The 288358-nt window shown below is 48.8% G+C and overlaps 4 protein-coding genes and 1 non-coding gene across 14 annotated transcripts; 1 reads left to right on the top strand and 4 right to left on the bottom strand.

Annotated features, from left to right (window-relative positions):
• Positions 1 to 20876: 20876 nt before the first annotated feature.
• Positions 20877 to 21877, bottom strand: LOC144937509 (claudin-24-like). The gene has a single exon (XM_078864753.1). It carries the CDS (start codon positions 21835 to 21837, stop codon positions 20989 to 20991), a length of 849 nt encoding a protein of 282 aa, XP_078720879.1. The 5' UTR covers positions 21838 to 21877; the 3' UTR covers positions 20877 to 20988.
• A 40488-nt stretch (positions 21878 to 62365) lies between these two features.
• TRNAL-AAG (transfer RNA leucine (anticodon AAG)) lies at positions 62366 to 62447 on the bottom strand. Its single transcript has one exon. It is a non-coding gene; the product is annotated as a tRNA-Leu (tRNA).
• Positions 62448 to 64512: 2065 nt separating this feature from the next.
• Positions 64513 to 73195, bottom strand: LOC144937692 (ubiquitin-conjugating enzyme E2 A). The gene is made up of 6 exons (XM_078865111.1): positions 72812 to 73195; positions 66663 to 66743; positions 66199 to 66224; positions 65782 to 65871; positions 65496 to 65584; positions 64513 to 65164 (listed from the first exon to the last, which is right to left on the bottom strand). The coding sequence occupies exons 1-6, from the start codon at positions 72853 to 72855 to the stop codon at positions 65036 to 65038; spliced, it is 459 nt and encodes a 152-aa protein (XP_078721237.1). The 5' UTR covers positions 72856 to 73195; the 3' UTR covers positions 64513 to 65035.
• Positions 73196 to 85813: 12618 nt separating this feature from the next.
• On the bottom strand, positions 85814 to 139907 carry LOC144937691 (short transient receptor potential channel 7-like). Its single transcript, XM_078865110.1, has 13 exons — positions 139621 to 139907; positions 116139 to 116504; positions 107771 to 108203; positions 101475 to 101702; positions 97247 to 97411; positions 96390 to 96606; positions 93333 to 93563; positions 90937 to 91180; positions 89646 to 89841; positions 88877 to 89074; positions 87802 to 87882; positions 86770 to 86845; positions 85814 to 86526 (listed from the first exon to the last, which is right to left on the bottom strand). The coding sequence occupies exons 1-13, from the start codon at positions 139848 to 139850 to the stop codon at positions 86315 to 86317; spliced, it is 2877 nt and encodes a 958-aa protein (XP_078721236.1). The 5' UTR covers positions 139851 to 139907; the 3' UTR covers positions 85814 to 86314.
• A 6597-nt stretch (positions 139908 to 146504) lies between these two features.
• On the top strand, positions 146505 to 281570 carry BLTP1 (bridge-like lipid transfer protein family member 1). Of its 10 annotated transcripts, none has more exons than XM_078865107.1 (87): positions 146505 to 146667; positions 149715 to 149849; positions 154739 to 154855; positions 156808 to 156886; positions 157565 to 157629; positions 162364 to 162532; positions 163853 to 163937; positions 167445 to 167638; positions 168596 to 168675; positions 171742 to 171892; positions 174170 to 174326; positions 174572 to 174650; positions 176495 to 176586; positions 177908 to 178025; positions 178626 to 178781; positions 184604 to 184701; positions 185454 to 185632; positions 189178 to 189284; positions 190369 to 190640; positions 191345 to 191566; positions 192158 to 192295; positions 193280 to 193456; positions 193710 to 193838; positions 195064 to 195183; positions 195680 to 196026; positions 196827 to 197062; positions 197798 to 198059; positions 198775 to 199540; positions 199970 to 200356; positions 201892 to 201962; positions 202859 to 203035; positions 203412 to 203532; positions 204042 to 204185; positions 205250 to 205383; positions 205828 to 206015; positions 206522 to 206749; positions 207519 to 207694; positions 207805 to 207953; positions 208684 to 208834; positions 209297 to 209449; positions 210252 to 210585; positions 211083 to 211237; positions 211883 to 212159; positions 212898 to 213077; positions 213663 to 213832; positions 214222 to 214397; positions 215294 to 215852; positions 217235 to 217520; positions 218419 to 218685; positions 219228 to 219321; positions 220486 to 220692; positions 221685 to 221935; positions 222432 to 222661; positions 223271 to 223376; positions 224129 to 224229; positions 224375 to 224569; positions 225530 to 225698; positions 226510 to 226721; positions 227100 to 227298; positions 228406 to 228465; positions 229679 to 229908; positions 230803 to 230930; positions 231183 to 231306; positions 231958 to 232061; positions 232900 to 232987; positions 233434 to 233493; positions 235476 to 235849; positions 236464 to 236694; positions 237352 to 237517; positions 238302 to 238464; positions 239261 to 239422; positions 240677 to 240822; positions 242009 to 242276; positions 243339 to 243554; positions 244191 to 244373; positions 245023 to 245163; positions 245317 to 245583; positions 245968 to 246160; positions 247029 to 247186; positions 248092 to 248293; positions 249215 to 249432; positions 250066 to 250320; positions 251507 to 251704; positions 254180 to 254374; positions 259375 to 259509; positions 272179 to 272347; positions 274228 to 281570. In XM_078865107.1, exons 2-87 carry the CDS (start codon positions 149735 to 149737, stop codon positions 274457 to 274459), a joined length of 16023 nt encoding a protein of 5340 aa, XP_078721233.1. In that variant the 5' UTR covers positions 146505 to 146667; positions 149715 to 149734; the 3' UTR covers positions 274460 to 281570. The 10 variants fall into 10 exon arrangements, with proteins under 10 accessions (XP_078721233.1, XP_078721225.1, XP_078721230.1 ...); XM_078865099.1 differs by having other exon boundaries at positions 254180 to 254407; XM_078865104.1 differs by having other exon boundaries at positions 211880 to 212159; positions 236467 to 236694; positions 242009 to 242273.
• Positions 281571 to 288358: the final 6788 nt, after the last annotated feature.

Raw genomic sequence — 288358 nt, 5'->3', positions numbered from 1 at the left:
GTGAATAATACAATAGTTGTAAACTGCACGCTTCACCATGGGGACCCGATAATAATGATATCAGAGTGAGAATGTTTCCACACTGAACGTGCCACTAAAACAACTTCTTCCCACTGCAATTCCGCACGAATCAAGCCGTGCCACACTCTAGCCGACTCTTCACTTTATTTACAAGTTGAGGATGATCGAGATTGAACCGCCTCTAAGTTGAGGATGATTGATCATTAAAAGAACAGCCCCTTGCCAATGCCGTGGGACGAAGGCCCTATCTCGCCTCTGACAATGTCAGTCGCGGACGTTGTTTGGCCCTGCAGCTCATCACGTTAGCAGATTTGAAGGCTTCAGGGTGTCACCAAACACAATCAGGCAGTGGTGGGGCTACAACATTGTGGTTACAAAGACAAAGATTCCCACTTTATAGCCTCAACAGACTGTTGGGGCAAGTGCTGGGAGCGAGCACCACGCTCGGGCGCCTTTGTCTCCCCAGCGGCGATAATTTTACACACCGCACCAGGTTCTCATTTGAGGCTGAGTCGACTTAGGAGAGGCCCAGGACCGGTTTCAGATACTCGTCACCTGGTGTTGGTGGCCGCGAGCGGGAATCGAACCGCCAAGTCCATAGCGCACAACAACACTCAGCCACAACAACACTCAGCCACAACAACACTCAACAACAACACTCAGCCACAACAACACAGCCACAGCAACACTCAACAACAACACAGCCACAACACACAGCCACAACACAAATCAGTGGCGATCACCGCACTGCGCTACGGTGACGCAATCCTTGGGGCAGCACCCCCCCCCCCCCCGGGGCAGCCCCCCCTCTCCTCTCTCTCTTCAAACTCCTCGAGGTGGCGCGGCTCTTCCAAGTTGGTGCCAGTCGGTGACTTTGTCCTCCTGCTCCTTCTTCTCCCCCCAAACATCTGATTCAATTGCGCCCTCTCGTGGTCAAAGCGTCAAAGCGCGCTAAGTGTCTCGCTCGTTAAGAGGCAATCGACTCATTCATTCAGCGGACATTCTCCTGCAGGATACTGGCGAAATGAATCCCGGCCCTCTGCGTAACAAAATATTACATAAAAAATCTAAACGACTATTTTGTTTTACATTGCTTGTATCGGGCGCAGCGGTAGCGAGATGTTAACTACCTCTTATGGAGGACGTCGTGGGTTCGATCCAGACCTTGACGCCTGCTGCATTATTAGAGTTTGCGAATTCTCCGCATGGATTTTTCTCCGGGTCCTCCGGTTTTCCCTCCACATGGATTTTCGCATTCATCGGCCAAATGTGTGTGTTCGCTGCTGTGCGTAGCGGCTAAAGACGAGATGAGCTCACGCGGTACAGCAGGACGTGGAGCTGAGTGGACTTCAATCTAGATTTTAAGTTTTCGTGACTGCAGGGACCCATACTCTTTGGTTATTTCGGTAAAGTCACGTAGATATAGAACAAAATAAATTGAATGACGACGTTTCGGGCACAACACAAGCGTCCGTCATCAGGTGGGACAACCACAGCACGAAACAACTGCTGAGGCGGGCAACAGAGTGGACTTGCCGAAGACCGGTACCAGCGGTGTCAAGATCGGCCTCTGTGGAGGAGGCTCGTGAAAGAGCTGCTACTGGGCAGTTGGAGGGAGTCGCCCTCCAGCAACAACGGAGGGCGGAGGAGCGACGCTCACAACAACGAGCGGAGCGCCGGGTGGCTAAAGCCCAGCAAGTTGGCACCGTGGAGACCACAGTCGGTGCATCCGCCAGTCAGTCATCTCAGTCAGCCAACCCACAGCACCCGGGTGTGTGTTTAATGACCTCTTGCCAGTGGGCATTCGACACTTCACGTGGCCTTGACGTGCAAATCGCACAAGCGGCGCCGTGGTGACGTCGCTGCCACTTCGTGATGAACGCTGCTGCTGTTATTGTCTCGTCTCCCACCGTTCAGAGCTCTTCTCTGCACACTTCGATTTGCTCCCGAATCCCAAAATGCTCTAAATTTAACCAAACTAGACAATAGTTGTTATCGACCCTTGAAACTAGGTAATTTTTGAGACGAGGTAATTTCCTGAGTCGGTTATTTCAGAAGTGTACGGCATTGCACAAGACCACGTCTCAGTTTACGAACTGTGGTTCAATTCCTGGGTTCGAACACTGGGTGGCAGGGTTAGGTTATTCCTTCAAACTAAGACAGCCTTTTCAAAGAGAAGGGGGGGAAATAAGAGATGGACAAAGTGACGTTAGAAGCGAAAAAGTCCGGGTACTTGATCCTCACAGACACACACCGTGGATTGTGAGAGATTCCTCGACAAACTCAACAGACTCAACAGGGGAAGCCATCACAGGGTGGTGCAATACGAGTTGGACTTCAACCGCAGCCAAAGAGAGTGCATACCCCTTACACGAAAACGACAACATAGTTACTATCAACATAATCTTAAAGCAGGAGGCAGCTGATTTAAGAATAACTGTCAGCAACAGCATGCAGTGCTTAAAGGAGACAATTTTATGTCGATTTTTAAAGGCTTGTCACCAGCTTTAATGCAATAGCCTCGCACGGTAACGGATAGCGCATTGAATGCGGAGGAAAGGTGAACGTGTTGGTTGGAACGCCTTCACGTATTGTTATTGTGGAATAATATTACACACTAATGGGCAGGTAATCTGACCGTGAGGTGGGGACGACGTGACCCTGCTCCCCATAAGTGAGGCGTGATGATGAAAATCATATTTGATGTTCGCGAACATGGAGAGAAAAACATGCTCGTCTTCGAAGAGAACTCGCATTGAATCTGCTCCGGATGAACCGTAGGAACGCAACCCTGAAACAGAGTCATTTACCAGGAATTGGGATGCCGCTGTGACATCATTGTCAAATGGTTTGCGGGCTGGAGTTGAAATCCAAAGTTCGTCGGTTCCATTTCCGTTTCCTTGCGCGGTGTTGTTGATGAGCGTGCTGAGCTTTTGTTGACTGCAGAATGCGCTCAAGTTCCCGTCAACCAACGCTCCCTGCCAAAGGTTGTGGTGAGGTTGTCATCCAGCAGTAGATCGACAATGGGCTGTAACTCATCATAACTATTACGACCGTACATTTAGAGTGCTAGCGAGTAACTCATATCCAGGTCACGGTTTAAAAGGCAGAGCTACAGGTCACAGGAGTGTAATTGTGATTAGATCATTATGTTGTATTGTTGGGATTGCGCATGGATTAGCAGGCCTCTGCACCTTCTGTTATCGCTTGTTGACACGGCCTGTAACTTGAACAGGAACAAAACACGTTGCTATGCACACGTCTGCTAGTTGATACCAAACAACAATTTAGCTGTCAGTGGCATAACAGCACCACAAACAAACCCCAGCCCACTTTGAAAAGTTTACGCACACGCGCCAATTGTGATTTGTACATTTCTGTGGAAACATTTAATTATACAAAAATTGCTTTGCTGTAATTTAATATCTCTCCTGCTTTCAGAGAGTTTCCAGACTCTGCTGTTATGCCTCACACGTATTCTTCTTACTCTTTGGGTCTTTCGTTAAAGTCACGTAAAATAATATTATTTTATTATTTTCTATCTACGTGACTTTACCGAAAGACTCAGAGAGTATGCATTCATGCAGTCGCGAAAGCTTTAAGTCACGTAGAGTAAAACCTTGGATTGCGAGTAACTTGGTCTGCGAGTGTTTTGCAAGACGAGCAAATTTTTCAATAAATATTAATTTGATAAACGAGCAAGGTCTTGCAATACGAGTACTACGTGTACACTTTGTTTGCCGAGCGTCACGTGATCACAACTGATATACGAGTGCTTTGATATACGAGTGCTTTCGATTACAAACACGTTTCCGGAACGAATTATGCTCGCAATCCAAGGTTTTGTTGTATACTTCTTGACGGAATGCACGTGCGTGTCTTCTCACGCAGGGACATAGTGCAGAAGCAAAGTCTGTTCTCCTATAACGCGTGTTTTCATAACGCGAATTTGATACAACGCGATTCAATATTCGCGGACACATTTTTTACAACGCGGATGCGAATTGGCTATAGCGCGAGTAGGAACAAGCGCTTGTTCGGCTGCCCTTGGCGTGGCATCATCACGCAAGGTGACGTCATCACGCAATGCGGCGTCATCACGCAATGTGGCGTCATCACGCAAGGTGGTGTCATCACACAAGGATGACGTCATCACGCAATGAGGCGTCATCACGCAAGGTGACGTCATCACACAAGGTGGCGTCATCACGCAAGGTGACGTCATTACACAAGGTGGGATGCTGCTGGATGCTTCTAGATGCTACAGACGCGCCTGAGACTTTGCTCAGCCTGCGTTACGCATCTCGCGTGCTATCGCGGACCGTGCTTTACCCTCTGTTATTTATTATAACGAGAATTTCCCATAACGCGGTGTTCTTCAGGAACGCCACTACCGCGTTATAAAACAGACTGTACTGTATTAGTATTACACCAGAATTGATCCTGTCCTTATATAACTCATGATAGTTCCTGTCTGGAAGGCATCCCGCTTCGAACTCAACACATCTTGTTGTGTCGTCATCTTGATGTGTCGTCATCTTGTTGTGCCGTCATCTTGTTGTGTCGTCATCTTCGTCATCATTAAATCTCGAAGAAGATGGCACCATTTCCTTAAAGTCGACCTTTGCCCCGCTATTCATAGCGAGTTCGGATACTTGTACGCGCTGACATGGCGAGATGTTATCGCCTAGTATGCAGGAGGTCATGGGTTCGGTCCTGACCCTGATACCTGCATATTGGAAGGTTGCACGTTTTCCCCGTCGTCGCGTAAATTAGTTGTTGGGTTTTTCCCTCCACATTTAGAAAGATGCGTTTCGAGCATTTGGCTGCAAAACATTTCTGCACAATGAGCAACTTCGTTGAGCTATCATTTGTGGTCAGGTCGCGTCTGAAAAAGAGCTACATAGCTATACTCTTAGGTTTTTTCGGTAAAGTCACGGAGGTACAAAATAATAATAATAAAATCATAATAAAGGAAAATAACTAAATTAAATCACGACGTTTCGGAGGCAACACAAGTCTCCGTCTTCAGGTGGGACCGTCACAGCCAAATGTACTGTATCAAGCTACATAGCTCAGTGGCCTGTACCTGGTAAATCCAAGTTTCTTTTTGTTTAATACCACAGACAGTCTACTATATTAATCTGGGAAAGTTGTATTCTTTTCAGAAGGGTCCTGCTTAAGGATATTTGACAAAATCTCTTAATGAGTGATCTCCATTGGGTAGGAAGCAAGTGGAGGGCTTCACCATTCTGGCGAATTGCCCGATGATGCTGGATGTAATTACCAGCGAAACGTCGTAGTACTCAAAAACTGTAAATGTTGTGGATTCACTCTTCAACACACCGGTTGGCTAAAGCAGTGAACTATTTCGTATTTTATCAACGTGACACATTTTTTGCTGATTGGCCGTGTCGGGTGGTGGAGGGTGACGACACATTTATAAATAACGCAATCTAACCCAAAAACGTTTATTATGAAAAATATTGGTCGCGAAAGCCTACGTGTTCAACTGCCCAGGAACATTCGAATCATAAGAGGTGATAGCACTACAGTCCTGCCTAGAATCCTTCAGCTAACGTCCACAGGTTTGTAACGGTATTTATTGTTTTACAAGGCACATCATTCAACGAATTAGTACTGTACTTCCGATGCAATAAACGAAACACTAAACACCGAGCATCGTGTCATGAGAAATGTTCTTCCAAACGACCCTTCAGGGATATCCGTTGCTGCACGCCCCGCTCGTTTCTCCCTCCCACCTCGGAGGCATCTCCAACTCAGCGTGGATCCAGGAGAGATTTCTCGTCTTCCAGCTGATCACCCAAGTCCCGGCGACTCACCGGCATGCGTGATATATCATTCATTGGTAACCTCCTTTCGTGGTGTACAGGCCGGTCCAGATTTCTTGTGAGCCCCCATTTTATTCTGGACAACTTCACAAATTTCTCAAGGTTTATTTAAAACAGAAATGAATAGGCAAAGGAAAACAATGTTAGGGTGCAATTTATTGGGGGTCGCGAGACATCGTGGACCACCTCTGTACTTGCGTGTTGCACGATAAGTGCACCTAGCATGGCACAAGCGTCGTGGTGACGTCATTGCTCATCGTCTCCGCAGCCTTTGTTCGACATTAGTTGTTCGTGCTGGTTTACAGGTGCTGCTGATTTTAACTCCTGAACATATTAAACAACGCAATAGACGCGTTAGAGTTAGACGGATACTCAAATCCACTAATGTAAGTTGGCTATCTTCTGATGGTTTTGCAAAAAAAAAATTGGAAATATAATCCACCCACACCGACACAAGGCTCGCATTAATGCCATCATTTTCCAGACGGGTGTCACTGGCAAAGCTCGTTTTTGAAAGCTGGCTGATGACAAAATTGCTGTATTGTGTATCACCCAGTTTTCTCGTTTTACAAAAGGACTGACATGCGGGCGGTTTGAATCCAAGGGCACGTGAATGAGGCCATGAACATAAACGTGATCTTCTCAACTGTATCTGGGGCACTCCTTCGACAAGTCTAGAACGCCCTAAATAGTTCCGTGGACACGTCTTCATCGAAGAACTCCAGCCAATGATTATTTAACACTGGCTCCTGAAGTCTGTTCTTCCAATACACCACGATGTTATGGTCATCACCTAAGAGATATATATAAACAAAAAATCCCGGGACATTTCATGGAAAAAATATCTCACGGTATCGCAAGAGGGTAGAACTACATGAAACACATTGTCTTGGGTGGTGAATTATTATTGTTACGTCTTCGGGAGACTTACGGATTTCCCTGGACAGTTACCTCAAAAATAGGACGATCCTGGGAAAACCGGGACGGGTGGCAACTCTCCACAATGCACACCTGCCGAGATGGATTTCCCTGTAGGGATACCGCTGTTTTGCAACATGCTTGACGATTGATATTTTTTAAATGGAATATCCCATAATTGCGCGTTTCTTTTATTTTCTCAAATTCTGCCCTGTGTGACTCTTACACCTGGCACTGCTTATGGAGTTTTTCCTCAAATGCCTTTGTGCACTATCATGCATCCGTATTCACAGAAGCACGGCTGTGAAGTGCTCTTGGCTCTCGAAAGCCAACGATGGTGAGACAGATATTAGTGAGTCTGAATGAAAACACAGACGGATATAAATTAGTGAGGATATTGGAGACGATAATGTACCGAAGCAGACCAAAACGGTATTTGTCTGTATACGTAAAATTAAAACCTATATTGCCTGGCCTGACGTACAATTGTTGTGCTGCTTGGCATTGTTTTTGCAGAGTAAAAGGGTAATTGCGCTATATAAATAGAAAAACAAGACAACGTGATGCATGCTTGGCATATCGGCCAATGGAGTGAAGGAAACTGTTCAGAGAAGACAAAATACGAACGAGACAGTAAAAGCAGGGCCAAGAATAACCGATGGAATCGTGACACCCAAACCGTGACAATGTATCCACTCATGTGCCGAGTCATTTACCAATCACTGCTGCCACACCGCAAATACCTCCCGTGCTGGGCAGGGTGGTCCAGGTATCTTGTGACCCCCCATCTAATTCTCTAAAACTTCATGGGTTTTTTTTCAAGTCGGGTTTATTTAAAACAAAAATGAATATGCAAAGGGAAACAAAAAAAATCTATTTTGGATCAATTAATTGGGGGTCACAAGACATCTGCAGCACCACCCTGTCCACCACAACACCAATCAAGCACACAGCCGTCCCACGGCTCGTGCAACACATGTGTCACAGTCGGAGCAGTGGCACTGACTATCGGGCGTGGAGGTGGTGGAGCTGGGCTGGGGTCCACAGCGCGGAGGGTGCCCAGGCACTGAGCTATAAAGAGTGGGGGGGGGGGGCGATAGGACAGGGGACTCCTGTTTCATTCCTTCTACCAGGTCCCGACCAGCCACTCGACATCATTGAGCAAGAATGAACATGGATGGGGGTTAACCCCCTCTTTGTCCTGATTATGTGCTTCTTATGTTATTCGACTGTGTCGCCTTGCCCTTTACAGCTCTGACCTTGTACGAGCCGTACACAACCGTATTGCCAGGAAGCAATCAGAAGCTCGCATCGAGATTGCCGAGCTGCCGGTAAGGGCCACGTGTGAACCTTGGCCTCATAGGGGGCAGTCATTGACTCCTGTCAATAGGTTCAACAAATGAGCTTGGAGAAAATATAAAAAAAAAGTATGGAATTCTTTAAATTAAACCCATGCCCGCACCTCCCATTTGAATGGTTGGCTACACACGGTACAAAATAAGTTCAAACATACTTACATGAATAGCAAGCAGAAGCTCAAAGGGCCGTGGGTCAAACTCCATTGTTGTACTATACTATACCCAACATTCTATACTTCAAGCTTTCAACCGAACTGCACTGGCGAGTGATGTCACCTCCACACGCCGCCAACCCGCACTCACCGTCGTGGTGCAGTTAAAAATACATTTCATTTTATATACACAGTAGCGCCATTCATGTTAATTGCATCCCAAGATGATGGAGGCTCCCGCCGAGAAGTGGATTGACAAGGGGGGCGTGCGCTCAGTCATCCACAGCTCGCTTGAGAATGGCTCCGTCTTGCTGCTATCCACCGCTAGGCAGAAGCAGGAAGTGCCTTTGACTATAACTGTTTAACGCTGGTCTGACCAATCAAAATGTGTGCTTCAGGACTCTTTTACTTCCGTGGACTGGGAAATGTTCTGGGTTGCGTCCGAGAATAACATCGACGAATACACAGACTCAGTCACCTGGTTCATCAAAAAGTGCATAGAGGATGTTGTTCCAAGTGACGATTTGTACATACGCCAACCAAACGCCGTGGATAGATGGCAGTATTCGCGCACAACTGAAAGCGCAAACGACCACATTAAACCACGGTAGGACGACCGGGAACATGGATGAATAAAAACAGGCCAGCTACGACCTCCAAAGGGCAATCAAAGAGGCCAAAAGACAGGACAAAGTGGAGTCACAATTCAACGGCTCAGACACGAGATACAGGTGGCAAGGACTCCAGACAATGACGAACTACAACGGAAAAACCAGCTGGGTTACGGACACCGACGCCTCACTCCCAGACAAGATGCTCGCTTCGAGAAAAACAACACCGACCCACCGACGCGGACCCCCGCTGCTCAAGAGTATTGTGGGCTCTCGGTCTTTGTGGCAGACCTGAGTCGTCAGTCTTTCAACCGCGTGAACTCTCGCAAGGCTGCCGGTCCAGATGGCGTGCCAAGTCGCGTTCTCAGAGCATGCGTAGATCAGCTGGCAGGAGTGTCTACGGACATATTCAATCTCTCCCTAAACCAGTCTGTTGCCCTCATGTGCTTCAATAGGTCCAACATCGTTCCTGTACCCAAGCAAGCTAAGGTCACCGAACCAAATGATTGTCGCCCCATAGCACTCACTTCTGTCATCATGATGAGCTTTAAGCGGCTAGTCAAGGAGCATATCAGCTCCACCTTACCATACACCCTAGACCCACTCTAATTTGCATACCGCCCCAACAGATCCACGGACAACGCAATTGCCACTGCACTACACAACGCCCGATCCCACCTGGACAAGAGGAACACTTATGTGAGAATGCTGTTCATTGACTACAGTTCAGAATTCAACACCAGAGTGCCCTCAAAGCTCGTCACGAAGTTCAGGGCGCTGGGTCTGAACTCCTCCCTGTTGCAACTGGGTCCTGGACTTTCTCCCCAGGGGTGTGTGCTCAGCCGCCTCTTGTATTCCCTGTTCACCCATAACTGCGTGGCCACGCACGACTCACTCATCAAGTTTGCTGACGACATGACAGTGGTAGGCCTGATCACCAACAATGATGAGACAGCCTACAGGGAGAAGATTAGAACCTTGGTGGAGTGGTGCCAGGACAATAACCTCTACTTCAACGTCAACAAAACCAAGCGGCTGATCGTGGACTATAGGAGAAAGAAGGGAGAGCACGCCTCCATCCACATTGATGGGGGCACGGTGGGGAGGGTAAAAAGTTTCAAATTCCTGAGCATACACATCACCGAGGACCTGACATGGTCCCATCACATCGACACGGTGGTGAACAAGGCGCAACAGCGCCTCTTCAACCTCGGGTGGCTGAAGAAATTCGGCATGGCCCCTAAGACTCTCACGGACTTCTACAGATGCACCATTGAGAGCATTCTGCCGGGTTGCATCACCGCCTGGTACGGCAACTGCACCGCCCTCAATAGCGAGGCCCTACAGAGGGTGGTGAGGTCAGCCCAATGTACCAGCGGGGGCACGCCGCTGGTACATCCAGGTGAGGTTCAGGACATTTACACCACTCGGTGTCGTAGCAAGTCCAGGAAGATCATGAAGGACCTCAGCCATCCAAGCCACAGACTGTTCACTATGCTACCATCTGATAACCGAATCATTTCACTGCACCCACTAGAACATCAGCTGAACTGTTTATGTAGTGTCTTGGTTTACATTTACAACTGTGCTCTTGATGTATCCACTCAAGAGGTGGTCTCTGAATTTGGTGGAAGCCTCCACCCGCACGTTGAACAGCTCGGCGCAGCTGCAGTTGTGGTCACGATGTTTACGCGGTCAGTAGCGCTCTTGAGAGACTCCGTATGGCGACAGTCTCTTGTCTGGGCTGGCGCCTCCAACCGCCCATTGAACAACTCAACATGGCTGCAGTCTTGGCCATGGAGTCGACACTTTCAGTAGCGCGCTTAAGAGACTCCACGTGGCGAGTCTCGGGACTTGGCTGACGCCTCCAACCGCACCTTGAACAATTCAAGGCGGCTGCAGTCTTGGTCCCGAAGTCCCCCGCCCAGCAGTCATCGTTGGTCTTCTCCGGGCGTGCCTCGGTCGTGATGGACGTCGATCATCTCTACCCGTACCCGGTGGCGCCCGCTTAAATACACACATTTAGTCCCGCCCCCACGGCCTCTCCCTCCCGAGCAGCCAATCAGCTGCCTGTGCTGGGCGGCAGACATTCGTTGCTCGCCTTCATGGCTCCTGTCAATCAACTTGGCACGTGCAGCGTCCTCCAATCGGAACCTCGAAAATCCGTGATATTAAACCTGATTCTTTTTGTTGGGAACACCTGCCACCAATCACGCATAGCCCCGTCGACTGCTCCCTCACCCCACGCCACCTGGCCTGTCCTGACTGGTCAATTCGTGTCCCGCCACCAATTAAGGCCAGACTGAGTGGCGCACTTGATTCCAGTCGGCGGGGTCTTTTGGGGAAATCTACCCCCTATCCACTCACACCCCCCCCCCCTTTTACCTGATGTAACCTCAGCCACCTCGGCTCACCCAGGTGTGATAGTGCTCACCCACACCGTTACGCCACTAAACCAAACTCGTAAAGTCTTCACACAAAGCTACCCCATTTAGTGTGTTAACTGTCGGGGAAAGTGTGCGCGTGCTATTAAAATTTAACGAATACTTTACAGCTATTTCGGCACATAGGCTGCTGAATGAAGAGTCAGTCGTGAGGGTTTTGTTGACCATACTGCACCACACTGGTCAGTTCTGTGGCGAGATGTTAACTACCTCGCCTGGCATACAGGAGGTGGTGGGTTCGATCCCCACCCTGGAGCCTGTATATTTGTAGTTTACATGTTCTCTCTCTCCGTGGCCGCGTGGATTTTTCTCCGGATCCTCCGCTTTTTCCCTCCACATTTAGTAACGTGCGTTTTGATTATTTGGCTGCTATAAATTTCCACGCAATAAACCACTTTGCTGGGCGATTATATTATTCGTGGCGAGGTCGCTTCTGAAAAAGAGCGATATAGCTAAGTGGGCCTTACCTGCTAAAACACAAATAATTTACACTCACCGCTGATCAGGGAATTATTTCTGGTCTTGCCGGTGTGCACAACATCCAGTACAGCAAGTCCTCGTTTAACGTGGTAGATGCGTTCCTGGAAAGTGCCGAGTTAAGCTAAAAACGCGTTAAGTGCAAAGATTTCCCCATAAATAATATAACGATAAAGTTTGTCGAGATACGATGCACACACACGGTGAGATGGCGCGTTACTGTATCATTCCGCACCCTGTATCACTGTCCCGCTCAACCGCGCAGCTCAAGAAAGTAGTTCGTCATCGACTACTCAGCGATGTTAACTACCTCGCCTGGTATGCAGGAGGTCGTGGGTTCGATCCCTAACCTGACGCCTGCTGTATATGTTTTCCCCGTGGTCGCGTGGATTTTTCTCCCGGTCCTCTGGTTTTTCCCTCCATATTTAGAAACGTTGCGTTTAGAGTATTCGATTGCTGTAAATGTCTACATGTCCACGTGATAAGCCACTTCGTTGAGCCATCATTTGTGGCCAGGTCGCTTCTGAAAAAGAGCTGTATAGCTCAGTCGGCTTTACCTGGTAAAATACAAACATGGATTAGTTTTAAACTGCGTTTTAAAGGGGCGCGTTTCGCGTCTCACACGTACAGGATGTCCGCACTTAGAAACGTGTTTGGAAGCAACTTTAAAAACTCGCAAGGGTTCAGATATCACTCACCACTGATGCTAGCTGTTGTCAGGAATACAACTTTAAAGTTGCCAGGTTCATTGCAACAATGATCTACCCCACGACTCCAGCGCTCCATCCACACATCAACACACACACAGACACATCTACAGAGACATCAACACACACACAGACACATCTACAGAGACATCAACACACACACAGACACATATACAGAGACATCAACACACACACAGACACATATACAGAGACATCAACACACACACAGACACATCTACAGAGACATTAACACACACACAGCCCAACAAAGACAGAGATCCCCCCCACCCCCTATCACCTTTCAAGACTCTTAGGGGTGAAGGCTGTTTGCGAGACTCTATTAATGCTGGCACTGCTACCAAGGAGGTGCTGTGACCAGCACCACGCTGTCTTTGTGCCCCTGTGCTGATGTTTACTTCATCACGTCGGGTTCTTAGTCTAGTCAGAGTCACCTCGTGGAAGGCACGGGACCAGTCAAAGAAAATCGCCACCGGTGGCTTGTTCACACGCTCACACTCGCCAGGAGTGGGAGACCTTTTCATGACCGAGGGATGAATTGGACTTTTAAACAGCGTTGGCAGGAAACACGTGACACACAACACACACCTCGGCCACTTAAATCGGAACACTACACTGGCCTAAGTTACGTCGGAGCTATTCACTTAGAAACTCACCGCTTGTTGCCAAGTTGGAAACATCGCCCCCCCCCCCATAAGCACCCAAATAGTGCAGCGAAGATAATTGCAGTGTGGGGTTTCAAAGCGCGGTGTGGGCTGGGATAGAGCACCTCCGAATAGCACGGTTGGCTACGTACGGTACCAAGGAAGTTCAACATACTGTAACATACACACACGTGGCCACACGCCTGGTGGACCCTGCTCTGGAGGTGCTGTACTGATCCCCTGTCTTGTTGTCACATCGTGGTTCACGTCGCGGTCACTGGTGGCTACTGGGCGGGGGGGGGGTCACGTTGTAAACTCATGACAACGGAACACATCTGGATCGAAAAACATTGCTCCTTTGACGCGTGCATCGTGATCTCAAGAACACTCGATACCAATCGATTGTATCGAAAAAAATAACAACGTTAAAGCCCTTCATTAATAATACACTGCTGTTGACCATACTTCACCACGCCGGTCAGTGCGGGTCAGGGAGGCCCAGGGCCGGTTCAGATAGCACCTGCCACTAACGTGACCCGTGGGTGGCAACTGCACCGTGGGTACCGCGCACCTCGCCTCTTACACTCGCAAACACTGCCCCCCCTCCCCCTTACACCCCCCTAAGCCCCCCCCCCCCTCTTATCCAGCCCACCCCTCCTTACCCCCCCCCCCTCCTTATACCGCCCTCCTTAGCCCCCCTTCTTATTCCCCTCCCTTAGCCCCCCCATTTAGCCCCCTCCCCCCCGCCAATAGCCCCCCCCCCCACCGCCGGTGCCCAGCAGAGTGACCCATCTTCGTCGTCGATCAAACTCCCTCGAGTCGCTGCGTGCCCAGGTGAGGTTCACGCGCCCCAGGTGAGGTTCACGCGCCCCAGGTGAGGTTCACTCGCGGGTTCCCCTGCCGACGGTGTCGCGCCGGCAGCGGGCGGCGACCCGCGGGGCTCGCGGGCTGCGGCAGCGTCTCAGTGTCCCCGTGGGGGGGGGGGGGGTCCGGGGTCAGGGGCCAAGTGTCGTGGGTGTGCACGGGGACGCTCTGCCGGGGAGACCCGCGACGGGCGAGGGAAAGGGCGACGCCAGGCCACGCGGGGCGATACAGATCGCACGTGGAGTCGAATCAGCGTCGTATCCGCAGCGACCAGCGTGGTGAAGTATGACGGGACGAGCCCCCACCCCTCCCCAGTCCTCGCCCTGCAGAGGGGCGAGAAAGGGGGGGGGGGCTTGCAAATTTGTTCGTGACGAGAGAAAGCCATGAACGTCACGGAATTGCAGTAGTAATGATGATAATAGTAGTGTCCGGCTGGAAAAATCCGTGAGTTTCAAACAACAACAACAACGTACACAAAACGTGCATGGAAATCACAAAGCACGACGGCTGTGCGCTTTGTCCACACGCTTCGTAATCGGTGTGTCTTGAGGCAGGTCGTTGCAGAGAAAACGAACGACGCCAACTTTCATCTCGAAGCCCCCACCCACACCCGACAGAGCAGAATGAGATCCAGTTGTCACGCGATGGCCAAATATGCCGCACCTCCGATTAGCGCGGTCGGCTACGTACGGTGCAAAAGAAGTTAAACGTACACACACGCCCCAACTGATGTATTTTACGAGTAAACATGGGAGAGCGGGGGGAGGGGCCTGAAGAGAAAACAACGTTTTGACGTCGTCGAAGCGACGTTGAAACCACATCAATTATATACTTAATTTGGAGCTTTCGTGGCTGCAGGAATGACTCTTTGGTTCCTTCGGCTATACGTCAATCGGCACATGGGCTCACGTGACCAACTCGATTTGATCAACTCTGTCGGCTGTCGGTGGAGGGGCACGCGCAGGGCCGGATTGAGGAGTAGGCGAACTCAGCTGCAGCCTCGCGCCTCAAGTCCATCACGAGTGCGCCGCACTGACAAAGACAAAGATCCCCCGTATAGCCGAACAGACTGTAGGGGCAAGTGCTGTTAGCGAGCACCTATGAAGGCCAGAACGGCACAAGAGGGGGTGGGTGGCCAGCACCACGCCCGACCGCCTTTGTCTCCGCAGTGGCGATGTTCACTACACACCGCACCAGGTACTCATTTGAGGCTGAGTCGACCTAGGGGAGGCCCAGGACCGGTTCAGATAATCGTCACTTGTGTTGGCCGTGAGCAGGAATCGAACTCGGGTGGCCGGGTTCATAGCGCAGGGCAGCGCTAACTGAGCTCACTCAGCGCTAACTGATCTCACACTCACACAGCGCACGCCACTGGGACTAACAACGCGGCCGCTTGAAGTGCGTCACTAAACTGTCTCGGGCTCGAGGCGCTTCCATCGAAGGCCGCTGGTGCCTCGACTCCGACCTCGAGCCTACCTGCGTGCGTCCCTTAGCGGTGTGCACACGTGTCCCTCGCTCTCTGCATGAATGAGACTCACACGGATCAAGGTGGGAGGGAGGGAGGGCGGTGGGGGGTGAGGAAGAGGGGAAGGCGGGGGGGACCCAGATGCTATCGGCAGCACAACCTCAGATTTCACAGCTGTCTACGGACGACGAGATAATGAGAAAATTTACCAGGAAATGAGACGAGGCGCTGTAAGGAGATCCGTCGTTCAGGCGGAACGACCCAACCTCTCCTCGGATTGCCCACATCTTTTTAATTTGGGGGATATGAATCCATTGTCTCGAGCCGAGCGGTCGCGGCAAGAGGACGGTCGCAGGAATGCTGAAAGGACAAGAAGAAGACATCTTCATCTACTGCTCCCTCTAACTTGCCACGCAGCAACACGCGTGCTCGGTGTTCAGCAGCAGCGTCAGCGGCGTTCGAGAGGAGGGATGGGGGGGGCTGGATGGGGGCCAGAACTCCCGGCTCGGTTGACCCCGAGCTCTTTGGAATGACCCCTTCCTCGCGCCCTCCCTCCCACGTCAGCGGGGGGCACCTGGCAGTGGACTTTACCGCAATGCACGAGGCTTCCGACACGGGGTGGGAACATGTTGTGGCGCCTGTGTGTGCACCGATGTTTTCCCCGGCGTCCTGAGTTCGATTGTCGACAACAGTGGCGAATATCTGAATCGGTTCTGGGCCTCCCCTAGGTCGACTCAGCCTCACATTAGTACCTGGTGCGATGTGTTAACATCGCCACTGGGAAGGCGGCCTAGCGTAGTGTTGGACACCCACCCCCTCGTGTGCTGCTCCGGCCTTCATAGGTGCTGGCTAACAGCACTTTCCCCAACGGCATGTTAAGCCTATACGGGCGATCTTTGCTTTTGAGGGATGGGGCAAGTTGGCACAGGCTGGGGCACAGCTGGTGCATCTCCTCGTCATCTCAGTCAACCCATGGCACCTGCCAGCGAGCCTTCGACTATTCACGTGGCCTCAGGGTCCGCCTAGCCTGGCACAGCGCTGTTGTGAAGTCACCGTCACTTAGCGGCGAGTCGCGGCTTTTGATGTGTTATGTGTTGGAAGTGGTGGCAAAGTGGATCTCGCGTTGCGCTAAGAACCCAGTGACCTGGGTTCAATTCCCAAATATGGCTAAGGGCGGTGCTGAGTGATATCGAAATGGTCCTGGGCATCCTTGGCTCAAATCAGCCTTTACGGACTGCCTGGTGTGGTCTGTGCACGTGAGGACTGGGACACTAATGAGGCCGGCTGCGGGGTCTTAGATCCCCACGCGAACTGTGCAGGCCTCAATCGGCGCTGACTAACAGCACGACATGCTCGACTCTCTTACAATTCCCCTCATTCGTCTGGGAATGCTAATTTAAATAAATAACGATTCAGAGCCCCAGAACATGATCTACAATGAAATGATTCCTGTGATGATCGCCACGTGTGTCTCTGTCTGTGGAATGAGTGGGCGTTGGGCCTCCACGTGTGTGGTTTCCAGAGGCAGACTCTGCAGCGGTGGACATTGGTGACAATTCTGTGCTGATGACTCCCAAAAAAAATAAACCGATTCACAGTCGTCTATCACTGTGTCGCTTCTGTTGTAATTTAGTCACATTTGAATATCTGATGGTGGGGAGTGGAGGGGAGGGTGAATGTCTAATGGGGTGAAGGAGTGAATATCTCACGGTGTGAATATCCAATTAAGCTCTACGACTCCTGCAGCCACGAGTGGCCGCTACATTCATCAACATGTTCATAATAAGAATGTTGAATTTCAACCGTGAATCATCGGGACAGGGGGTCAGTTTTGCCACCAGTGTGTTCGGGTTTGAAGAGACCTGGCACCGATATTGTGTTGGACTTTATTACGGTATCACAGCGCAGTTTTGATAATCGACCTCGGCTGACCCGAGACATTTCTTCTCCTCCGGCTTTGGACTGTGGAACGCGTGACAGCCCCGGAAGGGGGAGGGCGGGTGGTGGTGACGATGCATTACTAAAGATTTGTGGAAAAATAATCATAATCTGCACTGGTACGCCATAGTCCATTTGAAACATTATTTTTATTGATTCAAGTATTTTGAAAATCACCGTTTTGGATCAGAGTTTAACATAACACACAATCCACTCATAGTACAGTACAGTATTTTAAAACAATAAACATATCTGGGTTGTTGGAGCTGCTACCCTGTTGTAAATAAACGGAAATAACTTGGACTATCGAGCACAGAGGGCTGGGCGCCACGGTGGCTAGGAGATGTTAACTACCTCGCCTGGTGTGCAGGAGGTCGTGGGTTCGATCCCGACCCTGACGATGCCTGCTGCTGTATATTTGGAGTTTGCGTGTCTCTCTCTCTCTCTCTCCTGGTGGTCGTGTGGATTTGTGTCCGGCTCCTTCTGGGTTTCCCCTCCACATTTAGAATCAACATCACGCGTTTAGAGTATATATGGCTGCTGAAAAATTCCACATGATAAGCCACTTCGTTGAGATATCATTTGTGGCCAGGCCGCTTTTGAAAAAAAAGCTACAGCGTATAGCTCAGTGGACTTTACTTGGTAAATAAGTTAGACTGAGGCATCTTTAAGTTCATGACTGCAAGATGAATGTTTACCTTTGTGCCGGGAATGTGTGTGCGTTGTGATTCAATTAACATTCTACCAACATGTGAATGTTTCATACAGTAACTAATGTTACGTGCCCTTTGTCACCTCACTGCTGGGATGAAGGCCTCCCCAATGCGTATAATTCATGGGAGATGTTTTGACCATACCTCACCACACTGGGTCGTGCGGCTTTTGGTGACGTGTGCGCCCAGGACCGGTTCCGGTATCGGCTCGCCGCTGATGTTAGCCTTGTCCGGGATTTGAGCTCAGCTCTCCGGATTCATTGCGCAGATAATCACATTGTGTACGCGTGCAGCTCCTGTGTCAATCCACTGCTGAATGAAAAGTATCTCGCGCCGTGTGGGTCATGGGGTTACTTTCTTTAACCATACTTCACCACGCTGGTCAATGCGGGCTGATGGAGGCGGGGGGAGCATGGATGTGGGAGCTCAGAAGTCGAGTGCAAGAGCTCTCCACTGCTGACGACCTGCTTGTGCACGGTTGGCGTTCAGCTCAACGCCCGCTTCGGTTCTGAGATCTGGCGAAATCAAATCAGGTGGATCTGGTTCTAGAGATTGTTTTACAGTCCGTAGTGACAATTTTCGTTTATCTTTGGGAACAAGAATATTATCGTCTGAAAAATGTATTCTTGAGAACAGCTGTAGGTCCTCGCTAAGTGTGCATCCGTAGAAAATAACCCATTAGGATGTCCTTGAATATAAATTCACCTCGTTACAAACAAGAATTTCAACAAAGCCCAGATAGTTTCCCTTCATTGCGACTCCATTCAACTGATCCCCCGCATCGGTCGTTCCAATTGGGGAAAGCTACACTTAAAGTATCTATCAATATTGGTTATATTTCGATTTAAAGCTTTTGTGACTGCAGGGATTATTTTATTATGTTTTATTTTTATTATTTCCCTTCTACGTGACTTTACCGAAAGAACCAAGAAGATGAATATTGGTTATGGTAACTTATCGCCAGACTTGTCAAGCTAAACAGATATGGGAGCTCCTTTCTTTTCCATCAACGTCCATGCCATCAAGAAAATCATTCTGCTCAAAGAGCTCTACATGTCCCAAAAGCTTTTGGTTACCTTATACCCAAGTGCATTAATTTTAGCCCAAATCACCCCTCCAGCATACATTTGGCTTGAATCCACGTGTCTGCCTTCGCTAGAAGGGACGTTTATTCATAGTTTTGGAGGTGAGAATTTATGTAGATGGTGATATATTAGATCATTAACGAATTATTTCGCTGCAAACCTTCAATGACTGATACCAGCTTTCCAGATATCTCTTTTGCTACACATTTGCAAACGTGAAAGCTTATCACACCTGTGATGTGTTGTCTTCATCGCACCATCTCTAAGACTGTGGTGTGGATCGCTCAGTCTTGAATCTCGATGTCGGGGGCCATGAGGCTGGGACTAAAGCTGCCAAGGCCTGGGCCCTCTTTAGGTCAAGGCCAGTCTCGAGACCAGTAAGGGCCGGGCACTCTATGCAGGATATGAATTCTGCAATAGTATGCATATTCTGCTATTGCAGAGCTGACCGGAGTTCAAAATAACTCACAAACAAACACCCAACACAGAAAATCCCTGGTTTCGATCTTCCACGAAGCTCATGGTCCACCATGAACAGCATCCGTACAAACCGTGATGCGACAGTGGCACGAAATGTCTCGATTTGCCAAGGAGACGTTATCGTCGGGACTCGATATCTCACGGATGATTGTATGTGGCCGTCCTACCTCCAAACCCTCCCAGACCCTGCCCCCCTCGAACAGTGTAGAGGGGCGCGGTGGTGGTGGTGGTGTGATATTTGCAAGAGCTCAGCCCCAGACAGGTATGGATTACATCAAGCCCCGGCTTAACCATCCTGGTCCCGGTAGAAACTACAGCGAGCGATCCGCAACACGTGCCATCAATCGGTAATGTCTTTCTACCACGTGACGTAGACACCGCTGATTCAAATTAATCAACGAAGGGGCGTCATATTTATCAATCATCAGGTGCGCGCAGCGTGCGGAGACTTAATGTGAGGGCGAGTGCATTGCAAGCGCCATGTACGTGACATAACCCGGCCTGCCCGCACGGGATTGACACGTCACACATGCATGGCGTGACGTCACACAGTCGTACTGCCCGATGACCAAATCACTCGGGAGCTAAGCTAAGCAGGTTTGAGCCTGGAGTGCGCTCGGATGGGTGGTGACCGCTGCCGTGCCCCGAAGAACTGCGCGGTCCACGTTGTCAGCAGTAGAGGGCAGCGCAGGGGAATCCATAAATCATCATTCTCATGCTCTGCGTGTTAAACTTCTTTCGCGCCGTACGCAGCCGTCAACGCATCCACCTACTGCTACTTGACGAGCGTGGTGAGGTGTGGTCAAATAGCCGTGACGCAACGCACGACCAGAGAACGAGAGGCTTGTACAGCCTGGTCCAGGTGTCTTGTGTTTTGTGACAGCCCCATTATGTGACCGCTAACATTTTTTTCAGACCACATCCACTTTGAGTTCACTCACAGCCCTGTCCCATTCACGCCCCCCTCACTCAACATCTTGCTTTGAGAGCTCTCCAAACGCGCTGCGGATATAGTCAAACGTATTAACGGCACGTATTAATAATAATAAAGTAACAATGATAACGACATTATTTATTTCTGTTTGTTGCAGGAAAGCCTCAACGAGTCTCGCAGCTCGTTTACGGGAAGGCCCTGCGGTGGGGGGAGGTGGTGGTGTGGGGGAGGGTGCTAATGGGACGTGGTCTTCAGAAGAAGTAAAGATCGCCACGTGGAGCTCTGCTCACAGCCGGGACGAGCTCCGTCACACGTAGACGCTGACGGCGCGTCCGTTGGGGGCGTTCGCGTCGAGGAAGTTGACTTTGGCTTTTCTCGTCGACGACGACGACGAACTGAAGGAGGTCTCGGGCGACACGAGGTCTCGCTGCGGCACCGTCTGAAATTCGGACATCTCGACGCGCCGCAGCTGCTGCAGCTGCTGCTGCTGCTTAAAGAGGTCGCCCGCTCCGGGCGACTCGGCGGGCGGCAGCGGCCGTGCGATGCGACGCACGGAGCGCGCGGGCGGCCCGCGGCCCGGGCGCTTGGCCAGGCACGCGGCCACGGCGAGCGCGAGGCCGCCCGCGAACAGCAGGAAGGAGGCCATCCAGCCGGCGAAGAGCGCCTCGCCGAACTCCCAGCGCGGCACGTAGTCCGGGATGTTCTCGTCGAAGAAGAGCGCCACCGTGTCCACGGCCACCGTGCACACGGGGGCCATCACGGCGGCGCTGGCGACGAGGAAGGCCAGCGCGCCGGCCAGCGAGGCGGCGCGCTTGTGCGTCGTGTTGCCGCCGCCGCCGAGGAAGGTGGTGCACCTCATGCCGAGCGCCGTGAGCAGCGTGCCCACCAGGCCGAGCACGTCGGCGGCGCACATGAGGATGCGCGCCATCTGCAGCGTCGGGATGAGGTCCATGAGCGACTCGTAGTCCCGGCACTGGATGTTGTCCCCTTGGTCGACGCACGAGCCCCAGAGGCCGATGAGAAAGTTCTCGGCGAGCGGCGCGATGTCCGAGTTGAGCGACTGCCAGTGGGGCAGCACCGTGGTGACGCAGGCGAGGAGCCAGCCGCACACGCTCACGGCCAGCCCCACCAGCTGCAGGTCGCACACCCGAGCCATTGGCGTCCCGCGAGCCCGCCCGGCCGCCCGCCCGCCTCCTTTGCCGCCTCTCGCCCTCTCCTCTGCCTGCGGGGTCCGAGCGGTGGGGAGGAGAGGGCATCAACGCGCATCGCACGCGCGCGTTTGACAGCGGCCTTGAGTGTACTAATAGGGGTTTTCCCCTTTTTTCTGGCAACAAAACTGACACCTTTTGCAAGGAATCATGCTTACATTAACCACAATACTTGCAGTCTTTGAACTGTGCGCCTTTTGGCGTCATCTGGTCGAACACCATATGAGACTAGGCTCTAAAGAAAGCTGTCTCTGGTGTGGACCAATCAGTTTCAAAGACAATACATAAATTATCAGAGTATTGTTTTTTGTTTGCGTTTGACTGCAAGTATTGTGGTTAATGTAAGCATGATTCCTTGCAAAAGGTGTCAGTTTTGTTGCCAGAAAAAAGGGGAGAACCCCTATTAGTATATTTTAGTACTGGCAAAAGAGGCCCCATGAAGCGGCCTTAAGTGTTCGTCAGTCGGGTGCGGTGCGCGTGGCTACGCGTGCGGGCCCTGCGCATTGCTCACGCCGCTGCGAGTGGACGGGGCTCTGCTCTAGAGAGGCCCCCTCAAAGAAAGCCACTGGCAGACTTCACGCGGCCCACTCTGTTAAAGGGATACAATCACGACGAATGCCATCAACGCGGCAACCGAACATCGATTATAATTAATCGATCTCCCGGTCGCCAGAGCAAACGACACGAATACAGCCACGAGAGGGAGCGCCGGCGGCTTGGCCTCCTCCTCCACGCTTGCCAGGGGTCTTGGACGAGGCGGCAGTGACCCACACGTGAAGCTGACCCCACGCTACCTGCTGATCGACGGGAGCGGTGTCGTTACAAACAAAAAAGACCAATTGTTGAAACTGCCGCAGTGCTAGGAGATCAAATCAGCGACCTCTGGATCGCAAAGTCCACATCGTGCGAACCATTACAAGAAGGCAGAAGCACTGCGTCTGATAAGGGTGGTTGATTAGAGAGCACGCCCACCGCAGGAGACGGAGCGGTGACATTAACTCGCGTGTCGCCGCCAGGAACAAGCCGCCGCGTCGCAGGACCGCGAGGGATAGTGGCGGCTTGGGGAGTCCTTCATCCAGCAGTGGATTGATCACGGCCGATGAAGATGATGCGTTTTTATAGTTTGACAATAAAAACGCAGTTTACGAAAGTGCCGTAAAGATGGATTTGTTGTTGTTGTTGCATCAGTTAAGTGTTGCGCTGCCAGCACTCGTGACATCGTGGGCCAGAGACGAGAGAACGACATCGGAAAGATGCGCAAAGAAGCATGGAGAGGTGGAAAGAGAAAGTCGTGGATCGAGGGACAAATGTAAGTCAGAGACAATGACTGTCAATAACAGTGGGTATGGGCAGGACACACTCGCTAGATGGACGAGACAGCTGAGAGAGAAAGAGAAAGATCAGCAGCAGCTGAAGGAGAAAGCACGGATGAGGAGCGATGAGAAGAGTTAATCTACGCCCGCGAGATGCATCGTGGCATCGCCTTCATCCAGCAGTGGACAGAGAGCAGCTGACGGCGAGTGACCCTCACAAGTGGAACGCGGTGCACTCCTTGGACAGTCAAGAGCCGGGGGGGGGGGGGTTGGTGTATGTGAGCGTGGCCCGTGCCGTGATGCGGCGCTGTGGAGGAGGAGGAGCAGGATGGTGGATCACATGCAGCTCGCTCGACTCACAAAGCCGTGGCCGCTGCGGTACCGTGACCCCGACTTGCCAGGAGATCGTGTTACCCCGCCTGCTGGGGTGGCTCTGGGTGCTCCCCACTCGACACCACCTTCATATGTAGAGCACCGCAGAGCTTGGCCAATTGTTGTCTGCCTGCTCACTACCTGACTGCGAGAGTGCCAATCCTACGCGGTGGCGCGTTACAAGTTAACTTGGGGCGCCACGGTGGCTAGGAGATGTTAACTACCTCGCCTGGTATACAGGAGGTCGTGGGTTCGATCCCGACCCTGACGCCTGCTGTGTATTTGGAGTTTGTGTGTCTCTCTCTCATCATCATCACGGTGGCTAGGAGATGTTAACTACCTCGCCTGGTATACAGGAGGTCGTGAGTTCGATCCCGACCCTGACGCCTGCTGCTGTGTATTTGGACTTTGCGTGTCTCTCTCTCTCCCCGTGGTCGCGTGGATTTATCTCCGGGTACTCCGGGTTTTTCCTCCGCAATTAGATTCAACATCACATGACGATAAGCCACTTCGTTGAGCTTTCATTTGTGATAGCCAGCTGGCTTATGAAAAATTGGCGTATAGCTGAGTGAGCCTTAGCTGGTAAAATAAAAAAGAGAGTTTAGTAAAAAAAGTTTTCGCCATAAGCACGAACAGAGCAAGTTAAAATCAACATTATTAGCGTTATTTCTTGTACGTACAGACCGGTCCTCAGCCATAGTAATGTGGAAGTTCTTTGTCCTGGGAGACACCGGGCACTGAGTGAGTCAAAGCAGCGTGGGTGGCGCAGAGCCTCGGCCTTGATGATCATCTCTGAGAGTTACGAACAAAAAATATCTCGCCCGGCAGTTTGATGAAAATGAAAGGTTCTAATTCATGAAGTGAATGGTGTCGGTTGTCATGATAGTAGCCGCCCCCCCCCTCGGCACCCCCCCTCCCGATCCCCGACAAAAAGTAGAATTGTCATCAAAAGCTCAGCTCAGGTCGCTCATTCTCCGAAGCGGAGACGTTGGTCGAACTAAACACGAATTAAACAGAGATGCACAAACCTGCCGGAGGCTACGATCCTCTCATTGAGACGTTGATTCATATACAGCACGACGAATTGATGCGTGTGCTATGGAGAAGGGCCATCTCACCCGAAACGTCGCCCATTAGATACAGAAAAAAGTATGTTCCCTTTCAAGGTCGCGGTGTCGATGTGTACGAACGTGTCGAGCACAGGGTTTAATTGTGCACCACTAATCCACTTACTGCGCGCCACTGGGAACGCAGCGGCGGCACGCTCAGCGAGACGGCCTCGCACGGCACTCACGCTGCCCACCCTCGCACGGCACTCACGCTGCCCACCCTCGCACGGCACTCACGCTGCCCACCCTCGCACGGCACTCACGCTGCCCAACCTCGCACGGCACTCACGCTGCCCACCCTCGCACGGCACTCACGCTGCCCACCCTCGCACGGCACTCACGCTGCCCACCCTCGCACGGCACTCACGCTGCCCACCCTCGCACGGCACTCACGCTGCCCACCCTCGCACGGCACTCAAGCTGCCCAACCTCGCACGGCACTCACGCTGCCCACCCTCGCACGACACTCACGCTGCCCACCCTCGCACGGCACTCAAGCTGCCCAACCTCGCACGGCACTCACGCTGCCCACCCTCGCACGACACTCACGCTGCCCACCCTCGCACGGCACTCACGCTGCCCAACCTCGCACGGCGATCACGCTGCCCACCCTCGCACGGCACTCACGCCCCGCTTTACGTCGGGGGTTGCGTTCCTGAAATGCGCGACGCCGAATCTCGAAACGGCGTCAATTACGCGATCTAACAAAAAAACCCCTCCTCTGTTATGGATGATATTAGTCGCGACAGCAAGCGACGTGTTGCACCGGTCGAGGCCGACGTGGAGGCTGCGGCGTGTGGGTGGTGGAGGCGACGGCTGAGTGGCGACGGACGCGAGCGAGGGGTCCAGACGACGCAACTCGGGGGCCGCGCTCTGAACGAAGTGACGACGTCGTTGCGAAACGACGTTAAACAAGGTGGGGGGGGGGGGGAGACGTAACTGTGGGTGTCGCTGTTACCTTCTTGAATTGGAACCCTCCAACGGATGGGCGAGGGAAGTCGGCAGTCACCTGCACGGCAACGAGGAGACAGAGACCCCTGGCATCTGGGTGCGCGTCCAACGGCGCCACCAACCACAACCACAACCACCAAACACAACCACCGACCACAACCACCAACCACCAACCACAACCACCGAGCACAACCACCAACCACAACCACCAACCACAACCACCGACCACAACCACCAACCACCAACCACAACCACCGAGCACAACCACCAAACACAACCACCGAGCACAACCACCGACCACAACCACCAACCACCAACCACAACCACCGAGCACAACCACCGAGCACAACCACCAAACACAACCACCAACCACAACCACCGACCACAACCACAACCACCAACCACAACCACCGACCACAACCACCGAGCACAACCACCAACCACAACCACCGAGCACAACCACCAACCATAACCACCAACCACAACCACCGACCACAACCACCAACCACCAACCACAACCACCGAGCACAACCACCGAGCACAACCACCAAACACAACCACCAACCACAACCACCGACCACAACCACAACCACCAACCACAACCACCGACCACAACCACCGAGCACAACCACCAAACACAACCACCGACCACAACCACCGACCACAACCACCGATCACAACCACCAACCACAACCACCGACCACAACCACCGAGCACAACCACCAAACACAACCACCAAACATAACCACCAACCACGACCACCAACCACAACCACCAACCACCGACCACAACCATCAAATACAACCACCGACCACAAACACCGACCACAACCACCAAACACAACCACCGACCACAACCACTAACCACAACCAGCAACCACAACCATCGACCACCGACCACAACTACCGACCACAACCACCGACCACAACGACCAAACACAACCACCGACCACAAAAAAAAACAATTCAGAGCCCTTTGTAAACCCGGCCATGCTGATTGTCTCCCCAGACTTGACCGCTCTGGCCACTTGCGCGTTGATCACGATGGGAAGTGCGGGCGGATCGATAGCACGGTCTCAGATATCACGCGCCACTGACGGTAGCCGTGAGCGGGGATCCAACTGGGGTCGCCGGGGGTCACGGCGCGGAGCGGTACCGCTACAGCAGCACTCCGCTCGTGAACGACACAGACAAAGATCCCCCGTGGAGCCTTCGCAGGCTGTTAGGGCAAGTGCTGTTAGCGAGTAGCACCTATGAAGGCCGGCACGGCATGCGAGGGGGTGGGGTGCTCAGCACCACGCCCGGTCGCCTTTGTCTCCGCCGGGTGGCGACGCTCACAAACCGCGCCAGGTGCTCAAGATTTGAGACCGATTCGAGCAACGGGAAGCCCAGGGCCGGTTCAGATGATGTCTATCACAGTGTGCGAGCGGTCACCCCTCTTCTGTAAACACACAAAGACATAGATCCCCCGCGTAGCCTTAACAGACTGTAGAGGCAAGTGCTGTTAGCGAGCACCTATGAAGGCCAGCACGGCACACGAGGGGGTGGGTGGCCAACACCACGCCCGGCCGCCTTTGTCTCCCTAGTGGCGATGTTTACACATCGCACCAGGTACTCATTTGAGGCTGAGTCGACCTAGGGGAGGCCCAGGACCGGTTCAGATAATCGTCACTGGTATTTGCCGTGAGCGGGAATCGAACCCGGGTCGCCAGGTTCATAGCGCAGCGAAACACACAAACACACACACAAACACACACACACAAACGCACACACACAAACACACACACACACAAACAAATACACACAAACACACACACACAAACACACACACACAAACACACACACACAAACACACACAAACACAAACAAATACACACAAACACATACACACACACATACACACACAAACACACACACAAAAACACAAACAAATACACACAAACACACACACACAAACACACAAACACCGCGTGGTCACTCCGCTCACCGTGCAATTGACCCGCGCGCTCGTCTCGCAACGAAGCGACACGCGGCAAATCTGAGCAGCGCGAGTTCACGACATCGTCCGGCAAATCCACGGCGACAGCAAACGTCGGTTGCTGGTCTTCAAGTCGCGCTGCTGGCGGCTTCTCAGATTAGAGGTGAAGATTTTAAACCTCCACTCCCACCGACCCCACCGCCCGCCCCTCTCTCGCCTCTTCCCGTCGAAAATATATTTATAAATCCTTCATTTAAAAGCGCCCCCCACCCCACCCCCCCGCGCCTGTTGCCGCTGTGGCTGTTTGCACAGCGTGCGCGCTCCACGCCGCGAAGCTCTCCGCTCGCCTCGCGGCCTCGGGTCCTTTCTTGTCGCTCCCGCGAAGGGAAGTGGAGACGGGGGGGGGGAGCGCGCTCCCTCTCCACGCCGGAGAGCTCTCCCGCACTCAGGAGATGCTTAAAGCCGCCCGGCGAGGGGGGGAGGAGGAGGGAGGAGGAGGGAGGAGGAGGGGGGGGGAGGGAGGAGGGGGAGGAGAGGCGGAGGGGAGAGGAGGAGGGGGGAGGAGAAGGGAGGAGGGGGGGAGGAGGAGGGGGGGAGGGAGGAGGGGGAGGAGAGGCGGAGGGGAGAGGAGGAGGGGGGAGGAGAAGGGAGGAGGGGGGAGGAGGAGGGGGGGGAGGGAGGAGGAGGGGGGAGGAGGAGGAGGGAGGAGGTGGAGGGGGGAGGAGGAGGGAGGAGGAGGGGGGAGGAGGAGGGGGGAGGAGGGGGCGAGGAGGAGGGGGGAGGAGGAGGGAGGAAGAGGGAGGAGGGGGGAGGAGGAGGGGGGAGGAGGGGGGGAGGAGGAGGGAGGAGGAGGGGGGAGGAGGAGGGGGGAGGAGGGGGCGAGGAGGAGGGGGGAGGAGGAGGGAGGAAGAGGGAGGAGGGGGGAGGAGGAGGGGGGAGGAGGGGGGAGGAGGAGGGAGGAGGAGGGAGGAGGGAGGAGGAGGGGGCAGGAGGAGGAAGGAGGAGGGGAGGAGGAGGGAGGAGGAGGAGGGGGGAGGAGAAGGGAGGAGGGGGGAGGACGAGGGGGGAGGAGCGGGGAGGAGAGAGGAGGAGGGGGAGGAGGAGGGAGGAGGAGGGGGCAAGAGGTGCCCGGCGAAGTGGCGCGGGTGCGAGGGAGGGAGGGTTGGTCAGAGTGGCCAAATGTGTTGCCAGCCTAATTAAATGCACGTGCGCGTGTGTTGGACTTGCTCGCACCGTAGGTAGCCAACCGTGAGACTCGGAGGTGCGGGAGGAGGACAACAAACTAAACACAAAAAGCAGTTCTAGAGAAGTGAGTTTGTCAATCTAGATGATGATTTAAAAGTGCATCGCTCCACTGGCTTCCGAATATCGGAAGGAAGAGCGTTCCAGACGGCCGCAGACGCGCATCTGAAAACGCGCGGTGGCGGTGACCGCCGTCTTTGCTCGATGGCTTCGCCAAAAGCCAAAGCCGCTGCTGCTGCTGCTGCGAGGATGAGCGGAGTGAGCGTGATGATGGTTTACGGCGAGAGGTTTTGTGGTTCATTTGTGCCAAGCGCCTTGTGTGTGTCATGAGTGCGACCTCGCAGTGTGTTCGTTCGGCAACGGGAAGCCAATGCAGCTCTCCGAGCACTGGATAGTAGACATTGGACGTTTGCACTGGGAAACTTCACTTTTTAATTTTATTTCACGACCCTCTGTAGAATTGCCTCCGATCAACTCACCCGGTAAATGCGCCGGACCTCGCCAAAAAAAGCACGGCGGGGACTTGAGCCTGGCTCGTGCTTGCATGGGCAACCACCGCCGCGTGAAACAGTTGCCAGAAGGGCTGACGAAGCAGGAGGCACGTGGCGGACGACACAGCGATCGCGGCGCGAACCGCTCTCGATCCACGCGTGCGCTCTCCGTCGTCACCAACCTGCACTGACCCCGCGTGGCGATGCAGCGGCCGACAACCCCGAGGGATCGACTCGGAGCTTCCCTCGACTCGGAGCTTCCCAGCTCCGAGTCGATCGGTCCCCGTTCCGGGTGACGCTGTTCGGCTGCGTGACACTTCTTTGCACGACAATCTTCATCGTCGCCGCCGCCGTCACCTGCGTTGTTGCTAAAACGAGCACCGCCTAGCGAGGCTGCAATCAACTTGATGGGAAGTGAGGAGTGCGTAAAAGATGGCTCCCGATACGGCCAGGGAAGCCTCACTGCGGCTCGTTTTAATGACACTTTGCGTGTGCGGAGGGAGACGATTTGTTTTAGTTCCCGGAAAAAAGCGCTCGCACAATCTCCGAGCTGAGTCGACGCACCGCCAAGAAACCATCTGCACGGAGAGCGTTGCCACCTCAACTGCTTGCACTGGCATCTACTGGCCGCCTCGTTTGCCCCCGGTTCGTGAAAAGCCTCGACTATTATAATGATCAGAACGAGCGCCCCCAGAGGGATGTGGAAAGCTCGTCTGTGCCGCAGAACCACGACCGGATAAAAATCGTCGCTCGGTGCTCGTTCGGAAACGGGGGGTCGCATCGGCGTGCCACTGCGTGGACGCGCGGTCAGGGCAGGATGAATGGGGGATCAAGAAGGGAGGGCAATGTGATACACCGAGCCAGCCGCGTGCCCTGTCAGAGGTCACCCACAAATTAAATGCCCCGCCTCGGACAGCCTTCATCACAAAGTAACAACAGAAGGCTCACAAACAACGTCCTCACAAACAGCATTCTTGTTCTCGCGCGAGCACGACCATCGCGTCCCTAGCGCAGTTCGCGTGGAGCCACACGCTCCTCGCTCCGGCGGTCACCCCCGAGGGGCACCATAAACGAGGAAGCACCACGGACAGAAGGGCATCTCGCCGCACCGCCAGAGAGGAGAGCTGCGCGTACTTGTATTGAATCGAGTGCCCTTGTTATATTGCAGATGAGTCTGACGTTTCTGAAAGATGCGGCCCCTTTAATGAACGTCAGGAATTCTTTTTGGTAAAAGTTGGCAGATGCGTTTTGTTTTTTTACGAAAGGATTTGGGTCCGCCAAGCTGTAACTGTGGGGCTTAACTTTTGCAAAGCAGGACAATTAAATGGGCATCAGAAAACCAGAACTTACAGTATTATCACACAATTGTAACACCATTATACCGCTGATAAAAACCGGGACATGCAATGTCCTGGAAAGACTTACAAATTCCCCAGGACAGCCACCTCATTTTTACACAATTGACCAAATCTTGGACCGTTAACGTCTCGGGAAGACTTGACAGATATCCGAGGCCAGCAGCTGTCTCAACGAGAGGGCATTGCTGGGGAAATCAGTGCAGGCAGAAGCCCTAACACTGCATCCCACGGCGTGACCACACAACAAAAAGACAACGCCGTCCCTTGAGCCGGCGAGCCACGCTGACACAGAAGGGCATTCACATTCTGGAGTTTCTGAAATGAAGTCTGCACCACGGACATAATTAGAGTCCCAAATAGGCACCAAGCGTGTTGTGTGATTTAAAAAAAAATATGTCAATTCCCCGTCCGTCGGAGGTGTGCTTGTTGCGTGGAATTGTTATCGGTGGAGCTTTCCAGCAACGCCACGGATGCTTGCAGTCGGTCGTACAGACCGATGGATGCGTGGAGTCTGGAGCGTTATCTCCTGATACATGCGTGGACTTTCTCCAAGAGATGCATAACCCGTTTTATTCAAAACAAAAAAAAACACTTAACTCATGCCACACCTTCCAATACAGAAACTTCCTAATTTTTTTTGGAGATTCAGGGCATCCAAGATAAACAAAGCCGTATACTCTTCATAAACACACACACACACATGGTAAAACTGGATTTTAATTTTAACAAAAAAAATTCTACCGAGAAAAATTGCTTTGCTGTCACTGCTTCAATTCAGGCCTCATTGCCAACGCTTCTTATTCTTCTTGTCAAGTTCTCTAAGGGAAGTTTCTTGGTTCAAGGTCCCTCCACCTTCTCCCACCTCGTGCTCTCTCACATAAGCCCCCCGTTCTTCAAGTCATCGATCAGGTCTCTTCCAATTTTGATTCTTCCTAGAATGTTGCTGCTGTTGTTGTTTCCTGTAAAATTTTCCTCCTGGGCTCTTCCTTCGGCGTGCCAGTGCACCCAATCCAGATCATCAAGCAAATGCCCTTCGCGTGAACTGACGTGGGGTCCGTGAATCGAATGAATGGGAAACGCGATGATTGCAAAGCGCTGAGAATGCGTCACGCATCTGTGCCCTGAGCACCAACACCACGAGGCCTCGGCGCCAAGCCCCGCGTGTGTGGTCGGCAAACAGGGGCCGTGTGGGGCTCCGCACACTCGCGGCTCTGCCTCAACATTTGCCATCGCTCAAACTCCCCTCGGCGCAACATCAAATGCACGGGGCGAGCGTTTCCGCCTCGCCCCGGTGCATTGAGTCCACTCAGAGCACCGTCGCGCGTTATCCATCAACGTCCGTGCAGCTTTGCTTTAGAATTGGCACCGCTCAAATCTTGGAAGATATTTTTTTTTGATCTACGCGAGTTCAATGGGGTCCCTGTATTTATTAAACATTACACAAATTCAACAGCCGCCGTCTTGAACCAAAGAATCGCGGCTGACCTGCGCGTCCCTCGCTGGGTTGGCCGCCGAGATTGTGCAGCAATGTGCTGGCATTTCCTAATCGCTCATTCATCAACTATGACAACTTAAGAACACGCAACAGATTGTACTGTACGCTAACGGCAAGTGCTCCACAGGACCCCGTCTATGATTTAACTTCTTTGGCAACTGACAAGTTCAGTGGGGGAGGGGAAGGGAGGTAATATAAAAAAACGAACATGAATACCCCCGTAAGGGATACTGCTGCCCGCGGTGTGATGGTCAGCACGCTGGCATTGTCATCCTGAGGTCGTCGGTTTGATTCGATCTCTCGGCTCGGAAGTTAACGTATTGGATATGTTTCTTAAACCGACACGACCTCGGTTATTTACAAAGGAGAGCCTCACCGAGTCGCAATCATCTTTGTCAGGAGGGTCCTGTCAAGTTTTCGCATTTGGGTGCAAAGTTTCTGCAATCCCGATTGAGTCCTCGTTTCGTCATTGAGATGTCTGGCCAACATCAGTTCCATTGCATTGGGTTTTGTTTCAGCTGTTGGAGGAAACCGGAGCCCCCGGAGGAAACCCACGCAGAGCACGGGGAGATCAAACTGCACTAGGAAAGGTCCCCGTGTCCAGAATCAAGCCCAGGTCACGTCCGCTGTGAGACGCGAGTGTTGCCACTGCGCCACCCTGCCGACCACCGCCGTCAGTTGATCGGCAGCGTCGCGGTGAGACGACGCGTGGGTAACCCCCCACCACTTGCAAGACGCGTGGGTAACCCCCCACCACCTGCAAGACGCGTGGGTAACCCCCCACCACCTGTACGACGCGTGGGCATTGCGGAGGAGTTGGCCAGCGTGCCGTCGCACGTGCAGAGCTCCCTCGCCTCGAGTCTCTCCTGCAAGCGGCGGCGTGAGCAGCTAATCGCAGAGCTGCACCTCCACCCCCTGAATGAGGACGGGCGTTAGAGGTGAAGGGTCGACTCGTGTTCGTCGTGCCGCGCGGACAACGATAATCCACCATCACGGTCACCCCGCGATGCCCCATCGAACGGCTCGCGCGCCTGTAATTCCCACCCCCGCGCCCCCCACTCCTCACGATGCATGGCAGCAGCGATGCACCATATCGACTGGCCATGAGCAGCACGTGCTCGCATTGCCCGGAGTTCGCTCAGCGGCGGCGACGCGGCCGGGCAGCCGGAGCGCGTTCGCTGCCGAGTTGCAGAGGTTCGCGGTTGTCGCGTTCCAAAGGCCGCCCTGGTTAATACTGCGGGTGTTCTAGCCATGGGACTACGATTCCGCGCTGTCTGCTTCGCGTTAACGAGTCCGTGACGTCATTCCCATGAGCAAACCATTGTGTGGCGGTGTCATGGTGCGAATTTAACAAAAAATAAAAAAAATGTGACACCACACACGACTCGGTACGAATCGACGGTACGGGGCAATCATCGCCCCCCCCCACCCCGACTGCAAAAAAAAAAATTGGCAGGACCCTCTTGAAAAGGAGTCATGAAACTCAGCGAGGATTTCCCGGGTAAATAATCACGACTATCTAGATTTGAAGGTTTTTTTTGCCCACTTCAGCAGCTGTTCTTGCTGTGGTCGTCTCACCTGATAACGGGCGCTTGTGTTGCGCCCGAAACGTTGTGATTTATTTTATTTCATATCTACGTGACTTTACCGAAAGAACCAAAGAGTAATCACGACTATATTTAAAATAAATACGTTATTCTATAATTACGACTACTACCGCGATAACCAGCACGAGTAGCGATGCGACATTTTGTCCATCGTGCATTCTGCACGGGGGCCCCTTTCCCGTGTTTGTTGTAGCTGCGGTGCTGATCGATACATTTGTACAATTTTTTCGTGTGTGTGCCAATCACCGCCAGTCACCAACCTCTCCCCCGCAGCCCCACGCCGCTTTGACGGGGCCATTGACGAAGGGGCCATCGGCCGAAATGCGAGTCCCGTTGGTCCAAAGGCTGGCATTTTTCAATCCTATCTCATGGACAAGTTCAGAACAAAGTGCGTTCATATCTGACAGATACATTTCTGCGGCCAGGGGCGCTATTATCGCCGATGTTGAACCCTCCACCACCCCCACCTCAACCCTTTCCACAGCTCCCTCCGCTCCGCTCTAAGTCGTGATTCAGAGCGGTGGCTTGGCCATCGAGAGCGCAGGCGGGGCAACTGCTCCGCAGGACCCATCAATCGCAGGGGCAACGAGTGCCGGGAAATTGAACCACCACTACCACCACCACCCTCCACCACAACAACAACAACCGCCGTTCACCACTAAGTGGCTGGCGGTGACGTCACCACGGCGCTTGTGCCATGCTAGGTGCACTTTGAGGCCATGTAAAGCGTCGCAGGCCCGCTGGCTGGAGGTCACTGGACAGACCCCGGGTGGTGCCATGGGTTGACTGACTGGGATGACCGGCAGAATCACCAGCCGTGCCAACTCTCTGCGCTTTATCCGCCCGGTGCTCCGCTCGTTGTTGTGAGCGTCGCTCCTCTTGCCCCACACCACCCACGGCGCGTCACTCTTGTTTGGAGTCGTAACTCGATTCAAGATTTGTTTTCGCCTCGTCTCAACGTTGTCTACCGTCTCTCTTCCATCAGTGATTGTTGGTGAGCGGCAGCCTCGCTCGCTATAAATATCACGAGCTCTTTCATGATTCCATTCGATAGTCCGCACCTCTTGCACGCGCAGCTCGAGTGTGTAACATCACGAGCGTCAGAACAGACCCAGCTGATGAGTGTACCCGGTAGAAGTGGCAACGTCGCGCTAAGGTTGGCGCCTGCTCTGTAAACTGCTGTCCCGGCGTTCCATGTTGACACGAGTCGCCAAGTGCCCAACGCAGATGGTGCGTCGGCGCGTCAGCGGCACGAGACGCGTCAAACTAAAACTGGCACGCCGCAAACACAGATCTCCTCTCGTCCGCGACGCAGTTACTCGCGGCCCCTGCAGGTAGTCCCCGCGACAGCCATTCTGACGATGCATTCCTTTCTATCTGCGGTTATTCGCGATTTTACTCAAATGTATCGTTCAGCGGCTTTCTAATACTCGCGAATTTTCTGCGGGGAACAGGAATCGCGCTGCAAATGACCCCTGATATCCGCGGTAAACCGCGATTCGAAGAAATGCCTGTGATGTAAGATGCAAGACCACGGGCGGTAGAGAACTTGACGTGATCCCGAGACTACACAGTCAAGCACAGACACGAAGCCAAAGACAAATACCCCCCGAATAGCCTTAACAGACCATTGGGGCAAGTGCTGTAAGCGAACAACACGCCCGGTCGCCTTTGTCTCCCTAGTGGTGATATTTACACACCACACCAGGCACTCATTTGAGACTGAATCCACCTAGGGGAGGCCCAAGACCGACTCAGATGCCCGTCACTCGTGTTGGTGGCCGTGAGCGGGAACCGAACTCGGGTCACCGGGTTCGTGACGCGCACAGAGAGACTCAGACACAGACGTGAACACCCTGACAACGACACGGAAACACGGAGACATCGATTCTCAGACACGTGTACACTCGCGGAAACACGGAGAGACACATGGAGACGCGCAGAGACACACGAAGACACACAGAGACACGGAGACACGCAGAGACACACGGAGACACAGAGAGCCACACGGAGACACAGAGACACGGAGAGACATACGGAGACACAGAGACAAACACGGAGACACACAGAGACACGGAGACACACAGAGACACGGAGACACACAGAGACACGGAGACACACAGAGACACGGAGAGACACACGGAGAGACACACGGAGACACGAACGCACTCACGGAGGCGCGGAGACACCAAGACGAGACACGGAGCCACACAAAGCGATAGACAGAGACACGGAGGCACGAGAAAGACACAGAAAGAGACGAAGGCAGAAACATGGAGAGACGGAGAGACGGATACACGCTTACCTCTCTCTGTTAGTTAGTCGGCTTCGGCCGGACGCGTCGCTAGCTACCAACGACGAGTCCACAGACACATGAGTCTGTCTGTCTGTTATTGTGCGTCTCCGTGTGTGTCTGTCTCGTGTCTGTCCCCGTGTCTGCATCCAAGTGTGTGTGTGTGTCTTTCTCTCAGTCGTTGTTGCTTCCAGGGGGATGGAGAGATTCCTGTCTCTGAAGCACCACACACACACGCGCACGTGTTTGCACTCGAATGCAAACACGTGCGTGTGTGTGTCTCTCTGTGCGGAGCGGTAGTGTAGTGGTTAGCGCTACGCTGCGCTACGAACCCTGCATCCCAAGTTCGATTCCCCCTCCCGGCCAACACCGGTGACGATTATCTGAACCGGTCCCGGGCCTCCGCTAGGTCTACTCAGTCTCAATTGAGTACCGAGTGCGATGTATACAAACATCGCCACTCGGGAGACAAAGGCGGCCGGGCGTGGTGCTGGCCACCCACCCCCTCGTGTGCCATTCTGGCCTTAATAGGTGCTCGCTAACAGCACTTGCACCAACAGTCTGTTAAAGCGACACTTTGGGATCTTTTTATCGTTGTTAGGCTCGAACGACCCCACCCAATGACTCTTGAAAAACCTCCAATAATGATCCGATATTAATTTTTTCGCGGATAAGAGGAGACGCGTCGCAAATTCACTCCGCTGTCCATGCAGAGTAACACTGCGAATCATGATCTCGCGATAATGGCCCACACCCCCAATCCGCGATGCTCGGTCCTCCATATCACCGCGGATGAGAGGCGTGCTCTCCCGTGATAGCGATGCATGACAGCCAATCCACTGCTGAGTGAAAGTCTCCTCCAAGCCGCGTTGGTCGTGAGAGGCCATTGAACCATACTTCACCACACTGGACAGCGCCTGTGGGTGACGGCGGGAAAGCATATACGCGGGGGCATAGAAGTGCCATACAACAATCTAATGTGCGTGCAATGCACCGCCCTTTGCTGCCCACCACGCGACGGAGCGACCCATCCAAGCATTGTCCAGGCTCAAGGTTTATTCCCGCCTGCTGAGCTTGGCAGATTTGGCCGAGATCTGAAGCCATTCCACGCGATTTGGCCACCAAGGGCGCGGGGCAGAATGTGAAAATGCTCCGATGTGAGGACACAGGTTCGCCCTTGATGCCCACCCGCAGCTGGTAACAACGCGGTGCCCGTTCCCTTGAGTCGATTCCATCGCTCAGCAAGGCGATCGCGTCCGTGAATGCGCCCTTCCTGCTGCGTAGCGATCACACGCGCGGTCCAATATTCAAGCATCGTTTTTGTCACCCCACCCCCCTGGCATTGATTACAAAGTGGGGCGCAATTATACCCCGAGTTACGTCTCCCCCCCCCCACCCTTTTAACGTCGTTTCGCGATTACGCCGTCGCTTGATGAGCGCCGCGACCCCGAATTGCGTCGCCTCGCCTCACTCTCACGTCGCTGTCAGCAGCAACGTCGCCGTGGCGTCCTGTCCCGTTATCCGTCGCCTCGCAGCCTTCGCCTCCACCACCACCACCACCGCCACCACCGCCACCACCACTACCACCACCGCCACCACCGCCACCACCGCCACCACCACCGCCACCACCACCGCCACCACCACCTCCACCACCACCACCACCACCACCGCCACCACCGCCACCACCGCCACCACCGCCACCACCGCCTCCACCACCACCACCACCACCGCCACCACCGCCACCACCACCGCCACCACCACCACCACCACCGCTACCACCACCACCACCACCACCACTACCACCACCACCACCACCACCGCCACCACCGCCACCACCGCCACCACCACCTCCACCACCACCACCACCACCACCGCCACCACCACCGCCACCACCACCACCACCGCCACCACCACCGCCACCTTACTCCCCTGTACACGAATGACTGTGCTGTAGAGGACAATATATTATTTACGTCGTCTTTTGGTGATTTTTTAAAGTGTACTGTATTTTGTTTTACAAGTGTACTGCCGTACACCAGTGTTTGCGTACAATACTTTTGTTTAGTAACGTTTTAGTGGTGTCACGTAACGTAGTGGGTACGTGTAGGATGACGATGCGTGCCTTAACACAGCGTCCCCATCCCCTCCGTGTCTCGCTCTCGTGGCGTCCAGAAGACGCTGCCGTTGATTTTACGTCGTTTCGACGTTCGTCGCAACTTTCCGCAACGCATCCCCGACGTAAACCGGGGTATGACTACAGGCATACCAATTTAACCATCATTTCCTGTACCACCACCACCACAACCACCACCGTGATCATCACCCCATTGTAATTTAAAATGCCATCATCATAATCATCATCATCATATCCATCATCATAATCACCTTTCCGCATCATTTCCCATGCCATTACCACCACCATGATGATTCATCCCCTATCATAATTTTTAATTCCACCATCATCTTGATCATCATTATTATCATCAACATCTCGACCACCACTAATATCATCATAAATTACAATGCTATCACCAACAACATCATCATCATTTATATGTAATTATATAGTGTACTACTATACCGTGCACTCTATCCTACGGCCGAGTGAAAGCTGTGCACATGCACCTGTGTGTGTGTTATGCTTTAATTTCGCAATAGACATAGGAGACCTGTACTATGTGCAAATACACGTGTATTTCACAATACAATTGTATTTGCACATTTGTATTGGTGCCTGTATGTGCAAATTCAAGTGTACTCGTGTTCTCATGTGCATCGTCAAGGGCCCAGTTCACACCGTCCATAAACCTGTCACAAATAACCCTGACGTGGTCCTGAACTCCCAGGTCCGCACAGGGGATTCCTTATAACGAGGTTAATTAAATATCCGTATCAATTGGAAATTTCACTTCTTTCTGTTGTATGCCAGCACACGTCCAAGGTTACAAGCTCGTGGTCAGACTGACAGGTGGCAAACGTGGACCGCCCTTCGCCGTCCCAGCCGATCGAACGGATCGTGCAATGTTTGACATGCGACGCTCTCGCAAACGACTTAAACACGAACCGCCGCTCAGCAATGTAATTAAACGGTGCCATGGTACAATGTTTCTCAAGCGCTGCTCAAATTTATCAAAGGCTTTGCTCAACGAGCTTACTATCTGCTTATTGGGTTGGAGTTGGGGTAATGATTAGGAACGTTACATTTACGCTAACCTCCTGCTGAAGTTCAACTGATTAAAGGCAACGCTGTTCATCGTGGGAAAACCGAAAAGCACGGCCCTGCACTTTGTGGAGCACGCCACTGCTCTGGAAGAAACTCCACGAGAGGGCGAGAGAGATGCCCGCTCCAGATTGAAAGTTCCACGACTCCTGCACGCTGGTCAGAAGTCTTGGAAGAGGTGGGAGTAACAACAAACATATATTTTTATGGACCAGAAGCGACCTGCCCACAAATGAGAGCTCAACGAAGTTGCTTGTCACGTGGACATTTATAGCAGCCAAGGACTGTAAACGCGCCTTTCTAAATGTCGAGGAAAAAAACCGGAGGAGCCTGAGAAAAATCCACGCGACCACGGGGAGAGAGACACCGCAGACTCCAAATATCCAGCAGCAGGCGCCAGGCTCGAACCCACGACCCTCCTCGCACACCAGGCGAGGGAGTAAGCACGTCGCGCACCGCGATGCCCCCTTAGCCCCCACGCTTTACACAACCTGCTGCCGATCTGCGACTACTGCCTGTGGTTCACCCATGTATATCCCTGGCTGGACAGAGGTGAGGGCTCAATAATGTGCCCATAGTGCGTGTGTCCCGGTCTGCCAACGACGTCATGTTGAAGATCGGGAGCACAGACGTTGGAGCATATAAGTAGAGTACAACAATGGATGCTCCTGCACCACGCAACCTCTCAGCCAATGCACATTGCACATGTGTAAGACGTTACGTCCATGGCTGTTGTATGTGCAGCGGGTTTCCAGCCAGAAGACAACAAAAACCCCGCGGCCGCGTGAACCGCTCGGTTCACGCGAAAGGTTGAGAGACATTGCCCGATATGCGGCGATTAATGTCACGGTTATATACATTGGCCGGATAATTGAAACATCGCGGATAATTGAAACATCGCGGATAATCCCAAAAAAAAAATTCCGCGGATCTCCATGCCAATAACGAACGATCGCCTTGCTGGATGATGCGCGTGATCAGTGATCGAACTTTCCTGCTCCCGCCCAGCAGAAGACTCGGCCCACTAAGTGGATGACAGCAGAGCCACGCCCATGAACATCAATCAAACTCCGCCCCAATGTTGTAAAGATATTGCAACTACTGCACTGTAGAGACGATCACACGTGGATGTCGGACTAGGCGGAGCACATCGCTGTATTTGTTCGGGTTAAGCACGTTACTTGTAATACACATTTCCAGGAACAACAATGTACAACTGTTTTTAGATTATTAATTGAGGCTTAAAGGAAAAATCCACGAGTTTTCCGCAAATCGGATAACCGCGCGCGGATAATCGAGAGTATACTGTGTACAGTATAATCAACACGGTAAAACTAAGAAGGTGTTACAGGCCGTTGTGGGGATATGTGGTGGCCATCAATTGTTGTAGTGTACTTCTGTGCTCTCGCGTCTATGCTCTCCGCCTACATCAACTCTCACTAACCAGCGTGGTGAAGTATGGTCAAACACCCCCCCCCCACTACTCTCACGTCGTGGGGAACCCCCCATCCAGCAGTGGATTGACGTGAAATTCTCTACATTTACATACAGTACATCACCGGGTATATGTGTAGAGTATTCGCAGTCAACATTAGATGTGACTACCATTCAATTGCCCTTGTAGTCTAAGTTACAATATAAACTATTTTAGTTTTATTTGACCAGGTAATGCCACAATATGACAGATGGTGCCACGGTCGTGTGAGTAGGTCGCACACCGGACTTGCAATGCAGACGGAGCTCCTCCAGTACAACACAAATATTCTGATTATGATCTCCTGGCGCGGCAGTTGAAACAATGAGGGGGTGGGGAAAGTTTCTTAAATAAATTGGGTCCTAAAGTCTGCGCTCCTTTAACGGAAAAATAACAAAAAAAACTCCACAGAACTCTGTCTGCTGAAGCCCTCTCGTGGCCACGGGCAGACCTCGACAGTGGCATTTGGCTCCTGAAGTTTGAGACTTTAGATAAAAGGGAAGAGCAGAATGGGTTCCTCCACCCTCTATCGATGCAGCTGGTCGCGACTTGTGGTGGGGCAAAGAGTGGCTACTCCCACCTCTTTCAAGATGTCTGGCAAGCGTGGAATAGTAGGCCAAAATAAAAACATACCCCTCTCGGCAGGACCTCTAGGGCAGTGCTCTTCATCGGGGGGCCCCTGACAACACACAAAGAGCGACAACACCACCCCAGCAGCAGCATCATCGTCATCATGCTGCGCTGTCAGACCCGGCAATGGTTTCAAATGGTGCGGCGGCCCTCACACCCCGATGATGGCTTATCGACCAAAGTGCCCCCCCCCGTCTGAACACGAGTGAAGAGCGCTGCTCCAAGAGCTCCCCCTCGCAGAGGGGCGCCCGCCAGCAGCGGCGTGGTCAGGTAACGCCACATCGCTGCCCCCCCCCCTCTCACGGTGAGCCCAGGGCAGGTGGCACCACAGCGCTGCCCCCCCCCCCCCTCTCACCGTGGGCCCAGGGCAGGTAACATCACAGCGCTGCCCCCCCCCCCCTCTCACCGTGGGCCCAGGGCAGGTACTGGCGGCTGTCCACGCGGTGCCCGCTTGGCCGCGAGAGGCGCCCTCTGCCGAGTGAGTCTGGGCACAGCACAGATCCGAGTGGCACGCGCCTCTCGCGATGCATTCATTGCATTGTCAATCCACCGCTGGGTGAGGCTCCTTCCCCCACACCGTGCCGGCCGTGGGGGTTTTTTGACCAAACCTCACCACGCTGAGTGATTCGTGCGCGTTTGTTGAAGGCGGGGAAGCGTGGGCACGGGAGCATAGAAGTTTCGTACAACCGCGGCCTTGAGCTGCACCGCCCTCTGCTGTCCGCCACGTGGCTCCGTAGTCGCCCTGTGGCCAGCGTGCTCGACACGGCGGTGGTTGCCCGTGCGAGCACTGCTACCCAGAGAAAGAAACATGCCAACGTTGACCCAACGTTGGCATGTGGTTGGAAGCGTGGGACCAACGTTGACCAACGTTGTCTCGACGTTCGCATTAAGAGTGATTTTACCAAAGGCGTGTTGAATGTATTGCTTCATAAGTAACAACAACACTAAAACATGTTATTGCTATTCTTTGGTTCTTTTGGTAAAGTCACGTAGATAGAAATAATAATAATAAAGTGAATAAAAATACTAAATGTTTTTAAAGGTCTATGGACATTGCCTAACAACGCCCTCTGAACGCCGATGACTGTTTGGTTTACGAAAAAGGATCCGGTCATTGTTGATCGATGACCCTAAATGTTGAATCGCCTAAGATCCATTGGGTGGAGCGGTGGCGCAGTGCTTAGCGCACTGTGGGTCACTGACGTTCGAGTCCCGGCCCCAGGCTGAGTAGCGAGCGATGTTCAAAGCGGTCCTCAACCGAACCCGCACCCTGCGCTGACCAGTGCGGTGAAGTATGGCCCAGAGAACTGTAAAAGGCGTGGATTGCACTCCCGTGGTGCTAATCTCTCACTAGCACTGCTGTTGTGCAGATATGCGGGCATGATGCTCTTATGCGGTGACGGAAGCTCATTCGTGCTAATCTCTCTCCCTAATCCCTCTCTCCCGAATCTCCCCCATCAACACAACTGAGGTGCTGGCGTGCGGGGATAGAATTCCTTTCCAGCTCAGACCCCGCCGGCTTGCCCATCACCACGTACATAATAACCTCCTCCTTGTTGTAGCTGCTCTCTCGCTCGTTCAGCAGTTCCACTGCTGGATGATGGTTTTTTCCGCCTGAGGACGACAGCTTGTGTTGCGATCGAAACGTCGTGATTGATTGTATTTGATACCTACGTGACTTTACCGAAAGAACCAAAGAGTATGGAAAAGGCGTGGCAAGCACTTCATTCAACAGTGGGATTCACAGAGGGCCGTAACAGATCGAGATCGATTCTAGATGTGAAGCTTTCGTGACTGTAAGGATTCATACTTTTAGGTTTTTTCGGTAAAGTCACGTAACTTTACCGAAAAAAATCTAAGGGTAAATCAAGATCGCACTGAGAGCCAGGAGGTTGTTTCCAGAGCCTGCCTCTTGCTACATCGCAAGGCCAGCGAGTGGATCGAGCGGCACATCGCCTTATGAAGTTCAATTGCACGGAATTTATTAATTTATCAAACCTGCCCGATTGTCCTTGTGCAGAAGAGGAATGATAAACGTGGACCACCTCGTATTGTTTGAGAAAGGCCCAGATATGACCCCCCCCACCCCCCCAAAAAAATAGCCTCCTTATTTATTTTAGTCCAAAAAAAAAACCTGCGCTGAAAGTAAACAGTGATATATTAGCACAGGCTGGAAATAATTTACCACCTTGATCAGTGAGTGAACTCTGAATATGAAATGTTCTATTTGTTGAGCTAATATTTGCGACTAAGGGATGTGTTTTTCTTCTCCGGCGCATGGAATGGAGGAGGTGATGCACACAAGGGCAACGCTTATAGGTGGGGCGTCAGAGAGGGCCGTTACATTGCAGGACAGCAAGTAGGTTTATACTGACTTGTCCGTGTGCACGGTTGAGGAGAGCGGGGATGTAGCACTGCGTCTAACGATTGCACTCGACCACATTTTTTATTTGTGGTCGTTTATTGTCGGCGCCGATAACAAACGAAAATCTGCGGCCAGCCATCCCTCGGGCATTCTACCTCATGAAGGTGGGAAACCCCCCTTGCGTGACGTCACCAAGCCCCGCCCACCACCTCCCGTTCAGTGGCACACACGTGGACACTGAGGTTGAGACGTTTTTTTCCACAACTATTTTCCTGTTGTCTGATCAGTCTACTACTACATCTACTACTACATCTCCTACTACCACATCTACTACTACATCTACTACTACATCTACAACTACTACATCTACTACTACTACTACTACATCTACTACTACATCTCCTACTACTACATCTACTACTACATCTCCTACTACTACATCTACTACTACATCTACTACTACATCTACTACTACATCTACAACTACTACATCTACTACTACTACTACTACATCTACTACTACATCTACAACTACTACATCTACTACTACTACTACTACATCTACTACTACAACTACTACATCTACTACTACTACATCTCCTACTACTACATCTACTACTACATCTACTACTACATCTACTACTACATCTACTACTACTATATCTACTACTACATCTACTACTACATCTACTACTACATCTACTACTACATCTACTACTACATCTACTACTACATCTACTACTACTACATCTACTACTACTACATCTACTACTACTACATCTACTACTACTACATCTACTACTACTACATCTACTACTACATCTACTACTACTACATCTACTACTACATCTACTACTACTACATCTACTACTACTACATCTACTACTACTACATCTACTACTACTACATCTACTACTACATCTACTACTACTACATCTACTACTACTACATCTACTACTACTACATCTACTACTACTACATCTACTACTACATCTACTACTACTACATCTACTACTACTACATCTACTACTACTACATCTACTACTACATCTACTACTACTACATCTACTACTACATCTACTACTACTACATCTACTACTACTACATCTACTACTACTACATCTACTACTACTACATCTACTACTACATCTACTACTACATCTACTACTACTACATCTACTACTACTACATCTACTACTACATCTACTACTACTACATCTACTACTACTACATCTACTACTACATCTACTACTACTACATCTACTACTACATCTACTACTACTACATCTACTACTACATCTACTACTACTACATCTACTACTACATCTACTACTACATCTACTACAACATCTACTACTACATCTACTACTACTACATCTACTACTACTACATCTACTACTACATCTACAACTACTACATCTACTACTACTACATCTACTACTACAGTACTACTACATCTACTACTACATCTACTAATAAGACATCTACTAGCACATCTACTACTACATCTACTACTACATCTACTAGCACATCTGGAGAGTTGGTTATTCTAATCCTCGTTGGTGGTGGAGGACGAGGAGGATATCGACACACGACCGATCATCCCTGCGGCTTGTCTATAAAGCGAGCTCCACTTTGTGGGAAGTCAACAGCGAACAACCTCCTGTGGATGGACGTCACCCTCGGCACGGGAACGTGGACTGGGCAGCAGCGTCTCACGCTCCGTCTGACCAGGGAGACACGTGTCACCACTCGCTCCCTCCCTCCCTCCCTCCTCCGTGTGACCTGCGAGGTGCAAGACGCTGGCAGCTCGTCCAAGGCCAGGCGCACGATCCGATCAATCCACGCGATCCTCCTCCTCCTCCACCCCCCAGCTCTGGTTCTGTCCAGCGCTGCTTTGCTGATGCTGCTTCTGCGACTTCCTCGCGGGTTTTGATGGCAACGAACTCAAAGAGACCGCCAAGTCAAAAACTCGGCGCTTGAGCAACTCGCGATGTTGCCAACAAAACGCATTCTCTGACTTTTACAAGACGCGTTTGAAAAAACAAAAATACCCAAATGTATTTTTAAACGTAAGTTGTGGGTGCGTCTTTGTACGCGGATACAATGTGTCAAGGTCGTAGCCATGGAGTCAACATTGGGGGGGACCAAATGTTCCAGGGGGTCTTATGGTCTCCCCCAGAAAAAAAAAAATATCTAAATTTGAAAACTAATTTCCTGCCATTTCCTGCCTAAAATATTAAAAAATTCACTAACACATAAGATGGACTTTTTATTTATTTTTTACAATAATGTCTAATAGTGTATTGTATTACATTGCTCTGTTTTTTCTTTTTTTAACCTTTTCTTGTTTCATTGTATGTAATGGCAGAGATTAGGGATTTATAAGTACAACCATAATCACAATCATATAAACAGAAATCTATTTTATAGCAACATATTTGGGGGTACATTTTGAGCATTTTTAAATATTGTGGGGGGGGGGGATGTGTCCCCCAAATATATATTATAGTTACGGCCTTGCATTGTGTGTGCGTGTGACCAGGTTTTATTGGCACCGGGCACACGAAGTTTGGGTTGGTTGCGTCCGGCTTCCCGGAGCGTCTTCTAGACCGCAGGATAGTGCCAGTGTCACGATCCACTGCTGGATGAAGGCCTCCCCCACCGCATGCGTGAGCCAATGGGCTTGTTTGACCATACTTCACCATTCTGGTCGGTGCGATTTGAAGTGGGGTGTGGTTTTGGGGTCCAGCCGTCCAGAACCGGTTAAGATATCACTCGCACTGATGTTAGCCGTGCGCTGCCAGTCGAACTCAGGTCGCCGAGTCTACAAAGAAAGTGTGCGTGTCGTTGTCTTGTATACTGGGAGACAAAGGCGGCCGGGCGTGGTGCTGGCCACCCACCTCCTCGTTAACAGCACTTGCCCCAACTTTATGTCCAGGCTGAACGGGGGATCTTTGTATGTTGTTGTTGTGAATATCATCACGCAATGTATTAGCCAAGGATGCACCAGGGGTGTATGCATCGCCAGCGTACGGCGCAGTCTATTAAAATGCGCGCACAAGTCACCAACAATGAGGTTGTTTAACAGAAAATGTGTCGGATTTCGTGAACGTTTTAAATTTGACGTCCGTCGCGACAAGGCTGCAGTGAAACTGAACATGTGAAGCGCGTGCCGATGGGCACTGCGTGATCCATCGAGAACTCGGTGCCCTCTGCATTGCTCATCTGTCTGCGGTAACTTCGACTCTACAGCAGTAGGTCATTAAGCACAATACTTTACTTTATTTTTCTAGAGGGCCTTCACTCAAGGCGTTTGACGTTGTAAAAAACAAAACAACGCTCTCTCCGTCGCGGTTTGTGGTCTGACCCGGGCATCCTCTTAGAATATAATAACAAAAACACAAACAAAATATAATAACAAAAACACAAATAAAATCTAATAACAAAAACACAAACAAAATATAATAACAAAAACACAAACTAAATCTAATAACAAAAACACAAACAACAAAAATGTGTTAAAAGAACAGTGACAAAATAGAAATATTTAGATGGCAGGGGCGTGTAATGTATACGTACGTTGAACTTCTTTCGCACCGTACGTAGCCAAACGCGCTGACACGCTTCAAATCACTTTAAACTATTGTCACTGTAGTGCGTATTTAATGTGGCGCTGCACTCTGATGTTGTAGGAGAAAACACGTATTAAAAAGGAGGCGTTGGAAAGCTGAAATTTTGCATAAAATTAACTTGAGAATATTCAACGTCTAACTAAAGCTGCAGATGTTCAGAATGTTATATTGACATTATCTCATAATTATAAAATATTAAAAGTAATTATAACTATCAAAAACACTTGAAACTTTGTAGGAGAACGAAGCAAAATGGAGAGTACAATTATAACAATCACATATTCATTGCACAGAATGAAAAGCCCTGGTAGGATCATTAGAATCAAAATGTTTAATAACAATCATTCAACAAATTTACAAAATGTATGCTTCTCTATTCTCCCATGGAGAAGCAAAATGCTCCTTCATGGAATAAATAAAACGTCACCTTAGTACATTTAAATAATCAAATAGTTAATAATGAAAATTAATCCAAATTAGTGTTGTTATAACAACTATATTGTTTATATTTATTTAAAGTTGCGCATTTTTACGTGACGTCACATTTATCAAACCCCCAACCCCTCGTCACACATCGTCACAAATGTCTGACCCGCCTCCCCCCTAGGTGCGTGACGTCATTTATGGACGGCCCCTAAGGGGCCGAGGAATGAGTGACCGCGGTGAGAGGAGCGACTCTGGGACATCACGACGGGGCCGCCGGGGAGGGGCGGCAGGGGGTGAAGGGGCCAAGCGGAGAGGGAGGAGAGCGAGCGACAGGGGACATGACGTCACGTATTCGCCCTTGACGCGGAGCGCATCCTGCACTGAGATGCACCTGCAGGGTGTCACACCTGTGTGTTGGGTTCGTCTGCGTAATGATGAAGCCAACTTTACACTCGCATTGTCGTAGTTGGAGCTCGCCCACCGCTAAGTTGAAGAACAGATTGTACAGTTATCAATGGCTATTCCCACAGACACATTCTCGAATCTGAATTGAGCGACGGCTGTGAGAATTGTTAACGTACCCACGGTGAGCTAAAACGATAACAATTGGCCCGTGAACGTTTGTTCACGTGACAATTGAATGTGTTTGGCTCTCGGGCGGTGAAGGGTTTCACCATGTAACATTTGGCAAGATCAGTACATGGCCAGACCCAACAATCTATTATTACGCAGAATACTTCTTGTTTATGTTGCATATATTTTTTACATTTACAAACACATTCTATAAACTATACATAGAGACACAGACTCAATATGTATCACAATTAACATACATCCAGTTTAATGTGTGTTGTAGTGAAGTTGTTACAGATGTAAGTAAATAATATGGAAATATCAGTTTGGCTATAATGCCCAAATCACATGTATAACGACAATCATATAGACAACGAACAATCCTTTATCAATCTACTGCTGAATAAATGCTTCCCCACACCTGGTTGGTCATGGGGGATTGTTTGACCATACTTCACCACACTGGACAGTATATGTTTGGTGCAGGCAGAAAACCCACAGGACGGATTCAGGTATGATCACTCGCCACTTCAGTTTGCCGCGGCCCGCAATCGATCTCAGATCGCCGGGTTCACAGCGCCTTGTGCTGACCACTCCACCTCCTCATACTGCCGGCACCAGCTCCACCAGCACCGACAGAGCTGCACAAACAATAGGACTGGTACTAGACCTGGCACGTGTTGGGTTTACATTGAGCAGCGTGGGCTCCCCTACCCGACACCCACCCACTCGGGCGCACGCTCTGAGGATGTCACCTTCTGCTCGCTGCAATGCTCGGCATTTTGGGAAGGCTCCCGTCCCTCGTCGCCAGGACGCTGCGAGGAAATGTGCCCCGCTTGACCGGCGTGGCCAGGGTCTGGTACGGAGTAACTCTGCTCCGACTTGCTGGAGTTGTCGGCGAGCATACGCCGCTGTTGGCCGGAGAGACGAGACATCTGCAAGGACGCTCCCTCCTGCCCGTCGCGCGGATCGCACCTTTGCGACGCCCTCTGCCCCGCCGCCGTGCCCGGGGGCTTGTGGACGGGAGAGCCCCGAGGGCTGCCCGGCCGCGATGGGAGGCGACTGTTCGGCTGCGAGAAGGAGAAAGGCGTCGCCACGGACGCCCTGGCCAAGCGCCCGTCCCTGAAGCACGGGTGGACCTTGAGCCGCTGCCTCGTCGTCCTGTAGTACGAGGCGACGCCGGCTCCCCCGGCGAACATTAGCAGCGCCGAGCAGAGCCCCAGGTAGATGGCCGCGCCGTGGATCTGCGCCTCGGCCAGCGGCAAGCCGAGCTGCAGCGCCCGGCTCGTGAGGTTGGCGGGCAGCGCGATGTCCTGGCGCGCGTTCACGGCGTACGCGTGCCAGGCGAGAGGCACCGTCGTCACCAGCGAGGCGGCGCAGAAGAGGGCGCCTCCGGCCAGAGCGCAGGCGTGCGACGATCCCTCCCCCTCGTGGCCGAAGAAGATGAAGCGGAGGCCGGCGGTGGTCACCACCTTGCCCGCGACGCCGATCAGCATCCCCAGCGTCATGAGCACCTGGCCGGCGATCACCTGCTCCGGGGCGGCGGGGGGATGGACATTGTCATGAGACCATTGAGTCAACAGCTGCTACTGCCATTCGTTCGTTCGTTCGTTCATCCGTCCGACCGTTGAGTTAATAATAGCACGGCAAACATGTCGTTCGACGGGAAATTGAGTCAATAAAGTGACTGGCATTCGAACAAAGTCAGTCACCGCATCGCGGTGCTTTCAGGTGCGCGTTGCACCTTTAAATGTGGAAACGTATTTCTTCAGAACTGCTTTGTTGTGTTTAGTTTGCTGTCCTTCCCCCGCACCTCCGATTAGCGCGGTTGGCTACGTGCGGTGCGAAAGAAGTTCAACAGACATGAATTGGACCACCGAGTTAAATTAATGGCATGTAATCATTCATGCGGTGCCTCTGATCAAATCTCCCTGCATGCAGCCCATCTTCTCAGGGCTCGAGAAGCTGAGCAGGAGGGGAGTTAAGCTTGCTTCGTACTTGGGTTGGGAGACTGTCAGGGAAGATCAGCTGCTGCATGCTGCGTGGCCAGGACATGGCCATGCCCTCTCGTGAATCTGCGTGCGGCACCTATCAGGGTACCGCCCCTTCCACATGCCACCCACCCATGCACAGAATCGACCAAAACATCCCAATGCAAGTTCCTGGTCAAAAATATTCTTGAGACTCAGTGGAACTTGTCTGGATAAATGAAAGATAATATTCATAATATAGGTTTCTTTGGGTTAGATCACGTAAATAAGAACGCGCCGGTTAAACCTGCCACCACCTGGCGCAGCCGATTAGTAAGGTTTGTCATCTTCTTGGTTCTTTCGGTAAAGTCATCTCCCTTCTACGTGACTTTACCGAAATAACCAAGAAGATGAATTCCTGCAGTCACGAAAGCTTTAAATCGAAATTTAAGGTTTGTCACGTAAATAGAACGTGGTCAATGCGTTACTCGTTCAGCGCACCGGTGTGTTGGAGAGTAAACCCACAACATTCACAATTCGAGTACGACGTTTCGCCGATAATTACAACCAGCATCATCAGGCGACAGCCAAACACACCGTGCTCTACTAGTAACGAATTGGCATGTTCTGTTTACGTAACAAACCTTACTCATCGGCTGTGGTGGATTTAACGACGCATTTATATTTACGCGATCTAACCCAAACACCTCTTATGGATAAGATTGGTGGTGAAAGCCTACGTGTTAAAGATCATATTATTAATATTTGTATAGTAATGTATTAATTAATGCATTAATTTATTATTATTATTAAGGTCTCTACGTATTTATCCAGGAAAGCCTCGCTGAGTTTTAAAGATATTGTTGGGGGGTTCTGCATTGGGATATATCTGGACCATTTTAATTCTGGATAATTCCTTTTCATGGAGGGTTTGGCTTCACGTGGGAAGCAATTGGGGGAAAACCCACCACGCATAAGAGGACATACCACTGAAAGGTCTACATAGATGGTTATACAAACCTGCTTGCTGTACTGTCCTGCTACTCCCCTGACTGCCACCTACCCTTGCCTCAAAACATACCTGTTACAAACGCGTCCTCCTCCGCGCAAACGGCTCATTGTAGGCATCGGCCTCACGAGTACCAGCACTCGGGGGGAAGTCGAGATGGGTGATCATAAGCACACGCTGGTCTCCACCGTAGGAATGTGGAATTTACTAAATTGGCTCACGGCCGTTCGACAGCGATAACCACCGCCCCACGCTCGTTTGAGCAGGGATACATTGTTAGACTTTGACTACGATAAGCTTCGAGTTCACATGCCCGGCGCGTTATACCGCGTCGCGTGTGGAACGTGCCCATGCGGGTCGTGGTGGTAATTTCATCATATACTTCATCATGCAAAGTTGGCTGGAATCATAGGGGCGTGCAGCACAACAATGGGTTTTGCTGCACTCGTTACTGGTCGTCTGCTGACAATGTAAAGTTTCGCAACAGCCGACATCACCTGTTGCATTTTTTTTACCAGGTGAGGCCCACTGAGCTATACTGTATCGCTTTGTTTTCATAAGCGACCTGGCCACAAATGATAACTCAACGAAGTGGCTTATCACGTGGGAATGTACAGCAGCCAAATACACTCAACTCGTGATGTTGATTCTAAACATGGAGGGGGGAAATCACGCGACCACGAGGAGAACACGCAAACTCCAAATATACAGCAGGGGTCATGGTCCGGATTGAACCCACGACCTCCTGCACATCAGGCGAGGCAGTTAACATCTCATAGCCACCGTGGCACCCTAACGCACGGCGGTGGCCCAATCAAGCACGGTTCAGGCTCAAGCTGATTAGCTTCCAAGATCTAACGGGCTCAGGTGCATTCCAAGTCATTTGATTCTAGGTGTATCGTACATTCAGAATCTGCATATTGTATACATATATAAGGTCGTGACGGGTCTGCAATGTATGGAATTACGTGTAGAGCTTCACTCCTCGTCCCGCACTCAACACCTACCGCTCTGGTGGTCACAGGTACATTATTGATATCCGGTGATGCGGTCCGCGTGTGTTGCTCTGTTAACACAGCAACCGCGGGTGCCTCTCACAAAGCCCAGGCACTAAAGGTAAACAATTAAAGACCCCGTAAACTTGCACATTCAATTATTTACTTACTTTTACAGGTCTGCTTATAGCACTGGCCAGAGGGGGGGGATAGCGATCGGGTGGATTTCCCCGTCCCTGGCTCAGTGTTATCCCTTGGACTTGAACGTCCCGCGGTTACTCGCCCCGGATGAAAGATGTCGACTTTGTAATGTCACGGGCAGTGCTCTGAATGGGATTCTGCGTGGCCAAAGCTGGCGCCCTGGAGTTGTGGCTGGCTGCGATGTGGCCAGGAGATGGACAGGCAGCAATGGATTATTGTATCTATCTGTGCGGAGCTTTTGAGTGTCACCCCCTCCTATGAGCGGTGGGGTTTCTCCAGGTTGTCTGGGTTCCTCCCGCAAGGACTGGCCAAACATCCCCAGCAGGACTCTCCTGAAAAGTGGTCTTTAGACTCAGTGAGACTTTTCAAGCTAAAATGTATTATTGTTTTTTTTAAAAATAATAACACGCGAAGCCAATATCTCATGTAAATGTGTAAATTTATGTCGTATTGGGGTTGTTTTTCTCTCTCTCTCTCTCTCACGTATTTGTCCATCTATTATTAAAATGCATGCCTCTTATCGCTGCATCTATCGTGGGGAGCGTTTGACCAAACTTCACAACTCTGGTTAGTGCTGGTCCGTAAAAGCCGTGTGTACATTGTACCGTATTCACAAATCGTGTGTATATTGTACCGTATTCACAAATCGTGTCTATATTGAACCGTATTCACAACTCGTGTTTATATTGTATCGTATTCACAAATCGTGTGTATATTGTACCGTATTCACAAATCGTGTGTACATTGTACCGTATTCACAAATCGTGTCTATATTGTACCGTATTCACAAATCGTGTCTATATTGTATCGTATTCACAAATCGTGTCTATATTGTACCGTATTCACAAATCGTGTGTATATTGTATCGTATTCACAAATCGTGTCTATATTGTACCGTATTCACAAATCGTGTGTATATTGTACCGTATTCACAAATCATGTGTATATTGTATCGTATTCACAAATCGTGTCTATATTGTACCGTATTCACAAATCGTGTCTATATTGTACCGTATTCACAAATCGTGTGTATATTGTATCGTATTCACAAATCGTGTCTATATTGTACCGTATTCACAAATCGTGTCTATATTGTACCGTATTCACAAATCGTGTCTATATTGTACCGTATTCACAAATCGTGTCTATATTGTACCGTATTCACAAATCGTGTCTATATTGTACCGTATTCACAAATCGTGTCTATATTGTGCCGTATTCACAAATCGTGTCTATATTGTACCGTATTCACAAATCGTGTCTATATTGTATCGTATTCACAAATCGTGTCTATATTGTACCGTATTCACAAATCGTGTCTATATTGTACCGTATTCACAAATCGTGTCTATATTGTGCCGTATTCACAAATCGTGTCTATATTGTACCGTATTCACAAATCGTGTCTATATTGTATCGTATTCACAAATCGTGTCTATATTGTACCGTATTCACAAATCGTGTCTATATTGTATCGTATTCACAAATCGTGTCTATATTGTATCGTATTCACAAATCGTGTCTATATTGTATCGTATTCACAAATCGTGTCTATATTGTACCGTATTCACAAATCGTGTCTATATTGTATCGTATTCACAAATCGTGTCTATATTGTATCGTATTCACAAATCGTGTCTATATTGTATCGTATTCACAAATCGTGTGTATATTGTACCGTATTCACAAATCGTGTCTATATTGTACCGTATTCACAAATCGTGTCTATATTGTACCGTATTCACAAATCGTGTCTATATTGTATCGTATTCACAAATCGTGTCTATATTGTATCGTATTCACAAATCGTGTCTATATTGTATCGTATTCACAAATCGTGTCTATATTGTACCGTATTCACAAATCGTGTCTATATTGTATCGTATTCACAAATCGTGTCTATATTGTATCGTATTCACAAATCGTGTCTATATTGTATCGTATTCACAAATCGTGTCTATATTGTACCGTGTTCATCACCCGCACGCGTTGTATGTATGTATTCTCAGGAGGACAAACCCCCCCACACACACACCTCTTGGTCCGAACCTTCACGCGCACGCCTTTGAACATTGAAATCGAATGGAATTTTTGTTGTTGCTCAAAGTAAACACGACGAGTTTCTATAACATGGAAATGCTTTACGTGACGAGTTTCAGTTGCTTAACAGGGTGATTAGGAAGGCGACGAGTAATGTGTGTTCAGGGTTTGTTTAAACCTGTAAATGAGCCCGGTTTATACATCCGTGTCAGAAAATGACTTTTATGCACGACTGACACCCACACCGGATCGTGTATACCGTAGCATAGTAAACCTGGGACCCTATCCTACGTATAAACTGTATATCCTATATATATACTGTATATCCTATAACGCAGTACACACATGATGCATCTACACAGCGATGCGGCAAAGGTCCACACATTGCTACGTGTGCGATGGAGGGGTGGTTCTGGTTTAATTGAGCTCTAACCCTGCCAACGCGAGTTTAAGTGACAGCCACGGCCGATATCATTGGCGAGGAAAATATGAAACTGCTCCTGTCCTGCCACCTTGACCAACCCGCCCTGACCAGCGTGGTGAAGTATGGCCATCCCCTCCCCCCACACACACACGTTACCGACATGGCGTGTGGCAGTCTTTATTAGTAGACTGAGATGGGGCGGAATGTACGACTGTATTGTCTACACATTCATGTAAAGCCCAAAGTGCAAACTCAAATGTGTTAACATCCACGACAAGCTGCTGGCAATAACACGAGCGCCAAAACATTTCACTGTACAGCTCTGACCAAAACGACAGCCCACTGCTACACGGCGAGACTTCTAGTTGACTGCCTGCGTGGTGTCTCCGTGTCTGTCACGAATCAATCAGCATGTGCCCGCACCTCGGATGAGGACGGCTGGCTACGTACGGCGCGAAAGAAGTTCAGCATACACACGTGGCACATACATGGGTACACAGACACACGCGCGTCTGCAGTGAGACGAACTGCGGTGGCTCGCGGCTGTGACGCGCCACAAGGTTCACGCTCTTAGCGAGACGCGGCTGCTCGCCACCTGAGCTCATGAATAAGGAAAGCGCCGCTCACGCCGTGGCCTCGTGTACCGCTCGCTGCTGCACCTCCTCACCCACTCGGGTAACCCACTCGGGTAACCCACTCGGGTAACCGCACGCAGACCCCCCCCACCCGTCACTCGGGTCACAACGCGCTACTGCGCGTCGCCAAATTCACACCAACACGGACTGCTGCTGCTGCTGCGGCATGCAGCCTCAGGACTCGCGCAATATTCAATTAACTCAGTTGCGAATGTAAATTCCCCCCGCACCGCCGATGAGCACGTTTGGCTACGTGCGGTGCGAAAAAAGTTCAGCATACATGCATTACGACATAATTCGCCATTAGTAGCTTTGGTTGTTATCTCTTAATTGTGGAATGCGCTGATGTTGTCTGCCGGCCGGCCGGCCGAGTCGCCCTTTGAAAAAAGCCGAGCATCTCAGCTGAAGGGGCTTTACTCGGTAAACACGCTCCTGATACGGATTCTGAATGTACCGACTCGTGTAACGAGGCGTGAGCAGAGGGGGCCGGGGGGTGGGAGAAGGGCTGGACGATTACACCGAGACCCCAAACTCACCGCCCGCTGCCCAACATTTGTTGACAAGGTTTTGAAAAGTGGACCTCAATGATAGGGCTCCCCCAGCCAACGTCACGTATGGGGGGGGGGGGGGGAGCACATTGGTCTCCACGGGCCTGAGTGCATGAACGCACCACGTGAGGCTTAGTACAATGACACGGGCAGTGGCGAGTAGACTTCATGAGCAGCAAGCTTCATGCACTGGCCCATGTGATCACACGGCGATCTTTATTTACCTTCACGGGTAAATCCAGAACAGTACAACGTACAGACTAGGGGTGGGACGCGTATTGACTAATCGATTAATATCGATTCTTAAGCTCACAGATACGTGCGTCTCTTTTTTCAAAGGAGACCTTCACGGGCAAATCCAGAACAGTCCAACGTACAGACTCGGGGTGAGACGCGTATTGATTAATCGATTAATATCGATTCTTAAGCTCACAGATACGTGCGTGGAATTGCATGCGTAAATACCGTATGGAAGCTTTTCGACGCGTATGTGCCGTATGCAATGGGTTCACGTCACCCCGACTGCCGCGAGAGGCAATGCCGTTCACGTGAATCGAATTGCGACAACTGTTCATGTGGCAATAAGGCCGCTGAATCGTTCCACCCCTAACACGAAGCGAACGCAGGGTAAGAGCAACAACACGAAATGCAGCGATACGAAGACGAATGAAACTCAGTGTAAACCTTCAATGACACACACAGATTAGGATAGACGTTAGAATGAGGTATTGCCCAGCCGTACGTGGAGTGTGCGGTGGTGCAGTGGTTTAGCGCGAGAAAGTTTGTATTCCCAGCCACGGTGATCACCAGTGGCAAGTGATATCATGACGACTAGACCCTCACGCCCTTCTCCAACCCGCCCTGCCAGTGTGGAGCATGGTAAACCAAAACACACAAAAACACGACTTTGGAAATTCTTCATCCATCCACTGGCGGATTGTGAATGGCTGGAATTTACTTTGTATTCAATCGTTGTTATTACAGGCGCCAGTCAATGATCCATGCAGATCTACATCATCAGAAGTTTCAGAATCACAAGTTGACTTCGCGACTAAAAGCACAATCGAGTGAGCGAAGCAGCTCCTTGCCGAGGGCGACTCCGGCGAGCAGGGGAACGCGTCGGGTCGTCGAGTCCTCACCTCGGGAGGAGCTGCGTCCAGCTGGAAATGGTAGCAGCGAAGTCGAACCGTCGACGTCGGTCCGAGGACGCAGGCCCGCCAGATGCCCACCCACACAGCCTCCGTGGCGCCATCCTCTCGCTGGGACACGCGCCACTGAGCCAGTCCCGACGTCACGCACGCGCCGATCCACCCGGTGACCGCCACGAGGAAGCTGGCCAGGCAGACGCTGGCGGATTGCGTGCCACCCGACGACATTGCGCGCGTGTGTGTGGCCCCCTGCCCCGCGCACCTGCCCAGAGAGCGGAGCCGCTTGGACACGCGCGCACGCAAACGCAAGTCGGACGACACGTGCCGAGGCCAATTGTGTCTATTTTACGAGTGATGATCCCTTAATTGACACACTATGTACGTGTTTTTGTATATATAAACTGTAATAGGTACTTTGATTGCTACGCGCTCCATTGCGTAAGCTATTATGTAAGACTTCTCCCAGTAAGTGAATTTCCATAGCATTTTAAACGCTCATCAAATTAAACCAGAAAACCGTACTCAACACCAATTGTTCGTTTTTTTTGGGTAACTTTACGCCTTATTCTGTCCTTAACAACCCCCTGCTATTATTTGTTTTCGGATATTTGCACAGCACGTGTTGGACCCAACACGTTGGACCCAACACGTGCTGCGTAAAATATAAATGCTCATTTCAATTAAATCCTAAGCGCCAAAAAAAATAATCACACAGACGATGTAACTCAGAGCGACACACACGTGCCACGTTTGCCTGACACGTCCCGCTGTGCTTCAAGTGTGCGCAAGATGATGCGAGTGTCGCTGCAAACATAAATAGGCGACCGCCACTGGTTCCATCCAGCAGTGACGCATTCTCCAGCAGCCAATGGAGAGCCGTGCATGGTGTGTCGACACATTATGCCTTTGTGTTGTTCCGAGGGTCACGTGTGTATACGTACGGCAGGCACGTGTTGGCTTGGGTTACCCAAGGGGGTGGTGGGAGGCTCTGTCAGTGAAAAGTGTTGAGCTTATTGTGAAGGGCGCTTTGACACCCCAATACCGTTGCTGGGCAGTTGCCTGGTTACTCTGAAAACACGCCACTGCAACACTCTCGGGGCGCACGGAAGCGCCCGGTCGTTACCTTGAACTGTTTAAGATGCTGCTACTGCTGCTGCTGTCGGTCGAGGTGTAGCTCACGATGTGGGGCAATGAGGAGAGATTCGCCGGACGCGTTCGAGTTGAGACTCGCCTCTTACCTGCGCTGGGTTGAGTAACTCACGCTGTGGTTACTCTTTGGTTCTTTCGGTAAAGTCACGTATAAAGATAAAATAATAAATTAAATAATAGCATACGACGTTTCGATTGCAACACAAGCAATCATCATCAGGTATAAATGAAATAGCAACAAAAATCTAACCAGAAAACTATAGACAGACATATAAGCAGACAGATATCACCAAGATACATAGAGAGAGTAACACAGGTACAGAGAGGGAGATCTCCCTCTCTATACCTGATGATGATTGCTTGTGTTGCAATCGAAACGTCGTATGCTATTATTTAATTTATTATGTTCTCTTTATACGTGACTTTACCGAAAGAACCAAAGAGTAATTCCTGCAGTCACGAAAGCTCCAAATTTAAGATCACGCTGTGGTGTCACGATGAACATCGTCTCCGTGAAGGCCACTGCTGGTGTTGTGTTCTGTAATTTATGAACAGTTTATACCAGCAGCACCCCGATTGTAAAACTGTAATCGCAGATAATCTGACGTATGCTGTTTCGACTTGGAGCTTATTCACTGCGCCCTGAATGCAGTTCAACACAATATACACAGGATGTAGAATTCGTGTACAGTGTTTGCAAGTGTAGGATGAGTTTTTGTTTGAAGTACGTTAGAAACTGTACACCAATCAGCCTAACAGATTTTGCAAACATACTTTATTTAAACATACGGAAAATATTCGCTATAATCTCACATTTGTATCGTATTTTATCTAAAAATGCATTCGTTGTGCCTTAAATAATTTATTAAACAAACCATAAATGACGCGTAACTCATGTATAGATGTATGATTGTTACTCTATAAACGTTCATGTGTAAGTGTGTTAGTGTGTTGGTTCGGGTAAACCTGTGACACCTGGGGTCTGTTGCGTGACCTCCTGCCAGCGACACTTCCACCCTTCACGTGGCGTCAAAGTGCACCCAGCCTGGTACACTTGGGACGTGTCTGGATGTGGTTGTATTGACGCACGTTACACCCGGTCACCATCCCCTTGACGTTGACCTCACCTGCTGTCCGAAGCAAACAATCTCAGTCGCTGGTAGAGCCGACCCAAAGCGCTCGGTTGGACACACCGACACGTAACGACAGAAGGTTTAACACGTAGGCTCATCATTTCAGTCGCTTGTCCCAACGTGATATCATCTACAACGCATTTAATTATTTTTGTTAGAAAAACCCGCGCAATTCCCTCGTGCTTGCACCCTCCTCGGAAGGATAATTGAACAATGCTGATTCAGCCCCGATAGAAAAACATCAAGCCGTGGTTTTTTTCCATACTCATTATATTACTCCCAGCAGATAAGTGGTTGCCAGGTGGGCCAGTTGGCAGTGCCGCGGTCAATTGAGTCAACGTGCAGAGCTTTGTTCGCGCTATCCCCTTGCGTGCGTGGGCTTTATCCTGGTTCTACAGTTTTCGTCCACATGCCATCATCATCACCACCACCATTCCAGTATCGATCCACTGCTGCATGAAGGCCCCCTCCAAGCTGCCACCTCCCCCCCCCCCTGCGATGCAACAGTAGCATCTCGCTCTTGAGCGCGATATGCTTTTGATCGACCAGTCTCCGCGGTCGATGCCCTCGAGGGCCTGTTCCTTTGGCTGCCGCAATCTTTGCCGTGATGCCCGATAGGGACCCCGAATAGGAGGCGTGATCCATTCGAGACCGTTAACTATCTCGTGGAATTTGGCCAAACGCCACAATGCAGGATCTTCCTGGAAAAAAAAATGTCAACGTGACTTTCCCGACGCAAGGACATGACAGATGTTACATAAGTCATAATCCTAAAGTGCAACAGTCACCGTTTTAAAGAGTTCCATGCTGTGAATAAAGTGATGGCTCTGTGCGTTGGTCGTACTGGACACGCCCGTAGACCAACGGGGAAAATCACGTTCTCAATTTCGCGATGTGCGATCGAGTAAAACGACTGACGTACTGTTTGGTCATCGATTTCTCGTATCTCATTTCGCGTGTTGAGCGAACGTCCGTCTCTCCACACACGCGGCGACGCCTGCTTCCATTCTCCATATGAAGGGTGGCGGAGCTCTCACGAGAAACAACTCATCCTTTAGCCTGCTGCAATTGTTGACGAACAATTGGAATGATGATCATGTACAGCCCGCTGTCAATCCGATGCAGGGTGACAGCCTCCCCACACCGTGGGAGTAATGGGGGTGATCGGATCACACTTGAATGTAGCAGCCAGTTCATAACCTCTCTGCACTCGAGTGATGGTGCAGCACCCACTGATTCAGCCACCCATGTTGAGGATTCTGGTCGAGCGGACTGCCTAATCCCATCCCTGCTGTGTCCGACCACCAAGCCACACTGCAGGTCACAACACTCCTGTTCCTGCGTATTCCCTTGCTCAGTTCAAGAAAAGTCTTCACCCTTGACAGCGCTTCGCGTCGTGTCGCACGCATCTTGACGTTTTTACGCCTTTGCGTCTGCGCTTAGCAACTTTGTACACAAGCAAAAACAATGCAAAGGTAGCCGGGTCCACAGCGCGGTGCGCTAACCACCAGAGGTGGGACAAAGTCATTGTTATGCAAGTCCAAGTCGAGTCGCAAGTCATCAAATTCATGACTCGAGTCTGACTCGAGTCCAAGTCACATGACTCGAGTCCACATCTCATAGGTGGGACAAAGTCATTGTTATGCAAGTCCAAGTCGAGTCGCAAGTCATCAAATTCATGACTCGAGTCTGACTCGAGTCCAAGTCACATGACTCGAGTCCACACCTCTGCTAACCACTGCGCCACCGCTCCACCACGCACCTTGCTGACTGAGTGGTGCAGTCTCGACCTTGTCAGGGGTTCGGCGATCGGTCAGGAGGGGCCCCAATATTTGATTTGTACTCGCGCGGTCTCACCTCGGAGGCTATTCTAGATAGCGGCTCCTCTTGCCCGAATCTACATCGTCGTTCAGGATTTTCATGAGAAAAAAAATAATTTAAACCGCGTTTTAAAGAAGTGGTTCTTGTTGTTATTACCGGTAGGAACCTCCTGGTTACACCAGCCCATAGGGATTATTGTCCGTCCGTCGTGCATCCAAAAATGAGAGGGGTGGGGCTGGGTGGGGAGGGGCTGGGTGGGGAGGGTGGGGCTGGGTGGGGGTGGGAGGGGTGGGGCTGGGTGGGGAGGGGCTGGTCACCCCGTGGTGCCCTTATAAAACTCAATGTTTAACCTACTCACGCCGGCTTGTGCTCGCCCTCACAGTCGGGCATATTTGCGGAATACACCACGCCGCCGTTGACCCTGGCCATTGACCGAGCAACCCAACGTTCCTACCAGCTCTTGTCGCAGGAATGTGTTTATTACTGTTGTTCAAAACACGGTGGTTGTCAGGTGGCTTTGGCCACCAGGGGGTGGTCAAGGTACCCGCTGCCTGACCCACGGCGCGACAAGCTTGTTGCGGCGTTTGATTTGAACGACCCCAGGGCGCGCGGAATTTGACGGCAGTGGAGACGATCGCCGCTCGCGCAGTCCTCTGAGAATTCCAACAGCGCCGCCCCGTGGACACGGCGAGCCGCAGCACGATAAGCACGGCGCTTCTGCTGCACCAGCTCCGCGTGGCAACAGAAGAAACCCGAAACAACTCGGGCTTTGCGGATTGACGATGTGAAGTGTATCACTGAGCCGATGCGATGAATGGCTAATGTAATCGATTACATTTTTAACAAACAAGCAGCACCGAAAAAAATATTCCTGGCAGCGGTGGGATTTGAACCCACGCCTCCGAAGAGACTGGAGCCTTAATCCAGCGCCTTAGACCGCTCGGCCACGCTACCTCCTGACTCAACCTGGCGTGACAGAGCGTAATGGCTTTACAACAACACTCCACGTGCACATTCACGCACCACAACCACCAGCGTCATCACCTGCATGGACGCGTTCGGCAGTTATTGAATAATGACCGGATTAGCCAGGTTATACAATTAGAGGACTGTGTTGATGTCATTGATTATCTCTGCCGACGACTGTCGGTTTCATTGCTCAGCGAATCGGGTTCGAAGGGCAATTTCCGTTGCGCCCACGTGGATGGGAGGAAAATGGGCGGAGTTTGGGGCAGCCAATCCACCTCTCGCGTCACGTGGGGTTTATTCAGGGGGGGGGGGGTTCCTGCCTTCAGGAGGCAGGATTGTTGAAGGGAGGCTGATTAATATACCACAAACAAGTAAATAGTTACGAGTTTTTAAATCTTTGTATCGTCCCAGCACTCATTTAATACCCGTGCCTCGGAAGCCGAAGTGATAACAAGCAGACATGTATATATTGTACTTGTTCATGTTTGTATTAAACATTTTAAATTCTAGATTTGAAGTTTTCGTGACTGCAAGAATCCATACTCTTTAGTTCTTTCGGGAAAGTCACGTAGGTGGAAAATAAAAAAAATGTTGCGCCAGAAACGTCGTGAGTTTATTTGTTTCACCTACGTGACTTTATCGAAAGAACCAAAAAGTATAAACATATTAAAGTCACCTCTTACCAGCAATACTCACATTAAATGTCCGGCACTTTTTTTCAACCCACTGTTGAACGAAGGCCCCCCCCCCCTTTGCACAGACCACCACGCTGCTTGGTGCAGGTTGGAGACCCGGGCAATAAAAGACGTGGGGCCAATGAAGCTATGGACAACGCAATTCTAGTCTACATCATTAGAATTACTGCGAGCTCTTGTATGGGCCTCCTCCTGGTGCTTGCGTTTTAATTCAGCCACATTTGCTTAACGAGGTGCAGACTTTTCGTCACGGAATAGCGCCACTTGAAGTATTGTCAGATAGTTAAAAAACACTGCGTGAATTCGTAACTTATAATTCACGTATTCCGTGGCTTTTACAATATGAAGCCAATTCAGGTTGAACCCAAGAAAATGACGGCATCATTCTCCGTTCTCTCCGAGACGGCGACACTTGTTTAAGTAAAACACAAACAGAATGACGACCCACGAGCATGTACAGCCCGTGTAGCTTCAGGCAGAGCGGGATCACAATGATGAAAGTGGCAGAGGAGAGCAGGTTGATGTACTGTTGGCAACGCGAATATAATGGAAAGTTTGTCGTGTTATAAGTACCGATACCAGGCGCCGGCAACGGTTGCAGACCCCTGACGATGACAAAACACATTCCTGCGGAGGGAGCTGGTAGGAACGTTGGGTTGCTCGGTCAATGGCCAGGGTCAACGGCGGCGTGGTGTATTCCGCAAATATGCCCGACTGTGAGGGCGGGCACAAGCCGGCGTGAGTAGGTTAAACGTTGAGTTTTATAAGGGCACCACGGGGTGACCAGCCCCTCCCCAGCCAGCCCCTCCCCTCCCTGCACGACGGACACAATAATCCCGTGGGCTGGTGTAACCAGGAGGTTCCGACCAGTATTATTTGGTAAATTGAGCATATGGGCATGGGCGAATGGAAAAGCTCAAAAGTGCACGAGGCATGGTGAAATGTACGATTGAAGAGGAAGTACGGATCAGAGGGAATATAAGAGACAAGTTACAGGCGGGCTTGGCAAGGCCACGTCGCGATAAGGAATGAGTGATTGAGATTAATGACTGTTGGCAAAGGAGCGAACACGCCCTACAAGACTTCCACAGTGGAGATTAAATTGCTCAAGCGCAGGCGCCAGATCAATTGTTGTATCGCGGGACCATGAAATGGAAACGGCTTGTGGAGGGGCCTCATACCAGCAGTGTGTAGACCAAGGCCAATGCCTTACGTGCCAATATTTTCATAACAGCCTCACAGCTATCTTTAAATGTGCTACAATACTGTCACCCTTTATCATTAACGGTTATAAATACTCGCACACATGTGAGATCAAGTAACGAGACAATACCTTAAAGGACGACGGGCAAACATTGTTGTGGCGAAATATGTACAGTTTAATTACAAGTGCAAAAGGAATAATAAATCAAACATCACAAAGAGAATGTTTTTTTTTTATCCCAACAAGTACCGGCGGCTTTAGAGCAAACAGACAAAATCATTCGTCCCTTCTGAGCAATCACGGATGCGAACACAACTGCTGCACATTTCTTTCTTTTTTTGAACGCCAAATCCACATTTTTTTCAACAAAATGTTTCAGCTGACAGTGATTGTGTAAATGAGCACGGCAGAAATCCCACCAAAGGGCAGTTTACATAAATAACGAAAAATGATTTTTTTGTATTGACTGTACGTTTATGCTTTTTTTGTTATGTTTAAATATAGCATGGGCTTATGAAGAGTTTGCACTTCTATACTTTGCATACAAGTTAGTGGACTACACAGGGACGCGACTGTCACCGTATTTTTCTTTTTGAATGTCGAGTAATACGGAAATGCAACTTTAAATGTCGCAAGCGACCCTCCCCTCGTAGCTGGCCGCGCCTCGCCGCTCATCAGCAGTCCTTCCAGCTCTGCTCCACGATGGCCGACACCTTCTTCTCATACTCGCGCTTGTTTTCTTGGTACAGCTGTGCAGCCTGGCTGTTTGCGGGGCTGTTTGGGTTGGGTTCATCCAGTAGAGACTGCAAAGCAGCAGAGGAGACACCGACCACCACTGCTAAGATACCGTCAGCAGTGCAGCCGACGACTGCACACGCCGCCAAGAGCCGATCAATTTGCCCGTCTTGCTAAACATGCAGGTTTAGTGGGAATTGACAATTTTTGTATTGGGTGTGGACACTCAAAAGTAGCAAAAAATGGGAGCTGACAATTGTAAAGGAAAAAAAAATCACCCGTTTAGTTTTTTGTACCACCACTTTCACTGTATTAAAGACTCAAGGTCAAACAGAGGTCACAAATAAATGCTAAAGTACGTGTGATGTATTCACATCCAACACGGGTTTCACTGCTGACCTGAATAGATGTGAGGATAGAAGAGACGTCATATGTGGGGCTCCAGCGATTCTGAAGAATGTCCAGACATATGCTTCCATCCGCATACACTGTGACATAACAGACCGTTCATTTAAATATAGCACATTCTAACTGGACAAAAAATACCAACATATAGCGGCATTATTGCACATTGGAACGGAAATAGTGAAATACAATGCCCATCCCTTGTGTAAAAGTAAGCATTGTGTCCATTAAAAGGCAAACGTGATAAACATTTTACTTGAATTGTCATACACATGCTCACCATTTGGATGAAACATTTTTGACACAAATCTGACTGTTGGGGGTTTGTTTGGGTACTCCTCTGTAAATTCAATCGTCAGCTTGAAGGTACCTGAAAAACAAAAGTGATTTTTTTTTACATTTGTGCAGTAGAGTGCTGTCTGTTGTAGTAATCTGTAAAAATGCATTTTCTTTATTTTTACATGGTACGATCACCTGCATGCCGCAGCGGTAAACAAGAAATTTAACCAACTGACCAGATATGAGCTTAACTCCCTCCCATCACTCTGATACACGGTCGGGTTTCAGGACACGAGCCGAGCGCTTGGTATGCAGCTCACACGCTGTGTTTCGGCTGCACGATTCTACCAATCCGCTCCGGAGAGAGAACCTGTTTGGCCTCTTGTGCCAAGCAAGCATATAAATGTGTGGCACTCACCATCTTCAAAAGGAGTCCCTTCCGGCCTGTAAAACAACACAGTAAGAAAATGACTGTAATGATACACGTTCGAGCGGACGCACGATCCGTAATGCATGTAAAAATCAATGGATGTGAAGGCAATAATGCATATTTACATATTTATTAATAGTAGCACTTGGTTTGACCTTGGAAGCTGCCCGAATTATTCATATGATACTCACATTTATTAAACTACATTTATATTAGTGAAGGTTTACGTTATTTGGAACCATGAAAACGCTTGTGATTTGGATATTAAGTTTGACTAAATTAGCTGTGAGATTACAAGACACGACAAAACTAATGGGTAAAAAAAGCATCGCTCATGCCAATTTACAGCTAAATGAGAAATACATTATTATCAACTGCCATTTGCAGCTATCACCACCAAATAGTACGAGTAAGAAGCGTGTCATCGTAAAGTGAGAGTGTTATTTACCCACCCAAATATAACCGCATTCCAGACCATTATGTTGTTTTCTGTCGGTGCTCCGCTCACGCCTGCCGGGGGGTCTTCCTGAAGCCTGGAGAAAACAACGTTTCACGAAAACGTTTAGCGACGAGCTGTTAGAAATGTGGCCGACCTAAGTGTCAGGTGAGGTGCTCAAGCATTCGTCGGTCTTGCTGCACTGCTCAAAACACGTGAAGAATGTACGTGCGGGCAGAAAGCAACGTGCGGAAAACAGCCAGTTCAGCAGTTGGGGTGACTGAAGGGAGGTTGCTGGGGTCACTGCAAACATATTGACTCTCAAGTCATACAAGGTCAGTAGCCAACAACTTCCAGTATGTTTTTGCAACTGCAACTTCCTGGGTTTGCATTGTTTTTGGAGTTGCACAATGTACAGTATAACCAAAACGATTTCCAAATACCATTACACTTATAAAAAAAAAACAATGGTAGAATTCGCTTTGAGCCCCAAAAGAAATAACGGATAAAAAACCCCTAACAATTGCCGATAAATGGTATGACAATAATTGTAAAGATCAGATAACATACACTATACATAAACAAAGAACAAGACCTACCAGTATCGATGAAACCGTCATGTCAGAAATTATACTCGATGAAATTAAACGCATCTAAGGTTGTGGTATTATTCTTTGTTTACCAAGGAATGCCTCACGGAGGGCAAATGTTTCTGATGTATATAAACTTTTGCTGATGTAATGCTATGCTCCAACAGTGTTTATTATGGTGTGTTCATCATAACTGCAGTAACAGTAATTAGTGTTGTGTCATGGCTGCATATCTAATCTCTATTCTTATAGGCTTTTCCTGCTAATTATATTCAAATTGGACTATCAAGGCACGTACATCATGGCATATCTCCATTTGGAACTCTTGCAGAGAACGGTGCACCTGTTGGTATAACCTATTGCCAAAACAGTCACAAAAAGAATGTTGATGTCACTTACATTGACATCTTTATCCTTGCTAGAGCCATACCTTTAATGTGACCTGAAAATAATGTCCACCACGCAAACGGACTTTTTTTCTCAGCTAGAAATTTGCCAATGTGTAAAACCAAATTCAATGTTTCTTGTGTGCCGTCATTTGTAGATTCTGCGGTCCATCAACTTTGTGTGTGCAAACACAATTTAGTCACGAACGGCCAATACCTGCGTTCATACCCTGGATGTCAGCGGTGCCAACGTAGTGCTGCGATGCCAAGATATCAGTCCCATGGGCCATCCAGCCGTTGACTCATCCCTAATATTAACTTCAGTCCTCTGTTACAAGTTATCGGAGACCCCTCTTAGCACAACTCTTATTATAGAAGTTGCTGGTGCCACAGCAAGTGCTATGGCAGATCATAACCTTTACAACGGTGGGGTGTATTGGAGCGGCGCGAGGATTGATTGTAATATTAGCATCGTAATTGACTCGTATCAAATATTAAATGTTGGTGTCACAAGCCCTCAGAGCCTCCTATTTTCATGAGTTGTATTGATTTCTGATGGAAAGGTGTTTTATTAATAGGCGTGAATGATTTAAGAATATTAGTGATTATTGTAATGTTCGTATTAGTCAGGCATTGCCCCTATTAATACTGGTGTCTACTGCCTCAAGTCCTCAGAGGCTCCTTAGATGTTTGGATTAGTTGTAATAGTGCATTAAATGGTATAATAATGTTACAATGCAAACTGCTATGTATTATACAAGTGTTTATATTATGGCCTCAATTAAAAACAACTTCACTGCCCTTTCCTCTAGCACTGCAGTGTCCCCTTTCTTTACAACAATTAAAAGCCAGTAGTTACCAAGAATGAGTATACAACGCTGCTAATCTCCTGTGTAAGCCATAAACTAGTCTGGGAAATTCCACATTCCAAAGACGGGAGCAAGTCAATGAACAAAACCACCGAAACATGTGATTATACAGTGGTTGGTGTAATAACTGTTGGTATACATATAACATGGATATCATTGTCACATTCTTGCTTTTCTCATGGGCTTCTGTGAAATATTAATATTCCCAATTAAATGTCCTCATAGCCCCTTAGTATTACAGTGTCTGTATGTGTAACGAAGTTATAATTATGGTTACAAAGGTATAATGAACATTGTAATGTTTATCATTGCAACATTAGTGTTTATGCCAAGGCCTCGTTGTGATTTTTTGCTTTACCTCGTTATAAAATTCGAATTTTTTAGTAGTCGCTGCTGAAACTGTTACAAAAGTGGGTTTAAGTTATTTAGCAATGGATAGTATTGCAATGTAACATCCGAAAATACATATGAAAGATTCACATGTGGTGCCCTCTGACCCAAGCATGTCCTCCTGTCATATTACCTCTCGTTACAAAGGTATGCGGTGTAATGGTACAACAGTAGGTTCAATACAGTTTAAGAAGACGCGTACATTTGTTTATGATATTAGTGTCAGAGCCCCATGCAAATTACTAAAGCTAATGTCCTCTGCTTCAAGTTGAGACCGCCCGCGTCATAACAAGTACGATTCTTCTAGCATGTGTTGGTGTAAAATTAGAATGCATTAGCAAGTCTAATTGTGTCATGTATATGATGGATATTAAGTACGTGTTTACGTTGTGGTTACATCTCAAATATAGGCATTCGGGAGCCTGTCACGAGTCCTAAGCAACCGGTCCTTTTAATTAAAACCATGACTATTCGTGGGTTTAAGCACATGGTTCAAATAGTAATGGATGTCATTACCGTACATTACTCAAATGTACACTAGTTCTTCTCTGCATAAAGCCTTATACGGAAGTCATAACAATCATCACTCGTATAACAGTGCCTCCTGATATCCTAGCAAGCTCTAAGTGACTTTAAAGATACCATTTGAATTCTATATTTCACGGATCATAATCACTGCCACAGAATGTGTTTTTGTTAAAGAGACATCTCAATAACCACTAGGTGTCTTGTCACAGGTCACACCGCACCCCTCGTGCCAATCACCACGACTCATCTCGTGTCATCAACTAGGAAAAGTCTGGCTTTCATCGGACAATAATCGATTACACGGATCTCGGCCCTCTATCTTATCGTGACTTATGCCATGGCCACGCGTCAAAAACAAAAACATATTTGGTGCCCTCTGCCAGCAGCTCCCGAGGGCAGCACTCCTCCCTCCTGCTGCTGCTGCCACGACCATCGCAGGCCGCCCTACAGCTGCTGTTGTACCCGCTGACAACAACACACCAACAACGGCGGCTTGGCTCACCACAAGCATCGCTTACGCGGCGGACGTAGTAGGGTGGTGGCGGGCGGGCGGGCCTGTAACACGGTCACACAAGGTAGTCGCCCTTCCTACCGTGCGCACGAACGAACGTGAACATTCCCCTGGTGCCCTTCTCTGCCTCGGTACCACCACGGCCCCCCCCCCCAACCAGCCCCCGAATGGCACAACAATCACAAAGTCCCCGTCGCAGCGTTTCGCCGCCGTAAAGCAGCGGCGTTCTAGCGGCGTTCTAGTGGCAAAACAACGCGAAACCCAGCGGCGACTTTGTGTATTCTCTGTCGTCGACGTGACCCCTATGTGTGTGTGTAGTAGTGGTGGTGGTGTGTGTAGTAGTGGTGGTGTGTAGTAGTAGTGGTGGTGTGTAGTAGTGGTGGTGGTGTGTGTGTAGTAGTGGTGGTGGTGTGTGTAGTAGTGGTGGTGGTGTGTGTGTAGTAGTGGTGGTGGTGTGTGTGTAGTAGTGGTGGTGGTGTGTGTGTAGTAGTGGTGGTGTGTGTGTAGTAGTGGTGGTGTGTGTGTAGTAGTGGTAGTGTGTGTGTGTAGTAGTGGTGGTGGTGTGTGTGTGTAGTAGTGGTGGTGTGTGTGTAGTAGTAGTGGTGGTGTGTGTGTAGTAGTAGTGGTGTATAGTAGTAGTGGTGTGCGTGTAGTAGTGGTGTGTGTGTAGTAGTGGTGTGTGTGTGTAGTAGTGGTGGGTGTGTAGTAGTGGTGGTGTGTGTGTAGTAGTGGTGGGTGTGTAGTAGTGGTGGTGTGTGTAGTAGTGGTGGGTGTGTAGTAGTGGTGGTGTGTGTAGTACTGGTGGTGTGTGTAGTGGTGGTGTGTGTAGTAGTGGTGGTGTGTAGTGGTTTGTGTGTGTAATAGTAGTAGTGGTGTGTGTGTAGTAGTAGTGGGGTGTGTGTGTGTGTAGTAGTGGTGGTGTGTGTAGTAGTGGTGGTGTGTAGTAGTAGTGGTTATGGTGTGTGTGTAGTAGTGGTTTGTTTGTGTAATAGTAGTGGTGGTGTGTAGTAGTGGTGGTGTGTAGTAGTGGTGGTGTGTAGTAGTGGTGGTGTGTGTAGTATTGGTGTTGTGTGTGTAGTAGTGGTGGTGTGTGTAGTAGTGGTGGTGTGTGTAGTAGTGGTGGTGTGTGTAGTAGTGGTGTTGTGTGTAGTAGTGGTGTTGTGTGTAGTAGTGGTGTTGTGTGTAGTAGTGTGTAGTAGTGGTGTGTGTAGTGGTGTGTGTGTATAGTAGTAGTTGTGTGTGTAGTAGTAGTGTAGTAGTGGTGTGTATAGTAGTGGTGTGTATAGTAGTGGTGTGTATAGTAGTGGTGTGTATAGTAGTAGTGTAGTAGTGGTGTGTATAGTAGTGGTGTTGTGTGTAGTAGTGGTGTTGTGTGTAGTAGTGGTGTGTAGTAGTGTGTAGTAGTAGTGGTGTGTGTAGTGGTGTGTGTGTATAGTAGTAGTGTAGTAGTGGTGTGTATAGTAGTGGTGTGTATAGTAGTGGTGTGTATAGTAGTGGTGTGTATAGTAGTAGTGTAGTAGTGGTGTGTATAGTAGTGGTGTGTGTAGTAGTGGTGTGTATAGTAGTGGTGTGTATAGTAGTGGTGTGTATAGTAGTGGTGTGTATAGTAGTAGTGTAGTAGTAGTGTGTATAGTAGTGGTGTGTATAGTAGTAGTGTAGTAGTAGTGTGTATAGTAGTGGTGTGTATAGTAGTGGTGTGTATAGTAGTGGTGTGTATAGTAGTGGTGTGTATAGTAGTGGTGTGTATAGTAGTGGTGTGTATAGTAGTGGTGTGTATAGTAGTGGGGTGTATAGTAGTGGTGTGTATAGTAGTGGTGTGTATAGTAGTGGGGTGTATAGTAGTGGTGTGTATAGTAGTGGTGTGTATAGTAGTGGTGTGTATAGTAGTGGTGTGTATAGTAGTGGGGTGTATAGTAGTGGTGTGTATAGTAGTGGTGTGTATAGTAGTAGTGTAGTAGTGGTGTGTATAGTAGTAGTGTAGTAGTGGTGTGTATAGTAGTAGTGTAGTAGTGGTGTGTATAGTAGTGGTGTGTATAGTAGTGGGGTGTATAGTAGTGGTGTGTATAGTAGTAGTGTAGTAGTGGTGTGTATAGTAGTGGTGTGTATAGTAGTGGTGTGTATAGTAGTAGTGTGTATAGTAGTGGTGTGTATAGTAGTGGTGTGTATAGTAGTAGTGTAGTAGTGGTGTGTATAGTAGTAGTGTAGTAGTAGTGTGTATAGTAGTGGTGTGTATAGTAGTGGTGTGTATAGTAGTGGTGTGTATAGTAGTGGTGTAGTAGTGGTGTGTATAGTAGTAGTGTGTATAGTAGTGGTGTGTATAGTAGTGGTGTGTATAGTAGTGGTGTGTATAGTAGTGGTGTGTATAGTAGTGGTGTGTATAGTAGTAGTGTGTATAGTAGTGGTGTGTATAGTAGTGGTGTGTATAGTAGTGGTGTGTATAGTAGTAGTGTAGTAGTAGTGTGTATAGTAGTGTAGTAGTGGTGTGTATAGTAGTGGTGTGTATAGTAGTGGTGTGTATAGTAGTAGTGTAGTAGTGGTGTGTATAGTAGTGGTGTGTATAGTAGTGGTGTGTATAGTAGTAGTGTAGTAGTAGTGTGTATAGTAGTGGTGTGTATAGTAGTGGTGTGTATAGTAGTGGTGTGTATAGTAGTGGTGTGTATAGTAGTGGTGTGTATAGTAGTGGTGTGTATAGTAGTGGTGTGTATAGTAGTAGTGTGTATAGTAGTAGTGTAGTAGTAGTGTAGTAGTAGTGGTGTGTATAGTAGTAGTGTAGTAGTGGTGGTGGTATTGGTGGTGGCAGCAGCGAGAAACCTCCCGTGTCGGCCGCCATCTTCTCCCTCCCCCCCCATCATCATCACCCTCATCCTCATCTCTCTCTCCGTTGTCCTCACCTCTTGAAGTCGCGCATGAGACGCCTTCTGGCGGGCGTGGACATTGTCAAACAACGGGGTGCCACCGACACCGACCGGTTTAAAAGATAATAAAAATGTGTTAATTTGAAGCGGAGCGGCGTCCACTCGTCCACTCTCCCCTCCTCCTCCAAGTCAACGTCGGCCTTAGGAAGACGACGCCGGCGATGACGCTGTGTGCGTGTGTGTGTTGGGGTTGCTTGCTTGGTTGGGTTAAAGTAAAATGGGGGAAGACGGCGCCGTAAAAGTACGAGGCGAGAGGCGGGGGGGACAACAGAAAAACTTCTCCCTCAAGCCGCCTCCTCGGCCTCCTCCTCCTCCCCGCAGCAGCCGTCGTCGTTACAGCAGCGAGAAATAATTAAATAACTCGCCCGCCACCCCCCAGCAGCGAGCCACGTGACGCGTCGGGCGAAACCATTCACGCCCTCCCGCACGCGCGCGCGGGGGGGGGGGTGCTCGTGCTCAATAACGAATTATAAACGCCCCCGTAACGAACAACACGAATCGATTTTTTTTCAACGATAACTAATCTTATAGGTTAGATCTTCAACATGTTACGCGAGACTCCGAGCGTGTTTGCTGCGCGTTGATCATTTTATCGACAAACTAAAAAAAAGTTCACACCCTTCCCGAGTGACAACAATGGTACAGCCCGCGGTGACGTAACGTGTTTGCCCCCTTGTCCGCGGACGAGCGGTGACGTCAGCGGGCGATGGGCGGTGACGTCCCCGCTGCTGGGCTTTCACGTGGCCGAGAGACGCGCCAGGGGCGTGCTCCACCCACTGCTGGATGAGGACCCGAGTCCATCACTCCTCGGAGTGGACGTCCTCTCGAGCGTGTGTGTGTTCCCACCACCACCCCGCCCAGCCTTGAGCTGCCACTCCGTTGATAGTCTCGACCACCGGGCCACCCCAGAATCCGTGCTGCCCCATGACGCCAAATGTGCCTGGCAGAGGTGGCCACGTGCTCGCTTGGGCAGGCACAAGGGGCGTCACGAAACGACTGCCTTCCTCGTCTTGATCCCACGCCTTCCCCTTGCTGGTTCTCGTAATCCCACGGTGGCTAGGAGACGTTATCTCCCGCGCCTGGGCTGGGTTCGATCCCCACCCTGACACCTGCTGCTGTATATTTAACATTTTGAGTGACTCCCTCTCCCCCTGGTCACGTGGATTTTTCACGGTGCCACATTTGGAAACAACACGCGTTTAGAGTATTTGGCTGAGATAGATTTCCACGCGATAATCCACTTCGTTGAGCTCTCGTTTGTGATGGACAGGTCGCTTCTGAACAAAGCAGCTTAGCTTAGTGGGCCTTACCTGATCTGATTTTAAAAAATTGCTTAGTTTACTTTGCACACTTTCAATATTGAATCTTGATTTGAAGCTTTCGTGACTGCAGGAATCCATACTCTTTGGTTCTTACGGTTAAGTCACGTAGTTAGAAATAAAAACAAATCACGACGTTTCGATTGCAACACAAGAAAAACATTTCTCGAAACGTGAATTCTTTTCAATATTTGTTTCCATTTTTATTGTCAGCGTCCACGTTGCTGGGCCACATTGCGTAACATGTCATTCAGGTCGCAACTGCATTTTTTAGGCACATTGGTATGCTGCTTTTCATGATCAAGTTTATATTTCCTAAAGCAGCCCAACCTGTATGTATGTATGTTGAACTTCTTTCGCACCGTACGTTGCTAACCGTGCTAATCGGAGGTGCGGGGGAAGGACAACAAACTAAACACAAAAAGCAGCTATCAAGAAATGAGTTTGCCAATCTAGATAATGATTTCAAAATGCATAGCTCCAGTGGCTTCCTAATATCAGAAGGAAGAACGTTCCAGACGGCCACAGATGCGCATCTGAAAGCGCATCGCGATGCAGTGACCGTATTTGTTTGATGGCCAACCTAACTTTGGCCATCTTTCAGCCAAAATAGCTTGACCTCGTCGCTCACTTTACTCCACCGTCGGGAGATATCTGAGAGACACCACTTGTAACAATATCCACGCCCAGGGCAGCTACTGAAGGCTGACTGAGCCATGTGGCAAATAAGGGAAGAAAAAAATAGTCGGCATTGGCCATGTTCTTGATTGCCACATTAACCGTCAATTATAAACTAATCTATAAACAATATTTTCAACCTTTCAGTGACCACGATAACAATCAAATATGTATGGCGTCATGAACACATAATTTGTGGTCAATAATAATTGCTCAGTTACCACATTTGACATCAACTATGGCCAATTTAACAACAATCGTCAATTTAGTGATCAAGGTAGTGATCAATCAGGGCGGTAGGGTGACTCAGTGGTAATTGCCCTCAGCAAAAACACATGGGTTTGATTCCTCACTTTTGCACCTGTGTGCAGTTTATATGTTGTCCCACTGTCCATCGCGGGTTTCCACTGGGTCCTCTGCTTTTCTCGCAGAGCTAAACACATGCAGTGCCATTGTTGTTGGCCACACATCACAATGCAGGACCCTCCAGAAACATTTTTAAGACCCAGTGTGTTTTTTTCTGAATAAATAAATAAATACAATTATTATCGTTCAGTTGCCACATGGACAATAAACTATTCAGTGATCATATTAACAATTGATCGGTGGTAACTGTAAAATAATGACAGCTATTTGTCATTCACTGATGAATGTATCCCTCCACGCACCATGTGCCAGTGTGGGGAGGGAGGGGGTCTTGGAGGTTATTTTACCAAACTTCAGAATCAGAATGTATCATACTGGAGAAATCCGATTAGCTATAAAGCACGTTTTCACAGATGCTTTGGTCGATCAGCCGGGTTAGCGCTAATACCGGTTCATATGTCACTCGCCACTCACGTTAGACGCGAAAATTCTGGGGTCACGACCCTCAACCGCATCTGCTGCACAAAGCGTGGCTGCAGCAACTGTGGTCACCTCACAGAATAGACGGTGAAACATACTCAATGTACATGCTCAATGTGCATAATCAGTGTACATATTCAGTGTACAACGGCTCAATGCCCGATTCATGCAGGAGGGGTCTTCACAGCGATGCACTCCGCTACTCCCCACGCAAATATCTGTCTCAACCACGGCAATGTAGAATGAAAGTTGTTGCTCGGCAACAACGGCAGTGCGAAAAAAAGAACGCTTCACCGAATGCCCCCTTTAACAACCGATTAATCATCACAATTCACAATGATCTAATGAGTGACCACATTCATAATCAATAAATATTATTGGTAATCAAGAACGACTCTATCTTGCCTTGTGACGGTGTTTGCCTGAAGGGTGGGTGACGTGGTGCCGCGAAGGGGTTTTCCAAGTCCAGAAAGAGAACAAGAGGTGACAGCCATAACAGCGCTCGTCATCAAAATGCTGCCACGTTACATTTTACGCTCGAGTCGTTGACATTGTACTTCTCGCGAGATTACACAGCGCAAGTTGCAGCCCACAGAGAGATTCCCTATTTGGCTCGGAGCAATCTCGTCCAGAATCGCCATCGTAATAATGCAGGGTTGTGATTTGTCAACGTTTCCAGTGGAGGAGCATGAAAATATGCTTTCTACAATTAGCCACGACGAGCGTGGTGAAGTATGGGCAAACAATCCACGCCACCGACACGCCCTGAGAATGCCCTGGCCCAATAGTGGGTTGACAACTGAAAATTAAATGAATTGAACACACAACAGGTGACATTGCATGCATGTGTAATAATCACTTTTAATTGTATAATGATGCACTATACTGCATTTTACCTTGGGAAGCCTCACCGAGTCTCAAGACTTATTTTCAGGAGGGTCCTGCTACATTGAGATGTTTGGCCAATTCTAGTAATGAGTGTTTGGCTTCTTGTGGCAGAAAGCCGGAGAACTTGGAGGAAACCCAGCCACCTCGTAGCCAGGCCCAACCCTATAATTAGATTTAGAATACTTGATCGCTATAAATTTTCACATACGCCACTACGTTGAGCTATAATTTGTGTCCAGGTCGCTTCTGAAAAATAAGCTAATAGTTCAGTGTGCTTTACCTGGTAAAATAAACATAGTTTTAGTTTATTTTTTTTCTGTGTGATTTGCTCACCTTTCCTATACTTTGCACTCCTATCGTATTTTTGTATTGTTTTTGTTTTAGGTTTCCGACTGAACATCTGTGAAAACGAGCTTTATAGCTTTTGATGGGATTCCTCCAGTCTAAATAAAGATTCTGATTCTGTTTCACGTCTCGCGACGTCAGCGTAGACATTCACTTTGGAGATACCATTGTGTTGGCCGTTTTTTTTGTTATATATAAGGAGAACAAATATAGACAAATATAGACCAATGCTGCTGTGAGCTCTTGGGAACACTGAACGTGGGGAAATTTGATAAGTTGCTTCTAAATATAGCCATTGTTTTCTTCCAGATAATTTGAGCCAATGGCATTCTCGCAAAAAAAAACTGCACTCCAATAACCTTGAGGCCAAACTATGATGAACAGTTGTAACAGCCTTGGATGATTTGCTTAATAAAAAATATCAGTCCCCTTGTGAATCCACTGTTGGATGAAAACCTCTCCCATGCCATGAGGGTTTTATGTCTGTTGAACTTCTTTCGCACCATACGTAGCCAACCGTGCTAATCGGAGATGTGGGGGTAAGGACAACACACAAAGCAGTTGTTTGACCATACTTTACCACGCTGGTCAGTGTGGGTTGATGAAGGGGGCCACCCAGGATTGGTTCTGATACCACTCGCCACTAATGTTAGCCATGGTCAGGAATACAACCCAGCTCGTTGGGTTCAAAGTTCAGTGTGCCAACACTGCACCCCTGTGACAGCTGTGAGATTCTGTACACGTGACGAGTCTCATGGCAAATACCCAAGACGTGAGAATTCTGTTGACAATCTCTGCAATCAGGAAGCTGTATCTGTATGACTGAGTACTCCACAGTTGAAAACAATTTAGTTTACCAGTTATGTTTCCTGGTTGTGCTGTTTGTCATTGGAAGGCCTTTTGAGTCTAAAAGCGAACTCGGCGTGACCTTTTCAGGAGAGCCCAAACCTGTACTTGATCAAAAATAGCAGCGCATGGTTATGACTGTACTGTAAATTCAAACCGCAAACACGTATGCGCATGTCATGCATTTTTTAAATGTCTAATCTCATCTCGGTTTGGCTCGAATGAGGAGGGCACGTGGATTTGAAGTCATTGCCGATTGGCTGTGATTCTACAGCGATAAATACAATAGTTGCAGTGATTTAATGATACATTTGAATTGAAGTTAAATTAAATTCGAATAACGTTGACCAAGGCAACCAGTGCGCATATATACTGATTGTTGAAATATATTTTGAAGTTTGTGTTGTTTTTGATATTGCAGACCGCACGCAGGCTCATAGTCTGCCCCATCCTCTTGCCCCCCAGCGTGAATGAACCCAGACACGCGACCCTTTCAGCTGCACAAGAACCACGAAAGGCAGAAATGGTTTCATCTCAGAGAGATTGTCCGAAATTGTTACTTTGAACATGGAACAGCTCCAACTACGGCTGCCTGAAGAGAGCAACACAATAGAGGCGAGGAGAGCGAGGCAAGGTGACAACGCCGTCGACAGGTGTGTCACAGCGACAAGGTGTGTGGCCTTGAAGGGCAATGCCAGACCAGGGCCCAAGAGATGAGAACTCAAAAGACCAGGTTTGTCTAATTTGCAAGCGTGACCATGTTCAGGAGTGCCTATGCATTACACAATCGTGTAGGATGCAGCGAGACTACATTGTGAGCAGTGCAGGAAAAAAATCCCTTGTTGGACTGTACTACCATTCAGTGTCTATGCTCCCGGCATTCGCAAAACCGAAGTGACGAGCGTGGTGAAGTATGGTAAAAAAAACTCACGAACTGCAGTCGATTGACGTGAGGGCTTTCCATGTACAGGTTACAAGTGGGCCTCCTCAAGGGAGTGTGGAGACATCTCATGTGTGGGAGCTTCTCATGGCAACAACAATTTAACTCATCGAATTGGCCAAACAGTTGAGGCAACGTGAACACTTTTAAAATAACAATGTCACATTAATAACATAAATCAATTAAATGCAACCATTCTTATTCCACTGATGAATAAAGACCTCGATCCCATGCCACGTCGGTCATGGGTTGTGTTCGCCACACTTCACCACGGGGACGGTCAGTGTGGTTTTGCTTTAATGAAGTGGGTGGAGCGAGGGCAGCACCATTTGTCACTTTTGCCACTGATGTTAACCGTGGCCGGGTGTCGAACTGGGGGATGGCTGCAGTGCCAGATTATATCCTCGTAGCAAAAGTAGCTACATATGCTACAGGCCCCGCACTTTCAAGGGCCCCCGCACTAAATACTTTCAAGCTATCAATTCCGGTTCAGTGATTCTGCACTTGCCCTATTACTATAGTACTATACTGCCTTTTATGAACGGCTGGGTGTTTAAGGTTAGCGATTTGTCGTATTATCTGGCTGTATAGAAAATTAAAAAAATACAATAACGTTACTATGCAAGTAAAAAAACGTGTTTTAACATTTATGTTTTTTTTATATTTAGGGCCCCTTTATAACATCATGCTACAGGCCCCGCACGAGCTTAGTCCGGTACTGGGTGGCTGGGCGTACCGTGGGACCAACAACAGCTCCCACATCCATACTCTGAGCTGTGGAAACCCCATGGCCTCTGTTTCCTCTCCAAAACCTCGCGGCGCAGCACCGCGCCACTAGCGGGCAGCACTCGCTCGTGCTGAACTAAGCCATAATACAGGTTTTTTTGGGGGTTAGATCGCGTAAATATATAAATGTGTTGTTAAACCCGCCACCACCCCGACACAGCCAATTCGTAAGGTTTGTCACATAAACAGAACGTGCCAATTCGTCACGAGTACAGCACGCCGGTGTGTTGGAGAGCAAAACCACATTTACAATCTGAGTACGACGTTTCAGCCAGTTAACACACTGCCTCCCGGAAGCGTCTGCTTACAAAACCCCGAACAATCTCCCTCCACATTCACCAGGGGATCTCACGAGGGAGAGGGGGTGGCTCCTCGTCACCCAGCCTCCCTGGTTCTCCCTGTGGCTCCACTCATTTCGAGGGTTTTTTCTTAGGAGATTTCTGTCCCTTTTCACGCATTGTCTTACAATTGTAAACATCTTTTTGCTAAAACCTCTCAAAGTTCTTGTTAGCTTCAGGAACGGAGTTGAATATAAACGCGAACACAGAGAGCTCTTAACAGCACGACTGCAGTAACCTGTCCAGTGGCCCTTACCAGTGTCCCTGTACAAAGCGAGTTTGCCAGTACCTTCATATGATGATATGAGCGTTTTCAATTTGTAACATCCTTTAATTAAGCTCCTGCTGTGTGCAACGCTGACCTTTGACCTTCATCCGTCGTCACCTGCCTGGGCACTGCCAGCAGGTGATGCCCATCCGTGGATTGTGCCATCGCCTGTGAATGCAATTTTGTTTAAAAGAACATTCCGCAGTTTATTGCGTTATTGACATTCAAGCCCGTCTGTGAGTCAGAGATGCAATTTGCGCCCTCCTTTGTGGCTCGTGTCACGACACGTGAAGAAGCGGAGACTGACAATCTCGACGATGAGCGATGTCCAACAGATGGCTTTTGACCTCGGCGTAGAAATGAGGTTTCAGCTTATTCATTATTTAAAGTGTACACGGTATTATGGTTACGAATAATCACCCCATTCATAGTATGAGCAGATATCAACTTGTTTATAAACAGACGTACGTACAATTGTTAATTTGATATGAGGCTAAGTTGTGCAATAATGAATATTTCTTGCCAATTTGACTAAATCACCCGCAATGGGCCTGATCTCTTCAGCTCTGAGAAGCTAAGCAGTGGCGAGCCTGGACACTTCATGGATGCATGTACAGGTGTTGCAGCAGGCTGTGTGCAACAGAGAAGGCTGTGGGAGGACATGCGTTGTCGTGTGTTTCTGTGATTCCACGTGTATGTTCACTGCCTTCACCAATCCGCACTGCGTGGTGAAGTATGGCCAATGACCCTCACGACCCACACGGTGTGCGGAAACGTCGGTTGGTGGGCGCTAATGGATGATTGAGTATTGAACGCGTCATGCCCGTGCTAAGTGGAGGTGGCTGTTGCAGCAGCCCTCTGAGAGTGACAGTCAACACCGCCACCTCTGACCACAGTCACATTGCAGTGCATCGTCAGTGAAGCGAATGTCGGTGAGCGTGGACGTGGTCGCACTGCTAGTCGCGTGGTGACGGCGAGACAAGGGGTCGCTCATCTTGTCAAATCTTCTCTTTGCCAACAGCAGCGACGTAAGGTCGGGGGTAGGCGACGGGGAAGTCGCGCGAGGCAGGCACAGGGAGAGGGGGGAGACTTCTTCTTCTGCTGCTGCTTTGAGATCGCTCGCAAATGGGAACGGGGAGAGGCGCGCGCGGCTCCACGCGGCCTTCCGGAGAGGATTTCCATCGCGAAACAAACAAACGAGATAACAACAACAACAAACAGCACGCGTGTGTGGCCGTGGCGTGGAAACGAAGCGAAGCTCTCTTTATTTCGCGATGTTTGCACGGTGCGCAGCTACATCCGTCCCATGGCATATGCGTTTAATGCACAGAGCTGTTTTCAGTACGGGTCTATAAGCAATTGTAAAAAAATAGGCAACTTAATTTAAGAGACTGTTATAGTCAGCTAGGGGAGCAGATCGATAACATTCCCACGGGCGGTCCAGAATGTACCAGCTTCTTAAATAGGGACCGATATGAATAATAAATAATAAAAACAATTTAAATGATTTCACCCCCTCTGGTGAATATAGAGACAATACTAACTTTGGGCGTCTCAAGGGAGGAGGTTAGGGGCGATGCCCCCCCTCCCTCACCCTTGATCCGCCACTGAAGCCAGCAGCTAACACAGCAACAGCAGTAGCAGTACACGTGTGTGTTGAATCAGGTGAACGTTTCTGTTCCACGCAGAAGCAACAACGCGATTAGTGCGAGCGTTTAGACTCGGACAACGTCGCCAAATACAGCTCCGACACGCGGGCTTGGGAGCGCACGTCGCATGGAACTTTACTCCAAAGGCTTTGCCACTTTGCCAAGACTCTCACGGCCTTGTGTGAAACCGAGCAGAGGACGTGATAGATGGCCTTGAATTAAGTCCGCCGGCAGTATTGAACTGAGTTCAAACAAATGTAGGGAGCCGATGTAGAGGTGGGCCTGGTGGCCTTGGGACAGGGTAATCATTGATCGGCTAATCATCGAGGTTTATATACCTACGTGACTTTACCGAAAGAACCAAAGAGTATGGATTCCTGCAGTCACGAAAGCTTCAAATCAAGATTTATCGGCTACTTGGCCCGAACCTCACAAGAGACGGGGAGTAGGGTTGCAGTGATCTGGCGATACCAAAGATCGATCGCACGATGCGACGTGTGTATTGTACGTTTTGCAACATATCTTCATGTTGTGATGATCGATTCTGAAATCAAACGAGCGCCCCATTCGTCATCTGGACGTTGCTGCTCCAGCCAGCCAGCCAGCCAGCAACACTCGTCTTCTAATATACCGTCGTATGATCTTTTATTGGACGACAAAATGTTTATTAAATAGCAACAATTAAAAATTCACAATAATAAATACAGTAAAAAATAGAAACGCTATCCCTGACACGCATGACAATTCGTGGAGTGTCTCACTGCAGCATGCTTGTCGCGAGGTCTCCATTCCCGTCGCTGATTGCCCTAATTAATTTAGCAGTTGACCGTGCGGAGTGTGAGCGTTCCAGGTTGTACATTTGCTACGATGCTCAGTGAACAGAACTTTTCAGCAATCTCTACTCGCACCAGAAGTGCATCAAAGCACCAACAATAAAAAAAGTTTATGAAACACAATAAAAAAGTCATTGGGGACTGATATCGTGATTGTCGTCATTGCACGAATTGTATATCGTATCGTATCGTGAGAACTGATATCGCCACAACGCCACTTGTGAATGTGAATGATCTGTGCTGGCTCAGCAATGACAGCACAGGAAAGACGTAAGAGACAAAGCTCCCCCGTATAGCCTCAACAGACTGTTTGGGCAAGTGCTGCCACTGAACACCGATGAAGGCCGGCCCAGTGGCACTCGAGGGGGTCGATGGTGAGCACCACGCCCGGGCGGCCTTTGTCTCCCCAGTGGCGATGTTTACACATCGCAGCAGGTACTCATTTGAGGCTGAGTCGACCTAGAGGAGGCCCAGGACCGGTTCAGATAATCGTCACTGGTGTTGGCTGTGAGCGGGAACACGAACTCGGGTCGCCGGGCTCGGAGTGCGAAGAACTATATCCACATCTAGAAATGCATCATATAATAGCGCAGCGTACGAACCGCTACCTACAGACAAACGTGGCCGCACTCTGCTGTCAATAATTCGTGGTCCAGGAGAGGGCACGGATGTATCGAGCTGATGGCACCAAAATAGACACGGAGTCTCTGCCTGGCAGGGTGATTTTTACGCATCGGCACTAACTGTGGCCACAGGGAGCCTTGTGACTCAGGGAGGCGTGCATGCGATGCCACGGTGTGTATGCAACTGAGTGTACGGTACACGTGTGCGTGCGGTGTGTAGATATGGAGAGCGGCAGTGTAGCCGTGAGCGAGACCCGAGTTCATTTCAGTTTCATTCATTAGGTAGAGCCCTGTGAGCCATGCGGCTCTTGACTCGGGTGCAACCGCAACAAACAAAAACATGAACATCTTCAAGTGTCTACACGCAACACCGGTGACGATTATCTGAACCGGTCCTGGGCCTCCCCTACGTCGACTTGGCCTCAAATGAGTACCTGGTGCGGTGTGTAAACATCGCCACTGGGGAGACGAAGTCGGCCTGCCGTGGTGTTGGCCACCCGCCCCCTCGTGTGCCGTGCCGGCCTTCACTAGGTGCTCGCTAACAGCACTTGCCCCTTACAGTCTGTTAAGGCTACACGGGGGATCTTTGTCTTTGTCTGTGTGTCTATAATGACGGCTCGGAATGCGTGCGCAGAGTGCTTGACACTGGATCCCACTGGCAGCAGTGATATAATTCACAAAATAAAAGATGCAAAAGGCCATTCGGCCCCTTTAAATAAAACACGTGACATTTGACCAATTCTAGTCCTGTATATTAAAAAATATATATTTACATATTACGGTTTAAAAATTGTAATTCACGATTGCCCTCTCGGATGATGGTTAAAATGACATTAATTATATAGATATATATATGCATGTTTGCCACTTAATAATATAGTGTCCTCCATATATATCGATCATCAGCCATGTTTCATCCACAGCTGGATGAAGGCATCCCAAAGCTATTGTCTTGAAATCCTGCAGTGTACCAATCCATATAGAGATACCCCACTGTGGGAAAAATATAGAGAAGATCACGTTTTAAACCAAAGCCTCCACGTGTCTCCCACTAATCTCATTACACCCATTACATCTTTTAACACTTGCTCCTCTGTAAGATGTGGAGCCATCGCTTTCATCGTATACACAATATGCCATCATCTGTTGAGAAGAAGCAAGAAGGGTGGAGGGGGTGATTAGAAATCAGTGGGGGGGGGGGGGTAGCTGTAAATGGATCACCCGGAATTAAAATTCTGCCATTGATTCGTGAACACATGAGATGAGCAGTGGCACTTGGGCAGAGTTGGGCCGCAGGACCCCTTTGCGCTCTCAAACCGGGCCCACTGGGGGTGCAACTTACATGGTCCACGGAGCTGATTTCATGGGCACGACAAATCAACCTCACTGCCAAAAACACAAAATATATTTTTTTAAAGGACAAATATACAAATAGCATTTCAGCGTAACATCGTTCCAGTCGACAACACGGCAGTACTGATCACCAGAAATGCACCCGATCGTGTCAGATCTTGGGAGGCTAAGCAGGTCGGAGCCTGGATAGTGCCTGGATGTTTAAAACAGGTACTGTAGGCTGCTGTGGGCCTGCGTTGTCAGCAGAGGGCAGTGCTGCTTCGTTGTATTCACCGCGTGAGTCAGGGTGGTGAAGCATGGCCCAAACAACCCCCGCGACCCACACGACGCGCCGAGGCCATCGCGAGAGTGACCCTTAAGGTTGCTGGGTTATTAAACGAGCAATTTGTCCTCCGCGAACGGTGAACTCATTCCTGCCTCGCGATTGAGTATGTGCCTCTCGGCGTTAACGGTCTCTGGCTGACCAGCTCACGAAGGGCGGCACCGTTCACCAGGGTGCGATTATTTCATGTCGGGGGGGAGGGGGGAAGGGGGGGGATTTATTTTATTCTCGCGATTGCTATTTTGATTGTCGCCCACAGAGGAGATAAATGTGTCCCTCCCGGCAGATAAAAGATGTTGCATTGACGATGTCAGGGTTGATCCAGGTCAGTACTTGAACGGCAGACTGATTAGGACTGGCTGCAAGTTGGTCGCGAGATGCGAGTGTGCCAATGGGTTCTTGAATCTAACTCCGTGGAGTTTTGAGTGCTACGCGTGGCGATGCGTGGAGGGTTTTCTCCGGTCTCCTCTCACCACAATAAGCCAAGCACTCATTAATGGAATTCAAAGTCACGGTAACTTTTTGCTCAAATGAGCATTGAGGTGGTACTCGACTCCTGTTTAAAGCCCTACGCCATTGGTGGATACTCCATCTTTCTATGGTGGGGGCAAGTCGATCCATAGGACAACTACCGTTGACATTCCCACACGTGGAACGATGGGCCCAGTCAACTCCCCCAACCAGGATCTGAACCCGCAACCTTCTGAGCGCGAGGCGCTCACTCAACCACTTAGCCACCTGACCAGATTCATGGAACCGGCCAAACTAAATCATCCCCCACCCACCCTCCACCCCACCACTATAAACGTTACAAATCGCACCCTCCGGTCACTATAAACCGCCCGTGGACTCTCCATCTGCCACTTCTTGCCCAGTGAATCCCAGCAGCCTCGTGTACCGAGAGAGGACCGCGGTGAATACATTCAACTTGAAATATCCGCAGCGCCGGCGTTCATCTCGAAGGCTGCCGGCGAAATCTCTCCTCCCAGGCGTCTAAATTGCTCTCCAGGGGAAAAGGCAGCGGAGAGTCAGCGGTTCACAAAGGGCGCCCCGTTCCGCGAGAACGTAATGAACCGGCGCTTGCTTCCGTCCCCGGCGACGCGGCAAAGGGAGCAATAACGTCGGAGCGCGACCTCCGCCGAGCCGGCGCTCGCGTGGCCGCAGCTCCTCGCGTCGTTCTCCCTGCACGCGCCCCGGCGCTGCTCTAGAGACGCTCGCTCATCGTCGCCGGGCTGGGCCCACCTCGGCCCTTTGCGCCGCCTGCTCCGGTCCGGACACGCGCGCCCATCGCCCGGACCGCCCGCGTAACCTTTCGAACGTTCCGTGCGGCGCCGCGGCCGGTAACTGGGCTTCCCGTGGGAAGCGGGCGTCCATCCGTGGTGGCGGACCGCATTCGAAAGTTCCGTAGGAGGGGTGGGAGCGTCGGCGAGAGCGGGAGCTCCCCTCTAGGTTGTCGCTGGAGGAGGGGGCACGTTGAAGCCCACTCTCACATTCGCCGCTTTTGCTGCCCCTGCAGCTTCAGGAGTCCGCGGGTGTGAGCTCCACCTGTCGCTCAGCTGCCTGATGATGGTCGCCAGGTCTTCGGTGTTGTGGGATTTCTCCTCTAGAAGCTCGTAGCGGAGGCTGGAGATGTCCTGCTTGATGTCCTTGAGCTCGCCTGCGGAGGGGCACGGGGGCAGATTGTCAGAATCGGAATCAGAATATTTATTTAGACTGCAGGAGGAATCCGGTGAGCTGTGAAGCTCTTTACCACAGATATCCAATAGAGGCGGGGGGTTTAGAACGTCACAACAACAAACGATACAAAAAAACACGCGGTCTAACGGCGGCGGTCCTGCACATGGCGAATACGCGAGTCGGGACTGTCGTGAACTGAAACCGGCTCCCGCATTGTACCCACCTTCGTTGACCTCGTCATTCTCCTTGTCCGACTGGGCCTTGAGGATGTATCTCTTAATTAGGCGCCGCATGATTTTCTGGAAGGGTGACAAAAAAAAAATGACCGATCGTTCACGGGAAGTTTTACAGTGACTATACCACGCAATAATATTCATAATAATAATATAAACCACCTTGCCTTCAATCCACAGCGAGGCACTTTACAATACAGATAAATGAAACACCCGTATGTAATCCATTAATGTTGAACGTATACAAATTAGGTGGCTGAGAATATAATGAATGTAACACAACAGGTTTGGGCAGAACAGCTTGGTGTTGAACAAGTAAGATATCTCTTCATAATGAAGGTTTTTGGGGTTAGATCGCGTAAGTATGAAATGTTAACACTTCTAAGAATTTGCAACAACACCACAAGAAATGTGCCTCATCCGGGCTCTGGAGACCACCTGGAGAAGATTCCAGGCACACGTTGACAACGATGGCGAACAAGTGGAGACTCTGGCTTTTTGAAGCTATTAACATACATTTGTTATCATGTTATGGTGTATTATCCGTTCTTTTTCCATTAAAAGTGTTAAAACATTTTTGAAGCACCCTGTATATGTACAGATGCAGTGTGTTCTCCTACAACGCGGTCGCCGCATTCCTGAAGAACCTCGCATGGGGAAAAACCGCGTTACAATATATAACGTGGGGTACAGCAGAATATGCGTTAACCCGTGAGATGCGTACGCAGGCTGGACAAAGACCGAGGCACGTGGGTAGCATCTAGAATGATCCAACAGCATCCCACTGCTTTTATTATATTATACCGAGGCAGCTGTACAACCGCTTATTCCCACTCACATGCATAGTTTGGTTGATTCAACCGCGTTATATCCAATTCGCATCCGCGTTATCAAAAAAAATGTGTTCCCTAATACATTAATCGCGTTATATCCAATTGGCGTTATGAAAACACCACGACGAGTTCCAGTAGAACAGCCGCCTGTACTTATCTAGCAGCCGAGTAAAGTGGCAAGGGCTTGACCTGGTAGCGGCTGGGCTGGATCGAGATGCTGTTGCCTCTGCTGGTGCCGATGCTCGGGACGCTGGGACCCTGGCTCTGCTCCTGGGGTTGACGGGCGAGAGGCAGGGGGAGCACACGGCGAGCGGAGCACCAGAGGTAAAGGCGCAGCCCTGCAATGAGCTGCTCAAAGTCAGAGGAAGCTCCACAGGGCAGTGTTTCTCACAGGGGGGCCACTTTCGCCGATGAGATTACATCAGTGTGAGGGCCCCCACACCGCCTGCACGGGGTGTTATCGCTCTCTGTGCATTGTCAGGGGTCGCACTAGAGGCCACCAGAGGCCGCCAGTGGCCCACGGTCCTTGCAGTGAAGAACGCTGCCCTAGAGAGGCCCTAGAGAGGGAATTTGGCCTGCTCCTTCACACTGCCCCAGGCGTCTTGGAAGAGGTGGGGGCACCCACGCTTGACCCCACCACAGGTGACCTGCCAGTCAACTGCATGTGGTGTACCCACTTATATTAGTGGGCTGACAAGAGGCCTCACTCAATAAAATTAATGCCGAGCCTCTTGCGCGTTCCGAGATTCAGTGGTGCACGGGACGCCCACCCCGCAACTTGCTGACGTCCCAGAACAGGAAAGGGTTATAAGAAGGTACAAACGTCGTGCGTATTGAGGGACAATTCTATATGCACGGCAAACCGTTCGTTTTCAACCGGTTCATGGAAATGCAGCAAAGTAAATGCACATGTCCACGTACACGTGCACCCCGTGCTCTCTTTTAGCCCCGCCCCCCTCCCGATACGTTCAATTCATTGGCTACCACATTCTGATAAGCTCCCCCCCCCCTCTCCTCCCCCTCAACTTGTATTTAAGAGCTTGCATCTTGGAATCCCTGCCTCACTTGATGCAGCAAATCTGGTTGTGACGGTCCCACCTGATGATGGAGACTTGTGTTGCCTCCGAAACGTCGTGATTTTATTATTTTTTATTAATTTTAATTAAATTTTTTACCTACATGGTGACTTCACCGAAAGAACCAAGAGGATAAAAGAGAGATAAACGGCCGCCGGAGGATTAGGAGGCGAAGCGGCGCCGCTGACCTCGACGTCGGCCGCCCACCGGCCGCCCCGGCGGAGGCCGGCGAGCCGAGTGGCGCAGCGGGACAGGCGCTGCAGGCCGTAGAGCAGCGACTTGGGGCTGGGCACGAGGTTGAAGGGCACGGGCAGCGTGCGGCCCTCCTCGAAGTACGAGATCCACAGCTTGGCGCGCGCAAACTTCCACTCGACGTCGGCGTCGTCCTGCCGGGCGCGGGGAACAAAGAGCGTTGGGTTGTTTGCGGCTCACGTGACGCTTTACAACCGCGCGCGTTCACTCGGAACATCGCCCTGCGATGGTTACTTTTCTTACAAACACATTTGGCTAAGTATGTAAAACAGTAATGGTAGAGTACGCATACAAAAAAAACATAGCATTATTTTTAATGAAATATATATTTTTATTATCTTAAAATCTCGATTAAAAACGAATTTCTTTAGAACTGCTTCTTGTGTTTAGTTTGTTGTCCTTCCCCCGCACCTCCGATTGTCGCAGTTGGCTACGTACGGTGCGAAAGAAGTTCAACATACGTACGTACATTACCGCCGTGCTCATGATTCATAGCAAGGAGTCAGAACTCACCAAAGGCGGATCTAGAAACTTCCCAAGCAGGGGGTTAGTAGGTAAGAAGTCCCGAAATGGGAAGCTTTGTAAACCCACGGATTCTCTCTGATAACCATCAACGAAACACAAATTGTCTCTCCCCCATCGCCACCCCCCCCCCCTACTTGAGATCCGCCAGTGGGAGGGCGACACCGATGCCCCCCGCGGTACCTCGATCTCCTGGTAGGAGCTGTTGATCATGGCGATGAGCATGTTGAGCAGCACCACCACCATGGTGACGTTGTAGATGCCGAAGAGCACGTAGCCCGTGTTCTCGATGAACTTGTGGTTGTACTTGATGACCACCGAGTCCACACCCGAGAGGCCAAAAATGGACCAGAAGAGGGTCTTGAAGCTCTCTTCCACCCTGCCACGTAGCACCACATCAGTGTGTGGGTGGGTGTGATTGTGTGCGCGCGAGTGCGTGTGTGCGTGGATGCGTGTGTTTCTGCACGTGCGCTTAGATCGACCCGGCCTCAAATGAGTACCTGGTGCGGTGTGGGTGGCCAGCGTGGTGCTGGTCACCCACCCCTTCGTGTGCCACAGTGCCGGCCTTCATAGGTGCTCGCTAACAGCACTTGCCCCAACAGTCTGTTGAGGCTACACGGGGAATCGTTGTCTTTGTGCGCGCTTAGGGTGTCTGGTTTGCCCGTAACTGCCAACAATTGACATTTCTGAATGGTCCCATTAAACGAACCATCTGTAGCTCCGCGGGGTGGCTCAGTGGTGTCGTGGTTAGCGCACTGCGCTGTGGACCCAGCGAGCTGAGTTTTATTCAACGGTTTTATTTAACTTTACTTGTGTTTGTCATGGTCAAATCTTGTCATCAAAAGTTAGTCTACTTCCTGTTGTCCGATCAATTCCAAACTTTGCACACGTACTCAGATCCGGTGACAAGGCATGCCTGTATGAAAATCGGCATAAATTCATCAATTAATTGCCTCCTTTCAAGCAATTGCAATTTTTGTATGGATGCCTCATTATTTATATATATTTGTGTAGGTTAAAAACGCCGCGGTCCCTAAACTGTGGAATCGGCTTGCACAAGAAGCAGGCGCCGCGTGTCTCAGGCGCCATTGACGTACTTCTCGACTATAAACGATTTTTTATGTTACCAGGTAAGGCCCACTGAGCTACGTAGCTCTTTTTCGGAAGCGACCTGTATCCACAAATGACAGCTCAACGAAGTGGCTTATCTTATAGAGATTTATAGCAGCCAAATACCCTGAACGCTTGATGTTGATTCTAAATGTGGAGGGAAAAATCGGGGGACCCGGAGAAAAATCCCTGCCAACACAGGGAGAACATGCAAACTCCAGATATGGAGGCGTCAGGGTCGGGATCGAACCCACGACCTGCCGTATACCAGGCGAGGAAGTTAACATCTCCTGGCCACCGTGGCCCCTCTCCCCTACGCCACGGTCACCGTTCGTCTACTCACGTGACGAAGGCCTGGTTGCACTTGGCGTCGCGGTAGTAGGAGTAGAGGTTGAACATGCCGATCATGAAGGCCACGAACACCATGATGAAGATGACCATGAACTTGAGGATGTCCTTCACGGTGCGCCCCAGGGAGATCTGCAGAGGGCCCAGGCTCTCGTTGGCCGGGAGGATGTAGGCGATGCGCGAGAAGCTCAGCACGATGGCGATGGCGTAGAGGCCCTCCGAGATCAGCTGGGGGTCAGAGGGCACCCAGCGGCTTCTAGCTGCTTGGGGAAACGAGGCGAGAACCACCGCCACTGTTTTTAAATCGAGCTTCAACCAATCAAATCGACGCTTGCGTGTACGGCGGAGCGCTTCGAAGCAATGGCTGTTGGGGCATCCCAGATCGCGCTGGGATAAAATTAAGTTTACATGGATGGCCAACACTTATGTAGCATACAATATTTAAAAAGGATGTTGTTTTGACCGACCCACTGGTAGTTTTGAGTCATGATGCCAAAGTTAAAATTACAAATTTCCGTTTTGAACGGGTGGTGCCTAAAATATAAACGACTGATCCTAACCCACCCACAGTGTTTCTAGGAAGCATTTTGAACTGACACATATACACGCCGTATATATAAATCGTAATATAACAAGAGAACTGCATTTAGAATTAGCTGTCAGGCAGCCATAAGTGATGAATGGGTGTGCGTTGTTACTGGCAAATGATGGAGCGAGGGGGGGAGGGACAACACGATAAACAATTGAGCGCTTATATTTGCTCGCTCATGTCAATTGTTATTCCATTTCCACGAGAACGCTGGGAGGGTGCTCGTTCGCGATTTGGAAGCTGGGGGTGCGAGCTGCCGACGTCGCGTCACGGAGAACTTTAATCCGCGGGAAGGAACCGCACGGCGGTCGCGGCCCCCTCTCCTGGTCCTCTGTGCGCGGAACGATGAACCCTCCCCTGGCTATTCCATTAATCGCCGAGATTTGGGGGTTTTCGCTTTGATATTTGTTTTTACCTTCTCGTTAGTACAATGTTGACCGCTCCGTTCGCCTAAATGTGACATTACATTATGACATCGTTCCCCATTGGAACCTCCTTTGCCATGCTTACCCCGAGCTCTCATACTCTGATGGTGCATTGTCTTTGAGTTGTGCGCCTTTTGGCGTCATCTGGTCCAACACCATGTGAGACTAGGCTCTAAGAAAAGCTGTCTCGAGTGTGGACCAATCAACTTCAAGGACAGTGCATACATTATCAGAGTTGTGTTTTTTGTTTGCATTCCGACTGCAGGTATTGTGGCCAATGCAAACATGACTCCTTGTAAAAAAAAGGTGTCAGTTTTGTTGGCAGATAAAAGGGTAAAAAAACAATTATAATATGACATCGTTGTCATGAACTCATGTTATGCACGTGCTGTGAGCATAATAATGGAGGGTGGTAAGTCTACAAAACACGTGATGTCAGTAATAGCAGTAACAAGGAGACAACGCAAATTTTGTCAGAGTATGCATGGGTTTTCGTGTTAACAGCAACATCGCTTTCGTTTTCTTAGGTTTTTTCGGTAAAGTCACGTAGGTAAAACATCAAAATTAATGAAAATAAAATAAAAACAAAAATCACGACGTTGCATCAAGTGATGCAGCTAATTCGGCTGTGACGGTCCCACCTGATGACGGAGACTTGTGTTGCCTCCGAAACGTCGTGATTTTTGTTTTTATTTTATTTTCATTAATTTTGATGTTTTACCTACGTGACTTTACCGAAAAAACCTAAGAATATGATTCCTTGCAGTCACGAAAGCTTCAAATCTAGAATCGCTTTCGTTTTATAGTTCATATCATGACGTTGTTTCTGCTCGTGTGTTGCCTTCAGTGACATCATTCGTTTGTGGAATTGCCGTGCGATACAATTTCATTCAGAGATTCACGTGTTAGGGGAAATCGCCTGCCGTCCCAACCATCCCGGCTACAGCTCCTCCACACAGAAGGTGCCAATTCTTTCAGATTTCACATCGTGGAGAAACTGGCGTCATCGCCGGAGCCCAGCTCTCTCACCCCGCCCTACCCCTACCACTACCCCTGCCACTACCCCTACCACTACCCCTGCCACTACCCCTACCACTACCCCTGCCACTACCCCTGCCACTCTCCCTGCCACCCGACCATGCTCACGATTTCTGATTTATTCCACCGTGTGTGACGAGCGCCTGTGCACGCACACACGCCACACACACGCACATATACACACACATACACACACGCACGCCACGCACACGCACATACACACACGCACACACACACATGCACGCCACACACATGCACATACACACGCACGCACGCCACACACACGCATATACACACACACACGCCACGCACGCCACACACACGCACACACACGCACATACACACGCGCACGCCACGCACGCCGGGTGTAGTAGTCGATCTCGTCCGGGAGGTGGGCGCCGGAGAGGCTCCCCACGACCTGCGTGTCCACGTAGAGCTGCGCCCTGGAGGCCTTGAGCAGCGCGACGAAGCGCACCGTGTACGACGCCACGAAGATGGCCAGCATGGCGAAGTCCAGCAGGTTCCACAGCTGCAGCAGGTACTCCTTTGGGCCCTCGGTCCACAGCTCCTTACACTCGGCCCACAGCATGCCTGGACCCGCAACGCCACGGGGGAATATTTTCGCATTGTAAACAAAACGGTTGGCGTGTCGCTTCCCCACGTATATTCCATCGCCAACGAGCAAATCGGAGAGAGTCCGCGACTCAAACCCTGATCTCTAAAACTGGCTGGCAAACTAAGTTTTGCCTCTCCTCCACATCGACCGCTAAACACAAATTAAAGCCATCGGCACCGCACGCAGCAAACGCCTGGAAAAACAACGGCGGAGATCAATGCCCTCCCAACAGTGGTGGTAAATTAAAGCTTCAAATCGATACCCATCATCTCCTTTTGATGTAGAGTTTAATAAGTAAATACATTTTTATTTATTTGGTTGGGAAGCCAAATGCCGCGTCGGATATCCTGGGGTTCAAGAACTTACGATGGAATATTTACGGATTTTGGCAAACGACGAACGGTTTAGGGGCAGCAGCGAGCACGCGCTGCTTTGTGATTAGCGACGCGCCAACGCTGCCGCCGTCGGAGCTCGCAAGAGGCCTGAACGGCTTGAAAAGCATCAACGCTGCGCCCCAAATCTAGCAATGAGGTGGCCTTAGCGGATCAAGGAAGCCAACGTGTGCACAAGACATCGGCCCACAAGGAAACAGCGCCTCCTGAGATTGCGAGGTGGCCAGGAGATGGCAGTACAGCATCGAATAGAAGCCATCTGTGTGGAGTTTTTGATGCGGTACCCCTGTCTGGGTGCTTCTGTTTCCTCCCACGTTCGACCAACCACTCGTGAGAGCAACTGGCCAAACACCCCAACGCAGAACTCCACTAAGAGAGAATGTCGACAAAGAGGTTTTCCTGGCTCCAGAGCGTTGTTATGATTTTTGACGAATTCCCTAATGGGTAATCTTACATGAGCAATGAAACTGTGCCCAGAGATAAGGGTGCAGCCCTGCAATTTCTCGCTCACACCACTGCTGGCAGAAGGGCCTGCATTAGAGGCAGCTCTAAAGAGCCCCTCTAGAGGGTATTTGGCCTACTCTTCCACGCTGACCAGACGTTGTGGAACAGGTGAGAGTAGCCACACTTGAAGCCACTACACGTGACCTGCCGAATCAACTGACTGTGAAGAGAACACGAAACGCAGCTGAAATGAAATCTATATTTTGACGCAAATGAAAAAAAAATTGACGACATACAACTGCCATATTTACATTTTGTGTCGGGGCAGCTGCCTCTACTGCCTCCCCTGGGCACGCCTCTGTGTCGCCACGGCCTTGAGAAATGGGGCGCACGTGGGAATAGCATCTACCCCTGCCGAGAATCCAGAGGAGGATGAGCATCTCGGTGCAGGAAGAGCAGCTACCCATCAACCCATCAACCCATCTACCCATCAACCCGTCTGCCCATCTACCCATCAACCCATTTACCCATCTACCCATCAACCCATCAACCCATCTACCCATCAACCCGTCTGCCCATCTACCCATCAACCCATTTACCCATCTACCCATCTACCCATCAACCCATCTACCCATCAACCCGTCTGCCCATCTACCCATCTACCCATCAACCCATCTACCCATCTACCCATCTACCCATCTACCCATCTACCCGTCTGCCCATCTACCCATCAACCCATTTACCCATCTACCCATCTACCCATCAACCCATCTACCCATCAACCCGTCTGCCCATCTACCCATCTACCCATCAACCCATCTACCCATCTACCCATCAACCCATCTACCCATCAACCCGTCTGCCCATCTACCCATCAACCCATTTACCCATCTACCCATCTACCCATCAACCCATCTACCCATCAACCCGTCTGCCCATCTACCCATCTACCCATCAACCCATCAACCCATCTACCCATCAACCCATCTACCCATCAACCCGTCTGCCCATCTACCCATCAACCCATTTACCCATCTACCCATCTACCCATCAACCCATCTACCCATCAACCCGTCTGCCCATCTACCCATCTACCCATCAACCCATCTACCCATCTACCCATCAACCCATCTACCCATCTACTCGTCTGCCCATCTACCCATCTACCCATCAACCCATCTACCCATCAACCCATCTACCCATCAACCCGTCTGCCCATCTACCCATCTACCCATCTACCCATCAACCCATCTACCCATCAACCCATCTACCCATCTACCCATCTACCCATCTACTCGTCTGCCCATCTACCCATCTACCCATCAACCCATCAACCCATCTACCCATCTACCCATCAACCCGTCTGCCCATCTACCCATCTACCCATCAACCCATCTACCCATCTACCCATCAACCCATCTACCCATCTACTCGTCTGCCCATCTACCCATCTACCCATCAACCCATCTACCCATCAACCCATCTACCCATCAACCCGTCTGCCCATCTACCCATCTACCCATCTACCCATCAACCCATCTACCCATCAACCCATCTACCCATCTACCCATCTACCCATCTACTCGTCTGCCCATCTACCCATCTACCCATCAACCCATCAACCCATCTACCCATCTACCCATCTACTCGTCTGCCCATCTACCCATCTACCCATCAACCCATCTACCCATCTACCCATCTACCCGTCTGCCCATCTACCCATCTACCCATCAACCCATCAACCCATCTACCCATCTACCCATCTACTCGTCTGCCCATCTACCCATCTACCCATCAACCCATCTACCCATCTACCCATCTACCCATCTACCCGTCTGCCCATCTACCCATCTACCCATCAACCCATCTACCCATCTACCCATCTACCCATCTACCCGTCTGCCCATCTACCCATCTACCCATCAACCCATCTACCCATCTACTCGTCTACCCGTCTGCCCCTACCGAGAATCCAGGCGAGGATGAGCATCTCTGTGTAGGAGAAGGTGGTAGTCTTGACGCGGAAGAGCTGGCGGGGGTGGTCAGTCCGCGTCTCGTTGGGCAGGAAGGGCGCTCCCTCGAAGCGGTCGGACGCGTTGACGATCAGCAGGCCCAGGAAGACGGAGAAGGAGCAGGCGTGGGCCACGAACTTCATGAAGGGGCTGCGCAGCACCCGGCCCAGCTGCGTCCACGCGCGGTGAGAAACACCTTCAACAATCCCATCCGCTGGACACCTCGCAGCAGCCCAAACCTACGACGCCCGGCGTTAACCAGGCGGGCTGCCGTCCGTGTGTGCGCTAACGAGGCTCGTGCCTGCTTCGCTTCGGGTGCCATTATTGAGGGGCAATTTTGGCTCAGAACTGTGCTCAAGGGGCCTGGGTCACGGTGGCCATGGAAACGCGGCAAAACAGAGCAGGGAAAGATAAATCGTTAAGTATGCTTGGATTATGTAAAACTTTACAACCGTATTCACGCCAGCCTTGGTAGCAGTAAGTCTGTTGGCTGCGATGAGACAAGGGGGCTGAGGGAGGATGCATCCTGGGCGGTAAGGCCGGGGCACCACGCTGGCTGCTTTTAGTGCTGGTGTGTTTGTGCGAACTTTAGGAAACCCCTTGATGATCAATTGGTCCCGAGTGACCACGTAACATGATGCTAAAGTTCACTGCATATTGAGACCACCTATTTGAGGGTTATGATGCCCACCACCACCACCACCACCCTCCGCCACAGACGGACGGATCTAATCTGTGGTTGGGCCGCGTGAGCGTGAGCGCGACAAGGAGCACTGGCGGCGTTGACGGCGGCGGCGGCGCCCCACGTACCCGGCTGCACGGCGCCACCCAGTAGGCGAGCGCCAGGAGCGGCATGCACAGCGCCACCCCCAGCACCACGAGGCACTTGACCCCCACGGAGCGCTGCCGGAGCCCCGAGACGTCCTCGTACCAGATGGAGAGCAGCTGCTGCTGGCAGTTGGGGTGCGCCACAAACTGCACGGCCACGTTGTTGCGCTCGTCAGCATCGTCGTCGTAATCATCGTCATCATCGTCATCATTCTCATTGTCATCATCAAGATTGTTATTATTATAATCATTATTATTATTCCTACGATGGTCATCGTCAAGACTGTTTTGGTCACCATAGTCTTGATCACATTCATCATCAAGATTATTATCATCTCCATTGTGGTGATTATGATTATTATCATCATCATCGTCGAGATTATCACGGCCAACGTCAGTAGACCGACAAAGAGCCGTAAGGCGTTGTTATTATTATCCATGTGTGTGTATGTGTGCGGTGCCGGACGGGCAACACTGTCGTGGGCAGTGCTGTGGGGGGAGGGCCAATGCCCATTGGCCTCTCCCCTCATGGCGTCTGTGACCACCACAGTGGCTAAACGGGGGCTCTGGACGGGTGCGAGGGGCTGGTAACCCCTCCACCTTCAATTAACCACCACTAAACTACGAATTAAACATAAACCTGTAATTAATAAGCTTGTGCCGGAGGCCCCGGGGGGTCAGGCTTTTATGACGTCTCCTGGCCAAACCCCATTTGGCGGAGCCAGGAGATTGAATTTTCACCCTCGGGGCTCCTCCAGAAACAACGAAAAACCATTGCGGATGGCCACGTGGAATGTTCGAACGCTCACTGCGGAGGAGAGGCTGCCACTCCTCTGTCGGGAGCTGGACCGGTACCGCCTGGATCTCTGTGGCATTCAGGAGGTCCGGTGGACCGGTTCTGGCTCCTGCCACCATGAGGGGTGGACAGTCCTCTACTCGGGGCAGGAGAATGCCAAACAACAGGGTGTGGCTCTTCTTCTGAACAAAAGAATGAAGGGGGCGTGGGAGCGTGGCGGTGAGGTGTGGGAAGCTGTAAGCCCCAGGATACTTTGGGCTCGCCTTCCCATCAACCAGAGGCGAGGAGTGGTGGTCGTGGTTACTTATGCCCCCACCGAAGACGAACATCCGTGGAGGGATGCAGGCAAAGCCGATGAGTCAGACGCTTTCTATGACCTCCTGTCACAGGTGCTGGCTAAAGTGGCCACTCGGGACAGAGTCATCTTGTTGGGTGACTTCAATGCCCGAGTTGGTCATGATGCTGGCACCTGGTCTGGAGTGATTGGAAGGCATGGGCCAGATCAGCTCAATAATAACGGTAGAAGGCTGCTAGATTTTTGTGCAGCCCATGGGCTTGTAATTACCAACACGCTCTTCCGGCATCGGCGCATCCACACAACATCATGGATACATGCCGGGTCCAAGCAAGAACATCTGCTGGACTACATAGTGACGGACCAGCGGATGCGAGCCCATGTCCTTGACACCAGGACCTACCGTGGAGCTGATCTGACCTCTGACCATCGACTAGTCATCTGTAAGATGCGCCTGCCATTCTTCCACTCCGGTGGTGGGTGTACACCCAGGACCCCATTCCAACCAAAAGTGGCCTGGTCTCAGCTAGCTGATGAAAGTTGCAAGCGAGAATTTCATCATTGCTTGCAGCTGGGGTTGGCATCGTCCCCCACTCCACCTGATGTCGAGGGTAAATGGGCGAGGTTTAAGACTGTGACTCATGCAGCTGCAATGGCTGCTTTGGGTACGCGGTCCAGACCTCCCCAGAAACCCTGGCTGACAGAGGAGGTGTTCAGGTTAATTGAGAAAAAGCGACAGGCCCACTCTCATCGCCTACAGCATCCCACGTCGGAGAATGAGGAGGTTTACCGCAGCCTTCGCTCGGAGGTTCGGAGAGCCGTAAGGCGCTGTAAGGATGGGTGGTGGTCGCGGGTTGCTGAGGAGATGGAGTCTGCCTCAGTAGCCCGCGATCACAAATCACTATTTAATTCCATCAAAAAAGTAACCTGCAGCGCCACACCTATTACCATCATTAGAGGAAAAAACGGTGATCCAATCTCCGACCCCCAGGAACAGGTTTGCAGATTTGCTGAGCATTTCTGCGAGGTCCTGGGGGAGGGAAAATCTCTCAGCCAGGAAAACATCATGGCACAAAGTGGGGATAACCCTGCTGAGGCTGCGGTGCCTCAAATATTGGAAGAGGTCACCCCCTGTGAGTGGCTGGCTGAGGTGCCAGCTGTTGAGGAAGTACTGAGGGCGATCCGGAGTCTGAGACCAGGGAAGGCACCGGGCAGAGATGATCTCCCAAGCGAAATGCTGAGGGAGGGTGGCGTTTGTGCACAGACTGTCCTATATGACATCATAACAACAGTCTGGACCACTGGACGGGTTCCGCAGGACTGGAAGGATGCCCTGGTGGTCCCCCTCTTTAAGAAGGGGGATCGTACCGACTGTAACAACTACAGGGGCATCTCACTCCTCAGTGTGCCGGGTAAGGTCCTGGCAAGGATTATTCAACATCGCCTTGCTAGGCACGCTGAGGAGAGGCTTGCGGAGCCCCAATGCGGTTTCAGGAAAGGGCGGTCCTGCACAGATGCCAAATTTTCTGTCCGTCTGCTCCAGCAGAGGTGTAGGGAATTTCAAAAAGACCTACATCTCTGCTTTATTGACCTGGTCAAGGCCTATGATACCATCAGTAGGACTGGGCTCTGGGTTGTTCTTCGTGCTTTCGGAGTCCCTGACCCTCTGCTCACGATCATTAAGGACCTTCATGATGGTGAGCGGGCCCGGGTAAAACTACGTGGCCGGGAGTCGGAGCCTTTCCCTGTACACCTTGGGGTGCGACAGGGATGTCCTCTGGCTCCCACATTATTTAACATCTATTTCGACTGCGTAGTTCGTGAAGCCTTCAAAAGCTGTACCGGGGGAATTACCATTTGGTACAGATATAATGGGAGGCTGATCGACGCCCGGGTGCGATCAAGGGATGGCTCCCTATTGGTCAACCACGTTATGTATGCCGATGATTTGGTAATAGCTGCTCATTCAGAAGAGGAGTTGGAGACGCTGCTGCTGAGACTGGAGTGTGCCACCAAGAGGTGGGGCCTTACCATCAGCCCCACCAAAACTAAGCACCTGCCTGGGTATTTTGTACCATCGGGCACTCCACCCCCACAACTCCCAATCGGTGATGGGGCAGTTGTGGAGAGAGTGGAGAGTTTCCCATACCTGGGCAGTGTGCTTATGACCGGCTCCAGTTTATCAGCAGAGGTCTCACTCCGAATCAGTCGAGCGGCAATATCTTTTCATCGGTTGCGTAACGCTGTGTGGAAGCTACCTGGTCTGTCGCTCCGCACGAAGCTTCAGGTCTTCTCGGCCACGGTCATTCCCTCCCTTCTCTACGCTTGCGAAACGTGGACCCCCTAGTGGAGCATCTTCGCCGGTTGGAAACATTTAGGCTGGCCTGCCTACGATCCATCCTGGGTTTAACCAGGCTGGATTGTGTGAGGAGCTCACAAGTCCTTGAAAGATCTGGGCAAAGTCCCATCAGTGAGCTCCTCCGGCAGGCAAGGCTGCGTTGGCTGGGTCATGTAGCCCGCATGCCCAGCCACCGCATGCCTAAACAGCTTTTGTTCGGCCGGATCGAGGGGGCTAAACGGGCGCGGCACGGGCTAGAGAAGAGATGGAGTGATGTGGTACAGGAGGACGTGGAGCTGAGTGGACTTGCCGATGACTGGTACCAGCGGTGTCAAGATCGGCCTCAGTGGAGGAGGCTCGTGAAGGACGCTACTGGGCAGTTGGAGGCAGTCGCCCTCCAACAACAACGGAGGGCGGAGGAGCGACGCTCACAACAACGAGCGGAGCGCCGGGTGGCTAAAGCACAGCAAGTTGGCACAGTAGGGGGCACAGGTGGTGGATCAGCCAGTCATCTCGGTCATCTCGGTCAGTCGACCCGTGGCACCTGGGTCTGCCCCGTGACCTCCTGCCAGCGGGCGTTCGACACTTCACGTGGCCTCAGGGTGCACATGGCCTGGCACAAGCGTCGTGGTGACGTCACCGCCACTTAGTGGCGAATGGCGGTTGTTGTTGTTGTATGTGTGTATGTGTGTGTATGTGTGTGTGTATATGTGTGTGTATGTACGGTTGTACATTCGCGACGGCCGTAGCCGCAAGTCGCCGTCCGCGTAGGCTCACCCACCTTCTTCACCTCGAACTTGATGGACAGCTTGAGGCGGCTGAGTGTGGGCCGCCACTGCCGCCGGTTCCTCTGCAGGGGCAGCGATGTCGCCGGGCCCCCCTGGGACGCCTCGGTGGTGGTGGCGGCGACGCCGTTGAGGATGGCCTCCACCTCCTCCGTGTCGCGGCACAGGTCCAGCAGCCCCACCACGAAGTCCTTGCACTGGCCCGAGAGCTTCTTGTAGTCGTTCTGCACGCGCACCAAGAATCGAATTTCTCTTCTTGGTTCTTTCGGTAAAGTCACGTAGAAGGGAAATAATAAAAATAAAACATAATAAAATAATTCTCACGACTTTTCGGCCACAACGCAAGCAGCTGTCCTCAGGTGAAGAACAGGTCTGTCGGGAAGACAGTGTCTGAATGAAACACCCCAGGCTTGGAGCGTATATTTAAGCTGGGTTGGAGGGGGAAGAGCGCCTTGACAAAATAATTTGCATATCAAGAGGAATTTAGCATATTTATGGGAAATACAGATATGGGATCGTCCGGCACGCAGTGGGGGCCAATGTCGTTCGCGATAGAGGTTTTATTTTTGGGTTAGATCGTGTAAATGTATATGTGCCGTCAAGCCCGCCGCCACCCGACGCGGCCAATTCGTAAGGTTTGTCACGTGGACAAAACGTGCCGATTCGCTATTGCTGCAGAATATAGGTGCAACGATGAGTAGACCCACAATACTCACAATTCAGTGCGACGTCTCGCTGGTGATCAGAACCAGCTTCATCAGGCGATTTGGCAGAATTGTGAGGAAGTTATTCCTGATTTCAGTCTTAAATAGAGCGAGACGATGTCATCACCGTGAGCCTATCAGGTGCAAAGATCAGTGGGGCGTTTATTGTAATCACATACATTACTATGGATTGTTAATCTGAGAAGATGCAGGACAGATGGTACTTCCAGATGGGCTCATCACAATGCATCACTGTGGGCTGTTAAGTATTTGTTATTTATCTGTTATTTTATTTTTGTTATCATTCCTCTTCACCCCGGACTGCAAACCCTCACCAGTGCATATTCCACACGTCCTCGTTTCACAAAAACAAATACATATAAAACGTATTTTGCACGCAGTTTCTCAGCTGCAAATCGTCCGGTTGTTTGTACCAATCCCCGAATCTCATGCATCCCCGAGACCGATGCTAAGAGCCCTCAGGGTCTGCTGTTTTGTATTGAAATATTCCACTCTAGCCGACGATTCATCTGCCGCGAGCGTTCCAATTAATTGCGTTTGAAGATTTATTCCCATTTTATGGGTTGGACAATTTCAAGAATTAATGAACATTTTTTTTATGGCCGAATTATATATTTAGGGGTTTTTTTCCTGCCAAAGACGACATGACCCGGAATGCACCCAGTCTTAACTGACCCAGTAAACTAAAGGAGAGTAGCGGCTGGAGAGGGCGAAAACGGGCTACCACCACCACCACCACGACTCTGGGTTGTGTGGTCAGCAGAGGGCAGTGCGGACACATCTCCTCTCTTCCCATCTCTTCCCATCCCATCTCCTGTCTTCTCCCAAGTGCGGCTCTCTAAGCAGCACGGCCGCCGCCGTGTCGTGTACACCACCACCACCACCACGGTGCATTGCGCCTCACCAATTGGAAACAACAACAAAACAACAAGACAACGTCTCTCCTTGGCGTACTGGCTGCTGACCCCTGGACAAGGCCGACCTGCTGTGACTCCCTGCCCCGCTACCACGACCCCTACCACTACCCCAACCCCTATCACTATCACTACTCCCATCACTACCCCTACCACTACCCCAACCCCTATCACTATCACTACTCCCATCACTACCCCTACCACTACCCCAACCCCTATCACTATCACTACTCCCATCACTACCCCTACCACTACCCCTACCACTACCCCAACCCCTATCACTATCACTACTCCCATCACTACCCCTACCACTACCCCAACCCCTAACACTACCCGTCCTGAACCACCTGTTCTCCTGCCACCATCACTGCACCACCACTTTTAACGGCAACAACAACAACAGCCCCACTCTAAAATCTCCACCACTTCTCGTCCTTCACGTGCAATCATTCAATCGCCGCAAAGCGCCTCGGGGTACGAAGGCGCCAGATACATCTGGACAGGATGTGATCCGACATCGTCGTTGCCCTGCCGCCACAACACAACACCACAACACCACAACACAACACCTGCCGCCACAACACCTGCCACCACAACACCTGCCGCCACAACACCACCGACTCGCCACACTCGAGACAGACAGCCCGCATGCAGCCCCGGACTCCACCCGGAGGAATCATCAACAACAAGAAGTGTCCATCACGCGCGGGCGCAGTCCGAGACGCGCAAATCTTAAACGACGACGCTGCGGCAGTATGTGCAGCGAAAAACAAACAAACGTTACGCTTCGATGTAAAGCTTTCGTGACTGCAGGGATTCATCTTCTTGGTTCTTTCGGTACAGTCACGTAGAAGGGAAATAATAAAATAAAAACATAATAAAATATTATATTATTATTTTATTATGTTTTATTTTTATTATGTTATTACTTCCCTTCTACGTGACTTTACCGAAAGAACCAAGATGATGAAACGTTAAGCTGTATAGAAACATTAGTTGTTTTCCTCTCTGACGTTTGATTGTTGTGCATTCTGTACTTGTACACTGCCCGCAGAGTGTGCGCGCGCGTGTTAACGTGTTGGCGATGTCGTCATGTGTTTATATCGTGCACGAGTGAACTGCTTTCTTAACCCGTGCTAACAACGCGCGTGCGTCCTCTACGCGGCGCGTAAGAACCGGTTCAAGCGCGATTCACGTCCTCGATGGCACTCGGCTGGAGACGATTATCGGTGTTCTCGCCGCGTCGGGTAAAACCGCGGCGTTGTGAATTGGGGTGTTCATCGATACTCGCACGGCGCGACAGCACACGGGCACTGGTACGGTACCAACGGACGCCGGGGTTCCTCTGCAATCACTACAATACGTGTGCAATGACAATAGAGCCTGCACGCGGTGTGACGGGACTAGTGGCCACGGGAGGTAATGACAGAGGGGAGTCGGCCTGCAGTACGAGTGGACTAGTGGCTATGGGAGGTAATGACAGGGGAGTCAGTTGTGAGTGCGAAGGGATCGGTGGCCACGGGAGGTAATGACAGGGGAGACAGTTGTGAGTGCGAAGGGACTGGTGGCCACAGGGGGTAATGACAGGGGAGTCAGTTGTGAGTGTGAAGAGACTGGTGGCCACGGGAAGTAATGGCAGGGGATTCGGCCTGCAGTACGAGTGGACTAGTGGCTATGGGAGGTAATGACAGGGGAGTCAGTTGTGAGTGCGAAGGGACTGGTGGCCACGGGAGGTAATGACAGGGGAGTCAGTTGTGAGTGTGAAGAGACTGGTGGCCACGGGAAGTAATGGCAGGGGATTCGGCCTGCAGTATGAGTGGACTAGTGGCTATGGGAGGTAATGACAGGGGAGTCAGTTGTGAGTGCGAAGGGACTGGTGGCCACGGGAGGTAATGACAGGGGAGTCAGTTGTGAGTGTGAAGAGACTGGTGGCCACGGGAAGTAATGACAGGGGAGTCAGTTGTGAGTGCGAATGGACTAGTGGCTATGGGAGGTAATGACAGGGGAGTCAGTTGTGAGTGCGAAGGGACTGGTGGCCATGGGAGGTAATGACAGGGGAGTCAGCTGTGAGTGCGAAGGGACTGGTGGCTACGGGAATGTTCAAGAAAGGAGCGTGGTCAGGTGACGGAAGAGGACGGTGGAGTCTACCAGTAGAGGGAGCGTCCAGAGTCAGTGAGAATGATCGAGAAGGGGGGCGTGGCCTCGTGTTGGTACAGAAAGGAGATGCGCGGGAGACTCGGGGCTGTTGCGGTGGAATCTCCGCCTGATGTCAAGTGAACGTGTCTTCAATGAAGTGCCATCTCCAGAAAAGTGTGTCAAGTCGTCATTACACGTGTACAAACTTTATCAAAGCGCGTCCGTTTCGGTAAAGGACGATAATATTTAAAAACTGCCGTGTCCACCGCTGTGTATTTCCTTATGTGCTGCGACGAAGGTGAGTGGTGGTTGATGGTGGTGGTGCTTGACTCGATAGTCCACCTGCCGGCGTGACTCTTTGTCTTCATGAGGCCACCATCGGATATGTCGTCATCACCGGGGATTCATTTCTCAAGGAATATTTTACGGGTCGCCGGTCCACAGGGGAAATGGCAAGTGGTCAGTACCCACAGCGATAACAAAAACGAAACTATGTTTTTTGTTTTACCAGGTTAAGGCCCACTGAGTTATGTAGCTCTTTTTCAGAAGCGACCTGGCTGGCCTCAAATGATAGCTCAGCGAAGTGGCTTATTATCACGTGGAGATTTATAACAGCCGCATACTCTAAACGCACGTTTCTAAATGTGGAGGGCAAAGCCGGAGGACCTGGAGAAAAATCCACGCGACCACGGGGAGAGAGAGAGAGACACCGCAAACTCCAAATATACAGCAGCAGGCGTCAGGGTCGGGATCGAACCCACGACCTCCTTGCACACCAGGCGTAAGCGAGGGGCATACTGGGTGTGGTGTGCCGGGAAATATTTTCCACACCGGAGAACCGGACAGACCCAGCTGCAGTTGATCACCGATGATAAAAGCTGCTGGCAGTCTCTGCAGCGTCTGCTCCTCTGCCTCCAAGAGCAGGGATTTTGTCGATTCAAGTTCGAACCAAAGGCCACACGCCCGGCTGGCGATATGGGCCATTTAATCGGTTACCGTGACGGTATTATTTATGAGGGCTTGGGAATGCCCACTGGGACCTCTGGGGCAGCACCGTAGACGCTACCAGGGCAGGTCTCGAGGGGGTTTTGCCCGGTTAGCCCAAGATACCCTCCCGTGGCTGATAGACCTTGCGAGATGCTGAGCAATGGGAAATTGTGAGAAATGGGAGATGAGAAATGGGAGATGATGAGAAATGGGAGTTGCGAGGAGAGTTTACCAGAGCGAGCGCCTACACACACGCCTGTCACTCGTGATGGATGGCCTTGATGATGATCCTGTAAGATGATAATATATATGATGATGGTCTTTGGTTCTTTCGGTAAAGTCACGTAGGTATAAAATAAGATAAATCACGACGTTTCGATTGCAACACAAGCAATCATCGAATAAAACAAATCACTGCGTTTCGATGATTGCTTGTGTTGCAATCGAAACGTCGTGATTTATTTTAGTTTATACCTACGTGACTTTACCGAAAGAACCAAAGAGTATGGATTCCTGCAGTCACGAAAGCTTCAAATCTGCATGATGATGATCGAACTTCATTTAATATAGTACCCTTTACAATAAAATTGTCACAGAGCCTATATAAATGGTGACGACTGTTTTCACTTTGTAAAACTATAATAATACAATTTTTATTTTACCAGGTAAAGCCCACTGAGCTATGTAGCTCTTTTTCAGAAGCGACCTGGCCACAAATGATAGCTCAATTAAGTGGCTTATCACATGGAAATCTATAGCAGCCAAATACTTTCAACGCATGATGTTGATTCTAAATATGGAGGGAAAAACCGGAGGCACTGGAGAAACATCCACACGATCGTGGAGAAAGAGACATGCATACTCTAAATATACAGGCATCAGGGTCGGGATCGAATCCATGGCCTCCTGTATACCAGGCGAGGTAGTCAACATCTCACCACCATGGCGCCTGCAAAAGGAGTATGATGATTCTGCACGTGATTATGATGTAGATCATGAGGATCATGATCCTGCAATTATCATGACGATTCTGATGATTTTAACAATGACTATGCTGTACCAGTGACGAATTGGCACGTTTTGCTTATGTGACAACCCTTACTAGTTGGCTGTGTCGGGTGGTGGCGGGTTTTAATGACACTTTAATATATTTACGCGATCTAACCCAAAAACCTCTCCTATGAATGACAATGTGCATGATGATTATCCTGTAGATGCCACTGATAATAAAGCTAACCACGGCAACCCAACACCTTGAACCACTCAAAAACAGAACACCACCACCACCAACAACTTAAGATCAATTAATTAATTGGTAGACACCACGTAACAATTATCACCCGCTGCTGTGAAAACTTAATAAAAAAAACCCAATGAGGCTAAGTGAGGCTTTCCTGGGTAGAAAAAGCAAAATAACAATCACCAACAACAACAACAACAAACTTTACCCACAGATCCTGTCCATCGTGCAACGACCGCCTGTCCACCGCACGGGCACGCACGCACACACACGCACGCACGAGCACGCACCTTGAACTCCTTCTCGATGTTGGCGAGCGTGGCCAGCTCGTCGCTGAGCTCGAGCGCGGCGAGCACGGGGTCCTCGCTGGACAGCGACAGGTAAGCGGCGCTCGCCAGCCCCCGGTACGCGTTGATGCGCGAGCGCGAGTGGCTGAACGAGTCGCCGGCGCGGTGCCGCTCGGCGCACTCGCCGCACGCGCAGAAGTAGTCGTGGGGCCGCTCGATGCGCGCGCCTTTGCGCAGCAGGATGTGCACCACCTCGAACTCCTGGCGGTGCGCGGCCAGCACGAGCGGCGTCACGTCGTGCGAGAAGCGCGTGCCGTCTTCGTCGTACGCGTAGAAGTCGTCGCTCGGGTCCAGCTGCCCGCGGGGCCGCGGCGCCAGACGGCGGCCGCCCGCGAACGCCGGGTTGCTCAGGATGGCCTCCACGATGCGCACGTACCTGCCGGCGGGCGTGGCGGCGGCCGACGTTTCGGTTAAAATCGGCGCCGACCGCCACCCGCGAGCCCGGGTCACGGTCATCCCCACGGCAACCTCCCCCCGCAGATCGAGAGCAAGAAAAGCGGTCCTACAAGGCATCGCCATCACTTGGATGCACGGCGAATCTGTGCGACCGCCCTGGGTCCCGCGCTTTGGGGGGCTGACGGCGGGGGGCGCGCTTGTGACGTCACGGTGTCACGTATTCTCCGGTTTAGTTTGAAGGCGTCGGCGTGATTTGCCCTGGGCCCCGCACCCCCCCTATGGACGGCCGCGCCTACAGCTACTCTAATCTCCCCGACCCTAAACCCCAACGCGAAGCCCTCACCCATAATGCCTGACCCTTAACTTAAACCCTCAGCTTAAATACTAACCTTAAATATAAATAATAACCCCAACCATCAACCACCATCCCTACCCATCATCCCTACCCCCTAACCCTAAATCCTAACCTCCCAACCCCAACAATGAAAACTACCTCCAACCCTAACTGTTCACCCTAAACCCGAGCCGTAAATACTAACCCACAGTCACACACCCTAAACTTTAACTGTATTCTCTAACCTAAACCCAACTCTAAAACCCTAACCTTCACCCTTACACATTCCTGCGGAGGGAGCTGGTAGGAACGTTGGGTTGCTCGGTCAATGGCCAGGGTCAACGGCGGCGTGGTGTATTCCGCAAATATGCCCGACTGTGAGGGCGGGCACAAGCCGGCGTGAGTAGGTTAAACGTTGAGTTTTATAAGGGCACCACGGGGTGACCAGCCCCTCCCCACCCAGCCCCACCCCTCCCACATTTCTCGTGGTGTTGTTCGTTTTGAAGCACCCTGTACTGCAACGGCCTGAGGCTATTATAATATTCGTATGGCTTTATAATTCACCCCCTATTTATCAATCATGAGCCAGTCCATAGCCTGAGGGGCTGAGAGGTCTGCAGACCGATACCACTCCACCATCTATCTCCCTGCCTTCTGCCGATTTCAATACCCCCCCCACCCCTCGTTCTTGGCGGCTGCCTGCAGAAGCGATGTGGACACTGACAGCCCTTCGCTGAGTCTCGCAGAGCCCTCAAGAGTCCATGCCAGGGTGTCCCCGTGCTTTGGAAAATGTGTCAAGTCTGTTGTTGTAAACTGTTAACTTTTCTTTTTGCACTTGGGATGAAAATGGAGCGCTTGGAGAAAAGTGCGTTCACGTGACAACGAACGCGGACATTGATGTTGCTGGCCGCCTACTTGCTGTGCAGTGTCTCTCACCGGCATTGATTTCCTTCACGGGCTGACGTCTCGCTAAGTCAGATGCCTGCGCCGCTACCGCGAGCGGTTTTGTTGTGTAATTGAAATATCTACACGTCGTTATTGCGCAAACGTTTTACCGATTTACTGGCGTAGTGGTTGAATGCACTGCATTGTGAAGGTGGAGACTCCACGCCATGGCTACCAACTCGTGGCAAACCATATCGAGAACTTCCCAGGGCTCCCCTCCTCCTCAGCGGTCCGCACCGTCCGGCGTGGTGGAGAGCGCCGTGGCTTGGGGAGGGCCTTCATCCAGCAGTGGATTAAAGAGGGGTCTGCCAAATATTTTTTTCTTTCTTAACATGCAAACCGTTTTCATTTTGCTTTGTTTTCTGTACTAGTTCCCCTGCCAATGGGTGAACTGATCTTCACCCTAACGCCTCGCAAGCATTGATTGGAAATTAAAAAAAGTATCAATTAAAAAAAAATCAAGCAGAACGCCGGAGCTGTGCGTGTGTCGAGAGGTAGTTCCCCGGCCTCACCACTCGACTTGCACCGCCTGACCCGCAACGTGATGCCCGCGGACTGGACGGCCCCCCGCCAGTGCCCCGTGCACCGCGCGTGGTGCCCTGGGAGGAGCGGTGGTGCAGTGGTGTCGGCGCACTGAGCTGTTGTGGACCTGGCCACGTGACCCACTTGAGTTCCATCTTTCCCGGCCACGGCGAACGTCAGTGGTGGGCGATATATCTGAGCTGCTGGTGGGCACACCCTTTCACTAACCCACACCACAATCACCAGCGTGGTGGAGTATGGCCAACCCCCCCCCCCCCCCCAAGGACCGAGAGGAGTTTGGCGCTTTTTATCCATCAGTGGATGACAAAGAGCCGCGAGAATCGAAGAACACAATTCCATCCTCTGTGATCAACTCCTGCTAGAGCTCCCAACGAAGTCTATGACTGCGTGTGCGAAGGCACTCGGGGTTAGATTCATAAGCAGTGAGTTCAGCGAGGCGTCGGTCTAAGCCTCTCGCCTCATTAACCAACAGGAGAGAGGGTAGGGCACAGGGACTACAGTCCCGTGCCTGCCATTGGTATAAACGCACAAAGATAAAGATGTCTCGCTTAGGCAGACAACCGGTTGGGGTGCCGTTACCGAGCACCTGCTAAGGCAGGGAGAGCGCGGCGGTGTGGCCAACCCAACCCCCAGCCGCCTTTGTCTCTCTCTCTCTCGAGTGCTCACGTTTCACACGTTACGTCGGTTACTTCTTCAACAACGCTCAGTCCACAGAGAGGAGACCCAGGACCGGTTCTGATATCGCTCGCCTCTGATGTTGGCCGTGGCCGGGAATCGAACTCGCGTCGCTGGGTTGGTAGCGCGGTGCAGTAACCGCTCCGTTGTCGCTCCCCGCAAAGCATCATCATTGTCGGCAACACCTGCGACCAGTCCACGGCTGGACGAAGGCTTCTTCAGGTTCATTGCCACCTCTGCCGCAGGACTCTGCAGTGGCGAGATGTTATCGCCCTCGCCTGGTATGCAGGAGCTCGTGGGTTCGATCCTGACCCTGACACCTGCTGTATATCTGGAGTTTGCATGTTCTCTCCGTGGTTGCGTGGATTTTTCTCCGGGTCCTCCAGTTTTTCCCTCCATATTTAGATTATTTAGATGCTGTAAATGTCCACACAAGCCACTTCATTGACATATCATTTGTGGTCAGCCAGGTCGCTTCTGAAAAACAGCAACATAGCTCAGTGGGCCTTAACCTGGTTGAATAAAATGGTTTAGTTTTAGCTCATCTCATCGCTCCATCTCCATGGCGCTAAATGTTTCTCTTTGACGTCTCTCCATCACCAATCTTGTCCCATCAGCCATCGTGAGTCGTGTGCTCGCCCTCTCATACTTTTCAGCAGTCAATGTGATGACTCACAATGCCTTCCTCTGAGTGTAATTATATCTCGAGCATGCATCTCTCCACCCTTGTTTGTGTCATGCTAAGTTCTTGTTGCGTTGGCCATGTTTACGATCTGTATGTGTCTAAGCGAACGATACGCACGTGTCGTCTTTGTTAGAGAAGGATCCCCCGTGTCGCCTTAACAGACTGTTGGGGCAAGTGCTGTTAGCGAGCACCTATGAAGGCCGACACGGCACACGATGGGGTGGATGGCCAGCACCACGCCCGACCGCCTTTGTCTCCCCAGTGGCGATGTTTACACACCGTAGCAGGTACTCATTTGAGGCTGAGTCGACCTAGGGAAGGCCCAGGACCAGTTCAAATAATCGCCACCGGTATTGGCCGGGTCGCCAGGTTCGTAGCGCGGCGCGCTAACCGCTGCACAAGCGCTCCCCATTTGTAAGCCAGACACGACTCCGACAACTGCACGTGTGCTGACAACTTTCCTCTGTAGCTACATTGGTGCCCTGCTGCTCAATGATAGATTAATTAATTATATTATTATTTATATAATTTGTATTGTTGACAATCATTCTCGGTGTATTTCCCATTGTTGTACACGACTCTTGCGTGGGTTATTTTTTATCACATTTATGTTGAGCCCTGCTCTGCACTCTTCTCTATTGGGTTCCTCGATCATTTCCCGTGCTTTATTTCCATCGGTTGTTATAATGATTGTGTCATCGGCAAATCCGAGATGGCTAATAACATTTTTCCATTTATATACGTGCCATTATTTCTCTCGTACAATGTTTCCCTCTCCCAGAAAAAAAAAAATTCGCTTCTGTAGTGCCGCTGTGAATATCCTTGATGAGAATCCCTCTCCCCGCATGAGTGCTCTTCTCGATTTGTACCTTGTTACGTAACGTATATGTCGTCTCAGCTTAGCCGTTCCATCTTCGCAAAAGGTTTTTGTAAAAAAAAATCGTTATAAAGGACACGGTGTGTAAAGCGTCTTCCGCTGAATTAAAAAAATGTAATATTTCCCCATAGTCTTCGCTGCTTGATATTTATTTGATACGTTTTTTTAATGACGTATCCCATCCTGATAGTAGGTTTTTACCCTTTTAACTGGTACAAAACTGACACCTTTATTCAAGGCATCATGTCTGCAATGACCACAACACAAGTAGTCAAAAAAGCAAACAAAAAGAAGCAACTCTGATAAGGATGATAATATGCACTGTCCTTGAAGTTGATTGGCCCACACCCGAGACGGCTTTCTTTAGAGCCTAGTCCCCATTGGTGTAGGGCCAGATGACACCAGAAGGCGTACAACTCAAACACAGTGCAATATCAGAGTATTGAGAGCTCGGGGTAAGCATTTACACTATGAGATCTCTTTTACCAGTGGCAAAGTATGATAGTAGGTTTTTACCCTTTTAACTGGTACAAAACTGACACCTTTATTCAAGGCATCATGTCTGCAATGACCACAACACAAGTAGTCAAAAAAGCAAACAAAAAGAAGCAACTCTGATAAGGATGATAATATGCACTGTCCTTGAAGTTGATTGGCCCACACCCGAGACGGCTTTCTTTAGAGCCTAGTCCCCATTGGTGTAGGGCCAGATGACACCAGAAGGCGTACAACTCAAACACAGTGCAATATCAGAGTATTGAGAGCTCGGGGTAAGCATTTACACTATGAGATCTCTTTTACCAGTGGCAAAGTATGATAGTAGGTTTTTACCCTTTTAACTGGTACAAAACTGACACCTTTATTCAAGGCATCATGTCTGCAATGACCACAACACAAGTAGTCAAAAAAGCAAACAAAAAGAAGCAACTCTGATAAGGATGATAATATGCACTGTCCTTGAAGTTGATTGGCCCACACCCGAGACGGCTTTCTTTAGAGCCTAGTCCCCATTGGTGTAGGGCCAGATGACACCAGAAGGCGTACAACTCAAACACAGTGCAATATCAGAGTATTGAGAGCTCGGGGTAAGCATTTACACTATGAGATCTCTTTTACCAGTGGCAAAGTATGATAGTAGGTTTTTACCCTTTTAACTGGTACAAAACTGACACCTTTATTCAAGGCATCATGTCTGCAATGACCACAACACAAGTAGTCAAAAAAGCAAACAAAAAGAAGCAACTCTGATAAGGATGATAATATGCACTGTCCTTGAAGTTGATTGGCCCACACCCGAGACGGCTTTCTTTAGAGCCTAGTCCCCATTGGTGTAGGGCCAGATGACACCAGAAGGCGTACAACTCAAACACAGTGCAATATCAGAGTATTGAGAGCTCGGGGTAAGCATTTACACTATGAGATCTCTTTTACCAGTGGCAAAGTATGATAGTAGGTTTTTACCCTTTTAACTGGTACAAAACTGACACCTTTATTCAAGGCATCATGTCTGCAATGACCACAACACAAGTAGTCAAAAAAGCAAACAAAAAGAAGCAACTCTGATAAGGATGATAATATGCACTGTCCTTGAAGTTGATTGGCCCACACCCGAGACGGCTTTCTTTAGAGCCTAGTCCCCATTGGTGTAGGGCCAGATGACACCAGAAGGCGTACAACTCAAACACAGTGCAATATCAGAGTATTGAGAGCTCGGGGTAAGCATTTACACTATGAGATCTCTTTTACCAGTGGCAAAGTATGATAGTAGGTTTTTACCCTTTTAACTGGTACAAAACTGACACCTTTATTCAAGGCATCATGTCTGCAATGACCACAACACAAGTAGTCAAAAAAGCAAACAAAAAGAAGCAACTCTGATAAGGATGATAATATGCACTGTCCTTGAAGTTGATTGGCCCACACCCGAGACGGCTTTCTTTAGAGCCTAGTCCCCATTGGTGTAGGGCCAGATGACACCAGAAGGCGTACAACTCAAACACAGTGCAATATCAGAGTATTGAGAGCTCGGGGTAAGCATTTACACTATGAGATCTCTTTTACCAGTGGCAAAGTATGATAGTAGGTTTTTACCCTTTTAACTGGTACAAAACTGACACCTTTATTCAAGGCATCATGTCTGCAATGACCACAACACAAGTAGTCAAAAAAGCAAACAAAAAGAAGCAACTCTGATAAGGATGATAATATGCACTGTCCTTGAAGTTGATTGGCCCACACCCGAGACGGCTTTCTTTAGAGCCTAGTCCCCATTGGTGTAGGGCCAGATGACACCAGAAGGCGTACAACTCAAACACAGTGCAATATCAGAGTATTGAGAGCTCGGGGTAAGCATTTACACTATGAGATCTCTTTTACCAGTGGCAAAGTATGATAGTAGGTTTTTACCCTTTTAACTGGTACAAAACTGACACCTTTATTCAAGGCATCATGTCTGCAATGACCACAACACAAGTAGTCAAAAAAGCAAACAAAAAGAAGCAACTCTGATAAGGATGATAATATGCACTGTCCTTGAAGTTGATTGGCCCACACCCGAGACGGCTTTCTTTAGAGCCTAGTCCCCATTGGTGTAGGGCCAGATGACACCAGAAGGCGTACAACTCAAACACAGTGCAATATCAGAGTATTGAGAGCTCGGGGTAAGCATTTACACTATGAGATCTCTTTTACCAGTGGCAAAGTATGATAGTAGGTTTTTACCCTTTTAACTGGTACAAAACTGACACCTTTATTCAAGGCATCATGTCTGCAATGACCACAACACAAGTAGTCAAAAAAGCAAACAAAAAGAAGCAACTCTGATAAGGATGATAATATGCACTGTCCTTGAAGTTGATTGGCCCACACTTGTGTTGTGGTCATTGCAGACATGATGCCTTGAATAAAGGTGTCAGTTTTGTACCAGTTAAAAGGGTAAAAACCTACTATCATACTTTGCCACTGGTAAAAGAGATCTCATAGTGTAAATGCTTACCCCGAGCTCTCAATACTCTGATATTGCACTGTGTTTGAGTTGTACGCCTTCTGGTGTCATCTGGCCCTACACCAATGGGGACTAGGCTCTAAAGAAAGCCGTCTCGGGTGTGGGCCAATCAACTTCAAGGACAGTGCATATTATCATCCTTATCAGAGTTGCTTCTTTTTGTTTGCTTTTTTGACTACTTGTGTTGTGGTCATTGCAGACATGATGCCTTGAATAAAGGTGTCAGTTTTGTACCAGTTAAAAGGGTAAAAACCTACTATCATACTTTGCCACTGGTAAAAGAGATCTCATAGTGTATCCCATCCTCTCAAGCACCAACTCATCCACTCGCATCGCACTTAGTAGCCTGTCACCCACTCCACTGCTCGCTCATCCTCCTGTCCTCCTCCGCTCGCTCGCTCGCTCACCACGCACACCAATTGTCGAACGAATACGTTCTAAGTTCGCACTCATTACACACAAAGTGCTCGCCACAAATGAACCACAACACCTCGCTGATCTCGTCAATGAGCATAAACCACCATCACGCGAACTCCGCTGGTCATCCTCGCAGCAGAAGCAGCAGCGGCTTTTGGCTCGCCATCGAGCAAAGGCGGTGGTCACCGCATCGCGATGCGCTTTCAGACGCGCTTCTGCGGCCGTCTGGAACGCTCTTCCTTCCGATATTAAGAAGCCACCGGAGCTATCCACTTTTAAATCATCATCATCATCATCTAGATTGACAAACTGATTTCTTTACAACTTATTTTATGCTTTTGTTTGTTGTCCGTCCCCCGCACCTCCGATTTGCACGGTTGGCTACGTACGGTGCGAAAGAAGTTCAACACACGCACACTCCTCTCCCGCACTCACCCCTTGCTGATGGCGAGCAGCAGCGCGTCGCCGACGCGCGCCAGCCCCTCCTGCTTGAGCAGCAGCTCGGTCACCTCCAGGTGCTCGTTGCCAACGGCGAGCTGCAGCGCGTTCTGGCCCATGTAGTCGACGCAGTTCACGTTGATGGGCCGCTCGCCGAGCCCCTCCAGCATGCGCCGCACCACGGGGATGTTGCCGTACTCGGCCGCGTCCAGGAAGCGCTCCTCGTCGGCCGTGAGGCTGGCGGCGCGAGCCCCGAACATGTACGCGGGGCTGCGGCCCGCCTGCCGGCGGCCGGCCTTGTCACGCGGCCCCGTGGGCCGACGCAGCATGCACGAGGGCTGAGCGCGCAGCGGGGGCGCGCGTCTGCGGGGTGGGGAAGGGTGCGGGGTGGGGGTTGTGGTGAGGAGGCGAGGGTGCGAGAGAGCGGCTTGCTCAGCTGCTCATGTCGTCCTCGTCGTCATTCTCAACGAAATCGCTCAATTTCTCACCCGTTCGTTCGCTCGTTGTTCTGCACTCACACCCCTCCACCACGCTTCCATTCGCCCCGTCACCCGTTCACCAAATCTCGCTTTCTCGGAGCACCTCGCTCACTCCTCCGCCACCCAGCGCTGGATTAAGTTCGATGGGAGCCTGGGGCTGTGGTAGATTTTTGGAGGCCCCCTCTTTGTCCATCCAATTCCTCCCCCTTACTGTTTCACTACCACCACCGCTACCGCGACTCATGCCTGATGCCAAACGGTACACTCTCATTCTGCTTGGTTATTGCAGTTGCAGTTGTTTTCCCTTATAAATGGGGATATGCAAATTGTCAAGCTGCGCGGCCCTATAAGCTTCACCCCCTAAAGGAAATCTGTCCCTGGTCCTAGAATCCGCGCGTGACCCCACGCGCGTTGAACGAGGAGGGACGGACGAATGACGGCGCACGGGAATTGCGCCGTGCGATGTGGGCCAACAATGTGTGTTTGTGTTCGCGAAGGTTTTTGTTTTTGTTGACGACTGCGTGGGGATTGTTTGGCCGGCGTGGTGCGGCTCTCTGGTCGGACCTCGTGCTCAACGTCGTCCTTCCCCCGGCGACCTCCGATGAGCGCGGTGGGCTCCGTGCGGCGTGCGGGAGAGGGGGTACGTAACGGCAGGTCGGGGAATGTCTCCCGTTGTGAACACTCAATGCGTCTTCAGTTGTACATGGGTGTGTGTGTGTGCTTTTAATGAGCGCCGTTTATTTAAAATGAGGTTTTTTGGATAATTGAGAGAAGGGGTTAAAAAGTAAAATGTAACGATATGTACCAGAGCACGCATCCTACTCACAAACAAGACGATGTTTGTGCTTTCAACGTTGTCAAGTTCTTCACTCAGTGTATTTAAGCAGGTGGGAAACTATTGAGACTCCAGTTTCTTGTACAGGGTGTATGCAGTTAGAATTCTCTGTATGAGTCTTATCGTCGATAACAAGATGTATTTATCCTCCTGGAGAAATCCGATAAGCTATGAAGCTTTTTTCACAGATGTCTAGAAGGGGGGGGGGGGTTAGAAAGTTATTAAAACGAAAAAACGACAGGAGTGTAAAGTTTAGGGAATGTAAGCAAATCACTAAAAGTACATACATATACTAAAACTAAACTATGTTTTATTTTACCAGGTAAAGCCCACTGAGCTACACAGCTCTTTTTCAAAAGCTACCTACCCACAAATGGTAGCTCAACAAAGTGCCTTATCGTCGTGTGGAAATGTATATCCCCCGGAGAAAAAAAACATCCATGCGACCACGTGGAGTACACGCTCGCTCCAAACAGCGGGCGTCGGGGTCAGGGTCGGACCCACGCCCTCCTTGCACACCGGGCGAGGAAGATGACACCACGCCACCGCGATCCCATTGAATTGCGGTGACGATCTCGATGGCAAGCGCTGCTGTTGTACCCATTGAGCTACCCACCAAGAAGCTCTCTTGCCAAAACATAGAAATGAGAATACATCCACGGTACTCACATGGATGGCAAAAGAGGAGTCATTTAACTCCGCTCACTGTGCCTCCCCAGGGTCGTTTCTCCCACGCTTAGCAATCACCAGATGTAGGTAGTGTACGACGGCTGTGTCCGATTTACACATGAATGGGGAATAACGGAATGGGAAGATGGGCTCTGGGGAGGCGTAACGGCCTAAATTATTTGAGAATCACTGCGTGAGGCTTAAAATTCGGCACCCTGAATGAATATCTAATTAATACCGGAGATAGGGGAGTGTTCGAGCAGGCGGTCTGAGCGATATAAAGCGACCGTGTCTTGTTCTGCACGTCGCCCATGAAGGTATCATCATTGGTTGAAGATGTATCATGTGACGGCACCTTGAACTTAACGGTCGAAATATTGTCAACGTACTCCTTGCATTAACACATTTCCAATTAACTCGTAGCCCTGTGTCAATCCACTGCCGTGATGAATGCCTCGCCACACCCGTGTCAGTCATGGGTGTGTGTCTTTTTTCCCCACCATACTTCACCACGCTGGTCAGTGCAGGTGGCGAAGGGGAGTGCCCCAGGACCAGTTCAGATATCGCTCGCTACTCATGTTAGCTGTGGCCAGGAGCAAACTCAAGTCCCCCGGGTTGCTTACATGTAGAAACATGTCAGGGTTGTTAAACGATGATCCGTAAACCAAGTCATTTTCCGAATCGATGATCGATTAGAAACTCAAGAATCCGTAAATTTCTCCCAGTGGTATTTCGTCAACGAATGAGCTGTTTTGTTGACACGCGTGATCATACACGCCGCCGTCGTCGTACACACCGCGCGGCGCTAGCGACTTTGTCTGCCAGCGGCCGTCATCTTGGGGCGCCAGTGGGAGGCCTGAAGCACCACCGTGCGGCAGGCAGCACACTTCGCTGTGGACGGGCCTCAACAACCAGGATGGGTCTCTGGGTCGCGCCACGCTCTACCCCAGCACACGTGACCTACCGAGCGGCTCAACTCGTGCACCCATTTGTTCCCGTGGTGGGTGGACAGAGGTGGGCAGATTGAACGAACTTGCTGCCTTTATTTCAACTGCCGCGCCCGGAGATCGAACGATAAGATCGGAACCGGCGACCTCTGGATTGAAAGTCCGGTGTGCTGCAAGCTATTACGCCAGGGCAGCTTATTTTGTCTCCCAGCTAAACAAAAGGGCAGCGATGTTTCGTTTATTGCTCGAGACATTTTTAGACGTACGGCTAACCGGTAAATGCGTTTCGGCCCTTTTATTTCTTGTGATTGTAATGCACTTGTTTTAACAACCCTAATGCGCGTGTGTGTACACAGCGATGTATACATTCCGTGAGTGTTTTCTTGTTTAGCAATAGCCCGACAGGTATTAACGAGCCCCTTAAGAAGCTGTGATTACCCAGCATGCTGCTCTATACAGAAAGGGGAATTGGACCCGTTCCATTACTTTGGGAAAAATGTTTTATGGGCGGGTAATAGGTAATGTGTGTGCAGTTTTCAATTGAGATGACTGCTGCGCTGTAGGAGTACAACTTGTAACTGCAGCGTAACATTTCCATGGCATTAGATGTCACCCCCCCCCCCCTCGTATAGCTACAACAGGCTGTAGGGGCAAGTGCTGTTAGCGAGGAGCAACTATGAAGGCCGCCACGGTGCACGAAGGGGTGGGTCGCCAGCACCACGCCCGGCCGCCTTTGCCTCCCCAGTGGCGATGTTTACTACACACCGCACCAGGTACTCATTTGAGGCTGAGTCGACCTAGGGGAGGCCCAGAACCTGTTCAGATAATCGTCATTGGTTTTGGTGGTGGCTGTGAGCAGGAAACTCGGGTCACCTGGTTCGTAGCGCAGCGCGTTAACCACTGCGCTACCGCTCCCCACATTATATATACTAAAACAAAGATCCCCTGTATAGCCTTAACAGACTGTTGGGGCAAGTGTTGTTAGCGAGCACCTATGAAAGCCGGCACGGCACACGAGGGGGTGGGTGGCCAACACTATGCCCGGCCGCCTTTGTCTCCCCAGTGGCGATGTTTACACACTGCACCAGGTACTCATTTGAGGCTGATTCGATCTAGGGGAGGCCCAGGGCTGGTTTAGATAATCGTCACTGGGTGTTGGCCGTGAGCGGGAATCGAACTCGGGTCACCAGGTTCGTAGTGCAGTGCACTAACAGCTACACTACCGCTTTACACACTCACACACAAACATTCTATATTCCATCATGGCAACTATCACCGTAGAGGTGAAACTGAGCACCCATTCAAATCACAAGAACCAGTGCTGAATCATTTATTGCAGTTGGCACACCGAGAGCACGTATAAATGATGCACTGCACGTTAAATGGATCTGATGATTGGGAGCCGAGGGAAGACGTATTGCTTCTGGGTGCGGAGGTTGTGGGCTGCTCACGCCCGTGTGTTTCTAAACAGCGATATGCCGCACTGTGTGGGCGGAGTGGTGGCACAGTGGTTAGCGCACTGCACTCTGACCTCTGCAAACCTTGTGGGTCGGTGCCTCCCATGCACCATGACCTCAAAGCGATGCACCAACTGCGCTGTGCTGAATCATCCGCCTGCACCGCCGCACCTGCCATGGTTAACTTGAGAGCGGAGAGCGGCAGCTGAACCGGTCCCTGGGTCCTCTCGACATTAAGCAACCCGCACTGATCACCGCGGTGACATATGGTCAGTCGTGCCCCATGAGCGACATGTCGGGGGAAGGAAGAACTTCAGCCAGCAATGGATTGAGAAAAGCCTGCCGATGTTTATTATTATCACTATCACGGTACGCTGCTGCTGCTGCGGCGTGATGGTGAGCACACCGGCTTCGCGGTTTGGAGGTCATCAGCTCGGTCTCCTGGCATGTCGGTGGCAACATCGGTGCAAGTTTCTTTAAATTCCCCCACGCCTCTGTCCACCCAACGGTTTGGATGGGCTACTTCACAGCTGAGCGGCACTTCGCGCGTGGTGGGGTGCATTGTGGGTACCCCCATCTCTTCCGAGACATTTGGCCCGCACGGAAAAGGAGGCCCAAACCACTCCATTCTACAGAGTCGAGTTAATTATTTGGCGATGCTCCTTCATTGGCAGTGGTGCACAAGCACAGAACATTCACAAAAAACCCCGCAAAATATTCGTCCGTAACGCTTTGGCGTTCGTAGGAAAAAAACAACAGTTTATAACGGCCGACGTTTCAGGTGATGGCCCTTCCTGACAGCACACAGAGAGAGGCCCGAGAGAGAGAATGCAGGCGATCTGTAGCGCTCCCTCTCGTGGAGGCACCGTACGCCCGCAGGGGCGTGAGCGAGCAATTGCAGGGCTGCCCCTTTACCTCCCGTCGTAATCGTATGCCGAGTGCAACCAAACCCAGCTGTGGCCAGGCGCAGACCTGAATGGTTCACAGGCCGCCGTCTATTCTCGCTCAAAGCGACGTGACGGGAGCTCTCGCTTGTCACTTGTTCTCATTAATAAACCGCGTGGCTCCTCCGTCGATGCCTTCATTTGTATCGATCAATTAATCGATCGTGGCATTTCATGGTAAGGCGCTAGGCGCCATCTCTTTTTTTAGAGAGAAAACGAGAATGTCCGTAGCCACGTATTGATGCGAACTATTAAAATCATGAACGGGCACGTGCGTGGTGAAACCCTCCTGTCACTCCACTGCTGGATGAAGCTCTCTTCCACGCCGTGAGGGTAGCTGCCCAGTGCGGATTGGTTAGGAGAACAGAGAATGGAGCGTAGTTGCAGCACAACAGCGGATTTGCGTCACTGCCACCTGCTGACAATGTAGCCCTGAAGCAGCCTGAAGCAGCCTACAGCACGGGTTTTACGTACAGTAGTAACTCTTGCGAAATGGTCATTGTTATACGTTAAACCAGTGTTCTCCAATGGTCATTGTTATAAAATGGTCATTGTAATAATTTAAAACAGCGTTCTCAATTGGTCATTGTCATAATGTAACCCAGCGTTCTCCATTGGCCATTGTTATAATGTAACCCAGTGTACTCCATTGCCATTGTTATAATGTAACCCAGTGTTCTCCATTGCCATTGTTATAATGTAACCCAGTGTTCTCCATTGCCATTGTTATAATGTAACCCAGTGTTCTCCATTGCCATTGTTATAATGTAACCCAGTGTTCTCCATTGCCATTGTTATAATGTAACCCAGTGTTCTCCATTGCCATTGTTATAATGTAACTCAGTGTTCTCCATTGCCATTGTTATAATGTAACTCAGTGTTCTCCATTGGCCATTGTTATAATGTAACTCAGTGTTCTCCATTGCCATTGTTATAATGTAACCCAGTGTTCTCCATTGGCATTGTTATAATGTAACCCAGTGTACTCCATTGCCATTGTTATAATGTAACTCAGCGTTCTCCATTGGCATTGTTATAATGTAACCCAGTGTTCTCCATTGCCATTGTTATAATGTAACTCAGTGTTCTCCATTGCCATTGTTATAATGTAACCCAGCGTTCTCCATTGCAAGGCCCGCGGGCCACTGGCGGCCCCTGGTGGCCTTCAGTGTGGGCCCTGACACGTGGTCCTCCGAGAGTACACAGCGAGTGACAACGCCCAACAGCAGCATCAGCATCATCGTGCTGATGCCAAACCCAGCGACGGGTTGAGATGTGTGGCGGCCCTCACACTGCTGACGTCTTATCAGCCTCTTGGGTTCTCGCTTGGTAATGTACAATAAAGCGAAACTAAGCAGAGCGGTCACCCACCCAGTCACTCTCCATGAGAACAATCATAATGAATGCACACTGTAAAATAATTAATCACAATTATAGATAATGCACAAAACGTTCATTGTTCTGAAATCTTCTAAAGGAATTGCATTAAAAGCACGGGGAGATGAAACGTGAGTCAAAGTGGAATACCTCAAACTAAACGGAGTGGCAACTCTTGAGGGATCAATCGGAAACCGGTCACGGCATTGGAGATCAGCGAGAGGATTGCAAAACGTAACAGCTCAGAGACTCCACGCTGAACGAGAAGAGACGCGAGTCGTTACACGTGAAACGTGCGCTGGCGTGGCACTGCGGTCCGCAGCAGGCGTACTGCAATGGGGGGAGCAAGGAGGAGTGATTATTTATGATCCTGGAAACACCCGAAGCTGGAGATGGATGTGAGGAGGTGCGAGGCAGGCGTCGTCACAGTGAACACTCTGAATGCCGCGTGATTTTCGCGAGCCCCAACGACTCCGTGTGCTCGATTACCCGCTGAATAATACAATCTTCTACCTGGTTTTCATGGAAATGCTTTCATCCCCAAGCCAACAAAGCCCCATCAGCTTACGACGGCAGAATCAACAACGGCAGAATGTGACAATTGTGCGCTTTGCACTGTGTATCCCTTGCACGATGGGCATGACGCAGGATGTCATATCGATGTCATGCCGAGAGCTTCATTTTTCATGGAATATTTTCCATAAACCTAAACCCCCTTGGAACCCACCCACACACTCACTCACCGCCCCCCCCACCACCCACCACCAAAAGCAGGAAAACATTTTCTGGAGCTCAGCACCCAGACAGCGTTGGCTGAAATTAAGTCCATTCTCACTCACAGACGTAACGAGAAAGCAGGCACACCACCCTGTTTCGTTTTTTCCCCCTTCTCACAAATAAACACCGACAGCCATCGGTTTCTGAAATTCTGGGCGTGAATTAAACCCCGGCATAATGTACAGCCTGCCACGGACATCGATTTCCAGAGGGCTCCGTGCGCTACACTGGAGTTCATCGGGAAATGCCTCTTTGTGAATTACGTGCTGTTTGAAGGCGTACGAGCGAGTAGGGAAGTGTGAATTTCTACTCTTAGGTTTTTTCGGTAAAGTCACGTAGGTAAAATAAAATAAAATGTTAATAAAAGTAATAATGGAAATAAAATAAAATAATAAATCACATCAAATCAATTTATGATTTATTATTTTATTTGCATTATTACTTTATTAACTTTTTTTTTTACCTACGTGACTTTACCGAAAAAACCTAAGAGTATGAATCCTTGCAGTCACGAAAGCTTCACATCTAGAAAGTGTGAATTTATTATTGTTGTTGTTGTTACGTGCCCTGTGCACATTACATGGAGCTAGGACCACATCAAACAGAGTGCTTTATGAGTGATCACCGTGCATAACAGGTGTTATAGGTTGCGTATTTGGCTGTTTTAATTCCCACGTGATAAGCCACTTCGTTGAGCTATCATTTGTGGCCAGGTCGCTTCTGTAGAAGAGCTACGGAGCTCAGTGGGCCTTACCTGGTAAAAAAAAGTTTCTCGTTAATGTTGCCCGCAGTTCACCACCCCGCATTGACCACGGATCAATTTTGGTGACTGGCCCACAATCGGTGAACTTGTCAAATGTGAAAGTTGTGAATTTATCGAACGAGGCGGACCTATGATGGACGCCGTTCACTGTCAAACAGGTGTTGGATGGGCGCTCGTGTTTCATCATTGTCCGGGGCTTTGCAAAGTAAATTCCACATTCCTGTGACCGGAGGGACACTGCTGCGGGATCGCTCAAGTGAATGCATCAACGGGGTGGAGCGGTGGCGTAGTAGTTGGCGCACTGCGCTCTCAGCTCGGTGACCTCGATTCGATTTCAGCCCATGGCTAATGTCAGCGGCGGGTGATGTCCGACCCAATCCTGGGCAACCCCTTTCACAAATCTGGCGTGACCGGTCAGGTGAAGTATGGTCAAACAACTCGCAATGTCAACACGGTATATGGGGAGGCCTTCATTCAGCATTGGTTGACGAACTTGAAAATGAGCTTGAACTTGAACATGTCCAGTATATAATGAAGTTGAGTAAAAGAACCTCACTGGGTCTCAATACTCTTTTTCAGGCGTGACTTGCATGGGGATATTTGGCAACGTCCTTTGAGAGCAGTGTTCTTCGCTAATCTTCAAGCTGGGGCAACTTTCGCCGACAAGGCATCAGTGTGAGTGAGGGCCGTCACACATTTGAAACCATTGGGGGGTTTGACAGCAGCACGATGATGATGGTGCTGGGGTGGTGTTGTCACTCGTTGTGTATTGTCTGGGGCCGCACTGAAGGCCACCAGGGGTCCCAGTGGTCCGCAGGCCTTGCAATGAAGAACGCCTCTGTTAAATAAATGTTTGAAAAAAATGGATCTCTACTGAGCACACACATTCATTCTATTAACCTGCACTCAACTGGATATATGCATGAGGTCGTGCCAGTCTAACAATGGCCACGCAATTTCTGCTGACATGGAGAGCAGATAACAGCACACAACAGACAATTAGCAAAACAGCAGGCCTGCATATTGTGGTATTTAATGTAATTGCGCTATTATTGAATCACATCTTTTGTTTTCCAATAACTCACGAACAAAAGCAAACGACAAATGAAGACGTGTCTACTGGGAATATTCGCCCTGGAGATAAATGCGTCCTGTTGGTTGGTTACTTTGTTGAGCCAATAAGTAGAGAAGGAGTTAGTAATGAGTCCAAATCATGCCCCTCGTCAACTCGATCGGTCACTGTGCTCATAATTGATTTCGGGTCAGATCGCCGCGTGAGTCAAATGCCAACAATGTGTGTGTTGTACACCCGCCTTCACCCGGCACAGTCGATTAATGAACGTTGTCTAGTGATGAACAAACGTGGCAATGTAATATTGCTTCAGCACACACACGGTGTGTTAGAGGAGCAATCCGCAACATTTAACAATGACGTCGTACCAAATTCAAAATGTTTGTACGTTGAACTTCTTTTGCGCTGTACGTAGCCAACCGCGCGAATCGGAGGTGCGGGGGAAGGACAACAAACTGAACACAACAAAGCAGTTCTCAAGAAATTAGTTTGTCAATCTAGATGATCTAAAAGTGCATAGCTCCAATGGCTTCCTAATATCGGAAGGAAGAGCATTCCAGACGGCCGAAGAAGCGCATCTGAAAGCGCATCGCGATGCGGTGACCACCGTCTTTGCACGATGGCGCGCCAAAAGCCGCCGCTGCTGCTGCTGCGAGGATGACCACCGGAGTGCGCGTGGTGGTTGTTTGTGCTCCTTGAGATCAGCAAGGTAAATGCTGGGCATTGCTCGCCAACATACCGGAAATAGACTGGTACTTGCCATAGGAATGTGGATCGACAATCCAAGATCACTGCCATGTTTTTACTGGGATTTTTTTTTTACTGTTTCAGCTAAATGCTAGTGGCATCTGCGTGGCAATGCCGTCCACCCGGGTAGCGTGGCGCGTGGCCACACGGGGTTGATTGATCTTGCTGAGTGGAAAGCGTGAAGAGTGTGAAAAGCTGAAGCTCGCTGCCTTCATCACAATCCACCCAACATCGTATTGAGGTCAAGTGGTCCCTTATCAATTGAGATTTGTGGGCCAGACACACGATTGCCAAAGGTGAAGCAAGTCGATAGCCTAATTGTGGCAACCTCTGCAGCTTATGACGAAGGGCAAAATCTATAGGGGGGTCCGAGGGGCGTGCATGACCCGTATGCGTGCTTGCCGGTGCGGCAAATTAGTTAATGTTTAACTCTAGACAGCGGAGGGAATGATCACATTTCATCATTTTACCAATTTTAAACCCTCTCTGACCTGCAATTGTCCACGCACCACGCAAGTTGCAGCGAAGACGTGGAATTTAGGCGAGTCTAATGAGACAGGTCACATGGCAATAATCTGTCTTACGATTTTCCAACATTTTTTACAGAGCCCAAGGGCATCTCCAGACAGAAACTCAATGCGGGCATTCACCCAGGGAAACCTCACCGAATTCTCAAAACGTTTGACAGATTCACTTTTCAATATTTTTGACACTGAGAAGAACACTTGGGTGTCTGGTGAAAAATAAGAACCCATCCATCGGAGGGATTAAAAACTGTAACTCTTCACGGAGGGGTCAGCACCTATTTGCTGTACTGCCTTCGACAGGCAACTCAGGTGATGGATGCTCTGAGCACGGTGGTTAAAATTTGGCATGAACCACCAACCCCACACCAATCTAGCTAGATGACAGACATTGTTCCATCGCACGCAGTGATGGTAGCAACACAATGGCCAGCAAATATGGCCCAGCTTCAAAATTACCAGACTGCATGCACTCAGCAGCACTCAGTCTGGATCGTGCGGGGACGCGTCACCACCATGCATGACACCGGTGCCATTGGCTACCCCAGGGCCACGTCGTGCCCAGTACAGCAACAGTCATTGTTGTTGCGCTGCGGGAGCTAAACTTGCACATCTGTAGCTACCTCGCCTTCACCAATCCGCACTGACCAGCATGGCGAAGTATGTTCAAGATAATCTCCATCGCGGCATGCACGGGGATTCCTCTCGCTCGGCAGTGAATTGGCAACGCGGCTGTACACGTGCACGAGTGAATGACTGTACCGCTTTTTTGTGTAGGCAGATTATAATTAGGCGTTTGTGTTTTTTTTCTCCTCCGTCTGTAGACCTGTGCCTTCCATAGTTTATCTGGAGGGCTCTTGCCAACATCGGGCGCTATTCCAGCGGCATTTGTTTAACAAGCCTGGCTCTGTTGACGAGACCCTGCAGGTCGAACCCGTCCCAGGGTTTGCTTGCTCAAACAAATGCTGCCGGATAGCGTCGGTCTGAAGAGGCAATAGGCCGATGAAGCACACGCGTTGTCCAGTTATCATTGATGGTCAGGTCACTTCTGCGAAATAAGCTGGTGGGTCAGTGGGCTTTACCTGGCGACGTAAACACATGTTTAGTTTTATCGGGATATTTGTTAAAGTTATTTGTTCACCTTTGCTATAGTTTGTAATCTTAGCGTGTTTTTGTTTGTACTGTTTGTTGTTGTAACGTTCTGACCCCGTGCCCCGATTGGACATCTGTGAAAAAATTGCTTCACAGCCCCATCGGATTCCTGCTGCGGTATACAATAAAATAAAAACATTCCGATTCCGATGCTTTATTTATATCTGTGCAGGCACCGAACGGACCTCTGCTTGTATATTTATTTGTCTTGAAGCAACCAGCCGAGCCGGGCCCTGCCGCCCCCCGCCCTCGGCACGACACCGGCAATCATGTGGGTCACGTAGGCGATGTGCTCCGCCAATGTCCCACCCTGCTAATGCGTCTCTCGCTGGGGGCGGGGGGGGGCGGGGGGGGCGGGGGGGGGGGCATGGAGGCCACGGAGCCGGAGGGGGTCGCGTGCCGGCCACCTGCTCACGAGAACCCCGCGCGACGTGGACGGATGACGACGATGACGGTGGTGGTGGGGCGATGTCTCCCGTGGCCACGGTGATTTATTCCACCCCCGACCTGCCTCCCCCGGCAGCGCAAATGCACGGTCGGCTAAACTCGCGAGAAATGCCCTGCGCTGAGCGGCCGCGCGCCGTTCGGTGTTTACGCGTTTGCCGGCGGTCCACGTCGCGTCGGCACAGGCGTCGTCGGTCGGTTCCCTTGCTGGGCGGCGGGTTCTCCGAGCCATCGCCATCTCGCGTGGACTTGCGCTGGCACCGACACAAACGTCATGTGGTGTGTGTTGCGCGCCCGCGACATACATGCCGTGCGCTTTTTTGGGCTCTTTGCCCAGGACTGGTTGACGAAAGGCTCGCCACTCATGTTGGTCATGGCCAGGGATCGAACTCAGGTTGCTGAGTTCATAGCGCCCGTTCGTAGGAAACCCTGAATACATATACACGCGTGGCGTGTAACGGTTCATCAGCACCACGATTCAATGAATTACCATGATATAAGGTCACGAGTTGATGCAAGGATGAAGGATACATAGAAAAAAGTGATTGTAGCGGCCTCTGGCGGCTGTAGGGGGTGGTAAAAACTCGTTCCTTCTACTCGAATGTGGAATTTTCGCTGCTTCCACGCGCGGTCAACGGACACGAGCACCATTCAAAAGCGTAATGCTTCTGCTGTCAGCATCATAATCATCACCATCACATCAGCCGCCATCCTTTCACGTCCCACGATGCCACACTCCGTCTCTCTCGCGCACGCGAACCGATCCTCGTCAATCCGTCTCCGCGGTGGTCGTCCTCTCGGCGCGAGTTCCATCCTTCTGTTTTCGTGTCGGCTGCCACTTCGTCACCAGTCGGACCCTCTTCCCGAGACGCGGGCCCCTTCTGCGTGTCTCTGATTTGTATTTGTTCCCCGAGCGATGCGTTCTTATTTACCTCGCTGCAATTTCCAGCCGGCGTGGGGTCGGCGCCGTTCCCCCCCCCCCCGTGTGCTTGTCAGCCGTGTCTAGTAACAGGTCATATTTGATCATCACGCGGCCTAAACCAAAAATCAATTGTGAATCAGGTCACATTTATGTGTTTTTGTTGTTGTTTAACGCAACAGCTGAGCGCGGGTTCACAGGCCCAACATTTCCAATGACCACACAACAACAACAACAACGCCAACAACGCCAACGCAGCTGTATCAGGGTTGTGACAGCTGCGAGTAGCACGTTTGTTTGAGATGGAGCGAGGTTACACGAGCTTGAGCAGAAGAGGCGATGGGGAGGGCACAGCGCGTGAAGAAGCAGAAAGAGGAAGCGCTGTGACCTGCGCTTTAACACAAAGTGCGGCGGAGGTCAATCTGGTAGGTACCCGAGTCCTTGACACGGTGGGGGAATGAATGAGCGAAGTCCACTTGAGCAGTCAGCATGGCAGTAGTGATAGAAGAGTGGTGATGATGAGGAGGAGGAGACGGTAAGGAGGTAGTATCTCGCAGCCGGCGGTGAGGGAGTGATGGGGGGGGCATCAGCAGCGGGCGCTGGGATCATCAATCAGCCTGCCCGCTTCGCGTTGAATTGCACGAGGAGCCGCGGAAGGTGGAACTGGGGCGTTCCACCCCCGGCAGGTCACCAGGATTCCAGCTAATGAGGAGTGTGTGCTTTGCATCGAACCGTTCTAATATTTGTACACGGGGTTTTTTTTTTTAAGAAGGCTTTGGCACGTAAAACAAAAATCCTCACGCTTCTTTTTTTTCGTTGACGATACACCGATCGAACACTTTGCGCGGTGCGCAATGCATTCTGGAGTTGTGTGGCGCCTAAATGTGATTGCATCTCAATCCGCTGTACAGAACAAGTGGGGACATTAATATTCCCTCTCTCGAGAGAGAAAGAGAGGCAGTCAGTCAACGACCGTGTCACAGATCGCAACTATATTTCCAAACCCCAGATTGTAACTGTCACGCACACGACGAGATTTACTACCTCGAATGAGCGCGCAGTTCCACAAACTACGAGACTTTCTCCTCGAGATTGAACGTAACTGTAACGAGTTCTGGAGCACCCCCCCCCCCAGTGCTTCACATACATCGTGCGCAGCTCGAAACCCATCGGTTCTGGCGGGTGACATTGCACGCGTGAATGGTGAGCGCAATCAACAAACGCAAATCGTCGCCGCCCTCGCTTGATGCTGATGCCGCTGCTGATGCCGCTGCAGACCGCAATAGCGCACGTGCCTTCACGGAGGGGCGAAGCGCACTCAGAGTCAATTGCATTCGCCCTCTTTCGGCTGCGAGATAAGACGTGCGCGGTGCTTGGCTCCCCTTCTATCAGCAAAACGTCGTGATAGATGGGGGCCAGACCACTCCACGTACGATGCCGCTAAGCAGCGGCACTGTGGGAGGGGTCTCGGCGAGGCTATTGATGTCGCTGCCGATACGATCAATGCATCGAGAAAAGGTGGTCACCGCATCGCGCGCTTTCGTACGCGGCCGTCTGGAACGCTCTTCTCTCCGATATTAGGAAGGCGCTGGGAGCTGCGCGACTTGTACGTCTACGTTGACAACTCGTTTCATCCAAGCTGCTTGTTGTTGCGTTTAGTTTGTTGTCCTTCCCCCACAACTCCGATTAACACGGTCGGCTACATTCTTGTATATACATACACAATCATCATAATCAGCCTTAACCAATCCACTGCTAGATGAGTTTACCGAAAGAACCAAGAAGATTACATTTGTTATCATGTTACAGTGTTATTATTACCCGTTTCTTTTTCCATTAAAAACGAAAGTCCCACAAGTGTTAAAACATGTTTTTGAAGCGCCCCCTGTACATCACCACGCGGCTCAGTGCGTGTTGGTGAAGGGAACGGGGAACCAGGATGGGTTCGGACATTCGAACTCAGGTGGCCCAATCGATAGCGCAATGCACAATCTGCTGCTCGTTCCACGCCACCCACTGCCCCCCCCCCACCCCTCAATAGATAACTAGAAGCGATTGGTGAAAATGTATGCAAATATATCGCAACCATTATTACACTCCCGACATCCCAATTTCATCTCGGTGGGTGACTCCAGCAGGCACGAATATGGATGAAGGCGATTCCTACAATTCCGCTGTTGCGATGACAAACCATGTACCCAACCTCTCTCCTGTACCGTAATTCATCAACTCCACGTGCCAATTTTAAGTTCACGTCCGCTTGCAGATTTGTTGCACGTGCTAAATGTGCTCATCGGGACTTTCGCGTCAGTCAAACTGGTGACACGTGCAGGGTGTGCGCAAAGACAAAGATCCCCCATATAGCCTGTAACAGATTTTTGAGGAAAGTGCTGTTAGCGAGCCAATTATGGGGTGGGTGGGTAGCCTGCACCACGTCCGGCTGCCTTTGTCTCCCCAGTGGCAATGCTTACACACACCGCACCAGGCACTCATTTGAGGTTGAGTCAACATAGGGGAGGCCCAGGAACGGTTCAGAAAATCGTCACCGGTGTTGACCGTGAGCGGGACAGGAATCCGGGCCGTTAGGTTCGTAGCGCAGCGCGCTAGCCGCTGCACTACCCACACAAACACACATTCACACGTACAGGCGAGTGGGGAAAATGGGATTTGGAGAGGGGAGGAGGGCGTGCTTAGGCAGGCGGAGGGAGAGACAGAGGTGTGGGAGTGTGGATGCTTGTGGGAGTAAGCACGTCAACATCTGCCGCAACGAGATGTGGCGTTTCAGGGCGCATTTCAAGTAGCGCATGCGATGCTACGGACAGAATGACCCTCTGCATGCTCGGTTAAACCCTCGTCCAGTGATCAATGCATCTGCACAGATGATTCATGGAAGATACTCATCGCTTGCTTGCACCTTTCCTGCATATTTATTTGTCTGATCGATCGACTTTATTGCAAGCTTCTTGTCCAAGGGTGCCCGTCGTCAGAAAGTGACGATACAGGGCAATGGAATCCTTACAAAGCTTAAAACGAAAAGGATTTTCAGTCAAATCAATACAATCTGTTTTTATAACCATTTTTTCCACACACAATGCATTGAGACAAATACGATTATCAAACGCATTTGCAATCAATGTGTGTGTGTGCATGTTTTTCTTTAAAGCGATGAATCAATCAATCAAACTATTTCTGCAATTCATAGTGGTTTACAGGCATGAACAGTAAAAGTGAAATTGTAGGCAAAATAAAATCACATTGTAATCCAGTCTCCAATGAAATAGTGATCGAGAGGGAAGAGACTACGTTTGTGAAAGAGACTCCAGATTGTTCGAGGTTTAATAATCGTCTAGAATGATGGAGAAAAACGAGCCGGCTCTCAGTATTCCGGTCGAAAAGAACCCCGACTCGATTAATTCACCCCCGACGCTACGCTACAGCTTGGCGCTACTCCTCTGTTGAATGTGAAATTGTTAGCTCACCCTTCTAGCAATGCACAAAGCGCATGTCTCTTGGGTTAAGCTTCTGTCTGTATCGATATGCCTATTTCTGAAACACGGTGTATATATAAGAGAGATATGGTTTCACTTCAAATAGCCACAGGGTTGTGTAATGGGTTGTGATATAGCTCCATTAGTAAGGCAGCACACGTACAATCATGGAAACATGGATTCAAATCCTGGCCAGGTTTGTTTGAGTCTCATCATCACCATCACCATCAATAATTCATCATCATCTTCATAATGTAACTGGACAGGGTGAAATGAGCACCAGATGTTCATTATATTTTGATGGGAAGTTAACTACGGCTGTCTCATTGAGAGTCTGCAGCCCCTGCCACAGTAATGTTGAATTGTATCGACTGGCTCGTGACAAGCAATGGATATAATCGCCACGCAATGCGCGTCTGGGTGCGGTCAAAGGCAGTTTGGCTGGCACATTCAACGAAGGGTGCAGGATTTCCGCCTGTTGTCTAGCCAGCGCTCACTCTCATACTGACCATCGCACCGATACACAGCAGTTAGTTCAGGGCGAGTCGGCCTATGGGTAGGTCAAGGCGAGGTTCATAAACCGATGCTCACTAATGTGCAATTCATATGGATGTGGTTGCATTGCAGTGGATAGCAGCACATGCGCGCACAACAAAGACAAATATCCCCCGTATAGCCTTTACAGACTGTTGGGGTAAATGCTGTTAGCGAGCACGCGATGATGTAGATGGCCAGAACCACGCCCGGCCGCCTTTGTCTCCGTAGTGACGACGTTTACTACACACCGCACCATGTACTTATTTGAGGCTGAGTCGACCTCGGGGAGGCCCAGGACCGTTTCAGATCAATCGTCACTGGTGTTGGTACCTGTGAGCGGGAATCGGACTCGGGTGGCCAGGTTCGTAGCGCGGAGCGCTAACCGCTCCACCACCGCTCCGCACATGCACACACGCACGTGCACGCACGTGCTACAACTGTACGTGCGTGCATCTCAAAGCGCTGATAATAGAGTCCCCGTCCCCACCTCGCCCCCACCTCTGCCGAAGAGACCTCGCGTGCAATTTGCTCGCAATACGTGGCGTGTCACACCGCGATGGTGTTCCACCCGCACACGTTCGTCGGATGCGATCAACTAATGGGGATGGCCTGTACCTCCGCATTAAGCCGAGGCTCCATCTCTCCAATAGACACCCGTGCGGGTGGCAAGCGGCCCGTGGATTCCACTTGGGACCGCCGGTTAGAGACCATACGACCAAATATTGGGTGCATTTACTCGCATGTATGTCCATCGAGCCAGGCTAGAAGTGAAATGAATTTCAGCGGACAACTATGGAAGGGGCATTTGCATGGCAGTGCACTTCGCGTCCGTAATCATTGCGGCGCGTTCTCCCACTTGCACGCATCTCCGTGTGTTGTGCCTCACGAAGGAATGCCAGAGAGGGCATCGCTGCAATGGAATTCTGATCGAAAACTCTTAAAATCCATAAAACTTTAAAAAAAATCTTCTTCCCTCTTCATCATCGTCTTCGTCCTCATCTTCCTATTCTACTCAAAAATTCTGCGTGACTGAATTAAACGCAGCGCAAACAATTTGAAAAAATGCATCTGATTCATTCTAAACTTGGACAGCTGACTGGAATGCTCTTTGCTATTCAAAGTAACTAAACTCTTTTGAGCAATTTAAAATAAATTTTTCGAATGTTTAACTCAGCACTCCCACTGATCCGAACCCTAACCAAAGAGCCAGCCAGACCCTGGTACCAGCCCTACCACTCATCTAATCAATTAGCCAGACCTGTATACGAGCCCTACCACTACTCCAACTAACCAGCCATCCACTCACTGATACTAGCTCATCGAGTAACTGTCCCACTTACGCGAACCCAACCCATTAGATCGTGTAAAAATAAATGTGTCGTTAAACCCGCCACCACCCGACACAGCCAATTAGTAAGGTTTGTCACGTAAACAGAACGTGCCAATTCGTTACTAGCACAGCACATCGGTGTGTTGGAGAGCAAATCCACAACATTTACAATCTGAGTACGTTTTTACCAATTCGTTACTAGCCCAGCACATCGGTGTGTTGGAGAGCAAATCCACAACATTCACAATCTGAGTACGACGTTTTTACCAATTCGTTACTAGCTCAACACATCGGTGTGTTGGAGAGCAAATCCACAACATTTACAATCTGAGTACGACGTTTTTACCAATTCGTTACTAGCCCAGCACATCGGTGTGTTGGAGAGCAAATCCACAACATTCACAATCTGAGTACGACGTTTTTACCAATTCGTTACTAGCTCAACACATCGGTGTGTTGGAGAGCAAATCCACAACATTTACAATCTGAGTACAATCTCACCCGCGGCACTTTTCACCTTCGCGGGTTGATTGTCAGTGGCTGCCGCTGGGAGCGTCATCTGCACGAAGCGCGCCCTGCCCACGGGCGATGGCGCAGCCTGGCCGCCACGAGTCCCCTGTGCGAGGAATTAAATCCCCCCCCCGTCCAATCTCCCCCTCTCTCCCACCTTTGTGAAGCCCAGCACCTGAGCCCCCCTCTGGCCCGTTGCGCCGTCTGTCCGCACACTCAACAGCTCTGCTACCCCCGCCCGTGGGCAGTGACCGTGAGCGTGTTTGTTGACAACCTGGTGCATCTGTGAAAAAAAAATAATAAAGATTCTGATTCTGAGCCTAATTATGTGTCGTTGTATATCGCATGATGGGTGGACAGTTGTATAAGCATAACTAATTTATGTCGCGCAAATTAATGTTTAGAATTTCCCATCAGCGGAGCGGCTTTTATATCAGCATTTGTTTGAGCAAAACAACACTCTGTATTGGTTTATACTTTCTGGGTGTCATCATCAGCAGAGTCCAGCTTTTACTGGTCATTGCTCAGGCTGCCTTGCCCTGCCTGTCCCCGTGTGCTTTGTGGCTCCGCACAGCGGAGACAAATCACTGTGCAGAGCGGCTCCCACACTCACGTCTATCGATCAGCCATGAGCCTTCAGTTACAAGCTGTCGCGCCAGTCGATTACGGGAGCCTCCATTTTGTTGGCGATTACCCTGCTACGAAAATGGTCAGAAACATGGACATTGATGAAGAAAATTAAAATAACGTATGAATGCACAAAGTCTCGTGGAGAAAATGCGTACTTGGGATTACAATGAGAGAAAGGCAGAGGAATCCATGGATTAGAGAACATACCACAGGTTAGAGGCATATTTAGAACTTTTTTTAAAGAACAGCTTTAGGTAGGACAGGTCGCTCGGAGGGGAAATACGGATGGTGGGAGACAATAACAAGAGAGGTGGCAGCCAAGGGAGGGCTTCAACCGCGGAGATGGAGCGTTGACATCGGCTTGTGTGAGCGTGCCCGATGGATTGTTGAGAGCTGGCAATGGTCTCGGGAGGCCATCATCCATCGGTGGATGTTTGTTGCTGCTGAAGACGACGACATGCCTGTCGACCCCTTATCAGTGCCCCTACCTCGTTACAGACAAACTCAGACCGTATTGGTCACCCCGTGCCCCTTGAAAATCTCAAAGTTCATCCTGCAAAGTCCCGTACGGCTGTACGCAGTATGGATATGAAAACTTAATTTCTCTGTACAAGAACACGGGGTAAACCGTATGGGGTGACAGGTTTGTGATGATGATGATGACGGCACTACAATTTATTATGCTAACGCTCGTGCACTAACCGCACAGGTAACGCTATTCTGTCAGAGTGTATATTCTATTCTGCAAGAGTGTATCTTCTATTCTGTCAGAGTGTATATTCTATTCTGTCAGATTGTATATTCTATTCTGCCAGAGTGTATCTTCTATTCTGTCAGAGTGTATATATTCTATTCTATCAGAGTGTATATATTCTATTATATCAGAGTGTATATTCTATTCTTCTGCCAGAGTGTATATTAAAAGTGCTTTGTTAAAGCATTTCGGTGTTAATCAGTCACTTCCTGACCTTGTTGAAAAAACTAATTACTGGTAAAAACAAATACATGTAAATCAATCTCGCTGAAAACTATACAGATAGAGACGTTCGCTAAGCTGTGCGGTGGTAAATCATCATTATGACAATGTTAACAGTTTCTAAGCTATCAACCCAGCGGTGTTTGTTTAACAAGCTGAACTGGCGATGAGACCGAATCCTGCCCAGAGTTTGCTCGCTTAAACAAAATGCTGCCGGATAACATTGGCACAGAAAGCCAATGGGCCAATGGACTGAAAAATTATATAATAAAATAATTACAATTAGAGGGGTCCGTTCGTCGGGGAGATGGAGCGATGAACTCAGTTCATGTGCGGAGGCACTGGATGGATTGTTGCATCACGAGATCGTGAGATGTGTCGGCAGTTTGGGGAGCCGTTCATCCAGCGGTGGTTTGATCACGGCTCATGATGGCGATGATGTTGACTTGGAGACCCAAAGCGAAGGTCTTGCTTGGTAGCGTAGCGGGCAGCATGGTGGCCAAAGCTACGGGTTGGGGCGCCCTTGACGACCACCATGGGATATATTTTCAACAACAGTGTCAGAGAACAAACAAGGTATTTAAAACGCGGTTTTAATTGTTATTTTCACGAAAAGGCTTTTATTTACGTTTCCAATTTTTATTTTTATTTAGTTAGAGCAGTCCCGGTTGGCTTCCGCAACATTTGCGCATCGCATGTTCGTTTCCATGTTGTTGTCACGTAGACTTCGACACCGCGAGCGTAACGATGATGCGCTTCGGGCAAGAGGAGCCCTCTGGGTACCACCGCGCGAGTCCAAATCAAATATTGGGGCCCCACCCGACCGATCGCCGCACCCCGTGAGCTGATAACGTCGTTACTGCGCCACTGGTCCTGCCTGAATATTTGGTAATGAAACACGACGATACATCAGCTGCCGACCATCGCAAAATGATACGTGGCCTGTCAGCTCCCCCTCAAGGCATCGCTCTGCGTGGTGCGCGCATTTGTGTCGCGGGACTGCGAGCGCGGTGCGCTGCAGACGCGGCCACCCGAGTTGGATTCCCGCTCGTGGCCCATAACAGTGACGATTATTTGAACCGGTCCTGGGTCTCCCCTAGGTCGACTTAGCCTCAAATGAGTACCTGGTGCGATATGTAAACATCACCACAATAGGCACTCGCAAACAGCACTTGCCCCAACGGCATGTTAAATCAGAGAGCGGTGGTGCAATGGTTTGCATACCTGCATTACGAACCCGCCAAACGGAGTTCAATTCCCGGCCACGGCCGTGTTGAAGGTGAACCGGGACCCACTTTCGGTGTCCCGTTCACGCACACTTTCCTCCGGTGAGTCAAACTTAATGGGAGACGAAAGGCAGCCGGGCGCCATACACCGACAGATGACTCGCGCGCGTCAATAGGTGCTCGCTAACAGCAGCGCTCACGCCGCCTGCAGCGTGTGCCAAAACTACCGAGCGCTCCATCATCGCGCGTCCTGGTCACGTCTGAGTCTGCACATCTCGTCAGCCGTACACAGCCCCCCCCCCTCTAGCCCAGCAGTGTTGGTTCAACACGAGCAAACCCCCGGCTCGGTTTTCACATTCGTTGTGTCATCGGCAGTCAGGCTTCCATACATCGACGGCGAGTGATGAACTTACCGAATGTTTATAGGCATGGATGCAAGTCTGCGTGGCTGCACGGGCATCTGTGTCTGTACGTTAAGATGGAATAAACACATTCCGACCAAAAGACTGAGCCTCATTCTCGAACAAATAGTACTTGGTGTTTACAAAAAAAACGGATACCTCTTTGGGTTATAAACATCGCACATGCGCCAATGGTGCTGTAATATACCGGGTGTAATTATCAGTCTGCTGATCGTGCGAGCGAACGGCGACTCTCTTGTGCGTGTGCATGCCGGACGATTCATTTCAAGATGCCCCACTAATACCGTAGCGAGATATTACGACGTTATCGAGAACAAACATCACGTTTGAATTCCAAACCTCCACGTATCTCCCACCAATCTCAGTACGCGTTTAAAAAAATCTTGAAACAATCTCCACTGCAACAAATGGAGCCATCGCTTTCACGGTATGCACGACATTCACATCACCTGTTTGAGACGAAAGAGGTGGGGGGGGGGTCATGCGAAATGAGCAGGGTATCTATTCGTGGATCACCCCGTGTTGGATACCATCCCCAAAAGGTTCTCGCTACCAAAAAAACTTGTCCACCCCAGCAGCGTGTGATGCCGTCAACACGGGCCAATCTCGCTCTCTGTGTTGGGTCAAATGAGCTTCGCTAATAACATCCCCATCATGTCCACGCACGCCAGTTACTATAGTTACAGCCCGTGTCGTGCTCTACAGCCCCTTGTCAATCCACTGCTGGATGGATGAGGACCTCCCTATGCGGGTTGGTGAAGGCGGGGAGCTGTAGACGACGGAGTAGAGTACAACATTGGGGATGTTCCCGCACCACCGTCTGCTGTCAAGATCAGGGTGCCCGCTCGCAGCGCGGTGACCACACATCCAAGCCCTCGCCAGGATCAACACAACCTGGCTAGATTCTCAGCTCTGGCGACAATGGTGCGCAAATTCGTGCGGTTGTTTCGCATGCAAATCAATAGCAAAAGTCATAACAATCACAGTCACTACAAGGTGTGCAACAGCCCCTGGCCATCTCGGCAATTCATTTAGCATTAAGACCACAAACCTTGCGTGGCCAACGCAAATCATGGCTTTGGCAATGTACAGATATCGATTATAATACGACAGCAAGACGCCTGCGGCTATTACAAGTAATATGCATACACACACGCACACACACACACACGTGTACTCGCAGAGAGTATAGCAGCTATTGCGGGCGCTGTGCACGCACACACGTGCGCGCAGCACACACACTTGTGTACTCACACAGGATAGTAGGATAAGCCATCGGAGCCCGAGTCGTGGAACCCCTCCGGCTGCACGCTACAGTCCCCGTTTTGATGCAAGCGGCTTGCCGAGGCATCCATCACACTCGCTTGGCTTCTTGAATCACTCGGGGGGTTTTGGGGATGGCGCTGGAAGAAAGCGTTCGGCTGGGCTGCGTTACGAGTGAGGCTTAGAGTCACAGTCGAATGCCACGTGTCCACGACCGGCATCCGCGGCTCTCGCGTGGCGCCTCGGAGCGGAGTGCGCTCTGCATGCCGACGACGGCGTTCTCGTGTGCATCTGCATGCCGGCTGACGTCACGCGTCTCCTTTATTGAGCCGCTCCTCCTCCTCCCCTCTCTCCGAATCAGCACGTCAACACGCTCGCATTCGCGGGTAACCTTCAGTTTCATGTATTCGGTATAACCCTGTGAGCCATGCGGCTCTTGACTCGGGTGTCCGCCCGTAATTGTGCCGCCCGCACGAATCGTCTCTTGATGAATATTCATGCGACCGACCATTATTGGGTGCCCGTGGGCAATACACACCAGCATGTGTTTGCGGTGTATATTACAGACATAGTCAAGCGACACACGCGGGATTCTGTCGCGGTGTAAAGGGCAGTGCACTGGACTTGCAACCCAGAGGGTCGCCGCTTCGATCTGTCGGTAAAGCTGGCTGCAAGACGGAGCGCGATACTGAACTCCCCTCGCCTCTCTCCAACTCCGCAGTTATAAATGAATGAGCGGTCGATCGGCAAGTGGTGGTGGGATCTTCTTGTCCGCGCTCACACTTCTCTCAATTCGTCTGAGCAGCGTGGAAGAGAAGCCCCCCCCCCCATGTGGGAAGAGCTCTATGGAGCTCCCTCGAGTGAAGGTCCTCCATCAGCAGTGCCATCAATAGGACATTGCAGTGTTGCACCTTGACATCGGCGACAGACGCACGCCACGTGCCTCCTCTCCACGTGCAGAGTTTTAGTAATCATCCTGTGGGGCTTGTGGGTGCATTTTCAGCGGAATTTTGTTTAAGCAGGAACAATCTGTGGTTGGGTTTCCCTGTTTCAGTTTCATCACTAGTCTGGCCTGAAAAACAACTGCTGCTAGCTTTTTTTTCGATTTAAAGCTTTCATGACTGCAGGGATTCATCTTCAGACGCTGTCTTTCCGACAGACCTGTTCTTCACCTGAGGACGGCTGCTTGCGTTGTGGCCGAAATGTCGCGAGAATTGTATTTTATTATGTTTATTTTTTTATTATTTTATTATTTCCCTTCTACGTGACTTTACCGAAAGAACCAAGAAGAACTGCTGCTAGGTCACGTGATGCTTAAAGGGCAAGATATCTTCACTAACATAACAATGAAAATGTTTCCTTTGTCAATCCGTTGCTGGATGAAGGCCTCACCACACCACGTCTGTTGTTGTGTTGATCATTCTGCGGTTGTTTTGACCATACTTCACCAGTGTGGGTCGGTGAAGGTGATTCACCTTGATTGCAGTCTCCAGGTAAATCCCGACACAATAATAACGTAAATTTGGTTGTAAGTCATGAACCTTTCAGCCATCGTGCATAAGCAATTCTTCACGTAGAAATTGTCTGCCATGCAACCATCATCTCTGGCTTTCGAGAACACACTTCCCGTGGCTTGCTGACAAGTGTCAAGGCCCAGCACGCAGCAGAACAATGAAACGGACTGCACCGTTATGCGCTCTTGAAATATTAGTTTTTAAAATAGTAAATCACATCCCTCTGTGAATCCACCGCTGTATTATGGCCCTTACCCACGCCGCGTCGATTTACGGCGGTTATTTGAGCCGACCCGATCAATAATGTTTGAAGGTAGGGGACGGAAACGGGAGAGCAGTGGTCAACGACTGATTCAAATGTCGCTCACCGTCATCACGCGCCGTGCGCTCAACACAGCGCTACGTCCAACACCACCTGCGTACATCAGCAGCATGCATGCACACGCAAGCTTGTGTCGAGTGTAGAGCTTGATACTCATTGCTTTACATTGATGTTTGCGTATTTTATACTGCGCGCGTTTCGGACCCTTACATGTATTTTATTTAAGAAACCTATTTTTTAAAATTATTTCTATCTTCAAATCACGCACCGTATACAACGTATTTGGTTCTATTCCCATTTAAAGGGTTAAACACGAAATAACTCCGCAATTCACTGAGCTTCCTCCTTGCGGAGAGAAGTGTCCGTTGCCATGCATGGTCTTGTACCGGGGAAACGAATGGAATAAGCATAAGGCTGTAATGATGCATACTCGCTAATTAACAGTGACTGTGATTTTTCGATTTAAAGCTTTCGTGACTGCAGGGATTCATCTTCTTGGTTCTTTCGGTAAAGTCACGTAGAATGGAAATAATAAAATAATAAAAATATAACATAATAAAATAATTCTCACGACGTTTCGGCCACAACGCAAGCAGCCGTCCTCAGGTGAAGAAACAGATCTGTCGGAAAGACAGTGAGAATTATATTATTATGTTTTATTTTTATTATTTTATTATTTCCCTTCTACGTGACTTTACCGAAAGAACCGAGAAGAAGTGACTGTGATTTTGAGATATGCGTGGGTTTTGTTGTTGATATGTTGCACCGATGTATTTTTTATTCGGCGCTTTTACGAATGTCTACAGCATGCGCACGTGGCCAATTTGCACCATGAACTAGTGAGCGTAGCCGCCGTTGCTCCGGTGTACATTAATTGTACGGGAAAAGCGTCTGCTGTGCGCCGTTTGGTCTTCAGAGATAAACGAGGCGCGATTGGGAGTGAGGAGAAGGGGTATGGGTTGGGCAGTAGCCAAGCGTGGGTGCAGTTCGGAATGTTAAGTTGACCCCACACGCAGCTACACTGCTGTCCGTGTGTGCGTGTGATGATTTCCGCTCACGGACGCCAACACCAGTGACGATTATCTGAACCGGGTCCTGAGCTTCCCCGTAGGACGACTCAGCCTCAAATGAGTACTTGGTGCGGTGTGTAAACATTGCGACTAGGGAGACAAAGGCGGTCGGGTGGTGTGGTGCTGGAAACCCCTCCCCTCTCATGCGCCGTGCTGGCGTTCATAGGTGCTCGCTGACAGTCTGGTAGAAGCTATACGGGGGATCATTGTCTTTAGCATATAGCTGCAATGCATTGTTCGTCACAGATCGTTTGAATTTAGAATTGTCTCTCTCCCCGTGCAGACACCAGCCACTCTTCACCACACATTACTATGCATGTGACAGTGCTGGGATTTGACACACAGAATCAGAATATTTATTTATTCTGGAGGAATTGTTTTCGCAGATGTCCAGTCGGGGTGGGTCACAATGTTACAACAACAAAAAATACAACAACACGCTAGGACTGAAAAACATGCTAAGTATAGGAAAGGTTGGCAAATCACGAAAAAAAATACTAATTTAACTAAACTATTTGTTTAATTTAACAGGATAAATCCAACTGAGGTATGAGCTTATTTTGCAGACGCAACCTGGCCACAAATGAGTTGCTGATCATGTGGAAATTGAGATCAGACAATAATCTAAATAATATAATCTAAACGCATGTTTCTAAAATGTGGATGGAAAAACCGGAGGACCTGGAGAAAAAAATCTACACGACCAAAAAAATCCACACTTGAACAGCACACGTGACGTGGGGCTGTTCAAGGACCCCAATCCCATGACACTTCAAAAACGTATTTCAATATATATTACTGCTATCGTTTGCATTTGTGATTTAAAAAAAAAATCTCATTGCCATTTCTTGAAAGTGTGTCGTTTGGATCAATTGTTCTGCGATGATGAGACGCATGTTTATTTTATTTTCAGCTTCGTGTAGTATGTACCTAAATGCATAATGTAGTGTAGCTTTAGAAGAGCTTGGCTATAACATCAGACAACCCAACTAATTTTGTCTCACAGGCTTTCTTTATATCCCCACTTCTCCCACTTTTGCAGGATCTTTTACCTTCATCGCTGTCATAAAGCTGCCACAATTCCTTTCCTATTCTGCTGCCGAGACGATATTTCATTCTGTTGTCTTGCATTATGTGACTTACCGTAACTCTCGCCTCTACGGACTCTACTAAGTTCAAAATCCTGCTGCTAGACTTCTAACTCGTACCCATAAGTGAGATCACATAGATCAATTTACAAATCTCTTCACTGGCTCCCAATTCGAGCTAAAATCATTTAAACAATCACCCTCACTGTTTCAATAATTCTCAATTGTCCCACGCTGGCCTATCGCTCTCCTTTCATGTAACTAAAGTCTCCTGTTCGTACACTTTGCCCGAGCAACCCATGCTTCTTGGTCAAACTCAAAATAAACTTACCATCTGTGGGAGGTCCTTTGCTGCCTCTCCCCCTGGATGGAGGCACTGTTAGTACCCACCCCCTCTTTAAGCCCAGATTTGACAAATGTCCTCTTTGCACTCCTTAACTAATGTCCTCATAACAATCTCCCTAAAATTTCTCACCCCTTTGCGCCTCCATCACCATATAAATCATGACGCCTGCCATTCTCCCCCTGCCTGATTGCTTAAGGGAGAGATGTAGTCGCCTCAATCACCACACATCACACTGCAATACACCATTTGTGTGGCTCATGGTGTGTCGCAACACTGCTCAATCTGTCCAATTTGTGTTTTCATATTCCTTTTATTGTCTGAATGTTCAGCTTATACATACAACTTATTCTGACGCTTACGAATGTATACATTCAAATTATTATTAACAATCTAGATTTTAAGTTTTCATGACTGCAGGGATCCATACTCTACGTGAATTTACCGAAAGAACCAAAGAGTATTATTAACAATTACAGAATGTGCGTGTTTCAATAAACGGTTCTATAAAACTTTGGTATAGAAGGCCCATAGGCAGATGGACTGATGTTTTTATGTCAACTGTTAACATGATCACGTATCTGCTTTTTATGTATCTATTTGGAACTTCCTCCTGTTCATCTGAGGAATGGGAATAACTTGGGAAGGTATTAAATCCAGTTGTGGATTGATCATGGATAAAACTATGGAAGAAAGACGGTCAATGCATCGCGCACTTTTAGATACACTCCTGCGGCCGTCTGGAACGCTCTTCCTTCCAATATTATGAAGCCACTGAAGCTATGCACTTTTAAACCTAGATTGAAAACTAATTTCTTGAGAGCTGATTTTGGTGTTAAGTTTTGTTGTGCTTCCCCGCACCTCTGATTAGCATGGTTGGCTAAGTACGATGCAACATACATAAAAGTACGGTTAAATAACCATCATGACTGACGTGACATTGAGAAGATTGCATCCAAATGGCTGTACAGGATTTCGCATTATTATTTGTGTGTACTGTATTTTTCTGGACGGTACTATAGTATTTTTAGTTCTCGAATTAAAATCTTATGACAAATTTCAGAACATCAATGGTAGTATGTTGATGAAAGCCATCATCTGTTAATAAATAACAATATTGCATGAGTTGAGAAATATCGGCTTCTGTCTCGTTTGCTGTCGTATCAAAACATTCGCCTGAAGGAACCCGTTCGGCCCAATAGAATAGAACGGAATCCCCAAATAACGATTCTATACGTGCGGTGTGATCGTAGGAATTGATGTTTAAAAATATATATGTCTCAATCGACTAATCCAGGGGTCGACAATTTGCGGCTCCGTAAGGATTGCAGCTGCGGCTCTTGACATTCGAATATAACAGCTCTTGTGAGAATAGGGTTTCCCCTTTTTTCTGGCAACAAAACAAGTGTTAAGATGTTCAAACACCAAACTGAAACCTTTCACAAGGAATCATGTCTGCATTAACCACAATACATTCTGACCACAAGTATTGTGGTTAATGCAGACATGATTCCTTGTAAAAGGTTTCAGTTTGGTGTTTCAACATCTTAACACCTGTTTTGTTGCCAGAAAAAAGGGAAAAACCTATTGTCATATTTGGGTACTGGCAAAGGAGGTCCCATGATATAATGGCTCTTCTTGTTATTTTGGTTGCAGACCCCTGACCAAGGAAGTACAGTATACCATGGGAGTCCAGTTCACCATGAGAGTTAATTTTACCATTGGAGTCCAGTTCACCATGGAAGTGAATTTAACCATGGGAGTCCAGTTCACCATGGAAGTGAATTTTACCATGGGAGTCCAGTTCACCATGGAAGTGAATTTTACCATGGGAGTCCAGTTCACCATGGAAGTGAATTTTACCATGGAAGTACAGTTCACCATGGAAGTTAAGTTCACCATGGGAGTCCAGTTCACCCTGGAAGTCAATTTTACCATGATAGTCCAGTTCACCATGGTCATGTGGCTCGCCAGGGCTGTTTAGTGACAGTATTTATTGAGGACCACCACCAACAGCAACCACCGTCTCGCCTTGACACCCATTGCGGCTCCTGAAATAGTTTTTTATTCTCCTCTCACTACCGAATTACGACAAAAGCCGTCTCCTTGCTGTGTGGGTGACCGACTCGCGGGCTAATCGACGTTTCGCAACCGCCCAAAGGTCGCAACTCAAGATCGTAAATGTTGTGGCTTTGCTCTCCAGCACACAACCAGTGTCGCTGTACTAGTAACGAATTGGCAACGTTCTGTTTACGTGACGGACCTTACGAATTGGCTGTGTCGGGTGGTGGTGGCGGGTTTAACGAGAGACATATTTTTACGCGATATAACCCCAACAAACAACCCCACGGTGTGTTACGAGCCGCTCAATGTTTACCAAAATAATCGCCAAACCCCGTCAGCCACCGCGTTAGTTTCCCTACAACGCACAAGCGGCGCTCTTCATTTCCTCGCCCTCGATTGGCTTGCGCGTCGTTAAACGGGTCCGCTGTGGCCAATCGCGGCGCGCGACCGCCCCGGCGCTGCCTGTGCGTGGGAGCAAATCGAATGAGCCTTGACGGGGATCGTGTAGACGGGGTAAGGGAACTCCGAAGACCCGCTCGGCTCGAGTCGCCCCCGCTCCAAGGCGCCTTTACACCATGGAAGCCGCCGCGTCTAATCGCGCATAGACCCTACGGACGTCCCCAGAGTTACTGCCGAGGTAAGAGGGTGTTCAATCGGGCGACCGGGTTGGCGGGTGAGTTTGGGGCCTACACCGCTGTGGGCTAGCCGGCCTCTACCGGGCACGGCGCGTCCTCCCCGGTAGGGCGGCCGGGGCGGCCTGGGGTAGGGGGGTCACTCAACTACCTCCACTGTGGCTTTACAGTCGTTAAATCTGGTCTTTTTGTTTATTTTGTTTGATTATTGAGTTGTTATCGCGTTGCTGAGTGCTGTACAGGAGATTGTGTGTGTCTGTGGTGTAGCGAATGACAGAGGCACGCCCGAGTAGGTGGAACTTGGAAATCCTCTGCTTGCGTTTTCGGTACAGTGATATAATTTATGAATGTAATAATGTTTATGAATTAAATATTCAGTAGCGCTCGATGTTATTTTGACAACAAGGTTCTGGATTTACACGTTTGCCGTATTATTTTGTAAGGCGTTTCCCGCATATTTAGTTTGTGCAACTTACAGCCCCAGGTACTGCCGCATGCACTGTTACATAATGACGTGCGGTGTTTTTGCTTGTCAAACAATTACCTTTTCGCCGTAGCTGCGTGTGTAGAGTTTCTTTTTCTGGGCAGTCGGCCACTGTGATTGTCGAAACTCGACAGGGTGCATCCGGATGACCGACCGTTCGCAGAGGGCAGCAATTGTGATTGACAGAATCTGACACTTTGTCGAGGAGTTAAATGCCCCTGAAGGAGTTTCTACGTCAAAACAAACATTTTAGATGCTCCGCTCGCTTGGTCTTCAACAACAATTCTTGGACTCGTGATCACAACTGCCTGCTCCGGTTCGTCTGAAGTGGGGCTCGTACACAGCACCTCGGGCATTATTTGTGCCAACATCTCGTGCGAAAAAGAGGAACACCGCTTTTTGATGATGATGATGTCAAATTAGAGCACTGCACTGTATTGTCTTGGTAAAAGAAAAGTGCCTCTGATTTGTTTTAAAGCCAGTGTTGCTCATGATGCCCGGTACTGTAAATATGACACGTAATTTATGGTGTATGTCTGTCACTTAAGTTATTGAAAAGGCTCGTGAATGCAGAAATCCAGTTTACAATGGGGGAAAGATGTGGTTACCTTCCTGGTACGAGTGAGCATAGGGGGAAAATGGTAATTGTTTCACAACAATAACTACATACTCTTTGGTTCTTTCGGTAAAGTCACGTAGGTAGAAAATAAAATAAATCACAACGTTTCGGGCACAACACAAGCGTCCATCATCAGGTGGGATGATGGATTCCTGCAGTCACGAAAGTTTCAAATCAATAACTGCAATAAACCAGCTTAAATATACGCTGTCAAGCTTGGCGGTGTTCATTGGTACGCTGTCTTTCCGACAGACCTGTTCTTCACCTGAGGACGGCTGCTTGTGTTGTGGCCGAAACGTCGTGAGAATTTTTATTTTATTATGTTTTATTTTTATTATTTTATTATTTCCCTTCTACGTGACTTTACCGAAAGAACCAAGAAGATGAATCCCTGCAGTCACGAAAGCTTTAAATCGAGAATTATTTTATTATGTTTTATTTTTATTATTTTATTACTTCCCTTCGACGTGACTTTACCGAAAGAACCAAGAAGATGAATCCCTGCAGTCACGAAAGCTTTAAATCGAAATCAATAACAAATAACTATTTTTTTGTATGACCCGTGATGACAATTTGACGACGATGGAGAGGTGGTGGTGAGGAATTCAGGAGGATGACTCCTCGGCAGAGACAGGTGTTTGATAACAACCTACATCTTAGCACCGCAACACTTCCCTGCTATGCATTCGCGTCCTTTTCATGGACCTCACAGTCGACTTGTTTAATGCAAAATGTATAAACGCGTCGACTGTACATGTAAAAAATGGAAATGCACAAAGCGAGTACAGAGTAGAATTACTGCGAGACTGAGGACTAGCGGGCAGCTGCATATTCTAGATCTGAAGCTTTTGTGACTGCAAGAATTCATACTCTTTGGTTTTTTCGGTAAAGTCACGTAGGTAAAATAAATAAAAACAATTTAATTTAATTTGGGCAGCTGAATCTTCGCAGTTTCAAATTAAAAATTCTGCGCGCACCTCCCCTGTGTCGGTGGCCCGTGGTCTCTACGTACACGAATATTGGAGTCTGCTGGGTCGCGAATAGAGGATCGGTATATTTAGTCTCTCGCGAAACTCTCAAATCCAAAACTCGCGCATAGTGAGGGTTTACTGTATTCACCTAATTTACAAGTATAGCTAGTTATGACAATGAACAACTTTTTTGTTAACACTTTTGGTCATATTTTTACAATTATCACTCAAAATCAGATGTCATTCTTGCTTAACAAAAGCCATTGAACCACAATGTTGGTATCGATCGCAATTGATGGGAAAAACTGTCAATGGCATTTGAAGCCAAGAGAGACGACATGCTTGGATGTATGATTTGGTGAATGTATTGGCATCGTGAGGATTGGTTCAACAGAGAATAGCTGCTGCTGGTGATGGAGATATTCGATCAATGTGGGTTCCTCTTTTTCACTTTCATATTCACTCAGCAGCACCGAGGTAATGAGTATACCGTGCCATTTTTGTCATAAATTAGCTCTTACTTGCATGGGTACCAGTTGATATTCAAAATGCTGATGGCAGTTGTAACTTAGAGGCCAGACACGTGTACTGTACTCATTAAATTAATGTAGTGGCATCAGCTTGAGGATTCCTTCATCCAGCAGTGAGCCATGAATGGTTGCTGCTGCTGCTACTGATTGTTATGATTGGGCATCTAACATATATCTGTTGCATTTTGCTGCTATACATTTGAGCATGATAAGCCACTTCATCGAGCTATTATTTGTGGTCTGAAAGAACAGCTAAGAGCTCAGTGGGCCTTACCCGGTAAGAGAAAAACTAGTTTAGTTTTAATATAATGATATTTTTTACCTTTTCTATTCTTTGCACTTCTATTGTTTGTTGTTGTATTGTTTGTTGTTGTAATGTTCTGACTTTATAGCTCATGGGATTCCTCCAGTGTAAATAAATATTTTGATTCTGTATTTTTTTTTGCAGGACTGAGGCCGTGATTGACCATGACGTCTTTTGCTGTGGACGTGCCGTACAAAAATGACACCATCGTACCCAGCATTGGCGAGCTGGACGACTATCTTACAGAGCACAACTCCAATGTCGGCTGGCTGCTTGCTGGTAAGAGCCGCGTACTTCCCCACCTAAGGGGGCACTACTGGAGACATTTGAACCAAATCCACCGGGGTCCTCTGTCAAGCTTCAATCGGAGTGGGCCCAGTGATCTATCTCAGATATATTTTAACAAAAATAGAAAAATTATTCTTGCCATGTTTGTATGGCTGGCAGAAATAGAACAAAATAATTGTATTCAACTCGGTAACCTGCAACCGGCGTGAGGAATTTAATTTATTTCGCTGCTGTGCATTTTTCCCATGTGAAGTACAGTGTATATACTATACACGCTTTGAGATATACTTATAAGTGTGTTTTGCAAAGCTTGTGTGGCCATTGCCCATGGGAGAGATGATAACATTGATCCCAACATATTTTAGATTTGTGATGATATGGCCTTGGAAAAGGAGTCCTTTAGAGACATCTTGCTGTTCGATTGTCATGAATGTGTTGACCTTCCACGTATTCAGTTGGCTTTTCTCCGCCACTACACCGTATAAATATGTGCAATTATGTTCATTGTGCATATGCAGTGCTTTTGGTTATATATTTATATAGCGCTAAGGCGTGGGCAAAAAGGGCTTTTTATGAATTCTGCATTTGAAGTTAAAGGCTACGCTGCAGGTCTTTGGTTCGCATGTGTGCTGCCACCGGTCATGTAAGCAGTGTGCATCCAAATGATGGAAGCATTGATGCGGCGCATTGAATTAAGCCACTGTTATGTGCCGCATCGCGTTTGGTTTATCGGCCTGATATTGCGAAGAGAGAATTTCAGTGATTGCTGATCACTGTCGGGTTTGATCCGTTGGCTGTCTGTGATGTGAACACTTTATAAAAGCCTGCACAGTTTCATATTTGCTAAAATTTGTTTTGTGTTCAGAAACAAACGTTTACTGCAAATCATTTTTCTCTGACAATTTAGTCTTAGGTGTCTGCTTATGATTGCTTTCTATCTAATTTGTACCACCTAGGGATTGAACGTTTCACTCTGCCTGTATGGAGATTGAACCACTTGGGGGCTGAACTTTTCACCTGTGTGTATTAGTTTACACAGGCACTTTAGTGCCATTATCTGATAAAACAAAATGACAATCATTACATTATTTGTAGCCAGTATTCAGTTCATATAACACAATTCTACTTATAATTTAGGGCCAAAAACGTTAGGGACGGAAAGCAAGGGTTTAATACCACCTGTTGTAGATTAAATAACTAATTGAAATTGTAATTGTAATCAGTAATATGAAAGTATCCTTTTAAATATTGGTAATATGCAAAGAGAGCTGAGTAGTGGTGCAGTGGTGAGCGCACTGCGAGATTAATTCGGTGACCTGAGTTTTATTACGAGCCACAGTTAACATTGTCGGTGAATGATTTCTGAATAAATTTTGGTTCCGCTATTTCACCAATCCTCTCTGATCAGCTTGGCAAGTGACTTTACCGAAAGAACCAAAGAGTATGGATTCCTGAAGTCACGAAAGCTTTAAATCAATATTGATTATTATATAAGATACTAAAGCATTCTATGATTATTTAAAAGCGCGACACAACTGCGACAGTGGTAGCTAACAAGCAGCCTGTTGTCTTGCTCCCAGACACCCGCGCGTTCCAGGTTTAATGGCTGTGTTGGCTCTGGGTTAGATGTGAGGCGTTATCTCCCATTTGTTTCCAGTTACTGCATCCCTCTCCCCAACGGGATGCGCACACACACGCACACACACGCTTGTGTTTGTAAGTGCCCAAAATTGGTTTTAACTGGCAAATGGATGCAGTAATAAAAGATACTAATAATTTGCTCATGTTTTTGTGATGCAACTATGCTGATGGATATATGAGATTTCATGACGAAAGAATATTTCTGAGAAGTCGGTTACCATAGAAGAGTTAGTTTTGCATTGTGGTTATGACATCTATTTTTTGAAAAAATAATACATTTTATTTACACTCACTTGTTGCCATTAAGAATGGGCGCATCTCATTCTTTCTTTGAGCCTGATATCCGTCTCGAATGCCATCCTGATGCGCAGTCACATCATTCCATCTCCACCTAATTTTAATAGACACTTAAAGTCCGATGTCCTTTCCCTGGCTTTCACGTGACACTGAGTTTGGCTGCAAGCCTCAGAGCCACGGTCATTTATGTCCATTAAATATTGTGTGCTTTATAAATTGTATTATTATAATTATTGGTGAAATGCTGCAATGAATTCACACTGTTTTGCTTCTAAAAACTGACTAACATTATTAAGAAACAGTGTGTTGTCAAATATGTTTATTGAACTTATTTGACTGCACACTTCATGAATATATCCATTTAAAATTACTATTAAATTGACTTAATATTGCTGTACGTCACGCTACTACTGCCTTTATGAAATTACTCTTACACAATGTCACACTCCCATAGCTTCTAAAGAGATAAATTTCCATTTTGTAAGCTTCATAAATGCTGTGACCAAACAGGTTGCGATGCAATAGAGTATAAAAGGCATAGCTAGCGGTCTTAGCAATAATAGCCAAGCTTTGGCACGCAGTCAAGCAATGCCTTGCACAGATCTTGGCTGACCTCCGAAATGTATAATTGCATTGTTGAGAGTGAAATTTGAACTTATAATCAGCTACTGAAGATGGATTTGACACTCATAAGTATAAGTACATAATGTTCTCCACGCTGATGGCATTGTACATTTTTATGTACCAGGGATTACCTAATCCTGTGTTGAATCGGACGACTAACAGATATATTTTTACAGTATGTGCATTTATTTGTTTTGGGGAATTACAAAGAAGATTGTCAGTCATTCAAAGCCTCTGTGTGATCTTCTCACTCTGACCTCCAGCTGATGCCCGGCTGATGAACACAACCCACGCATCCGGTGTTGTTACGTGACTAGCACGTGAGACACACGAAATAAAATTTGCTTTACATCATAGCTGTGGTCTCATGAGATCTCGGAAGCTAAGCAGGCTTGAGCTGGTTTCTTATTGGGTCGGCAACTACTGTGCCTGAAACAGTTGTTGTAGGCTGCTGTGGGGAAAACGTTGTTAATAGAGGGCAGTGCAGCAAATACCAGTCATGTACTGTGTACTATGTTCTAACGTCTGTACTCCCCGCTTTCACTAAGCTGCACTGACCAGCGTGGTGAAGTACGGTTAGTAAACCCCATGACTAGTATGGCATGGAGGGGTCTTCAGCCAGAAGTAGATTGACAATAGGGCTGGACATGTATTTGACAACTTGCAGCTCAGCACACGGCAGATGCCTGCGCAGCGTGACTCACGACCTCCTCTCGATACCAAGATCCAGGATGGTCATGTCTATGCGCTGCTTCTCGGTGGCAGCCCTAACAGTCTGGAACGCAATCCCTCTGCACATTCGCAGCATCACCTCAATCGCCTCCTTCTGGAGAGACTTAAAAACTCACCTCTATAACCACGTGCTTTCGAGCGACCCTGAGCTTGGCTCCGCACCTCTCAGTTGCGGCCGTTACGTCCGCAAATTTGCGCGCGTTATAAATTGCATTATTATTATTATTATTAAAATCATGATGATTCTCATCATTGCTAGCCTGGAATCACGAGTAAATTACAATTCCGAGTGGGATCATGGGATTTAGTGGACTTTTGGAATTGTCAGGGATCTGAGCTCTGCTTAACGTGGCATGGCATTAATGGGTATTTTACCGTGTAATTCCTCAGCTTTCTAAGAATCCCATTCCCCTCAATGACTGTTCCGCGACTGTTCTTTTTGTCGTCAGAATCCCATTGAAGTAAATGGAGATTTTAACCACGGAGGAATAACGATTGCTGCAGGAGTCTTCCGCAGTGGTATTTCGCCGTTTGGACGCGATTCCTGCAGGAATTTCCTAACACTCGACTGTACAACATTTTGCTCACTGCAATATGTTGGGCCATTATGAAGTGCAATTGATAAATTGCGTCATTACCTGTGGAAAGATTTGTGCACAAACAGCGTCGCGCTTAATAATATTTAGCCACCGGTGGCGGAGGTCTGGTTTATTACCGTCGGATGTGTTCCGAGGTCAAGTCGGATGGTGACTTTTAACAGTACCAATCATGGCGCTTCATGAGAGAGGATTTGCTCATTCTCTTGTGGTACATGATGAAGTTTAAGTTAAAATGTGTACAGTGTGAGAGATATAATGCATGACTTGTTATAAAGCTACCATTATATGCACGTACTGTGATTACAAAATAAATAGTTCACCTAATGCAGCATTCCATGGCAAATTCACTCAGCGTGTGCACCAAATGTAAATGTCATAATGCTTGTATTGCAAGGGTGGGATTTTGCATAAATTTGTCGGAGCCTCATTAACAGTAGATACATTTATTATAGTATTCCTGTATAGGATTTTGCTTTTAGCACATAATCCAACCCCCCATTTATTTAAACGTGTTGATTTTTTCAGTGGAACAGTAATCGGTAATTAATCACCATTGGAACCTCCTTTGCCAGTAGCAAAATATGATATTTTTTTTTACCCTTTTATCTGGCAACAATGTTTGCATTGACCACAATACCTGCGGTTGGAATGCAAACAAGGTGTAAATGCTTACCCCGAGCTCTTATACTTTGATGGTGCATTGTCTTTTGGTGTCTTTTGGCGTCATCTGGTCCAACGCAATGTGAGACTAGGCTCTAAGAAAAGCTGTCTCGGGTGTGGACCAATCAACTTCAAGGACAGTGCATACATTATCAGAGTTGTGTTTTTTGTTTGCATTATGACTGCAGGTATTGTGGTCAATGCAAACATGACTCCTTGTAAAAAAAAAGTGTCAGTTTTGTTGTCAGATACAAGGGTAAAAAACCAATGATCATTATCGGTAATTAATCGTGTGTGTGTTTGTGTCTTTCCCCTGTGTGCTGCCAGCAACGATCCTGTCATGCGGATGGATCATCTACTTGACCTACTATAACTCGCGTAATATGGGCTTTGTCCTCACCATCTTGTTAAACCGCTTTTATAAATATGGACACATCCACTTTGGTGAGTAACATGCTCAATGGCAAAATAATTCCGCGGTGTATGTGTGCGTGTTTTACTCGTGTTATAAAAAAAAATCTACAATATTTATTCTCTTGAAATACAATTATAGATTCATTCTTTGATTGTTTTTACTTTGGTGTACTTAGATTATGTTATAAATATATTATATTGTGTGTTGAGGTGGTACAGATGAGATCCCAGGTAAAGAGAGTTGATGCTCACGGTCCAGTCACCAATGACTATTGAAAAACGTACGATACGTTTAGTTTGTCACTTAATGTCAGCATGATTTTTCAAATGTAACAAGGAACAAACTCTTCTGAAATTGTATTTACGAAACAAATTATGCAATTGGAACTAATTCTTCTGACTTAATGTTGATCAATACCTTCCTTTTCTCGATAGTATTCAGACAAAATGTATTCTGTTCGGCATTATTCCGATCGATGTGCATTTCATGCTGATTTCACATGGGCTCACTGAATTTGTTTCAGGGGAGCGTATGCTTGCCGAGGTGTACACACTTCCCCTAACGCTCAGAAATGTTCGTCTTATTGCTATGCCATGTAAGGCGGATGTTCACTTCCATTCACCTCCAGGTGTTGCTCAATAGAGCTAAGGTCGAAACTAAATTATTTATTTTATGACCTTTGATTCGTGCTCGTTTTTTGGGCTGCAAACCACTTGGCTACACGGAGGCTGCTTCTCGTACTGTTGGGATGAATTTAAATGTTTGTATGTAATTTCAACTGTGACACTTGCACCCAATGTTCCACTTATTTTCTGATAATGCCGGCACATAGAGTGAAAGGACAGTCCCCTTTTCAACTGATTTTTTTTGTTGTTAGCATTTTATCTGTTGGCCTTGGGTTTTGTTCTATTAAAGCTCCATGAAATAATGCAGACAGGCTTGAAAGGTTGCAGATAAATCGGCCACACTCACAACATTTGTCGTAAATGTTTTGTGAAACCATGGAAGATGTGTTTTCAGTTGTTTGTACAACATAACATAACGCCCAGTGGGGGAAACACTCAGTGGGAACCACGATCATTGAATTAAGGGCCCTTCTTGGTGAGTTTTATAAAAATTAATGTTTTTTTTAACAAAACTGTTCACGTCATTGCAGTGTGTACTAATACAATTAAGCATTGTATACCAGACTCTTTGGGTCTTTCGGTAAAGTCACGTAGATAGAAAAAGAGTAAAAAATCACGACGTTTCGGTCGCAATCGTCCTCGGGTGAAAAAAAAAAGATTTTTTACTATTTTTCTATCTACGTAACTTTACCCAAAGACCCAAAGAGTATGAATTGCTGCAGTCACGAAAGCTTTAAGTCAAGACTGTTTATCAAGTTGTTTGTTCCCTCTGGCAAGAGGATGGTGTTTTCTTCTACATCTTGTCGTTAATGCTTACCACTCGCCGATTCTAATTCTGTTCCAACCCAAAACAAGTGCCCTTATGGATAAATGCAAATGCGGTCAATGAAATGACCTTTCGGTAAAGTCACGTAGATAGGTTCAAAGAAAATAACAAAAAAGAACAAAAACTACGACGTTTTGATCGCAACACAGGCGGTCAACTTCAAGATCGAAACGTCGTAGTTTTTAGTAATTTTTTATTATTTTGTTATTTTCATTGAACCTATCAACGTGACTTTACCGAAAGATCCAAGAATACGAATTCCTGCAGTCACGAAAGCTTTAAGTCAAGAATGACCTTCGGTTTAACCAACTTCCACTTATATTCATTTGCAAGTTTTTTTTGTCCAAGATACCTTCAAAAAATAAATTGCCAGTGGGAACCGTGATCACTGAATTCAGGGACATTCTTATGACTGTTGTAAACACGAATGCATATTTTACAAAAACTAAGTTAACTTAATTGCACTTTGCTGAGAGAATTGAGCGTCGTTTGCCAAGTGGTTTTACGTGTTTCTCCGTCTCCCTTGCAGGCTCTTTCACTTTCTCAGTGTTGTCTGGAAAAGTCATGTTCCGTGATGTTCACTTTGTCAACGAAGACATGTCTATCCGGTGAGTCAATATCAAAGGGACATTTTTAGTAAATTATTTTTAAATTATACTTTTAATATAAATGTGTTTTTCAGTAATATTTTATTATTAAAGGGGTTGTCTGTTACACAATTGCTACTGCTAGGGAACTATTAATATGCCCAGTAAAAAAATTGGTTTTCACAAACCATTAAATAAAGAATGTTCCTCAGTGTAAAGTGCAGTCTCCAACTCTTATTGTCCACCTTTTCTGGCTGTGGCTTCCTTATGTATGGGCTTTATAAAATGGCCTTGGCCCGAAACGTCGCCTATCATATAAATATTTATTATTTTGAGGCCACACCGTGTTATTGAATGATGTGTTGAGTTTTTTGTTGACTGTGCTTGTGCAGCTCTGCCAATGCAGCAGCCTCACCAGATAATTAGTTCAATTACACATAGCACATTATACCGATACAATGAATGAGATTTTATTATTTGCTTTACACGTATACTTTCAGTCTTGCTAATTCCTTGAAAAATGTTTCTAACTTTGTGCCAGCATTTAAAAAAAAAAGACTTAAGTATATCAGCCATATCCGTAAGCAATGGGCCCGACCTGCGTCGGCAATAATTATAGAAAAAATTACATTACGCATAAGGATAAAAGTTGTTGCCTTCCATCTATATATATTCAGCGTTTCCTTTTTGTGTACTCAGGATACAGGACGGATTGCTTATCTTCAGATGGTGGCGAATATACAACCCAAAACAAAAGCACAACGGTGAGTAGTACACTTGCTGGCATGAACCCTTGCTGAAATGTCCAAACCTACTGCGCGTGACAAATCCATTGCGAGTGTGTGCACTTGGCTGCACTACTAATGAATAAGCGTCACGCTGTTGTTTGCGCGCATTGTCTGTGCAATTTAGGGTTGTTGATCCATTATCGATTTTTCGGAATCGATTTCAGAAGTTGAAATGAAATTTATAATCGAATCCAGTTCAACTTTAACGATTGAATAGATTGGGCCACGTGGATGATAACGGCTCAGCCCATTCTAAATGGATAGGTCAGCAGTAACCATCATAAGGGACCAAGAGGCGCTTGTGCCAGGCTAGGTGCACCTTGAGGCCACTTGAAGTGTCGAAGGCTTGTTTGCTGGCAAGAGGTCACGGGACAGACCCAGGTTTTTTGGGTTGGTTGAGATGACTGGCAGATGCACCACCTGTGCTCCCCTCTGTGCCAGACACAAGACAAAGATCTCCTGTATAGCCTTAACAGACTTTTGGGGCAAGTGCTGTTAGCAAGCACCTATGAAGGCAGGCGCGGCACACGAGGGGGTGGGTGCCCAGCACCATGCCCAACTGCCTTTATCTCCCAAGTGGTGATATTTACACAACGCACCAGGTCCTCATTTGAGGCTAAGTAGACCTAGGAGAGGCCCAAGACTGGTGAAAATAATCATCACTGGGTTCGTAGCGCAGCGTACTATCACGCAAGGCTGGACTTTTGTTTTTATTGCTAGACATTTCAATTTGTGAGGCAAACTGAAATTGTATGTTTCTAACAATTTTTTTTGTTATTTGAAGATCAGAAAGGGTCAACAAACTAAACAAATTAGCAACCCAAGTGCAATTGTATCTCAGGCAGTTGCAGTGCGTAATTATTGTGACATCGAGTGCCGTGGTGAGCTGATGGCCGCGTTGGGATCATTTCTGAGCCATCGATACAAACAGCAGCACGCTCCGAGCTCTCGTTTCTGTTTACTTCCTGAGCTTGGTCGTCATCCTGCAGCCAGAGGCCGGCAGTAATTGAGTTTGCGTGGCTTAATTTAATCTGTTGTCTCGTCGAGTGGAAACCCAACGGTGCGAGTTGGTTGTGTTCTTTCACCGGTGAGTTATTGCCATCTGGAATCAAGGCACCGTGCTTTCTGACCCCATGCATATTTAGTGATTCTTATTCGAACTTCAACTCAAATGCCACATGAATGCATTACGAATATAAATGTGTAACGCACTATGTGCGTTCAATCTTACGTTCTAGCCTAATTTGCTCAAATATGACAAAATTTACATAAATTCTAGATTTGAAGTTTTCGTGACTGCAAGGATTCATACTCTTTGTTTTTTTCGGTAAGTCATGTAGGTACATTTTTTAAATAAATTAAATCATGACGTTTCTGGCGCAACACAAGGACGCTTGTGTTGAGCCCGAAATGTCGTGATTTAATTTATTTTAATAACATTTATTTTAATTTTTTAAAATAAATTAAATCATGACGTTTTTTTTACCTACGTGACTTTACTGAAAAAAACAAAGAGTATTTACATAAATGTAGTAGCTGCTCGTGTTGCCATATTTTGGAAGTAAAATCTGAATAGTGAAAAAGAGAGAATTGCCCAAGGAAACTAATCTCCAATGGACAATGCTCATCACCATTATCATAGTAAATTCCAGGTGGTGGCTTGTTCTTGCCTCTGTTGCTGTCAACCACATTATATTCCACACCCTGTTTTTTTAATAACATAAGGATTTACATTGGAAAGCTTAATCAAGTAACGATATTGAGAATATGACTGCAAAACACGGAATGTATGCAAATAATCAATGTGTGTGTGTGTACATATTTAGGAAGAAGGGCAGAATAAATATGTATAGTGCGTACCCCCCAGCAATTCTATGAATTGTCACTTTTCGGGATCATAATTTGGTTCCAGAATAATTTAATTTCGTCTTCTTCGTCGTGTTCATATTTTACGTCCGCGTCCCTTGTACAGTTGCGTTTGCTCCTTGGCACTTAAAATGTACCGTTGGCGTATCTTTGGTCACGGTCTGTCCACTGCCGGACGATGCCTCCTCGCGCCGGCGCCATCCTGCAGCAGCACCACCGTCTCGCTCACGCTTCTGTGTACTCAGTTCGCTGTCATTCCATCGCCGGGGTTATCCATCAGCCATCGTCTCTCCCAGCGACGTGTCCTGCCTAAGCCCACTCGCCGCTTGTTTTTTTTTTACAGTCGATACGAAGCGTCTGGTTTGTGTTTTGTTCCCTGATCCTCGTATTGCTCTTCGTATTTCTCTGTAATTCCAAGCGTGCGTCTCGCTGTCATGTTTTGTGCACTTTTCAGCCTTGGTTCAGCTTTCTTTGCCATTGTCCACGTTTCTGATCAATGCGTCATAGATCAAAATTGGTAGTATTTAAGCACACTGTCCAATTTTATTTTTGCAGTTGTACCCCCTATTTTGCCTTATTCACTTTCTTTCTTTTTCAAATAATATCGAATATATTTTTTGTTGATGAAATGAATCAATGTAAAGTGTCATATAATTTGCATATCATTTGTACACATTGTAAATAATCAATTCAAACCGCAATTTTGTCAAATTGTAAGAATTTGCTTTAATCAGTGTCTTATGCGCACAGTTAAAACAGAAAACATACTGTATATGCACGTACGTATACACGCATGCGTACATGTTTGTGCATATTTATTGAGCCTCAGTGATTTTGTTTGTGCAGAAGGACGCTCTTTGGGGAATTATCAGGGGAGTTTTCTGTCACAGTGGACTGCTCTGCATATGCGTTATGTTTACACAAATCAGCTCTGTCAGCATTCAAGTTGCCGCTGCTTGCTGAATGACAAATTCTATTACACTTCGTTATTTCGTAAATGGGTTATGTTGCACGTGAAAACATTCTATGATGACGAATCAAAAAAGGGCATTGTGACAGCAGATGTGTTCTGGTGTGCTTGATTGGAGGTGACCTCTGGGGGCCCTCTGTTCTGCAATTTATTTCTTTGGTTTTGTTCACTTCACCACCACGTGCCTATGACCACATCACCCAGGGTGTGCACCTGATCCGTGTTCCTGGATGTTAAGCAGGACTGAGCCCTGATGGTGCTTGGATGGGTAAACACCGTCCACCAGCAGGTTGTCATCAGGCTGTGGGGCTCCACGTGGTGGGCAGTGCAGGGCAGTGAAATCCACTGTTGTCCTGTACATCCACACCCCTGTATGTCTATGCTGCCCGCACGTACACCAGCCTGCACTGACCAGTGTGAAATAAAATCAAAGTAACGACGTATTTATACTTAGACGATCTAATCCACGTGTCAAACTCAAAGAAATCTGGACGGTTTAGGGAGGCCCTTATCCAGCAGTGGGTTGACGAAGGGGCCTGCACATGCATGTCTCTATGTGGCGAGTCATTGACCGCAGTAGTTCACCCGTGTACTTGCTGTTCGTGTCTGCGTATTACTGTACGTGTGTGCGTGGATGTGTGTGTGCTTAACATGCGCACCATGTCAATTTTATAATGGGGCGAATTGCAGTGTAATTTAAGAATAGGTTTTCTCCTGGTCTCAAACCGTGTTAGTCAAGAGGACGCCAAAAGGCGTACAGCACAAAGACAATGCACTATCAGAGTAATGAGGGCTTGGGGTAAGCATCTAACAGATAATGGTATTTTCTTTTGGTTGTATATTGTTTGGCAAAATTGGTATGTCAGATTATTTTCCTTTTTATCATACACATTCCATTTTAAGCTGCACCAATGTGAACCCTATTTCTAAAGTTGAGTAGTTCTCAGTAAAACAAGTACTGGAAATATATAAAAAAGCAGATAATGCCTTAATCGCCTACGTTTTATGGGCACTAATGTACCCACTGTTGTGAACTTAAGGGACTAGGTTTGTCCTTGTGCTCTAAGAATGATCAGCATGGGATGAACAGATGGAAAAATGCAAATAATTGGCACGCCACCATCTGCAAGTGTTGAAATCACAATTTCACCAATTTTCTTGGGAGAAATTAAAAAGGATCTGAATGAATGCATCATACGTGTTTGATGATTCACTACCCTCTCCCCCAATAGGCAATTTAATTAATCATTGCTATTCAAAACGGCAATTCAATTGAACGAGTATTGTTCAGTATTTTTCATTGAGTTATTTCTATATCTTTTGTACAGCTTTGTTTGAATGTAATATTAGTAATTAATGTGCACATTTTTGTTGCATACATTAAAAGACATTGATGTTAATTGATGAACCCATGCATTTTTATTACATTGTGTCATTTATATTTGCACCTCGAAGATCATGCCAGGCTAATTCCTCACATTGGAGAAATGTCAGCTTCTCAAAACGCTCTTTTACCGAGTATCATTTTGAAGGTGTATTGCATTATGAATTGTACCTTGAGATACGTCCGTTCCTTCCGATATTTTGCTTTGAACGAGCCACACTAAGCTCCCATTGCGCCTCATGCATCATGCGTATCTCAATCGCTGTCGGGGTCGAGACGTCTTGACCCATGAAGACCACCAGCAATTATTGAACTGAATGGATGCGAGCCGTCTGGAAGTGACCTGACTGGCCCCCCTCTGCCACGTGCAGCTGAGTTTAAAAGATTGACTGACGAAGATCCACCTTGACCCTTGACCTCGTGTGCCCTGCTGTGTCCCCCCCCCGTGCTTGACCGTGTGCTGCGGCGCCAACAATTTCTCCGCCGTCAGATCCCCGGGCGGAGACGCGGCTGCACGGCACTCTTAATGGCTTCGAGCTGCACGTGTACAACCGCTCGTCGCTGTACGCGCACGTGGAGGAGGTGTTCGGCCTGGAGCCGACCGTCATCCTGCCCCCCAAGGACAAGCCCCCGTGCAAGGCCGCTCCGAAGTCTGACAGGTGCGCTCCTGGGCTGGCCCGTTGTGAAGCACAGGCCGCGAAGTGCAGTCTGTGACACGCGCCTGAAATTAATGGCAGTTTTGCCCGCCATCTGTGAGCTGTTTACTTGTTTATCTAGCTGTCTTTCTTCCGGTTTGTTTAGCATGAGGGTGCAGTGATAGGGAGAGAGAGATAAAACCTATTCTCTGTGTGGTTTATAATGCACATGGCATGGTTGGAGAAGAAAATCGGTAGTGCACAGCAGATCTCTTATGTATTTTGGACCTGTGTTTCACTGCTACTTTCATATGCCCGTCCACCTTTTCACTTATCCGTGCATCTTGTCATTTGGCTGATTGTTCCATTCATCTCTACACCAACCATTCATCCTCGTATCTGCCAATCATTCTATATTATCGTATTTTATTGTGTCATTCTTATTTTTTTAGCTCACCATTGATTTCATCTGTCCGTTCTTGGGGCGCTTTATTCAACATTCTCATGCCATATCAGTTGAGTGTCGTGTATGTGGCATGTCGTGTGTGTTTTACATTCAGGTGCTTGCTATTATTTCTAACCCCCAAAGCCTATATTGTGGCAGTCACATTACCTGACGGGAGCTACCTGGCAGCAGTGTGTCCGCCGCTTGCTGCAGAGGTTCACGGTTCGAATTCAGCGGCCGCCCTGGTTATTGCCGCGGTGTGTAATGACCGAACGTTAAAGATCCCCTGACGTCATTCGCAGGAGTAACGCATTGTGTGCCGGTGTCGGGGTCCAAATCTGTGAATGAAAAGTATACTGGTACGTTATTTAATTGAGATTATACGAGCAATCATCGCCCTGTTACTGGCACCACTACTAATGCCCCAAGTCACTCTTGTAATTGGCACTAACCTGGTCTCTTTGAGTTTTCACTTGCTTAACAAAATAAACTTGAACTTGTATTTATGCCCACGCTCTGTCTGTCTAGATTTGTCTTTCCGTAATCGGAGGGCACAATAACTCCCACAAATTTGATTCATTTTACATGCTATGTAGAAGGGCCATTGCTGGAAATTTTGCCTACTTTATATTTTTCAGTTTGATGCGGTGTTATTGATGAACATGTTGAGTTTTTTTGTTATTTGTGTGACTTAAGGATTTACTTAATTTAAAACTGGCCAAGTTGACAAAAGGGTTATCCATACTTGGAGACAAAACCAGCGCTAAGCTGACGGTTTTGCACCCCGCTTTACCCTTGCGGCTACCAGTTGGCTTCCACATTGCAAACGGATATTTCTTATGGAATGTTGGAGAATGTTGCAGTAAACCAAGATTTCTCTTCGTTGTTTTGCGTTATAGTACGCAAGCTAAAAAGCCCGAGACTGAAGACCCAGCATCGTCGTGGAGGTCTCTGATTCCTGTCATTAAGCTGGACATTCATTCCGTAAGCCGTTGAGCGTCTGTGCCTACACCACGTGGCGTGTTTTGTGTACCAACACACGTGGAGACATTGCTTAGAAACTCTTAATTGTGGAGCTATCATTATTTTGTATCGAGTGGCTCACCCATTTCCACCACCTACCACCACTCTCCCTCCACCCAGCCCACTTTGATGAGACATCAGCTATTCGGCAAACTGATTAAAAAATTGATTGTCTACATTGGCATAGAAACGTTAATTGTTTTTCATGCTAAATATGTCACTGATTATCTGGTGTTTACACATGATTACATGTGCATGGGTGATTACTCCAGTTTGCAAATCAGTGTTATGGCAGACTTCTGGGTTAAAGCTTACAGCTCATGAAATTTATGAGTGTTTTATACACCTCTTGTCGATTTCATTTGTACACGTCTCTTTGTACATTCACCTGTAATTTTGGTGCATTATTACAGTTGTGATTTATAATCCCGCCAGCATTGCGACCTCATGACTGAAACTACTCGCTTGATACTAAAAGGACGCTAGCGAACGTCACTGTTGCACCTGAGTAACAGGCGAACTGCATTAGTTTGCAAGCCAAATTAGTAGCCGCAGGTGCACTCCATTAATTTGTGATGCGCGCCACACGATGCTTCGTCTGTTGAGACCAGAATGTTGTCTCTCATCGTTTCGGTGACATCTCCAACCGATTGGGAACATATCTTGGCAATAAGAACAAAAGCAGCCCATGTAAAAATTTGTGTCGTCCGACAACCATCCGGGGACAAGAAATGGCAGTAAAAGTGCATCTTGTGGTGAAATTAAAACAACTACTCGGAGGCGTGAAATATGTTGTACAAAAAGAAAGCGGCCCAGTGCCTTGTCGAGTGATAAGTTGAAAATTATGCAAATTTCACACGTGTAAATACAGCATCATGGAAAGATGTATCAGCTTTTGTAAAATCCAAGGCTGAACCTCCATCATCATGAACACATACTGGTTTTTTTAAATACAAAAATGTATTACTTCATAAGTGAATGCGTCAGTTAAGAGTTCTTATCTAACATAAAAGGAAGACAAACATAGGTAGTTAATCCAAAATCCACGTGTGATCGCCTCTACAGTACAGTAGTTGTATATCTTTACAACGGTGGGCAGAGTTTGATGGCTTTTGATTGGCGTGTGGCTCTGTTATCCACTTCGTAGGCAGAGTCTTCTACATGGGAGCAGGAAAGTGTTATCACTGAGCACATGCATCGATCAGTCGATTCTTGACTACAATTTATTATTTTGTTCATTAACAAACTCAATCTTATTAACTTAAACATAATTTTTCCCCATATTAGTGGTTATTGGCATAGAGATCCTCGGAAAATTGATATTTTTGAATGATCCGCGATGTTGAATTATCCAATGACCTTTTCCCCCAGTCATTTGCGCAGATAAACGAAAGTCTCCTGCACATGATATTGGTCCTATTGGGGAAAAAAGGGATCTCTTCACCTGTCAGAATAACCACTCCAATCGAATTCCTGGAAAAGCAAAAGAACAATTGCATGAACGCACTGGAGAGCGTGAAAAGGGGAAGGGAGTCATGGGGAGAAAGACATTTTGTGTTGAAGCAGAGATGTAACCACCACTTTTGCCAAAGGAAGAGTCCCAACACCACAAGGGGGAGAAAAAAATAGCAAACCTTTGTCTAACTGGAAGGATACATTTTCTCTTGTAGTGAAAGTCCCAAGATACGGTTGTATTTGCTGATTTCCCCTTGGATGAAATAGATTTTCTAGAACTAAATGTTTTTGATTTTCTTTCTTAAACCTAATACCGTGGTCTGCTTGCCACTTTTATTCTTCAAGTATGGTAAGTTCAACCATGATAAAACACATTATTTAATCAGCATTGCATGAAATGGAAGGCCTATAATACTAAAATTCCATGGCGCAGGGTTAACAGATGCAGAAAAAGCACTTGATTGAAGGGTCCAACAATGGCTAAATATAGACAGTGAACATCTGGGCATGACCATAAAACATGTTGGAATGTTTGCGGACCCGAGTGGGAGCATCCGTGTCAACCTGGAGGCAAGGCAAGGTGTGAACCGGGCGCGGTGTTAAATTGTTGAAGCCTCGCTGGAGCCGATCCAATACCTGAAAATTAGGCTTTCTAGATGAGAGGCCAATCTTTTTCTTAGAATCCGTCGGGTAGAAATCCCCCCCCATTAAGATGTAATATAAGGTCTGTGCGAAGACGTCTGGTCCTGGAGAAATGAGTTTACCCCAGAGGTCTTGTTATTGCCCGTCGGTCTACAAAGTCGTCCCTCGAGAGGTATTGGAAAAGGTAATGAAGAGGACAATACTGTATCGTGGGTTTCATTTGAAACTGATTGGGGTCACTCACAGCAGTTTCATGGTGTGCCTCTAGGAACGTGTTGTTATTTGTTTCAGCGTACTGGTGAATGTAACACCTCCAGTGGATGCAGGGATCGGAGAACCAATTCAACATCCAATCATCACCAAGTGCATGATGCTAATTCTAATCCTGTTGAAATGAGAAGTGAAACCAGTAGCGAATCACTTTGTGGATTATGTGAGAACTGTTAATTAGGGAAGATATCTAATTTGTATTTTTATCAGGCCCCATGGTAAACATGCTGTCTTCAACACTACCTAGGACATACATACCTCAGACATTCATTGAAAGTGGACAACATCTAATTTATTAAATAAATAGGCATGTCAGATCAGGTTGGAGTGTTTTTGGAAAACAACTTGATAATGAAAATCAACATACCAAGGTTCCTAAAGAATACCGTGTTAGTCACTGCTCTTACATATGGATAGGCAACAGACTGACAAAGGCCTTGGCAGAGTGACTCATCGCCCCCTGAATAGACGCTCTACGCTTCATCATAAGCCTTATTCAGCCTCGGCAGCAATCCATCCAACACCTGCACACATTGCTTCATCTCTCATAGTGCATGTTCTCGTACTATAGTTCACTGTGCGTCACACCAGTATTAATTTATTCAGCATTTCATAAATTAGTCAGAGTCTTGTCAATGGGAACCTGTGCACTTTAGTTTGGATATTAATCTGGATTATGTGGAGCAGTCAAAAATCTCATCCACTCCTTGTTATGTATGTATGTTGAACTTTTTTTGCACTGTACATAGCCAAACGTGCTAATCGGAGGTGGTTATTGATGTTGGTGTGAAGAGCCTGCAAATCCTTCACCCCCTCAGTATTATCAGGTCAAGATGTCGGCCAATCTTTGCAAACAAATATAACTAATTACCCTTCTGTAATATATTTCCTAAGCAATTTTCGTCTGCATCTTCACTCAGGCTAGTTAGTTTCCTCTCCTCATAATCAGTCATGCTGTGATATAGATAATTACTTTTTATGACTGAGAGTCATTGTTGACTAAAATAAAAAAAAACAAAGCACTTAATCGTTGAATGTTTCCATCGCTAATTCCATTGATGAAACGATCGCCGGCTCGTGCGCGTCACGTGCACGTGCCAGGGCCGGCTGGTGTTTGGCAACCGCCTGCTGCCCCAGATGCTGTGCGTCAACTTCGACGACGCCTTCCTGACGTACACGACCAAGCCGCCGTCCAGCCACCTGGACGAGTACATGCACATCGTGAAGGGCAAGCTAGAGAACGTGCGCGTCATGCTGGTGCCCAGCCCGCGCTACGCCGGCATGCAGCAGGACGAGTGCGTTGCGCACCCGTGTCACCCTCGCCCCCCACCCCCCCACAATGCATGCCGCCCGCTTCGTTTCCTCTCGCCAAGATTACTGCTACGAGTCCGCTCGTTGGATAGATCCCCGCTGAGACCAACTGTCTCGGTTAGACAGGTTTTTCCCCAAGTTCTTACAAGCTTAATTCAAGAAACCTATTAACTCTTCGTTACGCCTTCAGTAGTGCTGTTTGTTGCTGGTCACTTGGCGTTTTGGGTCTTGGGGCCTTTGGGCCTGTGCTCGGCAAGCAATACAAATTTTTCGTAATTCATGAAATCATTGACACACGAGAGATTACATCTTGAGGTTCCCTGTTGGAGAAAATGGTTTATATTTGTAAAGTTAATGGTACAGCATATTGTTAATGTTAATACATATATATTTTTTATAGCCATATGCTAAAGTCATTCCCAAGCAAGCCATTGGCACTCAGTTTTATTTCTTTTTCTCCCAACAGACCTCGTAACATTTATAGAGAATATACGGTTAACTATGAGGAGAGTTTAGAGCTGTAAAAACACTAATTGGATAACACGTGCTTAGATCTTTACAAAGTTGCCGGTACGTGTGTGGGATCAGTACATCGCCCGGGTGCAAGTGTCTCATTTGGCTATCCGACGTTGCGTGTGCTGCGATGGTTTGGCACGTGCTGTGTCACACCGGTGCCATTTTGGTCACGTATTTTGCGAGCGCGAGCTTTATCATCCACTCCACAAATAATTTCTCTGATTGGTTTGTAATTGTGTTTTGTGTTACGCCACGCAGCCTAACTCCCCAAAAAATATGGATCACTGCGTTTCCCATTAAAATCTTTACTTTAGTTAATTTCACCAATTACTGTGCGCCTTTCGTTATTGTCGAGGGCGCAATGGGGAGAGTGCTTTGTGCGTCCGCGATTGCTCATCCCTGCTGTGTGCGCGTGTTCCTGGCAGGCCTCCGCGCTCGATGGGGGAAGGCTTTGTGGTCATGTTGTCTAACGATGTGGACATGTACTACTACATGGATAAGCCAGGTATTGTTAGTCATTTAATAGTTGAGTGTAAACGTGTACATTTTAAAGCTTTGGTTTGAGTTTTTTTTCTTCTTTTGCACATCAAATTTTCAAGGTTCATGCATACCATTAAATTCCCGGATTCTTCTTAATAGGATTACAAGAGATGCATTTACATGATTTCACTCGGGGCAGTTGACTATGCCAAGTTCACAAAAAGAATGAAGCCAAATGTTTTATACATAACATGCGATGTTCATCTTCTTGGTTCTTTTGGTAAAGTCACGTAGAAGGGAAATAATAAATAATAAAAATAAAACATAAAATACAATTCTCATGACGTTTCGGCCACAACGCAAGCAGCCGTCCTTGGGTCAAGAACAGGGCTGTCGGAAAGACAGCGTCCGAATGAAAAAAAAATGCGATGTTCAAATTTGCACAGCAGCAGACTGATCAATTTTGCTCAATAATAGGGTTGATACAAAAATAGGTTTTTAACACGTAGTCGGTGAAACTTCCAAAATCGTATTCCTAAAACGTTCTGACTCTACTGTCATATGCTTGGTAGCGAATGCACCTTGTCAGATTTCAGTATGACGTGGTGTACATGTGCCCAACTTATGAAGGCCACCATGATGATGACGACACCACACCCACACTTTAAGGCCACAGTTTCCAGGTGCTCTGTGGCCATGTGTGTTGCCCAGAATGAAATGAATGATAGCAGGTTGGAGTGCTGCTGGAAAGCTAAACTTGATGATTGAACAAATAGCGTGCGTGTTGTTATTTTAATGTGTTTTGGTTTTTATTATTTCTCAGCAAACTGACAGATCAGTAAATTGGTTTAATGTCGTGTTTTTTGATATTATAATTTTTCCAAATTTGAGAATGTTTTTAAAGTATTTATATGATTGCCCACTTAAAACTTTTATAATTGTATTGACGTCTTGATTTTATTAACTCTAACTCCTACCATATTTCAGAAATTACATTCTCACAGTGAAGCCAAAAATGTGAATATTGCTTTCATAACCTTTGCACAATCATACAGTAGACAGTAGAGCAGTGGTGCAGTGGTCAGCACACTGCCTTATGAAGCTGTCTCCCTAAGTTCTATTCCTGGTCATGGCTAACATCATTAGCAAATGATATCCGACCCAGTCTTGAATCCCATCTTTACCAGCGGTGAAGCGTGCTCAGACAACGCTGTTGTTGACACATGGTCAGAGGAGAGGCTTTCATCCAGCAGTGGATTGACAACGGGCTGAAACGTTTAATTATCAGTGTTTCTTCGGTTTAAACCTTGTGTAATATAACAAGCTAGAGCTCGTGGTCCTCGTGTGGATCCACTGGTTCTCGCTATGCAATTCAGGTCCATTCCTTTGGTCACAATAGAAGATTTGATTTAAAGTGGATTAATAGAAACGCAACTTCTTCTCACTTGCACAAGTAGCTTGTTTTAGTTCTTACAAAAACATTTTCTCTTGTCATTTCTCTCCATCGGTGTCTCAATAAAGTTAAGTATTATTTGGTATTAAAATTATTTTATTAAATTATAAATTGCCTCTTTGATTGCACGGATAGAGAAAACAAACAAATAAATGTATTATTGACTGCAGACATCTTGGTATTTAAATTACTGCACATTTACTTCACCGTGGCCCGTGGATTGTACTTGCACAGCATTGCCAATACCTCATTAAAATGTAAAAGATGATCTTGGCAGTTGGAGAGCAACGCGCCGCTCTCTGTTTGGTGTGGGTCCCGTCAGTGGCAAGGTTTCCTCTTACGACGCTACTCTGCCATCATCTCACTTTATGGGATAATTACAAAAGCCCTGTGGTGATGTGTGGTTATCATGAATCTGCAACGCGCAGACTGGAAGGGAGCCTTCAAAGGAAGTGTTGCTTAACTTACAGTGGCTGCAAATAAGCTGGCTGAGAACAAAGTCCATTAATTTTCAATGCGTGGAGCCCCAATGCATTGTTTATTGCCCTCGTGTGTTGGTGTGGTTTTGAATTCCTGATCATTCATTCGGGAACGTTAACATCGTATATGAATATAATTGTTATGAATGTACTCTAGCTTTACTTCTGTGCTGCATTTATTTGGAAACGTTCATCTTGAGAAAGTGTTAAAAGTCACTGAGCCACAATTCTTTCTCTGGATATTCCTCTGCTGAAAATATACTGGGTGTTGGACGTGCAATGTTTTCAACGAGGAGACTGGCTAATGTCCACTTAAATTAGCTTCCATTGTCTCCGAGTTGCACTTGTTTTAATTATTGCATGTGGTGCAGGTGGTGAATTGAATGGGAAAGAGAGAATAACAGGGAAAATTGGGTTCCAGAGTTCATAGCCAGGTTTCGTTTTTATGTGGGTGTTGACACAAATCCTGGAACATCACGCTACACTTTCACGAGAGCCGTGTGGACCTGTGTGTGGACAACTGCTGCCTATTTGTTGAAACCGTAACATAACTTGCGTTGCTTTTCGATTTAAAGCTTTCGTGACTGCAGGGATTCATCTTCTTGGTTTTTTCGGTAAAGTCACGTAGAAGGGAAGTAATAAAATAATAAAAATAAAACATAATAAAATTAAACAATTCTCTCTTAAAAACTTGCGTTGCTGTTTAGAGGACGGGAGTGTCACATATATTTTTTGGAGGGAAAATTAAACGACATTTTTGGTAGCAGCAACAATTTATATCAAAAGCTGGTTACAGAATATAATACATTTAAATTTCTGGAGCTCGGGAGCCCGCATGAATGAGCACATCTCGTATATGTGAATGATGTCTGTGAATTAAAATGCTGCACCACTGCTCCTAGGGTTCAGTTTTCCTCACCTGTTCACTAGGAAGGGACCTCTCACCACTGCAGCTTGGCCACGTGTACACGGTCTCACTCTGCCTCTGAACTAGGAGGATTGGTGACACCTCTACAGCATTTGTGGTGCCTAACAGCAGCAAGTGATAGCGATGTACGATGATGGCATCAGCAACATTGACCATCGTGACCTCTTGACCTTGACGCTTGTTTTCCTGCTTGCTCACAAAGTGTTCCACTCTGTGCTGCACGTTGACCAGGCCTGGTGCCAGAGGAGAGCGAGGAGAGCTCTGAGGACAGTTCTGGCAGTGAAACCTCCAAGCTGCAGGACCTGCCACCCTGCTGGGGGCTCGACATTGTGTGCGGCAAGGCCACGGACTTCAACTACGGGCCCTGGGCTGATAAACAGAGGCAGGCTGGTGCACAGACACAAAAGATAAAGATCCCCCGTATAGCCTTAACAGACTGTAGGGGCAAGTGCTGTTAGCGAGCACCTATGAAGGCCGGAACGGTACACGAGGAGGTGGGTGGCCAGCACCACGCCCGACCGCCTTTGTCTCCCCAGCGGCAATGTTTACACATCGCACTCGGTACTCATTTCAGGCTGAGTCGACCTAGGGGAGGCCCAGCACCGGTTCAGATAATCTTCGCCGGTGTTGGCCATGAGCGGGAATCGAACCTGGGTCGCCAGGCTCATCGCGCAGTGCGCTTACCGCTACACTACCGCACAGACACACGCGTACACACAGTCACATACACACTTGTGTACACGCACATAGAGACACATTTTTCCTGTTTAGTTCTACCGTTCAGTCTTTAACACTGCTAACATTTACGGGGCATAAGACAATAATTGCTGTTAGGTGACATGGAGAGTGAACCATGTCGACATTTTTAGTGCAAAACAAAACTGCTTTGAAGAGGTGGCGTTATTGAATGTGCCCTGGGGTAGATGCTGCCATTGAGCGTTTGTCGGGCATTACGCAGCACGCGGGTAGTGTAGCGTGACCAGCACCGTTTACGCGTGGCTGCCGTTGTTTCCCGCAGTGCTGATGTTGACAACGCCACACTGGGTTCTGATTTTAGCTCGTGCTGACCTAGGAGAGGATCAGGTAAAGTTCAAATACCAGCGGCTACTGGTGTGTTCAGCATGGTTTGAAATTTTTCTCTGCTGGGATTATGGTGCAGTGTGCTAAACACTACACCACCACCACCACCCCTGGCGTTTTCTTTTTGCTTTTGCCGAGCACAGTCTTCTATGCTTCAAACGCAAAGTGGCCAGCAATTAAGGTCACTAATGATCGTCCAGCAGATATGAAGCAACTCATCTCTTGACATGAGCAGGTTCAATAGGAACATGTTGAAAAGAACATGGAAGGGAATTCAAAAGTTGAACAGTACAGGCAGACGAGGAGGAGGAAGATGAATCCTCTATCTTGCATCATGGTGTTTGAGAGTTACTGAAGAATTGATGAGCGTAGGAGCATCAATTAATGTAACTGCTTCATGTTGTATAACATCAATGCTAATTATTGTTTTCTGTTACGTGTTATATAACTATGCACCCAACTTGGACCCGTGACGCACAGAGAGGAGGATCCTTGCCTGTGAACATTAAGCAGTTTGCCAGCATTGTTTAAGCAACCCTGGCTCTACTGATGAGACATGTCGAAACTAGTCCAGAGTGTGCTTGTTTTTCACCAATGCTAATGAAATGATGTACTCCCAGAAGGCTGTGTGGTTGATGAGATGTGTAGAAAAATACTTCTACTTTTTACATGAAGGGACGGAATCGGTGATAAAGTTGTTATTGCCTGCTTATTTATATTTCTATCTTCAATGTTATTGAGCAGTAGGGTAAGCATTAGGAGTCCTACTCCAGATATCCCAACGTGGAAGTACATAAGCACAAATGCATCGGTATGTATGTACCTGTTTGCAGTTATATTACTTTGTAAGTGTATAGTGCGGTCTATGCTCATGTTTGGTTGCATTGGAACACTGAAGTGTTTGTATCCAATGTTCAGAAGTGTGATTGTTTCTTCCAGTAGGCAGGGCACTTTGCCAAAGTAAATGAATATTCAATATAAACAAAAGCCATTAGAGACTCGATACGTAAAGTGTTATGGAACATGCCCAATTGAGATAGGAAACGCGTTTTAAATGTAAATTAACTGTGCAAAGCAACATGCAATAATGTTTGAAAATGTAGCCTAATGTGTGTGGCTTTGTAAACTCGTTTTTAAATAACATTGACCAATGCTTGAGGATCTAAGTGTTGGTTACAAGACAGAATGCGAAAATGAGCGAGGCTGTGTTTTGCATTTTAACATTCGATATATAATTCGGTGAGATTTGGACTGAAAAATGGTATGAATCCTTGTGCATTAATGGGCCTTAGTGCTGTGCGGAAGGTTCCGGGTCATGTGGGTAGATTGTTTTCAGTCCTCTAGAGTGAAAACTCCTCTCTTTACAACTGCTTTTTGTGTTTAGTTTGTTTTTCCCCCCACCTCCGATGAGCACGGGCAGCTGCGTACAGTGCGAAAGACGCTCAACAACATACATACTGCGCGTACGTAAGCGAGTGCAGGTGTGTCCGCGCGTGCGTGTACATGCGCGATAAAATGTACCGCGCCATATTTGATTTGTCATCCTTCCTCTTCATCTTTGCCCTCTGCCCCTCACCAGGGAGCATCTCTGGAAGTTCTTTTTCCCGAGTGACTACCAACCCATGAAGGTCACGGAGATGGCCAAGCCAGGCGAGCTGCGGCAGAACCTGGCCTTTGAGTTGCGCATGAATATCATTGCAGATGCCACCATGGACTTGCTCTTCACCAAGAACCGGGTGAGCTGGGAGTCATCGGGATGTGGTGCTTTGATGACGAATGCTCTATGTAAAAGGACTCAAGTTCTGGGTTTAAATCTATACGGTTACCCACGATTATGCAGTACCGAAGCCTCAAATGTAGAATAGTGGCAGGCTCGCTCGTTTGCATGATGATTATTATTTATTTTATTTTCACAGTGCCTTTTGTTTTTTATTCTGTGAAATAACTTTGTGCATGAATGTATTATTTGGCTGTCATGCAGGAAACCAATGCAATTCATGTGAACATTGGGGCAGGATCATATCTGGAGGTGAACATACCTATGATTGTGGGTGAAAATGGTGAGTTTGCCCAATGCCAAGTGCCACGAAATCGCAATTGAATGAACGGAGTGCGTTCAAAAGGTTGTTTTGTTTAATATTGCTGATGTAAAGTAAATTTTGTAGGTGTATGATGTGTAACTTGCTGCTGACTCATGCAGAGACCTAGCATGCATCAGCCAGCAAATGTTGCAGGGTAACGAGGTGTGCGACGCTAAAAGGTTTTAAAGGCTTTATTTTTAAATGTAAAATCGCCCCCATTTCAAGGGGGTATCAATACATTGCACAAACACATTCAAAGATCAAATCTCGTAAAATACAGAACGATGAAATGCACTTAAGGGAAAGCAATGAGGAATTAGTGAGTCTTGCATTTCCTCCTGAACACGCGGAGACTCGGAGAACACAAGACATTGCAATGAATGTCGATACGCTGAATGTAAAATGTGACGCATAAAATCAGTGTTGTTACTTGGGGAATCGGCTATTTTGTAAGAAGTCTGGCTGCATTCGACAACTTAGCAGTCCCATGATGAAGCCAACATTTGACTATGTTGGTTACTGACATGTTGATAGGTGTTGCTCAGCCTTTATAAACATAACTTTCGTGACAGCCACCTGGATGGCAAGACAGGATCTACTATCCCTACGTGGGGTGTACAGTTTATAGCCAGATCTCTTATTGTCATTAGAAACAAACCTTTGCACATATCAACTTAACATTCATGAAAATAAAAAGCTATTTGTAGCTTGTGACAGTGTTTTATTGTATGCGTCTGTGGCTTGGTCAGGTGATCTGTGTTTCGTGTGCTTGTTCATGATTGCCTTTCTATTAAGGATAACATTTGTATTTTTTTTTTATGTAGCTGATAAGACCCATAGTTCTGGAAATCCACAGAGGCCAAGTGATCACAGGTCAAATATACGTTTATGGCTGTAGGCACGTAGAGAAATGGAAATTTGACCCATGTGATGAAGTGGCTGCAGCAGAGCACAAATTAAATGTACACTTCAGGAATCCATCTTCTGTGTGCACAGTGTAGGATAATCCATCATCCAATGCAGGCTACTCGCCAAAGAGTATGTTATGTTCATGTGCATAACGCACAACTTCGTTTGAAAATTGTTGAAGATGAACTTGATCAGGTCTTGCATCCAGAATTCTGTAATGAATCGCCTCAAATGTCAACTTGGTGCAATTAATACAGACTTGAAGGAAGACTGACTTGATTGAAACGATCAGAGCACCGAATAAAACACAACACTTGTCAGACTTCGTTTAAATTAGAAGCACTTATTGACCTTGAATATATTAAACCACAGTGAATTAAAACCTCCTGGAGATTTAATAATTCGTACGATTCACCACAACTGGTCAGCCTACCTGGGTTGGCCTCTGTCGGTCTACACGCTGATTGTTGGACTATATAATGCCAATGGTCGTGATGATAAGCCTGACGGCAAGCGGCACTGCTCGGTAAATCCTGAACATAATTTATTCAAGCATTGATTTTGTGTAACATTTTGTGCAGTGGTCAATGCACCGCGATGTGTGGGCTGCGCTGGATTCCTGGCAACGGCTAATATGAGTCCAAATTATATCTGAATCGGTTCTAGTCCTCTGGCTTGTAAACATTACCGTTTAGGAGACAAGCCAGGCATGATGCTCACCACACCACCCCATCGTGCACCATGCTGTCCCTAATAGACACACAGAAATAATCACTTACCCCAACTGCCTATGCAGGCTACGTGGACGGTCTTTGTACATGTGTGAGTGGGCCTGCTTGCTGTATGCTCATAGTTATTGTTTCTATTACCGATATCGCTGCCACTTCTAACAGTGTTTACCCTTCTCCTCCTAGGTTTCGCCTCCACCATCAAAGGGCAGCTGTTACATGTGGATGCGACCAGCAGCATGCAGTACCGTTCCCTCCTGGAGGCTGAGACACTGGCGGTGAGAGACACCGCACCACACTGCCTTCAACTTCTCCGTTAATGGTGCAAATGATGATTGTGATTCCTCTGGGTTGGCAGTGATGTACAAGCACATGGAACAAAAAAACTCAACACGTTCGACAATAATGCTGCTATAAAAGAAAACGTGTATATATATAAAATAGGTGATTTAACACCTAGGCTTTCGCGATCATTATCCATAATACAGGTTTTTTGTGTTAGATCGCGTTACTAAATTGACACAGCCAATTAGAAGGGGTTTGTCACGTAAACAGAACATGTCGATTCGTTACCAGTAAAGCACACCGAAACACCGGTGTTTTAAGAAATTGCTCTTTTTTCTAGCATATGAATAGAGAGAGAGGCTGGAGAGATAGTGGATCAGATATTTTATAGTCTCCAATAAGCCGCTTGGGGAGTGGCTCGATAGAGAAAAAGGGTGCTTCTGCAGAGTCCTTCTCTTTGAACAGAACACCATGTGAACACATTTTTTGTACTACTCTTCTTTGTTTGATATATTATTTAATTAATTTCATGATTTGATAAATGGGACTGACGGCGAGGCTTGACCTGTGGAAAAAACTGCGTTGGCAGCACCCCTCGCGCGAGCACGGCCGAGCCCGTATGTCAGTACAACCTCCCCATCTCCCCTCCGAGGCCGACTTGGGAGATGTCCGGACTGTGTCCTGCAGTCGTTCGTCTTTGAGCCCGATCGTATAACGTGCCAGGCACAAAGCAGGGCTTGGTGTGGTCAGCACTCGGATTTAGGATCGCTTGGCCAAATCATTCGTATGCACGATGCAGTGGCTGATGGTTATAATTTAGCTACCTGGTGCTAGGGCAGAGCGATTGTGCTGAGATCACGCTCACAAACCACAGCACCAATCTGCATAGGCAGCATTGAGGCAGCACAGAAAATAGGTTGCTAATCTTTGCAGTGTTTGTCACTGCTTCAGATGTATGTGGGGACTTTCTGCGTACTTTGATTCCCCCCCCCCCCCCCCCAATTGCACAAATCCTGTGCTCAATAGGATTTGGCCAACTTTATCGAAGTACGGTCCTTCTCAAAATGTCTTCTGGGTCTGAGTGCGGCTTTCCTGGGTAAAGGATGAGTGCTGGTCCTCTGTCCATCATTGTGTCAAAGTCACATTTCTCTCATGCCATTGTTACAGGTCGTTCACTGGAATTAAGTGTCTCACCAGATGTGCGTATGGTGTTTCAATGTTAACGGCCATGAATTCGATTTAAAGCAAATTCTGTGCACGACGGGCCCTTTTGACATTTGCTTCTCCCTTGTTCTCTTTTCTGTATCTCTTTAGTTTCATGTCAATGCCAACTACTCGTTGCTGTGGAACATGCACCAGGCGTGGCAGTGTGAGATTGAGGTCTGCAAAGCCACCTACTACTTCATATTTGCACAGAAGAACTTCTTTCAAGGTGAGTTGTGCCACACGTGTTTATGGTTGGATCCCAGCTGGTTTGTGGTCGTTAATGGACGCCTCCGTTGTGTAAACTACCCTTGTAAAAATGGAATAGTCTAAAGCTGGTTGCATGTAACTACTTTCACAAATCGTTGGCGGGCGGTAGTGGCGAATGCCTGTAACCCAGCGCTGAGAAGCTGAGGTGGGTTGACGGATCACACAAATTTTGTGAAACTCCCTTTCCGTGGGGATTGAGATGCTTGCCATACCCTGGCTTGCCAGGAGAAGGTTGTACACGAAAAGTGGACTCCCATCTCCTGCAGTTGCATGAGATACAAGGGTGTTGTCCCCATACACAGTTTGCCAGAGAGCACTCGTTATGCAACGGTACTGGTTATGCAACGACAACCACGGGAGGGAACACAGGTGAGACGATTACACCTGGGGTTTACGCATTCGGCGAGAAAATTGTGCCGCATCATTCTAAAATGTAAGGCAGGTGCAGAGTGGAGAATGCAATAGCAGAGCTGCATTAGCAGTTGATTCAGAGTAGATGCCTACGATGCCAGTAATGTTGCTGACGACGACGGTGGTGATGTTTTTGACACCGGTACAGATTTGATTGAGGACTGGACGAACGACAACCCGTTGGACATCTGCTCGTTTGTGCCGTACACCTGGAACTTTAAGGTGATTCTGCACCAGTTTGAGATGGTGTGGGCTGCCAACCAGTACAACTGGATCGACTGCTCCACCAGGCAGCAAGAGAATGGTACATGCCACGCGAGAGTCTTTGTCATTCTGATTTCACCAATATACACGTCGTATATCACGACGTGTACGTTTCCACCGGGTCGCACATTTACATTTCTCGTAGTCCCCCGGGTTGCCTCGCATTTGTTAACGATAGAAGCGGAGTTTAAGTCAAAGTGCTTTTTTGCTCAAACAAGCAAGGATTAGTTGATCATAATCTGTGTACAGCTCTGAGCAAGTGGTAAACTTTCCCCATTCCTTTGGTGAGGGTGAGTCGATCCATAAGACAACGCTTGTGTTTCCACAAAGTGGTGACTTGAGGGATTGTTGTGTCCCCTGTGTGCGAGCCGTGAGCTCCAGCCACCCTGCCCCGTCAGCTGAACGTGTCAAAATGTAAAAGGGGGGAGGCAAGGTTGCAGCCCAGCAATGTTCTTGCTCACACTACTGTTGGCAGAGGGGACTCCAATACTGGGAGCACTAGAGAGGGCCCCTCTAGAGGATGAATTGCCTTCTCTCACACTACTGGCCAGACACCTTGGAAGCAGTAATATATGGATTTATGAAAGTGCATACAAAATACACATTGTGCTCGGGCAAACTCTATTCACCCCCCCCCCCCCCCCATGTAATGAATATAAAATTCCAAACTTTAAATCTGTTGCTCTCTGGGCATGCATGCTGTGTTTAGAGTGACACTTGCAAGTATGCAGTGTTCGCTGTCTCAATGAAATGATCCCTTTAGCCTGTTCCTGTTCACTACTTGCCCACTATTTAATACCAGCCCAGCCATTGATTGGTAAGATGCAGATCAGATGGATAATGAAACCACTGAGATTACGTATAGCTTCGTCGGCATTCCCGATTGCTGGGCATTACGCTGTGCACGCAGGAGGCCACACGCTCGCCACGCTTGCACAGAGCCTGTAGCGTGTAAGTGCATTATGATGTGAGGAGCACTCGTTTCAGTGGCACTTAGGCGTCATTCCTCGTGCAAGCGCTAAAAAATTAAAACAAAACTCATTGGGGAGGCACAAGCGTCACGGCTGCATTTCAGCGTTTGGCACGGCGATTCCCGTGGCCAGTTTTTGCTCTTTACAGGATTGGTTTTAGTTGATACTTGGCAGCAAAGCGTCATCCAAACAGGAAACTAAACTTCACGATCAAATGGCAGCCGAGTTGTATGAACAATTTCACCTTGACACTGACTGTATGCAATTCACATTGAAGTTTTTTTTTTTAAACGTGTACATGAACCACATGCATTAAACACCTTGGCCGTGCGTATAAAACTTTCACATTTTATGATGTCAAGCTGTTAGTCCGCATTCACCTTGTAAGAATGTGGCAGTGTGTGTGCCATTATTCATGGATGATCGCACAGTCCATCAATAGACAAGGGGTAATTAAATTCCAAATTTAAACTGAAGGACATGGAGATGTCACGATGGTGTAGAATAACTCGGCTATGCTGATTGCGTATTATTGTTTGGATTGGGGTAGCTGAGATGTCAGTGGCAGAAGTCACTTGTTGACCTCTGGGTTCGGGGTTTGATGATTTAAGTCCTATCTGCCACATATTAGCGAATGCCATATTTTGAAAGGTCCCCTTCGTGAGCGTTAAGCAGTGTGTGGCTTGGTTAAATGTACCTCCTGAATAAAATTACGTGTGACATTCACCAGTATGTGACCCTTTATAATGGTGTCATGTAGGAGTGGAACAATTGACCCTCCTGGCGATTCTAGGAAGCTTTGCAATTCAGGGTTGCGATTTGATGCAATAATTGTTTTGTTTGGATTTAAAGCTTTCGTGACTGCAGGGATTCATATTCTTGGTTCTTTCGGTAAAGTCACGTAGAAGGGAAACAAGAATTTTTTTATTTCAAAATATTTTTATTATTTTATTGTTTCCCTTCTACGTGACTTTACCGAAAGAACCAAGAATATAATTGTTTTGTTATCACTGTGGTGCTGAATGGTAGTGCCTCCAGTCACTACAGGGCTCATGTGGAGGAGCCCCAATGCATTCACCGCATGTGATTCTAAAAACGTACATTCTTACGCACCTGATTTAATCCACATATCCGCAGTTTTAAGGATCCACGTTAATCAATTCATCTGTGCATCATTATAGCCATAGTATCTAGTACACACGTGGTAGACAATCTGCAAATTGTGTTGACCTTTGAGCGGTTGTGGTAATATATATCATTGTCAGGCAGTGTAAAGTGGAGGAAAAGATGAGTTTGTCAACACACTTAAATGGAGAGTATGCATACACAATAGAAATGGGTTAAAATAATATAACCTGGCATGCACGGTCATATAGTAGTACTGTTCAGTGTTTAACCTCATCTATGCTAATATATAATCGGACAAAGCAATTCCATAAGTCTGTGAATGCCATTATGGCGGTGAGCAGGGTTTGATTACAGCTTGGTCTGTCAGGGTCAGTGACCGGGAAATATTCCATTGCTGCACGCAACGCGTCGCATCCAGTGCTCCTCCCGCTGCGGCCCGTAGACACGCACCTACTCCAGTCGACCAGTGACCTGGGAAATATCCGCTGAGCGTTATTATTGAGCCATTTTTAGGCCACCTGGTGCATTGGGACATTTTGTGGGATGTTTAAAAAGCATTTTTGGCTCTGCTAGAAATTTGGGGGGGGGGGGGGGGCACAGGAGTGAGAGCATTCTCGTGTCCCCAAAGCACAGCTCTAAGGCTTCCTGCCAAGGGGCGTAAACACATTTGTGTGAAGCCCTCTGCCGTTGTTGCCACTTGCCCGGTTGATGCATTCTGAACAGCTGCGAAACCCTATGGCAACGACAGTCCTCCAGATTTGGATCTGTGGAACATTGTCACTTATTAATTATTAGAAGAGGGGGGGGGGCAGACCTGCAGCTAATATTTAGTGAGAGCTCGTGGGAACAAAACCGAATCAACAATGGTGCTTAGTTAGTATTTCTGGACACCCGTGTAATTTTGTGCGAAACACGAGCGTCCTTTATTTGATCCAGGTGGGAGGGCCCATTGAGAATGGAAGTCTCTTTTTTCATGGGCACCTGGGTTTGCTATGAAAATGCGATTTTAAAAAATCACGTCCACAACATGCAAATTCGATGTAAAGATATACATATAGATCAACCTGGACGTTACAGCAAATGAAAAACAATAGAGGGGAAAGTGTAGCACACATATATAGCAATGGTAGACATAAACATGAAGGATTTGTTTCTATTTTTCATATTAATCTGAAACATCATAAAAGCGGACCCAGATGCTACATTTTGGATGACCTGACTTTCTGTTGTTTTTTCGGTTTACCTGAAAACATGAAATCACAGGAATTGACGTCAGTTCAACGATGTCTCGTCCACTGCGTTCCCACCAAAAGTGCCATCACGTGATGGCACTTTTCATTAAACAATTAAAATGTTTGCATTAAAATTGTATATTTACTGTTGGTCTTGGAGGGTTTAAAGTTTTGCTTTTCAACATTTCTACGCATATTGTAAAACAGCGCTGTGGCGGTTGGGGAACGTACACTGAACGTGGGCGCAGGATCCTGGATCTGTTTGTGCAGCGCCTTGTTTAATGCTTACTTAGCACGAGCTGCGCTGGTATAGGGCTGGCCTCGTGTGACAGTGACCGTGATTTAACCACGACAGCCCATGGTCAAGCAGACCTGCTGGCCCCCGCCTACCTGCCACAGGTTATTTTATGCATTTGTGGCAGTGGCAGCCAACGCAGATAAACTCTTTTAAGAAATAAAAAAATGGACAGGAATGTTTTTAACACGGGTCAGCGTTACGAAGGTGAAGGTGTCACGCTGCACAGACTGTTTGATTATGACTGGACATGTGGAAAAAAAATGTTGTCGTGTGTATTGGGTTCACATCGCCTTTGCACGTAATATTACTGTGGCTAAAGTTTTACTAAATTGCTTGCATATAAGTCCCTGCATACATGTGTTTGTCTGTGTGTTTTAACGTTGTGCGTTAATATTCTGGTTAAGTTCAAATGAAGTAGTGTATTGATTTGTCTGAGATGTAAATGAATGTCGAGTGATGTCTTTTGAGTTGCATATTTTATAGGCAAGTCCGTTGTATTGCTTTGCACACTCATCTGCATCAAATTGCATTCTTTCATGAGAAGATCTTAGCTATTGCACATATTAATAGTAGATATGTTTCTGTAGATTGCACATTCTCTTACGCAGTGATTTCCATTTAAATGAGCCTTGCATGCTTCTGCACAGGAATCTATTTGCTGTGTGAAATACCATAGGAATGCCACATGAATGTAATGGTTATAATAATATCCCCTGTTGTATGTCAAGCTTTCACATTGTCATGGTTGAGAACTTCGACGGTGGTGTCAAATAATATTTGCTCAAAGCCCCCTGAACCAGTTTTGAGTGAGTTTGTGGAAAGCAACTCACTTGACCCTCAGGAGGATATCCGTAGCGGCCAAAGCATTGTCTCAAAAAGCTGGACAGAAATCTCCAATTTAATTTTTGTGGCGGATATATCTTTTTATAACTCTTCAGTCGGCAGAGAAAAATGTCATGTTCGGGAACTGTCCTGGAAGATGAAAACTGTCAAAAATAAAACCTACAGTCGCTTCAATTATCCCCTTCTTAAATGAACATCGGGTAGTGCCATTGTACGCTGTGTGATGGGACTGCGTAATCGGGCCTTATGTTCCAGAATTGTGGAGTTTTTTTTCTATTTGTAAACGGTGTGATCATGTGCACAGTAGCGACTAAAACAATGTATAGCAACACGCATATGCTTACGTTATAGGATACGCCATTAACATTCCCTGTGCAAATATTATTTTTGTGGGGAACAAAAATGATAATTTAAATTTCCACTGTTAAAATTCACTCCCCTCGTTTCGGTCGCCATATACAAACATCTGAATTCGACACTGATTATCTGGAAAGTCCACGTAAGTACTGTTTGAGTTATATGCATTTCAGTCTTGGAGTACACTCAAGTTGTCGACATTTCACCCTGGAAGGAGGCAGGTGATGAGGAACCAATGATAAATATCATCCCAACAGGGTCTTGATAAGTTATTCTGTGTATTTGGTTTATCAATCAAAATGTATCGATATTACATATTATTGTTAATAATAATTTACAGCCCATGTTCACTTTACTGCTGGAGGAATGCCTATCCATGCTGTGTAAGTAATGGGGGATGTTTGACCTTTACTTGCTGATTAGTGTGGGTTGGACCTGTCCAGATATAATTTGCCACTGATATGAGCCATGGTTAGGAATCTAATCTGGTTTTGGGGTTTATCGCCACTGCTGTCGTCCCTACATTGCACACATACACACATACACACATACGTTTAACCTATCTAGATTATTTAGCTGCTGTCAATATCCACGTAATAAGCCACTTTGTTGAGCTTTCATATGCGGCTAGATTGCTTCTGAAAAATAAGCTCATAGCTCAGTGGGCTTTACCTTGTAAAATAAATAAATATATTTCGTTTAATATTTTGTTATTGCTTTGCTTACCTTTCCTGAACTTTGCACTCCTATCGTGTTTTTGTATTGTTTATTGTTGTAACTTTCTAAAAAGCCCCGACTGGACATTTGTGAAAGAGCTTTTTAGCCCATTGGATTCCTCCAGTATAACTAAAGATTCCTATTCTGTAATTCTTAATCGAAACCTATCCATAAACATGTTTCCACAGTATAATCCTTCAGAACGGGTCAACATCTTGGATGGCTGCCTTGTATATACGTGCCTTAAAAAGTGAATCGGATTGAAAACTACACTTGTGGACGTACGATTTTGTATCTTCCGTTTATCATTGCGCAGTTTATCTCGCTGCGTGTGGGGAGGTGCTGAACATCGATTTCTGTCTTCCTTACATCGACTTCCTTCCGGCAACCTGCAACATCAAGTTTGTCCTGAAGGTAAGCGACGTGCACAGCACTCCGATTACCCACACGCACCTGTACTGCGATTATTTTATCATTAAATTTCGATTTAAAGCTTTCGTGACTGCAGGGATTCATCTTCTTGGTTCTTTCAGTAAAGTCACGTAGAAGGGAAATAATAAAATCATATTAAAATGAATGCTGTGGCCATGAAGAATGCGTATTTCTATATCGTAAACAGAAGAGAAAGCCATTGTCTCTTAATGTAACCATCATGTTTGTTAAATTATCTACGTGGAACAAATTATGAGTATTGCTTTCATGTGCTAAAACTCTATGCTTCCCTCGACATTAATTAGCACATGAATGGTGCGAATGATTAAGAGGATGCTTATTTTCCTTTGGGTTGTAAATACATTTGTTGTAGTTCTGATGTTTGTGTTGCCCCACGTCTCTTTGGGGAGAAGAGCGATTTAGTGTATTGGTACGCTCTTTTAAGATGCTGTTTGGGTGCAGTAGATTTTCGACAAGGCACAAAACCAAGGGACAATTGCTATTTAAACCAGACACGTGCATCTCCCACATTGACACACGTTTGTGTCATCATCAGCACTTGGTCAACAGAGACGGGCCAGGCTCAAACCGCGCTGGCTACCCCCCAACCTTTGGTGCCCCTTCCTCACCTGAATAGCCGTACACGAGGAGCACTTGACCCTGCGAGTCTACAAGAGTGAATGGGCAAAGCTTTGCATTGTATTTGTGTGTTTTATTAATTTCATCGTTGCCAGTCGGAGGACGTGGAGCTCCGCCTCTTCCTGCCGGAGAGCCACAGCAGCCGCTACGCGCTGCTGTCGCTCGCCAAGAACAGCTGCTCGGCGGGCCGGTGCGATGCGCCGCCGAGCCCCACGGCCCCCGAGCACGCCGGCGCCAAGCTCAAGAACAAGTGGCGCAATCTCACCGACGCCGAGTGAGCACCGGCTGAATCAGCGTCCTTCATTGCGTGGCCCGCGGGCCACTGGCGGACCCTGGTAGCCCCTTTAGTGCGGGCCTCTGATGCGCGGCCCCCGACAATACACAAATTCTGAAAACACCCCCCCATCGTCGTTCTCTGTCAAACCACAATGGTTTCAAATGTGTGGTGGTGGCCCCTCACACCGATGATGTAATATGAACGAAAGTACCCCCCCTCTAAAAATTAGTTAAGAACAATGAGCAAAACTCCCAGCCCATGCACTGACTGTCTGCCACCTGTGGCCTTGTTACTCGTGCTTTTATTTGCCTTGTCGAGTCTCTCCCGATTCGCGCCGTCGTCGTCAAAGCCTTGAACTAGGAATCCCTCAAGGGTTAGAGTTTAAATCCAAGTTGTGGGTGCCTCCAGGTATTGTGAATGTCTACCACGCTGTGGGAAGAACAGAAAAAGGAGGCAATATTAGCCATCTCTGGTTTGCTAATTGCGTGGTCATGATTACAACGAATAGAAGTTATTAGCAGGAAATTCTAGGAGAACTTGGCAGAGAAGGCTGCAAAGTGGGGTGCAAGATAAGCATCGGTTAAACAAAGGTCAACAAAATGTAGGTACAACACCTATAGACAACCACTGGTGATCATCAACCAACAATGGTTGTCTGTCGAAGGAACTGGTTCCCGCCATAGGAACATAGCATTTCCACTGCTGACGGAAATGGGCATTGTCCCATGTTAAGTTGAGCAGCGGGGCGCTTTGATGGTTGTGTCCCGTTGTTTCAACCTATTAATGAAGGAGCACGAATTTATTTCTGAGATCATTGATGTGTCCGTCCATTTGTTGTCATTACTACGCTCGAAATTAGAATTGTAAATTGTATCGAGCGCTTTATTCTTCGTTCATCACTGCGGACTGTTCGCTCAAGTGCAAATTAGATTGTGCCAGTGAGCGTGATGTTGAACGCACTGATTAAAATCTTTCACTATTTCTCATCCATATCCCATTGAGGGGTTCAAAGCTTAATCCCACATTGCCATGCTCATTTTCAGACGGCATCATATTTTATTTAGATGACAATTTAATAACCTTACAAATGTAAATGAATTGAATTTAAAGAACGTAACTCTTATTTCAGGAATGAGAACATTTCACAAAGCTGCTTAATGGGTTTTGGTTTGTGATTATTTAATGAAAGCAATATATAATTCCCCGTCGCACTGTTTTCAATCCTTGCGATTTACCTTCGTGTTGACACAAAAGCGCCCCTCGTATTGAATTTCAGCACTTAACCTAATTGGGCAATGACGCCGGACTCTGGGTTGTAGTAATTACAACAAGAATGGTGTTGTCACAGCACAGACGCCTTCAGTTTGTGATTGGGACCATATAAAATCTCTCCCCCCCCCCCTCACCGGAGTCGTTGAGCGAGCGATGTGCGGTGTGTATTGCACGGCGAATAACCGACCGTACGTGCGTCGTCTGTTGGAAGGCTTGTCTCTCTCGTAATGCGACAATTGCGGCACTTACGATGGAAAAACATATAAGTGGGTAATTAAGCAGCGGAACACAAGTAAAGTACCACAGCACAGATGCCAGTGAAGCAATTATGACGCAGTGCCGTGGTGCTGCCTGAAAGCTAATTTCACCGTAGAGTTATCAGGATGAAGACAGGAAATTACATAATGCACATGATTAGGGCTCTAATTGTTTTGTCATGTTAATCATCAGTCCCATGTAACCCGTACCTCACAATAATATAGAGTCCTTATCAATCCATTGCTGGATGAAGCGTTTGCACTGTGTCGTTCATCAGGGTTGTTTGATCATACTTCACCATTCTAGTTAGCGTGGTTTGGTGATTGGTGGGGTCCTCAGGCCTGTATAGTTATCCCTCATCACTGATGATGCCTACGGCTAGAATTCAAATTCAGGTCACGGGGATTGTAGCGGCATACATTGTTTGGTGGTCTTGGGCCCCTCTTTCACCAGTCGACATTGATCGGTCAACAACCCCCACGATCGACACAGCATGAGGGGGCTTTCATCCAGTCGTGGATGAACGAAGGGATGGGAAATTATAATGGCGTGACCACGTGATTTGTGTGAGTTAAGTGGATGGGTATACTGAAATACAGTTCTTCCTTGCAAATGACATGTAATGTCATTTCCTTTATCCAGTCCTTTATCCAGTCCATGAGGGTCCTACATTGCGATGTTTGGCTGATTTTGCATTTCTAGATTTGAAGCTTTCGTGACTGCAAGGATTCATACTCTTAGGTTTTTTCGGTAAAGTCACGTAGGTAAAAATAAATAATGAAAATAAATAATAAAAATAAGTAATAAAAATAAATAATAGAAATAATAATAGAAATAAAATAATAAATCACGACGTTTCGGATGCAACACAAGTCTCCGTCATCAGGTGGGACCGTGACAGCTAAAATGTACTGTATCAAGTGAGGCTAAATTGTATTTATTTAAGAGCTTATTATTTCTATTATTTATTTTTACCTACGTGACTTTTACCGAAAAAACCTAAGAGTATAATTTAGCATTGGTTGGCCAATTTTGCATCTGTATCTCAATGGGCTCCTACCTTGGTTTAATAAATTTCACCTATCTAGATTCAAACACCCAATATTTTTCCTACCAAGGTTTTGAAATGGCGATATTTAATTGATACGCACAGCTCTGCTCTGTGTATCACACACATCCTTACCAAAGGATGAGCATCTATATACATCTTCTGCAGTGGCTCATTGTTAGGTATGCAGGAAAGATGACAAGTTTGGTTTCAATCGGCAGCTAATGTCCTGCATGTTCCGTGTGAATAACATACCAGTAAAAAAAACTAATTTACAAAAACATAACGAAAAACGTAATTACGCGCCTTCTCGATGTTCAATCTGCTCCACTAAAGCGTGTCTTGCCGGAGTAGGCAGAGAGAGAGTTGCGTCGGGTGTGTGCCTGCCTCTGGAAGTGGAATAAATGTCGCGTAGAAGTGCGAAATTCTTCCAGGGGACAAAAGTGAGCAAACATACAGGAGGAAGTGACCTTGTATTGACAACATCAATTTCTGGAAGTTTCTTACAGGAACGAGGGGTAGAGAGGAGGGGACACGGGGGACGAGAGAGAGGTAAGGGAGAGGGCGATAGAGAGGTCACACGGGGGGGAGGTGGGGGTGGCGGCGGGAGGGGAAGAGGGGGATGGAAGAGTGAGGTGAAATGAGGAGAGATGCGAGGGGAACAGCTGCCCATGGGATCGCTAGCTTCCTGTGAGTAATTTATATTCACCGCCGCCACCACAGCTGAATCAATTAATTGTTATTTCAAACGGGGTTAAGAGCCCATTGAGATTCAATTTCTCCTTCCTCGAGCGAATGCTTTCCACTTGCATAAGTAATACTCTAAATAAGTACTCCTGCGTTCATCAAAGGTGCTTTTGTTTTTCTCAACTCGCCAAGACGTTGCTGCCGATGTTGGTTTTGGCTCACTTCTCCCGGTGGCAGTCTTTATTTTTACCGTTGTCCTGGGGGGTTGTCATTGCAGGCAGGGCTGGATCGACTGCTGGGATGTGCCGTCCCTGCAGCTAACGTTCGATTACACGTGGCATCCCATCTACCCCGACAAGGCTGACGAGCAGCTCAAGCACTCATGTGAGTCACTGGGCGTGCCGGCGTCGGGGACGCGCGCACGCGGGCGTACGCACACCACCTCCTGCACGCTCTCATCCTTAATGCGCCGGGATCGGGTTTTCACCGTTAATTTAATCGTATCGTTAGATGTCCCGTCGTGGGGAAGCCTTTTTGTGCATGCCGAGGTTGGTTTACGTGGATCATGACTGGTGCTGTGGGTCACATTGTCCGAGATGAGCGTACGGTTGCACCTTTGAAATCGATTTACGACGGATAACTTCACCTTGCGATAAAATCGGCACCAGTCTGAAAATGTGTAATTGAATGTAATGGTTAAATAATGTTGCGCGATAAAAATCTCGCATTCGTGATCGAATTAGCAATGTTAAAATTCATGGCAAAGACTAACATGCCCCACTTATCCGGACGTTCTGTTTGGGTCAAGTTCTGTCAGTGAGCTCATATTAAGGCTGACGCAACACCCACGAGGATAGCATGTCCAGAACCAGGCCCATTCCCCCCAGCCGTTATCTCCACAGTGCAGATATTGACAACATCAGGTACTCATTTCAGGCTGAATCAGTCTCGTGGAGGCCTGGGCCAGGTTCAGATTTTAGTCGGCACTTGTATTGTGCTTGGCTAAGTATTACATCTGGATTCCTGCGATCTTAGCACCGTGCGCTTAACCACTCGGCATGTAACAGTCCAACGCCCACCAACCACAAGTGAATTAGAATTCTAGGGTACAATTTTATTCATGAATTTTTGCTTTTCTCTCAAATTATTTAAGGGTCCAGTTTATATTGCTTGTCTCATCTCGGTATAATTTGCACTCTCCCGTTCGCGCTCTTAGTCTAGAAGTCAAAGGAGCAGAAATAATAGATAATCGATTCTCACTTCATTAAATACATGTATTGTGAGCATAAGTATCCACTTTAATGGACAAATCAATACATCCCTCCTTACGACTACGTCACCGTACTCCACAATGCACACAAACGCAAGACGGCACACGGACATTACACGAACACGCGCACCAATGTACTTGTCACTGAAAACCAAGCGTGTGGCTTAATTCACTTGGTGCCAACGGCGTTGCTCACAGTGTCGGAACTGGAGGAGGAGCTGCTTGCGGCCCTGCGGCCCTTGCCGCCACCGTCACACGACCGCCGGCCCTCCAGCCCACGGGCCACCTCCGGCGGCGGCGGCGGAGGTCGCCACTCCCCTTCGGCCGGCACGTCCCACCCGCTACCCTCCGCCGCCGACTTCGACCCCACGCTGCTTCTGCCCGACCGCTTCCACGTGGAGCTGGAGGTGGCGGCAGGCTCCCACGTGCTGCTGTACGGGCCGCTGCTGCAGGGCGTCCTCGCCGTCAAGGTCGGTCGAGCTGGGTCTGCCGTGTTTGCCAGACTGTGGCTATATTTAAAGATTTTACAGATTAAGATTTATTTTGGTTTCAGCACGAAGCAGGAAGGGCCTAATGAGCTGCTAGGCTTTGTATCGTACGCGTCTGTCCATTCGGATGTCTCGTAGAACATTGCAACCCTTCATGTTGGCGAGTGGCTTACGGAAGTGGACCTCTCAGCAGAGTTTGAATGTTTTTTTATTCTTGTCAGTATGGATTTTCTACCTGCATTCCCAGAGAAAATGCTGCATCATTAATTGGTCTGGCATTCTAAGCAGGAATCTCCCAATAAGAGTGTTGAGACTCATCAATACTTCTTTGGATACATACACGTTTAGTAGTATTAATATTCAAAATTATACCATTTATATTACTTTTGTTGTCCTTCCTCTACACCTCCGATTAGCACAGTTGGCTTCATACGGTGCGAAAGAAGTTAAACATACATACACTATGCAACAATAATACTTGTTTACAGATTTATCTAACAGGAATAATACGATAAAAAATTGCCGGGTTACGCTCCACACAAGGCACTCATACCTGCACAGGTGAGTGAACCACAACCGGCAGGTGCTTTGCGGTGTCTCCTACACTGGCATTCCAGTCGTGACGCCACCAATTCACAACTCTGGGGGGTCCGGGGCGTGCGGTGGGGGTGCTGCGTGCGTCACAGGAGAACTACTTTGGCATGTACGACAAGTACACGGACTTCGAGTCGTCGCCGCCCAGCCCGGGCATGTCGGCGTCGCCCTCGGGCGCTTCGGAGTGGATGTCGGTGCGGGTGGAGGAGGAGGGCCGGCGGGAGCGTGGCGAGGGGCTGCACCCGCTCTCGCTGCGCCCCTGGGACATCACGGTGCTGTGCAACCTGCACCAGGTTCACGGCAAGATGCCAACGGTGAGCGCCTCGCCTCTGCAACGCCGTCACTTCTCTCGGAGCCCCACCATCATCATGGACATGCCTCCTCCGAACAGGTTCTCAGCTCATGGGGCTAAACGTCGGACATGGTGTTCAACAACACGTGGTACAGTTCGAATGCACATGGGAGTGTTTTCTTTAACTTATGGTTTTGTGGGTCCTGTCCTGGTACTCAAATTTTCCTCCCACACGCAGAAGGATTTGGCCGAAACCTTCTAATGCAGATATTGCCTGTAGGGGATTGGAGTGACATGAGAGGGGAGAAGTATGCAGGGGCAAGTGCAGAAGGGATCTTGAAGACGAGTGCTATCTTGAAGTTGATCTGGGATTAGATTGGGAGGCATTGGAGGGATTGGAGTCTTGGATGATCAATGCGTTCTCTTTCACGAGGTCGAGGCGAAAAGGGTGGCGGCGGCAGCATATTGAATCATCTCGAGTTTCACGTTGAGGGGTTTGGGGAGGCCGTACAGGGGAGACACGCAGTCGTCAAGTGGAGATGTGATTCGGGCATGGATGGGGGTCTCAGCTGCCAGCTGGGTTAAGGGCCTGACGCTGTGTCTCGCCGTGCAGCACTGCAGCGCGGAGAGCTCCGAGTGTCCGTACGGATTCCTGGAGCAGCTCTGCTTCGAGATGAAGAAGGGCTACAGGGAGACAGTCCTGCAGCTCGTGATGTCCCCCATCACCATCTACCTGAGTGACTCGTACCAGGTGACCACACGCCCCCCCCCCCCCCCGTCTCGCCCCACACGGCACCCGTTTCTGGTAGGCAACTGAACGCCACCCGGTGTCATGAGAACGAATGAACCAATTGCTCCTGAGCCACGTGTAGTGATATTAGAGCAACATGCGAACATCATGAGTGATTGTATCGATGTGATCATCATCAGCTGCACCAGTTATTTCCTTTCCGCTGCTAGTTGGGTGGCAATCGTTCTATGAAGATACATATTTTAGATAACGTCTGGCAACAAAAAAATAACGTTTTCTCAACAGTTGAATTAGCAGAGTATGAAACGAAAATGTGTTCTCCGTTCTTAAAATATTGTGTTGGACGTTTGGCAAAAGAACGTTAGAGCTCTGATAAATGAGGGTATAAAAATTAGTTCTGTAGATAGTAGGGCCGTTTAACTTCCACGGCCCATTCTCTGCCACAATTATCCCCATACTTCTTCTTCTTCTCCTGCATTCTCATTTTATTTTTGGAATTTTAGGTTGTCCCGTTGCACGATGTAATGTCTCGATTTTGAAATATACTCACGGTCTCCATTGGATCTAAACTGGTAAATTACAGGTACCGGAATGTAAGATAATTGAGTTGGAATGGTTAGAGGCAGATGTGAATTTGTGTGTAATTGTGGGGAGCGGTAGTGTAGCAGTTAGCACTCTTCGTTACGAACCCAGGAACCTGAGTTTGATTCCTGCTCACAACCAACACCAGTGACGATTATTTGAACCGGTCCTGGGTCTCCCCTAGGTCGACTTGGCCTCAAATGAGTACCTAGTGCGGTGTATAAACATCGCCACTAGGGATACAAAGTGTGGTGCTGGCCACCCACCCCCTCGTGCGCTGTGCCAGCCTTCATAGGTGCTGCTTGCTAACAGCATTTGCCCCAACAGTCTGTTAAGGCTATACGGGGGATTTTTGCGTTCTAATGGAGAGTGTTAATGAATATTGATCTCGTGCCCCAACAGAGGCCGTCTGCCGGCAGTCACCTGGGCAAGGGACACCTGAGCCTGTCGGGTCTGCAGATGAGGGCCCACGCGATGTTCTCGGGCAAGGGCCTGCTGCCGGGCAGCGACACATTGGAGTACGCGTGGCTCATCGACCTGACGCTCGGGAAGCTGGCCGCTCGACTCACCGCCCCACAGGTGTCCCCTCTTCATCCTTATGCACTTCCATGTATGTGGGTTGCGTGGGCGAGTAGCCGGGTCGTCTACTTACACAACGGTTCACCGTTTTAACTGGGAACTGGGAGAACCAGGCAGCTCTTCATTAAGAATCTAAATGTGTCGGCATATTATTACGAGGGCTCCTTTCATTTTTTCGGAGGGGGGGGGGAGGAATTCAAATGTTTTGCTAATGAATGTCCCAAATGCTGCCTCCTTTTGTTTCTCTTTCTAGCTGAGCACGCTGCTGGCATGGGTCAAGACGTTTGCGTTCCACGTGCAGTGTGAGGAGTTTGACCTGGAGAAGCCGAACCCGGTCATGCCATGTCAGCATGGCATGGACCAGCGGCACTGCGACGCAATGGTGAGGGTACAGCGCGTGTAGTGACATTGTGCTCGTCAGATTCGGTGAAGGTCAAGGGGTCATAACAGCCACTGTTGAAGCTACCGCGGCTGTAGCAAAGTCATCCACTGTTTAAACTGTTCTCCAAAGTCTGCTCTAAACATATCCCTGCACCTGGATATAGGTTCTCTCTCCCTTACATGCCAGATAAGGCTACAGATAAATTGGAAAATCTTATGTCGGCTCCAGTCGTGGCTGAACACGATGTGTGGAATGACAGTGATTCATAGATTAATGTCAATACTTGGGCTGCATGCATTGAGAACAGGTCGTGCAGGAGTTAAGATGTTAAATCATGGGAAGATGGTGACTGCCTGGGGAGGCCTTCATCCTGCAGTGGAGAGAGATGATGGTACGTTATGTACCGAGAGGGGACTCATTCCACCCCCCCTACTGAACACATGACCTCTTAAAAATGCTTTCCCTAAACAATGTGTGGTGCAGCAGCGGTATCCCATGATGTTTTATTTCCTCTGATTCTTCCCTTGGGTGTTGACTGGCGTGCTGAAGTTAAATTAAAATGGGTTATGTTATTTAAATTGTGTACATCGTTAAAACGTTTAATTAAAGGCTTTAAAAAAATATAATTATATAAAGCCCAGGCTAGAAGTACTCATATTTGCCAGTTATCAAAGAGGTTCTTCATATTTTATTTGGTTAAAATACTTTGAAGGTTTAGAAAATCGTAATTGGGTCTGTTTAAAAACATACAAGTTATCGCCAAAGGAGCCCTCAGGGGATGAGGCATAAAAATACTTTGCATAATTTCGTACTATTTCCTGATGAAATGAATATATAGCTTTTAATAAGTCACTTTAGTATGCATTGGAAACATCAAGTTGAACAGACCAAGCTGCTGCTCAAAGTTGAATCTCAAAGGTGTTTGCTGTCATCCTTGTAGTTGTAATTTCATTATTATCCTACCGTGGATCAAGTAGGTCTTAAAATTAACACTGACTTTCACAAAATAACACAGGCGGCCACGCGGAATATGTGTTCAGCACCACGTGTGTGTACCGCATGTAAAGTATTAACGTTTAGTATTTTTCTCATATTTGCGCATTGCAACTTCACGTGAACTAATACACCTTCAAGTAACTTGTATCGAATTTCAGCATCGCATGAGGTCTTGTACTCGCCGGGGCATGCACGTGAAGACTTGGTTCATGTTCTTAAATATCCGCAGAATTCAGCCACCTCGGCTGTCTGCCCACTGCCGGATGACCTCAAGTACAAGATGACTCGGCTGAGCATAGATGGGCTCGATCTGTTTCTGGTTGAGTATGGATGTGCTGCTAACTTTAAGGTAGCAACTTTTCCTTTTCACCTCAGCTCTCTGCACCACAAGTCGTTTATTCTCTCATGCCTATACATAACTACCATAGGTACATTTGAATGGTTCGTTGATTAAAATATATTTTTGTTGCTAAAGATACATGAGTTGTGTATATAAATTGATGATATGACTCGTGTATATTCGATGGAATTGTTCATGAAAAGCCTGCCGGTTGTTTTTAAACTTTGCAGCCTTTCAAGATTGTGAATACACTATGAGGGCAATAGAAATATTATATTTTGAAATTAATCTGTGGTCCACAATTGTGACAATTTGTCTAATTGTGGGTGGGGGGTAGGTGGTGGCATTGAACTCTTACATATCTTATTGGCCTATCCGCTGACTCATCTCCACCCGCACTCATGGTTCACATTAATGACCATCGATGTGGTTGATGACGACGACGAAAGTGTCCTAACGCGCCTCGTCTCTTCTCGCGCCCGCGTGCGGCTGCGCGCTGCGCCAGGTGGGCTCCGTGCGGATCGCCACGTGCAACCTGCACAACCACAGCGTGAGCGAGGGCGTCTCGGCCTTGGTGCGCGACGTCACCCTCACGCAGTACTTCGAGCAGCCGTGCGCCACCACCGCCGAGCCCTCCTGGGCCTCGCCGCCGCAACCCACCGCCGCCTCGAATTCCGCCGGCGCTTCGGCGGCGGCGCAGGCGCCGGTGCCGCCGCGCCGGCAGTGCTGGCTCGAGGCGGCCTCCGCTTCCTTCTCGGTGGTGAGCGCCGACGTGGCGCTCGCCACCGAGCTGCCGCTGCAGCACGTGGAGCAGCGGCGCTTCCTGGAGCTGCACGACGGTCACACCAAGCGGTAACGAGCCGTCCGCCGCAAGTGGTCACCGCATCGCTGCGCTTTGGGATGCGCTTCTGCGGCCGTCTGGAACGCGCTTCCTTCCGATATTAGGAAGCCACTGGAGATATGCGATTTTAAATCTAGATTGAAAAGTCATTTCTTTTGAACTGCTTTTTGTGTTTAGTTTGTTGTCCTTCCCCCGCACCTCCGATTAGCACGGTTGGCTACTTATGGTGCGGAAGATCTTCAACGTACATGCAAGGCGCGCAACGTTGGCAGCACACGGCCACAAGCGGCTCTTGTGGCCACTTGCGCAGAAGCGCAGCGACGCATTTACCCGCACCCTCATCCCGTTATTGTACTCGCCGTTAGTCTGCAACTGGTAGTCAAAAAGGTTAAATTCACAAGACCTTCCACTTCACGTTCATTGTTATTGCACATCAAAATGTGTTAGAAATTATGATTTGAGATTTCTACGTGAGTTTAATTGATACATTCTACAGACTCGTAAAGCTATACATTCTGTGAAAAAAATTAAGAAATAGAATTGTGACCCCGATCCGAGATTAAACGTTTAATTTGTTGAAAAGGTAAATTATGACATCCAATTTAAGTGATAGAGTAAAAAAAGGGATTTTAAATGAGTCCAATTTTAGCTTGCTCAAAATCTTTTAAAGTGACCTTTCAAAAGTTTGACTGCCTTTACAGGAGGTTTTACTGTGATTGCTGCGCAGTTTAATCCTGTGTGCTATGGCGCCACGGCACCCTGTGCGACCTCACTCGCGTTTTAAGGCAAATGTCGTTTCGATCTCCGACAGGCTGTGGTTCCTGTGGCCTGATGGTGGCGTGGGGGTGGCGGCAGGGCACCTGCACGGCCGCTGCGGGTGTCTGGGCGGCTGCTGGTTCTTCGCGGGGACGGCCCCGGGCTGGGAGCAGATGCAGGCGGAAGAGGGGTCTCCCTCCAGCTCCTCGGACGCCTCCAGCCCCGAGACAGAGGCTCAGCTCAGCTACGGGCAGTCGCTGCTACGCCCGGGGGAGCTTCTCCTCCATGCCGGTGAGTAGTAAGGGGCTCAAGTAGCCTTCCTGCCCCCACAGGCCACAGCATTGCACTTTGCTATCACATTGCCTTGTAAGACAAATGTAAGTGGTGCTAGCCAACGGTGGCGTGTATCATGAGACCGGGGTTTGCAAGTGCGTGTGGTTATATGTGTGACGTGTGTGTGGTGTGTGCTCCAGTGTATTATGCTTGTGTTTGCTGCGTGTGAGTTTGCCATGCGCTGAGTGTGTGCTGTGTGTGTGCATGCGAGTATATTGCGTGTTGTATGTGCATGCCATGTCTGACTGCGTGTGCCCCATGTATCTGTGTTTGTACGTATGCATGTATATTGACTCGGCTTCAAATGAGTACCTAGTGCGATGTGTAAATATCACCACTCGGGAGACAAAGACGGCTGGGCTTGGTGCTGGCCATCCACCCCCTCGTGTGCCGTACCAGCCTGCATTGGTACTCACTAACAGCACTTCCTCCGACAATCTGTTAGGCTATATAGGGGATCTTTATCTTTGTACGTGTGTATGTGTGTGTGCCTTGCCATGCATTTGCCTGTCCTTCCCCTGCAACATACATAAATGTATGCATGCCATCTTTGAGTTTAGCAGTGGTTGACGCTAAACCATTTTTAGTTGGCACCTCCCATACTACCACTGTCAATGCATCTACTAAGAACAATAAATCCATTTGTGTGAATCGAGGTAACGGATACGAACGCGCGCGGTCTCGTTTCGTCAGGCGCCGCTGTCACCGTCAAGTCGGGCGGCCGCTCCGAGATGGCCAGCGCCGGCCACTCCCTGCAGGTGCCGCCACGCAGCCACTCGCACACGCCGTCGTCCTCGTCGTCCTTGGAGGGCGAGGTCAGCTACTCGTCGGGCTCGGAGCTGCCGCTGCTGGCGCGCGACAGGGCCGTCAGGGACTCGAGCCCCGTGGAGCTTGGGGCACCCTCCTTCTCACCTCCGCCCCTGCCGCCGGGATCCTGCGCCGATGCCGATGTCTGGTACGCCTGCGGTCTCGCCGTGCTTGGAGGAGGGATTTAGCAACAGGCCGACGACGATTGTGCATTGTCGGTCGCGAGCATTGCGACAACTACAATTCTTGAGCCTGATGTGTTCATTGGTCGATATTGCCTGTCTGTAAATACAAATATCGATATTGCCCATAGCATCGACCAGCTGAATGATACTGGTTTAACAAGCAGTGTTCTCCCGATTAGGGTCATAGATGTAGGAGCTACTAGATCACATTTCCTATCTCCAGAACAGAGAAATTGGAATGAATATAAAACATTACATTACATAATGAAATCTACTATACATGATGATAGATTTTTCCCATTTTTTCTGGCAACAAAACAGGTGTTAAGATGTTAAAACACCAAACTGAAACCTTTCACAAGGAATCATGTCTGCAAACAAAAAACATAATATATGCATTGTCTTTGAAACTGATTGGTCCACACCAGAGACAGCTTTCTTTTGAGCCTTGTCTCAAACGTTGTTCGACCAGAGGACGCCAAAAGGCGTACAGCACAAAGACAATGCACTATCACTCCCCCCCACCATGTTCTATTTGAACGGGAAAGAACAGTGGCTTCCTGCTCAAGCGTGGTACATTAATCCAGCTTTACAACACCGCTCCACGTAAATAATCCTTACATTTGATTGTGGAACAACTTGCAACGCTCTTCCCTGTGCCTTGCGAAACCTGCACAGCGTTCCCGATGGATCGACAACGTTGGCCACGACGCAGGAGGGCGGCCAGCTGCGATCGCCCCTCCGCGCTCCGCTCCTCCGCCAGGCGTCCATCGGCTCGGCGCACACCGGCAGCTCGCGCAGCCTCTCGGGGCCTCCTGACCGGCACTCCCCGACGGGGCTGCCCGCCCTCTTCTGCCCGGCCAGCGAAACTTCGTCCTTCCAGCCGGCTTATCCGTTCGCTGTGCCGCCATCGCCGCCGCCGCTGCCTCCTCCGCCGCCGCCGCCGCCTCCGCCACCGCCTCCATCTCTGCCGCCTCCACCGCCGCCCGATTCGCCACCGCTGCGGCACAGCGTGGGTTCCTTCCCGACTTCCGTCGGTTCCAACGGCTCCTTCCGGCACTACCACTCGCTTGAGTCGAACATCTCCGTGGCGGAGAGCGAGGCCTACTACTCGGCCACGGAGGACATGGACGCGGCGAGCAGCGACGAGGCGCCCGCCTCCTTCACTGTGCCGCGCCGGACCCGGCGTGTCGCCGCGCAGCATCAACACCAGCACCAGCAGCTGCAGCTTGGGTCCGGCTACAGCTACGTCAGCTTCCATCAGCCGCAGCAGCAACAGCAGCAGCAGCAGGCGTGCGCGTGGTCGCTGCAGGCCACGAGCCGCAGCACCGTGTACCAGAGCTGCGAGGGCATGGAGGAGCTGCCCGCGGCGTCCGTCTGGCCGGTGCTGTCGCAGCCGCAGCCCGAGCAGCGCGTGCTGCCGTCCGTCGCGCAGGCGTCTCAGGTGAGTGCCGCTCTTGCGGGCCGCGACACACCTGGGGGAACACACGGGGCTGTCAGCGCGCACCTGTCCATCGCTTCCTCCCTTTGTTATATCCCACCATTGTTGCAAAGTCCTCCAGCTTCTACAGTCCGCCGTCAAATATCACACCAGCTGGCTTTGTGTCTTCCCCTTGGTCAAACCCTTAATTTATGTACAGCCAATCCACTGCTGGATGTAAACCTTTCCGTGCCATGTCAGTTATCGGGTTTGTTTGCAGCATAGAGGTATGGTAGAAAAAAACCTTTAGCCCTGTAACCTATAGAGATTTATTGCGCAGTGGTGGTCGCCCATCCAAGCACTGTTCAAACCCACTCACAAACTTGCTGAGCATCCCCGGCGTGACGCGATCTAAGGGTGGTATGCATTTCGGGCGATGTGGTCACACCGCAGGTGGCGTTCCTCTCTGTGCTGGGCGGGCCCGAGGGATTCGAGGAGCACCACCGGGCGTCGGCGTCGGCCTCCTCGGCCTCGGCGTGCGGCTCGGCAACGCGAGACTCCACCGAGACGCCCGAGGCGGCGGAGCCGGAAGCCGCTGGCGACCGCGGCGCCCCGGCGGACGCGGGGGCGGCGGGGCAGTCCATCTCGCGGCAGCCGGAGCTCATGCTGTGCTACGCCGGCACGCTCACCGCTCTGCAGGCCGCCGACTGGGCTGTGCGCCACGCGCCACAGAAGAGGGCCTCCAAGTCGTCGCTGCACCGGCCCCTCGACCTTGACACGCCGCCCGCGGTCGACGATGCCGAGCCGCTGTCGGACTACCCGGCCCTGCCCGTGTTCCGCGTGCGTCCCCTCCTTGCGTTGAGCAGTTACAATTTTTAATTGTTTTTATTAAAATTTAACGCTGGCCCGGTACAAAGCGCTGATCGCAGAACGGAGGGGGGACAGAAACTCCACAACCCGATTTTGGCGCGACAGGTGCCCAACGAAGGGGGATAATTGGGCTCACTGCCCCACCTAGGTGGGGACCACGTGCCGGGACATGGAGGTTTATACGGGGCGGTCTAAGGAGGAACATCACTAACTTACTGGGGGACATAACGGGACAGGGGGAGGGAGGAAGGGGAGGAGTGAATCTGGGGAGCAGTTTGATTTAACTGTTGTTTTTGGGTTGTACGGGGGTGTTGGTCGTCTTGAGGCCGGATGTTTCGCTTGTATGCCGGAACGAAACGCGGTACAAACAGAACACCGAGAGCGACGCAGCACGTCCACGAGAACGTGAGCAGCGGTTTGATTCAGCGGCGCTTCAGTCAGGCCACGCGGAGAACGGGTTTGGTGGATCAAACTAGGATGAGGACTTTGCTATTAAAAAGAGTAACGATTAATTACATTTATATCGTTGTTATGTTTATATACTGTTATGTTATTTTTACAATAGCTGCCTCACATGGTTACTTACATTTCATGAATATTGTATGCAAATGTTACTTTTAGGTTAAGGGAATTAACAAGACATAATGCATGAGAAACGATACAAACTGGACAGCAAAAACCTGACCCCAAATATGGACAATGCATACAATCTCAGGGGTAGAAGGGTGAATCTTTCCATGCCTACATGATAAATACAACAGACACTAACCCGCAGCAGGCCAAATAAGGTGGTGACTGTTGGAGACCGTACAGAAGTAGGATTTTGATTTGAAGCTTTCGTGACTGCAGGAATCCATACTCTTTGGTTCTTTCGGTAAAGTCACGTAGAATGGAAATAATAAAATAATAATAAAAACTTTATGTTTTTATAAAATAAATCACGACGTTTCTGGCGCAACACAAGCGTCCGTCCTGATGACGGACTATTGTGTTGACGGACGCTTGTGTTGCGCCAGAAACGTTGTGATTTATTTTATTTTCTACCTACGTGACTTTACCGAAAGAACCAAAGAGTATAGAAGTAGGATTATTATCTGCCATTCTGTGGGAACTTCATGTTCAAACCACTTTCGAAAGTACTTTTAAAAGAACAGGTCAACATCCCGGACAGCATTATAATTATAATTCGATGAAATGCATCTAAATTGACCTTGAAACCAACGAAGCAATTTTTGTTATGTTAATCCGTGTTTATGTGTGTGTAATAAAAGTTTCAGTAGGATAACGTTTTGCTTTAAAATTTGCCCCACTAATGAGCCTCTGTACGGCAGTACAGTAAGTGACCGTTGAGATGATCCCGGCATATTATTTTTCAGCCCAAGGTCAATTTCAAGCCAAGGGAGATTCATCATTATGACAAAAATTGTGTTCGTCTTTGTGAAGTTGTTAAACGTGAAAGTAGAATTGTTTTGTAGTTGATGCTTTTTTTTATTATTTCTGTACAGGTCATCAAGCAAGGACTGAGCGCCAGCGCCATGAAAGACCGCGCCTCTCAAGAGGCAACCACCTCCAGCAAGTGAGAGGCTAAACAGGCTGATAGTCATTAACACATCCATGAATATTACATGCATATTCTACATTATTCATGTAATAAATATTCATTTTTGTTCTAAATGAAAGTTGAAATATAATGTGCATGCATAGCGAAGCTTCACTCTCTCCCTCTTTGTTCTCAGTGAACACAGTTTGCAATTATCGTGCAGCATTATTCACAGAAAACTATTCAATGTAAAGCAGTGCTTATGCCCACAAATATACGCAAACTTGTGTCTGTATCAATTGACTCAGTTCTTTTTTATTTTGTTGATAATCGTCACACACATTCACGAAAAGGAAATGCAGGCGCCTCTGTTTTGGCTGACTGACTTCTAGAAATATTGAGTTCTCACGAGGCAGTGTCGATGTCATCTTCATAGGTGAGCTTGGTTAGTGGGTGTTGTCAGATCAATAATACATTCCAGAAAGTTAATATTCAAGATTGCCTGATCAAAGTGCAATAAGATTTTTCATAATGTGGACACACCATTCGGCAGGACCTGCAGTTTATCAAATAGAACTAGTGTTTGACTAAAATTGTTCTTATAAATTATGATTGAACGTGTGGCGAAAGTGCAGGCACTCGGCAGAGGAGAAAACTGTGCGCACAGCCATGCTCATGCTGAACGTGCGTTGACATGTTAATGAAAGTGGCCAAGTTGACAACTGTCCATGCCACGTGCTAACCATGTGCTATGTGCTAACCATGCGCTAACCGCACGCTAACCACATTAAAACCACATGCGAACCACATGATAACCACGCGCTAACCACGTGCGAACCACGTGCTAACCACGTGCTAACCACACGCTAACCACACGCTAACCACGCGCTAACTACGTGTGAACAACGTGCTAACCATGCGCAATGTGGCAGCGTGTGCTACATGTCCCTGAACGACCGGCGGTCGGGCCACTCGGCCACTGACGAGGTCACTTCTGAGGAGGCCGACCCTGGGCCCAGCATAGGCCCGGCCAAGACGATGGCCGTGGTGGAAGTGAAGGGAGCCCTGGATGTGGTGTGTACGCCGCTGCTGGCCGAGGCCCTGGACAGGTGAGAATTCCGCTTGGCGGGTTAACTCTGAGATCCCTTAAGGTGACCTCTGCCTCACAGTCGAGAGCAGCACTTTCCTACCCATCCTGCCATGCAGCTGTTTTTTATATTTAGTCTGAGACTTATCAATTAGTTCTGAGTATTTATACCAAGTCAATTCATACAGTTCATGTTTAAAGTTTAGTGTCAAGTTATGCGGCCCAATAAAGATATTTTCTAAGTTGTTTTAAGCCCTCGGTAAGGCAACGGCTCACCACCTTTTCTTTAGTTGCCTGTCCCTCACGTCGAACACGTTCTTGACCATCACAAGCGGAAAGATGCCTTGCATGTTGATTTGTGTTCCATCTCGCCGCTCTCGTCGCTGCTACGCATGCAGGTATGTGCAGGCGCTGGTGTTCCACGTGGGCACGCTGCACGCATCTACCGTTGTGGAGAAGCTGCACCAGAGCTCGCTGTCCGACGTGCTGCAGCAGAGCAAGGCCCTTGCTGCCGACACGGTGCGCCCCGCGCTGCTCGCACGAACAATGGCGTTTGAATTTCGATTTAAAGCTTTCGTGACTGCAGGGATTCACCTTCTTGGTTCTTTCGGTAAAGTCTTTCGGTGAAGTCACGTAGAATGGAAAGAATAAAATAAAAAAAATAAAACATAAAGTTTTTATTATTATTTTATTATTTCCATTCTACGTGACTTTACCGAAAGAACCAAGAAAATGGCGTTTGACTCGAGGGCTGGCAATGCAGGCCCACAATTCCTGCTGTGATGCTTGCGGCGGTGCACAAATTACATGCACGGCATAACTGTAACGCGAGTTGCGCTATACACCGTCACTTTGTAAACTTTCAAGCTGTACATTATCGCACGGTGCACTGTGTGGGTTTGTCCACCTCCTCCCAACGCATGATGTCATTATTTCACCCAGGTTTCCCCTGGAATTGTATCGTTGCTTTGAATTGGTATTGTGACACGGGGGCTTGGCCTGGCATTATGAGCCTCTGCCTTGCGCAGGTTTCTGCCAAGTCGGATGGCCGCAGCGCGAAGACGGAGGGCAAGACCCTGTCAACGGCCGCCTCCGCCCCCCTGTTGGGTGACGGCGCGGTACGGGATGGCGGCACGATCAAGAGCCTGCAGGCCACCGTCTCTATTCCCAAGGTGTGCTGCTCTTCAGCCCCATCGCATCTCTCCACCGCTCATTACATCACTCGTTACACACAAAGTGCTTGCCACAAATGAACCACAATACTTTGCTGATCTCGTCAAGGAGCGTGAACCATCACGCGAACTCCGGTCATCCTCGCAGCAGCAGCTTTTGGCTAACCATCGAACAAAGACGGTCACTGCATCGCGTGCTTTCAGATACGCTTCTGCGGCCGTCTGGAGCGCTGTTCTTTTTAATATTAGGAAGCTGCTGGAGCTATGAACTTAAAAATCTAAGCTGAAAACATATTTATTTAGAACTGCATTTTGTGTTTAGTTTGTTGACCTTACCCTGCACCTCCGATTAGAATGGTTGGCTTCGTACGGTGTTAAAGAAGTTCAATATACATACATGTGTACAGCTCTCCAGATAACTCCGCCTAACTATACAGTTTCCAAATTTACTCCATACACCAAGTGATTGTTACCACCCCCAGGTGGAGCTTCCCTAATCGTGTGGCAGGGGATTCCGGTAATCGAGGTTATCAGAGGCTGGAGTTAGTGGTTCACCGCAGACTAAACGATACCTCACATGATTGGCAAATATCTCCTGGTGAAACGTCCCCAGGCCGTGCCTCCTGGACTGTCCAATATGAGTGTGAAGCTTTCTTGGTGTGATAAACGTCTCAAATATGGCACTCTAGACACATCATTGCGATGTCATGTCCATACATTTAAATTAATGCGGTGACATCATTTACGTACTATGACAGTGTGTCTCACTGAAATTTTAAAGTAATTTCTCATAGATGAAAATGTGTGTCGTTCAATCTGGAACATGCTAGGTTCTGCAAGATTTATATTTTTTGAGGATACATTTCTTATTCTTTCAGTGTTTTCTGTAAACACAGTGGAAACATTCGACACAAACTTGGAATTCGAATGCACTGCTTCATGTAACACGAGCACAGTTTGACAGCATTTAGGGTCATAGTACACAGCGGCAATCTTTAGGGTGATAATACACAGCTTGGCGTTCCATAGCTGCTAGTGGATAACGCGATGGTTCTGCCGCGCAGATCAACTTGTGCCTGCTGCAAGCGTCGCTGGAGGAGTCGGTGGTGAGTGGCGGCACGGTGGTGCAGAGCTCGCCCTGCATGTCGCTCGTGTGCATCTGCATCGACTCACTGTCCTGCCAGCTGCTCATGAACAGGTGCGTCGTACGATCGTGAGCTCGCCGTCCTCGCGCCCGCCGCGCGGTTCATTCTCCTTGAAAACATTCGCTGAACTGATAGTGATGCTGCCAACGCCGAGCTTGCACTGCTGAGGTGTTCTGGGTTTTAAGGAAGATGCAACTCAAGAAAATGAATAACTCTTGTAGACGAACACGTCGGTTGTGTGACCTGGACTGTGTGACGTGGGTTTTAAAAGTTATTTAATATATAAAAGCACAAATAAATACTGTCTTTAGTGGGATGTTTGGCCCCTTCCGTTCATGAATATTTGACATCTGTGAGGAAACCGGAGTAGAGGGCAAGTTCCCCGCAAATCTTTTGCCATCGACCAATCGTAACTCATCGAGTTCTGGGCACACGCTTCCATCTTCTGCGTCACAGTATGAATTGCTGTGTTTTTAATTTTCGCCGATCGGACGCAGGCGAGTCATGGAGGAGGGGGGTCGTGCGGGCGGCACCCTGGACAGCGGCGGGGGCCCCGCCGGGAAGCTGCAGCCTCGCTGCACGGGCTCCCTGCGCTCCAACGCGCCGGCCGAGACCGCCATCGAGATCGCCGCCCGCCTCGGAATCCGGCGGATCCACGGACAGCTCAGGGGCCTCGTGGCTTCGGGTAGGTGCCGCCAGCAGGCGATGGCCTCTTTGTGCCCACCGATGGCTCGTCGCTCCGACCTTGCCTTGGCACGGACGCAGCGTGCAGGTGCGTCGATGATTGGAACGTAAAAGCGACGGGTGGTGTTTATGCTTCCCTGCTGGGCACCCGGCCAGACCGGGTTTCTTAGGAAGCTGTACGAAGCCATTGCCTCTCAAGTCCGGTTACTCCACCTTCCATGCATCACGCTGAGCCTGGAAAACCCGGGACGACGTTTGTAGCATTGATCAAACTGGAGCCGTGAGCTGCCACTTATTGCTTACTATCTGTGGAGTGTTCTGAACAAGTGATATTTCCTGCAGTTTTTCTTAAATTAGTTGCATGTGTTTGTAAGACGGAACATTGGGTTTTGGGGTCTCAGCCTGTACCAGTAACAAAACTGATGCTCATTTTACAGAGGTGGGACGTGTTAGCAAATCACGCCACTCGTGTCATGCTCCCCCTCTCTCTTCTGCACGGATCCGCAGGCCAAGACGTGGAGAGAAGCATCATCACAGCCATCCCCTCGGACAAGTCGCGCGTTCTCTTCCTCATGGAGGAGGCCGAGGCCTTCTCATTCTCGGCGGAGGGCGACAAAGTGGCACAAGAGTCATCCGCCGGTGGGCCCGGGGTGGAGGGCGGCTCGCAGAAAGCCGCCCCCGACGCCTGGGGATGGATCATGTTCGAGTGCGGCATCGAGGACGTGCTCATCAAAGGTTTGTCTCGCTCAGCGGTCTGCTTTGCGCTTCGCTGGTACCGTTGTCCTGTGACCGCCGTTTGCCGTGGGGCTAATTCAGTGAAGCGAGTCGACGTCTTCTTCTCGCTCCGACTCGTGTGGGCTCTGACTTTTTTTGTTCCTATTTGTCCACTCGTTCCGGTCCGGGCGGCCATCTCCACTCCACAGTCTTCCCTGTCCCGGTTCATCACTTTGAAGCACCCCTTTGTGGGCTTGTCTCTTGGTCTCCGCTCTGGCGCTTCCATGTTTTTTCACTTTTCTTACAACGTGTCCCAGCCACCACCTGAGTTGACTTTGTTTCAGCTTTTCTGAGATGGGCGACCACGTTTGCATTCTTCCTCATCGCATCTTTATTCATGCAGTAACGTGGGTGATGTAGCACTTTAGACTATTCGCTCCTCATGATCTTATTTGAAACTCATAAATCAATAAAATCCCCTATTTATAACCAGGCAATAGACAAACATCTCCTTTTGCAACTTTGTTTGAAAAGTGGCTTTGACACTTAGAAATCTGCTTACATATCTGTCCCACATTTAACAACCACATGGATATGCCGGACGCATCAACGTGTCATTGACAGTCACGCACACACCGCCTAGCTGTGTCCCTCACCGAGCACGCCTATGACCCAGCCTTAGCTGAAACATCGCTTGCCCCCACCGTAGGCCCGCGTTCGTGCGTGCGCGCCCCTCGCCCCGTCGCTCAATTATACATCTCTATTCCCGCACGCCCGCCCCCGGCTGCAGGAGGCAGGCAGAAGGGTGCTCTGTACGGCCTGGCCACTGGAGTGGAGCGCTCCGGGGGCCTCTCGAGCTCCCCCACGGGCAGCGGCTACAGCACGGATGACTCGGACGCCACGCCACGCGCCGACGACAGCCGCCGCCCCTCCTGGGGCGACAGCCACTCCAGCTGCAACGAGCAGGTAGCAGCGTCGGCCGCGGTGCCTCCGCAGGGTCACGGGCGGGAGTTCGTTAACCGGTGCGAACGTTTGAACCCGTTGCCATCGCTTGCCTTTTCTCTGCCCCTCGTAAGGATGAGGGCGTGGAGTCGGACGACCTCAAGAAGGACCTGCCGCTGACCGTTCCTCCGCAGGACTCGTGCAGCGTGAAGCTCGCCATCAAAACCATCTGGTTCAGCTTCGCCGCCCCGACCAAGCTGTCGACGGCGCAGGGCTACTCGCGGTACGAACGCACGGCCGTCCGTTACCAACGCCGGCCGTGAGATGCGCCGATGCGTATGTTCAGTGAGTAGCATCGTGTGCGTGTGCGTGAACTTGGCTGGCTGAGGCGGTGTGTACGGCGTTAGAGCTACGAGCTGGCACTGCTGAGATTATGGATGCTAATCTGGGCAGTGACCAATGAGTAAAGGGATTATCCGAATGTGGAGTTTAACGTTATCCGTCCAGTCAACAACGACTTCACAAAATACCATCATATTTTAAGTTGAGTTTTATTGAATACAGCTATGTTTTTGCACGTAGAATTAGAACAAATATTTGATTGACATGCATTGAACACTCTTCACAAAGCGTGTAAAAGGTACGGGCCGCGTGTCGATGAAGTGGCCCACTGAAGTTACGCTAGTTCTGTCACGTCATTTTACAGGATCCTTATCGTGAGAATTTGAGTGGCTATTTCTTCATCCCATGGCAACACTAATGGCACAGTTGAAATATATTTGGGTAAAACAAGGAAAATAACGAGATTCATCTTGAAGTTAGCGGCACAGGTTGGACCTCTAGCTGATGAATTCCATTGGTTCCTTTGCGGCATAGACCAAACGCACATCCGTCCCACATCATCGGCGTTCACAGAACGACGAGCTGAGACCGTCTTGTGATTTGTAGTCCTCTAAGAAATACCACGGGGCTCACCCCCCCCCCGCTCACTCGTCGCCCCCACCGCATGACAGGCAGCTGAATCTGCTGAGCACGGCGAGCCCGGCGATCGGCGCGTGGCTCGTTCCCGTGGATCAGCTCAAGTCGACGCTGGACAAGCTGGAGACGGAGGAGACGCTGCGGATGTGTGCCGTCATGGCGTGCATCATGACCGAGGCTCTCAAGGTGTGGCCCCGGCTACGGCCGCCGGGCATTTGTCGTGCTGCCTTGCGTTGCGCGATGGTTTCTCTCCTACCGAAGCGTTCTTGAGATATTGCGTGGACGCGATGGTGTCTTCCATGACTCTCCCTTGATTGTTTCTGGGAAGCGACGAGGGCAGGTCCGCGTTTGATTAATTTATGGAAATTGTCTATTGGTGAATAAACAGATGCACAACCGTTTCTCCATATAAAATGTATTATTTGTCCATCACCCTAAGGCAGTGTTAATGTGAAACGTTGTTAGGTTATACTTTTGGTTTACAGCAGCAGGCAGGAAACACCGCCAGTAGGTGGCAGTCATTATTTCCCAGCATGGGAGCGGCATCATCACATGTCATGTGGTAGGAGGCTTTGTGTTTCGTGGTTGATGACTTTGGATGAGGTCCACCTGCAACCCACACCCTCTCCCATGTCTCCTCCGCACCAGGTGCAGAGCATTCACATCCCTCTGAAGAGCAGGTACTGCCGGGTGTCAAAGCAGGCCCGTCTCCTGCAGGACAACCCGTCCTGCCAGCTGTGCAACATCCTGCACCGCTACCTGCACCAGGCCGACTACACCCGCATCCAGGAGGCCACCACCGTGAGCGCTTGTTTCGTTAAGCGGCGGGCTCCACACCAGATGACCGCCTTTGTGTGCATCAATGTCGGATCATCTGTCCCATTGGACAGATGAACATTGTGTGTGCGTCTGCTGTATGTTTTTTCGACTCACTGTTTGCTTATGAACAAGGTATACCTGAATTCATATCTATGGTGTTAAAGGAAGGTGCAACTCAAACACAAAAGTGCATCTTATTTTTCAGTGTTTTGATGAAGTAGCGTGTCCCCATGCTATCTTGTGCGAGTTCGAAGTTTTGTGAAAAAACGAAAATTTAAAGCGACTTGTGTCGATCACCGTCTACTGATGTCACTGCGGTTTTAGTAAACTAATTGTAGTGATGTCACGACAGTGCTGTGGTCTATATTTTAAAGTAATTAAAAATAATTCTCGACGACAAATCATGTAAAAAATACAGATATGCACAGATCTGGGTAGTGTTAATAAGGATGGTTGTAAAGTATTTTAGCTTACAGTTATGATTCTTACCAAGGCGAAGCCATACAGCCAAGGTAGGGATGCTGTAAGGAGAGACATTAGTGTGGTGTGGCTATCGCAGTTGGCTACCTACGGTGGGAAAGAAGTAAACAATACATGACCTTTTGACCTTGACCTGATCATTGATTTGCATTTTATATTTCCACATCCCACTGCGCTAAATCCACATGCCCTTGTGGATCGATCGCTGTGGCGTTTCCCAGCAGCAACAGCACGCCCTGTTGAGGATCCCTTCGTGAGCGTGTGCGAGTGTGCTTGTGTCGTGGGCGCGTGCGTGCCGTCACAGGCGGGTGGCCTCCCTGCGCTCGTGACGCTCAAGAAGGGCCTCATCGCCCTGACGCGACAGTGGATGAACTTCATCGTGGTCACGTCGGGGCTCGTCGAGCTGGGCCGCCTGGGCTCCAAGAACCTGTCCAAGCTGCAGGCGGCCTCGCACCACGCGCACAACGCCGCTCAGGCGCACGCCGCCGCGGCCGCCCACACGGCCGCGACCGCCGCGGCCGCCGCGGTCGCCGCCACAGTGGCCGCTGCCGCCGGCGTCGTCCTGGTGCCCTCGGAGAGCCGTGGCGTGCTGCACAGCGACGCGAGCGGGGACGGCGCTGAGATGGATTACGACGCAGGTCCGCGCCCGCCCTACTGTGGCTTCGGTGCCGATTGTATCGTTGTTACTAGATAGGCTTGTAGAACGTGTAAGCTTCTGCACTTACGTGTGTGTACAAGAATTTGTTCGCGTTGGGATCATAATGACTTTTTAGCCGTCAGCTGGTGAACCAAAATGTTATTTGATTTTTACGTGATCAAAGGGCCTTTATCTGATATGGCCTTTGATGATATCTTTGTGAACGCAATCCATCAAGGCAGTGCATAATGTGAACAGTGTTCCTGTGCTGCACTGAACGGGCCTCACCTTTAATACCCCTTGAGGACTCTTGCATGTAACATCAGCAGACACACTGAGCACCACAGTCGAGTGTTGGTTTGAACAAAAAAAACCCTGTGACCAACATGGTGCAGCAATCTATGCCTTCATCCAGCAGCGTATTGACAAAGGCCCGCAAACTTTTCACAACACCTCTGTTTTGCTCACTCATTGAGCTCACGTGCCCTTGTTGTGTAGGCACGGTGAGCGAGCACACCATGCTGCTCGAGATGGGCGGTGCTCACGTTGGACACAAGACCCCCCCGGCTCACTCCGGGCCCGTGTCTGGCTCCGACATTCTCATGAGGAAACTCTCCAAGCCTCACAATGCCGAGTCTGCGTTCAAGATCAGGGTATGCTCCCCGAACATGCACTCACAGGTCTGGCCAGAAGGGGCTTTGCCTTGTCAAATTAAGCTTTACAATAAATAAATACGCACCTTTACTTTGAAGTTTGAAGTATTCAGTTATGGATCAATATGGCCGTGTTCTGACTAGGAATGGCCTTTATATGCTACCCTATAATACTTTGAAGCTCAAACTTTACCTCCTAGCTGTATTTTCAAAACTGAACATCAATTTACTCACCACTTGCTATTCTTCGTAAAGGCATTCATCTCAAAGTAAACAGTAAAAGTGTAATTTTTGCCATTTATTCAATTTGTAAAACAATACTTTGTTCCCAATGAAGACTCATTTGGGATGGTACTGGATTTGTAAGTATTTTTTCCCATGGGCGGAAACCTCAGTGCCCAAAGAAAACCGATGAAATGTGTAAATAACATTGTCCAAATACGTCAGCAACCTACTTCGTGTACTGCCTCCTGCAGGCACTTCACCGCACTGCCAGTGGACACATCACGTACGCGACCCATCAGCCCTACCTCCGCGTCGCTGTATCACGCACGTGCGCCAGCTTTCCCAGCTCTACTCTTTAATGCTGCCTTTTGTTTTTTTTTCCTGTTCAACTCCTGACTGAACTGGCGTCTCCGTAAGCAGGGCATCCATCCGTATCAGTCGCTCAGCCACACGAGCGGCGAGACGGTGGGGCCCGACTCGCCCGCCCACCAGGCCGGCCGCTTCTCTTCTGCCGTTGCCGCGGCCGCCACGGCCACCACAGCCACCGCGCCAGGCCAGCACGAGACTCCTCGCAAGGAGAGCCTCCTCAGCTACCTGACCGGCAGCATCCCGAGCCTTCCCAACCTGTGGGAGGGCACCACGCCACTGAAGGCGGGCGGCCCGTCCGCCAGCAAGAGCACCTCGCTCACACGGGCCGGTGAGAGAGGGCCAGGAGGAAGTGGCTGCGGACGCTCACGCTGTGCGGCACACCGAGGGGCCACGTCTTGCCGAATCGACCGTTTCTGCGCGTTTTGCAAACTGCTCGGCCACTGCAGAGCATTTCCATGTGGAATGCTCGCGTATTTTGGTTTATTCTTAACCTTTTTTTTTGTAAAGTGCAAATTAATAAGCAAAAATATCTATGCTAGAAGGATTTTGAAGCAAATAGACAAATACTGTATGTAATGTATGTACATGTCTAATTCTAAAGTTTTGTTTACTTTAAGCTATTTTTCCAATTAGGCCCAGCTTGGTATATTTGGCTACTATCTTGTTATGTTAACGTGTGGGAGGAGACTAAAGTGCCCAGAGAAAATCTACTTGAACAAGTAGATGGCTCGTATCGTATCTCAAGGGTTTGGATAACTCGTGGTGCTTGAATTGGTGTGTGTCTATATTGTGGTAGTGTAGCGGTTCGCGCGCTGCGCTACGAACATGACCAATACCACTGACGAAGATTTTAACCGCTCCAGGGCCTCCCCTAGGTCAACTCGGCCTCAAATGAGTACTTTTTGTGGTGCGCAAACATCACTACTGGGGAGACAAAGGCGGCCGGGCGTGGTGCTGGCCACCCACCCCCTTGTGCGCCGTGCCGGTCTTCATAGGTGCTCGCTAACTGCGCTTGCTCCAACAGTCTGTTACGGCTATAAAGGGGGTCTTTGTCTAAATGGCACAGGCCCTGGCATGGGACTGGCCGAGGGTCTCCCTGAGCACCCTCTGCTCTCGGAGCCGTCCAGCGTCAGCTTCTACAACTGGATGTCACAGGCAGTCGGTGGGCGGGCAGCAGCAGCAGCGGCGGCCGTGCCGCCGGACTCGCCGCCGGTCAGACGTGCCACTCATGGAAACGCCGCGGGCGGTACGCTTAACACATCCTCTCCAGTTTAACACGTAGGCTTTCGTGACCAATATCAACCATAATAAAGGTTTTTTGGGGGGGGTTTGATCGCGTGAATATATAAACGTGTCCTTAAACCCGCCACCACTTGAAACAGCCAATTAGTAAGGTTTGTCACGTGAACATGCCAATTCGTTACGAGTACAGCACACCGGTGTGTTGCAGAGCAAAGCCACAACATTTACAATCTCAGTACATGCGCGCCTGCCGACCTACCTTGCTGTCATCCCGCCTGTCTGCCTACTGATCATCTACCTACCTCCCCACCAGCTTGCCTAACTACCTGCCTACCTTCCTACCTTCCAATCTTCTTACATACCTTTCTGTCAGCCCACCTATTAATCTGCCTACCTTATGCTATCTTAGCTACCTATTTAACCTAACTACTTATCTATCCACCTACATGTAGAAAAACAATAACGTAAAAAATCTTAAGGCACGATGGAAAACAGACATTTTGAGGTTATACTTCGTATATTGTGGACAGGAGAACACTGTTACAATCATTATTACGAGTTTGATTGTTTTTTTTTTAATCGACAACAGACGGCAGCGCGCTTCCCCTGGCGTCGTCAGCAGCAGACTTCAACGCGGCGCTGTCGAGTGGCCAGAACTCGCCGGACGAGACACAGTCCCAGCTGAGCGCCAGCCTGGAGACCGTCATCGGCCTGGAGGGAGCCCAGGGACTCCCAGCCGTGCAGCTCGCCGACGCACAGGTACCGGCGCCGGCATTCTGCCACGAACCTGGCTTACAAATCGAATGAAATAAACAAACAAGGAAGACAAAACCAGGCGCATGCCTTGATTATGCATTTTGTCCTCGGAAATATTTAATTCGCAGTAGAACAAAAGTCTATGCAGATGCTTGCAGGTCACACCTCAGGCGCTCAGCACATGTAGGGCAGCCATTCAAGACTGTGGTTAGTTTATGGTGGTGCTCAGGACAGGCACGTGGTTTTCTCTCTTCTGATTAATCACGCGTCGGATTCTTGTTGAACAGCCCGGGATACACGTCAAGGTGGTATAGCTCCGAGAGAAGCGCTATTAAGTGTTATTTTGTGGTTGCGTCCTCGTTAAAGTGACCGTGCTCGTTTTGCCGCTCAAGGTCGTGTTCCGACCGCTGCTGAAGCAGCTGAGGATCCACTCGCAAGAGGCGGTGCCCGTGAGCTACCGCAAGCACGTGGGCGGGCACGTGTCGCTGTCGGGCACGCTGCACTGCCTGCGCGCCGACATCGTCGACTCGGACGCCTCCCGGTCGCGCAGCTCGCGGAAAACGGCCAGGTGCATTTTGGGAAGTGGTGGGCATGGCGACGGGTACACTGTTTTTCTATATACAAAATAATAAAAACTGTCAAACATTCTGCTTCGAATATATTTATATTTTAAAATGAGTGTGTTGTTTGGAGAGTTTTGTTTTGATTTTCTAACTGCCTGACACACATGAAGAAATCAAACAATTTAGAGTTTAGGATGTGAAAATTATTCCCCCCCCCTGGTGGATTCTACAGACTGTTACAATTTCGTTGCAATTTGATTCATGTTATTGGTGATATTGGCAACTGTACATTAACAGCTGTAGGGTTCACTTAAACCCATTAGGTAGAACACTTACGAGTTGTGAATAATGTTTTCTTACGCAATTCAATGTGTGTATAGTGAGTGTAAGAATCATGTGTAATGGAGGAATTGATATTTCGTGATAGCTCTAACCGGCATCACAAGACCTAATTTTTTTTATGTAGAATTGCTTACTTTGAATACACATATGGATTGTTATAAAATCAGAAGATCAAGGGTAAACTTAACAGGAAAGTTTGTTGACGTTGAGTCGACATTTAACAATACATCAATTCTATTATAAAAATATTCTTGCGCTCAATACATACATCAGATCACATGTAAGAATGGATTATTTATGATTCATTCGATCATATGCTTCTGTTATATTTAGGATAATGTAGCAAACAAAACTATCAATGAGACAGTAAAAGCGAGAAAGGGTACAAACAAAGCAGTAAAAACGAGATGAAAAATATTTTTTTCTTGACTTGAATCGCAGGCCCCAAGTCACGACAATTCATCAAATCGCTTTGAGGATGGGTGGAGGTGGAGGGTGATTCATTCGATGCCTTTATTTTAGACTTTTCTCAAAGCCTCGTCCATGTTGCCCTGCGCAGGTTACAGCCCTCGCTGCCCCCCGACGACGCTCAAGTGGCCGCGCCGGCCCTGATGTTCGACACCTTCAAGATCTGCGCCGTTGTGCAGGACAAGTCGGCTGAGACCCAAGGAACCCTTTACAGCGCTGGTGGCGGCGGCCGCGGCGGCTTCGGCCTGCACGAGCGCAGCCGCGCCTTGCCGCGCGCCGCCTTCCACGCCAACTTCACCGTCTCTTGCCAGTCCATCGACCAGCGCATCAACATGGCGCTCGTGCGGCTCGTGCACCAGTTCTGCACCGTCATAGCGGACGTGCGCGCCACGCAGACCGACATCCGCCTCAGCCGATACTCGGCGGGCTCCACGTCTCCCACGCCGGCGTACTACGCCACTGTGAGACCGCGGGGGGGTGGCGGCGCAGGAGCGGCGGGCGCGAGGGGGGCTGCCGCCGCCGCCGCTGCACCAGAGACGACCGGGCCCAGCTCGCGGGGATGCCTGGAAACGGGCGGCACCGGCATTCAGGCCAGACGCGGCAGCGGCACCAAGAACTCGCGCAGGGTGGGCACCGTGGCGGAGGCACCGGTAACGCAAGCGACTTCTTCTCTTTCTGCGTTTGTGTTTGTCAGCGATCGTGTCGTCGTTATTCTGTCGTGAAGGCAAGAAATGCTGTATAGAGTTCTCATTTGCGGGATGATCGGGCTTTTGCCAGCTCCCAAGCTGTGGAATGCTTTATATTTGCTTGTCAATCCACTGCTGATGCTGAACGAGGGCCTCGCCGTGCTGTGCAGCCTGTGGGTGTTTGTTGGTCACGACCAGGGGTCAGCAATCTGCCACTGCGGAGCCGCGTGCGGTGGCTCTCTAAGGACTGCCTCGTGACAGTTCTTCATTAACGACCACCGTCTCGTATTTACGACTCGCATTGCGGCTCTTTAAATATTTGAGTTTCTTTTTTTTAATGAATGGCTCTTCTTGTTATTTGGTTGCCGACGGTGACGGTCAGTGCGTGTTGAAGGTGGAGAGAGCGTGGCTGCACTGCCCTCTGCTGACCACAACTTTACTTACTTTATAAGATATTCTTGATTTTTTCGGTAAAGTCACGTAGAAGGGAAATAATAAAATAATACAAATATAAAACATAAAAAAATTATCACGACGTTTCGACTGCAACGTGACTTTACCGAAAGAACCAAGAATATGAATCCCTGCAGTCACGAAAGCTTTAAATCAAAATTTTACTTTATATTCTTTCGCAACTTTTTAAAGGGTTGTTCATTGTAACATGTCATTTGATTTGTTTTGTAAATAGAAATACACTGTCTTGATTTAGCTGTTTGTAAATAAATGACACAACAAATGTGATCTGATGTCATGTAAATATGAAGTCGTATCCCTACCCTGCACAACTTGAGACCAGAATTTCATCAGTGGCACCTCGGTGCTCTATGCAGCCAGCCTGTGAGTCACTCGGGCACTTTGTGAACAACGTGACAGAAGTGATAGACAAGCCACAGAGTGATCCACTGTACCCCTCGACACCAGCAAGTCAATGAGTTGTCATCATTCTGGGAGTCGTTAGATTAAATAATCTATTCTTTTTTCTTGGTTCTTTCGGTAAAGTCACGTAGAATGGAAATAATAAAATCGAAATCTATTCTTTATTTCATCAAATGTTTACAGCGGTCTTTGTATTGTTTATTGTTCTGTCTTGTTTGTAAAGTTTTGTACTGAATAAGCATATAATTTGTATATGATTTGGATATATCTTTAAATTATTATGACCAAAATTAGATATCCGCCATGAGCATCAGGGATAAATTTAAGTCAGTCAATCGATGCATCGCCACATCTGTAATATATACCCCAAAAAACACACTCATTCCCTTTTGTCAAACTGGAGAGTTATAGGAAAACACCGCGGAGGGACCCACTTCGCCCTTCACCCTTTTCATTCTGAACGTCCGCAGGCGGCAAGCGCCGGGCCGGCGCGTCGCGGCAAGCCGGCGGGCCGCGGCGAGCGCAAGTCCTCGCGCACGACGACGCGCAAGGGCTCGCGCGACGGCATCCTGGAGCCCGTGACGGACTCAGACTCGGTGACGGTGTCGGAGCAGAGCGAGCCGTCGGCCGAGTGCTGGCAGCACATGTACAAGCTGCTCAACTTCTACTCGCTCATCGCCGACCCGGCCGGCGTCATGCAGCACGCGTCGCCGCTGACGCTGGCCGACTCGGGGCGGCACCGCGACGACAACGCAGGTGCGGCGGATCACTCTGGCCCGAGCGCCCAATGGGGAGCGACACAATTTGCCTCCGTTGCCACAAAGGGGTTGTCTCAACACTCGCGTTGTAAGGACGGTATTGCAACGAAAGGCATTGCTGCAGTTCGTACGGTGGTCTTCGTATTATAGATTTAGTCTTGGAAAAATTCAGTTTGTCATATCCTCGGGGGACAATTGGCCAAAGGCACCATAATTTTCACTGATATGTCTGCCATCTAGCAGGAAATATTTAATAAACATTGGATATTTGCACTGACATTTGACAATTATTATGGAGAAAGCCAGCAGCTTGCTACTTTTCTAATGTGCTATTGTGGAAGGGTGCCACAAATTTTTATTACATACACATCTGCCATTTAGAAGATAAAAATGGGTAAAAAAATACCCATAAGTACCAGCGACATGCTTCATTCACTCGATTGGATCTGACCTGGCAAAATAATATCTTGAAAATGCAATTCAATTTCCAAAATGTAAAAAGGTTATGTAATGATAAAAAAAAATGCTTTGTGATTTGTCTAGAAATCAGACTTCGTAAAGGGACTCATTTTCCAGCACCTCTTGTATGGTAATCTGATGCATTACTTGAAATACGGGGTGATATTGACGACTTATGTCCATACGCTTGCCTCGCACATGCAGTTGTACATGTGCCCGTATTCCGGTGTGTGTGTGCGTCATGGCTTGTGTCTGTGTGTGGAGCGGTAGCTAACAGCACTTGCCCCGACAGTCAGTTATGGCTATACGGGGAACCTCGTCTATTTTTTTGCGCGTGTTCGTTTGTTTCCCTTCCCCCACACCTCCGATTAGCACGGTTGGCTAAGTACGGTGCGAAAGAAGTTCAACGTGCGTGCGTCTGTCTTTGGGCATGCCAGGGAGTCCCGGTGACCCATTCTGCCGCATCGCCTTCGAGAACGAGGTGGAGGCGGCGGCGGCGGCAGCGGCGGCGGCAGCAGCCGGGCGGCCTCCGCGCTGGCGCGTGGGCTCGGTGGGCGCCGCCGAGCCTCAGCACGTGACGCTCGTGGTGTTTGGCGTGGGCATCGTGAACCACACGCGGCTGCAGGCCGACATCGGCGGCCTCACCATGGAGGCGGAGCTGCGCAAGGCGCACGGCAGCTTCACGCTCAAGGAGAAGATGCGAGGTACGCTCCGTCCGTCGCGTCGTCTAGGACATTCCCATTGCTGCACAGTGAGAGGGTTAAGACGTGGCTGTCACCGTGCTCAGGAATTAGAATCGTGGGCTGAGGCCTCTTGAGACCCGAGGTTCGATTACAGGCCTCAAGAAAGTCAATATATACCGTGTATGAAAGAACAGCGCTGAAATGTTGCAAAAATACATCTACGAGATCTACTGCCTCCTACAAGAACCACTTCTCACTGTCATGATTGTTACATATATGACCCAAATGCCATACAAACAGACAAATACCCCACCATGAAATCAATTGCTTTTGTTCTACACTATTAATTGATGCAGACTCCAAGGCCTATAAAGTTGCAGTTAAAGATAATGCACTGCACTTAGTTGTGAGGTAGATGACTTGTGATATGGGTTGTAGATTCCCATAATGTTGGCAATGATAGAAACATTCAGGCTAAATGTCACAAAATAAATGCAGTGGGCCCTGCACCCCTCGTCAGTGCATTGACCCTGTGTGTCCGCGTCTCCCGATCCTCTCGCCAGACGTGTATCACCAGAAGACCACGGAGACGTGCGCGACGGCGCACGTGGGCTCCGTCACGGCGGTGCTTCTCGAGGGCATTGCTCCCAACATGCAGTGCGTAGCCGCTCAACGTGACTCCCATGAGCCTCCCGCTATCTCCAGCAGTGCTGCTCGCTTTGCTTCACTGGTACCACTCGTGCTTTTCACCGGTGCCATCCCCACGACTCATTTGCCATCTCCCTTTGCTTGCACCGGTGCTCTCCCTTGCGGCACTGGTGCCGTTCCCCCGTGCTGGTGCTTTCACTGGTGCTGCCCTCTACGCTTGACTCTTGTCACCCCTACTATTTCACTGGTTCATATATAATTATTGGCAGAGCAGCATATACTCACGTACACACGCGTATATTTGCATGGTCACTATAAAAATCGTGAAGCTGCACAAGAATTGATGCAAATAACATCCGGGCAACTTGAAAAAGCTCTGAGGTTCCCATGCAAAGCATTGTGTCAGCTGCCCTGGTTATTACTGCAGATGTAGTAACCATAAAATATGCTCCGTTTGCTTTGTAGAGGGTGTTAAAGATATCCTGACAACATTCGAAATGAGAAGGCCATTGTGTGCCGGCGTCATTGTCCAACTTTGCCATATTCGTTAAATTACCCGCGAATGACTCAATTTGGGATTACAAATAACAGTCATTGCCCCTACTGGCAGACATATGCCCACTTTGAGACCACGTGCCGAGTCATCTTGTGCCGCACAGGAAGAGCTGCCACTGGGGATGCCAAATTCAAATGTGTTGAGATGAGATGCGATGTGGTAGTAGTCACTTATCGCATGTAAATCGCACCGAGATGCCCCGACGCGTGAAGGGGCGCCGTGTCAAACACAAATCATCGTTGCCCTTGAGTGTTTCATTTCTGGCGTTATCGTTTAAACTATTTTTATTGAAACATGTTTTTTTATTTTACCAGGTAAGGACCACTGAGCTATATAGCTCATTTTTAGAAGTGACCTGGCCACAAATGACAGCTCATTGAAGTGGCTTACGTGGAAATTTATAGCAGCCAAATACTCTAAACGCATGATGTTGATTCTAAATGTGGAGGGAAAATCTGGAGGACCAGGCGGAGAACATGCAAACTCCAGATATACAGGCGTTAGGGTCTGAATCGAACCCACGACCTCCTGTATACCAGGCGAAGTAGTTAACATCTCGTTGGATTCCTCCAGGTTAAATAAAGATTCTGATTCTAAATCCACGCTGTCGGGCGCAGGACGGTGGTGAAGTGCAGCGTCGCCAAGTCGCAGGCGCTCTACACGGCGCTGCGTGGCGCTCGCACCAAGAACTCGGCCGTGCTCAGGGTGGGCGCCGTCAAGGTGGACATCCCGCAGCACCCGGCCACGCTGCACGGCATGATGGTGCGCAGCTCCCACCAGCTCTCCAAGCAGATCTCCGACCTCATCCGCCAGCCGGCTCAGAGGTCAGCGAGCAGTCCTCTCCCACAGCCTCCCCACCGGTTGTGTTTATTTCGGCGTCGGTTATGTGTATGTATGTTGAACTTCTTTCGCACTGTAGTATACAACCATGCTAACCTTTTGCCTGTGATTAAATCGCCTGGAATGCACCCCCTCTCATTGGATAGTGGAAGCTAAGCAGGGTGTTGAGCCTGGGTAGTGATTGGATGAGTGTTGTAGGCTGCTACAGATGGGTGACCACCGTTCATATAGCAGGGTGTTGTAGACTGCTACAGGGGCTACGTTATTGGCAGCAGAGGGCAGTGCATCCAAATCCATTGTTGCACAGTACATCTACACTGAAGTCATTCAATTTTGGTTACTGCATGTCAATCATGTGGTGTTTTTTTATCAACTGGGTAAAATAAATTAAGGGAAAATTTGGCATTTACGTGTCATTTTTATTTTCAATATTTGGTGATGGAGCTGATGACGCAATTTGAATTCAGAACTTTCTGAGTTTTAACCACAGTGGCCCCAAGCTGTAGCTTGGTCCGTCAAAGCCAAAGTAATCGCAGTCAAACAAGCATGGAGTGGCACTCATCTGCAGTTTACAGTTGTAACACGGGTAAGTAAATCCACAACACAATGTTGAGCTTTCCACAAAGTGGTCCTCGTTGAAGAAAGTTGTACCCTTTTTATCCACCCTAGAGGGATAAAGCCCTGAGTTGAATCCCAGCTGGGATTTGATCTCATAACCTACCATTGTGAGCTGTGCACTCTCACCACTACGGATAGAGTAACCATTGCATGAGTTAAAAGGCATATTTCTCACATACGAGTGTGAAGGTCCACTACGTATGTATGTTGAACTTCTTTCGCATCATACGTAGCCATCCGTGCTAATCGGAGGTGCGAGGGAAGGATGACAAACTACACGCACACAAAAAACTACACACGCAACCGTTGCGTTGGTCCAACGCTGCGACCGATTCGCGCGTTCCCGACCTGTGTGCAGGGACGAACCACAGGCTCAGGGGGCGGCAGGGAGCCAGGGCGCACCGCAGTCGGTTCCGCGCACGGCCAGCAGCCAGACCCAGACGCCGCTGGAGCCCAGCGACTTCCCGCAGCTGCCCGAGAGTCTGGAGCGCCGGCCGCTCGTGCTCAAGTTTGACGCCATCCTCGACGGGGTGACCATCGGCGCCGCGCTCCTCCCCTCGCTCCGCGCCGAGTACAAGATGGAAACCATGAAGAGCCACGGCATCACCGGTCAGAGCCGCCCCCCCCCGCCTGTCTATACGCCGAGCACGGTGTGAGTTGCACCCCCACCCCCGCCCCCCACTCGTGCGTCACGCTGGCCCCGAATTGGCCCTCGCTAACGGCGCCAGAGATTGTTGCCACGGAGGTGACATGGAGGTTTCTGCGCGTGTGTAAATGAACGGGAGCGTGTGTATCGCGTGGGGAGTGATTCCTGCGATGGTTATTACCCTGCACCGTGAAACTTGGTGCGGAATAATGTCTGTGGAAAGTTATATCCAAGCGAATACTCCTGGTCCCACCCCAACTGCTCGTGCACCATGCCGGCCTTAATTGGAGCTCGCTAGCAGAACTTTCCCTTACAATCTATGTAGTTCTACAAAGGGGCCTCTCTCTCTTTGTGTGTGAGGGAGCAACATGTCAATGCGAGATATGTAATGCTCAGAGCACCACGTGACCACTAGGGGCTTTAAACCTCACCGCCGCGGTGCGCTGTCTCCCCCAACAGGCGCGCAGACGCAGTTCAAGTTCGAGCTGCCGTCCCACCTGCTGAGCCTGACGTCGCGGGTGGCGTCGGCCGAGTCGGTGGGAACGCTGCCCTCCACCAAGCTGGCGCTGCCGCGCATCGCCGTGTCGGGGGAGTACGTGATGGAGGAGCACGGGGTCTTCGCGCCCGAGGAGTGGACTAGCGACGGACTCACCACGCGACGCGGGGACTACCTGCAGTGCGTGGCCGAGGTGAGGCCCCCCCCCCACCCCCGGAGCCCGCTGCGCGTGGACCACGGCACAGCAACGTCCATCACCGTTCCCGTGCCGTTCCTGGGCCGTTGCTGAGCTGGTAAAGTGAAGTCCCCACTGGTCTTGGACATTACCCGTTCAGCTGCGCAGGCGGCTGTGGATGATTAATACAAGGGGGGCCTATTGCCGCCAGCAAGTCACAAGAAGGGACAGCACCGTGCTCGGCTGCTCTTGCCACCATATACCCTTTTTAGGCTGAGTGGACAGGGGATGATCAAGGGACATTAACATTATATTCTCTAGTCGCGTATGTTGCTGGGAATAAGCCTGAGGAACTGAGATTGTAGCACCAGTGCACCTATCTGTCCTCGTTGTGACATTAATTGCTGACTTGACTTAGAACATTGCTCAAGCCAAGTACAATTACCCAGTCAAGATATTCATCCAGAGAGTTCAGTGCAGTGTGCTAACCATCACACCACTTCCCAGCAACCACAACGGTGAATATCACAGAAACTAGCCATTGACGGTGGCCTGGTTACACCAGCACCAGCACTGCTTTCTCTAGAAAGTGTGTAATATTAATTTATTTTTGTGCGTCGTTCCCAGATTGGCTCATTCGAGCACAACCTGAGCACGGATTTGCTGCATCACCTCGTTTTCGTGCAAAAAGTCTTCATGAAGGAGGTGAACGAGGTCATCCAGAAAGTGTCGGGTGAGCACGGAACGGGGCAGTACACAGTCACTCCCGCACGTCTTCTGGGAAAATTGGTGTCTCGTATCAGCCGACGCTTGCGGTTTTTATTGTTCCCGTATTGCCTTGTCTGTCATTACCTTGTCTGTGCCAACCATTGCTGACAACGGGCATTCACGCGTCATTGGCAAAAACTGTCGGCAGATAAACAGAGAGGCGGGGTTGGGGCGGGCTTGTGGAACATTTAATTTGTGTGCAGGTTTCCGTGATGGATGTAAGAGATGAGTGGTACTATTTTTCCTGTCCCCTGAGTCAAAGGGGCTCCTTTTGAGTGATTGGAGGTGGGTGGACCACACGAATAACGGTGGCGTTTGTAATTTTGGTGCTGTCTGTGACAGCTGGCACTCTCCGTAAACTGCCATGGTGGCAATGCAGGAGCGACGTCCAGTTCTCTGTTCGCCACTGCATTTAATCTCATAGTTTTACGATGGATTTGGTGCTTTTCAATTGCCATACTGCGACATATGTGCATGATTGTCTTTGTCGGGAACTCATTTGATAACGAATTAACAAACAAGCAAATGCATTTGCTACTCCACAAGGCTGTGATGGCTTGGTCAAAGTATATTTTCTTCAGTCTCAATGCCGGAAACAAACTGTGAATTGACAGTTTTGCGTGTTACTCGTATTCGGTGTTAGGCAGCCCTGATTTTGATGTGAGCGTAACGTGATTGCACACAAGTAATGAGGCTTGCGTGTCCATGCCGGGCCAGGCGGAGAGCAACCCATTCCCCTGTGGAACGAGCAGGACGTAGTCAGCGCAGATGGGGAAAGACCTAAACCTCTGCTCTACTCTCTGCAGCTCCGCTTTCAGGTTAGCATCGCGGTGCACCACCGCCTTATCGGCACACACGCGCACACGCTCATCCATTCACGTGCGGGGATGGTGGAATCGATCCCTGGTGGGTGGGATTGCTCGTCAGGATAGAGCTCACGGATTGTTTCGCGCATTTTCGCAGGGAGTGCAGGTGACGGCCACCACGCCCACCATGAGCGCAGTTCGCTTCGAGACGGGAGTCATTGAGTTGGTGCTGTCCAATCGCATCCAGACCAAGGCATACGCTGGGCTGGGCCGCAGCGGCAGCTACCTCAAGCTGTTCGGAAAGTGTCAGGTCGACCTGTACCTGGCCCTGGGGCAGATCGTCAGCAACCAGGTGGGTGCCCCGTTGCGGTCATCGGTGGCCATGTGCAGCTGTTAAATCCTCCCCACCTCGCGCCTGACACACAGCCATCAAACAAACGCCTGCAGACAAAGGCAAGAGGCAAGGTCTGCTTTGCTGAGTAGGCTTGTAATGATTCTTCCCGGTGAGTCAATAAATTGCCAGTATTTGAGGTGACAATTTAATGCAAGAATAGATTCATTTTTATTTTGTTTACACTTGCATCGTCTCTGCATGTGTACAGTGTATTCATATATACACCCCCTGATGCACATGTCTCACCATTCTGTGGCATTTCGAGACGCGATTGTATTCGGTTGCTGTATAAATTCAAGTCGTATTGACTTGTCTTGTTCTGTCTTGTGCATACCGTTAGCCTGGTTTGCATTAATTACACCAATTGAGTCTTAACACGCACAATTTTTTGCTTGTATTGTGGGCTTAAGAACCTTTTGTAATCAACGAATCTATGACTAGTTGGAGGATATGTGCAGTGCGTATTGTATTTTAGCTTCACCCTATGAACGAAGGTGTTTTGAAAGAAGCTATAACCTAAGTTATAAATTCCCTTATCTCAATCCATAGGTTTATTTGACTGGTTTTTGGGTTTGATGAAATAATTATTGGTCTCTTATCTATTATCTTGAAATACAATCTGCGCTGCCGCCGAGACCCTCACCAGGACAAGCGGATTGAGAAACGAAGGAACGATCTGGGCAGTGTCCCAAGCTGCCCGACACTCACATGAAACTTCCATGATGAGAACCAGTGCCGTCAGGTTTAAATGGCTGAGCCAAGCGCCAGCCAGGATTTGTACGCGAAGCCTTGCGATTGCGAGTTGCGTGCTCTGATCACGGGGCCACCCACTCGCAAGACGATCAGTGCTCCTGCAAACGGTGGCGGAGCGAGAGAAGCTGAGCCTGCAAAGCCTGGGCCGTGTGTCACCGCACGCAGGTGTACAAGGAGGCGGTCTCCGAGTTCCATCAGGTGGCTTACTTCCGCACACGCATCGGCCTCCGGAACGCCCTGCAGAACGAGATGAGCGGCTCGCAGGACCGTGAGGCCGTGCTCATCACTTTGGACCGGCCCATCGTGTACGCCCAGCCCGTCGCCTTTGACAAAGGTCTCCTGCGCGGTCGTGCGGGCGGAACTTCGCCCGAAGCACGCACGCACACGCGCACATGCACGCATGCGTGTGCGAGCACACGTAGTACACAAGCGTAAAATATTAACACACGCACCTTCCGTAATATACATGCACGCATGTGGTATACAAGGGACATGTCCACACGAAGATCTCCTGTGTAGCCTTTACTCGACTCTTGGGCAAGTAAGGTAAGCAAGCGTCTATTAAGGCCGGTACGGCACACGAGAGGGCGAGTGGTTAGCATCATGCCCGGCCACCTTTCTCTCCCTAGTGCTGTTGTTTACACACCACACCAGGTACTCTTATAGGGTCGAGTTGACTTAGGGGAGGAACAGGACCGGATCATGTATTTGTCACCGATGTTGGCTGTGAGCTGTAATTGAGACTCAGGTGGCCGGGCTCATAATGCATTGGGCACACATCCGCACACGATTATACACACAGCGACATGATAACAGAAGACAACTTCCCGGACACTGTTTGGTTCCTGTGTAAATCGCAATAATGCCATTTATTTACTCAAGAAAGCCTCATTGAGTCTCAATAATGGCTTTCAGGTGGGGCCTACATTATCGGGAAGTTTATATTCAAAAGGTATCATTCTATATGTGGGCCATAACGGTGTAGGCCCCGTTCATCAGTGCACGCGCACGTCTTGTATTGCGAGGCTTGTATAAGAACTCGCCACTGTTAAGCGAGTGGCTCATTGCTTATGGCTCACAGTTAGTGACAGTTTACATTCTAAATGAGGTTTTTGTTGGTGCCCCCTGCTCCCTTTCACGCACAGCTGTGCTCTTCTGGCTGAACTACAAGGCGGCGTACGAGTACTGGAACGAGCAGCGCATGGCGCTGGGTCGCGACGTCTACATGGCCACGCGGGAGCTGGTCGACAAGTTGCCCACCATCTCGCAGACCCCATCGCAGGCCTTCAGCACGCTCATCCTGCAGCTCACCGTCAACGAGCTTGGCATCTGCCTGCCCATAGGAGCCACCTCACAGGTACCGGCGTCAGGCGAGGCGCGGAGACCCCCTCCTAACGTCAGCACGAGCCCTGGAAATCTATCCCGCTTCTGATTCGAACCCTAACCAGAAACATGAACACAGCCCCGATTCTAAACCTAACCCAAGCCCTGAGCTTAAGGCTGGTCACGAGGCACATTGTAGCCGAGGCTCAAATCTGATCCGCGTGCTAATCTTGGCACCAGATATTTTGGCTGCTTCTGATTCCAGCGTAAATGTAAGCAAAGTAAGTTCCCCGTAGAAGCAAACATTTTACACAAATGCGCAGAGATCCTTTACTGTTGGTAAACAAAATAATATTCTGGAGAGGGCAGTGTTTGGATGGTGACGGAGCGAACCAATGATGTGACTTTGAAGCTGAACCAATACTTGGACGAGGACCCCGGTTCGGCGCTGGTGCTTACGGTGGAGAGCACCCTCATCTCGGCCTGCTCCTCCGAGTCTCTCGTCAGCAAGGGCCACTTCAAGAACTTCTGCCTCCGCTTCGCCGAGGAGTTTGAGACGTCCTGGGACGACTGGAAGCCGGAGCTGCGCAACGGGACCGTCATGAACGCATGTAAGAATGTGGCCACCCCTTCGCCGCTTTCAACTTTGAACTCTTCTTGAGGACTGAGCGAGAGCCGCTTGAGAATGACGTCAATTGTCTCCTTTGTATAGGACTTTGTGGGAACATGCCAGGAAAGGGGAGCGCTCTTCATCTTTTTGCATTATGATTGTGTAATTTTCACTGAAGCACTCCGTGCCACGCAGCATCGCTACGGGGGGGCAGCCGGTGGCGTGCACGGTGGTGCTTGCTTGCGATTGGGCGCTTTGAAGTCACGGGCTGGCGAATCACGCGTATTTGTGGAATTCCCAAATCCACTGGGTCGCGAGAGAGAACTCCACAATGGGGTTTAACCCAATAGTCAGAGCACGCCGAATATAACAAAACAGTTGACTGCTTAACCGACATTGATTTATTTTCTTCTTGGAAGTGTAACATGGCAATGGTTATTGTTTGTGCACACTTACCATGTTAACATTTTCAAAAGTACACCTTCCTGGAGACCGAACAACACGTAGCTTACATTTTGTTTGCATATGTACATAAATGCCTGCAAAAAATGTACAGCCCTCTGTCAGTCCATTGCTGCACCGGGTGCATCTCGCAGTGCGATGTCTGCTGCACAAAGCTACCCTGCCCAGAACATAAATACACAAGAAATGTGTCCATGAGCTTCCTTTCTAGGCAGGTGAGAGCCCATTCAGATAGTGTGTGGCTTTTTAAAGGGAGACCAAAGGTTAACTTGTGGGTGCCATATTACGTTCCGTGACGTCATCACACTGGACGGCACACATGACGTCATGTCCCCATTTTACTCCTCTACACATCTGTTGAGCAAATTAATTGAGCTCCGTAGTGATTACTTCTTGAGGCCAGTGCACATTCTAGGGCTCCCATGCTCACGTTTCAGTCCTCAGCGTCACCACAGCGTAATTCGCTGTTACACTTTTGCCTAATTGAGGTGAAGTCCGCTTAATTCCTTGGTGGGTTTTTTGTTCTTCCAGATGTGTTACCGTTCTTCCCTTCAATCCATGAGCACCCGTCATACGTACACTCTTCCTGTCATTTGGATGGACGTGCCTTTGGTTTGGCATCACTGGTTTGTTTTTTTTGTCACAGGCGTGGTTCCGGATGGGACCTACGAAGTCTGTTCACGCACTACGGGGCAGTCTGCAGCAGGTGAGTTCGTGGGAAAGGACACTTTAGATATATAAATATATTAATATTTGGTATAACTCCAATGAAGGCAAAAGTCATAGTGGTCTCACTCCTCAAGTGAGCATTGGGGCGTTGCTCATGTATGCTAACAAGCGTGATCCAGTGGCGGAAATGTTTATTGCTGTGGTAGAGTCGGTGTCCTCTTAGGACAGCCACCGCTGATTTCCGTTTATGGACCCCGGAAGCATGATGGGTTGTTTCGTTGAGTCCATCATGGTTGAGTGAGGGGCTCAAACCAAAGTGTGCCTCCCTCCCTGTGACCTGCGATTATTTTAGGAATGTTCTGGAAAAACTCGATAGCCCACAAAAGCTGTTTAGAGTGTAGGGTTTTGTTGACCGTTGAATTTTGTAGGTGAATTGAGTGAATGATTAAGTTCATGGCTTGGCCATCTGTGGGGAGATTATACAATACAAACTGTTAAAGATATACTATATGAATAAGAAATATTTTTTTTCACTTTATCTAAGACACCCCTCATTTGCAGGAAGATGGAGTAAAAAACAAACAGGTTAGGCGAATGAACCAGGCTGTCTAAACTTTGGCAGCATTTTGAATGCGATAAAAAATACTTTTAAAGTTAGTCAAATGCTCGTCAGATGCTTGTTTATTATCGCTATCATGACGTAACTGTGACCTCACTCCCTTACGCTTCAATATGACATGGAGCTGTACGACAATCCTTAAAGATTCTAACTCGTGTCCCGCATGCCGTAACAGCCCCGACTGCTTGGCACCTTGTTGCACCATTCGGGTACGCCCGCCGCCACCCCTTCATGCGAGCGCTGAGCTGCCCAACAACCAACCACCCGCATTGTCGAGGCCTGCCCTGTAGACGGTGAAATTAAACTGCCGATTGAACTCAGTGACGTGGCAATCTAGTGCTTGCCTGACCTATGATCGCAAAAGCAAGAAGTAGCCTAGGGAGACATATACAACCTAACAGCTGTTTGTCCTTTCGGTTACGTCTTTAATTTAAGCGCCGTCATCAACCCGCGCGTCTTTTCCCGCGTGAATGGTTGCCACCCATGTGCTCGTTAGTAAGTATAATCCTCCCGGAATTTGGTGCGGCGTAGGTTGTGCCCTCGATTGGAAACGCGGGTGCCATCCATCCATGGCGAGTGAAAATATTCCGACTCTTAAGATCGTTGTAAAAAAAGCACGCGCGTCTGGCAGACAGCGGCAGTGCGGGCACGTGGATGCTGAACGTGCTGTGGAAGATGTGCGGCATCGACGTACACATGGACCCGAGCATCGGCAAGTGGCTGAACACGCTGGGCAGCACGCTGACCACGCTGACGGGCGAGGAGGACCTGGACGACATTGCGGATCTCACGTCCGTGCTGGAGCACGGCATCTCCGACGAGGACGAGCCCGACGGCGTCGCCACTCCCTTCCTGCATACGGTGAGCACATGGCCCTTGCAATGTTTCACATCGGGGGTCTGCGACACATTCGACCACAATTGAGTCGTGACGTAGCCAACTCAATGGCGTATAGCGGAGTATCGGGAAGGCTCGATTATTGCAACTCACTACTCCACGGGACGTCTGATAAGAAAATTATTTGGCACGTGTCGTGACGGGTACTGCAAGATTTGACGATGTTCGTCCAGTGCTCACTGAGCCGCATTGTCTTCTGGTTGCCGAATGAATACATATTAAGGTCGCGCTCATTTCCCACAAAGTGCTTGCCACAAATGAATCACAATACCTTGCTGATCTCATCAAAAAGAATAAACCATCACGCGAACTCCAGTCATCATCACAGCAGTGGCTTTTGGCTAACCTTCGAACAAAGGCATCGCATGCTTTCACATGCGCTTCTGCGGCCATCTGAAATTCTCTTCCTTCCGATATTAGAAAGCCGCTGGAGCTATGCACTTGTAAATCTAGATTGAAAACCAATTTCGTTCGAACTGCTTTTTGTGTTTAGTTTGTTGTACTTCCCCCGCACCACCGATTAGCACGGTTGGCTGCGTACGGCGTGAAAGACGTTCAACATACGTACACTACATACAAAATAAATTCAACATTCCATTTTCCTTGCTTGAATTGCTCTGCGTTTCAATTGTTTTATGTGAATGAATACAACCAGCTTCGCGCTGCACTGGGTGCGTTTCGACCACCTTGCGCATATCAGAACTTAGCCGTACGTCGGTTACAAGAGCCGCAGGCTGTAATTTGGTGAACATCGCAGTCGAGGTATTGAAGCCTGAATATTGCGAGATGTCCGTGTCGCCTGCCTCGTTTTATTCGATCAGAGGGTTCTGAGTGGGGTGCCACCCGTGCGCTGTGCAGGACGTGTCGGATTTCAGGCGGCAGCCGTCTGTGGGAGGCCCCAGCACCGAGCTGTCGCTCAGGAGGACGTCGAAACGTCTCATCGAGAGGGAGCTCAACGAGCAGGCCAAAGTCATCGATGACCTCAAGTACGGGCCCAGCCGCTGCGTTCAAAAAAATAATTAACCTCATACCTCGCGTTAAGTAATTACATTTTCACAATGCACGGCAGCTCCAATTAAACCTCTCACAGCTTGCTCACAAGAAGAACATGGTGACCTGCCCCAGTTAACGTTGCCCAGAATTCCAAAAAAGTCTCAGGATAAAAAATAGAAAACCTTTTAAATTAGCGAAACTTCCCCAGCACGCACGACCTGATTTTCGTTTTAATTTTTCGTCAGGAAACTCGGTGCGAGTGAGAGCACCATCAACCAGGAGATCCAGCGCTACCAGGCCCTTGAGACGTTCGCTGTCAAAGACATCAGGAGGGACGTGCGCAAGAAGCTCAAGCGCTCCAGCATCGGGGCACGTGACCGCTGCCTCCATCACACTATCCAGCACGCTGCCTTCGTGTTCATGCATAGAACCAAATCAGTCCTGAATGTGCCTGATCTCATGAGATCTTATAACCCCTATCAGAGGTGAGCTTGGGTAGTAATTGGATTGGAGACTGCCTGGGGATACCGGGTTTGCTAGGCATGATGTGATTCGATTTTCCGAAACACACATTCAAACCCCGTATCTCAAGACCTGCATGCTCATTGGTCCAATACAGCCATGTGCTCCTCCCTGAGCCACCTGCCCTCGTGTGGTGCTGCTGTTGGTTTTAGGCGCTGCTTGCGCCAAGGTGGACAGGGGGCTAAGAGGTCAGAGCGCCGAACTAGCTAGCACCGCTGAAATTCTGGGTTCAAATCAGCTAACTTGTCTATGATTAAACCGGATCCTCTATAATACGTTTCTATTGAGTTGATGGTGTCAGACAGCTCACCAATAATTGGACAAAAAAGTCATCGTGTTGAATTTGGTTCTGCGCCCTAGTTGGCCAAATTTCAGTTGCCTCAAGATGTTCTCGAACGCGAAGAATTGCACCACTGCCAATAGCGTGACCGGAATATAACTCGGGAAGCGTGGCAAAAATATGAGTAACAGTGAATGCACGCTGCTCGTGTGCCGCAGGCCGTGTCGCTCAAGGATCGCTGGGGCCTGAGCTACAAGCCGAGCCGCTCCAAGAGCATTGCGGCGAGCGGACGGCCCAGCCTGAGTCGCGTCGGCCGCTCACGGTACGGTTTCCCTACCCTGGCCCTTACGGCTTTCTTCCAGCCTTGCTCTCCCCTAACTCTCCTCCTCCAGCAAGCTGTACCGCATCCATGGCTACATATGTACATGGCTGCATATGCACTCTGCTAATCTCGGCCCGAAGGTAGAGAAACCTTTTCGAAACTCTGGATTGCTCACATGGTTGGTTGGCCTCTAAATGTTTTCTTGTTTGTCTTTGTTCCCGATACTCATTCTAAATTGTTTGTACGAATGCATTAAATGTGTATTTCTCAATTTAGACGAATGTAGCAAACATTACTACAAGCGTCATTTAAAAAAGTCACCGGTAAAAGCTAGATGGAAAAAAGAGAGCAAAAAAACTTGACTGTTGACTTGAATCGCAAACTCCACTTTGTGACGATGAATAGAATTGCTCGGGAGGAGGGTGAATCCTTTCATACCTAGCAGTTCTGAAAGAAAATGTTTTGTATTCATAATTTATATTACATTTTTCTATATTTCACATGAATTAATTAGAATATATTACTTATAAAATATGTATTCTGAATGGTTTAATGAATTTTTAAATAGCTGTTTAATGTTTTTTGTTGAATTGGAATTAGCTATTTTACTCTACCTTTTTTAATCCCACGTGTTTGCCTATCTGGTCTCAGTGCGCGTTAACCTGCTCGTGAATAGAGGTTATCCAACCACTGAATCTCTATAAGAAAAATGTCACGTGTTCCATGAAGCGGCACTAACACGAGGATGAAATTTTGTTAGCTGCCTTCTGTTATTTTATTGTTCATTTTATTTATATTTTTTGTGTTTATACTTTTTGTTTTTTGTTCCCTGGGGCAGTCACATCGATGGAGATGATTTGCCGGAGATCCGAATATACGAGGCCACAACTCCCATGCCCAGAGTGACTTTTGACATCCACAAGCCGGTGAGACGCCCAGTGCTAAGCCTCCTAATCGGAGGGATTTAGTGTAAAAGAGGACAGACACACACCGACATTGGTTTCATTAAATCTATTGCCTGTAACGGATTGAGTGTGCGTTTCTTGGAACGATGATGTTTATTCAATTATTTGTCCTGGCTACATCTGCTTTTGTCAGCCTTGGCCGGCGCTACTGTGCTCGTTAAAGCTGGTTACAATGCATATTTTATTTGGACTTGTGTACCATGATGCATTGCACGTTGCCTGTCATTGTATCACATGTGATAATTCTGCCCGTGTTTGATTTAGCCCATGGTAATGATGCATAATCTATGCGTTTGCATGATTTTTACGGACTTGTTTTTCTTAATTTGCCCTCTATTGCTTGTGCTGAGTTGCACCGCTAACAAGAGTGGTCCCTTCGTCCCCTCCCGCCCCATGTGCGTGTGAAGTCTGTGCTGGGTTATGTGCCCGAGGAAAGATATTCAGCTCGAGACAACCTGTACTTCAAGGTAGCATCGGCGACGGACAAAACAAATCTTTGTGTCAAGCCACTTACTAACCTGTCTTCCGCTTGCGCAGTTCATTCTGTGAGCGACCAGTCCAACCCGTTTCGTTCACAAGCGATCCGTGAAATCTAAAGTGAAATGTATTCTTTTTCTGACTATCATAGAACATGTGCTTGCGCTGACGTATTTTTGGGTGTCTTTTTATTTCAGCCGGATATCAACATAGCCCAAACGCCGCATACCATTTAGACTCTTTGAAAAAAATAGCATCGGTCACAAGTACAGTCATTTCAGAGTAAAAAAAAAAAATCCCTAACATGAAATAATCATCAAATTACATCATCCCAATAATTTCCAATTTATATGCTTGTGATGCTTATCTATTCTTGTCTTTCCTTGAATTTGAAAGTAATCTCTGCGCAGTTCTGCAGAAAACCCACATTTTGTACGGTTATTTAGTGATTCTCTACGATCCCTGCATTTTTACTGTGTAAAGCAATCTGTGACGCGACAGCTCGGCATGTGTTAAGATTCTACAGGTGTGGTGGCCCATACTTGAACAGGATCGCTATTGTACCTACAGTTGATGGTTGTACGGGCAACCACTGGATACAGGAATTGATTTGCTTGAACTCCTGGAATAGAGGATGTGGATTTGGCCCCAGTGGCTGCCGGTCACGTCCTCATGCCCCCAGGAAAGGCCCTCTCGCTGATTGCGTCATGAGCGCCTCGTCTGAATCTCTATCCCGAGACAGAGTGCCCTGATGGTGTGTAGGGTTACAAAAAAAACACAGCTTTGCCTAACTTTTAATTCATTCCATGGCCTGTGCATGGATCACGAGCCGTGAATGCATCTTACAAAAATCATGTTTGCGTGTCCAATGCTTTGAAGGTGTCATTTTGTTCTGAGCGTACCTTTCCATCTGTGCTGCTACGTTGCTGTTGGTCTGAAGGTAGAAATCTTAATGCGTTGGTGGCGTGGTTTGCCTCGGTTATTGCTGGTGATCTGTGCATTCTGTAATTGTGCTTTGTGGAACTAAAAGGTGTGGATGTATTTGAACTACATGGCTTGTGTGCTGGCCTTGTAAGGCAAGTTAGCGGTGATGTCCATTGCAAGCGGTGACGTTTGCAACTCTCTTTGTTTTGGCGAGTTAATGAGTACAATTGCTAATTATCCATGGCCGTGCTGCTCTTTGGCACACGGTGTGAATCGCCAGCAAGCTACAGCATGACGTTCAATAATACATCACACACTCAACATCCACAGGGATTTGGAACTTGGTGCCTTTTCCATTGCAATTATTTCTGTTCTATGATTTTTTAAATCAATTTTCCAATTATGCTTACTCTGAGATGTATTGCTGCACGCTGACCTGTCTAACAAGTCATCTGGAAACATAAAAACATTTCAGAATGTAGTTTGTCAAACCACTGCTGGATAACGGCTATTCAACACCATGTCGATCTTGGGGGTTCTTTGACCATACATCACCCATGCTGGTCAGTATGGATTGGTGAAGGGGGGGATGTGATCAGGGCTAGTTCAGATATGATTCCAATGTTAGATATGGCCAGGAATCGAACTCAGATAGCTGGCTTCACAGCACAGTGGCCTAACTATTGTGCCACTGTTCCCCCACTGAATATGATACTCTATCTGATTTTATTTACTACAAGAATATATAGTCCTTTTGGTAATCCACTACCAGATGAGGGTCTTTCCTCGCCGTGCGAGCTGTGGGGAACAATTGACCATACTTCACCATTCTGGTCATTGCAGGTCGGTGAAGGCGAGAGCTTAGTCGAGTCCACAAATTGCTTTTCCAGCACTGCCCTCCGCCGACTGGGTCACATACAGCCAGTAGGACGCATTGCCTCGCAGTGCGAACCACGGGGTGGTGCCGGGAGCCACACGCGCGCGTGCGGTACTACTCAAGACGCGCTGTTGATTCGTTTGTTGTGTGTGCGTGTGACCGGACGCGCAGTTTCCGGAGGAGACGGAGGCGGACTTGCTGTCTGTGGTCGGCGATGACGTGCTGCGCCTCAGTCCGATGAGCGACGGCCCGAGCTCCGTGTTTGCCAGCCCCACGCCGAGTCCGTACCTGCCGTCCCGCGGCGCCACCGCCGATTCCCTGCCGCCGCCGTCGCGACCGCCCGCCATGCCCCCCCGCCAGCTACCGCCGCCGCTGCCGCCCGGCCCCGGCCGCACTTTCCCCGCCGCCGCCGCCGTCGACGCCGACGACGCCGCCGACGACGAGGACGTGCCGGACGGGCCCGCCGAGGAGAGCGACTCCACTTACACGGACGACACGGAGAAGGAGGACGAGGAAGTTGAGGAGCAGAGGCAGCACAAGGCGCGGTACGGACGAACGCCGTGATTTCTCCCTGCTGATCGAGAGGTGGTGGGCGCTGCCGAACCCCGGAATTAACACGTGACGTGAAAGGGGAGTCAGGGTTCGTATTTGGATAGGACGAGGACTGACCTCTTATTGCCTAGATTGTTAGGCGTTGGGGTGACGTTTGTGTTTAATGCGGCAAGTGTTGTCTGCTTCAATAGGAGTTTGTTCCTTCTCCTTCATTGCCAATTTTGGCCTTTTCACTGTTTAGGTTTTATTTATTTATAGTGGTTTTAGTGCTTTTTAGGGTGTGATGCATGAATACACATCGACATTCACTATGGCAAATATATATCACGTATAGCAGTTAAAATAATACCGTTGAAATTAATAGATAAGTGGCATTGTGAACAACATCAAATGGTGCATGGCTTTTGATATAGTATCCCACTATCCATAGATGCTGTAAACATCTGGCAGTCATGCCCAATTAACGATAGATTTATGACAAAGCCGGAGTGAGCGCACGGTCAAATCCCGGCGTAGCGGCGTAGCCATGACGGGCCGCGCGTCGCGATGCCGTGATCGGCGTGCGGGGCCCGAGCGTGCCTGACTGCCACCCTGCGCGGCGGCGTAGCAGGCGGCGGTCGGATCAGCGGCGTCGGCGAGGCCTGCGGAGCCCTCGCCTCCTGGGCAGCAGCAGCGAGCGCGTGCCCCCGGCGGTGAGCGCCGCGGCTGCCGCGGCCGCCGCGGAGCGCAACATCGACTTCAAGCTGGACGTGCGCGTGGAGATCGACAGCGGCAAGTGCGTGCTGCACCCCAGCATCGCGTCGCAGCCGGCCGACGCAGACGAGTCGTCGTTAAAACGGTGAGAGCGGCCGCCGTCCTCGTCGTATTGCTGTTCCTCCCCGTCGTGGTCGTGCTTTTGTTCAAAATTTTCTGTATTTATTTTATATCTTTAGCCGTGGTGTTACGATTGGGAGTCACGCCGCCATCTCTTTGCATTCGATGAAGTGTCACGATTTGGGGCCATGAGTCAATGAGACAAAGTGGAGTCGCTGCCTCTTCGTAGGCTGGAGGGGCATAGGTACTGGGCTGTAATCATCAACTTTTATGAATGAATCAATGATTTCTTCCGTGCATCGTTCTTGTTGTGAATCATAATCATCGTCGCAATCATGATCGCAATTATCGGCATTGCAAAATCATCTTCATGATGGTGAATATTGATGTTTGTTGTCTATAACATTACAATTTGGTTATTCATCCACATCAATATCACTGTTCTAACAATCTTAATTATCATTGCACCCTAAAACGGGCATATTATAACTCCTCATCAGCTCTGTCGTAAATTGTAACCCTCAATGTCATCTTTGTCCCCATGCGCCATCGCTTCATGTTGAATAACCCACACTGCGTAGTTTGGCGCTCAATGGGCACTGCTGAGCAAGCCTTGGGAGCGTTCCGCACCAACGTGCGTGCGTGTGCGCGGTACCGATCGTCTCCCCCCCCCCCGGTGCAGGGAGAAGGGCGGTCGAGCGGGACAGGAGTCACCCACAGGCAAGCGGTGCGCCTCCGGGCTCGGCAGTGGGATCCTCGGCGGCTACAAGAAGGTGCCATCCACCTTGCAGACCAAGGGCATGGACCTGGAGACCACCGTCTTCTACATCCCTGGAGTAGAAGTCAAGGTATCCACCTGCTTATCCATCTCTTCGTCTATTCGTCCAGCCATACGCTTGCATTGCTGGGGCTGCCTTCACGTCTTTGTTTGTGTGATGCTCGTTTGTCCAGAATAATAATTTTTCTACGCGACTTGTTAATGTAGTTTTGTTTATCGCATATTTGATCTGCCCGATAATGTTTTGTGCATTGTATATCCTTGATGTGGGATTATGCTGCATCTCATCAAATTATTACATCTAACACAAACGTCTACTTTGCTCCTTATGATAGCATACGTTGGTTAGGTACCCCTGGTAAACGCCCTTTGATGTATCTAAAAGATGTTGCGAGATGTCAGTTGTTTTTCTGCTGTAATTTAGCTCCATGAGAATATTGCATTTTTGTGAATCATCATGTTTAACATTTTTTTATATAAAAACGTATTGTGTAAATTATCGATAACCTAAATTAACATTCGAAGATGCGTCCGTATTTTAAAGAATGGTAAACACAGTTTAGACGTATAGAAATTAATTGATTAAAATATATTATTACACTCATGAAACATGTATCACATTGTGCTTGTGAGCATTGATTATTTGCCATTCATAAATAACTTACCTTGAAGATCATGTAACAAATGAGAAAAAAAAAATAGAATACAAAACAATGCCATAAACAAGACCAAAACCTCGAAATAATTCAGTTTAATTGTGACGACAAATCATGACAATTCACTGAATTGTGAAGGGGAGGGGGGGGTCATTATAAACCCACAAAGAAAATTTCTTTCTCCATCAATCCACACAGGTTCACTACAACTCCAAGACGGTGAAGCTGGAATCTCCCAACATTTCTCGCGGCTCTTCACTCAGCCGCTCGCAGTCCAAGGAGTCCAAGCTGTCAGCCATGAAGGACTTCAATTACCAAGTGGGCAAAGGCCTGCCCCAGGCACCACCGCCACCCACGGCAGGTCAGTCCTGAGATACCCATGTCACAGTCGGCATTACATACACTTGAGTCACCTACCTGACATAGACTTTGAACTCTTTGACCATAATTTTTACAGAAAAATTATGTAAAGATCCATCAGCGAATGGAGCTCCTCAACCATCATTTGAACAGCATTTAAGCAGGCGAAGCTTTAATTGGTTTACAACTTTATTAGGCTCATCAGCAGAGCATGGTCTGTGAAGCAAGTGCTGCTGGGTATAATTGGCGTCACAGACAAACGTCATCTACGAATACCGCGGGGTCCTGCAGCGCTGTGCTCCAAAATGATGCGTACATTATTACATTTGCTTTTTACAAAGCTACGTATGGAGAATTGGAATCTGTTCACGTTGACTGGAAATATAAATAATGGTGTAATGTTCATTGTTTTTTCAAAAGCCGCGCTGGGTCTCAAGACTCGTTCAGGAAAGTTTTGCTTCACAAGTTCCAAATACCCTTTTTCTGCTCAGGCGTGCATATCTTAGGTATCTGGAGAAAACCCTCACACGAGGGGATAATATTCAAGTAACCTACTTAACCATACATCATTTTACTAGACACCTTGCAGCCATTGTAACTATGTCATTGTCTTTGAACGAGCACAGGTGGCTAAACTTCCCAAAGTTTGAACTGCAACAGCAAAATTGATCGTTCCGAACGGCAACGCTTCATTCATCATAAGCTGGGCCTCCAACGGTTCTGTGAGCGTGCGTCGCCTGCTAATAACCAGCGGCGGACCAACGTCCGGCGGTGTTGCATGCGTGTCCCCCACGCAGGCAAGGCCAAGGTGGGCGGTGGCATAAAGACGGCCAAGCTGTTCGCGTGGGTGTCCCTGCAGTCGCTGCCCGAGGAGATGGTCATCAGCCCGTGCCTGCTGGACTTCTTGGAGAAGGCGCTGGAGCTCATTCCCATCACACCCATCGACCACCAGCCTTCTGGTAGCTGCCACTGCTCGCACGCTGTGCACGCTGTGCACGCTGTACCATGCCCTCTCTGTCACAACACCGGCGTGGGAGGCGGTTTATTTTGGATGGTCAATTTTATTGGTTTATCCATCGGCACGTATCCCTTTGTTTAATGGCCTTCTGGTGAATATTGTGTGACTCTTGACTAAATGTGCATTTTGCTCCTTTGTTCATGAAATTGCAATGCAGAGATTGGATTACTATCTGTTCCCTAACCCTAACCCATGGGCTTCAAAGGCCATAATAGTATTCATTAGTCCAGAATTTGATTAATATTCTTGATTTGAGCGCCTCAGAATGTTTGGAATGACGGCTCTGTATGAATGTAGATTATTATTTGTTGTTGTTACGTGATCCATTATTCTCTTCGCAGTCATCTTTGTGAATAATTTATATGCATGTACAAGCGATTGGAGGCTAATGAGTCTGGAACTCCTTAAAGTCAGGTTTTTCACCCTTTCTGAATTGCGTAATGATTGAGGCATCATTTCGTGATTAAAGTATTAATTTTTGTGTTAACTTTCGATTTGAAGCTTTCGTGACTGCAGGGATTCATCTTCTTGGTTCTTTCGGTAAAGTCACGTAGAAGGGAAGTAATAAAATAATAAAAATAAAACATAATAAAATAATTCTCACGACGTTTCGGCCACAACGCAAGCAGCCGTCCTCAGGTGAAACCAGGTCTGTCGAGGCGACAGCGTCTCTATTCAGACGCTGTGGCCTCGACAGACCTGGTTTCACCTGAGGACGGCTGCTTGCGTTGTGGCCGAAACGTCGTGAGAATTATTTTATTTTGTGTTAACGTTAGTAAATATGTCTGCGACTTTTGTACCAGCAACTTGTTTGCTGATGTCCACCATTATTCCATCTGGTCCATAAGCTTTCCCTTTTTCATGCTAGAAATGACATTGTTTATATCTTCATGAGTGAAATCTGGAATCTCTTCATCCAAAAAATCAGTCCGATTCCTTTGATGTGATGTTTTTATTTTGCAATAGAGATCCAGATGAAAATTCCTCTCCTTATCATAAGATGCAGACAGCGTTTAAGAAAACACATAACCGATTCTCGTGACCACAGTTCAGTGTGTCTTATCACGAGCGTAAGAATGAGTTTTACTCAATGAAACGATGCGCTAAAATGTTGTACCGATCTTGAATGGTTAAGTGACTATTATGTACCGACTTCTTATTTTGATTAAGTCCCACCCACGCTTGTCCCGGTCAGCTTTGCTGCAGCCTCAGGAGGAGGAGGTGGGACACTTTGATGTGACGGTGGAGCCCCTGGAAGAGTCGACCACCTCACTGGTGTCATCCTCCACCTCCTCGTACTCCTCTTTCCCTGTTGACGTCGTTGTGTACGTCCGCATGCAAGTGAGTTCTCGACCAGCGCGCGCGTGCGTCACTCACGCGGTGTGGGAAGGCCTTCATCAAACGGAATCAAAATCTTTATTTAGACTGCGGGAGGAATCCGAAGCTCTTTTTTTCCACAGATGTCAGCATGGGTGGGTTAAGTGAATTAATAATGACATGTAAATAAAAAAAAAATGCATTATTCTTGTTTCATATTATGTATTTAAGTGGTTGACCCCAAGAATTGACGTTGACTTTTCTAAAGCGAAAGGGGATTCATCCACAAGCTTAAATTCATCACATTTTCAAAGTTAAATTTGATGTGAATTTGAAATCTACAACAATCATTATTTTATCATTATGAAAACAAAATAATTCTCCGCATACGCATCCCAATTAAGGTAATTCTGTTTTTATTGCAGTGTACGAAGTTGTTGATGGTGTTTTGAATGTTCGAATGAACCACTTGAGAAGTCTGTCTTACTGAGGTCACTCGAGTCGAGAGAATGCTTTTTATTTTTTATTTTTGCAAATTCCAATTGGGCTACTCTGTGTCTTGTCGTGAGACAAATGTCCCGTTTGTAATTATCACGGAGAAGTGCGTCAAGTTAAAAAGAATGGCCTGCAGAATGAGATCTGAAATCACTACGAGTGATTTTGGTTTTATCCACGCTCGTCGATAAAACGTCCACTTTTTAAATCCTGCAACAGAGACATGTTTATGAAAACAACTCTTTTAATGCTCAGAGCTGGATTTGAGCCAAATTAAGCAAAATAAAAAAATAAATTGTGCAGTCGTCAGTGACTGCAGGAAGTCTATCGAGACGTTATGTCTGAGAACCCAAATTCCAAATCAGTATCTCAGTGGTGTCGGCTCAGCATTGTTTAGAAATGTGCTTTTAAAGTATTTGGCTTTTGCTATATATTTCTCCATCAGTAAGCCACTTTGTTGAGCTATCATTTGTGGCTAGGGCTCTTCTGAAAAAGAGCTATACATCTCAGTGTGCATTACCTGGTAAAAAAAAAGTATAGTTTTAAGAGTTTAAACTTACACCTGAGCCACCAAGCCACCTCTTGTACTTTCCACCTGGCTAAATGGAAGGTGATCGATGGCTTTGATCGAGTTTTTTCTACATTCAATGCCATTGCCCCACGTCATGCCCCAATGACATCACCTCCTCGTGGCTTGTTTTTTCCACACGCACAGCCATCACAGATCCGCTTCAGCTGCCTGCCCGTGTCACGGGTGGAGTGCCTCCTCAAGCTGCCCTCCCTCGACCTCGTCTTCTCCTCCAATCGGGTCGATCCAGAGGCCTCTGGCGCTTCGTGCGGCAGTGGCGGCGGCGGCGGCGGTGGCGGTGGTGGTGTTAGTGGTGGTGCCAGTGGCCTGGGGTCATCTGCTGAGAGCACCGGCTCTTCCCTGGCCCAGATGGTGCTACGCACGGCCGCAAGCAAGGCAGCCGGGCTGCAAGGTGGTGCGTAGGTTCTGCTTGCGTGCGTGTGTATGTGTTTCTAGAGCATGACGAGTGCTGGCATATACGCAAACACAGGAGTGAGTTGGGGGCATGGAGCATTTTAATCTTTGGTGTACTACAGTGCATCAGCTCATCGTTTGCCATCGATTTCGTACACTGGTGATGCGTGCATTACATTTTGCGCTTAACAAGTCAGTTGTATGCGTGCCAATTATATTATGTTTCGAGTTTGTAAATTTGTGAACAAAACTGTACACACAAGGTGGAACAAATGAGAAGCAATGCAAATGAGATAGAAAATAATGGATTCTTGAATTGAAGCGTGACCACGAATGATGATTATTCATCAAATCACTGAAGGGCCGGTTGTTACCTGCCAAATTAAAATCTGTATCTACATCACACACGAGAATCTGAATTGTATCCACTATCTCCTGATCCCATAGTTATTGCATTGTTATAAAGAGCGTGTGATTGCCCTCGTGACTTTAAGACAATTCCGTTTTTTGCCAACAGTGGTCATTGCAGGTAATGGCTGTTTTTTCAGAGATATTAACTGTGACGATCTTCATTGCAGAATGGCTAATGCCTATAATATTGTCGAGATACATAGCTATTAAGATACAAAGCATGTTTTTCTAATTGCAACGATGTTGAATGCATCTTCAGACCAAGCATTTAGAAGCTAATTGGTGGTGGTTATAGATAGATGACCATTATTTATCACCACATTAGAGTCCACTGAGACGAGTAGTCTCATTGTCAAGGGAGGCTCATGTAAACAATAACGCAGTGTCTTCTAATTAATATCTCAAATTAATGTAACTTAGCATAAGTGAGAGAACACAATTGTGTTGAGTGTTTTGTTAATTGTGTTTGTGCACCCTAATCTCTTTAACACACAGGAGACTCTGCACTAATGCCTTTTCAGACCAATGTGTTCATAGTCTTTGTGAATTTACACAAACAGGCACCAACGTGTCGACGAACCTGATCCAACGATACCCGACGACGTGGGATTGGTCGAGATTTGTCGATTATCTTCGTTCCCGTCCGTTGCAGGCACCGGCTCCGGCGTGCCGGGGTCGCACACGTCGCGCACGCGGCACCTCAGCAACCAGTCTGACGGCGGCGCCAGCAGCATGAGCGCCTTGCCCGGCAACTGCAGCGGACTCAGCTTCACGGCCATCATGTCCGACTTCTCCTTTTACGTCTTCCACCCGTACGGCGGCAAGCAGAAGTCCGGCGTCGCGGTGATGGCCACGAGCAACGTGCCAGGTGCCGCGTCAAAACTTGGCACCGTTTTTGCGCAGGGCCCAAGGCGCACACTTGCAGCCGGATTGCCTGCTAGAGCTCATGTGGCGGGCCGAATTGTATCTAGAGTAATGACCGATTGTGTCTACCGCATTGAAGTGGAGATGAGAGAATCCTATGATATTTATCTATGGCAAGAGTAGCGAAAAGTCAGCTGGTGTTGTAGTGAAAATCCAAAAAAATGGCATCATCATCAGCCATGGTCTAAAATATATGTTAGAGTTCTATATAAAAAAACATATGTGGGAACATTGCCTCCAAGTGAATAAATAGCCCAGGTTTTGCTTGAAAAGCATATTAAATCTTAACTCGCATTTAAATAATTGGTATCGGTAATTAAATGAGTAATGTGTAAACCGTGGCGGGTAATTTGCGCTCATCACCAATTTCACTGGTTTCACATCAAGGTCTGGAACAAATGTGTGTGTCGATTGGACCTCGTGATTTCCACAGAGGTGCCATGCTTATGTTGACTGATTAGTCGCCCGTGGGTGTTCTGCATTTCGTAGCAGGTGTTTGCCCTTGCTGATCGTGTTTGGCAATGGTCCGTGTGAGTGTTCGCTGATTGATGGAGCGGCTGGTTTTCGTCCTCCATGGCAGGGCTTACGGCAGAGGAGCCCTCCTCTGCCACGGGTCGCAAGGATTCGCTGAGCATCAACCTGGAGTTTGTGAAGGTCAGTCTATCGCGCATGCGCAAGACAGGAGCCGTGCTCACCTACGAGACCCCTTCTGCCTCGGGGAAGACTGGGAACAAGATGGAGACCACGCTGATCAACATCTCGGGTAACTCTCAGATTCTTCCTCATTTGTTTATATTTATTAGTTTTTACAACAAAGAGGTACTCGTGTTTTAATTTGGATCATATATATATATAATGTATTCATTTCACAGATGTATGATTTATGTCAAACGGATGCTCATGGCTACGAGTTGTAAAATGTGGAAATTCATATAATAAGCATGCGGCGTAAAAAATAGTTGTGACCTAAAATGTTCATATTGCCTAACAGCAAAACAGACAATAATCTGCTTTGAGGTAAGGTAATGGTGGCGCATAATGGCACGATGAACACACTGCAGGTGGGAAGCGATTTTAACACGCTCAACAGAAAGCCAGCGCGTGTGGTTTCCCGTCAAGATATGACCATGTGTGATAATAAAAATAATAATAGAAGTAAAAATCACTTTAAGAAAATGAAGAAAAGTAATACCTTCACAGCCAGTAGTGTATTCAAAAACTGGTGGGTCGCCGCATGTTGCCCAGTGTCTTATCACACCATGTTTATGATTTCTAATGAGTCAATGTTAACGCCAAAGGCTCCAACAACTTAAGCAACTCATTGATAATCTGAAGTGGAGTGGGAAAAGTGTCCCAAACCGTTGCACATGGCTGCTTTGCAGTTTTCTGATTCTCCGTGCGTATGTCTTCAGCCGTATGCGATATCGGCTCCGCGTCATTCAAGTACGACATGCGGCGTCTGAGCGAGATTCTGGACTTCCCCAAGGCGTGGTACCGTCGTAGCATCGCCCGCAGACTCTTCCTGGGTGACCAGACCATCGCTAACATGCCAAGTAAGCGCTCCCACGATCGATCACAAGTTCTCCATTTCCTTCATAGATTCGTTTTGTTGGGCATGTCATCGGCTGACCACGTACGCTGGGTAAAAGTTTCACTGCATCGGAACGCGCCGATAAACAACGTACGGCGGGTTCCCGTGCTCACAGCGTCGGTGGCGGGTACCCCGGAGTCTGCCGACGGCGTGCCCTCCCACCTCTCCCCGGAGTCTGCGCGAAAGGCCTACCTGCGCACGTGGGACACGCAGTCGGGCCAGGGCTCGCCCTCGGGGTTCCCGTACGTGCCGCCGTCGCCCAGCGTGTACAGCGTGCCGCCCTCGGGGTCGCCGCTCGGAGTCAAGTCGCCCACGCACACGCGTCTGCGCAGCGCGTCCGAGTCCTCGGCCAGCCGCGCCGGTCCGTCGATGACTCGCACAGGCACGCATGCACACACCAAGCAACAAAAACATGAACAACCGCCATCGCCACGAGGTGACGGTGACTTTACTTGAGGTGTCAAAGGCTCGCTGGTGGGAGGTCATGGGACAGGCCCAGATGTTATGGGTTAAATAATTTTAATGATTAGCAGATGCACTGCATTGCTTTATTTTGAGCATCGCTCCTCCACCATCCTCTTTTGCTGGAGTGCAGTTGCCTCCCAACTGCTCGGCAAGCATCTTTTACGACCCTCCTCCACAGAGGCTGACCTTGATTTATCGCAACACCTTTTGGATTTACAGAGAGCTGTAAATGAATGAATGAAATGAAAGCAGTCAAATGAAAAACATAAAATACTTGTCTCCCTGTTGCCTTTGAAAGCAGATTCAGGCTCCCACGCCAAAACGTCCACTCCAGCCACTGCCAAGAGCCCCGACGGGAGCAAGAGCAAGGCGGCAGCGGCGGCGACAGCGGCGGCGCAACAGAGCGCCCCCTGGGAGACACTGGTGCTGTTCGCCGTCAACCTCGCTCAGCTCAACGTGCAGATGAACATGAGCAACGTCATGGGAAACACCACGTGAGGCCCCTGCCACTGCCCTCGCCCGCTCGTGACCCAATGCCCCGTGACCTCGTTGCTTCTGTAGCATTCGGAGCTTAACACGCAGAGGGTGATGCCTCTTCACTGTTTTACGAAAGATCTTTTGGGGACTGCAGCACAAGTGTGAGAACAGTTATGTGATACAATGCTCAGAGGAAGTGGCACTGGTGATGGGTTAACCCTCTGGTTTACGTAACACAGTTCACCATAGTTTATGTATGTTGAACGTCTTTTGCACCGTACATAGCCAACCATGCAAATAGGAGGAGCGGGGAAAGGACAACAAACTCAACGCAAAAAGCAGTTCTAAAGAAATGAGTTTTCAATCTAGATTCTGCTCCTCGTTTACGGGAGGCCGTGATGGTGGATGATCCAGCTAAGTCGCAGGAGTCATTTGTGAATCGCACGGAGGTCGTATCTGAGACACCCACTTTTAGCGACAATCATCTGGGGGCCTGTAGGAGACAATGCACCAAGGTGGTTGAAAACCTATCTGTTTGGAGTTTTTTTTTTTATTTGCACGTGTGGAGTTTCTCCAGGGTGGGCCCCTTATTTCGATCAAGAAATAATCAGTGAGGCTTTCCCAGGTGAACAAATAAAAAGTAATTCACGATTCGTACCAGCGCGTATATATAGATTACGCCCATAATGTTTACTGGAACGGCCTTTAATTTTGAGATGTTTACAGCTAGCCGCAGTCGTTAGTGCATCAGCAGCCGGGCGCTCGTTAACAGAATCGCAAGTTTTTACAGCGCTCGACACGAACACCCCCTGGCAGTCGGCGTTGGCTGAGAAGGTTTGGGGGTGTTTCTGGGGCCGCCTTGCGGCCGACCCGCGTCTCGCGCAGGTGGAACACGAAGGGCGTGAAGACGCAGGGCCGCGTGTCCGTGGGCAGCAACATGGACAGGGACATCAAAATGACCCTGGGGCTCGGCAGCTCGCAGCTCGACTCCAAGGGCGGCGTCGTCGGAGGCACAGTCAGGGTCAACACGCTGGAGATGGTCGGTGGGTGCCGCCACATCAACACCGATCGGTCTACCGGCGGCGGGTCTAAGCATTGCTAGTTAATCAGCTGACAACGGGTCAGTGTCGTTCGTAAGTCGGCAACGGTGGGTAGGGTGCACAACTTTAAGACAGCAACTTGGGGGCAGAGTTGGTGGAACACACAGAGATGGAGTAAGGTGTGTGAGATGCTCATCTGTAGTGAAACGATGTGGCTATGTAGGCTCTAGGGTGTGGTACATCAAGTAGGTTGTCAACTGGCTGTCTACAAAGACTTCAGAGTTTTCCCTTCATATGTGTGGGATTTCTCTGGCTATAGTTATTTATGCTCGCATAGAAAACATTCTCAAGGAAGGAATTTGCCAAACACTTCAAACGTCTGTGAATTTTGTTCTGGGTTAACAAAGAAATCGCATTACCCCCTCAGTGGCTTTGCAAAGGTTAATACACTGCGCCACGAACCCACTGACCTCCGTTACATTTCTGGCCCTAGCCAACATCAATGGCGTGTAATGCCTGAACGGGTCCCCGGGGGGGTCTCCTTTCACCAACCCGCACTCACCAGCATGGGGAAGTTTGATCAAACAGCAGCACAGCAATGGATTTGGCAAAGGGCTCTCAATTATATTACCATGCCCATCGGTGAGTTTTGAGCGGTGGCCTTAGAGCAAAGTAAAGCAACAATCAACAACGTGTGTGATATATTCTGACAAGCACATGGGATCAAAGCCAGTGTTCAACTAGTTAAATTGCACTGGGAAATCATTTTACGTAGCAGCGACACGATCCAGAGCCACAACAAATGCGGGTCGCCAGCTTCTCCTGACGCCCACGGCTGCGAACGAGTCAGGGTTCACACGGCTCTGCGTGCGAGTCTCCCCGCACTGTGCGTCGTCGCCTGTGCGCAGCCTTCATCTCAGAGCACCCCACCAAGGAGCCACGGCACCGCGTGCAGACGTCACTGGGCTCCACGGAGGCGCGGGTCGACTACATGGGCTCCAGCATCCTGATGGGCATCTTCAACAACGCCGACCTGGAGCTGCACGACGAGTGGAAGGCGAACCCCAACCACACGGTCGGCCTCAGCGACTCGACGTTCACCGATAAGACGTGAGCGGCTGCCCTCCCCCCCCCCCGCTCCCCCCACCTCTGCGGAGCATCGTTACAGAGGCTGCCGCCCCTCCGTTGACCGCTCGCAGCACATAACGCGTTTGAGTTGCGTGTAGATGTCACATGCACCGGGCGAGTTGCCTCGAGGTTCATCATACATTGTGTGCCCCTGTTAACGGTGACATTTATATTTGTTCAGAGGTCTGTGGTGTAATTATTGTACCCACCCAATACAGTCGCTTCTTTATGATTAATTTTGCCCATAATTGGTCTCTCCGGACACAGTTGCACTGGTATTGAATATAACCAGTATAATGAGGCATATTTTATTGCGTGAATTAATACTGATGACAATGGCGATTGTATTGAGTCTCAACACAGTTTGAAGTTCGTTTGTTCGTTTCTCGATCCACTTGTCCTGGTGAGGGTCGCGGCGGCAGCGTGTTGAGTAGTGGCGGTCCACACCTCCTGTTCTCTGGTGACAGCCTCCAGCTCTTCCTGGGGAGTTCCCAGGCATTCCCAGGCCAGCCGAGCGACATAGTCCCGCCAGCGTGTTCTAAGTAGGCCCCGGGGTCTTCGCCCAGTTGGACGTACCTTGTAGAGTTCCAGGGGGAGTCTATCGGGGGGCATCCTTACAAGGTGTCTGAACCACCTCCACTGGTTGGAACTGATTTGGTGATACTGACGTCTGATGACCGATGACAACACATTCAGATCATAATGTTGATTATTTTGTACTGGATCAAGAAGGCTTTGGGCCAAGACATCTGCCTTCAGGCAGAGAACTACGGAATATCACATTTGCTTGAGGATGTCTCCCTTTGTGACGAAGAAGACGACAATTACCAAAGTACAGCGACGGTGGTGCCGACCTGGCGATTGCGACGTGTCCTGACTGTGCCCTGTGCTCGCGCCCCGCAGGAAGGTCTTTGTGCACGGAGACCTGTCGTGGAGCGTCTTCCAGGTGATGATTTCACGCTCCACCACGCCGGACCTCGTTCGCATCGGCGTGAAGCTGCAGGAGTTCTTCACGCAGCAGTTCGACACCAGCAAGCGCGCCCTCTCCACGTGGGGTCCCGTGCTCTACGGCCCGCACAAAGTCGCTCCTGCTGCACAAGAGAAAGCCACGGACGAAGAGAGTCAGTCACCTCCCGAAAACGATCGCCGCCTCTGCCGTCGTCATTATCACGAATCCTCACTGTCACCACCATTACCGTCGTCATCGCCAGTTGGCATCGTCATCGCCAGTTGGCATCGTCATCATCATCAACTGCATATTTGTCATCCTCGTCATGATTCGCGTGGCTTGGCTCCAAACAAATATATGTATGTGCTCATTATGAGTGTTTCCTGTGAAACTAGAGGATAAACAAAGCTCTGCCAAGTAAAGATGCAATTCCTTTTGATGCAATCTTTTTTTTCCATAAATATTTGACGTGGAACAAAGTGAAAGATCTTTACTCTGCATTACTTCATTAACATATCATGCATCACCACTTTCAATTATCTCTCTTTCCATTCTCTCTGGCTTTGGAACATTCTTTTTCTGTTCCACTAACTCCCTCTCCATCTGCCACCTTAACTCCCTCTTCCTCCGTAGCCTCTTTACCCTCTTTCCTGCCCTTTTCCCCAGAATTTCTTCCTTTTCGGTTGTCGTCGTTACCCTCCTCACCCACCCTCGGCTCCTCGGCCCTCTCCCTCCGTCCTGCCGGCGCTCCCGGTCGCGCCTCTCAACGTGCCGCCCCCTCCCTCGTCTCGCCGCTCCCCCGCAGGCCTCCTCGACACGGTGCTGCACCGCCACTGGCCGAGCGTGCTCCGCACGGTGTGCGGCTGTCAGCTGTCCATCTTCCCGCGCCCGCTGCCCGACAGCGCCGTGCTGCTCGGGGGCAGCGTGGGCCTGCACGGTGACCACATGACGCTCGCCTGCTTCCACGGGGTCAACTTCCGCGCCAAATCCTGGGCCCTCTTCCATCTCGAGGGCCCGAACATCTTCTTCTGCACCGAAGCGCAGGAGATTCACCAGGAGGGTGCGTTTGTAAATGATCGGCCACTTCGTTGGGCTATCATTTGGGGCCAGGTCGCTTCTGAAAATGTAGCTAATAGCCCAGTGGGCCTTACCTGGTAAGATAAAAATTGTTCAGTTTTATTTTTATACTTTTTAAAGTGATTTGTTTTACCTTTCCTATACTTTGCACTCCTATATATATTATTGCTGAGCCAAGCAGCAAAATGGCATTCATTGAATGTACAATAGATAAGAGTTGATACGTTTCTTGAACGGAGCGAGGTTATAAGAACTTTGAAAGAATGACGATGATGGGAGGGAATTCCCAAGTGGTGCAGCGCGAGTAAGATGCAGGAAGAGTTATATTGTGATCTGCGGTGTGGCATCACGCAGAGGTCGGGCTGTGGGGTTGTGTTGTTACACCGTTTATGTTTGGGCTGGGAGGTCCCTGTAGTTTTTTTTGTCGTAAAAAAATGATTGGAAATTATAAAATGTTCCAGGAATTACAGACAATGGAGCGGTTCATGTTGAAAGTGCACCTCATGAAATTAAATGTTGAATGTTTACGATGGCTTTAAAATGTTTCTTTTTGAACTATATCAAATTTCAGCCAACATTATGAACTGTTTATAAATAATTTTGAGAGGAAGTGGCAGAAGAAGTTTTTATTTTACCCATTCTCAGCACATTTTGTTTGGAGAACTCTGCCTACAGCCAGTATTTTTCAAAATCATACTTATTTACTTCAGTTTCTTGTGGACTCAGGAAAGGGCAACACACAAGGCAGTGTTTGCAGCATCAACTTTAAATGAGGCCAAGGCCGATCATTTCTCTACACGGTAGGCAGCGGGAGAGGTACCCAAACCAAAATGCCTTCGTATACTTGTGCAATATTGAAATGCGCCCTCTTGGCTGATAGCAGTATTCATTAAATAATCTATTAATATTTTGTATAGGTTTGCTGTGCTCTGCTAAACATCACTGGGTTCCCCAGGGCTCCAAGCCTTCTGATGGCCCTTACCAATACACCAAGCCAGCCAACGGCATTCGTTTAACAGGCGACGTTTCTGCTGGTGAAACTCGGTGAATTTGAAAGTGGTCCTGGGTTTGCCTTACTTTACTGAGAGCATTTCTTCACCGGCTCGAACGCCAATGTATTGCCGCTGTTCATTTGTCTCAATCGTGCATCCGCGTCCCTTCTTGCACAGACTCAGCCGAGAAGTTCATGTACATGGCCCAGAACCTGGACTTTGTGCTCGGCAACAACATGATGGTGACGGGCGGGGCGCTGGAGAGTCCCATGGCAACCATCACCAAGGTGACGCGCCGTCGCCACGAGAATGCCCCGCACGGCGTCGCCACGGTCAACGAGTGGTTCAACTACGTGACGGCGATGCGCAACGAAGGTGAGCTGCGTTCAACCACTCTCGGAGAAAATAAAAAATATCGGGGCAGGTGTGTGTGTGTGTGCGTGTGTGCGCGTGTGCTTTTTTTTGGTTTAGTGAATTAAGCTATAACAGAGCCCCATAGTGCACTTGCCAATAACATCTGGTAGCTCGATAGCATTTAACGAGCCTGACCGCCGATGGGACCCAGAGATCCAGAGTTTGTTTGCTTAAATAAAAGCTGCTGGATAATATTTGTCTGGCAAGCTAATATGCGATGGACTAAAACACCTTTGATTTATACGTGGAGACCCAAAACGCAGTTCTGCTTCTATATAACACATAAAAAATGTACAGACAGCTGAAAGCATTGGGTACATATTTTATTTTTCAACTGGAGGATAAATTAAGATTGTTAAAATAGTTTAGGTTTTATCCCTGGTGTTCTAAGCTTAATTTTAACCGAAGTTCCTTCGTTTCAAAGTGGAATGGCAATGATTAATCATTTCCCACATAAAACATTAAATATTAGTTACAGTTTCCCCTGGGAAGGTTTTTTGTCACTTTGCTTAACTATTTCCTTGGCTAAATAACTTTTGGACACGTGTATAAAATTCACTTGCATGCATCATTTGTGTATTAATTACTGAATTTTAAAAAGGTCTCAGGTGTGAATTAATTATCTCTAATCTTATAACTCCGAGTAATTAATGATTGCATAACTTAAACCTTGATCTCATTTAGCAGTATGCATCTTTACTCTTAGGCAACACCAGACTATGACGAGCAGCCCCATGGTTTGTCATGCACAAAGCTATTATGAATTATTTTTGGAATATAGTTCGTGATTTCATGAACATCCTGTCTTGGACAGGAAATGAGGCCTAATGTCGATGGTGAATGATGAAGTGCAGATATCGTGTGCTATGCATCTTCAGTGATTGCGCAATATGTGTTTCTGTTTCGTATATTTGGCTGTGTGGATTGTCCTTCCAGCTGTCAGGTGAACTGAAACACTCACTGTCGGCTCGTTGAGCTGCTTCTGCACGTGATGATTTAATTTATTTGGCTGTGTCCGGCGGTGGGATGGTTTTAACAACAGAAAATTTTGCCCATATCATTGCGTGGCCTAAGCCAAAAAACTATTTTGTAAATCGCATGATATCATATCCTGCCTGATTGGTGTCCTCGTATCCGTGAGGAACGCATTAGCACCTCCGATTAGCACGGTGGGCTACGTACGGTGTGAACGAAGTTCTGCATACATACAGCAGGGCAATGAGTGGCCGATTGAACCTAGTACAGCAAGTAGGGCAGTGAGGCCCACTTGTGAGGGAGGGGCTGGCCATTCTTGCCTCCCATTTGTGGCTTTACCCAGGGCATTGGCGCCTCTCTCATAGCCAGCCCTGCTGCGACAAAAGGTCTTCAGGGTTATAGAGCAGATGGGTGGTCTAAACTCCTTTAATTCGGATAGAAATCATGAACAATTAAAAATGTTTAATTGGAATACTGAAAAATGTCAAAATTACTCTGACTTGCCGCAGTTGTAGGAGTGCTGCGGTGGGACCAATTTCTAAAACAGTAATGCCTGTTAATGTGGTACACACATTTTTTTAAAGCTTATTATTATGGTAATTATGCCAGTCTACCCTCCATTCCCTAAATGTCTTCGGCAGTAATGTAGTTTTGCAGTGTTTTTTTATAGAATGCACAGCGATAATGCAAAGCTATAATAAGCAAATCATTTGGTAAAGCGATTGAAATACATTTTCTTGCCAGCTATTCCATTAGTGTTTGATTAAAAAAAAAACCTGTCAATCATCAGTGTGGCTTTTTCATGCATGCCGTTGGTCCAAGTAGGTGGCATAAAATTGATGTTTGGCAACAGGGATTTGACTCTAATTAGCCTAAGCATTTTTGAGCAAAGTTAATGATGGGTTTATAGTTAAATCAATCGGTAGGCTACTCACTCAGCAGGATTCAGATGAGAGCCCACTGAGAGGAAAGTCTCTCTTACAAGAGGGACCTTGTTTATGATGCAAGGGATACATAATTAATGTTACTATTTAAACATATAATGAGTATTACTTGTAAACTGTGTTGGTCATTTCAGAGCTATATTATAAACATTTAAGGCAACACAAAAAATATGAGTTTAAAACTTAACTTTTTTGCAAAAAGTATAAAGAAATAGAAGCCAACACACAAAACGACACGCGGATGACCGCAGACACAAGGAACCGACTGCCCAGAGATGGACTTGCACAGGGCAGGTCTCTTCACCCACGGATGAATCTGCAGGCAGTGATTTGCTTAGGCTGATTTCTCACGCCACACTTGCAGCAGTGGCAGAATATTTCAGAGTTTGAATAATGCCACTTCGCAAATCCGTCTCAACTACTCCACCCGCCACTTTCCCGGGGAGAGCTTGGCGAGCCTCGACGGGAGAGCCACGATTTTGTCGCCCCTCCCCCCCCCACCCGTCTCGCCCGGTAGAGCTGAACCTGCTGCGCAACGTGGATGGAAACGCGACGGAGGGCGGCGCAGCCCAACGCAGTGCCAGCCTGTCTGGCGGGCCGCGCGGCGCGCCCAGCTACAACCACGAGACGGAGACCATCTTCGCTCTGCCGCGCACGCAGCTACTCTTCAAGTCGGCCCAGCTGCAGGAGTCGGAGAGACCGTCCCTCCAGGGTGCGCTCGAGCGAATGTCGTCTGACAGCGTCGGCAAGTTTGTTTCTGTGCACTCGCGCGCTTGTGGGGAAAAGCTATGCTCCATTCCCCAGGCTTCTTCGTCAGTGGCGAGTTATATCTGAACCGTTTCGAGGCCTCTCCCCTAGCTCAACTCGGCGTTAATGAGAACCTGCTGCAATGTGCAAACATCAGTACTGGGAATGCAAAAGTGGCTGGGGGTGGCCCTGACAATACCACCTGCCTCCATAGGCTCCCACTAACAGCACTTTCTCCAACAGTCTATTTTGACTTACATGGGGTTATGTCGGTATTGTATAGTTATTGAACTTCTTTAAGCCTGGAAATATTGGTTAGCTCCTGACCCTGCATAACCTCAGTGATAATTGGTGTCAGAACCTTATCCTAACCTCAACGAGGTTCACCCCGATTAAAATCCATTTCCGAGTTGGGGGACAAAGATGACCTGATGCGGCACCAGCCATATGACCATCATTAAGCACAATACCATGGCCAGGTGTTACATTTTGTGGCCAACAGTAAAACTTGGTTCAACGAGGTCATTGCGCATTGATTTTGCCACTAAGCCATCGCTCCCCATAAGTTCCTAACCGCACACTTGCCTCGGCGGTTTTTCAGCAGGTAAAGATGCAAAAGTTATTTTCAGAGAACATTAGCATCAAATTGACGAACAAAATATGTATCCATATAGTCACCTTATATTAAAATACACCTCTTCCACTGGCCCACGTGCTCTCTCTAATGCCAACAGCATGGAGGTCTTGGTTTGTCCTTAAGCCGTAACTGAACTACTGCCTTCACGGTCCTGTCACTGTTGAACCACCATATACACAGAGTTCCTTTCAGTGGTTACACTTTAAACAGATGAGAGTCTGGAGGAGCTACGTCTGGGCTCTATACCCGATGTTCCAGAACATTCCATCCGAGCTTTCCCAACAATTATATTGTGGCACCTGAAGAGTGTGGGCGTCTATTATCGCGCTGACATGGCATTTGCAACAAATCCCAGGCTATTGTTTTGTTCCCCAACAAGTCATATATATATGAAGCACTTGAGACAGTGTTTTGATATTTTTTTGAAAGGCAACTTTTCCCCTGTATATCCAAAAACAAAATGTTTCGTCGCTACCCTTCTAGAATAAGGTTGCGACTAGAATTTGTGTTTCTTTACTCGAGAAAGCTGGGTGTTTCCTTTGGGTGCTATTGGCACTCACTCGAGCTCCGAATGATGAACACAACGTTCATCAGCGGTGACGATGCAAGCCAGAGATGCTTTGTCTTCACGGAGGAATTTTGCTGATAAGGCACAGCGAGCACACATTCTATTCACATGTTGGTCTTCCGTTATATTTTTTGCCACTCAGCGGGCACATGCTTTCCCCAAAATTCATCTTGTCACGGGTTATTAAATTAACTGTTCCCACACTTATCACCATACCCAGTGATCTATGCTCAATTCCCACTCTCCAGTCATCTAAAATCAACCCCTCGTCATGAGCAAGTTTGGGTAGAGTTAAAGCATTGACTGACCGACCATGCTTATGTCCTGATTACAGCCGTTCCACCCATTTGTAAACATTTGCACTCATGAAGTTGTTGCCATATTTGGAGCTTCAAAATGTGTAATACATTTCGCTGGTCTTTCAAGCCTGAGGGCATAAACACAAATTAACAACTCACTGCTCTTCTAATGTGTAGTTGTGCAACGGCGCTGCTCTCATTGATCACGTGACACGTTTGTCTGGCATCTCGCAGCACAATCTGGAGTAGATATTGTTGCACATGAGCAATAGTATCATGCCGTGGGAAAATGTTATTGAAATATCACTAACATGGGTGAGAGAATAATTTTCTCCTTGATATAGTGTCCTGCATGCATAAATATATAGCAGAAGACCTCGGGCCAGATGTTTGTACACTGCACTGTCTTAACAGACCTTGGTGGTTGGATGTAGACATTGCAAACAAGTGTAGGATCTAACGCAGGGGAAGAAGCAATTGAGATGTTGGTAACATCAGCCGTTACGGTCATAATGACCTCTTATCCTTGACCCTGACATTAGTACGCCATTTCGTGACAGTTTTACTGCCAACTTTGTACAATTATCCATAAAAAAACTAAAGAGTGTTTTGAATGCTCATTGCAGCTACACCCGGTCCCTTTCTTTACTCAGCTGGGAAAGATTCCGGTGGGCCAAACCGCTGCAGGGTGGTGCTTCGAGTATGAACGATGATTGGTCTTATACAATATTGTCTGCTGGGCCAAGAAAGGGCATGATATGAGGAACAATTAAAAGCTCCTCTGGGCACCGTAAAGTGAGACAATGCTTGATGTAGATGCGTCGAGGGCGGGCGGGCGGGCAGGCGGGCGGGCGGGCGGGCAGGCACTTCATTGATTCACTTCTTAAGTTGGGGCTGGAACGTAAAAAAGTGTTTTTCTTCGGCAAAAAAGAGGCAGGATGACTTAATAATTTCCATTTAAATAGTAATGTATATGGTAATTCCAAAATAATAAAAAACACACGAAATAAATCTGTGAACGGTCCCACGTGGTTTCCTTGGAATTTTTGTAAAATTTTACTTTACGTGGTTTTTGTCCAGGCAAAGCCATTCTTTTTTTTAATTAAAACCACGATCTGCAAACGAGCATGCTCCCAAATTTCACGTATCTTGGATTTAATAGTGAGCGTACAAGCAGGCTTCTCTAACTCAAATAAACAAGAAACGTTACCAAATGAGTGCGTGCTATTATGGGAAAATACTCAGAGTGTGATGTAAATCACAATGACATTAAGTGCTTTTCTACAATGTGTATTTCACAATAATATCATTAGAGAGAGACAGAGTTCATTATTGAGATTTTCAGATTCAAAGTGGATTATTGTTGCAAAACTGTGTTCTATTTAGGCACTAAACTATGATCCTCTTAATGTTGAGTAATGACCAAATTATAGTGTTTCATCGCGTTGGCAGTAAGGAAAGCATTGAGGATGGAAAAGTTTCATTTCATGACTTTGCTCAGTCCGTTCACGCAAGGAGATGGGGCAGAAAACATCATCACTCCGTTTCCTCGGCCAAATTTCCGTCTTTTTCCAAATCGCTTTGTAAAAGGGCAGCGTTGTGGAATAGGCCACGTATTCATGGTCGGCAGTATTTTTCCATTTCGTGCACAATTCTTCCGGCGAATAATAGAGAAAATGTAATTTTTTTGGGAATGTGGGGTTGGGAAATGAAATACGGTCTGCTAGAATGTTGTGTTGATCGGCACAGTTGGGTTTCTTGTTGAGCATTGGGCCCCAATCTGCAACTGCAGGCACAGCGTTTACACGATCAACACCAACACCAACCCGTGTTAAAGCACACCCCGCTGCGTCCAGTTGTGTTTTCTTAATCTTACTTCTCCAACACTGCTAACATTAAACCTCATTATGATTCATTGTAAATAGCTTAGGCTAAGTGAGCCAAACAAAAGCACCCAAGAGAAAACAGACGGGATTCTATTAAGCGTCACAAGGTATGAGACAGCTAGGACAGAACGGAGATTCTTGCACATGCCAGGGCTTAAAAACTAAAGAAATTATATGTTTTAGATTGCGTGGGATATTAACTTTCTGTGCCTTATCGCAGGAGCATAAAAATATCCTAATTTTGTCACAGCATTTGGGTCAGAGCAGATCCCTCGAGGAATCAAGTCCGTTTTGACTGAGCATTATCTCGCCTAGCCCACACATTTTTAGTTAATGGAATGCATGCTGGGTTTTACCTAAATAGGAAATAACAGAAACATGATTATTTTATGTTGTACATTTGGAATTCTGAAGATGTCTGTGGTATCGCAGAAGAAAAAGAAAATATGTTTAATTCAATTGTAAATTTTCATATGGAACGTATAATGAATATATTTTTTTCGTGGATTTAATTTCGTTTACGAACGGTTTCTATTTCACAAAGTGCCGTGTCTGTGACTGCCGCAGGCAAAGCAGACGGAGTAATACCGTTTTCACGACCAGTTCTAAGCGGGCTGGAGCCATTCCAGGCCAGTGCTGTGCCACGGGCCTACCTGTTTTCTTGACTTGATGAGTGGACTTGTCGTACGAACAGCTGTGCTCAGCAATATCGCTTTTCCACTCGCACAAGCTAGCTCGGCCAGAGCAGAGCCCTCACGGTACGGGTAGTTTTTCCACTGGCTATTTGTCGAGCCGAGCCGGAACCGAGCCACGCTGTGCTTGTCTCGCAAGCCGTTTGAGTCTGGCTCGGGACCAGGCAGGGCCATAGGCGGGGTTCATAATCATTTTGTTTCGTGCTCTGTGTCAGTCGGTGCACTTTAACGTCTGGTGCTGATGTCACGTTGGTTGCGTGTGATGCCAGCAACGCAACTTGGGTTCTGCAGCAGAAAAACAACTGCGGCTCTCGAGAGCCGCGCCGTGCTGGCACTGTACGGCCCTGGCGTGGCTCAGTTGTCTAGTGGAAAAGAGGTACGAGTGAAATAACCCCAGGCACCGAGGCTGCCTGATGACATCAATGGTCACTGTTGTGTGGCCTTGACGGTACCACCTCATTTAGTCAATGAGCAGTGAGATTTGAAAAGCAAGACATTAGTAGTTTTGCACATAATTTTGATGTTTAACGCATGATATACCACCTAATTGTTGCATTTAATCGTGATTTGAAATTTTTTTTTTATATCTACGGAGTGCTACTCACCTGGTCTTGCTTACATCGCTACTCAATGAACGTGCACCCTCCCAGGGTCTTCACTCAGCTGCCATGGGCAGGGAGAATGAACAGGGTTGAAGTCAGGAGGCAGTGGTGACAGAAAGGATGTCACCGCATCGTCGATGGCAACACGAAGCAGCCCAGTTGTGGCTCTGACATGCCTCTGACATACTTAAAGCTGGTTGTGGAAAGTCAAGTTTAATCAACAGCCTCCTCTGAATTCGACGTGTCTTTTTTTTGCACCCCCCGCGTTTTTTTTTATTCAGATGCATCACGGAAGCCGAAGGTGGAGTGCAGCGTTGTGACGGAGTTCCGCGACCACATCTGCGTGACGATGGACGCCGAGCTCATCATGTTCCTGCACGACCTCGTCTCCGCTTACCTCAAGGAGAAGGAGAAAGGTATCACGGCCGTCTTACCCGGCGTCTTGCCCTGAGATCGGGAGTCCCATCGCACCTTGCGCAGACCAGCGCCGCCCATGTTATAAAATAAGCCGTGGAAGTTGGTGTCCCGCAGGACCAGCTCTGAGATCTCGTAAAGTGATCCCTTGCCCACACCGCGCGCATTGCACTCTGCCACGTGCTGTGGTGTTCTGTGGCCGCATGCTGCTCAAACCGATGTTCTGGTTTTTTTTTCTCGGAGCGAGATCTATCGTTAAGTTAAACACGCTGTTTGGTGGACTTTGTGTTCAGTCACAAGTGACTCGGCTGAGACCATCGACTCCCTGGGATGCTTCCGAGATTTGAACCCAGGGTCTGAGTGATGCTGTTTCGGCTCTCCGTGACCCAACCAGCCACCGTCGTTGCCAGGGATGGACGTACAGTTTAGAGAAGAAACGGCAGTGACCCGAAGCAAAGGGACCAGATTCCTTTTGCCGGATAAAGTAATTTGTTAATGAAACTCGCAATGCTTTGTTGTTAGACTATCAGCAACATGTAAATCAGTTTGCATGGTTTCATCATTCAGTGTGAGGGTAATAGTGTTATATTTTAAATGTGTGTGCACCATAGCTGCTCTATATAACGTTTAGTGTGCTTTCCATTGGCAAGAGGGTGCGCACGCTGGTGAAGACTTAGCGGGACTGCCTTAAAATCCATATTTTCTACGTGAGGTTTTTTTGTCTTCTAACTGTGGCGTTTGGAAATGTGAGTGTCTGAGCTATCCGTTGATTTTAAAGTGAGTCATATTGCATCGGACTTTACTGCACCGTATTCAAAGCTCTGCGAGATTTGACCCACCCGAGTTATGATTAATTTTGAATATACTTATGAAAACAGTAGCATTCCTCATAGGATGGCCCAGCTAATATATTTTTGTGCAAAAAAAATGCCTTCGTATCTCATCACATGTAATTTTAAAAGTGTCCATCACTCGTGGTCATTCGTTCATTCTTCACCCTTATGCTTTGCAACTCTCTTAAATTAACATCTTCTGCGTCACATCTCACATTACTCGCGTGTTAAGCTGCACCTAAATATCCGTGCTAATTAGGTTCCCACCGAAATCGCCGTGAGATGCTTCAAGTTTTCGTGAAAAAAAGTGCGAAAAGGTTTATGGCCACCTCCATAAAAAAAAAACATTCCGAAAGTATATTTTGAAAACATATCACAGATAAGGGTGGCATGCGTGGTAATTAGCACACACCCGAGGTACGTGGTGGTACATTGGTTAGCACGCTGCGCTGTGAACCTGGCGTCATTCCTGGCCATGGCCTTCGTCAGCTGCGGCTACGATCTGCACCTGCCCTGCTCACCATCCTCCTCTACAGCAGCTCGACACGGCTTTTATGCGACTTAATAGAGCAGTCGATTTACAAAAGGCTTTTAAATGATTCTCATCATTCTTGTTATTATTGTCACAGGTGAACATCGTGAGAGAAACGTTCCGCTTCTTGGCGAAATGGCCAAAACCATATTGCCTTGTCATCTCTGTTGGCGATGACGTATCGAAACTTTTCGCCAAAAATCGGACAAAGGGGAACGTTTGTCAACGCGAGAATTGGTCCCACTAGATTGGCTTGACATGAGGAGTAACTCTCTGGAAAACGCTCACAAATCAGCAACATACCTTGCGGTTGTTCTCCACTTAAGAGTTTTGAGATATGTCTGTTCCAAATGCATTGATTCCCGAGTCCTGAAAACTTGCATCCAATACTGCACCAGGTAATAGACTGTGGAGAACAGCGGGGAGTTTGTGCCAGCAGGCCGATTGCCATTCCGTCAAAGCAGCAGATCATTAATTCACAACAGAGCAGCACAGCAAAAAGGTCTGACGCGGTACGAGACCTCATTTCCGCACTGGCACCACATCCGCATTGTTTATGCGAGCAATGAGGGCATTATCATAAATCCCAGCACCACTAGGTAAGACCATAGCCTAAGTGGTTATTAAAAAGTGTGGAGATGCCTTTAAGCATCTTAAATTTTTTGTTCCATGCATGTTAAACTTCAAACTCTTGAGGGCCATTTATTTTGTGTTCTGGTTGCGAATGCTTTGATGACCTTTTTGAATGAACATTTCGCGAGAGTTTTGGTCGTTGCGCAGCAGATTTGTTTGTGGACGTGTGACATTTACTTTCTCGATCCAAATATATACAGACGTGCACACATCTACGCATGTACATAAATACACACACACACTCATACTCCTGTCCACATTTATACGGTGTGCAGGCAACCTCCATTCCACTTAGCCTTATAGGCTATTCTTCACAGTTTATTACCCAGCCCTATAAACTGCCTTTAGTGAGTACTCGTTAGAACAGTTCAACACCCTTGTAACAGGGTTGTGTGGTCAGCACCACTCATGCCAAGCCACCTTTAATTTCCCAGTGCTCATGTTGACCACACCGTTGTAACGTGTATGGAATCTAGGGGAGTCCCTTGGCTATGTACTTTGCACTCCTATTGTGTTTTTGTATCGTTTGTTGTAACTTTATGACCCGCCCCTACTGGGCATCTGCGGAAAAAAACAGCTTTGCAGCTCATCGGATTCCTCCTGCCGTCTAAATAAAGATTCTGATTCTGTGTGTGAATTGGCCACCGCAAGGTGACGAGCCGGTAATCACTCCAATATCAACCTCCGTAATACAACGGCAAAGACCCCTGTTGTGGACGTACTTTCGTGCACCTGGGAATCAAGCTTGTGTCGCCAGGATCATAGTTACTTGCACGCCGCACGATGTCACCGCTACAGTTACACAGATGCACACTGCACGCGCTCACACACGGGTGACTAAGGATGCCACCGCTACAGTTACACAGATGCACACTGCACGCGCTCACACACGGGTGACTAAGGATGCCACCGCTACAGTTACACAGATGCACACTGCACTCGCTGGCACACGGGTGACTAAGGATGCCACCGCTACAGTTACACAGATGCACACTGCACTCGCTGGCACACGGGTGACTAAGGATGCCACCGCTACAGTTACACAGATGTACACTGCACTCGCTGGCACACGGGTGACTAAGGATGCCACCGCTACAGTTACACAGATGCACACTGCACGCGCTCACACACGGGTGACTAAGGATGCCACCGCTACAGTTACACAGATGCACACTGCACTCGCTGGCACACGGGTGACTAAGGATGCCACCGCTACAGTTACACAGATGCACACTGCACGCGCTCACACACGGGTGACTAACGATGCCACCGCTACAGTTACACAGATGCACACTGCACGCGCTCACACACGGGTGACTAAGGATGCCACCGCTACAGTTACACAGATGCACACTGCACTCGCTGGCACACGGGTGACTAAGGATGCCACCGCTACAGTTACACAGATGCACACTGCACTCGCTCACACACGGGTGACTAAGGATGCCACCGCTACAGTTACACAGATGCACACTGCACTCGCTGGCACACGGGTGACTAAGGATGCCAGCACTACAGTTACACAGATGCACACTGCACGCGCTCACACACGGATGACTAAGGATGCCACCGCTACAGTTGCACAGATGCACACTGCACTCGCTGGCACACGGGTGACTAAGGATGCCAGCACTACAGTTACACAGATGCACACTGCACTCGCTCACACACGGGTGACTAACGATGCCACCTCTACAGTTACACAGATGCACACTGCACTCGCTGGCACACGGGTGACTAAGGATGCCACCGCTACAGTTACACAGATGCAGACTGCACTCGCTGGCACACGGGTGACTAAGGATGCCACCTCTACAGTTACACAAATGCACACTGCACGCCCTCGCTCATGGGTGACTAAGGATGCCACCGCTACAGTTACACAGATGCACACTGCACTCGCTCGCTCACGGGTGACTAAGGAACTTTCAGTCCCTGAACCTGCAGGGGCAGAGATCCTTGAGAGCAACTTTGCACCTCGTTTTAGTAAAGAAAGGGTTTGAGATTCGGGTTTATGACATTCACAATGCGGAATAGTGGAGATGGATGCTTTTATCGACTTGGTGGTACAGTCTGTGCCTCAGTGCCAAGGTGGACACTTGAGTTTGAAGAGAACACATTTTTATAATAGAACATGGCAGGATGGCCTTTTGTTTCAAACTATATCTATCTCTGCTTGATTTCTGCCGTTCCTCTGATCGCTTCAACGTCCTTCACGTTCAGGTCACCAGATAATGTAAGGGGGGCACTTGGCCTTTTATTATTATTAATTCAGATCTGCTTGTGTCTGAAAATGTCCCCTTTTGAAAGGCTGATGCGATTTCTTCTCCCCAGACACACAGGGAGGAGCCGTGACCTTGCGATAGTGTGCTCTGGCAAGGTTACAAGGCTTCAGAAACGGCTGCACCGGGAGTAGCCGAAATGTCTGCTGTTGGGATCTGGTGCTCGTATAAGCGGGTGGCGCTGAGATTGAGCACGTTAAGCCATGGGCTCTTGATGTCTCGCTGCAGTCAAATTGCCAGCATTTTGGCCATGCTGCCTCCTGTGCATTTGTGCTTCGTTTTGTGCTGGTTTGTATAGGATAACCTGCCACGTGGATAGATAGGAAGATAATATACATTTTTTTCTCTCTCAACAAGTTACCGGTGTAGTGCAAGCATTCATTTGATTTCCCTACGTAGAAATGCGTGTCCTTACAACGTCTAACCTTGCCATGAGCTACTGTCATGCAATATCGATCATTTGCTCACCGTTTTGAATGGTCACCAGAGGAAGGTATTGCATCTCATTCCACATTATCGGTAAATGTGTCAAGTAAATCACTTAAAAAATCATTTGGAGCGTCTTCCTGTTCAATGTTACATGTGATGTAATGGTTTTGTTTGTATATGGATGACGGATTGGCTCTGATGGGTTTTTTTTACTTTTTTTTTTAATCAGATCTTTACGGTCTTCCTATCATGACCCTCGTCTCCCTTGGAAGAGAAACTTTCAGTCTCCGCCTTCTCTCGGCCCTCCTTAGATGAAGATTACCTCTTTACCTTAAACAAGCAATGGGGATGTGCACATGTCTCCATTGGTGACCCAGAGTTCCTATGTCAAATTCTACATTTCCATGGCAGGGACCAGTCTGTCTATGGGATGACCACCGTTGACCTCCTGGAGGAACGTGGAGCCGAGTCAACCCCAACTGAGATGTCGGCTAGCACTGCTGGGCAATCGCTTTTGTAAACGATGAGAAATACCCATCAACAGAATAATAGGCAGGCCCGAAAAGCCGTGAGTTGACACAAACTCAAGCGAAACGTGTAAAAAGCACGCAGTCTTTTTTGTATTATGCAAAATCGTCAGAATTTCCTGAAGAGGTGCATTGTGGTCCACCACTCGGATAAATCACGCAGTTCGCACCAGCACCGTGGATCTTTGCCTGCCATCGTTGACCAGCGGAGAGATGGCCCCCACTGAGTTGTTCTGCAGTGGAGAGCCTCGGCACCCAGCCAACGTTTTTAACGCTTTACAATTGTAATGCGGGCGTAAGCGACCTTCCGGATGTGACGTCACGGGGGGTGGAGTCATGTGACGTGGGTGGAAGGTTCGGGTCCTTAAGCGGGTAAACCGGAAGGGGGGAGTCAGTCGGGGTGTGAGCGGAAAAGAGTGAGGCCACGCGGGCGAGTGAGAAGAGGGGGGGGCGCCGACGGCCATCGGGAGCCAACCCCGAAGACAAGAGGAAGCGGCGGAGTGGTGTGCAGCTGCAGAGGAGACAGCCAGAAGGGCTGCGTGTTAGAGGCAGCGGTGTGGCTGCCAGGAGGAGCTGCGGAGAGAGAGAGAGACAGCACGAGGCTGTCAGAGCTGTGGAGAGAGGAGTTGCAGCGAGTACAGCCAAGGGGGGCTGTGTGAGAGAAACAGCAGCGGGGCTGCTGTTGTGGATCGGGCCGACATTGGAGTCAGCACCGTGGAGAAGCTACAGAGTAAAGACAGCCGTGTGGGTGTACAGCACGAACCGAATAAAGGACACTGAGCCAGACATCGTGGTCCAGTCGTTTATTACACTGGTGTCGGAAGTGCAACGGCATGTCGAAACAAGTGAGGAAGAAAGTTAATCCGGCGCCTGCATCGGCTTCTTCGTCCGACGACGACGAACTCCCTCCAACCACGGATCCTGTTGGGGTGGTGGAGGAGAGCCCGGCTGAGGCGACCACGGGAACGGGAGTGGAGGATGTTGGCGCGGTGGCGGGTCCGTCGACATCATCAGACGCGGATCAACGATGGCAAGCGATGGCGGTACAACTGGAGGCACTTAAGGACGTCCTGGCGCATCTATGCCATCTCGTCGCGCCAGGGACGATGGATGATGCAATTGGTGCTCCGCGGGCCGCCACGTTGCCTGTCCTGCCGCCGCCATTGCCCACGCGGCAAGAGGCCGCCATTTTGCGCGCTCCGTGGCGCCAAACCGCCATCTTGGCCACGCCGCGGGCCGACGCCATTTTGAATTTGCCATCACAACCACCACCATTGGAAGACGGCGGGAAGAGGAGTCGGAGTCGCCACCTTACAACGGTTAAAGAATTTTCCGTCGGTGGGGACTGGAGCGCGTTCGCCTGCCGCTTCTTGGCGGCGGTACGCACAGCAAGATGGACCGATGCGGAGGCTTTGGAGGTGTTGCCGACTCTCCTGGACGACGAATCTGTCCGATTCTTCCGTTCCATAACGACCGATAAGAAGGCAACTTTATGTGGTGTTTTTCAAGAAATGGCCGATGCTTATGAGCCACCAGATGATGCGCATCGGCGATTCGCTCAACGACAACGAGCACCAGAGGAGTCGCCCGTGGCGTTCAGGGGTGCGGTGCTGGAGCTGGCCATGGCAGCTTATCCTGAGACGCCACAGGACCTGCTCGAGCCTCTCATATTAGGGAAAATGTTGGAGCTGTCTCGGGATCTAGGGATCCCCATGCCTGTGTGTGGGCATGAGAAGCTAACTTCCCGGACGGCTGCTAAGTGTCTCGATGCGCAATTCAACCTCCGTCGCTGGAAACAAGTGACGGCGTGGACGGGGGGGCCCGTCAAAGAAGGGGATGCGCTGGGGTGGAACCCTGCGCAGGCTGTCTATGTTCCGGATGACCGGGGCCCTCAACGACTGACTGCCGCCTCCGCTCCATGGACGGGACGCGGCGGGCCGAGACCGCGCGCGGCGCTACCAGAACGGGGCCGTCAGGAGGCGAGGCCTGCGCTTCGGCGCAACGAGGCCGAATGTTTCCGCTGCGGGCGTAGGGGCCACTACGCCAGAGACTGCTGGGCCCGCTTCCCGGCTCCGCCGCAGCAGGAGGCCTCGGCACCGGTCAAGTCGGCTAAAGATCCTCCGAAACAGGCATGTCGGCACGCACCAGACACTCGGCAAGGCTTTACACCTCACCCATCACCGTCGTTGCGCCATCCTAACGTTGTGGTTAAAGCATGCCCTTCGACGGGGCCTTGTCGCTCGGTCACGCAGTGGCGCAAGTTGGCACGGAGAGTCGTCGCGGCCGCTACGGGCTCGTCCACTGTACCGGGGTCTATACAAGGGGTGGACGTACGCATTTTGGTCGACTCCGGCGCGTCTGCGACTATTATTTCGGATGTCATTTTCCATCTGTTGGGCATCCCGCCGGGGGCTGTGCGTCCGGTTTATGGGTCGTGCGTCGCTGCGAACGGGGGTAGCATGGGTATCGTGGGTCAGGTGGATGCTAAGATATCTATTGGGGATGTGTCGGCCTCGGGTGTTGTGTTGATATCGAGAACTTTGGCGGTTCCTTGTTTGTTAGGCACCGATTTTTTAGCTAAGATGCCCATTTTGATCAAAATCAATGAGAATTGTATTGAATTGCCGGGGGGCCGTCAAATCTCGTTTCTGCCGTCGCCCTGGGGGCGACCTGCTTCGGCCGTACAAGTGCAGGCGCTGTCCGTCGCATCTGTGGACATCCCACCTGGTACACAGATGCTTATACCCTTGCGGTATCGGAAGCCCCTGCCTGATCGGCTAGGAGCAGTAGGGGTCTTGTTGTCACCGTCCGCCACGATAACAACCGGGTTGGCGTTAGTGGGGGCACAGACCATCGTCCGGCTGGATCAATTACCGTTTTTACAGGTGCTTAATGCGGGGGGAGAAAACGTCTGTGTCCCGGCCGGTACGGTTGTGGCACATGCCACTACGGCGTTTGCGACCCATGATTGTCCACATAGCCGGGGAGTTGTTGCTGGGGTTTCCGAGCCAAGGAGTTCGGATGATCGTTGGGTTGCTCAATTATGTGACGGAAATTCTTCCCTGTCCATGGAGCAACGTGGTGCGCTGCGTAAATTGTTGTTGACATATTCCGATGTGTTCAGCTCCGATGATTTGGATTTGGGCCGCACTTCGTTGCTTTACCATCACATTGAGACGGGCGATGCTGCCCCTATTCGATTAAATTCGCATCGGATGAGTCCTGCGGAGCGAGAACACGTACGGGGGGCAGTGGAAGACATGTTGGCTGCGGACATTATATCGCCATCTAACAGCCCATGGGGCGCTCCAGTCGTCTTGGTTAAGAAGAAGGATGGCAAATTGCGATTTTGTGTTGATTTCCGCAAATTGAATAAGATATCGGTGGCAGATGCGTACCCCCTGCCGCGTATGGATGACTCCCTCGACGCATTGTCGGGGGCTAAGTTCTTTTCCACACTGGACCTCTCTTCGGGATTTTGGCAGCTTCCCCTTGACGAGTCCTCACGGGAGAAAACCGCATTCCGTACGCCGCAGGGGTTATTTCAATTCAACTGTCTCCCGATGGGATTGAATGCGGCCCCTGCTACATTTCAAAGATTGATGGAGCTCGTTTTGACGGGGTTGCAGTGGGAGACGTGTCTTATATATTTGGACGATATTATTGTCTTCAGCCGCACATTTGATGAACATTTGACGCGGCTGGAGACAGTGTTCACGAGGATGCGTTCTGCCAAATTGAAATTCAAACCAAAGAAATGTCACCTACTGCAACGGTCCGTCCGCTATTTGGGGCACATTGTGAGTGCTGAGGGAGTGTCCACGGATCCGGAAAAGACGACGTGCGTCCGGGATTGGCCGACTCCGGCCACCGTGGGGGATGTTCGGCGGTTTTTGGGATTTGCCTCGTATTACCGAAGATTTGTGCCGGGTTTTGCGACGATTGCGAGGCCCTTGCATCTCCTTACGGGTAAAGGACGGAAGTTTGTTTGGGGACAGCCGGAGGAGGCGGCCTTTCGGAGTCTGCGTGATCTATTGGCCACGGCCCCAACATTGGATTATCCCGATTTCGATCACCCATTCATTCTTGATACGGACGCGAGTGACACAGGTATTGGGGCGGTGTTATCACAGTCTAAAGGGGGTGTAGAGCGTGTCGTGGCGTATGGTAGCCGAGTCTTGTCTCCTGCGGAAACCCGCTACTGTGTCACTCGCAGAGAACTATTGGCGGTTGTTTTTTTCCTACGGCAATTTCGACCATACCTCTACGGTCGTTCTTTTATTGTGCGTACGGATCATGCGGCCTTGCAATATGCCCTTAAAATTGACCAGCCATCCGGACAGTTGGCACGTTGGTTGGACACGCTACAGGAATTTTCCTTCCAAATTCAACATCGGAAGGGAGTGCGCCATGCGAACGCTGACGCACTTTCCAGATTACCGCGGCGCGCCCCTTGTAAATGTGAGTCGGGGACGCATAGGTGTTCGCCGATTCCAAACCCCCCTCAGCCGCTTACGTTGGCCGTCGAGAAGTCGGACACTCCGATGGAACCGGGACCGGCTGACGGGGTTTTGAATCTGCCGCGGTCTGTCTGGATCCGGGAACAGATGATGGATGAGTCATTGGTGTCCTTGCGGAAGCGGTCTGCTAGGGACAATGGGAGTCCGAGTACGGCTATGGGGCCGCAAACCGCTCTCCGAGATGGTCTGCTTATGTGGCGGGAGGGGTTCCAGGAACGTTGGCGCCTGGTGGTACCAACGTCCTTGCGATTCGAGTTGATTAGAACCCTCCATTGTGACACTCTCTTACATTTAGGGGTGCAGAAGACCTTGTTGACGTTGCAACGTCATTATTTTTGGCACGGCATGGCGACAGATGTCGTAGGGCACGTGCGCGCGTGCCCTGCGTGTGCACGACGTAAGCCGCCGAAACATCCTTACGTGCCGCCTCTCCAGTCGATTCAGGTGTCTCGAGTCAATGAATTGGTGGCACTGGACATATTGGGACCTTTTCCACCATCGGCGAGGGGTAATAAATATTTGCTGGTAGGGGTTGAGTACCTCTCCCGTTGGCCGATGGCCTGGCCGTTGCCCGATCAGTCGGCCGCGGCCATTACCGACGCCTTTTTGTTTGGGTATATTATGGATAAGGGGGCGCCTGAGAGACTCCTCACGGACCAGGGCAGGAATTTCTCTTCTAAATTATTGGCGGAAGTGTGCGCGGGCCTTGGGACTAAGAAAGTACGGACATCCCCATACCATCCGCAGACGGATGGTATGGTTGAACGGCTGAACAGGACATTGTCTGCCATGCTTTGCCATACCGTGAGTGAACAACAATCAGATTGGGATCTGCACATCCCCGGGGTGCTTTCGGCGTACAGGATGACGCCTCATGCGGCTACAGGATATTCGCCGTTTTACCTTATGTATGGTCGGGAAAACGTGCCGCCGGTGGATGTGCAATTGGGAACTGGGGTGAAGGGACCTCGTAAACCACTTCCTGAATACATTCAGGACACGGTTCGCCGAGTCACGGAGGCGCGGGAGAATGCCCGCGTGGCTACGGCCAAAGCCCAGGCCCGGAACGAGCGATATGCGCGACGGTCTGAGGGGGAGTGCCCTTGGAAGGTTGGGGACCTAGCCTGGCTTCATTGTCCACAGGTACGTCCGGGGACCTCGCCGAAATTGCACAAACCCTGGCATGGTCCCGTACGCCTCATTGCGGTTCCCAACCCACAGTCAGCACGCGTCCAGATTGGGTCTCGTCGCTGGGTTGTGCATACGTCGCGCTTGAAACCATATGTTGCTCCCTTACATGATGCGTCATCCCCCAATGTTGCCTTGCCGGGGTCTGTTGCTGCTGACTCTTCCCCGCCTGCGTCCATTGATCTTGCTAGAGCGCCTGTCGTACCTGTTCCAGACAGGCCGGCCGTGACATTGCGGGGGACGAGGGGCCCTGCTCGGAGGACGCCTGCCAGGTCTGCGGGACCTTCGAGCCCTGCAGCCCTTCCGACCCAGCTGCGGGCACGGTCACAGGACAAGCCCAAGACTAACTCTTTAGGGACACGGGACGTCGGTGGACTTCCAGCTGCGACAGGGGGATTACCCCCTGTCATTCCTCGACTTTCATCGCGTTCCCGTTCTGCGAGTGGGCCGCCGACCGTCCGGGACGGGCCGGCGACCCGCACACGTTCCAAATCGCTTACGTTTCGTTGATTGTTGCTGTCTTGTTATTATTTTTTTTTTCTTACAGTTGTATTTATTGCATGCTTTTTGTACGTTCGTTGATGTTAATTGCGTTGTTGTTGTTGTTCTTGCTGTTACATTGTATGCTTAGTGTCCTTTAGGGGGGGAAGCTCGGTTCGCCGCATTACGATTTGCTATTGGTCAGCCGAGGTCGGCTGGGATTTTTCTACGGGGGAGGGTGGTGTAATGCGGGCGTAAGCGACCTTCCGGATGTGACGTCACGGGGGGTGGAGTCATGTGACGTGGGTTGAAGGTTCGGGTCCTTAAGCGGGTAAACCGGAAGGGGGGAGTCAGTCGGGGTGTGAGTGGAAAAGAGTGAGGCCACGCGGGCGAGTGAGAAGAGGGGGGGGCGCCGACGGCCATCGGGAGCCAACCCCGAAGACAAGAGGAAGCGGCGGAGTGGTGTGCAGCTGCAGAGGGGAGACAGCCAGAAGGGCTGCGTGTTAGAGGCAGCGGTGTGGCTGCCAGGAGGAGCTGCGGAGAGAGAGAGAGACAGCACGAGGCTGTCAGAGCTGCGGAGGGAGAGAGGGAGACAGCACGAGGCTGTCAGAGCTGTGGAGAGAGAGGAGTTGCAGCGAGTACAGCCAAGGGGGGCTGTGTGAGAGAAACAGCAGCGGGGCTGCTGTTGTGGATCGGGCCGACATTGGAGTCAGCACCGTGGAGAAGCTACAGAGTAAAGACAGCCGTGTGGGTGTACAGCACGAACCGAATAAAGGACACTGAGCCAGACATCGTGGTCCAGTCGTTTATTACACAATGAAGGCATTAGCTCCATCCGTCTGTTGGTCCACAATGGGGCTGGGGGCATGCTCATAATGATTATGCAATTTGAGCGAACCTGCAGCACAATGTTGCACTGCTATCAGCGACTTCACCTATTCGTTTTTATAATAGAGTGATACATTCTACATTTTTCCTTTTAAGGCAGCGCTATTTGCAAAAGTTGCGTTTGTGCACGACTTGCAACGCAGTGTCACCGAGAAGATTTTTCAAAAGGGTTTGCTCAAAAATTAAAGACACAAACCAAGGCAAAAAGTCAACTTGCTTTTTGTCCCGACAGCTGCCCCATCAGCTTCCATGCCACTCGCGAAACGCTTCCCAAAAAAGCGGGAGCGCTTTGGCCAGCGTGACATGCTCCACGTGCGTGCGTCAACTTGTCTGCTTTTTCTCGTTTGCCCACGCGACAGCGATGTTCACGACGCGCGGCTCGCTGTCTCGCGGGAGCCAGCGGAGCCCCACGACGGCGAAGACGGCCGAGCGAACCCCGAGCCAGGAAGTGCCGCCCCCGCCCCCCCCAACGGGCGGGGACAGCCGCGAGTTCGTGTGCAACACCTGGCAGCTGGAGCCATCGCTCAGGTGAGTGACGACGGTGGGGTGCGGAGGCAGGGTTGAGACGCCGCATCTTGCGAAACATCCCGTGGCATTTTACAGCTCAACAATGCAGCTCTACAATTTGCTCGCTCACGCCACTGATGGTGTGGGCGGTGCCCTCTCGCTTGTGGGAAGCTCAACACAGCCCCTCGAGGAGGTGTTTTGACCGATACGTCCACACGGGCCCAGACGTCTTGGAAGAGGTGGAAGTGCCCACTCTTAACCCCGCCGCACGTGAGGATCATCGGCTATACACCTAATAAATAAACTGAAAATTTAAACTTAATCGGCTGCGTACTCATTAATATTGCTCGGTAGACAGAGGGGAGGGGCAGTAAATAAACCTACCCTTTGTATTATCTGAGATTCCGGGAGATGGAATCGAGCAAGCAACCTCTGGGTTGCAAGGCCGGTGTGCTGACCGTTACACCCCGGCAGCATTGGGGGATAACTGTGAATACAATATCAACTCAATAAGTATTCCCACAGGGTTACTCAGATTGCTTTGACTGCGTGTCGGCGTATAGGATATGCATTGTCCTGTTGAATGGAGGAGACTAATGAACACGCGAGGAATTCAACGCGACAAAGGAAATGAAAACGTGTTTGCATTGGTGTACAAGGACAGGCCAAGAAAAGACCTCGGCGACATTGTTCACAAAACAGCCTTAGAACAGAGAAATGTGTAGTAGGCTGCTGCCGTGTGTACTGGGTGAGTAGTCGTCTGTATATATATGTTTTCCGAGGCAGTGATAACGGTGGCGCAGTGGTTTTCTATTTGAGAAACCCTGTTTTAAAGGTTTTCCCCCCTCCCGCCACTTTTCTGCCACCCTCGCCATTATCCTTGTGCCTCCCACCTCGTCCACATTCCACGTTCCCTCTCTTCTTTACCTGTAACCTCCCATTACCATTTCCCTGTGGTTTATTTTCTCTTCTGCTGCACTCGCCCTTTCTCTCCCCTGTGTCACCTCCTCCTCGCTTCCTGTCTTGCTCTGCCCTCTGTCCTGCCTGCCTTATCTCATCTTCTAACACTGACCCTTAACCCGACTGTCTCCCTTTCCTCTGGATTTATCGTGGACTCCCTCTGTCCTTTCTTCTCTTTCCATTACTCCCAATCAGCCCACTGGCGTCTCGCAGTATGCTTCTCATGCATGTAACGTTTACCCACCACCCCGCGTACCCCCTCCCTGCAGTGAATTGTCACGATTCAGTTGTTGTGATTTGATTCAAGATCCATATTTCGTTCGGCTGTGGCAAGTGTAGCGCCTCTTGTGGCTGCACGGGTCACATGCAAAAGTTATCGACAATAACATATCGTCCTCCGTGATCTACCCACTGCTAGATGAAGGCCTCCTCAAGCTGCCGCCATTTCTCGCAATGAAAGAAAACGCCACTTAGCTGCTGAACATGAACTTCTTTCGTCACTCCATCTCCACGGTTCTACGTACTTTGAGTGTCTTATCACCTCTAGCTGCTGCTGTCTGAAGTCTTGGCCGCCGACCTTCATTCCTTATTATTATTGTCGTGAATATTACAGCCATATTATGTATATCGCTTAATTAAAACATGTTATTTTTCGGCATGTTATTATCACGTTCAGGTTTCCAAAAGCACTTCACCCTGCTATCGTGCAACTTTTTCCTTCAGAACAAAAAAATCCACCTTCAATAACTCTACACACTCCGACATGTTTACCACCAGTCTCCCTCCGACAGATACCAGTTGCAGTTATCCATCGTTCACCAAACAACAACACGTACGATTACAAAACAATGCACCCTTATAGGTCGTGATGTCGCGAGCGTTAAGCATCGGTGAATGTACCCCGCATCCATCGCACGTCTCAATTCCCGACCTCCACCCAGGCTCATCTCGTGGACGGGCCAGAAGATCGACCCCGTGGGCGTGGACTACATCCTGCAGAAGCTGGGCTTCCACCACGCGCGCACCACCATCCCCAAGTGGCTGCAGCGCGGCGTCATGGACCCGCTCGACAAGGTGCTCTCCGTGCTCATCGAGCGCCTTGTGTTGGCGCTGCAGCACGAGCGCGAGCGCAAGGCCTCGTCCAAGGACGAGCACGGCCCGAGCCAGCGCTGAGCTGCCCCGCTCGGTCGCCCGCACGCCCGCGGCGACTCGCGTTCGCCCCCCACCCCCACCACCACCTAGCCGCACCGACATCGCTGGGAGGAGCGGGGGAGTGCGGTGGCTGCTGGTGCCGTGCCGCCCCCCCCCACCCCACGCTAGGCGTGTGCCGAGTTGGTAATCGTTTTCCTCGTCACGGTAAAGGTTCAGCCCTGCGTTGGCTTGCTCGCACCGCTGCTGACGGAAGGGCCTCCGCAGAAGGCGGCTCTGGAGAGAGCCTCTCTCGCGAGGGCATTTTGGGCCTACTCTCCCACGCCGGCCCACACGTCGTGGGAGATTTTGTCCGAGTGCGATGGCTTTCGAAACGAATCCCGGTTTTGTACGAAAAGCTGTGCATTATCAATGGAGCCCACCGCGTACAAACCAGAGACGTTCACAGAACACATTTCCCTCTTCTGTGCTGTGTGGGTTTTGTTATCTCTTCAAGCGACTGTAAAACTTGTAAATTGCATTAAAAAAAGTATTGGCTGCAGCTAGTGATAAAAGGTAGTGGGCACTTAAATAAATAAATGAGAGCCAATTATTTGCACCATCCATTTATTCGTTTGTTATCCACAGTGGCATGCCCGCATCCAGTGATTGCGATCACTGTTTAGAAAAAAACAGGTACAAAGTTTGTTTTGCGACGATTAAACATGACCCATGTGTTGTGGTAGTTGTCGGTGACATGAGGAATGTGCTATATAGTTGGCTGTGGAGTCTGAGATGTGTTCACAGTGGTGGTGTAACCTCACCGGCTTTATTTATCGCTTTTAATCACACTCGCTCGGAATTATTTACAGTTGAGGCTAACATAAGAAAGTGAAATTCATGGTAAAACTGGATTAAAACTATAAAACAAGAAAATAAAGTTTTAATATATAAACTAATGTAAACTCTTTGTCCCGTTCTAAACATAGCAATTTGTTAATTTGTTGAATTAAAATTAAAGATGCTGTTCTTGTAAAGAAGAAAACATTATTCTTAGATGCTACCTGCCAAATCTCTTTTGTGTACTTGGCACAAACCATCGCAGTAAAATTAGGTGTAATTTCAATCATAGTTTTACTTTATTCCTAGCTTAACTAATTTGAGTGCACACTTAACGTTTGGCGTGACCAAATGTCCGTGCGGATTGGTACCAGGAGCACCTCTTTAAGCGTTTAATTGCCACGGGCAGATTTGAGGGCCAACCGAGGCACAGGCTGTAAAAGCGTAGGAACGCGAACCGCAACCTCCTCCTGGACACGCCATCAGCTCTTTGCCACCTCGCCGTTGCCCCCACATTGACCCGCATTGCCAGGGTGTGCAGCGGGCCACGTCAGACGACACGGGGGCCAGTCCGCTCCGCAGATCCGCGCCGACGTGTCGCGTGCGTGATTGAGCCGCTTGGCTTCGCTCAAATACCCACGAGGGAGGGCAAGTGACCGTGCCTCTCCTGCTGTGACCACGCAGAACCTAAGCTGCTCGCCCCCCCGGAGATTATGCGCAGATTTTTGGCTCGTCACCAGTCTGCCGCAGCTTTTCCTCGCCCCAGCGTGATGCGACGTGGGCGTAGAGCTGAGATTAAGTCCCCTGTTGCGCTCGGAGGGATCCGCAGTCAATGTTCAGCCACTTCCGTGGCGCCGGGCTGATTATCAACCGTTGTACATAGCCTCGGATATGGTTACATTCGTGCGTGTAGTCATCGCACCAGGGAATTGTAATTCGTTTGTATGTATGTATGTTGGACTTCGTAGCCAACCATGATAATCGGAGGTATATGTATTTATAATTGTATGCATATGCAGCGTTCAATATTGACATTGGTGTGTGTGATTGATCTAAATATTTACCTTCATGGCTGGCTGCGGTTAGAGAGAATATTTCCATAAAAATGTAAAGCCACTTTTTAATGTGGTCCTAAATAGGCTGCTCATGCTTTCACAACAGCAGGGCGATAACAGGTTCTAAAACAACCCAATAATCCGTTAGAACCCCGCTCGCTGTCCCTTGTGTTTATGGAGAAGGTTGTGAGAACACTCGTATCAACTCCTCGGTGTTAGCACCTTGCTTTTGGCAAGCAGCTACATCTTGATGCCATTGTTTTTCATTTCGTGTTGTTTACCGCCACGCTGCACTGTTGATTAATATTTCTTGTTTGACCGGTGGCTCGTGCAGTTGTAAATATAGTTGAGTGGAATTCAAGGTTGTTGCTCAAAGTTCGGAAGCTCAAATGTCACGCCATCACGCGAGGAGCAAAGTGATTTGAATTCCGTGCAGTTTCCCGTCGGTCACAGAAAGTACAAGAAATGTCACTGTCACTGTCGCCGCCGCCACCTTCACCGCAGTCGCGGCCGCCCCTCGCCGCGGTGCCACGGCGTCGACACAACCTGGCATCGGGGGCGGTGTGGTCGCTGGAACGGCGCAGCGCCGTCAAATAGATCAATGTCGCCATGCGTGCGCGGTGAGATTCGCTCACATCTTGTGTACGCATGCTTGTCGTGCAGGCGCTCAGTCGCCCTCTGGTGTGTTTTCTACTTGAAATTATCGAGGGAGAACGTGAGCTCCTTTAATTCAGTTCCTGATGAAGCTTTAGAGCTGAACTTTGGAAATCGTGCCGAACAACGCACGGTACCACCCGAAGTCACGTCGGGGAACTTCACGCGCACCTCGGCCAGCGTGCGATTCTTGCCGCCGAGCCCTGGAGATAACCGTCGGCAGTGCCCCATCCCTGGGCGAGTCCGCTGCGGGGATCGACAAGTGCCAACGGGAGCACGGGGAATGTTCGAGATGGCATTGTGGGCGTGACTGACTCTGAGGGAGTTGATTATGCGGGGTGCCGTGTGTTGAATCCCGTGTCATCGGCATGTAATCGAGACGCTCAATTGAATTTTCCACGTTCGCGTTACGGGGATGGGCCGTTAGGGAATCTGCGGTTTTCTTTTGCGTCGGGTTTCTCGCTCTCTGTCTGACTTTGCACAGCTCCCCCAGGGCCTGCCTTGCTGTGCGCGTTTACCTGCATCTTGTGCAAAGAGTTCTTTATACCTGTGGTTCTTACTAATGATGCGAACGCGTCATTATTTTATTCTGTCTTCGAGCACATTATTCATCATCTCTCGTGCTTCGGTTGTTTTTAAACTCGGATCCCAATGCGTCCAAAATGTGAACATGCGTTGGAATATCTGTGCTGTTTTTTATTTTATATAATTGGCACAAAATCACAATGTAACCTTTTGGTGGTTGTTTAGATGGAGGGGTGGAATGGGGGGAGGGGTGTGCGCTACAGCGAGAACAAAAACCAAACAAGACAAACACGGAAATATTTACATACACACACACGCAGGTGACAGCGCCGTACATTACCTTGGTCATTATATCACATATCGTTGAATCGTTGACAACACTCGCATGAATTTTATTCATTTTCTGTTTGATGGCTGATTCACAAAGGGGCAGGAGGGGAGGCAGAGCCATGCCCCTGGTGCCTCTTTTCATTTTGCCGAGCGGAACAACATGTGTCTGCACGTCTGAAGGGTCATCAATACCCCTGCGTTGCTCCTTCACCCTCTGCACGTATATGATTATACCCCGATGCTCGCTCCTGCTTGTTTCGGAGTGGGCAGGCAGACACGACGTTGCTATTGAAATGGCATCCTCGTGAAATCCTACTCCACGGATCCCTCTTGGCTCAGCTGCCATTCGCTCTCTTGGGTCAAAATTGGGGCAACTTGCGTGGTCACACGCTGGCTTTTATTCTGTGGTGAACTGTGTTCCGACGCGTGCCTGACAGCGCACTAACGGAGGGCAATGTTCACAGGCTAAACGTGCGTGATGAAATTAACTTGCAACTCGCTTGTATATATATTTTTTTATTAAATATTTTCTTTTTGTTCATAAGTGGGTGTTTTTGGTAGGATTTAGTAACACTGTTTTACTGCTGTTTTTCTAATAGTTCTACCGATTATGTTGCCTTTAGCAATGTTAATCACGGGTGGTGACTCGTCAGCCTGAGGTACATGGGAATTAATGAGCCACGGATAACAGAGAGGGACCATCCTATAGACGTGTTTACGTCATTTACCCCTGTTAATTTTAGCTTTAAGCCTCGAGCAAGTAGAAACATGAATATCATATTGTCATTGTGTTGCGCATTTAAGGAAAGCAGGGGGTCCCCCCCACCCACCTTTCTGTAATCCAGCCTGCATTGGCCAACAGTCTACAACAACGTTTTGCTTTTGCAATACTTCACACACTCGTGGTCAAAATGTTACGCAGACGTAAGCGCGTGCTCGATGGCACGCGCTCAGAACTCGGTGACCGGTCCTTTGGGGGTCGGCCGCGAGTCACCCGCTCGGCCACTCGCGGACACTCGCGGCTTTAGGGCGCTCCCGAGCCACCGCGGAGGCCACGGAGTGTTGTTCACGACCCGCCGCTTGCGTCCCTTCGGCGGCCGTTTACTTCGCCCGCGGGCATCGCAGAGTGACGCTGGCTTCAGCCGTGCACTCCCGTGCGTTTCAATTGGCCACTGTTGAGTTGTGTCTTTTTTTAAAACGCCTCGTGCAGCTTTTACGCGACCCTTAACAAAAATTGTTCAAATCCAAAAGCTAAATCACAGACCAGTTGGTTTCTTTAAAAAAAATGCGCACGTGATTAAATAGAGGTTTTATTTTTTGTATATTTGTAAGCTTGCGCGTGCATGTCGGAAAGATGTTCTGGTGCGTGCCTCTTCAATTTGAAACCTAAACGAGATGCCCTGCAATGGCGACCCCACAGGGGCCGACGCGAGCGGCGTGCGTCAACCTCCACTGAGCAGAATTCGTGATGAGCCCCGAGGCGAGCAGCGCTGTGCCCTGTCACAGGGAGGTGTCAGCGACGGGACACACCACGTGGCAGAAGGGTCCTTCTGCCACGTGGTGTCTTTCTGCCACGTGGTGTGACAGTATCTGCTTATTGATTTGTTTGCACGACTGAGCGTTTAGCGTTTGCCTGAGATAACGCGACAGGTTACGTTGTGGGCACGAATTAATATATCTTTTTTAAAACAACGTTATTCTAAAAGTCGGGCACGGCCAAGTCCACTCGCACTAAACACAGGCCAGCTCTGGTGTGTGAACGCAAGAGGTGAAGTGACTTGGTAAGCGATTGTCAAGTCACGGTCTTCAAGACAACTGGGAGTACAATATTACTCGTATTAACATCAACTACATGCCCCCCTACCCCCCACCCCCGAGTAGTATGTACTCATGAGTCATCTCAACTCCTGGGCGACTTTGTGGGGGCGTTGGTGTTTGGCATCATTCTGTTTAGAGTTGCACACAAACACACGTGTGTGTGTGCGTGTGTGCGTTACCACGAAAGTCGGAATAAACAACACTCCGGTACCAGCGCTGCGTTCGTGTTAGGGGCACCCTGCCCTTTCTGTGCATGTAACTAATCAGTAATATATTACATTGGAATTGTTCTGCTTTTAAACCGTAATGATTTATTTTTATTTTGCCAAGATGCTACCTACAATGACTACGGTGGTGGTTGAATACTTTATGGTTTTGATATTATTTTCCATGGATGTACGCTTGATACTTTATTTAATTTAGAAACAGCGTTGCTTTATAAACCCCGATGTGTAGAACACCGATGCGCGTGGGACAGTGCTGCCGGGGACTGCTAATAAGCTCGCAATGTAGAATTTCAATATCCTAGTCCCACTTTTAATACAATGTCAGTTTTCTCTCATTTAGAGAGGGTGATTTGAAAGAGCGAGAGAACAAGAGGAGAGGAAAACGTTTGGGGGGGGGGGGGGGTGTGAGTATGTGAGAGTGCGTGTGTGTGAGTCTATGTGAGTGAGTGTGTTAGTCTGTGTGTGAGTGTGTGTGTGTCTGTGTGTGTGAGAGTGTGTGTGAGAGTGAGTGTAAGTGAGTGACTGTGTGTGAGTCTCTGTTTGCGTGCGAGTCTGTGTGTGATTGTGTGAGAGAGTGTGTGTGAGAGTGAGTGAGTGTGTGTGAGAGTGTGAGTCTGTGAGAGTGTGTGTGTGAGTATGTGTGTGTCTGTGTGTGTGAGAGTGAGTGTGAGTGAGTGACTGTGTGTGCGTGCGAATCTGTGTGTGATTGTGTGAGAGAGTGTGTGTGAGAGTGTGTGAGAGTGAGGGTGTGAGTATGTGTGTGTCTGTGTGTGTGAGAGTGAGTGTGAGTGAGTGACTGTGTGTGCGAATCTGTGTGTGATTGTGTGAGAGAGTGTGTGTGAGAGTGTGTGAGAGTGAGGGTGTGAGTATGTGTATGTCTGTGTGTGTGAGAGTGAGTGAGTGACTGTGTGTGCGAATCTGTGTGTGATTGTGTGAGAGAGTGTGTGTGAGAGTGTGTGAGAGTGAGGGTGTGAGTATGTGTGTGTCTGTGTGTGTGAGAGTGAGTGAGTGACTGTGTGTGCGAATCTGTGTGTGATTGTGTGAGAGAGTGTGTGTGAGTGTGTGTGAGTGAGAGAGGGTGTGAGTGTGTGAGTGAGTGAGTGACTGTGTGTGAGTCTGTGTGTGTGCGAGTCTGTGTGTGTAATTGTCAGAGAGTGAGAGGGTGTGAGAGTGTGTGTGGGAGTGTGTGAGTGAGTGCGTGTGAGAGAGTGTGAGAGTGTGTAAGAGGGTGTGTGTGTGAGAGTGCTTGCCACCACCGCTGTGACGCCTGTGGCTTTGGATGGCAGGTTTTTTGGATCTGGCAAGCGTGCTCGGTGCAATAGCTATGCTGGCCAGTGTCCCGTGATGTTTAACATGTTATTAACAGACCAAACCTTGTGATGTGATCGTGCAAAACAATAATAGCGACTGGCGAACAAACAGAGCCGCCATTCATCACAAAACAAATGTGAATTGTCAACTTTGCTGCTTATGGAGCCTTTTGTAAAAATCATCTCTTTTTTACGATTAATTGTATTTGTTAATTGATATTGCTGGTTGTTTCAAATGGGGTAAGCCACTTTGCGTGACTTTTTTAGTCGGACGGGTGCATTGCTTAACTACTGCATTATTGTTTGTGTTTTGTAATACAATGTGCAATTAATACGGGCCTGTGGTTATGATCTTTGGTGTTAATGTTTCTGAGAAAATAAAAACATTCAGACATTAGCGGCTCTGTTGTTTTTCCCATCAATTTATTTCCAACGCAAGCATGCGAGTGCAGACGAAGGTTTCTGTTGCCATCGTCTGGAAATTGACTGGGCAGTAGTTGTGTGATGAATCGTAGATTAAAATTGATTCTCCCACACGCGATACACGCATCTAAGAATCAATTACTCTGAACTCGTGCACTCTTCAGCTGATGGTAAACACGAGACAGACGACACAAGGCGGAGCATTCAAATGAGACGCGACATACAAGGCAGAAAATTATGAGTCCAATCTTGAACGCGAATCGTGACACACAATTGAGGGAGGGGTGAAGAGCTCCACGTCTATAACGGTAGACTTGGCCTTGCCTCTTATCGTTGCCTGCAGGTCCTTCAATTGACGTCTACGTGGCAGTATGTGGTGCTGAATAGATTGCTGCAGGTGATAATGGGCATTCGTTCTGTGTGGGTGGAGGTGCGTGTGTGTGTATCAGATGATGAACTTAGCTTGTCACGGTTGTTGTTTTTATATGTGCTGTACAGCACTTTTATTTCATATAACTTTGATTTATGTGAGGTGGTTTGTTGGTCTCAGTGGCAAAATGTGTGCGTGTCTGTACGCACTTACTGCTGTGCGTGCATTTTTTCACGTCCATGCATTTCCACGTGCCGCTATGCATGTGCATTTGTGGTGGTGGTGGTGTGTGCTTGAGCGTGTGAGTGTGTGTAAGGAAGAGGTGTCATAAGATGCACTGCTGCTGCAATCCTGGTTGAGCCAGTCTTTGTTCCAGGCCATGCCAATTGACATCCGAATGTGTCCTGGACTATCTCTAGGTCAACTCGGCCTAAAACAAGCACCGCTGCGCCAACACCAACACTGGGAACAACACGGAGGCGGCCGGGCGTGTTGCTGACACCCAACGCCCTCTCGCAGCATCGTTTCAGATCGCAAATGCGGGAGAGGTCGCTAACGGTGGCCCCCATCCCAACTATCGGGATAAATCGCGGTCCTACTTGCATGGCAACGAGCGAGCACGTGGGCGCGTGCGAGCGCGTGCTCGTTCGCGCGCGTGTGCACGCGCTGCAGGGATGTCATAAGTGAGCGATCCACTGTACGAGTCGGCATGACCCAGGGCATGGTGCCGCCTGCTTCTCAAATGGAATCTTTGTTTATTTATTTAATTGCTCTTTGCGTGCGTGTGTTTGTTATTTCAGTGCTCTGGCGTTAATGTGTACGAAGGGACACATCGGCCGCCTTTTAGGCCTCTCTCAAATTAATCTAAAGTATTTATTTTGCTCTCTCGCTGTCACCAAATCGTCTACATTACTCATTCATACTGTACAAAAGTCAGAATTGCTGCAATGTGCTGTGACATGCTTTCTGCCAGTTCCAACTAGGAGCATCCGATGCATGCCCCCTTGCATGCAGTGTGCATGAGGGTTACCACCTTGCATGCAGTGTGCATGGGGGTTACCCCCTTGCACGCAGTGTGCATGAGGGTTACCCCATTGCACATCAGACAGTGCCAGGTCACCTCTTGTCCAACGTGTGGCTGCGTGATGAAATTCCATAAAACCAAGTCACCCTTGCAATAACAGGTAATGCATACTCTTGACTTAAAGCTTTCGTGACTGCAGGAATTCATATTCTTGAGTCTTTCGGTAAAGTCACGGAGATAGATTCAAAGAAAATAACAAAAAAATATTTTTGTTATTTTCTTTGAACCTATCTCCAATAACAGGTGATGGGGTGGTAGGAGGAAGGAACCGCTTTCGCGCTAATTGTAGCGTCGATTAAAAAAAACACGTTTTTGTATCAACGTTGATGGGTGAATTGACGACTTTAAAAACATCACTAACGTTGTTATTATTTACAAATAAAATGTATGGATGTTTTCATGACTTTTGCTGTACTTGGACTTGTGATGGCAGACATTTAAGCGCCGTTATTCTGCATCGTGGCTTGAACAAAAATAAAATAAAATTATATTTCCCCCAAAAATGCCATGAATGCCTGTAGACCGCCTTCAGATGCGGTCGCAGTGGGACGCTTCATTAATCCGGATTGTGTTGTGCGATGTTCTGGTATGCACAAGGGTGTCAAGTTGTTCATTACAGGGATGGGTTCGGTGTCTCATCACCCCTTGTTAGAAGAGACGGTGCAAATCTGCACTATCGTCGCTGTTCGCCGCACACACGCGCGCACACACACACTCACGCACACACACACGCAGACACACGCACACACGCAGACACGCACGCACACACACAGACACGCACACACTCACGCACACACTCACGCACGCTCACGCACACACACGCACACACACACGCACATACACACACGCACACACACGCACGCAAACGTGCTTGTCCGTTCAACAAAGGCCACCTCTCAGTCACACGTGCCAATGACGAAACACACCTCGCTGCCCAAATCCTGCCTCCTGCTTACGTTGGACAACTTTCACCGTTTTTATTTTTTGAAGCAGCGGATTTAAACGAAAAATCCTCCTACTCGATCATCGCAATCATCATCACCTGCATTGCCATGTAAGAGATATTCATAACCAGGTGACGGCCATAGCACCGACCGCGTTTCTCTGGCGAGAGATGTGTACGAGAGACGGGCTATTAGAAATTACGATTTGTTCGGAACGTCAATAATTAATTGGTGCTGACGAAATACAGTGCATGACAGCAAGCTAAGCAAATAATCGTAACCGTGACATGAATATTATCTTGTAAAAGGCAACGCTCAGAATCGACGACCAAAAACAACAACTCCTTACCGTGTCGCGATACACCAATTCTCTTCGGGCTCGACGTCACCATCGCGCCACAACTCTCGCTCTGCTCTGAAGCAGAGCCACCACCATCAGATCCATTACCACGACAAAATGGTTCAGCCACCAGGGCAGCATTAGCGAGGGCGGCGGATGGAGTGCTCGCTACTTGGTGCGGTGAAATTATGCGCAGCCGACAAATTGCCCCGCGGGATCAATTGTTGCGGCATTTTACAAAATTGGCGACTAAGAAGCTCGCTTGGTGCTCTATCTGATTGATCGACGGGCTGCGAACCCTTCCACGCAGACCCAATGCGATAGCTAACATGCCCAGACCTGCGTCCTGATGCCCCCCCATCCCATCCCAGCCCCGACATCCTCGTCCCTAATCACACCGTTCTGCTCGGGCGCCTTGAGAGGCTCTGGGTGCGTCCTCTCTCTCTTTTTCTTCCTTCTTCCTGGGCGAGTTTGCACCGCGCGCGCCACGACTTGGATTGCTGCGTTTTGTGGAGGGTTTCATCGGAGCCAGGCTCCCCCATGCCCCCCCCCACTCTCTACTGGCCCTGTGAAATTCACGCGTAGCAGACCCGGAGGTCGCCACGTGTGGCCCAGGGAGAGGGGCGAGAGATTTACTTGGCCAGCTGTAAAACAAAACAGCACAGGGCGTGAAGTTGCACGCTGCAGCTGGCAAATGATTGAGTTCGGATTCCTGGTCACGGATAACGTGGGCGGCGAGTGAGAGCGACATTTGAACAGATCTTGAGCACCCCCCTCCCCTTTACTAACTAGCATGGTGAAGTATGGTTAAACAACTCCCATAAGACTTTCGCGGCATGGGTAGGCCCTCGTTCAGCAGTCGCTTGACAAAGTACTGACAATTAGAGCTCCTGAGCCATCGTCATCGTTTTACTGAGGCCATCAATTGGTTATGCCATCTCGTACAACGGACACAACAATATACATCATTTGAGTGCATAATAACCAATGTTTGTTTTATAAACATCTTGTTTGAGGGATATTCACCTGTTGGTCCAGCTGTATTGTTTTCAATTGTATTGGTTATCCTTTAAATGGACGCGCTTATTGTTGCATACATGCACCGCTTTGCAAGTGGACTGTCTTGACATTTAACATCAAGAGACGCAGGTTTGGCGTGCGGTTTTTAGATGTTACAAATATCCAATTCCATTTTTTCCGCTCAGGCGCGATTACATTTTGTAGGATTCATCTGTCAGACTTCCAGCCAGTTATTTTAATCTTTGTAACTGCCATATGAAGGATGCAAGGAAACTTGACTTTTAAATGTAGCAAATGATGAGAAAGTGGTATTTGAAGACGAAATTGTGCCCTCGTCTTGACTGGAAATCCGCATTTTAAACTTGTACTGCACCTGCCGCATAAGCTGCCACTGGCTCTTGTTATCTCGCAAAAAAACTCGACAGCCTACAATAAGCCTTAGCCAGATAGCTCTGGGGGTGGGGGGTGGGGTAAAATGTGGGTAACTATTTTGACCTTTCTGATTGACCCCGAATTGAGGTTAAATGCTCGTTGTTTCACCATTAACCACCATCCTGGCGATGTTATGAAATGTTGCGATTAAAATTCGCGATTCGAATCACCAATAGATTATTTAGCCGCACTGAATCTTGCCTCCGCCCATGGCAGCAGGGATCGCTTAAACCCACGACACACAACGCACGAACAGTAACTACGCCACGGCACTTGTGCCCGGCTAGGTGCACTTTGTGGCCACGTAAAGTCTCGAAGGTTCCCCGCGGCAGGAGGTCACGGGACAGACCCAGGTGTCGTGGGTTGACTGAGATAACTGGCAGATGCACCACCTGTGTTCCCTACTCTACCAACTCGCTGCGTTTTATTCGCCCGGAGCTCCGCACGTTGTTGTGAGCGTCGCTTCTCTGGCCTCCGCTGTTGCTGGGGGGCGACTGCCTCCAACTGCCCACTAGCGTCCTCCACAGAGGCCGATCTTGACACCGCTGGTACCAGTCTTTAGCAAGTTCACTCAGCTCCACATCCTCTCGTACCGCATCAGTGTCCATCTCTTCTCCAACCCGTGCCGCGCCCGTTTAGTCCCTTCTATCCGGCCAAACAGAAGCTTTGTTGGGCATGCGGCTTTTGGGCATGCGGCGGCTGAACATGCGGGCTACGTGACCCAGCCAGCGCATCGACTTGTCCGTGAGGAGCCTATGGATCCTTGAATATTAACGATGAGTCACCTGCATTCTTGACCAGGAAACATTTTAAGCTAGAAATAATGACGCCTGTCATGCTTTTAAACACCGTCGTAATAAATGTGCCACGTTTAGCAAAGATTAATAAGTGATAATAACACTCATTAAATGCTCTACACATTTGAGTCAATAGGTCAGAACACGGAGCACACAGGAATTCTGTCAAAGTGATTCTTCCGAAGCCTTCGATGGCTCCCCAGTCAGACGTGTCACGGATTTTCATTGCGCGCAGATTTCAGGCCCCATCTCATATCATTTACAAGCAAGCGACGACATCAGATGGTTCCAGTTTTGTTCACAAGACTGTGAAGTCCCATCGAGGACTGCTCTTCCTGCCATCGATGGTATCGACCCCACTCAATGTGGCTCGCGGTGGTGAGATGTTAACTCGCTCGCCAGGTATACAGGAGGTCTTTGGTTTTGATCCCGACCCTGATGCCTGCTGTATATATTTGGAGTTTTCATGCGGATATTTTTCTCCGGGTCCACCGGTTTTCCCCTCCACATTTAGAAACATGCGCTTAAGAGTAGTTGGCTGATATATAAAAAAAAAAGTTCCACGTGACAATCCACTACGTTGAGCTATGATTTGTGGCCAGGTCTCTGCTGAAAAAGACTCACAAAACTCAGTCAGCCGGCCGAAAAGACTCGTGGCTCCAGCAAATCTGTCGAGACACCGGCCTGCACTTTACTCAGCGAATCGGATAACACGACAATAGACTCTGGGAGCAGATGTGACACTCAGGTGTGCCGCTGGCCGGGAGGTGACGAACAATGCGGGTTGGTCACAAGGTGTTATTTGAAAGGGAGGGGGTCGGTCCCGCTTTTGGGAGGCAGGATGTGTGACGTGGCCTGTGTGATCCGCAGCAGCGAATGTCGTCGATTACAAGTTTAATCACTCAGCCAATCGTCACAGCTCTAGAATCAATGCGTAAACTAATTTTAAAAACACACACGCGCGCATGCTTGCGAGAATGTAAGTCAGCAACAACACCGGAGATGAAGGTGCCGGCTTGATGCAGCCTTCAACCAGGCATTGACGTCAAATTGCGGGTGACGACGACAATTGTGATGAATCACGGCGACAAAACAATGCACTGTACTTCTAAAAATGTTTTTACACTTCTGAGAATTTTCAACAACAACACAAGAAATGTGCCTCCAGGCTCTGGAGAGACCACCTGGAGAAGATTCGAGGCACGCGTTAACAACGATGGCGAACAAGTGGGAGACTCTTTGACTTTCTCAAGCTATTAACATTACATTAGTTATCATGTTCAAGTTGATGTTGTCACGTGTTCCATTAAAAACGATAGTCCCATGTAAGTGTTAACATTCTTTTGAAACGCCCTGTATTGAACGTCTTTCCACTCGTGCCAATCACGGAGCAACTGGTGGGTGGGGATGGTTATTTCGAAGCTGCCGCTAATAATTATTTACCCAAGGAGCGCTGTCATCATCCAAAGCGGCAGCACCACCTCTGTCCAAAGTGCGTTAGGTGGGGGTTGGTGGGGCCCTTTGTGGTGCAAATATCAACCACGCCGAGGAATGCCCTGCAGACAGCTCGTTGATCTTTAAATTGAACACCGCGTCAATGGCCAGAATTATATTTTTTTGTCCTGTTATGGTGAAGGCCTTGGAGATCGCTCCCTTATAATGCTAAGTCCCGTGAAATTGCTTTTTCACGCTCGAATGGGCAATGCGTTGGAAGCATTTTGGGGGGATTGATGTTTTTTCCTTCCCCCTCCTCCTCCGAGTGCAACGTCAAATTA

Source organism: Lampetra fluviatilis, chromosome 19, assembly GCF_964198595.1.
Source record: "Lampetra fluviatilis chromosome 19, kcLamFluv1.1, whole genome shotgun sequence".
NCBI classification, from domain to species: Eukaryota; Metazoa; Chordata; class Hyperoartia; order Petromyzontiformes; family Petromyzontidae; genus Lampetra; species Lampetra fluviatilis.
This window is presented reverse-complemented; position numbering and strand designations above follow the sequence as displayed.

What these genes read in the sequence shown, in the direction of transcription:
- LOC144937509 (XM_078864753.1), bottom strand. Translation starts at nt 21,837, where the DNA reads ATGGCTCGGGTGTGCGACCTGCAGCTGGTGGGGCTGGCCGTGAGCGTG.
- LOC144937692 (XM_078865111.1), bottom strand. Translation starts at nt 72,855, where the DNA reads ATGTCCACGCCCGCCAGAAGGCGTCTCATGCGCGACTTCAAGAG. An exon ending in CTCATGCGCGACTTCAAGAG is followed by an intron (nt 66,744 to 72,811) that starts GTGAGGACAACG and finishes TGTTTTCTCCAG; the next exon opens with GCTTCAGGAAGACCCCCCGG. An exon ending in AGGGACTCCTTTTGAAGATG is followed by an intron (nt 65,872 to 66,198) that starts GTGAGTGCCACA and finishes TTTGTTTTTCAG; the next exon opens with GTACCTTCAAGCTGACGATT.
- LOC144937691 (XM_078865110.1), bottom strand. Translation starts at nt 139,850, where the DNA reads ATGCCGGTCGTGGACACGTGGCATTCGACTGTGACTCTAAGCCTCACT. An exon ending in TCCTACTACCGCGACGCCAA is followed by an intron (nt 89,842 to 90,936) that starts GTGCAACCAGGC and finishes GCTACGTGGCAG; the next exon opens with GGTGGAAGAGAGCTTCAAGA. An exon ending in TCCAGCCCAGCCGCTACCAG is followed by an intron (nt 86,846 to 87,801) that starts GTCAAGCCCTTG and finishes TCACCCTTCCAG; the next exon opens with AAAATCATGCGGCGCCTAAT.
- BLTP1 (XM_078865097.1), top strand. Translation starts at nt 149,735, where the DNA reads ATGACGTCTTTTGCTGTGGACGTGCCGTACAAAAATGACACCATCGTA. An exon ending in ACCACCGCCACCCACGGCAG is followed by an intron (nt 238,465 to 239,260) that starts GTCAGTCCTGAG and finishes TCCCCCACGCAG; the next exon opens with GCAAGGCCAAGGTGGGCGGT. An exon ending in GGCCACGAGCAACGTGCCAG is followed by an intron (nt 243,555 to 244,190) that starts GTGCCGCGTCAA and finishes CCTCCATGGCAG; the next exon opens with GGCTTACGGCAGAGGAGCCC.